Here is a 288358-nt window from a genome sequence, read left to right as displayed (position 1 = left end):
CATGTTGGCTTCGAGTAATCACAGCATTGTTTTCAAGGTGCTTCCAGATGGATCGCTTTATCATCTGTTCCAGAATTTTCCCAGGGATTGATGTCAGACTGACTGGTCTGTAGTTCCCAGGTTCCTCCTTTTTACCCTTTTTGAAGATAGGGACAACATTAGCCCTCCTCCAGTCATCTGGCACTTCCCCCGTCCTCCATGATTTCTCAAAGAGAATAGACAGCAGTTCTGAGAGTTCGTCTGCCAGTTCCTTTATGACTCTAGGATGCAGTTCATCTGGCCCTGGAGATTTGAACTCATTCAAAGTAATGAGGTGTTCCTTGACCATATGCCTGTCGATCTCAAGCTGCAATCCTGCCCCTTCAGCCTGTACTTCGCCTTTGCCAGTGGGGTCATAGAGCCTCTTTTGGGAGAAGACTGAGCCAAAGTTGGAATTGAGCACCTCTGCCTTTTCTTTGTCATCTGTTATCGTTTTGCCATCTTTATTTAATAGCTGAACCACCATTTCTTTCCTCTGTCTTTTGCTATGCACGTAGCTGAAGAAAGCCTTTTTGTTGTTTTTAGCATCCCTGCTAACCTCAGCTCGTTCTCAGCTTTAGCCTTCCTGACGCCATCCCTGCAATTCTGTGCTATCTACCTGTACTCTTCCTTTCTTACTTGGCCTTCTTTCCACTTCCTGTATGTGTCCTTTTTGGTTTTCAGGTCATCTCTAAGCTTTTTGTGAAGCTACATTGGCTTCTTCTGTTGTCTTCCACCTTTTCTTATTGTTGGAATTGTTTGTAACTGTGCCTTGAGAATTTCCTTTTTTAAAAGCTCCCACCCATCTTGGACTCCTTTTCTCGTTAGAGTTGCTTGCCATGGGATCTTGCTGATCATTGTTCTGATTTTATTACAGTTGGCTTTCCTAAAATCCAGGGTACGCGTTTGACTACACTCAGCTTTTGCTTCCCTTAGAACCAAGAACTCAAGTACAACATGGCCACTTTCCCCCAGAGTTCCTGTAACTGCTACTTGATCCACTAAGTCATTCCTGTTGGTTAGGATCAAGTCAAGGATAGGCGATCCTCTGGTTCCTTCCTCTACTTTCTGTAGGAGGAAGTTATCCGCCACACAAGTCAGGAATTTCCTGGAGGAGCCATGTTTTGCAGAATTTGTCCCCCCCAAAATATTGGGGAAATTGAATTCCCCCATTCCTACTACATCGTGCTTCCTTAAAACATTGGCTATTTGCTTTTCAAAAGTTTCATCCTCGTCTTCTCCTTGATTGGGTGGCCGGTAGTAGACTCCGACCATCAGGTTCCTTTTATTCTTTGCTCCATTTATTTTGATCCAGATGCTCTCGATGGGGCTACCAAGCTCTCTCTCTCTCTCTCACACACACACACACACACACACACCCTTCCCCTTTAGCTTTGTTGCTGTGAAGGCTCCAGTTGGCTGAGTTCTCACAAGATCGTCATGACTGGTAAGGGATGTGAGGTGGAGGAGAAGGCGGGGGGAAGGGGCATGAGCCGGTGGCCCAGGCAGTGAGACACCTTGGGGTGGGGCTGTACAAGGAGGAGGTGCACGCATAGGGCTCCTTCATACTGTAGCTAAATATGTGCTGGGGATGGGGAGAGATAGGGCCAGCATGCACATTGTGTGTGGAGGGCAGGCAGGGCAGGCCAGATGGCATTTTCCTGCAACCTCCTCATATGTGCTTTCAATGTGTGAGAGGGGTTTGTGACCTCCCCCCCCCCACTTCCCCCCAAGGAAAGAGCTCTTTCAGATGCTATAATGAACACATGGAGGTCAGGTGAGTGTGATCCTGCCCTCCTCCACCATGCATTCACATAATGTCTCATGGTGGCAGAGAATGTTACCTAAAACACATTTTAAAAAATAATATAAGTGGAAATAAGTGGTAATCCATTATGGAATATTTCCATAGGCTGCGCATTTATTTGAAGCATTTGGCCCCATCCATCAAAGTTGTTCTGAGCACAGCTTATACATTAAAATTAAATATATAATTAACATTAACAATCAGAAGCTAGAAGGAACATTTCAAAATGAGTAAGATTGCTACTATATTTATCGTTATTCCCATTTGACAATGCCAAAGGAGAAAGATAGAAGCTAGCAAGGGAGGCAAAGTTTCTTTTGATCAGAAGAGTGTTCCCTTTAATTTAATAGAAAGAGCTGATTCTCAAACTTGTCTCTGTGGGCCTTTCTACACGAGGCATTTATTGTGTGCTTATGACTCCTCATTCACAGTAGTTTGGGGGTGCTTTCCATGATGTCGTCATCCTACAGGGCCTATTCCTGTGCTTTGCAACCATTATAGCGGGGCCAGGCAGATTCCTAATGAGGAAAGTCTGGTATTTCTGTGAATAGTGGCATGAAACCCTGGTGTATTTGCGCAGCTCCACTATTTCACAGCACCACCTAGTGGTTGTGTATTATATACATATAGAAAGGCAGAGAAAGAAAACCCCCAAAGAAAAACACATGTAGAGAAACCAATCTTAAACTGATAAAGAATCTGGAAGCAGAAGGCTCGGTAAAGTGGTAGGTTAAAAGTAGTGCTGTGCTGAAACTTTCACCCACATTTTTTTGACCATTCTCATTCAATTTCATAGAAGAGAAATTGCTTTCAAACAGAAATTCAACGGTGAAGAAATTTCGGAGAAATTCTCATGGGTTAGATATGGATTTCTTGGACTTACCTTACTTAGAAGGGGGCCGAGGGTGAGCAGAAGTGTCCTGTTTTTCATTGTACAATTATCTCTATGGCCTCCTGTGGCCTCCTCAGCTTCCTTCACTTCAACTAAAGCCCAGTTTAAGGCACCATGAGGTAATTCCTCCCAGAGGGCTTTTTTAGATCAGGACATGCAGGCAGTCTGGGAGGCTAGCTGTGATCGGGTAAGCTCAAAAACACCACAAAATAATACATTATACAACATCCTGAATGAGGTGAAATAATGGAAGCCCCATTCATGCGGGGAGAAAACTTCCAGGAAATTTGAGGACAGATTTTGGCAGAGCACTAGCTCCACCTCATCCCTGTAGCTAGACACAATACTACCCCCACCTGAACTGCAGTGGATGCAAAGCGGGGGCCAGCCTTCCAGGAAAGATTATGCTGTTGCAGCACAACCCCTCCCCCCTTACCAAAAAAGAAATAAGCCATGCTACAAGCCCTGCCAATGGGAACCCCTACCTGGGAGAAACTGTTGAGAATTTCTCCTCCCTCTGGAGAAATTCGGTGAAACTGTCTCCCAAATTTCTCTGCCCACAAGTAAGGTGGAGAATTTCAAGAGGCCATCTGTGCACAGCTTTAGTTAAAAGCCTCATGCAGAAATGCCTTATGTCTACAGATCTACTCCTGCACATTCAAAGGCACATATGTGAGCACAGATGGATCTCTGGTTGAGAGTGTACAAGTAGGACCTGTAACAAAATGTTGCAGTGTGCAGTGCTCTCATTCAGGGTTCCAGTCAGTCAACCATGCCCACTTCCAAGACACCCCATTCCATCCCATCCCCTCAGTTTTCCATTTGTAGTCCCCATCGGAGCATGATCAGTCCTCATTAGACTGTTTTGGATGTGTCCCGTGCACCGTTCTTCTTTTCCTCCGTTTTTTTTTTGTACTTCTGCAAGTGTTGGGTTCACCATAGCCTGCTGATGATACCTCCTTCTGGTGTGTGGATGGTGACATTTTGGCTACGTAAGGATCATCACTCAGAGAACAAGTTCACTATTTGTATATATAATGCTGGAATATGAACCAAGGCCTCTAACGGCCTTTTCTCCCTCTCTCACAACACTAGAACCTGGGGCCATTCCATGAAGATGATTGGTGGGAGATCCAGGACAGATAAAAGGAAGGACCTGTTCACGCAGCGCATAGCTAAGCCATGGAATTCACTTCCACAAGACCCAGTGATGACCACTAGACTGCACTAGCTCTACCCAAATGCAATCCTAAATGGAAGCAGAACTTTCTTCATGGGGAGAGCAATCCTGTGGCCACTAGACACTGTCTAGGGGGCCATAGGGTTTTCCAGTTTACTGGCTCCGAGCTTGTCGACACTGCTCCGAGCTCAGAGCCAGGAAACCGCACTCCCCTCCTCCTCGTAGCACCAAGAGAACTGCAGCAGGCATTGCAAAACAGAGCACGGAGGGCAAAAGGGGGAATGTTCCCGGGGGCAGGGAGGGGAGGAGACTGTGGAACCCCCTTTACGTTGTTTTCTATGGGGTCTCTAGGCCCTTCCCTCCCACTCCCTGAAGCCTCAGCTAGACATGCAAAAATGCGTGTCTAGCCACAAATGCAGGGTGGCTGGAGCACGGAGGAGAAGATCTCCTCCATGCCCCGTCTGCCCTTCATTGGGTGGGCGTCAGCCTCTGAGTTTGGCAGCCCACGGCTATCTCGAGAGGATCGCACCCTAAATGTATCTGGAACGGCCAGGCTTGCACTGATGCCTAACCTGCTTGTCTTCTTACAGCCCAGTGATGGAGATTTGTGATTGAATTGGCAGTTTTGTTTTTGGTAAACAGCGGTGTTGCTGGGAGGGCCGATTCAGATTGGGACTGCAGCAGGGGAGGGGAGGACAGATGTTAACTTGACCATGGATTTTGGATTTTCTCCCCGCTCCCCCGCTTCATGGACCAACACAGCTTCCATCGCTCTTTGTGTGTTCTTCACTTAATGTTCACTAACTCTATTGAAGAACAGCCCCAGCCTTAATCTGAGGCTCTTTTTTCACCCTGGGCTTATGTCAGGTCCTATCAATTATGTCATGCTTTCCATCTTTTATGTTTTGTCTCAAACACAAATGTGTAACGGTCAATTTCCTCTAATGGTGCCACTATTTCAGCAGGAGGTCAGGGGGTCCACCTTAGAGTCATGTCACCATTTCCATTATAAACATGCATTTCTCAGAGTTTCTCTGTCTCTGTTTCTGTCCGGCACCGACATTCACACCAGGCAGAAACGAGGCCCTGACAACAAATGATTGAACACAGGGTCCAGATCCTCAGCCAGCATTTCTTGCTCCATTTGCTTTGGTGGCATCAAGCCAGCGCGAGAATCAGGATGTGGCACTTTTATTTAAAAGCCCTTTAGTTTTTTTCATACAAGTGCAGCGGAAACAGATGCTCCAGTCTGGCACTTAGTTTAGGAGACTAAGTCTTCTAAACACTTAGAAGGTGGGTTCTTTGCCCCATTGTGGAGAGGGAAAATGCTAATGGAAGTATGTTTTAAAATGAATTAGCTGCGCTGGAAGAGCCACGGTTCATGGCGTGAAGTGTCATGTGTCCTTCCAAAATGCAGGCGGGCACAAATTGTGCCACTTTAATGGGTTGCTTGTTTTGTTCTTATGCCTTCACAGAGGTGGTCGACATATGGCACCATAGCAGCCCCAGCTGGGAACTGCCTGGACTTTATTGTTTTCTGTTGCAGTCTTGGTGCTTTTGCAATTGTGATAAACCAGAAGAGAAAGAGAGAGGGGGGGAGATTATGAGACACTTTCTGAAAGGAAACGAAAAGTACACAGGGGAACTTGAAGCAATAGCCAACCTGAGACCTGCATTGCAGCAAAAAACAAAAGAAAATAAAATGGTTCAGGAGAAGTTTGGAAAATCTCTTAAACTGTGGAAAATAATAGCTGTGGGGGAGAGAGTGCATCTGTGCTGCTGACGCACTCAGGAAGGATTTGTTAAGATACAATGCTGAACAGCATTTCCTTTCAAAGCTCTTAGCATCATGGGATGATGTAGTTATTCATTTCAGAAATGCAAGTTATGAACAATGCTTTTTTTGGTCATTGTTGTTGTGCCCAAGCCCACATACTTTGTCAGAAGTCTTGCTTTTCTTGTTTATCTGAAGTAATCAAAATACAAAGTCAGTCTAGTACAAGTGTACACAACTGGTTCCCCACCCCTGATGACTTGGACTACCAACTGCCATCACCTCCAGTCAACGTGGCTAATGGTCATGGATTTGGGGAGCTGGGGTCCAAATCATGTGGAGGGCACCAGGTTGCCTACCTCTGATCTAGTATAATGGAGGGAGGCGGTTGCAACTAAAATTAAGCCATACTTTCCTCTGACTCTGTCTCTCCAAGCAGCCTAGCTAGATAGACTAGAACAGTGTTTCTCCAATATTTTGAATTGAGGCTGTCCCCCTAAAATTGTTCTACATTCAGTATACATCTGGTCTTATTCGATCTTTATTAGTTACCTGTTCATTCCCAGCTCAATTCAAGGTGCTGGATTTTAACTTTAACTACTTTTAACTAGTACCTTAAGGACCTCCTTCTGCTGTAACCTCTAGGTGGCACTGTGTTATAGTGCCCTGTGATATATACTGCAAAGACACAAGTGGAAAAAAACGTTTTCTTTCACTTGCAGAAATAATACCCCATTTTCCCTTCTCTAAAAAAGCTCTGGCACACCTGTTTGCCCAGCTCCTTCCCTGCCTGAAAGTTGATTGGAGATGTGAAAGGCTTCGACTTTCCAGGTCTAGTCAGTCTGTATGTACAAACACACTGCACATTTTAAGCCATTCTCAAACCTATTTAACAGTTATGACACTTCACAAGGACACTTTGAAACTATGAAGTGGGTAGCAATCTCTAAAAGGAATTGTGTACCCCTCATAAAACGACAACTCACAGAATTCTTAGGTGGGGTGGGCAGAGAAGCTGTGACAGTAAACTGGTTTCAAAGTGACTTAAATTGGTAGTCTAGGTGTGAAATGTGAGAACCACAAACAGTGTTTGTGTGTGAGGAGAGAATCCACTAGAAAACAAAATAATGAGTATTGACTGATATCTCAAGTTACTAGTCTAGCAGAGGGCCTATAAAGTATATTTATTTGAGAACTGCATCTTAAAATCCCTGCCTCTCTTTAGTTCTCATCCTGCCACAGTTCCCAGAATTAGAAAACAAGACTGTAAGAATGAATCTGTCAGAGACTGACATGACAGGTTTCTGACAGCTGTGTTTGAACACCATTATTCAGAAATGAGAAATATTAAAAATAGCCCTTATGCAATGTACCAATCATTGCCTGACAAGTTCCCTTTTAGTTACAAAGAAACTATTAGGCATGATAATGAACGATGCAAAGGCATCTACCACTGGGAAAAGGCATTATTAATACTCATAAATGAAATACATTTGTATCCATTAAGGCAGGCGTGAGGAACCTATAGCCCTCCAGATGTTAATAGATTCCAATTCCCATCAGCCCCAGTGAGCAGGTGAACTCTGAGCTTAATGGTCTTCTAGCTCTATAACACAGCTGCATGGAGCATTGCAAATGGATCTGAGAAGTGGTTAAAGCTGATATTTATTGGCTGTCCCAAAAAGTATTGGTTATGAAACCCCCGAAATCCAAACATGAAATGTATTTACACCTCTAAATGTATTGGCCTGCTCAATCTCTGTGTGCTGACAGAATGATGGGAACAACAGTATGTTTTAAAAGCAACAACAACAACAACTAAGAATTGATCCATTTGCCAGTAGAATATATTGTATTGCCAATGAAATTCTCCTCCTCCAAATCAATGAGTTAGTTATTTCCAAAAATATGTCCTTGAAGACAAAGGAAAGGCACAAAAGAGAAGGTGTTATTGGCAATATTGAAGGAATGCCTGTGAACAACACTCTGCCCTTTTGTATCAGTCAAGATGTCAGACATATGTCACTCTGACACTGCTAAAGACAAGGAGGGCAAACATCACATCTGAATGGGCATTCTTTGCCTGGTAAATTGACTTTGGTGTTTTCAGGCTTCAAGAATTCTATAAAAGAAAAAAAGCAAATATGCACATTTAATTTCATGGGATATAGGTTTCCCAGTGAAATTGACCACATTCATCCTCTCTGCATCATATCTCATTTTCAGTCTGATTTTGTTTTTGTCTCTTTAGAATAGCTCGAGATTGGGTCTGAGGAAATAGAAGTCATCATACATTTAACTGTGAAGTAAAAGAGAGAGACTAGGGAAAATGCTAAGCATGGATGATATTTTGTTATCTTGTATGCCTTGTATACAGTATACAAATTGCTTGTGGCATTAGCATCAGATATGCCAACATATTATTTTTATTACTATTTTACCACCAGTTATTACCAGCAGCTTCCAATACTATAAAAACAACAAGTAAAATAACAATAGCATCACAACATGCAATAAAACATCAATGCTTTATAAGAATCACAAATTCAAACTAAGAGTGGATGGGGACCAAAATGGCAACTAAACACTTTGAGAGAAAGGGAAAGTCTACTAGCATTCTAAGAACTTGGAGAGATGGAGCCTGGGGATGGGAACTTCCCTGGGCAGGAAATTCCATAAGGAAGGTGCCACAAAGGAAAACAAAACGCTATTGGTTGGATCCAGAGATCCTGTGAGCTGAGATCTGCTCATGGATATCCCCGTACTTGCCAATGGAATGGGAGAGGTGATTTTTGCTGATCCCCCTTCAGCTGCAGCTCCCTGAGCCACCAAAAACCCAGCTTCAGAGGTCTGAGGGACCATCTGGAACAGTGTAGGGGGTGGCGCTGCAGGCAGCAGGAGAATCAGGGAGAAGCCGTTCCCCACCCTTCCATTATCAGGAGCCCCCACTGGAACAAAGACCCTTCCTCCCTGAATGGAATAATCCCTTCTGTGAACAGAAAGGAACCCTTGGATCTAACCCCTTGTAGTTTCTAGTTAAGGCCAACATCAAGGCAGTGATATTCAGAGCAAGGCCTCTCCTGATGATCTCAAAGCATGGGAAGACTGATATGGAAAGAGATGCTCCATCAGCAACAGTTTTGGCAGAAAGGCGAGATATACATTTAATAAATATATAAATCAATAAAATAAGGTATTCTGGACCAAGGACTTTCCCCCTATACAAAATACAGTGTAGCAAGTGTAACTTTTAGACAGGACAAACTGTATTCTGTATAATTGTGCACACAAAACATAGAAAAAAGACATAACTCGTACTGGCAAGATTTAGGCTAGTGCTGTTTTGTCAGTCTACAAAACAGATTTCTTTATTCTTAATAAATACAAATTATATGCTTGATTTCAATAGCATTTTCTAAAGTTCTTCCTCATATTTGTCATGCTCCAGAAAGTGAAGATAGTATTTGTTAACTCTCTCACATACTCCCGCTGCGCCTGATGCCCTGACTTCACTTGTGGCTAACTTTGATGCCTCTGAGGAGGGAAAACTCTCCGCATAATCTTAGAGAAAGAAATCTTTCCTGCTCCCAATACGGCCCTCCTGAGATGCCAGATTAAAACCCCATATGCAAGAGCCCTTGTGCATTTATCAAGTTCAGTTTTTAAACTAATGAGGTGTTGTGTTCCCATGGCAGTGTTTTGACTTCTGCGGAAAGAGCTTAGAGTTCTAGTTAAGTAGAAAGGGAAATGCATAAAAAAAAAAACACGATACAAAAGAAATCCAAAAAGATATTGTCGAAGCCACTGTGAAAGTATCTTGTAGGAAACATTTCTCAAAGTCTTGATGAGCTTATTAAAGGCATTCACGGTAGAATTTCTTTACTCTTCTCACATTGCACAGAAAAGCTAATTAGACTTCGAAAAGAGATGCAGCATTTAAACTAGCTCTCAAATGGTGTCAAAGTGATGCTAATCTTGTGCACATGTACACACACATACACGTGCACAGACACACCAGCAGCACTGCTACTGTTGCCAATGTTCTCATGTGTATCATTAAAATGCTGGTACCTGACATCAGATAGTGTGAGGTAGAAGGCAGGAACATTTTGTAATGCGCTCCTGAGTGTTACTTTATACCTGATAATGATGCTGAAATAAACAAAATAGACCAATACAACAATGACACTTTTCTTTTTCAAATTTAAAATTAAGGGCTGCATTCTCTGATTATTTCGGAGGTGTTGGTGACTGTAGCCATGAAATTAAAAGACGCTTCCTCCTCGGGAGGAAAGCTATGGCAAACCTAGACAGCATAGTAAGAAGCAGAGACATCACCTTGCTGACAAAGGTCCGCATAATCAAAGCTATGGTTTTCCCACTAGCAACGTATGGCTGTGAGAGCTGGACTATAAGGAAGGCTGAGCACCAAAGAATCTATGCTTTCGAACTGTGGTGCTGGAGAAGACTCTTACGAGTCCCCTGTACTGCAAGGAGGTCAAATCAGTCCATCCTAAAGGAAATCAACCCTGACTGCTCATTGGAAGGACAGATAGTGAAGCTGAAGCTCAAATATTTTGGCCACCAAATGCAAAGAGAAAACTCCCTGGAAAAGACCCTGATGCTGGGAAAGACTGAAGGCAAAAGGAGAAGGGAACAGCAGAGGATGAGATGGCTAGATAGCATCACCGATGCAATGAATATGAACTTCAGCACACTCCGGGAGAGAGCGCAGAACAGGAAGGCCTGGCGTGCTATGGTCCATGGGGTCACGAAGAGTCGGACACGACTGAACGACTGAACAACAACAAAAGAGCCCACACCAGGAGCCACAATTTTCAGGACATGCTTTTAGCCATATCTTTCACAGGGCCCACTTAGATCTGACAGAGAATGAGTTGGATTTCTGTAGCTGGCGTTTTCAAGGTGCATGGACTTGCAGACCATTTTTTAACTTTCTGGAAATTTAGTCATACAAAAAGATGAAAATATGCTAAAATATATGCCATTAAAAGACACACACAATGCTTTATACATCTCTGATCTCTCTTCAGCCTCCTTTCAGGCCCTGTTGTGCAGTAATCTTAGATTTGTGCACTCTGCTCATTGATTGTGCACTAAGGTAAAAAAAAAAAAAAAAAGTACACAAAATGTTTCATGCCAGTGAAAGTTCCGTAAATTGTGATGTACTTTTTTGCATAATTTTCAAAGGGAAAAAGAATCCAAAACCATCAGTGAGCAGATGACAGAGTGAAAGACACCTGATAATCTGTGAAACACAGACAAAATGGATTTAACAAAATCCATACATCACTAGGCCCACTTCGCTGTGCAATAAGAAAATGGGGAAATCTCTGTGTGGTGATTTTTCCATCTGAAGAGTGATGATGTTGGCTTATTTTAAATATTTCCAGGAACTGAAAGATTAGCTCAAGTGAAACTCTTAGAACACAATGGGAACTCTTTCCAGAAACTGGAATAGTCAGACTATATGCCATCTAGCAATATTTGACACAGGGTACTGGCATTGATTTGAAAGATTTGTGACAGGATTTCTGATTTGTATGCTACTGAATTCATTTTTCTATTTTTGGCTTACCCCCACCCCCAACCCCACCCCGTGTGTGTGTGTGCGCGTGCGCGTGCACGTGTGTATGGATGTGGCTCAAGACTATTCTAAAAATGTGACTGATGTAAGATTTCTTGGATTCTTAGGCTATTTTTAGTCAGCTTCAAATAACACACACTTCCTTACAAGCCTGCCCAACATGTGGCACGCTAAGCTAGGGGTGGGCAACTTATGCTCCTCCAGATGTTTTGGTCTACAACTCACATCATCCCTCACCATTGGCTATGCTGGCTAGGGATGATGGGAGTTCTGGAGGGCCATAAGGTGCCCACCCCTGCACCAAGCCAAACACAGCCCACTAAGTAGAGTGACCCACTGAGGACTTGATTAACCTTCTATCTTTGCTGCCTGCCTGAGACTACAAAAAGCAGTGGGTTGTTAACACTTGATTTATAGAGAGAGAGTTGTGCAGGCCTGTTTCTAGAATTCATATTTTTACCTTACATTAGCTGAAATATATCACATCCTGATTGTCACAGCACAACTCAGTGTGAAAATAATATTCAGTGTCAGAAAACCCAAGGAAAGGAAGGATCTTAACGTAAGACTAGAAGTAGTCGACTTGAAAATGGGGTTTTGGGGGGACCCTTTGGAGGGGACATTGTAAGGTCCAAGGACCCATCCCCATTTTCTCCCCTTCCCCAATACCCTGAAAGAAAACGTTTTCCCTCTATTCTTCTTCTCTCCTTTTTCTTTCCTCCCACATTTGCCTCTTTTGAGACCCCATACTCTGCTTAACATCAAAACTCTCTGGATCTAGATAGTGTAACTTTTCTATACACCACTAACCTGTACTCATAATGAGACACCTGGTGTTTAGAAATCACAGCTTGAAGATGGAAATTGTGAAAAACAAAGCTCAGGAAGAAGTTGATTCACATAGACACAGAACTAGAGTCTTATCAGAGTACAAGCTGAAATGGTTATATTGATGGTTTGAATAGTACAGAACTAGGGAATAATTTGCTGATCTGTCTTCAGCAAAGGAGATCGTTACCTTGTCGTGGTGCTGGAGCTTGAGCACCTCAATGATGTCGTGAGCTAAACCATGAAGGGACACCCAAGACGGGAAGGTCATGGCAGAGAGTTCAGACTAAATACGATCCCTGGAGAAGGAAACAGCAACCCATCCCAGTATTCTTGCCATGAAAACTAAATGGATCAGCACAACCAGAGATATGTCGATATACCATCGGAAGATGGGATGCCCAGGTCGGAAGATGGTCAAAATACTACTGGGGAGGAACAGAGGATAAGTTCAACTAGCCCCAGATGTGATGACGCAGCTAGCTCAAAGCCAAAAGGACGGCTAGCAGCCGATGGTGCTGGTGGTGAACGACGAATCCGATGTTCTAAAGATCAACACACCATAGGAACCTGGAATGTAAGATCTATGAGCCAAGGCAAATTGGATGTGGTTATTGGGGAGATGTCAAGATTAAATATAGACATTTTGGGTGTCAGTGAACTGAAATGGACTGGAATGGGCCACTTCACATCAAATGACCACCAGATCTACTACTGTGGACAAGAGGACCACAGAAGAAATGGAGTAGCCTTCATAATTAATAATAAAGTGGCTAAAGCAGTGCTTGGATACAATCCAAAAAATGACAGAATGATCTCAATTCAAATTCAGGGTAAGCCATTTAACATCACAGTGATCCAAATATATGCCCCAACCACAGATGCTGAAGAAGCAGAAGTAGATCAGTTCTATGAGGATCTGCAGCACCTACTGGATAGTACGCCAAAAAAAGATGGTATTTTCATTACAGGAGACTGGAATGCTAAGGTGGGTAGTCAAATGACACCTGGAATTACAGGCAAGCATGGTCTGGGAGAACAAAATGAAGCAGGACATAGGCTGATAGAATTTTGCCAAGACAACTCACTGTGCATAACAAACACTCTCTTCCAATAACCTAAGAGATGACTTTATACATGGACTTCACCAGACAGTTGACACCGAAATCAGATTGACTACATCCTTTGCAGCCAAAGGTGGCGGACATCTATGCAGTTGGTAAAAACAAGACCGGGAGTTGATTGTAGTTCAGATCACGAACTTCTTATTGCACAATTTAGAATCAGACTAAAGAGAATAGGGAAGACCCACAGATCAGTTAGATATGAGCTCCCTAATATTCCTAATGAATATGCAGTGGAGGTGAAGAATAGATTTAAGGGACTAGATTTAGTAGATAGGGTCCCAGAAGAACTATGGACAGAAGTTCGCAACATTGTTCAGGAGGCGGCAACAAAAAACGTCCCAAAGAAAAAGAAAACCAAGAAGGCAAGATGGCTGTCTGCTGAGACACTGGAAGCAGCCCAAGAGAGAAGGAAAGTAAAAGGCAACAGTGATAGGGGGAGATATGCCCAATTAAATGCCAAATTCCAGAGGTTAGCCAGAAGAGATAAGGAATTGTTTTTAAACAAGCAATGCGCGGAAGCGGAAGAAGATAATAGAATAGGAAGGACAAGAGACCTCTTCCAGAAAATTCGAAACATCAGAGGTAAATTCCAGGCAAAAATGGGTATGATCAAAAACAAAGATGGCAAGGACCTAACAGAAGCAGAAGAGATCAAGAGAAGGTGGCAAGAATATATGGAAGATCTGTATAGGAAGGATAATAATATCGGGGATAGATTTAACAGTGTGGTCAGTGAGCTAGAGCCAGACATCCTGAAGAGTGAGGTTGAATGGGCCTTAAGAAGCATTGCTAATAATAAACCAGCAGGAGACGACAGTATCCCAGCTGAACTGTTTAAAATCTTGCAAGATGATGCTGTCAAGGTGATCATGCCATATGCCAGCAAATTTGGAAAACACAAGAATGGCCAACAGATTGGAAAACATCAACTTATATCCCCATATCAAAAAAGGGAAGCACCAAAGAATGTTCAAACTATCCAACAGTGGCACTTATTTCACATGCCAGTAAGGTAATGCTCAAGATCTTGCAAGGTAGACTCCAGCAATTCATGGAATGAGAATTGCCAGATGTACAAGCTGGGTTTAGAAAAGGCAGAGGAACTAGAGCCCAAATTGCCAATATCTGCTGGATAATGGAGAAAGCCAGGGAGTTTCAGAAAAACATCTATTTCTGTTTTATTGACTATTCTAAAGCCTTTGACTGTGTGGATCATAACAAATTGTGGCAATTTCTTGGTGGTATGGGGATACCAAGTCATCTTGTCTGCCTCCTGAGGAATCTGTATAACAACCAAGTAGCAACGGTAAGAACAGACCACGGAACAACAGACTGGTTTAAGATTGGGAAAGGAGTATGGCAGGGTTGTATACTCTCACCCTACCTATTCAACCTGTACGCAGAACACATCATGTGACGTGCTGGGCTTGATGAAGCCAAGGCTGGAATTAAAATCGCTGGAAGAAACATTAACAATCTCCGATATGCAGATGATACCACTTTGATGGCTGAAAGCGAGGAGGAGTTGAGGAACCTCATGAAGAAGGTGAAAGAAGAAAGCGCAAAAGCTGGGTTGCAGTTAAACCTCAAAAAAACCAAGATTATGGCAACCAGCTTGATTGATAACTGGCAAATAGAGGGAGAAAACATGGAGGCAGTGACAGACTTTGGCTTTCTAGGTGCAAAGATTACTGCAGATGCTGACTGCAGCCAGGAAATCAGAAGACGTTTATTTCTTGGGAGGACAGCAATGACAAATCTTGATAAAATAGTGAAGAGCAGAGACATCACATTGACAACAAAGGTCCGCATAGTGAAAGCAATGGTATTCCCCGTAGTAACCTATGGCTGCGAGAGCTGGACCATAAGGAAGGCTGAGCGAAGGAAGATAGATGCTTTTGCACTGTGGTGCTGGAGGAAAATTCTGAGAGTGCCTTGGACTGCAAGAAGATCAAACTAGTCCATACTCCAGGAAATCAAGCCTGACTGCTCACTTGAGGGAATGTTATTAAATGCAAAACTGAAGTACTTTGTCCACATAATGAGAAGACAGGATACCCTGGAGAAGATGCTGATGCTAGGGAAAGTGGAAGGCAAAAGGAAGAGGGGCCGACCAAGGCAAGATGGATGGATGATATTCTGGAGGTGACGGACTCGACCTTGGGGGAGCTGGGGATGGCGACAGCCAACAGGAAGCTCTGGCATGGGCTGGTCTATGAAGTCACAAAGAGTCAGAAGCGACTGACCAAATAAACAACAACAAGGAAATATTCTGCAAGCACTGAACATACTGTCACATAATTAATTAAACATGCAGTCAAGAAACTCGGGAAGTGATTCAGTAATAGCTGAGTAATTGAGTAATGTAGGAACTTGCAAAACATACAACTCAAATGTGTGCACACACAACTCTAACACTGGGATACGATCAGCCCACCTTACAGGGTTATAAGAATTTTTGGGATAATGTGTATATAGAACTTTAGAGAAGCATTATGTCTTTATTAACTATTAGTGTGACTCATCCAGAATGGTTGGCCCTTAGCTAGCTTTCACTAGTTCTGTTTCACTGCTGTGTTTTAGTTCTATGAAGATGCTTCAGGCTGATGTTTCAAAACAATGAATAAATTGCTTATTGATTGCTTGGCCAACAAAGAACCTCCTTGCCAGTCTCTCTCCTATCATCAGGAAATTGGCACGCTCAACCAAACTCTGTGCATGCCATACTTCTATTGACTCTACAAGGAAGTAACTTTAATGAGAACATTCATTGCTAAGGTTTCATCCATTAATTCTTCCTTCTCCGATATCATTTAATATAGTGTCTGAACATCAGCGTAAGAAATTGATTTTTAGAACAAGAGATACTTGAGTTCTGTGATTGAATACTTAAGTATCAAAGTTAAGAAGAAAAAAGAATATACTTACAGAGCACTTAGCCCCTGGGAAAAGGTGACATTTTCTAATTTCTACCTTCTGCAGAATGAGGTAATAGAATTCTGTATTCTTTCAGACTGCAGATGAGAAAGGGAGTTATTTTTCATCTTATTTATCTTTAATTGCATTATTTATAGACCACTGTCCAGGGCTCAAACCCTTCCCAAGGCAGTGTACAAAATTCAATAAAAACATAATTGTATAAATAATCATTAATTAAAACCACTTTACATCCCTTATAACTAAACATTAGCAATTAATTTAGCACAACAATTAATACTAAGTGGATTGAAATATAAACGTTTTAAGGTTTTTCCAAAAAATTTACAAGGAGGGGAAGACATATATTTCCTGCAGGGCTGAATTCAAGAGGTATGGGGCCATCACCAAAAAGGCCCTGTCTTGGTACCTGTCAACCTAACACTTTTTAACGATGTGCCAGAGACCAAGTCCCCAGTCACTGATTGTAAAACCTGGGTAGGCTCATATAAGTGCAAGTGGTTCCTCAGTGGTCCCAAACCGTTTAGGGCTTTATAGGACAAGAGCAGCACTTTAAATTGGGCCTAGAAACCAGCAAGCAGCCCGTGTAAGCAGTAAAGCTTGGCCCCTACAAGCATTCTTGCTGATGCATTCCACATCAGTTGACGTTCCTGAGCCATCTTTAAAGGTAACCACATGCAGAGTGCACTACAAAGCACATGTGTCACTGAACCAAGCCCACTTTCTCCAGAGAGGGCTGTAGCTGGCAAACCAGCCAAGGGTGGTCAAAAGTGCTCCTGCCACTGATGCCCCCTGCGCTTCCATTGAGAGTACCGAATCCAGGAGTACACCCAACCGCTTACCTAACTGCAGAAGGAATACAGCCCCATTGTCAGTCCTGCCACCTTCCTGGCAGGACCAACCTGGAACTGGATGAGACTTCAGAGGAAGAGGAGAATCCCATTGTTGGCCCTAGTGCTAACAGGTTTCAAGGGGAGCTAGCAGGTGCTCTCCTGAGACCACCACTTGGAGGAATGTCCCAGATGAGGAGGCTACAGGGATGGAGAAGCCAAAGCACCCTGACAGTCTCATACCCCCACTTCAGACCCATCTGGATCCCCCACCCCCCGGAGCAGAGGCAATGGTGTGCCCGGATGGAAGCCCAGAACCAGAGGTGCAGGGCCCATTAGGCAGCATAAATGAACCTTACTCATGAGGAGGAAGCATACTCTGGATCAGGGCCTTGATGACAAGGCAGGAGGGAGGACTTCATAGGCAACATCATCTATAAATCTGCTCTTTTGAGTCTAACCAAGAGGTCATCTTATGGATCAGTAACTGATTGAAGAACAGAAAGCAGGGAGTAGGAAGAAATGGGAAATTCTCCCAATGGAGGGAAGTAAATAGTGGGGTCCCACAGGGATCTGTATTAGGACCAGTGCTTTTCAACTTGTTCATAAATGATCTGGAATTAGAGTGAGCAGTGAAGTGACCAAGTTAGCAGATGGCACCAAATTATTTAGGGTAGTCAATACAAAAAGGGATTGTGAAGAGCTCCAAAAGGATTTCTCAAGACTGGAAGAATGGGCATCTAAATGGCAAATGTAGGTTCAACATAAGCAAGTGTAAAGTGATGCACATTGGGGTAAAAAATCCCAGCTTCAAGTATAACCTGATGGGATCTGAACTAGCAGCAACCAACCAAGAAAGAGATCTTGGGGTCGTGGTGGAGAGCTCACTGAAAATGTCAACCCAGTGTGCAGCTGCTGTAAAAAAGACAAACTCCATGTTAGGCATAATTAGAAAAGGATATCATACTGCCCTCATGCAAATCTATGGTGTGACTGCACTTGTAATGCTGTGTGAAGTTCTGGTCATCACACTTAAAAAAAGATATTATAGAGCTGGAAAAAGTGCAGAAAAGAGTAACTAAAATGACCAAAGAGATGGAGCATCTCCCCTATGAGAGAAGGTTACAACAGCTGGAATTGTTTAGCTTGGAAAAAAGGAGGGTAAGGGGAGACAGGATAGAGGTCTACAAAGTTATGCATGGTGTGGAGAATGTGGATAGGGAGACATTTTTCTCCCTCTCTCAAAATACTAGAACCCAGGATCATCCTATGAAGCTGATTGGTGGGAGATTCAGGACAGATAAAAGGAAGTACTTCTTCACACAGCGCATCATTAAACTATGGAATTTGCTACCACAGGATGTAGTGATGGCCACCAGTTTGGATGGCTTTAAAAGGGGGTTGGACACATTCCTGGAGGAGAAGTCTGTCAATGGCTACTAGTCCTGATGGCTATATGCCACCTCCAGTGTCAGAGGCAGTATGCCTATGTACCCCAGTTGCTGGGAAACATGGGTGGGAGGGTGCTGTTGCACTTGTGTCCTGTTTGTGGGTTTCCCATGGGCAGCTGTTTGGCCCATGTGAAGAGAATGCTTGTCTAGGTGGACCCTTGGTCTCATCCAGCATGGCTCTTCTTATGTTCTTATGTTCTAACCATTGCTGCAACATCAATTATACTGTGCTCCCTGTTGGAGAGTTCCCCTGCTGACCTGAACTGCATTATCCTTGCCTGCATGGGACTCTTCCTAGTAAGGCAAGATTTGGAATCACATGACTGGGATGGCTGGAACAGGACACCCATCTAAGACACCCCATCTAAGATACCTCACAGGCACTTCTCCTCCTCCGAAACATACTGGACTTTAAAAATCCTTCCCTTAAAAACAGAACCTTAAAAATAGAGCCAATCATCCTTTGATTTATATTCCTCAGTCCAACCGCAAACCAATACCAGTATTGATCCATTAGCCAGCCAACCAATCAATCAGTTCCAACCAATAATTAATAGGTAATAATTTAAGCAGTGGATTAATAACAACAAACTGTTCAACTATCCATCACTCAAATTACAATCCATCTCTCCCAAAGTACCAGCGGAGATTTCGCTTAATTCACCAGCTGACCCAGTTCTCAATACCAGCACAAAAATACCTCGGCCCTTGCTCGCCCCGGAGTGATGCCCTGGTGGCTGGCCTGCTGCTGGCCATGTCAACCCCTAAGTGAGTATCCAGCTCCATGGGAGTCGTATCCCTGCTGCTTCTCTTAGCAGCTCACTGGGAGGACCTCTTTCAGGCTGCTCTGAGCATCGCTGTCAGCCGACTCACCGATATGTGCCAATGCTGTCTGCAGACTCTCTTCCCAGCTGGCTGGTCTCTGCTTGTAATGCAGATTAATGAATTTGCTTTCTATCCCACATTTTGATGATGGTTTCCAGTGTGTGTGAGAGAGTGTGCATGTGAGTGTGTGTGTATTCACATTAGGGCTGCTTATTCCCCCCCCCCCCAACATATAACTCTGGGGTAGGATATCCTCACTGCCCCAAATGCACTTCTTCTTAGGTCATTGTGGCTGTTCTTTTAGATGGCTTTAAAGGGGGGATGGACAAATTGATGGAGCATATGGCTGTCAGTGGCTACTAGTCATGATGGCTATATATAACCTCTGGTATCAGGCAGAGCACTTCCTGTGGGAGGGAACACAAGTAGGAGGGAGGAGCAGTTGCCCTCATGTCCTGCTTGTTGACTTATGATTCTGTGATTCCCACTGGGGCATCTGATTGGCTACTGTGGGAACAGGATGCTGGATTAGAGAGGCCTTTGGTCTGGTCCAGCAGGGATGTTCATTGCCTTTCATCCCATCTCAGTCCCCTGACTACTGGCAGTTGGTTGATCCATTGCCTGGCTTGTGTTCTTTGCTCCCTTTCGCTGAGGACTGTAGGTCTTTTCACAGTCCATGTACAGCAGCTGGGCCTCAGGTGAGCTGCTAAGCACGAGCAGTTGGATGTTTTACTGCCTGGCTACATGTTCTGGCCTTCCCCCAGGGCATTTCACAGTTGCTCCGAGCCTCCGACACATTCAAAGCTCTGCCTGTGTAGTAAACAAGTACATCAGGGGAAAGGTTTAGTGTAGCCCCCCCCCCACACACACACTTTAAAAAATGGCACTCCCTGCATACTCCAGCATACTACCTCTTCATTCCATTCCAAGGGTAAGGCATCCCTTTCAAGCTTTAGAAATGTAGCCTTCCCTGCCACCCTTTTAACTATTAGTCTACTCCCTCTCCTATCTAATTTGTAAAAAGCTTTCATTTAACAGTGTAACACAGTAGCTCTGGGCTATTCAAACAGTACAGAAATAAACACATGGAAGATTAGAAATGGGATGCCTGTTGTCCGACCCCATGTGTTGATCAGAATTGTGTGCAGGGGCCTACACAGGTAAACCTCAATGCACGCAGGCTTTGGACACACTGGGGCTATTCACAACTCACACTCAGTGGTTGAGTGTGGGTGGTTGTTGAACCATGGGTTAGCATGTTGGCTGAACCCAGGACATTTTCTGCAGGGTGATGTGACTTGTTAACCACCCTGAACAACCCAACAATAAGCCATGGGGTCTCAAGGTAGCTTGTTTGACAAAAATAAGCTACACTGCATGGTTAACAAGCCACTCTGTGGAAAATGTCTTGGGTTCAGACAACACACTAACCCACAGTTCAACAATAACCCACACTCAACCACTGAGTGTGGATTAGCATGTTGTGTGAACCAGGTCACTATCTGTACTATCCATTGTTGCAGGGGACAGATTGCATGTTCAGAGCCTATGCACACTGGGATGTACATGAAAGGCCTCTGGGCACAAGTTCTGAGCAACATGCGGCAGTCAGGGGTGGGGCCAGCAAGAGCGATCCCATTCCTCCTCCCTACAAGTTTATTTCTATTCTGTCTGCCCAGAGCTATACACAATTACTATTCTGCTGCTGCCTTTTTTTGCAGTTCTTGCATTGCACTCCTGCTGTGAGCACATATTTGAAACACTATCAGTTACCTTCCTGACTTTAATATTGCATAGTTGTCCTGCTTCATCTTCATTGCTGCATACCTCCGCCCCATCTATCAAAAGCCAGGAGATTCTTGTTTGTGCCGTTTGGGGAGGCAGAGGGAGAAATGATGGTGCCCAGGTTCCGTGCTTTGCTTAAAGAATTGGATGGAAGTATATAAAAGTCATTTTCTGAAGGATCTACATATCCTGAACAGCATAATTTAAAGGACTGGGAAGTTGAGAAAGTTAGAAATGATAAGTGTAGTACCCTACACCTCTTTCTGCTGGGGGTAAACATCATTCAGTGATGGGATGGACACCATATAAGTTTTTAAGTATGGAGGAGGGTGGTATGGGAACTTACTAAGCTTGGCTCATGCAGGAGTGGGAATAAACAGTAGTGAGTGAACTAATTTACATTGCGTGCTTTCTTTTTCTTTCTTTAAAAAGAAAAGGCCTTAATTAGAAATCAACACGCAACTTGGGCACACAAATAATAAATCTTCTTTGAGCGTTGGCTTAAATTGAACCAGATAAGCTTTAAATTTGTGTGGGGGAACTGGAAAGTAAAACAACAACATTTTAGCTCTGTAGTACACTACATTACTTTCCAGTCTCATCCATTTTAATCTTGCATGTCATCATCTGCTTTGTTTCTGAGAACTTTAACTGAAGGGTCTGCTCTTGTTTTACCATTCTGATTTCTCTTGTGGAGACATGCTTGTTTCTTTTGTCAATATTAGACTAAGTTGTTTCAGGATATAATGAGACTTGATTTACTTCTTGTTCGGTGCAATATAATTCCATGGGTTTTGCTGATTTACACTGTTGTAACTTATTGGGGAAATGAAATCCAACAACAGCAAAAAGTACTTTTTAAGGTAATGATTTGGACCAAATGGTGCTAGAGAAGTAAATGGCATTATAAATGCAGCCTGGGTGACTGATTATACCTGCATTAGAGCTGAAGAACTAATCTGGACAGGAAATCTTTCCTCTATTGATAGAGAAGTTTAACTTTCCTGGGTAGTAACAGAATAGAAATAAAATGTGCATAGCCCATTGGAAAAAGAATTCTATGTCATTGCAGGGTAAATTTTTTTCTTGTTAAGGCTGACTATATTTTATTTCAACACCCTGATCCTCTATATCATGGTTGCCAATGTTCCAAACACTAAAAACTGTATATGGCTAAATGCCACAGAACACAGAGTTCCAATGGCCATGTGTCCTATTTTATAGAGGACAATCCCCTATTTGAAGAGCTGCCAGAGGACTGTCCTCTATTTTGCAGGCATCCTCTATTTGACGGCCTGTCCAGTCCAAGTCTGATTTAAAGAACCATCAGAAGGAAGAGCTGGGCTTTGAAGTTGCCCATGGCTCCTGGACAGCAGACTGAGCAAGGCACACAGCTCACCTGGTCATAATATTCCACACTATGGTGAGATGAACTGTATTTCTATTTAAATTATAATAATTCTTTCTAAATTTGCATCATAAATATGCATAAATTAGCATATACACATTCTATGCAAATTGGTGCCCTCTTTTGTCCCCTCCACCCTTTTTGCGGTGCATTTCCTCTTTTTTGGCTATTCATAAGTGGCCATCCTACAGACAGTCCCCGCCCTCAGCCACTTTCACTTCCACCATTCACAATATTTATTTATTTATTTATTTATTTATTTACTTATTTCCTTTCTGTATCACCCAATAGCTGAAGCTCTCCTGGCGGTTCACAGCAATCAAAACCATGAAATACAACACAACACAATACAATATCAAAGTTTAAAACTACAGTATAAAATAAAAATAAAAACCAAAATAAAACCTAGCAGCATTGCAAAGATTTAAAATACAGTAACAGTTTTTAAACAACAGAAACTGAAAGACTAAAATGCCTGGGAAAATAAGAAGGTCTTCACCTAGTGTCAAAAAGACCACAAAGTAGGTACCAGGCGAGCTTCTCTTGGAAGCTCATTCCACAGGCGGGGTGCCACAGCAGAGAAGGCCCTCTTCTTAGGAGCCACCCACCTCGCTTCCTTTGGTGGGGGCTCCCAAAGAAGGACTGCTGAGGACGATATCCACTGCTTGTCCATACCAGCAGTCCAAGCTGCATTAGTTTCTTTCTGTCACTGTAGTTCACTTACTTCCTAAATTGCTTCTGCTCAGTTGCCAGCCCACGATCTGCAAGGGAACCCCCCCTTGGCATCCTATAGACTGCACTGCTGTCCCTTACTTCTTAAGGACATGCTTGGCTCATCATGTCCCTCCCCTATCCTGATTTCTGCCCTGCCTCCCACATCCCCCGTGCTTTCTCAAGCCACCAATCCCAACTCTATGCTGATCTGGTGACCTGACCCAACGTTGTTTGGGGCCTCTGGCCTGAGCTCATTGCAGATAGAGCCCAGCCTCTTTTTAAAACAAAGAACCAAACTTAAATCAGCAGCCTGATTTTAAAATCCCAGAAGGGAGGGGGGAAAAAACCCCAAGCATAGTGAAACAGACAGGTTTGGACAGCACACTGGAGCACCCATAAAGAGACCGCCTAGGAGAGTTTTACAACATGGATACAATTCTCCTTGATTGATTCCTCTAAGCTACCTTATACAAGAAATGGCTCCTCCTTGCACTTACACTTGGCTCTGGCCTTGTAAAAAAAAAAACACCCAGTGTCCACCCCCCCCACCTCCAGTTATTTGGAGCATATTACATCAAAGCCTCCATCCAGAGGAGGGAAGAATAGTCTTGGGACAGCTGACATATTTAAAAAGTTACAGTGTCCCTGAAATGTCTAGCTTTACTATGGGTTTCAAGAAATGACATTATTTTCCAAAATCCATATACTGTAATACCTTTATTAGGCTAACCAAAAGATCACCAAAAATGTGCATGCTTTCGAGATCTCCAGATCTCTTCATCATGCAAGATCTTACAAAAGAAAGGTTGGTGGCAGTGGTGTGTGTGTGTGGTGCGGGGGGGGATAGGAAGGTGGGGGGAAGCTGACTGGATATTCAGCCTTCTTTTCTTCTTCTTCTCCTATCCCCCACCCACACTCCTGCCTCCAACTTGCCTTTTGTAACAACTTGTCTGATGAAGAGATCTGGAGATCTTGAAAGCTTGCACAGTTTTTGTGATCTTTGAGTCTGTCTAATAAAGGTATTACACTATATGGGTTGTGGAATTTTTCTTATGGCCAACACAGCTGCCTTGGGCTTTTGAGATTATTTTGTATATAAGTCTATAATGCTAATATCGAACAGTCTATGAATGGCAATTATATGCCCAAGGTGAGAGTGTAGGTATTTTTTTTCTTCTTTTTCTTAGCATTTGAAGAGTATATTTAAGTATAATTTTAGATCACACAGTTTGTTTTCGAGATGGCCTGCAAGCTCTGTAACTGGCTAGGAAGACTTGAGCTCTGCAACCATACTTCATTAAATAGATCCCCTTCTCTGTGGTGAAAAGGCGCAGCAAAAGAATTGAATCTGCCATCGAAGTTGACAGCTCACAGAGCTCTTTCTTGTTTCTATCTTCATTTCTTGAGACCAATATGCGTGAATCATATAAAGTCCTTCCTTTAGATGAGATAGCACTGAAGCTAAAACCTGGTGACATATCTATTCTGTGAAAATCAAACTGCTGACCAATAGCAAGATCCCTTGAAGCAGACTGGGAAAACGTCAAAACACCTGAAGCATTTAAATGTGGAGGCCCTCTGCTGAGGTTTCTTGCATCACAATACATCATACATAGGATAAAATCCAATGTTGTGCTAGTGGAGTCTGCTAGCATAGTGAGAATTTCGTGTTCTCCCATCCCCCTGTGCATGACCTAAAAATCTGCTCCAGAGCAGAGTTTCCTGGCCCTCACCACCCAGAGCAGATTTTGAGGGAGTGGCGCTAGGGAGGTAGGGATTTTGTAAAATCCATTCTGTCTGTGTTTCATGGATTGTCAGGTGCCTTTCGTTCCATCATCCACTCATTGACAAAATCAGATTTTTTTCCAATTTCACAATTCGCTTTTGAACAAATTTGCACTTGCAAAAATGCAGAAATGCTGCCTAAAATGCACCCCCCCCCCAGATATATAAATCCCCCAAAATGCACATTTTCATGCTTCAGCGTATGGGGGTAATGCGTGTATTCGGCTGGGGGGGGTTACATATTTTTCTATGACCAAATGTGCGTAAAATACCAAAAAGTGAAAACAATGGTCCACAAGTCCATGGAATCCATGCAATTTGGGAAAAGCTAGTCCACTGCAGAATCTATGGGTTGGACACATAGAAATCCAAACTCATTTGATTCCATTGCAGATTTCTCCGACATCCCTGCATGGGGTTGTATCTGTGTCGGGGGGGGGGGGTGAACATCCATCCTCCTGGTGGAATTATTTCTGTTGGTGGAATTACACCATTGAATCCAACCCATATGAGTGTTGTTTTTTTAAACGGATGTTTAAAACCCAACACACACACACACACACACACACACACACTTACTTCCCTAGTTTAACAACACACAATTACACTGATCGACAATTACGCTGATCGATTGAGGAGGAACCTCTAAATCCCCTTCAAACTGCACTTTAGGCAAAATCCAATGACAAGACAGAAACCTGGGGAATCCTCCCAGAAATTTTATTAGCCTTTTTTAAAACTCTCAAGATTCCTCAAATGTTTTGCCTGAGGAGGAACCCAAATTTGCATCAAATTTCACTTGAGGTGAAACTTCAATGGTGCCTATAATACATTTTTAAAATTATTAATTGCTTCTCTATGATAAACACCTAAGGCAGTTTCCAGTCAATATTTGCTTCAATTGTGGATATGAATTATCAGCCTTCAACATTACCCTGCAATGCCATTATTTTGGGTTTGGGGAAGCCGTGCTTCCCAAATATATGGTCATATTAAAATAATCTCTACATTCAAATATATTTAATATCCTCTACTGCTGAGAAGCCTTGTGCAGTTATCTATGGTATCTGAATGCAATTTACAGTATGAAATCACAATATCTTCCTTTCAGAAATACAAGTTTCAAAACTCCTATTGCTGTAATGGAATCTGTGTGCTGTGACATATATTAGGGAGATACAAGCTAGGAAAAATGTACTGGTCTTGCTGGACAATAAAATAAGCGTTTTACTTACATTTCCTCCATTCAAATGCTTAGTCTATGGCACGGTCATTTTTGTGAAGCTGAAAGGAATAGAAGGCCACCCTGTTTAAATCTGTCCTGCAAAGCCAGGGATAGTCATCCATCCAACAGCTTCAGTCTATATTACAACTGGTGTGCTCCATGCAGAGGACAACCGTATTAAAGAAAATTGCATGGAGAAAGTTGCATGCATAGTTTAAAAAAGGTAAAGTTGTCCCCAACCAGTCGTGTCCGACTCTAGGGTGTGGTGCTCATCTCCATTTCTAAGCCGAAGAGCCAGCGCTGTCCGAAGACGCTTCCATGGTCATGTGGCAGGCATGACTGAACACCGAGGTGCACGGAACGCTGTTACCTTTCCCGCCGAAGCGGTACCTATTTATCTACTTGCAATTTCTTGCTTTTGAACTGCTAGGTTGGCAGGAGCTGGGACTGAAGACGGGAGCTCACTCCATCACGCGGCACTCGGGTCTTGAACTGCTGTCCTGCCGACCTTCCGGTCTGCAGTTCAGTGTCTTAACCACTAAGCCACCGTGGCCCATGCATAGTTTAGCTCTGCTTAATTGTCACGTCCTGTTTTGTTATGGCCATTTGTTGTTCTTATCAGATCTTATTGTATTATGGGGGTGCAGTATGTTAATGCTGAGTTGGTTGAATCACATTCCACCATTATAACTAGAAACTGGGAGCAGAAAGTGCTATGGTTTATACTCAGAAAATTGTTCAATGGATTGATCTGAAACTTGGCAGTGCAGGACAGGCAGGTTAAAGAATGGTCTAAGCCAATTTTGTGGAAGAAAGGTTAAGAACTAGCTTATTTATAGGAGTTTAAAATGTGATGACTTCCAGAAGTTTTACAGATATTGGCAGTTTCCCCCCCCCCCTATAGTCTTTGCTGCAGTTGGATATCAGCCAGTTTTTCTTTTTGTACTGCATCTTTGGGGAATTTTTGTGTGTGTTAGGTCAAGGGGAATGTCTAGTTCATGTTTTGCCCTAGTAGTTGTGTAACATGTTCGTAGTTTTTTGTGTTTTTTTAAATGCACATTTATATGGTTTGTGTTACTAGTTTTATTCATGCTTTTCTACAGTGCCCTGGGGGGGTGTCTCCATGAGCAATTTACTCAAATGTGGCTGTGTTTAGAGGTCATTAGGGATACATGATGCCATGGCCATCCCGCAGCCACCCCAAAGCTTATCGTGGAAAAAACGGATTTCCTGAGACTGCTTATAGTCCGATTCTTTTCCTTAAATCAGGTTCTCCACAGTATAGCTGTTGTGTGCCTCAACCCCCTCATTTACCTTGGGTATGCTAGCCTTGCCCAGGGATGTGCCTTTCACCATTGCCCCAGTCAAGGGGTGTTTCCTGTCCCTGTGTTTCCCATCCCTGTATTTCCCAGCACAAACATATCTGTGTCTACTCAGAAGTAACTCCTATTGTGGTCAATGAGGCTTGTTCCTGAAATGCGCGCTCCCAAAGTTACTGAGATCCCATGAATCAAAATAGCACATTTTAAAGCACTAATTTTCTACAGCCTATAAAGTGCGATCTCGATGCTGCGATTCTCCATTGTTTGGTTTATTGCCATTCAGTTGTAACTACTTCCACCTTCGATCATCCGATCCTGCGCAGCATCGGGTTAGAAGGGGGGCTGGTTTCCTATCCCTTCGTTTCCCCTCCCTATCTTTCCCAGCACAAACGTATGTGTGTCTACCCAGGAGTATCTCCCATTGTGGTCAATGAGGCTTGTTCCTGAAATGCACACTCCCAAAGTTGCTGAGATCCCATGAATAACACATTTAGGAGCCTTAATGTCAAAGCTTCAATTGATCGCAACACGGCAGGGAAAACACTGTGTTCCTATGTTCTTTGTTGCTTTAAGGGAGTAAGTAATGAGGGGGGTAGAGAGAAGGAACTTGTTCACAGCTTCAGCAGGTTCAAGGCAGATAGAACACTGTGTTCCTTCTTGTAATGATTGCTGCTTTAAGGGAGTAAGTAATGTGTGTGTGTGGGGGGGGTGATTTTATCAAAGGAGAAAGGTGGGAGAGCCTGGATGGGGGGGGGAAGCCTCTCTTATTGGTTGAGCAGCCCCTTCCAGTCAGATGACATTCACTCCAAACCCCCCAGCCCACCCGGAAGTATGTTCTGTGAAGTGACTTATACTGGTGCAGTGCACTTGCTCATGGAGCCCTGTGCAGACCAAAGCCGGCTCCTTGAAAAATCCGCGTAAGCCACCGTTGGCTTCTCCTTCCGTTGTCATGGAGACACCTCCCTCGAATCCTCTGGATGAAGGGTAGCTTAAAAATAGGTTTAAATAAATAAATCCAATAAGGGCTGTGCCTCAGTGGTAGAGCACATGCTTTGCATGCAGAAGATCCCAAGTTCAATTCCCCACATCTCCAGGTAGGACTGGGAAGACTCCTATCTGAAACCCTGGATAGTCATTGCCAATCAATGTAGACAACACTGACCTAGATGGACCAATGGAACAACTCAGTATAAGTCAGCTCTCTATGTCTATGTAAGGAGAAAATGCAAGCGTCGGGAAGTTAGAGTCAACAACCCCTTTTTGTCTTGTGTTTATTCACTTGATTGGATATATAGAGATGATGCTTTGGACATATTTGGCAGCTGCAGATTGCCTTCTGTCTTGAGCTACAGCCGATTTGATTCTACTAGTTAAATTTGAAACAAGTAGGAGAAATGAAGAAAAGACTCCTCTCAGTGGCCAAAGGCAGCATCCCCTGTTTCAGGACTCTAGGAACAGAAGTACAAGATAAGGTCTTAGCTATAGGTTTTCAGCAACAATATACAACTGCTTTTTAATGCTTTCTGGCAGACAATCTGAAATGCTTTTTTGTTGCCATGTTATGGGAGCTTACAAAGGCCAACAGCTCTGTTATTCTAAGATATCCTCTTTAAAACAGCACCATTTCATCATTAAGAAAAATTATTACCTAGGGCAGAGGAAAGCAGTGAATTAATTTGCTCTCTGTGGCCTAGACCCATCAAGGAAGCTTATGTGTTTTTCACTTGCCAGAGTTATCATTCTTATCTAAACTGATCTATTGATCATTAATGATCTAGAAACCCTCAGGGCATGACTGATGAGTGAGAAAAATCCAATAAGCTCCCTTGCAAAGCAGAATACAAATAAGTTAACATGTTATTGTTCCACATGCATAGAAAAACTTGGGAGATGCTGAACGAATTTGTAAACAAGATCATTTGGATGCTGCAGGCTGACCTTGAGTTCTGCTTTTGGATTCTGGCACCTCTGAAATGGAAGCTTTCCGTTCAAAAGAGACATGCAAGCTTATGGTAATCATATTAACACTGTGATATTTATATAGCCATGTATTGTGTGAGGTAGCGGAAAAAAATGCCATTTTGATCTCTGATGCACCTTCATTAGGATATTACTGCCGACTATCCTTTGTAGACACTGTGCTGACATAATTTTCTTCAAAAGGCAAAAAGCTAGTATTTTAACACTTATCTATGCACTCACAGAAAAATTAAATGCATATGGAAATGTACCTGTTGGAAATGAACAAAGGAATTTTGAGCTTTAATAAACTATAATTTTAAAAAATCCTTATGTCTGGGTTTCTTTATCATTTCATTTATTACATTTCTATACCACCTAAGAACTAAAGCTCTCTGGGCATTTTACAAAGATTAAAAATCTTAAATATACAATACAGTAACATGATACAAAAACCATTTACATACTCTCTCTCTCTCTCTCTCTCTCTCACACACACACACACATACACACACACACACACACACACACACACTTTTAATGATCAACAATAAGAAATCCCCAGGCCCGTTAAAAACTCTATCACATGTTGTCAAATGCCTAGGAGTAGAGGAAGGTCTTAACCTGGTGCTGAAAAAATGTTTACACCAGGGAGACATCACTGGGGAGAGTATTCCATAATTGGGGGGCCACCACTGAGAAGGACCTCTCCCTTCTTGCCATCCTCTGAGCCTCCCTCGGAGGAGGTGCTTGTAGAAGGGCCTTAGATGATGATTATAGTATACGGGTAGGTTCATAGCTGGAGAGGCACGCTATCAGGTAGTGCGGTCCCAAGCCATGTAAGGCTTTATAGGTCAAAACCAACACTTCGAATTGCATTCAGAAATAGTTCAAACCTCTGATAAGACCCAACGTTGTAACAGGTAGACAACAATTTGCGCTTGAGAATAGACTTTTGGAACAAAGTGCCCAAAGTAAGTTTCACTTACACTCTTATTGTGGATCTCATTTGCCATGTGCTTTACTATCCTTTTCACGCAACAGATGGGGATGCAGCTTATTCAAATACTGCACTCCAGTACTTATGCAGTGTGGTGTGCTGTGGTGGTTTGTACATGGATTGGATGTATCCCAATGTCAGTCCAGTTCCGTAGGAATATACGGAAGGGGAGGGTGGCATATTTACTTTACTCCGGTAGCTCGTGTGTCAGCTTCCAAGGATGAGCAGTGCTGGCATGCAGGGTAACCACCTCTGCCACTCGCAGATGGCCTGCTTATTTCAACGACACTTGAGCAGCCTGGAAGGTGGCCACACCAAAGCAACAGCCACATCTCCCAGAGTGTATAAGAAGTACCCCAAAGGTATCCCAAGGTACTTCTGTATGACATTTCAGTGCAATGTTTGCATTGATTTCTTATTGATGACTGTTAAAACTGTGTGTGCATAACAAGAATGAGGTCTATCAGTGTGAAATGAATGGTTAAACCAGGTGGAAAAACAGGCTTGGTAATTTGGGCTTGTACAGTTGTTGTTGTTGTTATGAATAATGTAACAGAGGTGCCTGCTGTATTTACCTTCAGACCTCTGCCACTCAGCAGTTTAATGTGCCCAGTGCTGGCTGCAGGATTTGAAGGGCCCTTGGGCAAGACACCCTATTGGCCCCCTCCCTCAGTGAGCCTACCTTGTGACCCCCACTGCCACTAGCTGCTATTGCTTCTCATCCTTTTCCTCATCATTGCTTCCACTTGCTTGCTTGACAGCCAGAGAGGATCTGCTGCTCCTCCGTGTCACCACCACTGTTGTCTGGGCCAGAGCAAGAGGCAGGAGATGAAGAGGAGGGGCAACTCCAGGGGGCTTTTGTCAGTGGGCCCCTGCTGAGGTGTGGGAACCACTACAGGTGCCCAACCATGCCTACCCTTGATGACACCCTTGAATGTGCCACTAGTATGGGGAAATGATCTACTTGGGTAGCTGCATCGCACCTCTGGCATAATATGAAGACAAATGACAATTATTGCATGGTAAAGCTAATGTATTCCTAGATACAGTCTAACAGATCTTATACATATGTACCACCACACACAGAAGTATCAACTTCATCTTGATGTGAGTGGCAAGCAGATACAAGGGCAAGTATGCACGTCTTCGAGCGCAGTCCAACACAGCATTAAGTGCACAAGTAAGTATGTGATCAACTGTGGCTTTCACTTGCTTTTATGTTTGTTCTTTTCATTTCCACTCTGCTTTATCACAAAACTGCTGTAAGTGGCTTAGAAGAATGGAAAGAACTAATGACACCACAAGAAATCCATGACTAATAACCATACGCAAGCCTATCAATTTCAGATTACATTCAACCAAGGCAGACTCTAAGAAAGGGGGTGTAAGATCTCGGTCAAGAAGCTGTCACGATTTTATAAAACATGCTTTAAAAGCTTCCTGAAAATGATGGCCTTGTGGCATGGTTTTCTGAAAGAAAGCAGGGCTCCGGCATGTATCTTGACGTAATGAGTTCCAGAATTCGGGGGGGGGGGGGCATGACAGAGACATAGTTCTCACTAAGGGGAAGGCTGTAGCTCAGCAGTAGAGCACATGATTTGCATGCAGAAGGTTCCAGGTTCAATCCCCATCATCTCGCAGTGAGGCTAGAAAAGTCTCTTCTCTGAAATCCCAGAGAGCCACTACCAGTCAGTATAGGCAATACTGAGCTACTTAGACCTCAGCATAAAGCCTGTTCCTATATTTCCAAGACATACTTACCAAAGCAAGAAGATTGAAACATAAGGAACATTGATGATCACATCAATGTTCAGCAGAGCTATCTCCTTAAAAGCACCAGCCACCCTATCCAGTTGCTCACGCAGTCCCAACTTAAAGTCAGAATGGTATGGAGCACACCCTGCATTACCTATAGCTCATAGGCAGGGATGTATGGATTTTGTAAAACCTATTCCATCTGCATTTCACAGATTGTCCAATGCCTTTCATTCTGCTCAACTGCTCATGGATGGAATCGGATTTTTTCCAATGTCCCAAATTTGCACAAATTTGCAATTTGTGCAAATTTGCACTTGCAAAAATGTGCAAATCCCCCCCAAGTGCAAATCCCTCCAAACTGTGAATTTTCATGCTTTAGCCTATGGGGGAAATGCACATTGTTGGGTGGTGGTTTTTTAATTTTACTTACTTTTCTATGACTAAATTTGCGTAAAATTCTGGAAAGTAAAAAAAAAAAACCCGATCTACAAGTCTGCAGAGTCCATGCAACTCAGGAAAAGCCAGTCTGCTGTGGAATCCATGGGTCAGATTCATAGAAATCCAAACTCATTTGATTCCATTGCAGGTTTCTCTGACATCTCTATTCGTAGGAGAAATGAGATTGGAACTGTGGGGCCTCAAAAGAAAGATGAAACCAGATGAAAGAGAGGCAGAAGCCCTGTTCAGGCATGTGTGAAGGCTAAAAATATGCAGAGGGATGGGGCCGCACATGTTGGACGCACATGTTGACCACATCCCCAATGTTGCTGTGCATACTAGCCCCATCTCCTCAGGCCCCATCTGAAGGGACATTCTACTCGCATTCGCTTGGACACAAGTAGAACTCTTTTCACGATCCAGGGCCTGGCCCTATTACAGTTCCTTGCAAATGCAAGAAGAATGCCCTCTCAGATAGGGACTGAAGGGGGGGACTGTTTGGGGGGGGGGACCAGCATGTATGTTCCCATCCCCCTACCCCGTTTTAGCCCTCACACATTCAGGCTGCAGTACTACACACACTTACCTGAGAATTAGTCCCATTGAGCTCAAATAGGACTTAGTTCTCGGTAGACAGGCATGGGACACAGTATCACAGGTGGGAACTTTGACATAGGAAGCTGTGAAAAGACTAGTCCTTGCCATAAGAGATTTTGAGATAGGAAGAACTTCAAGAGTGTTCCTGGCCTTTCCTGAATAAGTGTTAAGGGATAACAACAAACTTCTGACTGTACTGCAACAAGGAAAAATGCTAATAAAAGGAAAAAAAAGTGTGATTTTGTCTCAAGAAGTTGTTGTTGTTGTTGTTGTTCAGTCGTTCAGTCGTGTCCGACTCTTCGTGACCCCATGGACCATAGCACGCCAGGCCTTCCTGTCCTGCGCTCTCTCCCGGAGCGTGCTCAAGTTCATATTCATTGCATCCGTGATGCTATCTAGCCATCTCATCCTCTGCCATCCCCTTCTCCTTTTGCCTTCAGTCTTTCCCAGCATCAGGGTCTTTTCCAGGGAGTTTTCTCTTCACATTAGGTGGCCAAAATATTGGAGCTTCAGCTTCAGTATCTGTCCTTCCAATGAGCAGTCAGGGTTGATTTCCTTTAGGATGGACTGATTTGACCTCCTTGCAGTCCAGGGGACTCGTAAGAGTCTTCTCCAGCACCACAGTTCGAAAGCATCAATTCTTCGGCACTCAGCCTTCCTTATAGTCCAGCTCTCACAGCCATACATTACTACTGGGAAAACCATAGCTTTGATTAGACGGACCTTTGTCGGCAAGGTGATGTCTCTGCTTCTTACTATGCTGTCTAGGTTGGCCATAGCTTTCCTCCCAAGGAGCAAGCGTCTTTTAATTTCATGGCTACAGTCACCATCTGCGGTGATCTTGGAGCCCAAGAAAGTAAAATCTGTCACTGCTTCCATTTCTTCCCCTTCTATATGCCAGGAAGTGATAGGGCCAGATGACATGATCTTAGTTTTTTTAATGTTGAGTTTCAAACCAGCTTTTGCACTCTCCTCTTTCACCCTCAACAAGAGGCTCTTGAGATCCTCTTCGCTTTCTGCCATTAGGGTGGTATCGTCTGCATATCGGAGGTTGTTGATAATTCTCCTGGCAATCTTAATTCCGACCTCTGATTCATCCAGCCCGGCATTTCTCATGATGTACTCTGCATATAAGTTAAATAAGCAGGGTGACAATATGCAGCCTTGTCGTACTCCTTTCCCAATTTTGAACCAATCGGTTGTTCCATCTCTGGTTCTTACTGTTGCTTCTTGACCCTCGTACAGGTTTCTCAGGAGACAGGTAAGGTGGTCTGGTACTCCCATCACTTTAAGAATTTGCCACAGTTTGTTGTGATCCACACAATCAAAGGCTTTAGCGTAGTCAATGAAGCAGAAATAGACGTTTTTCTGGAATTCTCTTGCTTTCTCCATGATGCAGCGAATGTTGGCGATTTGATCTCTAGTTCCTCTGCCTCTTCGAAACCCAGTCTCAAGAAGTACAGAGTGGCAAGTTAGAGATGGACCACGAACACACCCAGTTGCAAGCTCTTCTTGGGGAGAGAGTTGCTCCCTAAGGTATGTTTATTGCTAAGCTGTTGTTTTACTGTTTGTTAGCCTTTGGCTAAGGATGCAATATCTCCATTGAGCTAATCTTTATTTGTTCATGAGCTGGAACTGAGTAATAGGAAGTCTCAAGGCAGTGAACAATCATGTTTAGCATCACACAGTCCCAGCAAGCATGTTCCCAAACTGTGAGTAAAAAGAAATTAATTCACAAGTGACCCTTTTTGTCAAAGATTAAAGAATCAGAAGCAATTGCAAGATATGCTTATGAGAAGAACTGTAAATGCATTTAAGATCCTTACATTCTCTTTGTACTGGGATGTGTGTCTGATGTTATAGTAGTCATTATTTTGTCAGCCATAAGCTGGATTCTCGGTACAACATGTGTAAGAGTAATGGGGCATTCCTCCTCTTCTTAGATGATAGTTTAATACACTAGTGAGACTTCCTCTTTGAGTTATAATTAAGATAATGAATCCATTCTCTTGTTTGGAAAGTTTTCTGCATTAAATTATTTTGCTGGTTCAAAAATGAACCACAAAAACAGCTCTGCATTTTTTAGAATTGGATATTAATTGCTATACTTTAGAATTTAAAGTACTGTAATACTTAAAACCTGAGGAAAATAGTGTTTTCACACTGATTTTGTATCTGATCATTTTGTATTTGGGAACTAACAAATCTGAAAACCAGTTTAGGAAAGTGTTAATTAATAAATGAAAGCTGACATCTAGGTTCACTCTTCTCTTTCCAAGTAAAACTCCCAGGTAAGCACACTTTGATTCTTTAACCGTATCTTCTTCCCTAGTGTGCCAGTAATTTTAAGCAGCAGGAAATAGAGGTCTGGAGAGCACAAGACTAACACTGTCAAAATGAGTACTTAACTATAATTGGACTTTCTCAGCAGCTAGTGGTCAGGAATACTTCATCTTAACATAATACTGGACACATGAGTTAGAAGTGTCTTTGGCATCATGGTTATGTGCAGTTACTAGCTTTACCTTTTGTTATTTTATTCCAGTTTTAGTGAAGCTGAAATGATTTGATAAATTCATGGCAAAAAGGCCCACAAATGACTGTTAGGGTGCAATCCTATGCATGTTTAGACAGAAAAAGAAATTGGCTGGCTGGAGGGATACTGGCAGCTGTAGGACCTTTTTCTGTCTAAACATCCATAGGATTGTGCCGAGTCAAGCAGCTGCCTCTTAGTCCCTTCATGGAGGGAGCAATCCTACCGGGATAGGCAGCTCCGAACTCGGAGGCAACCGCCTATCCAATGCAGGGCAGGAGAAGCACGGAGGGGATCGTCCCCTCCGCACTTCAGCCACCCTGCATTTGTGGCTAGTCCGCTGATTTCGGCGGTCTAGCCGGGGGAAGCCGGAGTGGGGGAAGTGGCTGCTGGATGACACATAGGATGTGTCATACTGGCATTTCTGCCTTCCCCACCCCAGAACGCCCCCAGGAATGCCTCGATTTCGCTGCCCTGCACTCCTCTTCCAAGCACGGAGCGCAGGGCCATTCCGTGCGGCCTCCGAGGCAGCGCAGGAGGGAGGGGAAGGTCAGTTCTCAGGGAACCAACCTCGGAGCCCGCGCTCCAAGGTCTGTTTCCAGAAACCGATGTGTCCGATGGCCGTCTAGCTGCTGACTAGCAGCCATTGGATTGCGCCCTTAGTGTACTGGGAAATGGCTATCAAAAAGTCAAGCGGAACACACAGTTTCTGAATGCCATTAAGAACTCTAAGAAGAAGCTCGTGTTTCCTTATTTGTTCCTTTTATTGTTCAAATTTATATACCGCTTTCCACAAAAGTATCAAAGCTGTGAAAATAAAATACAAACAACAATAAAAAGAACACAACAGAAATTAATGAGCAATAAAACCACACACTCTACCGTGTGCTACAAACCATAGCTGGCTGGGTCATACTTCAGGGAAAGCCTCTGTAAAGAGATGAGTTTTAAGAAGACGTCTGAACATAAGAACTGCGGGGGCCTGTCTAATGTCACTTAAAGCTTTCCAGATGGTGGGTGCTGCAACACTAAGTGCTCTACTGGAAGTGATCCTGAGAACATCAGGAGCATGTGGCACCATCAAAACTGCTCTCCAGATGATTGGAAAGGCTCTCCTATTTTTGACCAAAACTGTCGTGGCTCCAGGGTTCCTAATAATGACTTCGCCTCCGTTTGGTCTCCTCCTCCTCATCACCCATCCATTCTTTTGGATGGCTGCAGACAACATGGTGCAGCCCATTGTCTAGAAGGCCAGAATGCCTCAGGCTTGCACCCATGTGCTAGGGGGTGGATATACTAACCAACCCATTTTTCTCTTTGGTAATGAATGTGCATGTGTGTATTTTGAGAACAACAATCTGTAAAAAATAAAGTCTATGTTTTGAGGCTTTGAACGAGAGTTTGACTTAATTTTCTGCATTTTAGAAGTAGTTCTTATCCACTTTGTTAAGAGCTTATTGCATAAATCAACTGTGTTGTTGTTCAGTCATTAAGTCTTTCTGGCCTTTCTGTCCTCCACTCTCTCCCAGAGTGTGCTCAGGTTCATATTCATTGCATCGGTGATGTTATCTAGCCATCTCATCCTCTGCTGTCCCCTTCTCCTTTTGCTTTCAATCCTTCGCAGCATCAGGGTCTTTTCCAGTGACTTTTCTCTTCGTATTTGGTGGCCAAAATATTTGAGCTTCAGCTTCAGTATCTGTCCTTCCAATAAGGAGTCAGGTTGATTTCCTTTAGGATTGACTGATTTGACCTCCTTGCAGTACAGGGGACTCGTAAGAGTCTTCTCCAGCACCACAGTTCGAAAGCATCAATTCTTCGGCGCTCAGCCTTCCTTATAGTCCAGCTCTCACAGCCATACGTTACTACTGGGAAAACTATAGCTTTGATTATACCGACCTTTGTTGGCAAGGTGATGTCTCTGCTTCTTACTATGCTGTCTAGGTTTGCCATAGCTTTCCTCCCAAGGAGCAAGCGTCTTTTAATTTCATGGCTACAGTCACCATCTGCCATGATCTTGGAGCCGAAGAAAGTAAAATCTGTCACTGCTTCCATTTCTTCTCCTTCTATATGCCAGGAAGTGATGGGGCCAGATGCCATGATCTTCGTTTTGTTAATGTTGAGTTTCAAACCAGCTTTTGCACTCTCCACTTTCACCCTCAACAAGAGGCTCTTTAGATCCTCTTCGCTTTCTGCCGTTAGGGTGGTATTGTCTGCGTATCTGAGGTTGTTGATAATTCTCCCAGCAATCTTAATTCTGACCTGTGATTCATCCAACCCGGTGTTTCTCATGATGTACTCTGCATATAAATTAAATAAGCAGGGCGACAAAAAGGCCCCTTTAAACCTATGTTCATTCTTGCACATGGATATACACACAAGGTACTTGTCCATGTGATTAAGGATGCATAGCAACACTGGGGAGGGCATTCCATAATTCTGGTGCCACCATTTAGAAGGCCCTGATCTGTACATCTGTGCCTCTGTGGTAGTTCAGACCCTGGACAGATTTTCAGGCTGCAACCTTCTGGAACCAAGATGGATTTCTTGAGCCAGGATGTCAAGGCAAGGTCAACTAAATACACAGTGCACAATATACATGTCAGAGAGGCAGTACATCTAATGCTCCTCGTTAACACCAGTGAGGTTCAGCAGGACCCCCATCCCTCCCCTGTGTTTAAATAGGTCTTGAAAACCTATTTATTTAGACAGGTGTTCAGTCCTTAATGATCTGCTGTGCTAAAATTGTTTCTAACCTGATGCTGCTCTGTCATTGTTCTGTTGCTTGAATTGGTATTTTGTGGGGGGCGGGGGGGGGTAAACATTTTTCTAAGTTGTGTTGGGCACAGATCCACACCACTGCTGAACTCTGCTAGCCACTGTAGAAGCATGGGGCTTATATACCATGCAGCCTAGTACAACCCTGACCCACAGTTTGCATCAAGTTGCTTCAAGAGATGCCATCTGGTAATGGAAGAGGTAATTTAGTAATGCAGCTGGCCCTCTGCTTGCATTTCTACAGTTCTGAAGACAAAATTGATACTTTTGTATTTCATATATATATATGTGTGTGTGTGTGTGTGTGTGTGTGTATATATATATATATATATATATATATTCTCAGTATTTACATTGTTGTCATCTTTATCTGAGAATGTCTTAATTTGATGAAAACTAATAAAGCACAACTTTGAATGGCCCTTACTGTCGTCACCCTTGGTTGAATGGAATCTTGCTTTTGTAGGGACTTGCCCTGCTGTGGGGGTCTGAATGGGCTTTTAACCAGACAGAATTTATAATAACCAAGGCTGCATCCTTTTCCAGAGACTGTATAACTGCTTTTCCTGGAAAAAGGAATTCAATATAATTTTCTAAATCTTAGCTTACCTGAGAGAATTAGTATTGTCTGCACAACTATTGATTTGCTACCATATTCTGGTTGGTCTGGGAATGCCTTTATCGGTTCTGCACAACTCTCTGCTAAGTTGCTTTGTTGGGAAGTATGTGTTTTAAGTCAATCCACATTGGGAAATTTGCAAACTGGCAACAGGGCCCTCCAGAAGGTCTTAAGAATAATTAAACTGGAAGTGCATTGGCCTGGGCACAAAATAACTGTTTGTAAGAGACTTTAGTACTGCAGGGTCCCTTGGTATTTTATTTAGTTATTTATTTAGAAAACATAACCTGCTTTTCAGGCTGCCAACATAAAAATACTGAAAGAACAGAAACAATGAAATATCTAAAATAGCATAAGGACAGGAGCAAGAGAACACCACACAGGTAGGGTAAAACTGCATTAAAGGTTCAAAACTAAAAGGTCTAGGAGATAAAAAGGTATTCACCTAGTGCTCAAAGAACATTAAAATTGGTCTGTTGCTGAAAGGGTTTTTATTTGGTTGGATATAGTTTTATTGTTGTTTTTAATTTAATTTTTCATAGATCTGTTTTTATGTTATGTCTTAATTAAGAATTTATTTTTAACCTATTTTTTATTACTGCCACCTTGAGAGCCATTTTTCTTGGTAGAAAGGTGGGGTACAAATAAAATCAAATAAATAAATATTGCCCTGAGCACCATTTTTGGCAGAAAGGCAGGATATGAATAAATACATACATACATACATACATACATACAATATTTCTTTAATAAATAAAATTATCATATAATATATCCAGTACAGCTCCTATTTCCCAGGGTAGTTGAAAGTAAACCTCAAGTAAGTCATGCTAGCAATACAAGGGTGATTTTAAAAAAGATAGTTGGATCAGAAAAGGTTTGGATCATTTCACTTGTGGATGGTTTTTACAATTTTAAAGTGTTTGACAGGTTTAGAATTTGGAAACAATAAGAGTTCTTTAGCAACCAAAATAGTTTTTTTTAACTCACTTTAATCATCCTTTGTGGTCAGAGCCTATGAGGATATACGCCAGATGTTGTTCGCCTGACGTAAAGGCATTCCCATTGACTTTAAAGGAGTTGCCCTTCCCCTAAATTGAATGGAAAAATGCACACACACCCATATGCACCTTGTGTGCATTCCAGCACATGAGGTAGGGGTGGGCAACATATGGTCTTCCAGATGTTTTGGGCTACAACTCCCATAATCGTCACCATTGACTATGCTGGCTAGAGCTGATAGGAGTTATAGGCTAAAACATCTGGAGGGCCACAAGTTGCCCATTCCTGACATAAGGCATCCTGGGTCAACGGTCAACATTTGTTTTATATTCATATCCAAAGAGCAATATTCTTTTTTTAAAAAAAACAAAAACTTTTTTTTAAGTTTTACCCTTTACAAGATGATTTTGGATCCATCCAACCAGAAATATTTCATATGAAGTGAGTACATTTTTGCTGAGTTTAACAAACAATCTTTAGTCACCCAATGCAAGTCCCCTGGAAGAGCCAGGGAAACTTGGCATAGCTTTAAAATTTATGTGCATAAAATATGCACTGAGTAATTCAAAGCAATTTTAGGATGTTTCAGACTATAAAGTCTCCCTTCAGCTATTATAGATCACTGCCTTTGCTTTACAAGAAACATTGTTTCGCAAGTTTATAACTCTGCTATAAAAATGTGCTCCAGGCTAATCCTAAGCATTCAGGGTCCCTGCCAAAGTGTAATATTTAGTACATTTCACCCAAACTATAGTTAGGCATTTAGAAGCATATTTGCAAGCCATATATACAGAACCAGGATTGAGCCTGTGGATTGTCCTTGTGGATCAGGTTATACCAAGACAAGAGAGGACAACACAGAAGGGAAAATGCTCATATCCAGGGCCTGGGGAGAGGTGTCGCATGGGGCCTTGGCACCACATATTGCCACTACACAGATGTTGGCCATGCCATTTTTAACATCAGCGATACCTGCTTACTGAGTCCAGATTCCATCTTCCCTCATTGCAAGAGATCAGTACCATCACAGTATTGACCATGTGTTCGGTAGAGAAGATCCTCAGTGCTGCTGCCGCATCATGCACACTGTCCATGGATACTTATGACGCTGTCTACATCAGTGTCTATAAGCCGCCATAGCAATTTTCCCCTTCTCAAATATTTGCTAAAAGAAGGCCCATTAGACCATTCCTTCAGCCTTTAGCATGGTTAACTATTCCTTTTTTATTGAACTGCTTGCTGGTGACAGATTTTCTCAACGACACTGATTCTTTCTGAGTTTCTACTCATGGCCCTCTTTCTTGTCCTGTCCCACTCTGCTGGACCAAAGAGCAGCAGCTCAAATCAACAAGCAAAGTTCACAGGGGGTCAGAAGCTGCCTCCTGACCCAGTCTGGCCTACTGGTGTTAAAGAGCTTCCCTGCTGGTGCTGTGCAACGGTTCTCCCTTTCAGTTCCCTCCTTTGACCAGAGCTGTGTTGTGGCACATCTGAGATTCCCCAGTCCAGGAACCTACTGCAGGCACATAGTCCTGATGGTTTGGGGCGGCGACAGTGCATTACCGAAGTCAGGATTCAAAACCCCAGAATAATATCTCTGGATATATGCCGTGAAACAATTTAACACTGAATCAATTGGTGAAAAATGCCAAGAATTTGAGGGGAGGGCACATTCTTTTATTCTGACTATGCAAAGCCCCCTCCTCATCTGCTGTCTAGCCCCAGAGAAAGATGGAATCGCTGCTTCATAGCATCTGAATGTGATGCCTGAGTTTCAGGAATGTTAATTCACATTCAGAAAGCCTTTGTGAAAAAAAATGTTTTAGCCCAAGGCATAGTTTCATGGGTTTGAAATTGGGCTGCTCAGGTGTGCAGGATATAATCTTTGTCCTGCGACAAAGGAGAGAGGAACAAATAAATGGAATCTGAAACATTCCTATATATGCTACCTTTTTTTTAAAAAAAACTTCCTTTTGTGCATAGTTTCTAGACAATGCTTCACCCACCCTGTTATTACATCTTTTGCTGTTCATTGAACAGGACATGGCTTTAATGGCTGTTGTGCCCCTACATTCAGGCTGAAACATTTCCTCTTCTATTTGAAAGTGAAACATAAAAGTGACTATTAGAGGGAGTTTTATAAACTCCCACTCCCATAATACTAGCACTAAATGTATGGAGTTACCCGTTCCAAAAGTGAACTCTCTCCTAAATGTGAGTTCTGAATGTCACCGGGAATATAATACATGCTTGTGTTCCTGCATTAGCCAGCTACACGCTTCTCTCTCAGATATTCCAAAATTACCCAGCCAAGTATGACCCACAGGAAAAGAATTAAGCATTAAGCATTAAAGCATTAAGCATTAAGCATTAAAGCATTAAGCATTTAAGCATTAAGCATTAAGCATTAAGCATTAAGCATTAAGCATTAAAGCATTAAGCATTAAGCATTAAGCATTAGAGCATTAAGCATTAAGCATTAAGGCATTAAAGCATTAAAGCATTAAGCATTAAAGCATTAAAGCATTAAGCATTAAGCATTAGAGCATTAAGCATTAAAGCATTAAAGCATTAAGCATTAAGCATTAAAGCATTAAAGCATTAAGCATTAAAGCATTAAGCATTAAGCATTAAGCATTAAAGCATTAAGCATTAAGCATCAAAGCATTAAGCATTAAGCATTAAAGCATTAAAGCATTAAGCATTAAAGCATTAAAGCATTAAAGCATTAAGCATTAAGCATTAAAGCATTAAGCATTAAGCATTAAAGCATTAAGCATTAAAGCATTAAGCATTAAGCATTAAGCATTAAGCATTAAAGCATTAAAGCATCAAGCATCAAGCATCAAGCATCAAGCATCAAAGCATCAAAGCATCAAAGCATTAAGCATTAAAGCATTAAGCATTAAAGCATTAAAGCATTAAGCATTAAGCATTAAGCATTAAAGCATTAAGCATTAAGCATTAAGCATTAAAGCATTAAGCATTAAGCATTAAAGCATTAAGCATTAAGCATTAAAGCATTAAAGCATTAAAGCATTAAGCATTAAAGCATTAAGCATTAAAGCATTAAGCATTAAGCATTAAGCATTAAGCATTAAAGCATTAAGCATTAAGCATTAAGCATTAAAGCATTAAAGCATTAAAGCATTAAGCATTAAGCATTAAAGCATTAAAGCATTAAAGCATTAAGCATTAAGCATTAAGCATTAAAGCATTAAAGCATTAAAGCATTAAGCATTAAGCATTAAAGCATTAAGCATTAAAGCATTAAGCATTAAGCATTAAAGCATTAAGCATTAAGCATTAAGCATTAAAGCATTAAAGCATTAAGCATTAAAGCATTAAGCATTAAGCATTAAGCATTAAATCATTAAAGCATTAAGCATTAAGCATTAAAGCATTAAGCATTAAGCATTAAGCATTAAGCATTAAGCATTAAAGCATTAAGCATTAAAGCATTAAGCATTAAGCATTAAGCATTAAGCATTAAAGCATTAAAGCATTAAGCATTAAGCATTAAGCATTAAGCATTAAGCATTAAGCATTAAGCATTAAAGCATTAAAGCATTAAGCATTAAGCATTAAGCATTAAGCATTAAAGCATTAAAGCATTAAGCATTAAGCATTAAGCATTAAAGCATTAAGCATTAAGCATTAAAGCATTAAGCATTAAAGCATTAAAGCATTAAAGCATTAAGCATTAAGCATTAAAGTATTAAAGCATTAAAGCATTAAGCATTAAAGCATTAAAGCATTAAGCATTAAGCATTAAAGCATTAAGCATTAAAGCATTAAGCATTAAAGCATTAAAGCATTAAGCATTAAAGCATTAAGCATTAAGCATTAAAGCATTAAGCATTAAGCATTAAGCATTAAAGCATTAAGCATTAAAGCATTAAAGCATTAAGCATTAAGCATTAAAGCATTAAGCATTAAGCATTAAAGCATTAAAGCATTAAGCATTAAGCATTAACCATTAAAGCATTAAGCATTAAAGCATTAAAGCATTAAGCATTAAGCATTAAGCATTAAAGCATTAAAGCATTAAGCATTAAGCATTAAGCATCAATGGGTGTTCACAAATGGTTGTCCCTAATGTTCAGAAACCATGATTTACTTATCAGGAGAATGGGCAACTCATGGAATAGTCCATGGCAGCCCTAAGCTTTGAAAAACAGAAGGAAGTAAAGGCCAGAGATGGTCAGCCGGTGGCTCATAGGCTGGATCCAGACTGCAGATTTCTTCCATCTGGTCCTTGCTGGCCCTTCAATGTGTCGTCAATATTGGCCCACTATTTCTCTGGAAACCAAAAGAGGGCCGTGTTCAAAAGGGGGCGGGGGGCACATATGCAGAGGAGAGAGAGCCCTACACAGAGTCAGACGGTTAGTCCATCCAGCTCAGCACCGTCTGCACCAGCCCTCCCCAACCTGGAACCCTTCAGATGTTTGGACTTCAACTCCCAGGATTCCTGACCATCAGCCATGCTGGCTGAGGCTGGTGGGACTTGAAGTCCCAGACATCTGGAAGGCACCAAGTGAAGTAGAGCTTGTGAGGGTTTCAGACTGGGATCTTTCCCAGCCCTAACTGGAGATGCCCATGACTGGACCTAGGACCCAGTGGGTATAGGGTTGAAACCTTACAGTGCAACCCTATGCATGTCTACTTAGATGTTACCGTATGTCCTCATGTACAAGTGACTAAAATGCACATGTACAGGCATCTAAAAATGTATAAAAATGCCCATGCATCCAAGTGATACATGTCAAGGGTCTTCTAGCCTATTGCCACATGGCACACCAGCATAAATTGATGCACTTGGGTGGAGAAACATACACTATACCAGAATCTGGACTCTTTTTCTGAAATGGGAAATGAGACAAGAACTAAAAATCGGAATAATCAAATACACATTTATTATAGAAACGACTACTGGGCAGGTGCAGCAGCTAATTGATTACACCTATAGAGAGGACTGGACCTGAGAGTTAGACAGAGATAAGCACAGCAGCATGAGAGTGATTTTAGATGAGGAAGGAGGGCAGGCAGGCTACTTCCTAATACGAAGAGGGAGGAAGGCTTTTGGATCTAGATGGACGCATAAAGGATCTAATTAAACTTAGAGAGTTTAAGCAAGGGAAGGAAAGAATGTGAATGTTTGCCCCATGGAGACATGGTCAGTAGCTCTAAAGCTGGGGAGGAGGGGGAGAAGTGAGGGGAGGAGATTACAGATAAGAGTGGGTGTGTTGGAGCACAGATATGTCCTCTTCCAATGCAATAGAGGCAGTAGGGGGATTCATTTGGGGCTTCATCTGGAAGACCAGGTGTGTCTTTATTGCCTTACGAATTATGGATTACTAAGTACACTCTGTTGAGGGAACAGAGAGGCAATGATCTGATGATGATGATGCATCTGAGAAAGGAGAGTAGAGGACATGAGGGAGGAAAGGACAGATATAGGCTAACTACAGATAGGAGGTTAAGCAAAACAGAACTGAGCTAAAGTCTACTAATTCCTCTTTAAAACCTTGGGGTTGGGGAAAAGGGGTTTCCCTAAGAACAAAGAAAAGTGGAAGGAGAGTAAGTGGGGATAATTTGATTTAAGTTTCCTGTCACCGTTTTTTTGTGCAAAAGTGCCAAGTGCAAAAGGCTTCACATGCATAACTTGGGTGGAGATCCCTAGCCTATACTGATGATCGTGAGTGTTAATGTGTTTAGTGGTAGTGGCAGGGCTTTCCGGCCTCTTCTCCTGGCCAATCAGGGGTGTATGGCTTGATTGAGTTCAGGTCTGGACAGTAGAAGGCCGCTGCATATTCAGAAGTCCCAGACCCATTGCTTAGGAGTGGAAAACCCACTGCTTCAGTACCCTGCATGTCCAGGCTTTTACTTGACATACTTTACCTGGTTAATGTGGACATTTCTAGAGTCAAGATGTTAGGAGCATACTTAAAATGGCCATGAGGCTGAGCTCCTCAGACGGTAACACAGAAGTAAGTCCCACTGGTTTCAGTGACGCTTACCCTGTGTAAGTGGGTATAGGATGGCAAACTAAATCTAAATTTCTTTAATCGGGTGACAGCCTTTTCAAAATAAAGTATATGCTACAATCTAACAAACCACAGTTGGTTGCAACTTAACTCTACATACTGTCCATCCTTCTATTTAAATATTATTTGTGCATGCAGTATGTCCATTTTGTGCCACATTTATTTCACTGTCCGTCATTTTATTGTTCATCTTGTACCTTGAATGGAAATGGAGCACATGTCTATGGTTTATGATGGCAGCTCTGAAGTTTGAAGGCTTAGGGTGCCATCGTATGCATGTTTAGACAGAAAGAAAGTCCTACCACTGCCAGCATTCCTCAGCCAGCCATTTCCCTTAGGAAATGAATAATAAGAAGCACCTCAGTGTCTAGTTTTCTAAACCATTCCTCAACAAAATAGTTTATCCAATGTGGCAGACATAATAAATATGCATCAATAGGAGACATCTTTTTCAATTGCACATATCATTAACTCCAAAGACCATAATTGTCTTTTTAGTCATCAAATAAGTAGATAAATAATGCATTCAATGAATTTGATCAGAAATTAAGATACTCTCAAAGTTTCTGTCAGACCTAGAAAAATGTTACTTATAAATGGATTTCAATTATTTAATTATTCTCTAAATGACTGTTGCTAGTTTACTGACATTAATAGCTTTCTTCATGTGAGAGAGTTAAATAAATACACTTTTTTCTCCCCAACTGTCAATGCCAATTCTAGTTTATCTGAGTTATAGAGTTAAAGAAGCAGATGTCAGTTTAGGGAAGTGTTATAGGTCTTGTTTAAAATTCACACAATTACTCACTGGGACTATAATTTGCACAGAGAAACAGCATATGCTAAACAAGAACATAAGAAGAGCCCTGCTGGATCAGACCAAAGGCCTATCGAGTCCAGCATCCTGTTTCCCATTGAGGCCAAAGATGCCTATGGAAAGCCCACAAGCAGGACATGAGGCTAATAGCCCTCTCCAGTCGTTGTTCCCCAGCAACTGGTATTCAGGAGGCATAGTGCCTCTCCTACTAAACCATTTCAGACTGTAGGTTGGGAGGAACACAGGAAGCTGCCTTCTCTTGTCAGACCCAGTACTGTCAACATGGACCGGCAGTGGCTCTCTGGGGTTTTGAAGATCCCAGGGATAGAACCCAGGGCCATCTGCATGCGATGCTATGGCCCCTTGCCACAGGGAAGAGATCATGTGGCCCTACATCTATGAAACAACTTCCTGCACATGGCAAGTTAGCATGTTAAGGAGGTAATGTTGGAACATCTGAAGCTTGCTTTGGAACCTCTGCTTTGCCATTCAATCCTAACCATGGTCATTCAGATGCTCATGCTGTTCATTTAAGATCAGAGGTACAATTCCACATGTAGAACATTTGGGCAAACACGGGTACAGACACACAGACAAACAATTCAACATGATTTAATACTGCTGCAAGCATGTATAGCAGAGTTATACACACATAATTCCTGAATGGGGTTCACTCCTCCATAATCCTGCCAAATTTTGCATCTCATTGGTAGTGTCTAGTGCTGCCACTGCACCTCTGCTATTTGCATTTTGCACGTGACCTACCACTAGAAACAACAGGAAGCTTCCTACAGCAAGCCCAGAAATGAGCCAAAATACTAGTTTCCGGAATGGGACAGGTCAGCAGAGCTCCCTTCTGCTAGCTCCACTGATTTGTTCTGTTCTGGAAGCAAGCATTGCAGTTCATACTTTAGGGAGCGCTAGCAGTGTGCCCTACGGGCGTGGCGGCAGCACTGGATACTGCCCCTTGAAATCAAGGGAGAGCTGTGCAAATGTATATGCCCAAGAGCAGATAGGTCATTTATATTTATAAGAGGAAACCTTGAAATAGATGGCACCCATTACACTGGTATTGCTCTATAGTGATAACAAGAACCAAAACCAGACAGAGAACACCTGAGAAAGGAGCCCTGAATTACTAAGAATGCCAAAGGAATTATCTCGATAAAACTCATTCAATGGAAATTAAAGCTAATATCTAACTGTAAGCATATAAACGGTACAAACATAAGAAGAGCTGTGCTGGATCAGACCAAGGGTCCATCTAGTCCAGCATTCTGTTCACACAGTGGCCAACCAGCTGTCAACAGGAAACCCACAAGCAGGACATGAGTGCAACAGCACCCTCCCACCCATGTTCCCCAGAAACTACTGCCTCTGATACTGGAGGTAGCACATAGTCAACAGGACTAGAAGCCATTGATAGCCTATCCTCCATGAATTTGTCTAATCCCCTTTTAAAGGCATCCACATTGGTGGCCTTCACTACGTCTAGTGGAAGTGAATTCCAGGGTTCAACGATGCACTGTTGTGGAGTGCTTCCGTTTATCTGTCCTGAATCTCCCACCAAGAAGCTTCATGGGATAACCCTGGGTTCTAGAGTCATGACACGGTCTGCAATTATTTTAAAAGAAGCTGTGTGTGTGCTCAAAATCATATAGCATTGAAACCAGTCAGGGAGAAGTCCAGATCATTTGGACCCTATTTTGAAATGATGTCGAGATTAATCAGGGCCGGCCCTGTGATTAATCGGAGTGAGGTGATCGCCTCAGGAAGCAGCTGATGGGCAGTATGGTGGGCGCTGCTGTTGCATCCCAGTCTTCAACACTGGCTGTTCCCCTCTGCTGGAGGACAAAACTGTGTGTTCCCACATGGCCTGGCCTGCACCCCATGAGCTAGCCTACTGCACTCAGGTGAAGTGGAAGAAGCTGTCACATCCCCAGTGTTGAAGTAAGAGTCAGCTACCAGTCTGGTCAGCTTCTCTAGTGGAAGGGGAGGTGTCATCTTGTCATTTGCCTCAGGCTGGCCCTGAGATTAATCACCGATCAAAAATAATTGCAGCAAAAGAGCACAGAAACATTTCTCATGACATTCTAATCGTATATTTTACTAGGGCAAGGGACTGTGCCAGCTCCAGGTTTTGAAGGCCCTTGGGCCAGACGTCCTCACTGGGACGCCTTCCTCGGTGAGTCTATCTTCTCCCAGCCATTGTCACCAGCTGCTATTGCTCCTCATCCTCTTTCTCTTCATCGTTACCACTGCTTGCTTGACAGGCAGCGAGCCAGTGAGCAAGTAGTCAGTAGCTCCTACTGCCCCTCCTCCTCACCACCACCCTTGTCTGGGCCAGAGTGAGAGGCAGGGGATCAAGCAGGTTGCAATGGTGGAGAGGAGCAGCAACTCCAGGGGGCTCTTGTCAGTGGGCCCCTGCTGGGGTATGAATCCTTGGGAGGTGCCCAACAATGCCTACCCTTGATGCTAGCCATGGCAAGGGACCATCTTTTCTCATTGGACTGATTTGGGAAGGCTCCCTGGTCAGTGGAGGGATGATACATTATGGCCTATGTGCTAACCCCAAGGGGGTTTCTAGTGGCCTGTGACTACTGCCTCCTGTCCTCACCTTCAAATCCACACTCACTGAAATAATGGAGATGGAGGAGGATCCACACCATGCATTCAGTGGAAGATGTGAATGGAGCTTTACTCATGTGCAACAGTTCCTGGTTGTTCCTGATGGCGCATGGTTCCTGGCTGCAGGGAGGAGTCTGCAGACCCAGAGGTGTATGCCTGTGGTTCACAGCTTCTGCTTAAAGCACAACGTTCAAGTGTAGGGCCATGTGATTTTGAAAGTGAGAATCAATCAGGGATGTCAGAGAATCAGAGAATTTCTCCACGAATCTCGGGGAGGCCAAATGCCAGTGCATTCGGCCCCCCGAAATTGGTGGAGAAACGGTCTGCCCCCCCGCCCCCCCCCCCGGGATGGGACTTACCTTGCTCGAATGTCCCTGGTGGCGGCGGCTCCGTCGCCGGTTCGGCGGCCAGTCTTCCGACCGGCTGCCGCCACCACCATTTCCAAGCCACCGTTTGCGTACGCGCTTTTTTTTTTTTTTTTTTTTCAAAGTCAGCCGTGATAGGCTATGTAAACATATACGTAGCCTATCACGGCTGACTGCAGGGACACAAACGGCGGCGGCTACGGCCACCGCCATTTGCATCCCAGCAGGAGACGAGGTTTCGCGGCCGGAGGGACGGGGCACCTCCCCCCCGGCCAGAATTTCGGCGGGGAGGGACAGGGCGCCTCCCCCCCAGCCAGAATTTCGGTGGGGAGGGACAGGGCACCTTCCCCCCTGGCCAGAATTTCGGGGGGAGGGACGGAGCGCCTCCCCCCCACCGCGAAGCAAGCTTCAGGATCAGGTAAGGGACTTTCGTCCATCCCTAGTGAGAATGGGGCTAATGTTCCCACCCACCATTGCTGTCCCCTCTGGTGCCGCCACCAGCAGAAACATAGCTCTCACATGTGGCAGTGACACGTAAGAGACTGAGGCAGGAAAGGAGTAAGAAGAGGAAACAGCAGTGCTGGTGGGGGCTGAGGGAGAGGCATACGTGGGTCTAGGAGGGAGAAAAGGGAAAGAAAGACAAGACTAGGTGACACACATTGACCAGGCACCATTCTGGGAACCAGGCAGTCTGGGGTCGAAAGAAATCATAATATGTTCCAACCGGATACCAAGGTAACACGCTGTTCTGGGATGCAAAATAATGATGCAAGCCCAACCAGAGGGAAGGACTACACAGAAGATCCTGACTAAGCTAGTTTGAACTTCCAAATGTTAAGAGATGCAATTATCCGATAGCCAAACATCATTGCCAGATAATCAGTGTGACAATGGAGATAAATCCCTTGGGTTTTTGACAAGCTGCTTAAAAAGTGTCATACTGCATTGGCGCAGGAAGAGAATGCCATTATATGACAGAGAATTACAGAACCAAGGGCAAGAAAAAAATAAAGAGCAAAGGTTGCTCCCAGAACAGAATTTGCAATAGTGCAAATATTAATTTTCTTTTTTAAAAAGCTATACTAAATTGGCATCGTTCATAGATTAGACATAGTCTTTAAATATAGATTAAATCAAGGTTGGAGTAATTCCAAAAAGTGGTTTCAGAGGTTTGCTGTAATATGTATTAAATGAGCACTAAGTGGAAGTTAAAAGTCTCATAAACCTGCCGCAGCAACGGGCACCTGCTGCTCCCAGCCAACAGTCAGCAACATTCGGCCTGCACTGCTTCTCAAAAGACGCCCACATTTGGGCACAGGTGAGTCTTTGGGGAATGGAGTTCCCCAGCTGTAGAGAGACTTCTAAAATGCCGATTAGGCCTTCTGTCTAAACACAGAGTAAGGAAGGAGGTTGTTTGTTTCATATGTACGTCAAGCTAGTAAGGATTTTATAGACCAAACACCAGAACCATAAATTGTGTTCTGAAGATGATTGGAAGTCAATACAAATGCCAGAGCACTGGAGTAATACAATGGTGCTGTCAGGGCAGGATTTGGCGGGCGGGGGGGGGGGTAGATGTCCAGTGTCCCATGTAGCAGAATCAGCAGGAGGGCCCTGAAATGCAACAGCACTGATTTACCACTTTGTGAATGAGGTGATTCATTTCACAGTCTAAATAATGCCACTCCACCCAGTAAAGCCACTAAGTCCAGAGTCCAAAAATTACAATCTAAATAACGCCACCCCACCCAGTAAGACCATTAAGTCCAGAGTCCAAAAATTACAATCTAAATAACGCCACCCCACCCAGTAAGGCCATTAAGCCCAGAGTCCAAAAGTTGTTGTTGAAATGTGGGTGTCTGACCACAGCCACGATAACAAACCACAGTTTATTAACCACGAACAACCCACAGTTCACAACCCAACAACAAACCATGGGTCCTCTTCATGGGTATTGTCACCCCCCCCTTGGGGGGCACTTACTCCTTTGGCTCCCCCCCATTTTTGGTGCTTCTGAATCGCACTACTCGGTCCCTCCTTTCCCTTAGTATTATTTCTCCCCTGTCCTTCGCAACTGTACACAAATTAACCAATACACAACCTCATCTTGTCAATTTCCTGGTATGTTACCTACTTATTCCCTGCTGCCTTTGACAGCTGAAACATACAAGGAAATTGACCAGGCAAGGCTCCACATATCAGACAGCGTATTATGTTGCGAAAGACCTACAGAAACAAATTGCGACCCCAATTGTGAAGCACTGAAAAATAGAATTTTAAAAGCCAGGGAACAAAAAGGGTCACAGATCCAAGCGACCCGAATTGTGCATTTGTGAGGTAATAATAATTAAAGTAATAATTTTGAAGAGCCAGGGAACAAAAAGGCGTAGCAATCAGTCAAGATGGTTTTGCCACAAATTCCCTGGGTTACTGCTGGAGCTGGCTGGAGGAGTAAGGACAAGGAGAGGAGAAGCCAAAGCAAAGCCAATTGTCTGTCAGGCATACTGTGGGTTGTTCCACAAACAAACAGCCCATCTTGGCTTATTCTCAGAGTGGCTTAGCGTGTTGTGCGAACCCACCCAATATTAGTGTCCTGATCCTCTAGATAAACATCCATCTCTAGATAAACATTGTCAATCAAAGCCAGAAACTGGTAGAGATCCCAAATCCTAGTTGTATCCACAAATGTTTAAAACTGAGGGATAATTCATTTGGTTATCCTCTGGGAAAGAGAGAGATGTTGGAAACATAGAAAACTCTTGGAGAATCTGCATTCAGAACTGGATTTTGGGGGAGAATCAGATTACTGGTTTGAGTCTATGTGGCACTTTGTCCTCTGTGAATGATGACTGATAATGAGCCCTCCCCACCCCCTCCCCAGATTGGCTTTTACTGGTCAGTTGGGTATATTACTACAAGGGCCAATGTATTCCCCAGGCCATTCAAACACGGCACAAAAACCACTGCACCTGTTTTTTTTCTGAAATTTGGCAGGCTTAATCCCCTCCTCATGGGCTACTATGAGTGCACATTTCATCTATATCTGTCAAACAGGAAAAAAAAGGTTATAACTATTTATTTCCCATGGTACTTAGTGGGAAGCACAAAGCCTTGGATTTCCAAATCACAGAATAGTAGGGTTGGAAGGGGCCTACAAGGCCATCGGGTCCAACCCCCAAATCTTGACTTGGGTTTGGTACCCAAGTCGAAATGGACTGCCCTTGAACTGGTTCAAGCAGAATTGGACCATTTTCTAAAGCAGCAAACTGGGGTTTGTGCCTAATCTTGTGGTCAGTCACACCTCTGTTGCTTACCTACCATTGGCTTCTTTTTCATGTTTAAAATGCTCCATTCATTCCTAGTCAGCAAAATCCCAAATTTACTGAATCCTGTTTCTGTTCAAAATTGTTCAAAATTCACTCCCAGTTGGATTAAATGTTTCTGTCACACAATGATTATAATTTTGACGTGGGGGGAGCAAGCCTATGGCCACTAGCCAGTGGCTAGACGGCCGTAGGATATGGTGTTTTCTGGGAACCGACCTACCCGCAATTCCGCACTGCCTCGGAGGCAATATGGAACAGCCCCATCCTCCGCGCTCGCAAGAGGAGCATGGAGCGGCCGAAACAATTGGCTGTCTAGCAGAAAAAGCAGGGCAGAAGAAGCACAGAGAGAACGATATCCGCCGTGCTTCTCCTGCCCTGCTTTGAATAGGCAGTCACCTCCGAGTTTGGAGGCCGCCACCTATCTAGATAGTATTGCTCCCTTAGTCTTTGATAAGGGACATTATACAAGTACAGAATGCCACCTTCTGTGCAAGTCTTCCTCAGCCTTATTTGCAAGAGGCAAGTGGGCCTGAAGTGGTTTTATCATGAAATGATATTCACAGTTGACAATCTGAATGGAAAGCAGTTCAAGGCATTGGCTAGGAAAACGGCCATCTCAAGTGCATATGCATTACATTGTTTAAAAACAGTATGTGTTGAGTTACCACTCAGACCTTACAAAACATGAAATACAGCATAGGTAGCAATGAAACAACTGTTGTGTTTAGAGGCATTTATCTCTGAGAAATAACAATCTGGATTCAGGCGAAGATTAAATAGTTGTATTTTATTGGTCTTTCCTTGCATACAGCCACAAGCAAACTCCTATTCTGCTTCCAGAATTCCCCTTGCCCTACCAGTATAGTATAAAACCTGGAGTGGATTAATCCATGGCATTCTGAAATCCAGGTCTGGATTAAGGAATGGATCTGTCACAAATATTAGAAATACCAATAGTTAATTCTTAACTCTAATTTATAAGTTTGTTTGTTTGTTTGTTTGTTTACAATATTTATATACTGCTCCATTTCAGAAGATATTGGAGCAGTGAACAACATGGTAAAAGAATAAAACAGCAGGTTAAGAGAGTTAAAACATTTTTTTATCAAGCCTTTATCAAGCCTTTCTTACTTTCTTTTTCTCTGTTTGCTTCTGATTTACCTTGTTTACTTGTTGACTGTAGTTATTTTGTTTTATGCTTGCTGACTTTTTTTAGTTATTAAAATGTGCCTTGGGGGCTATTCTTGGGGGATTGCATTTGTCTGAAATTTGAAACCTGGGCATCAGTGTGAACATCACTGCAATTTTCTCTATTTCTTCCTGTCCTCCAGTGTTAGACAGGCACGATTCAGTGCACATTTCTTCAGAAGGCAGATATGGAAGAACAATGACAGGAACTTTAGAAGGAGGGTGAGACTAGGCAAAGAAAATAATGGCTGAGCTTTGCTGCTTGACTAGTCTTCAGGATGAAGCTGAGCACTGTAGTGCTTTCAGCATGAAACAATGGAATAATATATTTGGCTGTATAAAGACAGTGAAAGTCACACCGTGGGATGCTAAAGGGTTGACTGGCAATGATTGCTAAGCCACTCGCCTTCAAAATCAGCATCTGTCTCAATGCAATTCCAGTGAATTAACAGGGTTGCACAGGTAGCTTTTTATTAATTTCCCTTACCTGAAGACAGCTGGTATCACTTGCATAATATTCAGGGCTCTCACAGTTCAGATTTTATAGCAACATTTAAACAGAAACATCTGTACTAATTTAGTACTGTTTGCTCTTCAAGAAGGCTGAGCTTATTTTCAGGCCTGGACCCACACCAAGCATAGGGTGTTGCCAGGGACCCACCCATCCCTACAGAGACCACTGGGCTTGATTCCTAACCTGCCTGTGGCCCCATTGCCATCAGCCCCCTGCCTGGCATTGTCATTGGCACCTGCCAGTACACCCAGCCCCCAGCAGGCCTGCAGCCACTGAGCAAACCAGTCACTCAACCCCTCCTCCCAGGCATGCTTACCTGGTGGCACTTTTGGATGGAGGCTGGGTGGCCTCCATCTTTTATGTCCCAGACTGCAATGCCCAATAGCAAAGCCAGGCAGCGCATTTTCAGAAAATAAGATGGCAGCTGATCGGCCCTAATTCAGAAGTACCACTGCTAGGCAAACATGTGGTGGTGGTGGTGGTGGTGGAGCGGGGAGTGCAGGTGGCCACGTGTCTTCTTTTACAGAAGACTGTCTTCGGTTTGAAGGTGCCCTCTATTTTAAAGGTTCTCCAGTCCAATTGTAGTTTAAAGATAAAGAACCGTAAGGACTGTTGCCCATCCATACTTAGCCCCTGATCAGCAGACTGGATGGGCAGGCACACAGGTCACCTGGTCACAGTCTTCCACTCTGTGCTGAGATGCACTGCATTGCTATTCAAATTATAGTAATTATTTATGCATTTGCATCTATACATATAAATTGGCACGTGCCATTTATGCACATTTGTATCCTCTTTTGACCTCTTGTGTTTTTTTGGGGGGGGGGGAGTTCATAAGTGGCCACCCAAACCCACATGCTGGCAGGGACCCAGTGGTGGTGGAAGCCTCCACGCCAAGAGCCCACTCAAGCCTGGCACTGGCCTTGCTTATTTCATCTCTGTTTTCTTTCATATAATGCTGTGGGCTGAGCTTCCCTAAGGAAGTATAATCAGTTGTTTCCAAAGACATGACTGTGCACTGGTTCCATAAATACCTGTAAGCTCTACCTTTTTATTCCATTTGAATTTCTTTTGCTGTATCTTATGGTCATTCCCTTCCACCACACACACACTCCTATGAGGCCATTTTCTCGCTCACACAAATACACAACAGCAAGCAATGGGGCCATCAGGGCAGAACTGTGGGGCAGGCGTCCTGGGTCCCACTCAGCAAAATGAGCAGGAGGTCCCCCAAATGCAGCAGGATGGGCTTACCACATTTTGGAGCGAGTGAAGCAACACACATTCCCATCTACAGACGGAGGCACCCATGAGACCATAAAGTCCTGCGTCGAACATTGTCTAACTGCACCACTGCATGGAGGAACCAATTGCCACTGTGTTCTGTCCCTGGGATACTGCAAAGGCTTCCTTGATGGTTCCTGACCTTCATGCTATCATTTTCCCACTGGGACCACTATCGGTTGTGCAGTTTCTGCCACATAGCTCACACTTTATGAACAGGGGCTTGTCATTAAATCATCGCTGGAAGATCCAGCTCCAGGTTTCAAGGGGCTTCTGGGCAAAATACCTTCAGTGGCTTCCCGCCTCAGTGAGTCTACCTTCTCACCACCATTGTCACCAGCTTCTACCTCCTCCTTCTCTTTCTCATCATTGCTACTGTTTGCTTGCTTGATAGGCAGGGAGCCAGGAAGCAAGTAGGCCATGGCATCTGCTGCTGTTCCTTCTCAGCACCACCATTATCTGGGCCAGAGGGAGAGGCACCATTGTAAATAGGTTACAACGGTGAAGAGGAGGGCTCATGTCAGTGGGTCCCTGCTGAGGTGTGGGCCCTCAACAAATGCCCTGCCATGCTGACCCTTGGTGCAGAACCTGCCTGAAGTAGTTCACTGCTGTTTCCTAGAGCCTGCTTGAAAGAAACAGTGCAAACTCTCACGGAGTAGAGCAGGGAGAAAACGTACAGTAGCCCAGCCTTCCCCAGCCTGGTGCTCTCGAGATGTTTTGGACTTCAACTCCCCTCATCTTCAGCCAACAGAGCCAATGGTCTGATATGTTGGGATTTGTAGTCCAAAAGAACTGGGGGGCACCAGGTTGGGAAAAGTTGCAGTAGTGGTTTGGTTACTCCTTCCCCTACAAAACTGCCAGTGCAAACAGTGCAGAAATGAAGAACTGTCCTGCCCTTGTTAACATGGGATATGACGCTTTGCAAGTTGAAATCCCAAGCACAGCCTCCACTCCTCTAAGCCATGAGTGGAGAATGCAGCCTCTTCTTATCTCAATCTGTCCTCCCCTCCATGCCTGCAGGAGATGTAGAAACTGACCTCCATTTCCCCTTTTCCAGGTCTTCCCCACCAATCTCCAAATAACGCAAGGTGTCAGCATCCTTCATGTTGTAAGCGGCACTAACTACTCCACCAGAAGGATCAACATTTTTATCTGTTCTCAGCTGTTTAAGTAAACTGAGAGAGAAAAGATGATAGGCATGAGATCAGATTCAGGGGTGGCAGGAAGTGAAAGGCCAGACTTATTTGTCACTGTCAAATGCAGGCAACGTTGGAAAAGAAATTATAACTGATATAGAAGAACAGATCATATACTGACAAGTGCTAGAGAGGTGACAGCTGATGATGATAATACCTGTTGTTAACTTGAGGAGCTGCCCGTGGCCAGGGTCTCGAGGGAAACTAAAGATCTTAAACAGCACTGAAAAGTTCTATAATTGAAAATAATAGATACGTCTCTTACCTTTGTACCAAGAGGGGCTCACTTTGTCCTCAACCAAGCAATGTAGTGCTGTAATCTTTCCACTCTCCCAATTTAACATTGCTTCATAGGCAGAGATCAGCCTTCCCCAACTTGGAGCCCTCCAGATGTGTTGGACTATGTAACAAATCCAACCTTAACCATGACCACCACTGTTCTGGAAAAAACTTTCAACAAAGAGCAGACCTGGCCAGGCTGCAACAGACCCCCAAATGTGCATTTTCATACCCCTTCCAGAATGATTCAGCCTCTGGCTATGTAGGTACTAGAGAAATCACCAGGAGGATGCATGACCAGGTCCTCCCAGGGTATGGATTGGCTAGTTTGACTTTCCCTCCCTGGGAGCTGCCCAGCCTCAGAGAAATACCTGTGATGGTGAAATAACGTCTTTGTATCCTTCAGATGGTTGGCAAAGAGTCAAGGCAAAACTTTCCCATGCCTTGGAGTCCCAGGTGGGCCTCATCCCTCCCCCACGCCTGTAAGCTGCCTTCATGAGGTACTCTTCAGATCCTGGTAAGTACAGTTTGGAACGCAATCCTATCGACTGCACTCTCGATGACCAGAAGCCCCCAAATCCAGAGGCTTCCGATCATCCAATGCAGGGCAGGAAGAGTGGCAGAAGTGATCTTTGCCTCCCTGCCTTCCCACCCTCCATAGTTTGCTAGATGGGCTTTTTTGCCCATCTAGCAATGGCACTTTGGAGGGGGGGAAGGAGGCTGGAAGAAGCTCAGGATAGCTTACATCCTGTCCTCTCCATTCTCCTCCACTCCCCGCTCACTGGAATGTTCCCCTTTTCCCCCTCTCCAGGTCAATTTTCTGACTTCAGAGGCTAGCCGACACAATGCTGGCAATGCTGTGAGGAGTCAGAGGAGGGGGGTTGGATCTCCGACTCCCCCTTCCAAGGCCGGAGCGATGTCTCTGACCTCAGAGGGGGGAATCCCCAGTATCCTATGGACAGACAATGTCTAGGGGCCATAGGATTGCTCCCTCCATGAGCTAGTTTGATGTTTCATTTTATTTTTAAAAGCAATGGATTCTTTCTCAGTTTCTCTCCACCTGGTTCTTTAATCAATATTTTTAACTGGAAACTGGTGTTGATTTGATTCTTTTGCCTCATCTGAGGCTTGGCTTCACCCATGCTTGGCAAACATGCTAACCTGGTTCTTCAGGACTCTACAGTAGCCAGCGAACAAGGGAGCCAGTCCTTCTCTGTGTATAAAAGCCATAAGCCTGTCTTCTCACATGGGCAGATATTAACAATACATGTGAGTGACGGCAGAGCTGCCTCTGAGGAATTCAGACAAAGGGAATCTTGCAGCCTGTCCGAGCTCAAAGAGTTGGCGGTGCAGGCATGCCGCATTGTCACAGACTGCAGCTGCCATCATTGCTAGCTGGCATGGCCAAATGATAAGAGCTGTATCTGGAGGGCACCAGGTTGGGGACAGTAGGCACAGAGGAAGATTTGCAATCCGATGTACACTTACACTGAAAGTAGTAGGATTTACCTCTGAGCAAACATGCAAAGGATTGGTCTGCACAAACACCAAACACGAAAATAATACATGTTCCATTTTAATGCTTAATTTTAAAAGCTTGTACGTATCGTAGATAGTAGGAAAGTCCAGAAAGAAAGTCATTGAGGTCAGCGCCTTTATGTGGCAAATCTTTTCCCATTTCAAAAAAAAGCAATGCCAGGGATTGGCAAGATCAGCCTTCCTTCAAGCCTTCCAGATCTGTTGGACTACAACTCCCATCTCTTTAGCTAGCAGTGCCACTTGCCATGCTGGCTGGGCAAGTTGGGAGTTGTAGTCCAGCACATCTGGAGGGCACCAGGTTGGGGAAGGCTGACCTAGATTATTTATTTATTCATTCATTCATTCATTCATTCATTCATTTAATTTCTATACCACCCAATAGCTGAAGCTCTCTAATATAATGAGATTATATTATTATAATGAGATTATATTATATTAGCTCTCTAATATAATGAGATTATATTAGGATGTTACTTCCCCAGAACTGGTACTAAGCCATACCAAATATTTCTGTTCCCAAATCATTCATTTATATTCCCCTAAAATTTAAGAAATGAGTGTAGGCATGGAGGTTGACATTAAGGGAATTTGCATCGCCATGCGGAGAGTCATGCACGGCTTGTTACTACTTGAGATGGAAATAAGGAGCATAGTAGTTGAAAAAGTTGCAATGTGAGCCACAGCCTGTCAGTCCAAACTCTACTGTGTGCCACCTTGACCCAGTTCGCACATCACTGCTTCATTCTCAACAACCTATGGTTTAACACACTGTCCCTGGGTTGTTTATCGCAACCTCCAAACCAGGAATTATAGTTTATTGGTAGAGGAACAATCCAGACTTGTAATCCATAGTTTGTTCTTGGGTTACAGGTCTGTGTAAAACTTGCTTCCACTTGTTAATGACTACTTGGGGTTTAAACCCTGAATAGTCATAATGTGTGAACCAGACCCGTTTCTATGGGAAAGGCCATGGGCTTTTCTACATGAGGCATTTATCATGCACTCATCATACCCAACACACGGTTGTTTACAGGTTCTTTATATGACATCGTATCCCTCTAATTTTGCTTCTGTGTCTAACCAGCACTTTCAATGAGTTTTTGTAGAGCAGGGAAAATGTGGCATTTAATTATGAACATGAAAGAAAGCGCATTTGCTCTTGGGTATTTGTGCTATTCCGATATACCACAGTGCCACCTAGAGGTTTTGAAGCAGAAAAGCAAGAAAGGAAATGCTCCTCGTGTAGTGCTCAGATCTCAATTCTGTGGCAAAACCAAAAGTAGATACTGCAGATTAACAGCCGATTAATAGCCTTGTGTAAAAAAACTCCATAGCTCTGTGATAGAGCACACAATTTGTACACAAAGGTCCAAGGTTCAGTCCCTGATACCACCCTTTAAAAGTATATCAGCTAGCAAGTCTGATTAAAAAATAACTCCACCCTCTTCTGAAGACCTTGGAGGGCCACCTGCTACCATTGGCTGAATAGGTCAATGGGCTAGATGGGACTTCATGCAAGACTGCTACATATATATTCAAGATTATTCAAGATTATTGATCAAGGGATTATTTCAACATTTCCAAGCTCTAGGGGCCTTTTCCAGTCTGCTTTTGACCACTAGGTTTAGCCAGTGGACAACTCATTTCACCTGAGGAAGGTTGGAGACCTTGGCTCCCCTCACCATGTTGACCTCAAATGTCTGTGGCAAAACACCCAAACACAAAATATGCGTATCTTTAGCTGGAGAGCCTAAAATGTCATGCTGCCTGGGGAGACCAACAACACTGTCTGCTATGGCACCCCATCACAGTGACATGTGGCTGCTGGTTCAGCTTTGTGGTAATACTGCATGCAATTGTGGGGTTAGATACCCAACATAAAACAAATATCTGCAAGGTACCTTCATTGGCTTAGTTTTCATTTCCTCACTTTTGGTGATTGTATACTGACTAATGAATTCCATAGCAACTTTATCTCTTAACAAATGGAGGTTTCATCATGTCATAAAAATAAAGGGTGAATGCAAATATATAATGAGGCCAAGGGATGTTTGATCATATAACTCCAGCAATACCTTGGAAACATTGCCATAGGTAAGAAAATACCACTACAGTTGGGACAAACTCTGATGTGTAAGCACCTTGTTCTAAGCAGCAGTGGCCTTAAAATGTCATTCTGAGGTTACGATGTAAAAAATACATAAAAAATAATTCATCACGCTTCAGGTCACTGATGAAGAAAGTTGTATGAATCAATTATCCAACCATTTTAGACTGTAGTGGAAGTTATCAACTTCTTCATAAAAAAGATTAATTATATAATTTTAGTTTCACATATCTTTGAGTGGATGATGATCAAGGTACCTGTAATTGCTCTAAGCCTACTTCATAAATACAGCAGGTTCAGTTGATGGATCTCCAATTCTCTTTCTCTTTTTCTTTTGGCATAGTAATTTAATGTTTCAGTTTCAGAGCAACAGTTTTACTCACAGGCATGTCACAACTTGACAGATGTCCAGTTTACACTCGCTAATAGTAACACTATGAGACCTCAGAACATGTTAGACCTACCTGTGCTTTTCTTTCTCTGAATATAGTACTAGACTCAGGACTTCTTCATATGTAGCGGAGGAGAAATCTGAGCAAGACCTAAATCTAGTTATGAATGATCTTAATAGTAATGCCCACTACTTATTCAGTACTGCCAGTGGTGTAGTGGAAAATGTTGAAGTGCGGGAGCTCATAATGGCAACCTGTAGCCATACTCCCAAACAGAATCCATAGTGTTTCAGAATTCTTTAGACCCAAAGTAACACACACTCTGGTTAAAACTCCATAATAAAGTATAGGCATCCAAAACAAACAAACAAACCACTATGGGACCTGACGGCAACCCTATGCATAGTTAGCTGTAAGTAAGCTCCATTGGACTCGGTGGTGCTTACTTCTGACCACATAGGTTCAACTTGTTAAACACATTGAGCGTTAACAAAAGATCTTCAGCCACCGAAATGCAACCTTTAGCTTTAAATTAGAAATGTACATGGGCATCTGGGGGTGGGGGGAAGCACAGCTGCACATTGGTGTGTGATAGTCATTCGCACAGGTAGCACATACTGCTGCAACACACCTGTGCATTTTCCTTGTGTGTCTGCACATGCTTTGTTGCTTAGAATCATATTCCTTGATACGTGGAAACCTACACAGGGTATCTCTACACCAGCCTAAAATCCTGCATTTAAAACGGGGCTTTCAGCTTCCATTTTAAATGCAGGATCACAACTGACTCCCTTTACATGCGCTTCCATTCCCCCCTCCCCTTCCCCGCTCCTTCTCCCCATATCTGAGTCTTCCATTATCTTTCATTGATATCACTCCTCTTCTTGCCGCTTTAACACTTTTCATGGAGGAAACTGAAGCAGAACACAATGGGGTAATTTGATAGCTCATTATCTGCAACCTATTTAAAAATGGAACAAAGGGCATTTAGTGCAGGAGATGCCTTATGATCACGGCGTCATGTAAAGAGCCCACAAACTTCTGTGAAGGAGCAATCTCAATCACCGGATAAAAGCTCAGTGTGAAGAAGCCCACAGAATGGGAAAAAACCCCTAGAATTTGACAGTACTAATGCAGAATAGTATTTTAGTTAAGCGTCACACAAGAGGCATCATGAACTCCAACTGAACTTTGTTGGGTATGAGGAATGTAAAAAAAAAAAAAACTAAGAACAAGAGGGCGAGGGGAAACAGAAACACAAACACAGAAGAGCAGTCTTAAGAATGTCATATTGGATATTGTATGGCATCACTGTCCTTATCATAACATTTACCACTTTACATGAGTTGTTTTAGAATGACTGCCTTCATCTTGGAAGCAGTTGTGAACACTCTACCAGTGGAGTCTAAGTAAAGTGTCTTTGGCAAGGGAGGGAGAAATGGTTTACGTTTCTAGAAGAGCCTGGACCACTCACTTTACTTTTCATATTATTATCAGCCATTTTTAACATCAGCGTGATACAATATTTGCATGGCGTGAGTTTTGAACTGCCGGACTAGGGGTGGGGTGGGGGAGGGTTGGAATTAATGTTTTTTCCCTGGAACTGCACATCTCCAGGGGGCTACCTCACAATGCTGTGCCTTGAGGAAGGACCCCTAGAGTGCAGCATCAGTCCTGAGCAGTCTCCAGAGAGGCTGCCCACCTGTTCTCTCTTCCAGGAGGGGAGGGGATGTGGTGGCAACAGTGATGGCAGCAGCAGTGGTGGTGGGAGTGTGCTTCCTCCCACGTGAGGTGGCAGGACATCTTGCACCACCACTGCACACTACTGTCCAATCTGAGCTACACTAAAATCCTGAATTTCTGAATTGATTTCTGGAGGCAGCAATCACTTTCCACCAGGAAAGACTACCCCCCCACACACACACACAGAGGCTTTAAATAAACCAAGAAGTTCCTTTCCCAGACAGCTGGGATGTCCAATGTTGCTATGACTTCATTCATTGGCTAAAAACCCTGAAAGGCGGGAGTGAGCTATTTTTGCTTACAAAACAAATAGGCAGAATAGTGGGTGTTCATTTTGCCTCATATCTCAGCTTCTACAAGGGCTAGAGACTTGCTTTTTTTAAAGAAAGCTGGGGAATATGGCTTATCGGGGGTGCTCCTTCCTGTGGGCACCCATGAAATGTTCACAATTTTGCAAAGAGGTCCATTTAAGCTGCTAGTGTGAAGTGGAAGCCCCATTAAAGAAAAGTTGTATCCAGCATATGCTTTAATTATTTTCTTTGTTCTCCATCTTCCCATTTGCTAATCTAACCTGAAAGCCTCATTATCACCTCATTCAATTACTAGAGCAAGGAGGGTCCATCAATTACCATGATGCTTCAGCACATGACATCATTGCTTCTTTAGGCTTCTCCACACAGAGGGTTCTTATCCTGCAATTTTACCGGGGCTTCTGCTTCTGGATTCTTTGCAGGATTAAGATCAGCCCTTTACATGCGCTTCCTTTTTTCCTCTTTCTGTGAGTTCTAAAGGTTTCATTATACAGCCACTAGATGGCACTGTTATTATAGCACCACTTCCTCTTTAGACAGGCAAATTCAACCTGATTCACAAAGTGCTTCTTTTTATTAGGTCATTATTTCCATTTAGGGATGTACGAAAGTCACTTACCTTTTCGCAGCTTTGATTCGCGGTGGGGGAGAGGCGCTCCGGAAGCTTCCCTGGGCCGGCTCTTCTCCGCAGCGGCTCCGCGGAGTAGGGATGTCAGAGAATTCCGCGACGGATCTTGCGGAATTCTCCCGAAATCTGTCGCGGAACGAAGCCCCCGCCCCCCCATGAAAGGCGCGCGAAACGGAGCACTTACCTGTTCCCATCCGCGCTGCTTTGCGAATGGTGGCTGTCCTGCGGCCGCCATTCGCTTCCTCCTCTTCATAGCCATGATAGGCTACGTAAATACTTAAGTAGCCTATCACGGCTAACACAGTGATGCCATTTGCGTTCCTCCAGAGGCTGTGATAGGCTACGTAAGTATTTACATAAACTATCACAGCGGGGGGGGGGGCAGGGTACGCAAATGGCAGCGGCTGGGGTTTTTCCCCCTGCCATGATAGGCTACGTAAATATTTACGTAGCCTATCACGGCTCAATACAGGGACGCAAATGGCGGCGGTTACGACAGCCACCATTTGCATCCCTGCAGGGCTGCCCAGCGGCCAGATGCTTGGTTGCGGGCGGCCGGAGCCGGCCAGCGGCTCCGCAGCTTGGCCGCGGAGCCGGCCGCACAGAATTCCGGGGAGAGGAATGGAGCGCCTCCCCCCCTGTCAAGGATTCCAGGGGGAGGGACAGAGCGCCTCCCCCCCACCGTGGATTGCCTGGCACGGAGCCAGGTAGGTGTTTCATACATCCCTACCACAGAGCCGCCAGCCAGGGCCATCCACAGCCGGAGTTCTGGCCATGGCCGGCTGCTGCGGCCGCAAATGGCGGCCGCCGTAGTGGCCACCATTTGCGTCCTGCCAGGCTGCCATGATAGGCTACGTAAGTATTTACGTAGCCTATCATGGCAAAGAGCAGGGGCACAAATGGCGGCCTCTACGCCATTTGTGCCGCTGCTCTTTCTGTGATAGGCTATGTAAGTATTTACGTAGCCTATCATGGTAAAGGCAGCTACGCAAATGGCGTGGCTGCCTTTACCGTGATAGGCTACGTAAATACTTACGTAGCCTATCACAGAAAGAGCAGCGGCGCAAACGGCGTAGCGGCTGCCGTTTGCGCCCCTGCTCTTTGCCATGATAGGCTACGTAAATACTTACGTAGCCTATCATGGCAGCCTGGCAGGACGCAAATGGCGGCCACTACGGCGGCCACCATTTGCGGCCGCAGCAGCCGGCCAAGAGGCCAGCTGCCACTGCCGCCGCCAGAGCCGCCACTGCCGCCGCCGCCACCAGAACATCCGCCCCAGGTAAGCTTCGTCCCGGAGGGGATTCTGCAGGGTGGCGGGGCGTGGGAGGCCGTTCTGCCACGGGTTTCGGGGGGCCAAATGCCAGTGCATTCGGCCTCACTGAAATCCGTGGCGGAATTCTCCGCCATGCCTATTTCCGTTTCAAATTCAGCCGTGGAAATGGTCGGAAACCACAGGAGAGGCACTGGAGGTCGACAACTTCATGTAAAGAACACGTAAGCTTGAGTAACCAATCTCAATCGCAGGATAAAAACCCCTGTGGAGAAGCCCTTCAGCACCAGTGGTGTAGTGGCTCTCAGAGACACAGCGCTGGCACTTTTTGATCAGCAGGGTTGCTAATGTCATGTGTCACCCCCCTCAGACCTCCCTGTTCCCTCTGAGCTTAGGTGCAATCCTCACCATAGCTGGGGGAAAATGAATTATCCCAGCAACAATACATTGTTCCCTGTTGTAATGCAAAGTACTTTGGGGGTGGCTTGGTGTTGAATGGGCAATTAAGGCCCATTAGATTTACAAAAGATCTGACCACTGTTTTGTAGATACGAATCAATGCAGCTGACTGAATTTCTGGACTCTCCTTGAGGGTGTGTCTATGGGGACTATCATGATGAGTGCCTGCACTTCAAAATGTACCAGTTCTCTACTGTTCAGCACTCCCCTTTGTTCCCCCACCACTTCACCACTGGCTACTGGTTACAGACTAGGGGTGCTTGATATTTGCACACTCTGATCTGAGCTGCCCTGATCCGCAACTCCCCGCTTAATAGCTGGATTGTGACATAACAATCCATTGGAATTCACACTTCTCCAAATGTTGCAACATGTTTCTTGGTTCAAAAAAAATTTCTCAGTTCAAAAAAATCCCCCTCCATATCAAAACCTGTTTTTAACTGCATATTCTGAGAGACTATTGGACAACTCAGGGGGTGGGGGAGGTGCCACCATAGCTGTGGTCACGGGCAGGGGGAGGTATGGCGTTGGGGGATTAACAGGCCAGCTGAGGAGAAGAGGGGCTAGACACCTTACAGCTGTCCCCTCTTCTGGTTCTTCCCCCAACCTGATGGTTCCTGGCAGCCTTACCAGTCTGCCCTCGGGTCTGGTGGTGCTGCTGCTGAATGCCAGGTCGGCCCAAAATAAGACCTCCCTCATCCATGATTTGATTGTGGATGAGGGGGCTGACCTGGCATGTATTACTGAGACCTGGGTGGGGGAACTGGGAGGGGTCACTCTCTCCCAGCTGTGCCCTCCTGGGTACTCAGTGCAGCACCAACACCGACTTGAGGGTCGGGGAGGGGGGGTTGCCGTGGTCTATAGGAATTCAATCTCCCTCTCCAGGCTTCCTGCTCATTCGAGTGCAGATCTTGAGTGCTTGTACCTTGCGTTGGGTACCCGGGACAGATTAGGGATTCTGTTGGTGTACCGCCCACCCCGCTGCCCATCAGACTCCCTACCTGAGCTGACGGAGGTGGTCTCGGACTTGGTGTTGAGGACCCCCAGGATGATGGTCCTGGGGGATCTCAACTTCCATGCCGAGGCCGCTGTATCCGGGGCGGCTCAGGACTTCATGGCCGCCATGACAACCATGGGGCTGTCCCAACATGTCATTGGCCCAACGCATATAAAAGGACACACGCTTGATCTGGTTTTCTCGACTGGGCAGGAGGATGGTGATCTGAAAGTAGAGGAATTAACATCTGTCCCTTTGTCATGGTCAGATCACTTCCTGCTGAGGTTTAGACTTCTGGCGGCCTTTCCCCTCTGCAAGGGTGGGGGACCTATTAAAATGGTCCGCCCCCGGAGATTAATGGATTCCGATGGATTCCAGAGGGCTCTGGGGGATTTTCCTGCTGGTATGGCTGGTGCTCCTGTCGAAGCCCAGGTTGCTCTGTGGAATGCAGAGATGACTCGGGCGGTTGACACGATCGCACCCAAGCGCCCTCTCCCTCTGAGCAGAGCCCGGCCAGCTCCTTGGTATACACCTGAGCTGAGGGCAATGAAGCAAGAGGGGAGACGGCTAGAACGCAGGTGGAGGAAAACTTGTGCTGAGTCTGACCGAACACAGGTAAGAGCCCACTGTCGAGCCTACTCTGTGGCGGTGAGGGTGGCAAAGAGGCAGTTTTTTTCCACCAGCATTGCATCTTCTCAGTGTCGCCCGGCGGAGCTTTTCCGAGTGGTTCGCGGCCTGTTACATTCTGGGCCAGGGAGAGAGACGGTGGAACCCTCGGTAGCACGCTGTGACGGGTTTGCGCAGCACTTTGAGGATAAAGTCGCTCAGATTCGTCATGAATTGGACACCACGATTAATGCAGTTCCATTGGTAGAGGCGTTCAGAGCACCGTCTGGTCCAGTTTTATTGGATGAGTTTCAGTTACTGAGGCCTGAGGATGCGGACAAGGTGCTTGGCCAAGTCCGATCGACCACTTGTGTGCTTGACCCTTGCCCTTCATGGCTTATTAAATCAAACAAGGAGGGGTTGTCCGGCTGGGTCCAGGAGGTTGTAAATTCCTCCTTGAGAGAGGGAGTGGTGCCTGCCACTTTAAAAGAGGCAGTAATTAGACCACTCCTGAAAAAGCCTAACCTGGACCCAGAGGATGTTAACAATTATAGGCCAGTGGCCAACATCCCCTTCCTGGGCAAGGTGCTTGAGCGGGTGGTTGTAGGACAGCTCCAGGCACTCTTGAATGAAACGGATTATCTAGATCCATTTCAATCGGGCTTCAGGCCTGGTTTTGGAACGGAAACTGCCTTGGTCGCCCTGTGGGATGACCTCTGCCGGGAGAGGGACAGGGGGAGTGCGACCCTGTTGATTCTCCTGGACCTCTCAGCGGCTTTCGATACCATCGACCATGGTATCCTTCTGGATAGGTTGTCTGGGTTGGGAGTTGGAGGCACTGCACTACAGTGGTTCCGCTCCTACTTGGATGGCCGATTCCAGAAGGTGGTGCTGGGGGATTATTGCTCTGTGCCATGGCAATTGTGCCATGGGGTTCCACAGGGCTCTATTCTATCCCCCATGCTGTTTAACATCTACATGAAACTGCTGGGGGAGGTTATCCGGAGGTGTGGGCTGAGGTGCCATCAATATGCGGATGACACCCAGCTCTACCTCTCTTTCTCATCAAAACCAGGTGAGGCAGTGGCTGTTCTGAACCAGTGCCTGGGCACGGTAATGGACTGGATGAGGGCCAATAAACTGAAACTCAATCCAGACAAGACGGAGGTACTGTTAGTGGGTGGTTCGTCTGCCCGGCTAGGTGATAATCAACCTGTTCTGGAGGGGGTTGCACTCCCCCTAAAGGATCAGGTTCGTAGTTTGGGGGTGCTCTTGGATCCAGAACTGTCACTTGAGGCACAGGTGAACTCAGTGGCACGGAGCACTTTTTATCAGCTTAGGCTGGTATACCAACTACGCCCTTATCTGGACAGAGATAGCCTAGCTACAGTGATCCATGCTCTGATAACCTCTCAGCTGGATTACTGAAATGCGTTATACGTGGGGCTGCCTTTGAAAACGGTCCGGAAACTTCAGCTGGTCCAAAATAGGGCAGCAAGATTGTTAACAGGGACTGGCCTGCGAGCTCATATTACGCCAGTACTTTTCCAGCTGCACTGGCTGCCGGTCCATTTCCGGGCCCGATTCAAAGTGCTGGTGTTAACATTCAAAGCCCTTAACGGCTTGGGGCCAGGTTACCTGAAGGATCGCCTCCTCCCATATGTGCCTGCCCGGACCTTAAGATCATCATCAGCGGCCCTTCTCCGTGAGCCCCTGCCAAAGGAAGTGAGGCGGGTGGCTACTAGGAGGAGGGCTTTTTCTGTTGTGGCACCCCGGCTCTGGAATGAGCTCCCTAGTGAGGTTCGCCTGGCGCCTACATTGTACTCCTTTCGGCGCCAGGTGAAGACCTTTTTATTTTCCCAGGCATTTTAGCTTTCTAAATTTTTATCTTTGCTGTTTTAAATCTGTATTTTAAACTCCTGTACTGCTGCTAGGTTTTATTGTGGTTGTATTGTTATATTGTGGTTTTAATGTTCTATATATTTTAAATTGTTTTATTGTGTGTTGTTTGGTTTTAGTTTTTGTGAACCGCCCAGAGAGCTTCGGCTATTGGGCGGTATAGAAATAAATAAATAAATAAATAAATATAAAAAATACATTTGGAAATACATATTTAAATATATATTTAAATGTGATATTTTGGTATGGATTTTAATTGCTGGTTAATGTGAATACAGGATGGCATGGACTCATGAGTGAACCCATGCAAAAGTGGCATGGGCCAGAAATAGACTGATTCATCCATCTATACTACAGATAACGCTTGAGATTGTGCCAACTTTGCAGGATCATTACAAATGCATTGCAGGAAATTATACTGATGCAGCCTACATTATTTTTAGGATCAAAGCACAAGGGTGCTTTTAGATGTTCTACAGTCGTCTGTGACAATTTGAGTTCAACTGATGCAGGTTGGAGCTTCAAAAGGGAGTGCCGGGTATGTATAAACATACGTGATAAAAATGACAATATATTGGCCTAGTTGCACCAACTGGGAATGACTTAGCACAGTCCTTTCTTGGCTAAGCAGCAACAAACTGATTCTACGTATCAAATCATCAGCCCTATTTTTGTGCCAGATTTCCATAATTTGTTGGCATTCTAGCCAGATTCTCAGTTGCTGACTTCCAGTCTCAGTGGTAGCCTCACTGTGGCGTTCCAGATCTTATTCTTTTACTAACTGGGTTGTAAGTTCTGCAGACAGTGAAGGCAGTAATGCTTATGTGTCAGAAGAAAGCCCGTCCGGAATATATTACAGCTGCAATTCTGCACTTCAAGACCATAACAGGAGCCATGCTGGATCAGAGCAAAGGCCTATTTGGTCCAGCATTCTTTTCCCACAGTGGCCAACCAGATGCTTTGCGGGAAGCCCACAAGTGGCAGATGGGTGCAATAGCACCATCCTGCTATTCCCTAGTCCCACTGTTTCCTAGCAACCACCTTTGATATTGGAGGAAATATATAGCCAACATGACTGGTAACCAGTGATATCCTTTCCGGGGGGGAGGGGGTAGCTGTGTTAGCCTGTTGCAGCAAAAACAACAAAGAGTCTTGTGGCACCTTAAAGACTAACACATTTATTCGGGTATACACTTTCGTGGACACTGCCCACTTTTGTGGATACTGTTGCATCTGATGAAGCGGACAGTGTCTGTGAAATGCTAGAATAAATGCGTTAGCCTTTAAGGAGTCATAAGACTCTTTGTTGTCATTCATACCCTTATGTTCCATGAATTTGTCTAATCCCCTTTTAATAAGAAATCCCCTTTGCATATGGAGAGAACAATTTCCATGGCTCCCATAACGGTCCATTCTAATCTCTTTCTCCTATCAAAGAGCTGTACATGGGATGCCCTGATGCAAACTAGCAATTCATGTCAGCTGGAAGCATTTCTGCACTTGCCTAGAAGTATCTGAAAGCTCCTTCCAGAGAGAGCTCTGGGTTTGAGAGGGCCCTCACCAATTGCCCTCTGGTCGGACCCCTCCAACCTCAGTGGGCCACATCAGTATGGGAGGCATGCCCAGCACAGCAATGGTTAACCCAGCATGGTGGCATGATTGGAGAGGGGAGGGTTATCACAGACTTTATGGGAGCCCCTCTGCACCATGTTCTCTGTCTGCACATGCAGAGTTCCAGCTTGCAGTCTCTATTTTGGTTCATGGGTGTCTCAAAATTTTGTCAGCCTTGTCTTTAATTTTCAACAATGTGAAACAAAAGGTAGTTTTGAAATTCAGCAGCTGTTCCTTCAAATCTACTTTGCCATTTTCAAACAAACATATACGTACATTATCCTATGATTTGGGGTCAACTCTCATTTTGCTGTTCAAGTTCATTTCCATAAGACTTCTTCAACTGAGATTAAAAAAAACTATTTCAGCAGACCCCCATCCCTCCCAAACCAAGCATGTTCACCATTTCCTTGGGTAGAGAAAGATTTTCTTGTTAATGACTAGACATCATAATGGGCTTTACAATGCAAACCAATTTATTATAAACAATAGAGCTTTGTAATAAAAACAAATCTAATCTATTAAAAAGGCAGGGAGGATGTTGAAAACAGTCCTGTTTTCAACCAAAATTAAAAGTTTAAAGAAACATGGGGCTGTCACCAAAACATCATGATATGTTCTCCAGTGCCAGTATCAACGGTAAAGGGGGTGGGAAGGGAAATGACTTGAAATGGGTGGGGGCAGTGAAACGCTAAACACCATGGATAACAGGTATATTTTACTGTACTGTGGAGCTAGCAAATTTAACACAGGGATGCCATTTTTGGCAGCAGCCCTATGGTTGACATAAAATGCCTTTATAAATAAGGAAGAGGTGGGGAAAATAGAAATTTGGATTTTCAGCATTACTAAGATAGCTATCTACAAGAGGTAGACCCATTATTTATTTAACCCATCTGTTAGTTTACGTACCTTGAGCTTCTCTTGCCTCCCAATTGAATTTTATACCCCCTTTTTGACATCAGCCTGGGAGATCATTATTTAATAGAAAACAGTCTCAGCCTGCATAGTATTTCTATCTAAACTGTAATTTGTTTCATTATCATACCAGCTACAGCTCAGAGTCAACATTCATAACTCAAACATTTAAGTTGTAATGAAAATATGCATGCATCCCTGAGAAATTATTTATGATACTTTAAATATTTTAGTCTAAAAATGCTTACAGCCTCTCTCTTTTGCTTTTTTTCCAGGAAGAAAAGATGACCTGTCTGATTAAAATCAGTCTAAGGCAGTCTGACTTCAGTTCCTCTTATATGCAGGATAATGTGGCAGATAATATACAATTAAAATGCAGTTCTACTTGGAGAAGAGAGATCATATTTTTTTAAAAAAGCTACCACCTTAGATCGTATCCCTGTTCACTGTATATATTAAAATATCTAGTTTTCAAACTTTAGAGATGAATGCAATTTGACTGAAGTGCTTGAAACCAGTGGTATTACATGCCTAATGAAATACAGACAACAAACTTTAAATTGTGTTGGGGAATTCTCTAGGATCAGTATCAGGGGGTGGCATTATTAAGCCCCTGCCAAGACCCCCAACCTGGCAGCTGGCCCACTGCCAAACCTTGAAGCCCCCTAAAGCTGCTTCTCACCCTCCCTGCTTTTCTTACTTGGCCACTTATGAGTCACCCAAAAAGAGGAAATGCGTTACCAAAAAAGAGGACACCAATTTGCATAAATTTGCATATAATAATTCGTATGTATTCATGCAAATTTAGAAATAATTATTATAATTTTAATAGAAATACAGTACATCTCAGCATACTGCGAAAGACTGTGACCAGGTGTTCAGTCTGCTGCCCAGGATCTAGCTGTTGATGGACAACAGTTGTTATGGTTCTTTATCTTTAAACTGGAACTGAATTGAACAGAACAGTCTTTCAGACAGGTGACAGTTCTCAGGCAGCCCTTCAGGTAGGGAACTGTCCTCTGAATGACAAGAATGAGCACAAGGAACAGCATCCTTCACTCACCTTGCCTTCTCCTCTGGGTGGTGTTGTAGACTGGGCTCAGAGAATGGGCAGCTGTGACAGCAGTGATGAGCAAATGGGTCCACAAAGGGAGAGGAGCCCACTGAGGGCATCTTGCCAAGCCCCCCCACACACACACACACCCCTAAAGCCAGGGCCACCATTGTAATAAGAATGGTTATTGGTCATGAGACGGATCCCTTCGCCATTGCATGTATGGATGTCATTTCCAGGGACCCAACTCTGAGAATGCAGTAGCCATCCTCCTCTGTCTCAGTTGCGGCGAGGAAGGACTGGCTAATGTTGCCTAGTGGAGAAAATGACTGGCTGCGCCAACATTGCAACACATGCAAGAATTAGGTTTAGCGGAAATTAGACCCAACATCTTTTGCTGCAGTGTCATCCTGGGTATGTTCACGGGGGGGGGGGAGCATGGGGGGGGATATTATTAACTACTGTAGGTAGGCATGTGCATTCTATTTTTCTTCAGATAAGACCAAAGTAGTTCACATGTAAATTAAAACACTGCAAAAATGAAAAAGGTATTATAAAAACCAACGAAACCAATCACAAAATAATGGCAGCTTGTAGCATGAAAGACAAGAGAGACCAAATGCCTTCCTAAAGTGTACAATGGCCACCAGTTCCTGGAAAACTAACAAGGATGTTCATAGACTCATAGAATCAGAATCATAGAACAGTAGGGTTGAAAGGGAACTACAAGACTATTGAGTCCAACCCCCTGCTCAATGCAGGAATCCAGGTCAGAGCATCCCTGACAGATGGCTGTCCAGCCTCATCTTGAATGCCTCCAGTGTGGGAGAGCCCACCGCCTCCCTAGGTAATTCGTTCCATTGTCGTATTGCTGTAACAGTCAGGAAGGTTTTCCTGATGTTCAGCCAGAATCTGGCTTCATAGATGTGCTTCCATGGGTGGCGCCTTTTCCCAAGACATTTTGTTGCCTGAGGTGAAGGCTAAAATGGTGCCCCCATTCCATATACAGAAGTTGACCAAAGAGAAAGTTGAATCTTACTTCAGCAGTGGTGATCAGTCAGTGTCCTCCAGCACACCTGAAGACAGCAAGCTAGCTTAGGGAATGCAGGGCAGTTTGCATAGCACCCACAGCTTTGTCTTCCAACACCTCATCATTGCTGCCCACCCCCCACTGCATCTGCTGCCCGAGGTAGCTACCTCACTCTGCCTAATGATAGGACCAGCCCTGCACAAAACCTGTGCTACTACCAAAAAGGCCCTGTGCCTGATCTTTGCAGGAAGATCTCTTGTTTCATAGCAAGGGAACATGGAGCAAAGCGTGTTCCACTGACCTTGAGCACTGGGGCTTTGAGAATATTAAGGAGAGGAGTACCATTTCCTCAAACTCCCTGCCCCTTCTTTCTTGTGAACCCGGGTCTGTACATCTGGCTGATACAACCACAGGCAGGGGCATTGCTAGGGTCTTAAAAGATCCAGGGCACAGGCCCATAATACAATTTTGCATATACATACATATATATATATATATATATACTTACACACACACACACACATATACAAGTCTAAGCGCACATCTAATGTGTATGTGTGTGTGTGTGTGGTGTGTGCATGCAGTGTGCTTGCATGTGTGTATTTATGCTTCCTCTTGACTACCATGGGAAATTACAAAAAAAAACTGTAACTTTTTTCACTTGGTCAGAACTGGATAATTTCAGGCACAGTAGCACCCTAGAAGGGGATTACACCTGCCCAATGTCAGAAAAATAGGTGCAGGGTTTATATTTTGATTTTCTTTTAAAGGGAACTGCCAATAACATTTTAATTCCTTGGAAGAATTGGATAAAAATGTCAGGATTCATTGCCCCATCAGAGGAGATCATGTCTGCCAAATTTCAGAATGGTAGCCACAAGGGTTTTTGCGCAAAGGTGGCCTTGACATTTTGAGGTCTCCAAAAGAAGACATATGTACTTATCTCCCTATGTTCCTTGTGGACCATTGTTCTGAAAATTACAGACAGACTACAGTTGTCCCTAAGTAAGAAACCAGCAGTTTCAGAAGGATAGGTGAAGCAGTTCATGTGGAAGGGGAGTTCTCCAGTTTGAGGGAGGGAATGATTTGCTTTCCCTTCCCTTCACCCCCTCCCCCAATAATTTTTGGGTAAATTTGTATGAAAATGCTCTAATGCACCTCATTAGAGGTGTCCCCCAGGCAAGAAACCTGCAAAGTTTCTGAAGGATATACATGCATGCAAATTTAGAATTACTAGAATTTATTTACATTTCACCAATGTTAGCAGCAAGGGAACATGGGTGGGAAGGTGCTATTGCACTCATGTCCTGCTTGTGGGTTTCCAATGGGCATCTGGTTGGCCACTGTGTGAACAGAATGTTGGACTAGATGGACCTTGGTCTGATGCAGCATGGCTCTTCTTATGTTCTTAAATATAGCATGCCTCTGAGCATGTGCAGAATGTTTTTCTTTCACCACTGCACACTTACATTCTCCCCCTACCAATTCTATTCCCCTCTATGCAACCATCCCTCCTCATCCTACCATCCTCCAGCAACTCTTCATAAAAACAGATCTCTTGTTTTGTGCAACTGCTCTCTACCTCCTCCTTGTTATGTGCAAGCAAATCTCATTGTATCTTTCTCCCCATAACTTCATTTGTGCCAAGACTTCACCAGGATTCAGCCAATGAGTCTGTTTTCAAAACTAGGGCTAAATTATGGAGAAACTCTGAGCGTGCACCAAGTGCACCAAGTGCACGCCCCCTTCACCACTGAAGCTAGAGTTCATCCCCAAAAAAAACCCCAAACCCACAAATGACAAAACATGCATAGGACTGAACTGAAAGGGTAGTCAATTCATTAGACAGAATTGGGTAAGCACTGTATTAAGCCTGCAGTACCATGCTCACAACTCAGGACTTATTTCTGAGTAAACATGCGGAACATCAAGGTGCAAACTTCCCTACAAAAGTAACTTGTGTTGGAACCCCGTGCACACTTCCCTGAGGGTAAGCCTCATTAAACAGAATGGGGCTTCTGAGTAGGCTTGTATAAATGAGCAGCATTTATCTCCCCTCCACTTTTAAAACAAACCAAAAACAACTGTTTTTTTTATTAAAGCTTTCTGTTCATAGGAACATAGGAAGCTGCCTTATGCTGACTCAGACCCTGGGTCCATCTAGCCCAGTACTGTTGACACTGACTGGCAGCAGCGGCTCTCCAGGGTTGCAGGCCGGATCCTTTCCTAGCCCTACCTGGAGATGCTGGGGATTGAACCTGGGACCTTCTGCATGCCAAGCATGTGCTCCACCACTGAGCTGCAGCTCTTCCTATTGCTGGATAATGGCAACTGACAAACAAAACAGCCCCAGATTTGTTTCTCTGCAACCATGTGAACCCACTTTTCTCAAAGACTTGAGTGAAGAGAAGGAGAAAAAACAGCCCTCTTGTCTGTTTGTATAAAGTCAAATACAGTTCAGAACTGCTCTTGCTCATGGAAGAGAATTCTCTTTAAGAATTCCCCAAGATAGCTCTGGGTGGGATAAAGAAGAGAAGGAAAGAAAGAACAGGATAGGGGAGGGGAGGGGAGGGGAGGGAAGAATAAAAGAAGAATGGTGATAGGAAATGTGCACGGGGGTGGTGGTAGAGAGAATCCCCTAAGCCAAGTGGCTCCTTTCAGGGAGGTAGTACTTCAGAGGAATTTAGGAGGCTGTGGAGGGTTTATAAGGATTACATGTACTTAAATGAGCTTTATGAGGTGAGGTGGCTGAGGGCTTTTTCTAGCTGTTTTAAAACTGTAGAACCTATTTAAAAGCCCTAGCAGTTTCTCGACCATGATGCCACATAGTCCTAATCCTCCCTTTGGGATTATTTGAGTCCTACAGCTATTTAGGCAAAATTAAAGTGGAGGGGGAGAAAGAAGTTTGCGGAGACTGATTGGATCCTTTGCTGTACTGAAGGTACTAAACTTCTTCAGAATCCAAAGGTTCCAGTCTGGGGCAGTAAAATCAGATGCTGTGTGAAATACCACTATTTCACATGAAGCTCTTTCTTCCCTTCCTTCTCCCTCTTCAAAATTTCATTGCAGGCAAGTTCACAACAGTGGGCATGCATGAGCAGAAAAGAAAAGTAGGGGGAGAGAGGTTTTTTGCACCTCAAAAAAACCCTACACCAGATGTTAGGGATACTGACCTCCTAATGGTCACCTTAAACAACTTCTGATTAGGCTCTCTAATCCCCTGGGTGACTTGATAGTTTTTACTTTTTGTTTTAGACTTTGAGAAAAGGAAACTTTACACATGGCTAGTGCAAAAGCCACTGGACCTGTCTGAAATTTGGTAGGTTCAGTGAGCTCCATAGGGCCTGCTAGCTCCCCAAATTCCATGAATTTATATGGAAGCACCAAAAAATATATAGCTCTTTACTTTGACACATTTTCTTGAAAATAGCAAACTTTACCTGTGACTAGCACAAAAGCCACTGGACCTAACTGCCTGAAATTTGGCAGATTCAATCAGTTCTATGGGGGCTACCAAGCCCTCAAATTTAATTTATTTTCATACAAACTAAAAAAGTTATGGCCGTCGTTAAACTTGTCAATGCAAGTCAATGGGAAAATGTAAAAAAAAAAAAAAAGGCAATTAGGACAGCTCAAAAGATCCCATGCCCGTACCCAGGTGGGTCCTCCCTAACGACGCCCCTGACAGGTAAGATAATATTCTGCATATGTGAGCATCTGGTGGATCTGTGGTTATTGGGAGGTTTACATGTCTTTTGACCATTCCCTTTTGGAAATGAAACTGTTAAGATTGTTTCCAATTGAATTACTGTTATCAGTCTTGAATTTCTGTTTCCCCCTATCAGAATTCTCATACAGTTAACCTCTCTTGGATGTTGCTTATTCTAAGTAAACATCAGTCATCAATCCATGCCACTGTTTCACTTAAGCAGTTTATGGTGGGAATAATTTCTCCCTGGGGCACAGCCCATTTTCTCTGAAAAGTAGCATTTTCCTTTGCCTGCCTTGAGACAGAAACAGAGACACAGGCAGTGTTAGTGCTAAATCAGCTTTAGTCAGGAGTACAGACATGTAAGAGCTCAGAGGAATATGAGTCCTCAGAATGTCTTTAAATAGACGATAAATGCTGAGAGAACAGGCAAGCATTCCCCTATACACATGTGTTAACCAGTGCAATGAGTTTGGTTTGATGGACATGTGGGAGAAGGCCTTTTTAGCAGTAGCCCCACATTTATGGAACTCTGTTCCAATAGGGCTTCATATGGCCTCATCATTGCAAGCTTTCAAGTGGGTGTTAAAGACCTATTTGTTGTTATTTCTTGACAAGTATATTATTCTGTGGTTTGATCTGATGCTAATTATTTTATCTGCATTAAGGATACTGTGTTGCACTGGATGCTGCTACTTCTTGTTATTGTTCTGCATCTGTTATATTGTTATTTATTTTTGCTGCAGTTTTTATGCTGTTTCTTACACTGAGTTTTTGATGTTCTGTGGAATGTTCCAATTTTATATTTATTTGATGGAAGCTGCCTTGTGAGGGCTTGGTCCTAAAAGGTGGTTTATTTATTTATAAATGAATGAATGAATGTGTTTAGCTCTGTTTCAGGTTTTGAGAAAATTATGCATTCTGGGAACAGCCCCAAACAGGCTGCAATTCCACTACCCACCAGTCCTATCCTGTTCTGTGGCTATCACATTCAACCACATGTTGAACCTCATGTTGATATTCCCCTGAAGGGAAGCCTGCTTGCAGATAGAAGGAGTAACTGTAAGTGTTAGAAAGGAAGCAAAGAATTTAGTGCTAGGCTACATTTGTGAGTTATCCCTGAGCAATGGCTTCACCCATGCCGCTAGGGTCTGAAACAAGTCAATTTGAGGCCACACACACATGCCTTATGTCTTTAGTTCCAGGTTACTTGAAGGATTGCCTACTTCCCTATGAACCTGCCCAGTGGGAAGCCCTGATCACTGCTCTTCCATTAAGATTGGCAGGCACTGGAGAGAGGGTCTTTTCTGTGGTGGCTCCTAATCTATGGAATTCCCACCCAAGAAATATACAGCTGACTTCTCCTGTAGTTGTTTTACATACCTATTTTCTCTGGCTTTTAATTGATTTTTTCAATTGCATTCACCGCTGCTACATATTTGAATTAAATTGTATTTCATTATATTGTACTTCATTGTCATATTTTATTATAATTTGTCTTCTTTTAACAGGCTCATTTAAAATTGTTTAAATTTAAGGTGGTTGTATAATTTGTTGGTATTAAATTTTACCTTTTTTATATTATAAGCCACCTTGGGAAGACTACAGCTTTGAAAGGCAGCTACAAAATATATTAAATAATTAAATAAAGCAGATCGCACCACATGAAGGTTGCAAAATGCTTACACAGTGGGGAAATTTATCAGCTGAATCTCCATTAAGTGGGAACCTAATGCCCCATTCAGCACAGGCTGTTGATTTTCCACAGAGAATGTACTCCTCCTTGCTTTTGACTTGGAGGTATCAAGGCCAGACAGTGTAGTAAAATAAAAGTCTGCTGTATAGCTGCTGATATTTACTTCACCTTCACACTGTTTGCTACCTGTAGTGGTCTGATTTATAATAGCTGAGATTGCTCTTTTGAAAGGGACTTTTCCAATGCACGCTATTAAATTGCTGGTTAATTTTCCACATGAGGTATTAGATACAATCAGGCACAAAAAAGGAGTGGGAGGTATTGATACTATGTCTCCCTGTGTTATGCTAAGGAAATTATATTAGGGCATGACTCCTTCTGCTTAAGATAGGTTGAACTGTATCTCCCTCGTGTCTGATGGTGGGACTGGAAAGTGCATCAGGTCAAGGCCCCTTCACTACATGGATAGGTTTATTTAAATTGGCTTGGGATTTATGACCAAGTTGTTCTCCTAGTAGTTGATCCTATTACCTATCACAACATTACAACACACAAGCAAGGATGCACAGAAATGAACATTAGTGTTGGTTCCATGGTGTCTTTAATGTGCATTTCAGCTGAGCATGCAGCTGAGTGGGCATGTGTTTGCTCAGTCACATGGCCAGATTATGTGATGAGATATGTGGAAAACGTTACTGGCCTCACTGCAGCGTCGAATCCTATCTGGACTTGTAACAATGCAATCAGATTATTGCTTCCCTGTGCAAACGCATTAAACCCATCTAACATCTAATGCAATGAATTTGGGTATGCAGTACACTTTACACAAAACATATGTACTTGATCATCCAGAGAAATATCTTTGCTGCAGCCTCCCATGTCAAGTTGCCAGAGCATGTTCTCCATCTCATCTATTGCTTCTTTCCCTTCTGTTCATATCAATCATTGTAATCAAATCTTGCTTTTACTATTTGAACACAACATTCCTTTTTTATTACAGGAAAACACCATTCACACATCATACCCCTGTATGTTAAAGCATTAATCAAAAATGGACATTCATAAATATGTACACTGAAGGTACACTGGATGCCTCCATAACCGTGTTTGAAGAATTGTGAGGTTAGAATGGTTTATTGAGCACAATAACTAAACAGAGCACAAAGTACTTCCACACACAAATCCACTCCTGCTTAGCCAAGCTTTTTAAAAAATTTATTTCAGTAGCATAATTAAGGGAGGGGTCATTTTGTGATTGCTCTCGTCAAACAGTCAGCAGTCAGACATCCTTGCCGATCTGCTGCAGATCATCCACAGATCTACCAGTAGATGCTGACCTAATGCCCACCCCATTCTAGGGTCCCCCTGAACCTCTCAGTTGCAGCAATACTGTGCCCTTACTCTGTTCCCTGAATGATGTCACTGACCATATATGGGCAGAGAGACAAGGAAATCAATGGTGTACTGAACCTCCTTACTCCAAGGGGCATGGAGAGGTGGATACATTAAAAAAAATGTGGTTTAATTTCTGAAGGCAGCCATCCACCACTCCCATGGCACTCCATTTTGTAATCACAGCTGTGTTACTCCTTCTAATTCAAGGAGCCATTGTCGTTTAAGTGTGTGGAACAAAAGGAATTTACATTCATTCTTTTTGAAGCCAAGCCAAAGAGGTTGCCACATGTGAGTTGCCACAGAAAAACAGTTTTGACTGTTATTGTTTTCTTTCCCTTCTTCAAACAGCAGTCCTCTGCGATTTTGCTTATTTGCACTGTAATGTTACAAAACCATAGCACACAACATCACAGCATATGTATTAGCTCAGCCTGATGCATGGGTGATGAAATCCTACCCAAACCTGTTATTTTATTGTGACTGATGAGCCCACCTTGACCGAGCTTCCCATCAGTAAATACTTGCCTGTAAGACCAAGAGGGAACGTTTATCATTTATGGTGGACTTGTAAAAAAAGCTAAAACATTTTGGAAAAGAATACAGTCTTTAGGTCATATATTAAAGACTACTATAGAACTAAAGACAGAAACTTTTTATTGGGACTAACAGATAAACATTTAAAAGAGAAGGGGGGAACCCTCTTTCTCTACATGACAACGGCTGCAAGGTTATTGTATGCACAAAAGTGGAAGAATGAAACAATACCAACTGTGAGCAAGTGGATCATGAAAATGATGGAGCTGGCAGAGATGGCAAAACTTACTATTATAATTAAAGAAGGGTCAACAACTAAATTTATGTTAGATTGGAAACCTTTTATAGAATTTGTACAAAAAATAGAGAAACATGATATCTATGTATGTGGATTTTGAACTTTGAGATGGTTGATTCTCTTTTTTCTGTTGTTAAAATTACGAGAAAGGAGATAATGTCTGTGAACTCAATGTACAATATACACAACAACTAGAGAATAATAATAATAATAATAAGCATTTGTTGTGTAAGGGGAGCCAAAGGTAGATATCTTATAATCCTAAGAGATATTTTAGTGTAAAAAAAAAAGGAAAGGAAATACTTGCCTGAAAAGAAAATTCTTCAACAAAAGCTGAAAACAAAGTACTGTGGGTGCATGCCTGATCTCAGCTGGATGGGCTTTCCATCGGGTGGGAGTTGCCACACTAAGGGTTTCGTCACACGGAGCTTTTATCCTGCTATTGAGATTGGTTACTCACAGAAGTTTGTGGGCCCTTTAGATGACATCATCAACCTCCATGGCATCTCCTGCACTAAATGACCGTTATTTCATTTTTAAATAGATTGGAGAGAATGAGGTATCAAATTACCCCGCTTGTGTTCTGTTTCAGTTCCCTCCGTGAAAAAGGAAAAGCTGCAAGAAGAGTAGGCGGATCAATGAAACATATGGAAGACTTAGAGAAGGGGGAGAAGGGACGTTTTCACAGTCCCATCCATGCTTGCTGCATGGAAAGAAAAACACACACATATCCAGGCAGACAGTCCTCAGTGTCCACAGACTAACATCCATAAAAATGTCAGTAGACAATTTTAACGTCATCTCATGAGCGGCAGACTTTTTTATTGATGTTAGCCTGTGAATAGTGATGACTGTCTGCCTGGATATGTGTGTGTGTTTCTTTCCATGTTGCAAGCATGGGGGGGACTGTGAAAAAATTTACACTTGCCTGGGCTTGCCCGGGCGAGTGTGCAGAACAATTGGGCTGGAGAAGCTACGATTCTTCGAAGATTTGCTTCTTTGAAGATTTGAAGATAATGCCTTGATTTATTTATTTTTTTTAAGCTAAAGCAAGGGATAGAAGGAGCTAAAACTTAGTGTCATTTGAAGGGATAGAACAACCCCCTGCTCAATGCAGGAAGCCTGATTCCCAGGTGGTCTCCCATCCAAGTACTGACCAGGGCTGACCCTTATGAGCTTCCGAGATCAGACAAGCACGCGCACATCCAGCCCTCTGCTGGTTGGTGATAAAACCTTCAGTGCTGAGGAAGCTATGCTAGCCTATCAGTGGCAGCTGCCCCTCTTCCTCGTGCTGGCTGTTAAGGGCTGGCGTGGGGAAAAGAGCCTCGGCAGACACCCCCCAGCCTCTCGCCCCGGCCTCCAATGAAAGCAGCCTTCCTTGAAAGCAGGAAAACAGCACGGTGCCAGAGTGTGAACCGTGCTTGCGCATTTGAGGAGATACTGGAACGGGGAAAGAGGGTGAGTGTGGATAATCACATTTTAATGTGAGTGCATTGAACCCGAGAGTGCACCGACTTCATTGTGATGGTGGGCGCAATGTAGATAGGTCCTGGGAAGGGGAAGTTTAAAAGAAACAAGGTGGGACTCTTAAGGAGGCAAGAGATCCTTAAGGAGTTGCTCAGGGCGTCCAGGTCATAAGGGGAACCTTTACACCCAGACAATGATAGCGGTGAGAAGGAGGAGAAGTAGATACCACTGCCTATGGCTTTCTGGCTCTCTGCCTATCAAGCAAACAAATGGTAGCAATGCTGAGAAAGTCGAGAATGAGCAGCAATACCAGCTGGTGATAATGGCAATGAGAAGGTAGATTCACTGAGGGAGGGGGCCCATTGAGGGTATCATACCCAAGAGCCTGCAAAAACCGGAGCCAGCACTGACCACGACCATAACCAGGGTGATCTAAGTGCTCTAAAGAAAGGCAATGCACACTGAAGAAAGCACAGCTCCCTCCCTTCCTGAGCTGTCCTGGGAGCCAAGCACAATGCTGGAAGATAGGGAGTGTCCTGTGTTGCCTAGGGCAGGGACACCCTTATCTTCTGGTTCTGGGCACAGCTTCTGGTGCTGTGACACTATATGAAAGGGAGTGTCCCCCAAGGACAACTGGGTGACAATCCCAACCTTCCTGTGTTGTACTGTGAGGCGTGCAGTAGAGCAGCCTTCCCCAACCTGGTGCACTCCAGATGTTTTGGACTTCAACACCTACGAGTCTCAGCCAGCATGTTCAATGATCAGGAATCCTGGGTGTCGTAGTCCAAACCATCCAGAGGGCGCCAGGTTGGGGAAGGCTGCATTAGGAGATAGGGGGAGTCCTTGCAGAGATACTCCCCCTTCCCACTCCCCCAGGCACAATGGGCAAACATCATATTTGTAGCCCCTCTGACATGAATTGGCAAAAGGGGCTCCATCTGTGCAGCCCATATGAAGTTAAGGCTGATGTTTCAGCTCAGCGCTGGCCACCAGTCTTTTCATGCACAACTGAAGGAGCCAAGGATAATTTATTGCCTTTCCAGAGTGAGTCAGTGTGGTGTAGTGGCTAGAGTGTTGGACTGGGAGCTGGGAGATCCGAGTTCTAGTCCCCACTCAGTCATGGAAGCTCACTGGGTGACTTTGGGCCAGTCACAGACTCTCAGCCCAACCCACCTCACAGGGTTGTTGTTGTTGTGGGGATAAAATGGAGGAGGATTACGTACACCTCCTGGGGTTCCTTAAGGAGGAAAAAAGGCAGGATAGAAATAAATAAATAAATTTCCGCAGTCACAGTTCCTGCTGCTATAAATCAAGTGTCAGTAACAGCTTTGTCCCATCCTCAGTTCTCACAGAGGGAGTCTTGCATTTGGGAAAACCCTGGGAAATAATAGTTTAGATTAGAGCAGTTCTTCAGGAAAGCATGATTTATATTAAAATAGTTCTTCCATAGGAAGCACAGGAAATACAGGCTGCAGGAGTTCCAGAGATGCAAGACGTCTTTTTTCCTTCTCCCATCGTGCCAGCAGAAGGAAGAAGGGAAGTTAGCTCATAATTTGCAATATGTTCAAAAGGAGACCATAATTCCTAATTATGCAATGAATTCTAAACAATCTAATATCAGAGTGAAATTAATATTCAATTAGCCTAAAGCGTCTGCATTTACATAGAATCATAGAATAGTCATAGAATCATAGAATAGTAGGGTTGGAAGGGGCCTACAAGGCCATCGAGTCCAACCCCCTGCTCAATGCAGGAATCCAAGTCAGAGCATCCCTGACAAATGGCTGTCCAGCCTCGTCTTGAAGGCCTCCAGTGTGGGAGAGCCCACCACCTCCCCAGGTAATTGGTTCCATTGCCGTATTGCTCTGACACTCAGGAAGTTTTTCCTGATGTTCAGTCGGAATCTGGCTTCCTGTAACTTGAGCCCATTATTCCGTGTCCTGCACTCTGGGATGATCAAGAAGAGATCCTGGCCTTCTTCTCTGTGACAACCTTTCAAGTACTTGAAGAGCGCTATCATATCTCCCCTCAGTCTTCTCTTCTCAAGGCTAAACATGCCCAGTTCTTTCAGTCTCTCTTCATAGGGCTTTGTTTCCAGTCCCCTGATCATCTTTGTTGCCCTCCTTTGAACCCTCTCCAGCTTGTCTGCATCCTTCTTAAAGTGTGGTGCCCAGAACTGGACACAGTACTCCAGATGAGGCCTAACCAGTGCTGAGTAGAGGGGAACTAGTACTTCCCGGGATTTGGAAGCGATGCTTCTATGAATGCAGCCCAAAATAGCATTTGCCTTTTTTGCAGCCACATCACATTGTTGGCTCATATTCAGCTTGTGATCGACGACAATTCCAAGATCCTTCTCGCTCGTAGTGTGGTTGAGCCACGTATCCCCCATCTTGTAACTGTGCATTTGGTTTCTTTTTCCTAGGTGCAGAACTTGGCATTTGTCCCTATTAAATGCCATTCTGTTGTTTTCTGCCCAGCACTCCAGTCTATCCAGATCACTTTGAATTTTGTTTCTGTCTTCCAAAGTATTAGCTATCCCTCCCAATTTTGTGTCATCTGCAAATTTGATCAGCATTCCCTGCACCTCCTCCTCCAAGTCATTAATAAAAATATTGAAGAGCACTGGGCCCAGGACTGAGCCCTGCGGTACCCCACTCGTTACCTCTCCCCAGCTTGAGAAGGTCCCATTGATAAGCACTCTTTGAGTCCGATTCTGTAGCCAACTGTGGATCCACTGGATCGTTGTTTCATCTAGCCCACTTCGAGCTAGTTTGCTCATCAGGATATCATGGGGCACTTTGTCGAAAGCTTTGCTGAAGTCGAGGTATATGATGTCTACAGCATTCCCACGGTCTACAAGGGAGGTGACTTGATCAAAAAATGAGATCAGATTTGTCTGGCAGGACTTGTTTTTGACAAATCCATGTTGGCTTCGAGTAATCACTGCATTGTTGTCAAGGTGCTTCCAGATGGATTGCTTTATGATCTGCTCCAGAATTTTCCCAGGGATTGATGTCAGACTGACTGGTCTGTAGTTCCCAGGTTCCTCCTTTTTACCCTTTTTGAAGATAGGGACAACGTTAGCCCTCCTCCAGTCATCTGGCACTTCCCCGGTCCTCCATGATTTCTCAAAGAGAATAGACAGCGGTTCTGAGAGCTCTTCTGCCAGTTCCTTTATGACTCTAGGATGCAGTTCATCTGGCCCTGGAGATTTGAACTCATTCAAAGTAATGAGGTGTTCCTTGACCATATGCCTGTCGATCTCAAGCTGCAATCCTGCCCCTTCAGCCTGTACTTCGCCTTTGCCAGGGGGGTCATAGACCCTCTTTTGGGAGAAGACTGAGCCAAAGTAGGAATTGAGCACCTCTGCCTTTTCTATGTCCTCTGTTATCATTTTGCCATCCTTATTTAATAGCTGAACAACCATTTCTTTCCTCTGCCTTTTACTATGCACGTAGCTGAAGAAAGCCTTTTTGTTGTTTTTAGCATCCCTCGCTAACCTCACCTCGTTCTCCGCTTTAGCCTTCCTGACGCCATCCCTGCAATTCTGTGCTACCTGCCTGTACTCTTCCTTTGTTACTTGGCCTTCTTTCCACTTCCTATATGTGTCCTTTTTTGTTTTCAGGTCATCCCTAAGCTTTTTGTGAAGCCACATTGGCTTCTTCTGTTGTCTTCCACCTTTTCTTCTTGTTGGAATTGTTTGTGATTGTGCCTTGAGAATTTCCTTTTTTAAAAGTTCCCACCCATCTTGGACTCCTTTTCTCGCTAGCATTGCTTGCCATGGGACCTTACTGATCATTGTTCTGAGTTTATTAAAATCAGCTTTCCGAAAATCCAGGGTACGCGTTTGAGTACACTCGGCTTTTGCTTCCCTTAGAACCAAGAACTCAAGTACAACATGGTCGCTTTCCCCCAGAGTTCCTGTAACTGCTACTTTATCCACTAAGTCATCTCTGTTGGTTAGGATCAAGTCAAGGATAGCCGATCCTCTAGTTCCTTCCTCTACTTTCTGTAGGAGGAAGTTATCCGCCACACAAGTCAGGAATTTCCTGGAGGGGCCATGTTTTGCAGAATTTGTCTCCCAACAAATATCGGGGAAATTGAAGTCCCCCATTACTACTACATCATGCTTCCTTAAAACATTGGCTATTTGCTTTTCAAAAGTTTCATCCTTGGCTTCTCCTTGATTGGGTGGCCGGTAGTAGACTCCGACCACCAGGTTCCTTTTATTCTTTGCTCCATTTATTTCAACCCAGATGCTCTCGATGGGGCTACCAAGCTCCTCCTCCTGTATTTCTGTGCAGAGATATGTATTTTTCACATACAGTGCAACCCCGCCTCCCTTTCTGTTCCTCCTGTTCTTTTTGAACAAGTTATATCCTTCAACTGCTGTATTCCAGTCATGAGAGTCATCCCACCAAGTCTCAGTTATACCTATCAAGTCATAATTTCCCTCCTGTATTAAGAGTTCAAGTTCGTTCTGTTTGTTTCCCATACTCTGGGCATTAGTATATAGACATCGAAGACTATGTGCTTCATAGTCTGGCTTTCTTCCTACATGTGTCTGAAGACTATTATTGGGCGCTATCAGCGCTGTTCTCTCCATTGCAGTGCATGCGCCTACGTCCATTGTTACCCCCAACATTACATCTCCCTTCCCCGTAGGATTCAGTTTAAAGCCCTCCTGATGAAGTTCTTCATGCTGTGGCCAAACACGTTCTTCCCAGCCTTTGTGAGGTGCAACCCATCCCTAGCCAACAGCCCATCTTCCAGGAAGTATAGCCCGTGGTCCCAGAATCCAAATCTCTCTTGTCGGCACCACCTTCGTAGCCAGTCATTCACCCGGAGTATTTTTCGTTCCCTTTCTATCCCTCTTCTAACTACTGGAAGGATGGATGAGAAAACTATCTGGGCCCCAAAGTTCTTGAGTTTCCTTCCCAAAGCTTCAAAGTCTGACGTGATCTCTTCGTAGCTCCGCTTGGCGGTATCATTTGTTCCCACATGGATGAGAAGAAAGGGATACCTGTCAGTGGGCTTTATGAGTGCAGGCAACCTTTCAGTCACGTCTCTAATCTGTCCTCCCGGGAGACAACATACCTGGCGAGTCCATGGGTCTTCGCGACATACTTGGGTCTCGATCCCACGCAGCAAGGAGTCTCCCACTACTACCACTCTTCTCTTCTTCTTCTTGTAGGCCTGGGTTTCATCGCCTCTGTTTGACTGACCTTTAGCCTCTTGCTCACTCTCATGCAGGTTCCCCTGTGATTCTTCCTCTGCAGGCTGTCCTCCAGTCTCATCTGCAAGTACCTGGAATCGGTTCCACAGCTCCACCGCTTCCACTGGTGCAGAGTGGCGTCTAGTTCTTCTTCTCCTAACTGTCACCGTTTTCCAAGGAGTATCCTCTACTCCATTTTTCTTCACCTCAGCATTTCCCACTGCCTCATCTTGCTGTTGCTCTTCAAGCTTCTGGTCTGCCCTTTGCTGCTGTAGTTCCCCCATTCTGTTCAAGAACTCTTCGTGTTCTCTTATTCCCCGGAGGGTTGACAGTCGCCGCTCCAGTCCACTTACTTTTTCCTCCAGCAGCGTGATCTGGGAGTTGTGTATATTATGTATATTATATTTATGTATATTAATAACATATTAATATATGTTAATATTAACATATATTAATGAGTGATGTTTTTGCTCAGAGAGACGTGGCTTCTTTGAATAGCTTTGATTGTAAAGATGCTCAGTCATTTATAGATTTTAAAGCATGTTTTTTAAAGAAGTAGTTTTAAGATTACTGATCTTCAGAGGTCAATTTCATGTGTCCTCTGGTACCTTTTCTACGAAGCCATACTTTTAAGTCATGTACTTGTTCTATGGATGAATTCACATAACTCTCAAGGTTATGCTTCATCCATACACTCTGAAGTGAAGGGAAAGTATTTGAGGGTTAAAAAAAAAAAAGACCTTTCCCATGGGCTCCTGCATCTACCACCTCTTCCCTATATTCTTCCACCTTTCCTCTCTAAGATCAGAACAGCTTAGTCCATGACAGCCAGAGGCCCTTCTGTGATATTAGAGCAATTTAGGGTGCAATAGCATCACCGATGCAATGAATATGGACTTGAGCACACTCCGGGAGAGAGCGCAGGACAGGAAGGCCTGGCGTGCTATGGTCCATGGGGTCACGAAGAGTCGGACACGACTTAACGATTGAACAACAACAACCTATGCAGGTTTAAACAGAAAAAGTCCCACAACTCCCAGAATTCCCCAGCAAGCTAACCTGCATAGGATTGCACCCTTTGTCAGTCACTGCTATCAGCATATCCACCACCTCTGCCTCTAGAGCATAGTAATATGGATTTAGTGAAGGGAATAGTGCTCCATGTGCACCTTGGGAAGTTGGAAAGCCTAGTATTCTGGGCTTATCATGTGCTAAGAGGTGGTAATGCTTTTGGTAGTGACTGGCTGAGTCACCCCAAATGTCACAAAGGAAGGAACATGGCAGGCAGAATGTTGGGTAGTCTGGTGTAATTTACAACAGAGTTGTCTTATACAAAGAAAGTGTGGTAACACAGCATTTATTATTAGAGGGTATAAACACAAGCTAGAGCCAGTCTAGAAGAAGTTCAGACCAACTTACTTTATTAGTGCTTTTACACACATTGTTGAACAAAGCTATCTAACACTGTTCAACTACAAGCACCCCCTAAAGCTGGGTGTGTGAGTGTAAGTAAGCGAAGGCATGAGGTATGGTTACTTCCTTCTTTTAGGGAGAGAACACATGTTGTCTGGTGCATAAGCAAAAAGGAAGATGAAAGGGAGGGAGTTGGAGAAAGGAACCTATCAAGTTATAGGATGACAAGGGAAATGAAGAAGACAAGTAGCTATTGATACAACACATTCTCTATCGCCCCCCAGTGTCTGGAAGCATGCGGAGTTGTTCCTATTATCCAACATTCCCCTTCTCAATTCTGCATGCTCCAGATTCCCCGGACCTAATTTTTCTCACAGACCATGTTAACTACCTTGGTTAATGGCTTGGTTAGTATATCCGCAGTCATGTTTCCTGTGGGACAATACTGTAACTCAACAAGCCCCTATTGTTGTAGATCTTTTATTATATGTTGTTTAACATCAATGTGTTTGATGCAGGTGCTGTTTTTCTCTGATACAGAGAGTCTTAAGCAACTTTGGTTGTCCACGTAAATCTGTATAGGTACGGCCTCATCAACTCCTAAGTCTTCAGATAGCAGCTTAAGCCATAAGACCTCTCTGCGTGCTTCTGCAGCTGATACATATTCAGCTTCACTAGATGAGTGGGCAACTGTGGCCCATTTGAGGCTTGCCCAACTCACAGCTCTCCCCCATAGAAAAATATATGTTTACTGGTGGATTTGCAGTCTGAAATGTCTTCAGCCTAATCTGCATCTGTGTATCCCACTTGTTTAGGGCTATTGATGGCTGACAGTCTTCATTTTAAGTGTGCAATCCTTTTCCGATATCTCACTACCCTTTTGACTGCAGTCCAATCTCTTTGGCTGGGTGAGATGGTTTTCTAGCACAGTATGCCTACTGCAGTGGCTATGCCAAGCCTAATAGTTGTGTCTAAGTACAACATACCTATAGCCTCTCTGTAGGCATTGTTTTCTGGTAGTGGCTCACCACATTCCCTTTCCTTATGGAAACCTGTTTTGATTGGATTAGCATCTCTTGGATTAGCATCTAAATGGATGGATTAGCATCTCTTGGATTAGCCTCCAATCTCATTGGATTAGCATCTCTTAGTCCTAGGCTCTCTAGCAACTCTAGGATCATTTATTTTTGATTAAGAAGATATTCGCTGTCTCCTTCCCTATCAATTTGTAAGCTTAAACAGTAAACTGGCATCTCCTACAAGTTTGACTTCTACCTCTTCCTTTAGATGGAGCATAATTTCTGCAATGCCTTTTTGATTGTTATGACAGTAAATCAGGTCATCGATATAAATCAGTATAAATGTTCATCTGCCTTCCCTATAATGCGTGTAAAGGCAGGGGTCAGCTTTACTTTGCATAAAGCCTTGGCTGGTCAGCATCTGGTCCAATATTTCATTCCATGCTCTTGCTCCTTCTTTTAAGCTGTAGATCCCCTTCTGCAGCTTGCACACAAGATGCTTGTTTTTGTTACTTGTAAGTCCTGGGGGTCGTTCTATATATAACTGTTCCATTTTTCCATGCAAAAATTCAGTCTTTATGTCAAGGTGTTCTACATGCATGTTTCTTGAAGCTGCCAGGCTTAAGAGCACTCTTATTGTGGCAAGTTTCACAACTGATGCAAAAGTTTTGTCATAGCCTTCACTGTATTTTGGGGAGTAGCCTTTGGCAACAAGCCTGGCCTTGTATCGCTGTATCTCTCCTTCTGCCCTCTGCTTGGCTTTAAAAACCCACTTGCAGCCTATGGCCTTTTTGCCGAATGGCAGTTTTGTAAGAGTCCACATTTTGTTTTTACGTAGTGCTTCTAATTCTTCTTGTGCTGCCTTTTTTCATTACTTGTTTCTGCTCTGCTTCTTTCCATGATTTTGGTTCTTGTGGCAATGATGACCCTGTGAGGTAGATTACTCATTTGGTTGGAACCCCTTTTTTGGACCTTGATGAGCATATGGGGTTGGTTCAGCAGTATCATCTGTTTCCACAGCAACTTCTGGCTCTTCTATTTCATCTGCTGGTTCTCTGGAAGCCTTGGCTTGTACTTTCTCACCTGGTTGTGTTTGGGTGATGGCTGCATCTCTGTATTTCAGGCAATACTCCTCTGTTTGCTGTTGCCATCACCTTTGACACCTTTGCAGTCATCAACAGCATAGTTCAGGTCACTTCTTTCTCGTTCATCAAAGTATACCACTCTGCATACAGTTGTCTTGCCTGTCTTTGGGTTTAGGATCCTGTATCCCTTGCTTCCTCGAGCACAGCCAACCATGATGCCTTCTTCGGCTCTGGAGCCCAGTTTGAATGCCTTTCCTTTGGGATGTGCATATAGACCAAGCTTCCAAACACTCCCAGGTGCTCTATGCTCAGCTTCCACTCATGCTATAACTCATAGGGAGTTTTGTCATTGGCCTTGGCTGGCAGTCTATTTTGTTAGTATGTGGCAGTCATTAAAGCTTCTCCCTAATGTTTGTCATGAAGTTTTATGTCTATCGGGAAGTTCTGTGTCTAGCAGCATACACCTCACCATGTCTGTTAGTGAGTGATTTTCTTTCTGCAAACCCATTTTGTTCAAACTGCCTATGCCACAATATGGAGCAATCCTCTGTTGTACATTATTTAGCAGCATTAGCCTTTTCTTCCTGATAGTCTTGTTCAAAGACTCCACCCTTCTCAAAACCTACCTGGCATATAGTTGGCCTTCAAAAGAAACTGTACATCCTTTCTTGTTAAAGTGTACATCAAACACTTTTCTTGTCAGCAGATTTCTCTTTAGTTCAGGGATGAACTGTACTTCCTCTGCAGTGATATCATTGCACTAGGGATGTACGAAACCCCCCTTACCTGGCTCCACCGGGTTCCGCTGGGGGGAGGAGGCGCTCCGTCCCTCCCCCCAGAATCCTGGCCGGCCAGTTCCGCTCCGTGGGGATTCCGCAAAGCCGCCGGCCGGCTCTGCCAGCAGCTGGACATCCGGCCGCTGGCTAGCAGGGACGCAAATGGCGGCGACCGTAGCCACCGCCATTTGCGTACATGTTGTTGTTGTTTTTTTAACCCAGACGTGACAGGCTACATAAGTCTTTACGTAGCCTATCACGAATGGGGGGGAGACTGCAAACAGCGGCAGTGGCAGCCGGTCGGAAGACCAGCCGCCACCTCCGCCGAAGCCGCTGCTGGAGCCGCCGCCATCCGGAACATCTGTCCCAGGTAAGTCTCGTCCTCGGGGGGATCCACGGGGGGCGGGGGGGTGGCAGGCCATTCCACCACAGAGTTCGGAAGGCCGAATGCACTGGCATTCGGCCTCACCGAGATCCGTGGCAGAATTCTCTGACATCCCTACATTGCACGCATTCTCGATCATGCATCTTAGGACTACCTTTCCTTTACCCTTAATGGCAGCAGGATTTCCATTGGCTAAATGCATGCTCCTATTTGCATCTGGGCTTAGTTCATGGAATAAATAAGCATCAGAGGACATGTGTGAAGACACCCCACTGTTAGTCAGCCATGTAACTTTGGTATTTCTTGTCTGGGTTACATTAAAAGTTCTGTGACCTTTATTTTTATTCTGATTATTATCCTTTTGGCTCTGTGTCTCCTTGGAGGAGTTAAAATTAGTCCAGCAGTCCCTCTGGAGGTGGCCCTTTTTGTTCCATTTAAAGCATGTGGGCAGCTCCTTTCTTTGTGTCTATTTATTTTGCCTTCTGGAACAGTACAGAATACCATGCTAAGGACAAGCAGAGGAGATCAGCAGGCAAGCAGGGGAAGTAGGGGAGATCAGCTGGCAGGTAGAGGAACACAAATCCATGATTGGCTAGAACCCATAGGGGTGGTTCACATGATTAAAACAAGCCATGGTGGCTTGTTATGAGCTGTAGCACATGCTGGGCACAATTTGTATAATCACTGCCCAGCCACAGCTTATCATGTCATCTGAAGTGGGTGGCATGGCTTGTTGGCGGGTTAAACAACTCTCAAATAACCCTACAATAGCCCATGGTTTGATGGTGCAAACACGGTCACTGTTTTTAATCATAAATGAGAGAGAAAAACAGTCCATGTCATTATTATGAAGGAAGAGCCATATGACTTTTCCAAAGGCAAGATGTTACCTTCTGGTGTTATCCAGTCTTTCCAGAGGATATCCCCAAAATACCCCATTGCAAAACCACCCTATAACCCTTTAAGCACTGCTGAACCTGAACTGATATTTGCATAAGCCACTACAAAGAACCTACTTTCATTGTACATTTTCATTAGTCATATAAAAATTGGACTTTGTGGGCTGCTTTGGTCAGAAATGTAATTGAAGAAACTAACTTGCGGGGTTTTATGTTTTAGGTAAAAACAATTCACATACAATTTCTTCAGTTTAAATAGAGTCTTTTTCTCTGCCTAACCACAAACTCAGTTTGATAGCAGAATAAGAAATCAAGTTCTATCCGGGTCACATGTAATCAGCAACAACAAAGAATTTGCTGAACAAATTTAGTTACATCTGTGCTGCAGCAGCTGATGAAACAATTCATCATTTGAAACTGAATTTGGCATGTTCGTGCTTCATTTTTAATGACCCATTTCTACCTGGTATTCTTCCCATGCAAGAATATACACTTCTTGTTACTGATGCATATTCATGTTCATAGGGTGGGGAAAATCCTTGCACTGAATTAAAAATAAATGGGTTTTGTTATTTGCTCAGTACTTTGCAATTCTGCCATAAGCATGACTTGTGGTCTGGATATTTTCTCAGATCCAGAGATGCTTCCCTTAGTATCTGCTGCCTCTGTTGCTTTTACAGCACTAAAGAATGTAATTTCAGTGTGCTGTTCAATGCTGAACAAATTGGTTACCTCAGGCCTAAATCAATTTTCGTGTGTGTGTCTCCTGAAAAGCTGGGCTTCCCACCTGCCCCAAAACTGAAATACTAATCGATGCTGTCAGGATCCCTAGGACATGAAACAGACATTTCATGGCACGCTTGGGCCCAGAACGTAGGCAGGATTGGTACCTGATCACGCTTGTGCTTAGGCCTCAGAGCTTTCTTCAGACACAGAAGAGAAGGCAGCTGTGCAATATCAGCCCTTTGACAGACACTATGAAGACACAGGATTGGGAAGGCCTGGTATAAATACAAACAGCCTGGCCTACTGCCTCTGTCCCACCAATAGAGCCCTCCTTTCTGCCTGCTGTGTCTTGCCCACCCTTTGTCCCCACATCTGGCACTATGCTCTTGGCGGAAGCTGAGGGACCCTAGCTGGAGGGTGTAGGCCAGGGGTGGGGAACCTGTGGCCTTCCAGATGTCCATCATCATCATCATCATCATCATCATCCTTATTTGTATGTCCCTTTTCCACAGTAAAACCATGCTCAAAGTGGCTTACTGCAACATCACAAAAAATACATAAAATACAGCAACATTTCCAAATAACTAACAATTACAAGTCATAACAAAATTGCAATAAGCATACAAATAGGGTAAACTTCTCACAATAAATATACACCAAGCTTAAATGATTCATTACATCAGAATAAGGCCTAACAACAGAGAAAATTCAAAACAAAAATGTAAATAGGGGCAAGAATAATACATCTCATCTGAAGGTAAAGCTTACCCCAGCACCAAAAGCTGAACAAGATCCCCGACGGCCTCTAGGCAATTTCAGAGGCAGAGGCAGAGGCAGCAGCGGCCTTCCTAGCTGGAGTCAGTTGGGGCCCTGCCCTCCCAAGCCAGGCAGGGAACAGGTCTGGCAAGACTCAAGCTAGATGGCCTGTAGGCAGCAGCCTTCCTAGCTGGCCCCAGTCAGAACCCCACCACCCCAGCCAGGCGGAATGAGCCAGGCAGAGGAACAGGGGCCAGGACTTGCAGGACTTGCAGCTAGATGGTCTCTAGGCACCTAGGATGTTGATGGATTGCAAACCCCATCTTTCCTGGCCATCTGCTCATGTTGGTTGGGGCTGATGGGAACTGGTGTACAACTTCAGGTAGGCCACAGGTCCCCCATCCCTGGGGTAGACTTCAGTATTGCTGTCCATTGCCACTATCTAGTCTTGGCAAAAATAGTTTTGGGGAAATACAAATATTAGGTTCACAAAACAAACCAGAAGTGGTGGTGGTGAATACCTTCCACACCAGGGCTGGACCAAGACATTGTGGTACCTGAGGCGAAGAACAAGATGACACCTCTTCCCATACCATGAACATCAGCTGACTGGACTGGCAGTGGAATATTTCTTCAATGCTGGTCAAGGAACAGCGTCCTTCAGTGCACCTTAAGGCAGCAAGCTAACATAGGGGACACAGGACAGGCCATAAGGCACATGGCTTTCTTATCCAACACCTTGCTGCCACCTCCTACCATCTGTTGCCTGAGGCAACTGCCTCACTGTTCCTAATAGAAGGGCCGGCCCTGTTCTATACAGCACTTCAAGTCCAGCCTCCAGATTCAACTGAAGCTTCCTTCCTACCACCCTGCTTGCTGCAGCTGACCTCTGGGCGCTGAGCTGGAGAAGTTCCCCACCCCCTCCCCAGTCTAGATTCAGGACTGACAGCCACAACACAGCCTGGCTTGATAGACACAAAAGTTTATATTCAGTTCTTTCGAAGAACTCTTGTGATCCAAGAATTCAAAATGGGGAAAACAACAACATGCAAATAAAATGAGCGTTATGAAAATTAGATAGGCTTTCAGGAAAAAAATGAGAGGGAAAGTTATGCTTCAGGCTTTTACAGCAAAACAAGGCATCTGCCCTAGATACCAGTGTTAATTAAACCAAGCAGTTCTTCTGCTGCTGAAAGCATTTCTGGGAAATTAATTAAAATTTCACTCTAGATAAGTTTTTACACAGAAGACTAAAAGGAATACACACACACACACACACAGCTGGTATCTCTAAGAGCATAGCTGCAACTTGAGGCCAGGTTACATAGTACTCCTCACACACCCACACACACCCTCCCTTACCCTAGTTATCAATTCAGCCAGTAGAAATTTCCAGATTGTGGCAGCATTTTTCCAGATCTTCTGACCACGTCCATTGCTACAAGCTGTATCTGTGGGGCAGATTGCATGTTAAACACAAAGGGGCATGATGATGGCCAGATAGATGGAGGGATTTTTTTTTTTTTTTAATGAAAAGCAACCATGGAAGGCTGCTTTTTAGAATGGAGGAGTGGTTGGAATAGGATGCTTAGGATGTCAATAAACATGAAGACCAGGATGATCCAGTAGACATCGCTGACTTGGACTTCCCAAAGGCTTTTGACCAGGTCCCTCACCAAAGACTCCTGAGCAAACTTGGCCATCATGGAATGAGAGCACAGGTCCTCCTATGGATCAGTAACTGGTTAAAGAACAGAAAGCAGGGAGTAGGAATAAATGGTAAATCCTCCCAATGGAGGGAAGTAAATAGTGGGGTCCCACAGGGAACTCTATTGGGATCAATGCTTTTCAACCAGATCAATGATCTGGAATTAGGAGTGAGCAGTGAAGTGGCCAAGTTAGCAGATGATACCAAATTATTTAGGGTGGTTAAAACAAAAAGGGGTTGTGAAGAGCTCCAAAAGGATCTCTCCAAACCGGGAGAACGGGCATCTAAATGGCAAATGTGGTTCAATTTAAGCAAGTGTAAAGTGATGCACGTTGGGCCAAAAAATCCCAACTTCAGGTATAAGCTGATGGGATCTGAGCTAGCAGTGACTGACCAGGAAAGAGATCTTGGGGTTGTGGTGGACAGCTCAATGCAAATGTCAGCCCAATGTGCGGCCGCTGTAAAGAAGGCAAACCCCATGTTAGGCATAATTAGAAAAGGAATTGAGAATAAAACTGCCAATATCTTACTGCCCCTATACAGATCTATGGTGCGGCCACACTTGGAATACCATGTACAGTTCTGGTCACCACACCTCAAAAAAGCTATTATAAACTGGAAAAAGTGCAGAAAAGGGCAACTAAAATTATCAAGGGGCTGGAACATCTCCCCTATGAGAGAAGGTTACAACAGCTGAGATTGTTTAGCTTGGAAAAAAGGAGGCCTAAAGGGGTGCAGTGAACCCAGTAGGTATAAAACAAAGACAATACAGGCCTTACACTTGTTTAACCATTGGATGCAACCCAAGATTTATTTATTTATTGTAAAGGCAGTGATCAACATCACTGCAAGATTGCGAAGTGGTGGTCACATGTCCAAACACATTTACCTACCAAAGCCCTTCCCTGCACATAGAAAACTACCATGCCAGGGCCTTTGCAGGAATAAGGAATGGGTGAAATGAATTGAATCCAAGGCTATCTTTTATTCCCAAACTAACTAGCCTGCTGTTATCATATTGGAAGCTGTTTCTTTTCCTCTGAGATGAGGGAAAGCTTGTAAGTGTATGCAAGTTAAACTAGCTGACCAGTTTTGCTCCTCTGGCATATAACTTTGTTGGTACAATCTCTTTTAACTTTGTCAAAAATGCTATTGCTGTGGGAAACATCCTTGCCCTATACAAGCAGGCTCTGGGATAAGAACACAAAATATTTCAGAGAAGTAAAATTAAGATTCCTTGGATGTAAGCAGATGAAATTATTCATGTTTTCAGCATAAAATAAAATACTGGAAGGGGGTTTATCTCTACTGAGTTCTTCAAGCCTACTTCACTAGTCTTATAGAGGTAGCACCAAGCTAATCTGATTTTGGTGGCAATACTAAATAGCCATATTACATCATAACAGGCACATGAATCACAGATATCTGTGTATCAAAAGCCATATATTCCCCCCACCCCAAAACTGTTCCATATAGCAGATAGCTAAGAGAGCAAAACTTTCTTATCAGTGCAAACAAGTTCAGGAAGCTTCAGTGACAACATTCCTAACAACAGAGACATGAAATAGAGTCTGTCAGTGGGCTTTTCTACACAAGGCATTTATTGTGCATTCATTCATCATTCCCTACTCATGGTTGTTTACGGGTTCTTTAGATGATGTTGTGACCCTCCAGTTTTGCTTCTGTGTCTAACCAGCACTCTCAGTGAGTTTCTTTAGAGCAGGGGAAATGCAGCATTTAATTGTGAAAACAAAAGAAAATGTGATTTCCTCTTGTGTATTTGTGCTATTCTACTATACCAGAGTGCCACCTAGAGAGTATGTAGCAGGAAAGCAGGAAAGGGAACAGTCTTCACGTAGTGCTTCGATCTCAATTCTGCTATGATACCAAAAGTAGATACAGCAGTTTAACAGCCAATTAACAGCCTTGTGTAGAAAAGCTTCATAGCTCTGTGGAAGAGCTATGAATAAAAGCTCAGTGACTGTAATGAAGCCAATCTGAACTGAGCTGCAGACATCATTACTCTGAAATCATAAGCCATTCAAGGGAAGCTCTTCTTCCCCTGCTTATCCTGTTCTGTGCCTTTTTGTGACCCCCCAAAAAATGTTTATCACATTCTATTAGGGGTGGCCAACTTCTGTATTCTCACAAGCCATTCTTCTGTGCAGACAATAGTCCAGAAGTGTTTATTGTCACACAAACTGATTTCTCACCCACGCAGACACACAATGGTCATGCTCCATAGCAATGTTAGCACCATCTTACAGTAATAGTGTTACCACAGTACACATGGGAATAGGGTTGGCACCTTGGTCTACTACAAGGTCTGGTTCCTCTGTCTGTGTCTCTGTTATGTGGTCTGTTGTTGCATGATTGTGCAGTGGGACAGCAAGATAATGTCTTAAGTACCCTTTGTGGGCTTTATATTTACCTGGTGTTTTTCCTCAGAACCTTCAGGGGCTTTCTACACGAAGCTTTTATTGTGTGGTTGTGATTGCTTACTCACAGTAGTTTCTGAGTCCTTTATATGACATCGTAACTCTCCAGGACCTCTTCCATTCTTTGCAACCATTATTGCGGGTTTTTCCTAATGAGGAAAGTCTGATATATCCTGAATGGTGCCATGAAACCCTTCGTGTAATTGCACAATTCCACTATACCACAATGCCATCTAGTGGTTGTATAATAAAACATATAGAACAGCAGAGAAAGAAAAACCCCAGAAAAAAGCAGATATAAGGGATCTTAATCCCTCAAAGAATCCAGAAGCAGAAGCTTCAGTAAAGGTGTGGGATAACAGCCTCATGTAGAAATGCCCTAAATCACAGTTAATATCTTCTAGACTCTAGATACCATCATTTGAACATGACTCACAGTGGCATATCTGACACTTAGAGAAATCTAACTTGAAACCAGATGTTGCATAAGAAAAACATGCAGAAGCCTGTTTCTCCTGTGGATTGGTAATGTCACTAGGGATGTCTTTCAAATCTCACAGATGTCCAAGTGATGATGTAAGCACTACTTTTTAATACCAAGTGATGATGTAAGCACTACTTTTTAATACCTTCTCCTAAAGGTAGAGACAGACATCACTTTCTAAGAATGATCACCACATTCTACATGTGTGGTGTGAGAACCCAGCTTTGCAGCTTGTGTTGCAGATATGGTCATAGCAGGAAGTCAAATGCTGGATTCACAAGCTGTGTGCTATACAAGCAAGTGTGTCCTTCCTCATTCTTGTCCCTTCCCTTATGCATGTTTAGTTTTTTATTGTTTGTGTGTGTGTGTGTGTGTGTATTCAACCTTAACCTTATAACAAAATGACTAAATATAGTTGCAAAACTGCTTTGAGGATCAGAGGTAGTGTGGTGGTGATGATACAGACACTAGCCAATAGGCACCCAGCACAGCCAGCTTTTTCTGAATTCAGATGGAACCATGTAGAAAACCTGCAGAACCATTTTTAGAGCTCTCTCTAAAACATAATCAAATCACCTCCACCACTCAAAATATTATGTCTTTTTTTAACATAAGGCATTTTCTAATTTTGCTACCACCTTACGAAATTCAGATTGTCCAACAATTCTTATATTGAAGTTTTCTCCAGCTTTATTTTCTTTGACTCTTCTTCTAACTTTATTGGATCTTACACTTTCTAGTTTCTACTGCAATTATAGTTCCTTTCCAGCCACTGCTGCCATGGCATCTCTCTATCCCAGTTTCATTGACAAAAGCTGGTATTCAGGGATGTCCCTGGAGAGCTTTGGGGAAGAAGGAAAGACCGCTGTATACTGACTCAAAGAGCACATATTTGACTTCAATTCACAAAGTACTTTAAATGCATAAGTAACATTAAAACATGAATGGACCTATTTAAGTCAATAGGTAGTTCATATATTTAAAGTTATGAATGGTGTTAGACAATTTTCCAGATTGGCACATAAAAATATCTAGTCTGCTAGAATGGGTTGCTTTAAAAAAAAAAAAAAAGATTGTTCAACGTAGCAGGAAGGGGTTTTCAAAAAATATTTTTTGTGAATTTGTGAAATTAATTTTGAGCAGTCAACAGAGAGATCCAGAGACATCTACCAAATAAGTAATAAATAATGCACCCCCCAAAAAAATAGATTTGCTCCTACCATTTCTTGTTTTGTGAATGCTACGCAGAACCTCCATGTGATGTATATGAAATTAAAGCATGAACAGCACAATCTTATACATCATCATTATTATTATTATTATTATTATTATTTTATTACATGTCTATACCGCCCCATAGCCAAAGCTCTCTTGGCGGTTTACAGAAGTCTATCTGATACATATCTATCTCAGAACTAAGTCCCACTGAGTTCAATTGGGCTTATTCCCAGGTAAGTGGGTATACGCTGGGGCAGGGAACCTTTTTCATCCTGAGCACTGAGTTCGACTTCAGAGAAGCTTTCAGGGGCCCCATTCTAGTGATGGGCAGGGCCAAAGGCAAAAGGGGTGGGGCCATGATACCCCAAATACTGGCCTATTTTCGCTTAAGGCTCTCATTGACAGCAACTAGGCCTTGGGAGAGTGTACATATACAGCGTATGTTTTACTAGTAAACAAAGATGGAGGATACCTTGTCATGGCCATCTAGTTCCTGCTGAAATGTACTACAGAAAAGTAGTGATGAGTGGTACTGTGTAAGGCCAGAAAAATGCATTCATTAAGCACGACCACTATCTTACCCTCTCCAATAGATATCTGTGTTACCTGTTAGTGTATCCATCCAGATATAAAACCTCCATGTTATCCCTGAGCAAATATGAATTACACATGGCTTGCAATTAAAACAACAACAATGTAAAACCATTGCTAGAAGCAGCATGGAAAGAATTTAGATCTCAGGAGTAGTGGGGAAGGGCATGCAATAATCTAATGGATCTACATTCAAAATATGGGTGAGTAACCATTTCACAAATAACTGAAGAGGCGGAGTATTCTGAAAGTTGCAGAGGGAATGAAGGGGATGAAAAAGATAGTACTGGGGCTCAGTAAGCCAAAGTCGCAGGCAACATGGCCATAGATGGAAGAGTATCTAGAAGAGCTCCGAAATCAGGGGGAGCGGGCGCAACTTTGATATTCCACCAAAGAGATCAAAATGCCTAAAGCTGACCCTAAGTGAAACCCACAACTGTGGAATCCCATAGGCATAACATTAATACAAAAGAAGCACTGTATCATAATAGAAATGGAGATAGTACAGGTTGTAAATAATACATTACATAAGTTGTGTGCCAGCATTAAACAAGGCATATCATATTAGTCATCTGCACAAGCTGGAATTACTGGGCCATGAATGTTTTCCAATATACTAGAAGAAACTGCTCCAAGAAGATCTCTGACTTTTAACATAACTTGTAATGCAGCAACAACTTGGCTATCACTATTAGACACTTTGATATTGCTCTGGATCTGCAAGATGAGGATGTAAGCAACATCTCTTCTAGATATTCCTCTTCAAATAAAATTCCTCTCCTTGCATAATGAAAAACACAAGTCCAACAGTTTATAAGCCTAGCATAAAATCCTCTAATCTTGGTTTTGACCAAGAAATGTCAGCAAATTTGGGATCCTCTGCTTCTGTTTTGATTTCCTTTCTTAGAAATGTATTTGCATAACATACACTTCTAAGAGCATTTAATGGAAGTCTTTGCCATTCATACATTTCTATTTGCACAAATATAGATTTTCCTCTAGGGAGCCTGGGCTGTGCCAAGATCCTGAAAGACATTTTCATTAACCTTGTGTGACCTTCCATGGCCATAATGCAGACTTTCACAGAACTTATTTTCTGATACTGCACCTCTGTTAGAATATAAACCAATCTAAATTTAAATGTTCGTATCAGCAGCAAATGTCTTAGAAGAATGACCTTTGTAATCCCAACATAAATCCTTAGATAATTGAGAGGTTAAAATATGAGGCAAAAATAAAGCAGCACAATTTGCAAAGAACGGGGAGCACATTGGTGACAGGGTTGCTGTCACCAATGATGTTTCGACGTGTTCCTTTGTTCTTAAAATGAGATAGAGAACTTCTTTACTTCCATATGTTCATAAATATAATTATTTTTCTAAAGACACATCTTTCCATAAAAGATCAATAGAAATAAACATCTTCAATAAAATGAGCCCCAAATTCCTATTTGTGTCTTCTCATCAGGCAACTCATCATCACATGGAGGGCAAGAAGGTGGCTACTCCTGCCAGCCATACCTGCCCCACTGTCCAAGCATTGGGGAAGTGCATAAAAGGGAAAGTTGCATAGGCTCCCCTAATGATATGGGATGCTGCGTGATTGGGGTTCCACATGATGTGCTCACCCAACGTGTGGGCAGTGGAGACGGGATTGTGGCCCTGCTCTCCCCCTCCATGCGGTTGTTAATCATGTGAGGGGAATGCCCAAATACAGCCAAACTATTCAATTCAGATGTCCCATAGGGAATCTTAACTATACAGTCAAACAGACTGACAAATAATATATTTGTGATGGCACCTCAATCAAAATCAGATTGACATAGTTTGATGCCCTGGCTACAAGCAGTAGTATTTTGCTAAAGTATACTCCTCTTCTATGTTTCATAGTCAAGCAATTATTATTTTGCTATTGCTGCCAAATTCTAGAACTGGTTTTGGTATTTATTTTGTTAATAATAATAACAACAACAACCTTCTGATTCTTCTGTCTAAAGAACTAGACCAGCACACACAATTTAAAAAGAGTGGACTGTATTACAAATATGACAATGAAACCAAAGCTAATTAGATTTCTTTCATCTTCCCTGTTCCTTTAAGTGATATGCTTTCAAGATTTTAATATGTATTACATACTTTTCCATTATTTTGAAGACTAACATTCAGTATTTGCCAGGGCACTTACAATACAGTCCCCCATCTATATGGTAGGTAATCTGAAATTTAGGTAAACTGAATTTCAGATGTACAGGAATTTTGTTTGTCCATGAAAGATTAATATGAAATCAAAAGTTATACATAATATATAACAGATCATCCACAAAATGGCTAGATTATACTTTTCACTCTGCCTATTATCATGTGATATTCAGGCTAATGAAAGTATGGATTGTAGTGTCAAACTACATCATATATTAAATAATAAGGATGAGGGACTAATAACAAGACACAACATAACATCCTCTGCCAAAGATCAATTAACAGAGAAGAGAAAAAGAAAGAGAGAGGGAGGAAGAGGGAGTGTGGGGGGGGGGAGACTGGCAGCAGTGCCAGCTCTGGGTTTTTGAGGGCCCTTGGGTAAGACAGCCTGAAGGGGCCACCTCCCTCAGCACCATAGTCACCAGCTGCTCCTCACCCTCTTTCTCATCATTTCTACCATTTGATTGTTTGACAGGCAGACAGGCAGAAAGTAGGCAGGGGCATCTACTGTTCCTCCTTCTCACCATCTCCATTGCCTGGGCCTGAGCAAGAGGCCGGTGAACACGCAGGTTGCAATGGTGAAAAGGAAGAGGAAGGAAGAGGCTCTTGTCAATGGGGCCCTACTGGAGTGTGGGTCCACAGCAGGTACCCAATCTTGCCTACCCTCGATGCTGGCCCTGACTGTCAAAGAATGGTTGCAATTTGTGTTATGAATTGAATTAATTAACTCCATTCTGTACAATTTAGTTTCCCATAGTTGACCAAATGGTAGTGACTTTTAGTCAGTTCAAGTTTTGACCTTGTGATACATCATGACCAGTCCATTACATTCTCTAGTGCTAAGGATGACCATATATGTCTCTAAGAGTGCAATCCTATGCATGCTTAGAAAGAAAAAAAAGTACCAGCCATGAATTGTAGTTTTTTTCTGTCTGTACATGCATAGGATTGTGCCCTAAGCTAAATAACCTCTAACAGCACAATCCCATGCGTATTTACTCAGAAGTAAGTCCCATTGTGTTCAATGGTGCTTACTCCCATGTAAGTGTGTATAACATTGCAGTCTCAAATCTATCCATCTATCTATTTATGAATGTAAAAGTTCAGCACAAAGATGCATAAGAATATACCATTTCAGACTGTAGGAGTACATATTGCAGCACATCCAATTATGGTAATATAGCAGAAACTAGAAGTGTTGAAGAGAGATGTCTGGGCAGAGCCTTCAGTGTGCTGGCTCCCTCTCTGTGGAACTCCCTGCCTGTTGATGTCAAGCAGGTATCTTTGTTTTCAGTGGCTCCTGAAGACATTTTTATTTAAACAAGCCTTCCCTGGCTGACCAGCCACAGTTTTATTAGCATAATCTATTTTGAAATATTTTAACTCTTGTGTTTTATTCTTTTTCTTTCTTTTGTTGTTTACTGCTCAATAATCTTTTTAGATATAGAGAAGTATATCAATCCTGTAAGTAAGTAAGAAAGTAAGTAAGTGAGCAATCCTACCGGGATAGGCGTCTGCCTCCAAACTCAGAGGTGACTGCCTATCCAATGCAGGGCAGGAGAAGCGCAGAGGGGATCATCCCATCCATGCTTCAGCCACTCTGCATTTGCGGCTAGACAGCTGATTTCGGCAGTCTAGCCATGGGAAGTCGGAGCGTGGGAAGCAGCAGCCAGATAACATGTTGGATGTGTCGTGCCGGATTTCCGACTTCCCCACCCTGGCACGCCCTCAGGAACACCCTGTTTTTACTTCTCTGCGCTCCTCTTCTCAGCACGGAGCATGGGGCCGTTCCGTGCTGCCTGTGAGGTGGTGCGGGAAGTGGTGAAGGTCGGTTCTCAGGGAACCGACCTATCCTATGGCCGTCTTGCCACTGACTAGCTGCCATAGGATTGCACCCTAAATGTATGTTTTAAAAAACAGCACCTTACAAAGCCAGAGGTTTTGAACATATCTAATGTGTAGAACTTCAAATTGTTCCACCCACCCAATATTATGGTAGCATCCTTGAATTCTCCTAGTCATTGATCAGTAATATGACCACCCTCCCTAGATTTATCTTAGTTTTCTTTCACGATTTAGTCCAACTTGATGCCGTAGTAGGTATAACGAAGGAGAAACTATAACAGTTATTTGTAACTTCCTGATGCTACAGTTTCAAATGAAGTATATCCTGTAATGTAAGAATATACTATTAACTCTGCCTCTTACAATCTACCTTAAATTATTATTATTATTATTATTAAATTTATTAATCGCCCATCTGGCTGGTCACCCAGCCACTCTGGGCGATGTACAACATACAATAAAACAGTTTAAAACAATAAAATTCTACAATAAAAACATTTTCTACAATACCCTAACCCACCCCAAATGCCTGCCTGAACAACCACGTTTTTAATGCATGGTGGAAGCTCATTAAAGAGGGGGCATGACGGAGTTCCCTAGGGAGGGAGTTCCACAGAGTGGGGGCCACCACAGAAAAGGTATGAGTAAATAACTTATAAGGAATGACTTATATTATTCTGGTAGTATAAAAGGTGGAAGTAATCCATATCTGCATGTCAACTTAGCCAGCAGTAACTGAACCTTTTAAGGGTTTCACTCAGTTTGTCATGGGCAATAATAATTTTTGCATTTCAGGATGAACCAGTCAGTTCCCTGCATTTCTCTGAAAAGAAAAGAAAGATAATGAGACTTCTTCAGCTTGCAGTTAATGATTTTGCCATTTTTCCTGTGAAATGAAATTCACTGTAGTGAGTTTCTGTGAGTTTTTCTCTGTGGGGAAACTCTACTCCATACTTGACAGAATACTGGGGACTTCTCATAGTCTTCAAGAGTTTAATTCAAAGTCACCTTTAAGGCCTTTATTTTTAACCCCACTTTTCTTGTCTGAACGAAAAAAAAACTAGATCCAGCTCTCTTGGGATCCAATCATTTCTGCATTTTGATCAGGTAAAGAAAATTTTGTGAAATGGCACGAAGCATTCTTTCCCCTGGAGAGATTTATGAAGGATTCATATGTCCCCATTTTCCTACTGCAAGGTGAGCTTTTTTGTCTCTCCAATTACCTTGTGTTGAGGTTTCCATCTGAAACCTGGCCTTGCCAATGAATTAAGTAAGCATTTATCATCCTGTACGTTACTGCCCAGCACATGGCCATGAGACTATTTTATTTATTTTTCTTATTTTAAAACCATACTGAGTTCCTAGTTCAAGTGTGTATACAGAATGCATACATTGGCCTTATTTGCAAAAGGATCTGTCCATAAAGTATGATATACTTAAAAAAAAAAATCTACTTGCCTGTTATGATTTGTCACTTTGGCACAGACTGCCCTGCCACAAAAAAATGTCAGTGCCAGGACTGTTGTCAATGGTAGGCATGGTTTGGCAGCTGCCAAGAGCCTACATGCCAGCAGAGGCCCACTGGCAAGAACCCCCTGGACTTGCTCCTCCTCTTCACCATTACAACCTGTTTGTTTATCCAACTCTCACTCTGGACCAGACAATAGTAGTGGTGAGAAGGAGGAGCAGTAGATGTATTTATTTGTTTGTTTGCTTTATTTACAATATTTATATACCACTGCATATCTGGAACAGATTTCGGAGCGGTGAACACAAAAGATAAAACAGTGGGCATGTTTCCACGTTATTGGCTTCACTTTGTTTGCAACTTTGTTGAGATGTTTCCCCCATCACATCTTCTCCTTTTCCTTTTCCCACAGCCCTCAAGGACCTGACTTATCATCGCTGTAGCCTGGGGCTCTGTGCTGTTTCCACTGAGCTCTAATTGAATTGGCTGGGTTGGGTCTGATTACCTCATCAGTGTTCCCGCTTCCTCAGCCATGTTTCCAGGACAATGGAAGGAGAAGCTAATGGAGGTGTTTTATGGAGATTTTTAAAAAGGAATCAGCTTTGCTGTGAAGAGAAGCTTCTCCCCTCTCCCCACTTTTTTCCTTTCCCCTGAAAGTCCAGATGCACCTGCATTTTAGGAGCAAGCCTCATTGAGCACAATGGGAGTTACTTCCAAGTAAACACACATATGCTTGTGCTGGGAAAGGGGGGAGGGAGAACACAAAGAGGGAAACCAGCCTGCATTTTAACCCAGCTGACCTCATTGTCCACAATGCGAGTTACTTCTGAAGAGACAGTAATGGGTTTGTTGTGGGAAAGAGAGCAGTAAACACAAAGACAGAAACCCGCAGGATATCTATCACAAAGCTATGAAGTACTTTCTTCCTAAGGCAATTATTCGAAGCCTTGAGATCCTGCTTGATGGCTTAATCGCACTTAAGGAATTGGGCTTAAAAGTGTGCCATTTCAATTGAGGGAGAATCTCAGCAAGCCTCACTGAGCACAATAGGAGTTGCTTCTGAGGAGACACTAATGGGTTTGCTGTGTGAAAGAAACTGAAACAAGCCCCCATTTTAACGCACAGGATCTCTACTGGAAAGCTGTGAATGAGTTATGTTCTAAGGCAACTGACGGAAGCCTTGAGATCATGCTTAATAGCATTTAAGGAATTGGGCTTTGATATGTGCTGTGTCAATTGAGGGGCTTCTCTGTTATTTCTATGGTCATTGAGAGGGCCAGCCTCATTCAGCACAATGGGAGGAAACACCCCTTGACTGGGTGTTGACTGGGGTCGTGGGCTGTGTTCTAGTACTTATTTTCAATGATGTTTTAAAAGTTGCTGCCTTGGCTCCAAAACTGTGATGAAACTTCTGGAAAACAGGAAGGAAAAGGTTTGGGTCACTGAGGTCAGAGCGACACACCCACACGCCCCATGGTCAGGACTATGATACCAAACCCAGTGCAGTTGTGAAAACAGGTCAGTAATAGAGCTGAAGTAAGCTGGAAAAATCGGACTATAACCAGTCTCAGAAGAAGCGGTTTTTCCGCATTAAAATGCAGGGCTGGTGCTGAATGGCCACGACATCATGGAAACACAGCCAGTAAGAGCATAAAAAGATTAAGGGCATCTCTACACCAGCCTAAAATCCTGCATTTAAAATGGGGCTTTCTGCTTCCATTTTAAATGCAGGATCACAATGACTCCCTTTTTCACCTGCTTCCTTTTCCCGCACCCCCTTCCCCCCTCTTTCTTCCAGTATCTGAGTCTTCTATTATCTTTCATTGATCTCGCACCTCTTCTTTCTGCTTTTACTCTTTTCACAGAGGAAACTGAAGCGGAACACAGCGGGGTAATTTGATGGCTCATTATCTGCAATCTATTTAAAAATGGAACAAAGGGCATTTAGTGCAGGAGACGCCTTGAACGATCACGGCATCATGTAAAGAGCCCGCAAACTTCCATGAAGGAGGAATCTCAAATGCAGGATAAAAGCTCAGTGTGAAGGAGCCCTAAAACACTGCATTAAAATTACACTTGTTTAAAAAAAAACAATGCCAATAAAAAGCATAACAGGTCAATTAAGGAATGCCTCCTGGAAGAGTGATGTTTTCAGGAAGTTCCAGAAACAACGCAGTGTTGGTGCCTGCCTGACCTCCAGGGGCAGGGAATTCCAAAGAAAGGGGGCCACCACACTGAATGCTCTTATCCTGGTGGACTCCAATCAGGCCATAGGTCCATGTGGCACCACCAGGAGCAAACCCTCTGATGGCCTCAGTAGTCAGTAGATGCTACTTACTACTTGCTCATTGGCTCTCTGCCCATCAAACAAGCAAGTGGTAGCAACAATGAGGGAGAGGATGAGGAGGAACAGCAGCTGGTGAAAATGGTGGTGAGAAGGTAGACTCACTGAGAGAGGGAGACCATTAAGGGTGCCTTGTCCAAGGGCCCCCAAAAACCTGGAGCCGGTACAGTGTCAGTCATTTCATAATACATTGCTGCACAAATGTTTAATGCCTGCAGAACATAACCCCATTTGTTGCATGGAAGGAATATCATTTTATTAGGGGGGCAAACTACTTTTTTTCCCCCTGGTACCACCTAGGGTTAATTAAAGCCTGATGTGGGAGTTTCGTGATGTGAATTGCCAATGTCTTTTTCATTTATAAACCATAGCTGTGGGAGCTGAAACCAATGCCATTCCAATTTTCCAATAATTTCATTTTACTGACAGAAGACATAAAAATAACAGCATGTGTGATATATCTATCTGAACTTGTCAGAAGTATCATTTTCCAGAGAGCATTATGAATAAAATGAACACACCCACTGTTGAAACTAAAATCGCAGTGTTTCTAATATAAACAGCTCCACTGTGAGACTATAAAGCTTCTTGGATAGATCAAAAGCTAGTGCTTCCAGAATTTCAAACGTTACTTGATCCAATAAAAGGTATCACCTCATTTGCTCTGCAGGACCAACACAACTGCTGCCATGATTAACTTTTTTTCTCTGTAGCACTGATGCCATCTAGTGGATGAGAAATTACTTAACTAGGAAATCTAGAAAGCAAAAGAAGACTTTGGTCCGCAATTTGGGATTTTGAAATTAACTAGGAAAGTTTATTGTTTTTATAACCAGTTGCTATTTGTGTTTCAAGCTGGTAAAATTTATATCAAACCTAAGATTCATAGCGACTTTTTAAAAAAATGCTACCACTTCATAAAAGTAAGCTAAATGCAAAATATAATTTGTCTCTAGATAATATGTTATATGATATGGTGAGCAGCTATAGAAGGCTACAGAATTCATGGGACATCTGAGATCTACTTGCTGTTCTGTCATTGGTCTGTACTGTGACAGTGAATATATTGTTTCATTTCACCATGATTCATTGTCCTTGCTTACTCTATATCTTAGAATCAGCTCAGCCAACTCTTTTTCCTGCATGAAGCAGTTTTAAGCAAGACAGGGGCTTATGGACTGTAAAGAACCCAGACATGACATAGTCCTAAAGGCAGAAGGAGGTAGGAGTTGACAAAGGAGAGACTGCAGGCAGTGGAGAAAGGTGTGATGCACTGCAAGACACCAGCGCCCCAGAGCAATGGATGAACAAGAAAGGATCTGGTTTACTCCACAAAGGCACAAATAATCTGTGACTCCACAAAAGCATGACACGTTCTGTCACATACCATTGTTAAACCGTTGAATGTATCGAAAACCTTCAATATGAGCAAAATGCAATAGACCAGGGATGGGAAACATGTGGCCCTCCAGATGTTGTTAGACTGCAGCTTCCATCATCAGTCATCGTTGACTAGGGGCTTCTCTAGATTAATGGAAAATCCCACTGCCTTATGGGGGCTTTCTGCTTCTGGAATCTTTGCAGGATTACGATCGGTGCCATTACATGGGCGTACTTGGGTGACCATGTGCTTTGAATTGAAACCTTCCATTTCAGCATTTTTCCCATGTTTTCCTTTAGACCATGCCATATAGGGGCTGAAATGTAGCGCTACACCAGCATTACATGCTACCAGTTCTGCACATTTAAAAAAAAAACCAGCCTGATTTAGTCCAGTGTTTTTTACAGCGAGATAAACCTGAAAAAGCATGGGAGGGGCCCTGGATGTCGATGACATCATGACCACAAACTTCTGTGAGTGGCCAATCATGAGCGTGCAATCAATTGCTGGTGAATTGCTCTAGGACTCACAGGAGTTGTAATCCAATGAAATGGGGAATGTGTGACCCTCTGGTCCCACATTCTCCATCCCTGTAGCCCCACCCACTCCATCAGCCTTCCCCAACCTGGTGCCCTGGGCTACAACTCCCACCATTCCTGATTTTTGTCCATGCTGGCTGGGTCTGCTGGGAGTTGAAGTCCAAAACATGTGGAGAGTACCAGGTTGCGGGAGGCTGCTCGACATGAATTAAGCTGTTGCTGGATTTGCAGAATAAGTCAAGCATTCTTCCTTCTTGATCCAGGCATGGCAGTAGCAGCCCGCAACACTCAAATGCTGCATAGGCCATGAGTCTAAAGTTTACACTGTAAACAAATAGCAAAAAATCCTGCTTCCCCCTGTCCACACTGACACAGTGAAGTTTCACTGCTCTCTGTTCAAACTGGAGCTGCTCTGTCCTGCTGGATTCCATTGTTGGCCAGTTCTCAAGAGCTGTGACCTCTGTCTTCTGTAGGCTCATATCAAGCATCATCCATCCACTGCTAACAACCAGCATTCACTATGGCTGCAGACTGTCTTGGAGCATTTCTACAAGAGGCTTTTATTGCACAGTCGTGACTGGTCACTCACAGATGTGACTGTAAAGGACTCACGGGTCCTTTACATGACGTTGTCAACCTCCAGGGCTTCTCCCGCACTTTCTGACCTTTATCCCACTTTCTTAAAGATCAGAGATAACCCTATAAGGAAAGGTAATCCAATATATTGGCAATGTGTAATGAGGGAGTTGTGCTATAATCACAGTGCCATCTAGTGACTGTAAAATGAAACCTTGAGAACTTGCTGAGAGACAGCCCGAAAGAAACAGCCCATGTCAGCCCATGTAAGGAGCCAATCTTAATCCCACAAAGAATCCAGAAGCAGAAGCCCCGGTAAGTTGTGGGATAAAAAGCTTGGTGTGATGAAGCCCTCAGTCACTCACTGAGGTAACACCCATGTTCAGCCTGGCTCTGTAGCCTCAGGTCCATCAACATTCACTTAGAGACAGACAAATCTGTCAAGTTCAATTCCACTAGTTTCCTATTTTCCAAGCTTAAAGGCACAATTCTATGTACGTTTAGACAGAAAAGACAGTTGTATGACTTTTTTAATGTCTAAATATGCATAGGATTGCGCCCTAAGTTCATTCTGTCCTATTTCCATATCAGTTTGGGAATTTCCCCCCTAAAATTCCGCACAAACATTTGTGCATATTTTTGTGTGCATTTCTCCTCATTATACAATTTTTATACATTTTTCCTGATGTACACATTTTTGCAAGCCATTTGCCCATGTATAATGCATTTTGTGTGGACTTCACCTAATATATGCATTTTTGTGTGCACTTTTCTCTATAATATGCACTTTTTAATGCATGTTTTGATTTGCAAACTGTATTGCAAAATTCAGTAAAGTGCGGAAATCACTCTATAACTGTGCTCTGGTTCATGAGAAGCTTGGGAGGTGTGAATTTGGTAAGTTCACATCAGAATATGAACCAAAGAAATTTCTCATCCATCCCTGCATTCAATATTTCATCCTTCGTCTAACTGCCCCATTCCAACTATCCCTCCATGGAACCTTGGAGTGTCCTCTAAGCTTGTGCAGGAGCTTCTGAGAACATGCAAGCATATTACATAGGCACTTTAATTTGATGTAAAGCTCTTTTGGAATTTAATGAATTTTATTATTGGTTTTAATTGTTAGCCACCCTGAGTGGTGCATAATCACTGGAAAGGTAGGCTATAAAATTTTATAGAGGCAGACAGACAAACAGATAAGGAGCAAATGCAGAGACATAATAAGAAAAGCCACATGATCATAGATAGCAATGGGAGCAATGACTTTAATGAAAGCATGCAGGCTCATAATCAGGGAAATTGGGTCAGCGTGATGGTACGAACCTGGCAGACTGTAAAAATACCACTATATCATGCCTGAAAAGGATCAGGATGTAGGTTCTATGTTTTTTAAAAGAGGGGTGTATCTAATTGTGTACATGTTCACTTTTACACTCAGTAGCATGCCTTGGTAATCTGTTCTTATGTTCACCACTCCAGAATGTGTTTTAGATGTGAAGCAGTATACAAATGCTGAAAAATTAATAAAATGAAAACTAATAAAAGTAAAAAATAAGTCCTCAACCTATTGTAATTCAGTCCTAGGATGGGGGACAAATAAATATGAATAAAAGCACAATCCTATGTATGTCTAATCAGAAGTAAGACCAACTGAGTTCAAACAGCCTACCTCCTAGATAAGTGTGTATAGGATTGCAGCCTAAATTCCTTTATTATTTGGAAAGAAAATATAGATGTTTGACCAGAAGCCTTTAAATGTGCTAATAATGTTACTTATGGAATGTCCCCACTCTATTTTAACATACTGGGGGGGGTGGGGTGCCAATGTCATTTGATGAGTCTAAAAAGACCGGGGGGGATATGGAAATTGACTAATAATAGTTAATAAGGCATATTAATTTGCTCCCATTTCCCTTTGGTTGGAAGCTGGAGGAAGTTGTCTATAATAGGTAGATAATTCAGACCAAAACACTATACATGGAAAGTTATACATGAATCTTTTCCTAACCTAAGATGGACTAGCAAGACCATTTTAGTAGAAAACAGATTGCCATGCTGTCTTTCTTAGTACAACTCTACAAATTAGGTCAGCTTCTTTGAGGGACGGTCAGATTCGTCAAAAAATTGATGTGGACTTTCTCTTTCTTCTGAGAAAACTAAAAAGCACACAGAAATAGATTGTCACTGTTATTGGGGCCTTTTTTCTTCCACGATGGAAATTCAATATTGATCTTTATTTGTTTGGAGCAAGATCAGTCATAGGATTGCACTCCCCTTGGAAGGAAGCCTCTGAAATTGGGCACCTAGACAATGCGGGCGCAGTCCTATGCACACTTACCTGGAAATAAGTCTGATTAAACTCAATGACACTCACTTCCGCATAGACATGCATAGGATTGCACTGTGAGTCATTAATAATTGGGCTTCCTTCTCCCTTTTCAGTGTTGCATTTGTTCAGAGGCAGTTACTGTTTATAGGTGTAATCAAGAGGCAAATTCTAGTCCTTCTACCTGAACAAGAGCCAGATAATCTATTTTCAGCTGCTACCATGTAACCTTCCATGATATTCTTAGATCCATTCCAGCATACCTCTGCCAGTGATATATGATCCGCAAGAGAGGATCATTTAGGCAACTCAAAAGTTAAAGAACCCCCTGAGCTGCTGTCCTACAGTTGGTGAGAAGGCCAATAACCCTAGTGGAATGCAATTGTTTTTTCTTGAAAGGAGAAAGATTGCTTAGAGATTTTTAAAATATGTACAACAGTATATATTAAATAAATAAATAAAATTGCTAGGAATGTCCCACCCACCACCACAATTCCCTGGTGGAGAGGAGTAGAAAAGAGGGGGGTGGCTGAAGTGAGCTTACAACAGTGTTTCTGTGGGCTTTCTTACCCTTAACTCTCTTCTACACACCTTTTGTACTTCATTAGTGTCTTGTCTACTGTGCTTATGGGTCTTAAAAATCAACAATAGAGTCTGTCTAAATTCTGATAGAATTTCTGATTCTGGATTGTTGTATAATTTCAAGAGGGCCTGGAGAATATCTGGTAAAATCCCCACCCTCCTCTAATGTCACCACCTTCCAGTAAGTAGATAATTTCAGATAAAACTGATCCACTTTTAATATCATTATAATATTATTAAAGAAAGCAATGGACTTGGTCCAACTCTCCACTTGTAGCCAATTGTTTCCAACATCCACCACTATGAACAAACAGTAGTTGAGTATACGGTACAATACTTACTTCTTTGGTATTAACTGAGCCAACATTTCTCAGAAGAGAATTTTCTCTCCTTGCTGCCATCTGTTGGAGTATTCTGGAATATTCTGCCTCTCTCTAGAGGATATTTAGCAAAATGCCCCTGATCCAATTAGAGTAGATAATTTGGGAGCCCATGTTTCCTCAGCCATACAGTATGCGACCCCTTCATGGATCACTGCCTTGTTGTGGCGAAGGGGCTTGCATAACTCAGTGAAGCCATAAGCTATGCTGTGCAGGGCCACCCAAGATGGACAGGTCATGGCGGAGAGTTCTGACAAAATGTGGTCTACTGGAGAAGGAAATGGCAACCCACTCCAGTATTCTTGCCAAGAAAACCCCAAGGAAAATATCACAAGGCTAAAAGATAAGATGCCGGAAGATGAGCTCCTCAGGTCGGAAGGTGTCCAATATGCTACTGGGGAAGAGCAGAGGGAATTTCCAAGTCGCGCCAGAAAGAGTGAAGTGGCTGGGCCAAAGCTGAAAGGACACTCAGCTGTGGATGTGTCTGGTGGTGAAAAGAAAGTCCGATGCTGTAAAGAACAATATTATTTAGGAACCTGGAATGTAAGATCAATGAATCAAGGTAAGCTGGAGGTGGTCAAACATGAGATGGCAAGATTGAACATCGACATCTTGGGAATCAGCAAACTAAAATGGACAAGCATGGGCGAATTTAATTCAGGTGACCATCATATCTACTACTGTGGGCAAGAATCCCTTAGAAGAAATGGAGTAGCACTCATAGTCAACAAAAGGGTGGGAAAAGCAGTACTGGGGTACAATATCAAAAACGATAGAATGATCTCAGTACGAATCCAAGGCAAACCATTCAACATCACAGTAATTCAAGTCTATGCCCCAACCACTGAGGCCGAAGAAGCTGAGGTTGATTGGTTCTATGAAGACCTACAACACCTTCTAGAACTAACACCAAAAAAAGATGTCCTCTTCATCATAGGGCATTGGAATGCTAAAGTAGGAAGTCAAGAAATCACCGGGATAACAGGCAAGCATGGCTTTGGTATACAAAATGAAGCAGGACAAAGGCTAAAAGAGTTTCACCAAGAGAACACGCTGATCATAGCAAACGCTCTTTTCCAACAGCACAAGAGGCGACTCTACACATGGACATCACCAGATGGTCAATATCGAAATCAGATTGATTATGTCCTTTGCAGCCAAAGATGGAGAAGCTCCATACAGTCAGTAAAAACAAGACCTGGAGCTGACTGTGGCTCAGATCATGAGCTGCTTCTTGCAAAATTTCGGCTTAAATTGAAGAACATAGGGAAAACCACTAAACCATTCAGGTATGACCTCAATCATATCCCTTATGAATATACAGTGGAGGTGACGAATAGATTTAAGGGATTAGACCTGATAGACAGAGTGCCTGAGGAACTATGGACGGAGGCCCGTCACATTGTTCAGGAGGCAGCAACTCAATCCATCCCAAAGAAAAGGAAATGCAAGAAAGCAAAGTGGCTGTCTGATGAGGCTTTACAAGTAGCTCACGAAAGAAGGGAAGCAAAAAGCAAGGGAGAAAGGGGAAGATATACCCAAATGAATGCAGAGTTCCAGAGAATAGCAAGGAGAGACAAGAAGGCCTGCTTAGATGAACAATGCAAAGAAATCGAGGAAAACAACAGAATGGGAAAGACTAGAGATCTTTTCAAGAAAATCGGAGATCTCAAGGGAACGTTTTGTGCAAAAACGTGCATAATAAAAGACAAAGAAGGCAGGGACCTAACAGAAGCAGATGAGATTAAGAAGAGGTGGAAAGAAAAACCAGAGAGAAAAAACATACAGGAAAGATCTTAATGTCCCTGATAGCCATGACAGTGCAGTCACTGAACTTGAGCCGGACATCCTCGAGAGTGAAGTCAAGTGGGCCTTAGGAAGCATGACTAACAACAAAGCTAGTGGAGATGACAGTCTTCCAGCTGAGCTATTTAAAATCCTAAAAGATGATGCTGTTAAAGTGCTGCACTCAATATGCCAACAAATTTGGAACACTCAACAGTGGCCACAAGACTGGAAAAGGTCAGTTTACATTCCAATTCCAAAGAAGGGCAATGCCAAAGAGTGTTCAAACTACCGCACAATTGCGCTCATTTCACATGCCAGCAAGGTTATGCTCCAAATCCTACAAGCTAGGCTTCAGCAGTATGTGAACAGAGAACTACCGGAAGTACAAGCTGGGTTCTGAAGAAGCAGAGGAACTAGAGATCAAATCGCCAACATTCGCTGCATCATGGAGAAAGCAAGAGAATTCCAGAAAAACGTCTATTTCTGCTTCATTGACTATGCTAAAGCCTTTGATTGTGTGGATCAAAACAAACTGTGGCAAATTCTGAAAGAGATGGGAGTACCAGACCACCTTACCTGTCTCCTGAGAAACCTGTACAAGGGTCAAGAAGCAACAGTAAGAACCAGACATGGAACAACCGATTGGTTCAAAATTGGGAAAGGAGTATGACAAGGATGCATATTGTCGCCCTGCTTATTGAATTTATATGCAGAGTACATCATGAGAAATGCTGGGTTGGATGAATCACAGGTCGGAATTAAGATTGCTGGGAGAATTATCCACAACCTCAGATACGCAGACAATACCACCCTAATGGCAGAAAGCAAAGAGGATCTAAAGAGCCTCTTGTTGAGGGTGAAAGTGGAGAGTGCAAAAGCTGGTTTGAAACTCAACTAGGGATGTACGAAAGTCACTTACCATTTTGCGTATCTGTTTTGCGATGGGGGGGAGGCGCTCCGTCCCTCCCCCCGGAATCCTCGACGGGGGGGAGGTGCTCCGTCCCTCCCCCCAGAGTTCTGCCTGGCCAGCTCCGCTCCGCGAGGATTCCGCAGAGCCGCCAGCCGGCTCCACCCACAGCCGGACATCCGGCTGCTGGGCAGCAGGGACGCAAATGGCGGCGGCCATAGCCGCCGCCGTTTGCGTCCCTGTACTTAACCGTGATGCGCTACGTAAATATTTACGTAGCCTATCACAGTGAAGTAAAAAAAAAAGCATACACAAATGGCGGCGGCTACAGCGGCCACCATTTGCATTCGCTATTTTTTGCCGTTCTAACCTACATAAATATTTAACAGTGGGGTGTTAAACTATTTTTAGTTTAAAAAAATAGTGAACGCAAATGGCGGCCGCCGTAGTCACCACCATTTGCATAAGCAAATGACCAGCCGCCCCTGCCGCCCCACCGCCGCCCCGCCGCCGCACCCACCACCCCACCGCCGCCCCCGCCCCGGCCACCGCCACCCCACCGCACCCACTGCAGCACCCGCTGCTGCACCCACCGCTCCGCCGCCGCTGCACCTGCTGCCATGCCGCCGCGCCACCGCGCCGCCACACCCGCCGCTCCCACCGCCCCGCCGCAGCACCCGCCGCAGCACCCGCCCCCACCGCCGAATCCGCCCCCACCGCCGAATCCGCCCCCACCGCCGCTGCCACCCCTGCCGCACCTGCTGCCACCGCCGCACCTGCCCCAGGTAAGTGCCGTCCCGGGATTCCGTGGGGGGGCAGGAGCAGGAGGCCGTTCCGCCACGGATTCCAGGGGGGCCAGATTCTACAGAATCTGGCCTCACTGGAATCCGTGGCGGAATTCTCCACCATCCCTAAACTCAACATTAAAAAAACGAAGATCATGGCATCTGGCCCTATCACTTCCTGGCATATAGAAGGGGAAGAAATGGAAGCAGTGACAGATTTTACTTTCTTGGGCTCCAAGATCACCGCTAGGGATGTACGAAACCCCGCTTACCAGGCTCTGCCGGGTTCCGCTGGGGGGGGGAGGTGCTCCGTCCCTCCCCCCGGAATCCTTGCCGGCCAGATCCATTTCGCGGGGATTCCGCAGAGCCGCCGGCCAGCTCCACCAGGACATCCAGCCGCTGGCTAGCAGGGATGCAACCGCCGTTTGCGTCCCTGAATTCAGCTGTGATAGGCTACGTAAAGACTTACGTAGCCTATCATGTCTGGGTTAAAAAAAAAAAAGTGAGAGAGCGGAGGACAGGAAGGCCTGGCGTGCTATGGTCCATGGGGTCACGAAGAGTCGGACACGACTTAATGACTGAACAACAACAACAACAACAACAGTATGCGAGCAGGAAGCCTTTCATCTGGACATGCTCTGACTGGACCTTCTGAAGTTTAGAATCTAAACAAGACTCTTATGAGCACGTCAGATGAGAAAAGGTCTGTTTCTGGGCATGCAAAACTGAGTATCAAATTACTAGGGTTGTTACAAAACCTCTTTATTTAAACCAGGGCTGGCTAATCTGCGGCCCTCAGCTTTATCTCATACAGGTGGTGGGAGGGGGAAAATGGGGGTGGAGAGCCAAAATGGACAAAAGGAGCAGGGGAGACACCCGCTGCAATTTATCGATGAAGCCCTCTGGAAAGAGCCATCCTTTCTCTCCCTTGGCAGACTTCTGGGCTGGGAGGAACAGGGAGAGAGAGAGCAGGCATTGGCAGAAAGAGAGCACAGGAGTTGCTCTCTTTCTCAGAAAGAGAAAGAAAAGAGGTGGCCCTGCCCACTTTTGGCTCCTGCTCCACCCACCACCAGCCTGTACCCTGCTGGGAAGGGGCCATAGCTCGGTGGCAGAGCACCTGCTTTGCACCCAGAAGGTCTCAGGTTCAATCCCCAGCCTTTCTATGTAGGGCTTGGAAACAAGCCGGCTTGAAACCCTGGAGACCTGCTGTCAGTGTTGACAGTCCAGAACTAGATGGGCCAATAGTCTGACTCAGTATAAGGCAGCTTCCTTTGTTCCTATGGGCCCCTGAAGGAATGTGACCCTCAATAGAAGAAAGGTTCCTCACCCCTAATCTAAACCTTTGGATGATTCAGACTTCAGATGCCCGGTCATCTTCTCTCAGTATTGCCTCATAAGCAGGATTTGCATTAGCTCCTGGAATGCTTTGAATATCTTACAGGTGAAATCCCATTGTATTGTAATGTGCACATATTGCTTACAATAAAGGTTTGATTTTAGAATTATTTAACATAAAATAAGTTGTTTTAAAGGAAAAAAGGTATTTGTGTAGAAAAGCATCAGTTCATTTCCATGTACAACAACAGTACACTGAACAACCTTCACTTGTCAGAGATTTCTGTGAAAAGTGATTATAGGCAGAATATAATCAAGCATTGAAGATAACTGCAGGGAGCCGCACACTGGAGCATCGTATTTCTTATTGTCTACCTGGCCCAAGATTTTACACTGTCAGCATCACAAGAAAAATATTGCTAAGGGTGAAAGGATAGAGTTCTGCTTTAAGATTAATAGATTATGTTTGAAATGTTTTCTAATAATAGGAGCCAATGTCAGGGATATAAAGTAGGCCAAACCTTTTGGCTTATATCAGACGGATTTTTTTTTTTTCCTCTTCTACAGCCAAGGCCACAAGAAGTGAGCACTGAATTTAAGTTGGGGTATGGTAGGAATTTCAGACAAATTACCTACATCCAAATCCAACTGCTTAATAAAGTTCTAAATTCACATAAAAGTACCTTCCCCCTGCATCCAGCTTGCCTGGCCATGGGAAGGATTTTGCGGTTGGGGGGGGGGGAGGCAGAGATGAGGGGAAGGCCATTGGTGTTCAGAAGTGGCACCACTGGGGTGGAGGGGCTTACCAAGGATTGTTTCTGATTTATTACAGGTAAAGTATAAGTACTTAGCCATAAAGTCCATAAAGGATCGTCATACAATGAAATAAGTTTTAATTGACTAGCCAATCAAGGCTGCAGTACTACAATCCCAGGATGGGTTCTAGGAGCAATGGGATGTAGTGCAGCTTTCCTCAACCTGGTGCCTTCCAGATGTTTTGGATTACAACTCCCATCAATCCCAGGCAGTGTGGTCAATTATCATGGAATATAGGAGTTGCAGTCCAAAACTTCTAGAGGGCACCAGGCTGAGACAGATTATCTCCCTCTCTGTGCGTGGGGGTGGGGGGATATTTGCAAGCCTTCCCACTGGGGGTACGAAGACATTCACCACCTTTGCTGCTCTACCAATGATAATGGCAAAAAATAGGTGAGCTGGGGCAGATCGGATACATTCATTCCCCTGACATGCCCTGAATGGAGGAAAAGGTAAGCCAGCCCTGGAGGTCGTGTACTTATTTTCCCTCCCGCTGAGAAGAATGGGAGGGAAAATGAGAAAAAAAAACTGGTTAAAGGAGGGAATGGCAAATCTCCCCCCAACACACCTGCACACCCCTTCTGACACAAGCCCAGCAGTGCTTTGGATTTGGTGGAGGCTGCACCATGGATCTTTCAGTGCCCAGGATAGGAATGTTCTGTAGAGCCAGGGCCTGCAGGAGAGGCCACCACCACCACTGGGGAAGAGGCAGGCCTGCTGCTGCTGGGCCTGCTGCCGCCGCCGCCGCCACCACCACTGCTTCCCTGGAGACTTCTGCCTGGCAGACCGCCAGTCCCTGCAGGACCAGGCCCCCAGGTACCGAGCCAGCTGTGCTGCTCCACCTGCCCTCCCTGGAGGGGCTACATAAGCTGGCTGACTGAGGTGGCCTGGGAGAGCCAGGGCCTGCAGGAGAGGCCACCACCATCACCGGGAAGAGGCGCGCCTGCTGGGGCGGTGGCTGCTGCCGCCGCCACCACCACCACCACCACCACCTGGCCTTCCCTGTGGACTCCGGCCTGGCATTATTTTTAAGGGGATTTTTAATTGTTTTGTGTGTGTGTGTGTTTTCTTTTTCCTGGGGGATTTTGTTGTGGTTTTAAGGGTGGGTAGCCTGCCTGATAGGCGGGAGTGAGGGGGCATGTGTCCACCTGATGGAGGCAGTGGGGGGAGTGTTGGGGGCCAGAAGATACCGAGGCTGGGCGGCAGGCGCTGGCGGAGCGCTAGGGGCAGGCCATGCCAGGTAAGGGGAACAAGGGAGAGATGTGTAGTATCTGTACCCTGCTCTGGGCCTGTCCAGAGCCAAAGGATGGCTGGGGGAGGCGTGACCCCATCTTCTGGCCTTTGTTTGCTGCTCTGCAATGCCAGGTTTGTTACCCAGAAAACCTCCCTCATCCATGACATGATCCTGGGTGAGGGTGCAGACCTGGCATGTGTTACGGAGACCTGGCTGGCCGAGGCTGCTGCTCCAACCCTTGCAGCCATGTGTCCAGCTGGATTTTTGTATGCACGGCAGCCGAGGGCTGGGGATCGGGGAGGGGGAGTGGCTGTTATCTACCGAGAGTCCTTGGTCTTCACCAGACCCCCTCTCTGGGAGACCAAGGTTGCTGAGTGCATGTACTGGAGGTTGGGCCCGAAGGGCAGTCTGGCGATTCCGCTCGTGTACCGTCCACCTCGCTGCACGACTGACTGCCTGGCCAAGGTGCTTGAGGTGGTCTCTGATGTGCGTGTACAGTCCCCTAACTTACTGGTGTTGGGAGACTTCAATGTACATTCGGAGGCCATCCTCATAGGAGCACCTCGGGACTTCATGGAGACCATGGCCTCCTGGGAGCTGCACCATATTCTAACTGGGCCCACCCATGTAGCTGGTCATGCACTAGACCTTGTGTTTGTTTCTGGAGAAGTGGGGAGTGATCTGGAAGTCGGGGGTATATCCACCACGCCCTTGTCATGGTCAGATCACTATCTGGTGACGTTGGACTTCTCGGTTCCACAACCCCTCCGCAGGGGTGGAGGACCCATTAAAATGGTCCGCCCCAGGCGTCTTATGGATCCAAATGGATTCCTGAACGCGCTTGGGGATTCTCTGGGGCATGCCAGCGGCCACTCGGTCGAGAACCTGGTGGGTGGCTGGAATGCCGCAATCACTGGGGCATTAGATCAGGTGGCTCCGAAACGCCCTCTCCCCCTGAACAGGGCTCGGATTGCACCATGCTTCAATCCGCGGTTACGAGCGCTGAAGCAGGAGGTGAGACGGCCAGAGCACCGGTGGCGGAAGTCTCGCTCCAAAGACGATCAGACACGGGCTAGAGCTGTATCTTCAGCCTATCACCTGGCGGTGAAGGCAGCAAAAAAGGAATATTATGCTGCCTCCATCGCGTATGCAGAGTGCTGTCCCAGGAGGCTGTTCCAAGTGGTCCGGAGCCTGGTCGGTCCAGTGGCTCCGGAACCACTGGAGCATTCTAAGGCCTCCTGTGAGGCCTTGGCAAGGCACTTTGCAGATAAAATTGATCAGATTAGGTGTGTTACTCTGCACACTGTGGATACAGTTAGTGAGCAAGAGGCGGCCTGTGGCAAACCGATTTTGTGGGATCGGTTCCAGCTTCTTCCTCCTGATGAAGTGGACAAGGTGCTTTCATTGGTACGGCCGACCACCTGCTTACTTGATCCTTGCCCATCTTGGCTCATTATGAGCTGCAGAGAGAGACTGGGTGAGGGGATCAAGGCGGTGGTGAACGCCTCCCTTGAGGAGGGAGTGATGCCATCAGCCCTCAAGGAGGCAGTGATAAGACCACTCTTAAAGAAGCCCTCCTTGGATCCTCAAGTTCTGAACAACTTTCGCCCGGTCTCAAATCTGCCATTTTGGGGCAAGGTGATTGAGCGGGTGGTGGCGGTGCAGTTGAAGGCACACTTGGAAGAAACTGATTATCTAGACCCATTTCAGTCGGGCTTCAGGCCTGGGCATGGGACTGAAACGGCCTTGGTTGCCTTGGTAGATATGAGGAGGGCTCTGGATAGGGGTGAATGCTCCTTCCTTCCTTGTTCTCCTCGACCTCTCAGCAGCTTTCGATACTGTTGACCACGGTATCCCCCTGGACTGCCTGGAGGGGTTGGGCACTGGAGACACCGTATTGCGGTGGTTCCGGTCCTTCCTCTCCAGCAGGTACCAGAGGGTAGCACTGGGAGAGGAGGTTTCGGACCCGTGGCCACTTACTTGTGGGGTGCCACAGGGTTCCATCCTCTCCCCGATGCTATTTAACATCTATGTGAAGCCACTGGGGGCTATCATCAGGAGGTTTGGGGTGCAGTGTCATCAATATGCGGATGACACGCAGCTCTACCTCTCGTTTAAATCTTCACCAAAGTTGGCCGTAGAATCCCTGTCCAAATGTCTGGAGATGGTGAGTGGCTGGATGAGGAGGAATAGGCTGAAGCTAAACCCTGACAAGACTGAGGTACTTTTGGTGGGAGACAAGAGGAGGCTGGGGGATGTTGACCTGGTGTTGAATGGGGTACGGCTACCCTTGAAAGACCAGGTCTGCAGCCTGGGGGTCATTTTGGACTCCCAGCTGTCCATGGAGGCTCAGGTGTCAGCTGTGAGCCGGACAGCGCTGTATCAACTCCATCTGATACGGCAGCTGCGCCCCTTCCTTCCCGACCATCTGCTCCCATCGATAGTACATGCCCTGGTCTCCTCTCGTTTAGACTACTGTAATGCGCTCTACGTGGGGTTACACTTGAAGACGGTTCGGAAACTGCAGCTGGTACAGAACATGGCAGCTCGCCTGATTAAAGGCAGCTGCCAGCGATATCACATCACTCCAGTGCTGAAGGAGTTGCACTGGTTACCAGTTGTTTTCCGGGCCAAATTCAAGGTGTTGGTTTTGACCTTTAAAACCCTATATGGTTCCGGCCCAGCCTATCTTAAGGAGCACCTCCAGCAACACCAGACAGGCCGCTTAACAAGATCAGCCTCAGATGGCCTTCTCTCTGTCCCATCAGCCAGGACAGCTAGACTGGTGGGGACGAGGGAGAGGGCCTTTTCTGTGGTGGCCCCCACTCTGTGGAACTCCCTCCCTAGGGAACTCCGCCATGCCCCCTCTTTAATGAGCTTCCATCGTGCATTAAAAACGTTGTTGTTCAGGCAGGCATTTGGGGTGGGTTAGGGTATTTTAGAAAATGTTTTTATTGTAGAATTTTATTGTTTTAAACTGTTTTTATTGTATGTTGTACATCGCCCAGAGTGGCTGGGTGACCAGCCAGATGGGCGATTAATAAATTTTATAATAAATAAATAAATAAAATCTACATACATTTGCATGTGAATAAAAATTGCTTTTAAATTGATCATGCAAAGGATGTAACAAGCACAGCTGGTTTGCATGGTCACCGTGGCCCACTGTGGCTTATTTAAGCTATAGTGGATTGCAGCGTGTGCAGGCAGCCATTTTGAATATTCAACCCCCAGCGGGGAATCGCCATGGTTTGTTGTGTCATCTGAAAAGTAAAAACCCTACAACAGCCCATGGGTTATTTGATGGTTGTTTAACCCTCAAGCAACCCCTGCTGCCTGGGTTTGGATGACACAAGCTGCGCCTTGAATAGGCAAGCCACGTGCCCATGGGTACCGAGTCAAGACAAGCCATGGTGGGCTGCGGTGATCATGCAAACCAGGTTTCTGCATGAGAGAGGAGAGAGAATGCCTCTTCTAAGATGGTACCTGTTACCTTCAGGTTTTTTAACATGTTTTCCAAATTAATTGGGCTTAATCTTGTGGTAAAATGGAGATTAATGGGGTTCATTAAAGTTTGTGTTTAATAACATTTAGGTTCAACGGATTACAGACGCACATGTACATGAAAAATATAAAATGTTAAGTTGGTTATTATGAAAGAGGGAGACAAGTATACTGTTCTGATTTGCTGGGATGATAGGACATCACTGTGATTGGGATTCTTTCCTGAGATGGGATTAGTCAGTGGGCTTCTGTAGGCAGCTGACAGTTAAAGGGAGTGAGCAGTTAGGACAGCTGGAAGCTGGGGCTTCAGGGAAAAAGGAAAGAATAGTCTTGTCTATCCTGGATTGATATCTACTTGGTGTTGGGAGGATAAGAGTTGCTACTATTATTTAAAAGGGAAATTAAACACATTATTACATATCCAGAGTGCCTTGGATGAAGTTAATTCCCACATAATCAGAGCTGACAGCTTTCACAGCAGCAACAAAGTTAACTTGGTCCCTCAAGTATACCAAGATAACAGAAGAAAATTCCCCAAGTGGGGGCAGCATGCTGGTAATACCAACAATAGACCTTTCACCTCCACCTGATGATGGCATGGGCTACAGCCTGCACTGTGAGAGGGCAGAGGGGAGCAAACCAGCTAGCTTACCTCCTCCTGTAAGCCACACCACTGCCAAGTGAAGGTCTTTCTTTTTCTGCCTTCCTCCACTAAAATATCCCTTTGTGCTGTGACATAAGAAGATCCATGCTAGATCACACCAGAGGCCTATTTAGCCCAGCATTCCGTTCACACAGTGGCCAACCAGCTGTCTGTGGGAAGTCCCAAGAGTAGGACATGGGTGCAACAGCACCCTCCCAGTCATGTTCCCCAGCAACTGTTGCACATAGGCATTCTGCCCTATACTGAATATACAGGTAGCATACCTAGTAGCCATTGATAGCCCTATCCCACAGGAATTTGTCCAATTCCCATTTAAAATAATTCAAATTGGTGGCCATCACTACATCTTGTGGTAGTGAATTCCATAGTTTAACTATGCTTGGTGTAAAGTACTTCTTTTTATCTATCCTCCTGAATCTCCCAGGATTCAGCTTCACTTGATGACCCCAAGTTTGACTATTATGAGAGGGAAGAAAAACATCTCCCTTTTTTTCTACACTATGCATACTTTTATACACCTCCAGCACCTTTACTTACTTTTTCTCAATTAAATTGCCCCAAGGAGAGGGTAGAAGGAACTGTGCAACGGGGTCCTTCAAGAGATCAGGCATTGGCATGGAGACTGTGGATCATGTGTAAATCCCTTCCCCCTCTCTATGGCTGCAGTGCCCTGCATAGTTCCTTGCTATAACTAGCAAAGTTTAAGATACGCAAAATAGTAAATGTGGGACAATAATTACGGGAAATACAAGAAACTACACAAATGTGCTCTATTTGCATCATTTATAAAGGTTGCTGAATTCAGCTTTCTTTGTGGCAGAATTTGTGCTATATTAGCATACAACTTTGCTATTTTTTTAGAGGGGAGTTCCTGCAGCCCTCATGTTGACATTTATTATTTCATGTATATAGCATTACCTGATACAACTGCATTTTTACTCATCTTGTACATAAGCAACGTGGTGCAATTTGGTCATATAAACACTCAGTAGTTTGTCTTCTTCACCAGCTTGTCAGACAGAGACTCCATAAAGAATGCTTCACATGTAATGAATTTTCTTCCACAGATGTCACATCAAAAGAAAAAGTGTACATAATGTGCATTGAATGCTTTGTTGCATGTGGGAAGCTGTATTCTAGATACAGGCTTACTGACAAGAAATGGGTTATTAGACTTATCTTAACTAGCTGTTAAGTATCCTTGCCATTCTCAAAACTGTCATGTTCAGGAGTCAAAGACAAAGCATTTTGCAGGGTCATTTAACAAACCATATTTAATAAGGCACAAGAATCTGAAATAACTAAATATGTCTTGTTAGTTAACTTGTACACAATGCAATATTGAAATGTATGTAATCTGTCACAGTACCACGAAGGACAGAAATAACCCAGTGAGCTGAAATAAACGCATTTTCTTGTACTACTCTCGTACTGAAGAAATTAAATTCAAATATGTTAACAAATGGGATAGGAACAGTATGGAGGTGGACTATGATGTTCATTTAAATGCTAGCCACATGTACACATTTCAGAACTGAAATAAAGAACAAAACAAAAAATCATATTGGTTTGAATTTAGGCCTGAAGCACACACAGCACTGACAGCCTTAGCATCTTCAGCCATGGGTGAGCTTTACTTACATATAGAGTAAGGATGCAGAGTAATATAAAGGGCCAAAGAAGATGGGAATCTTGGACCTCCTTTTTGCAGCATTTTCCTCCATAGCCCCCTTTCCCTGGTGCTTTTCTTTCGGCTGGTTTCATTTCCAGTATCAGAGCCCAACTAGGAGGAAAGCATCTTTAAGGGCAGACTGAAGGCCTAAAAGAGGAGGCAGGGGGAAGATTCAGCAACCTATTACCTCACTGAATCTTTAAGCACCCCCACCTCTGATTTTATACATGAATGGAATGGGCCCACATTGGAAGATGCAAGTCTATTGTCATCGAGACTAATTTGGGCCTCAGAACATGTGGCCAGGTCCTTAAAACAGACTTGACTTCAATGAGCTCAAGTCCGCACAGTTGCACAGACTTGAGTTAAAAGAGCTCTTAGAAAGTGAAACCAGCACAAACCCTGTCAAAACATATTTTAAGATGGGTTTCATTCTGGGAATGTATACATACTTGGAGTGCTCATACTTTCACAAAAACTAAGCAGGATGATGAAAACCACAGCTATCCAGGGTTTAAACAAACCCTGGATAGCAGTGTATTAGCAGGACCAATCAAGCATGCTGGGTTCCACCCGCTCCCACTGAGCTAAATAACCAAGGGACACTCCATCTCAGGGTTGTTAAGTGTGATGTCCAAACCTGGAATTGTGAGTTGCTGCGGGAGTAACAACCCACATTTGTAAGACGTTTTGTCCTTGGGTTACAAGTGTGGGTTGTCCATCCCTGAAACAATCCACAATCCAGGTTTGGACACCACAGACAACAACCCAAGGCAGAGTGTCCCTGGGTTGTTCAGCTCAGTGGGAGAGCACAGGCTGCCAGGAGCCAGCACACTCACTCCCACATCATTCACAACAACCCCCAGTTTAACAAACCATGGGTTGTTGCGATGTGCAAACTGGGCCAATAAGCAGAATATGAATGCATGTAGGGAATTCTAATTAAACTATTTTGTTTACTTCAATATTTATACTAGGTGCCTTCTTTATTAATAACATATTTAATCTGGTTTTAGTGTAACTTGAGTTAACAACAGCCAAAGACAGTATAAACTTAGGTTATAATAGGAAAGCCCAGAAAGAGGTATGGAAGAAAGTTAATGCAAGCATAGACTTATGAATGGTAAGACCAGTAAAAGGAACTTGAATGAGCTGTACTGCAGTCATTACAACTTCAACATGTAAACAGTGAAACTTTTAAAAATTAAATTACCCACTGTCATTAACAGTCAGTAAGACAGCTTTCGGGTGAATCTGTACCACACAGTTCCTTTACAGAACATGGAAGGACAAACTACCCACCTTGTCACTTCTCCTCCTGGAACATTTTGATACTGCTTTTTGTAGGTGGGGAGTCTGCACCTACAAATTACTTGTGCATGGAACATTGCAGGGAAGCGAATTCCTTTAAATGAGGAATTTGTATAGAGTATAAAAAGGGAGTTACCTACTCACCCTGCTCCCTCTCTGGCTTATGCCCTGCCACATGGTAGAGCTATTGCTACACCAGCATATGTACTTGGGTCAGGTCCCAGTGCCTATAAGAGTGAACAGTTTGTCGTCTTTGAGCTTACAAACTGCTATATCAAGAAGCAGTTCAGAGAACTGGGCTGTCAAAAATTGGCATATCACTGTTAACTTCCACAATATGTTAATCTATAAATATATAATGCTATGTTTATTCAGATGCTTATAAATTCCTGATAGATTTGCTCCCATCCCATCCATTATCTACTGTTAGGGTTTTTTCCCCTTTCTTCCCTGTCAGCTGCCCTAGTACATTTCCAGACACTTTAGCATCTGGGTCTTTCAGCTTTACCAGTGGTGTTCCAGATATCACAGCATCTGGATCCCCTTTGAATTTAAAGAAATAGGATGAATTAAGATGCATCTGAATGTATTTTATTTGATCGGACTTCTGAGACTGACAGAACATGAAATTTTCCCTTTCATCATCAGCATCATCAAGCCGTAGAATGGCAGGCTTGAATGTACACCTGGGGAATATATGAAGACCATCACCTGCTCCTCCCTGCAGGAAACATTTCTGCATCAGCAGCACCAGATCAGAGTCAATAAGGCAATCTGAAGTCCAGCTGTTGCTCATTGCAATCTGCAAACTCCTTTTAAATTGTTAAAGAGGAAGCCACCACTGAGGAAATCTTCTGTTTGAATTGCACATTCTCGTGTAGCTGAAAACTGCCTGCTTCTTTTATTTGGGATCACACAGCATGGAGTCAGCTGAGAACATTCCCCAAATGTTTCATTCTCAACCGACATCTGGGAAGACTGCAGAGTGTCAGAGGTGTTGCTGTTGCTGTCGTTGTCGCTCCTTTCTGAAACAGCCTCTTTAGCATTGTTTGGTGGACGAAGAGGCAAGTAGTTGCTGGGAGTTGGCAGTAGAAAGAGAGGCTTCTGAGTTCAAAGAGCTCTTGACTACCAAAGCTGCTGCTTGTTACTTCAGGATCTGAACCCATATGAGAAGGCCTGTTATCTGTGAGATATCCCATATCAAACTCTTCTTCAGAGTCACAAGTTTTAATCTCCAATGTCATTGGACTCGATGACAAAAGGAACTTTGTACTGCCTGCACAGCTGTTTGCTTCAGTGGTGCTGGCTCTGTACAGGATTTCCTTATGCAATTTCATGTTCTGTTTAAAGCCCTTTATAGTGCTACCTCTAAAATAACTCACTGTAGAATCAAGCGCTTCTCTTTTAAAAGGTACCTGGAGCCAAGGGGTTCCTCTCAGACTTAATCCCTTCAGTTCACCTTTCTCATTTACTCACAGATTTGGGGATAAGGGAAGGCAGTGCTGTCTTTCTGCACTCTGACTCTTTGGGCTGCTTTAGACATTTTATAATATTGTTTGCATTTTTTATCTCTAAAGTCTTTTCGATGGCTATCAATAAAGTCAGAGTCCCGAAGAGTCTTTGTTTTCTTGCCTTTCTTTTTAGTGAGAAATTCCTGGACAGCGGAGTCCAGCTTTTTCCAAATGTCTCTTTTATCATAGGCCGAAGAGTTTGCCTCTTCAGCATGATTTTTACCAGCTATAAGACATTTATCCTTTCTGAGAACTGGTTCATTAGTGTTTCCTAATGGGCCACATTTTCTTTTTCCAGGAAAAGAACAGGCTTCTTCTTTTCTGCCTTCCACTTTTGTCTGTGTTTCTTGGTTCCAACTTTCTCTTTTCCTTGATTTTTGGTAGGTTTTTCCAAGTAATCAAGATAGCTTCCAAACAGGCACAAAAGTCTTAGCTTCCTCCTCCTTAGATTCAAAATGAGTAAGCTTAAAGATAAAAAGTCCATGGTATTTATGTATGTGTTTAGCATCATCAACATTTGCAATAGATTTATAGAAAAACAGTAAAAACAGTTTGCATTCTGCAAGGCATAGAAACATACTTGGCTGCCAAAGGAGGGAATTCCTCCTTCACCCATTGGCATCATTGTACCTAAGTGAAGCACTTTTAAATGTCCTATTGATTTAAATTGATTAAGAATGTGATTAAAATCTCCATTAAAGTGGAAGGTACTCAAAATTAACTTGTGTATTCCACATACACACTCATCAAAGTAACACAACCAAAGCCAGCTCTCCAGTTAGTGTATCTAGTTATACAGGTTATGACCTATAAAGCCCTACATGGCTTGGGAGCAGGGTACCTGAGAGATTGCCTTCTCCTCTGTGAGCTTCTCTGGTTCTTAAGATCTTCTGGAGAGGCCCTTCTTTCAAGGCTGCTGACTTCAGAAGCATGTTTGGTGACGATGCAAAAGAGGGCCTTCTTGGTGGCCACTCCCTGGCTGTGGAACTCTCTCCTGAGGTAGGCTAGGTTTGCTCCTTCTCTGCTATCCTACCACTGGCAGGTAAAGACCACTTTATTCAAGTGAGTCTTTGGTGTGTAAGCAGAGCTAGTGTGTAAGCAGAGCTGCTATTCTGTTACTGTTGTGTTTTCAATTGTGTTTAACATATTTCTTTTATTATTTTCATCAAGTTTTATTAGTGATCGTAAGCCGCCTTGTGTGCCATTTTTGGTAGAAAGGCAGGGTACAAGTCAAATAAATACATATCTGTATAACACATGTATTGGCAAATGCACATTGTTCTGCATTCACAGTTTCCATTTTTACGTATACACATTAAGAACCTTGTAGGTGCTTAATGCTTAAAGCAAAATGTTTGATGCAGACCTTAATCTAAGACGGAAAACAACAGGGTTTTAAGATTGACTAAGATAAGAAAATGTTGTCTTCCCTGAGACTTAGAGATGGGAAACAATAGAAATATTTATTTATTATATTTCTATACCTCGCAATAGCCAAAGCCAAATATATTTGCAGGGAAGACTTACTAATAACTAGATGCATAGATCTGCAAAATCATTATCAACATCATAATCTTTGCATAGAGGGGAAAAGAGAAGCAGGATAGGAGGATATTTTTTACTTCTTAACCCTTCCCACCCACCTCCCAGCTACCCCAATTCACGCTCCCGAAATCCACTGCGCTGGGGAAAGCTCCTGGGGTCCCTCTTTTTTAAGCCAGGAAGCACCTGGCTTGAGCAAAGGGTTGAGGTGGATCTCCCACCATAGTTAAGGAGGGCCCCTCTGACAGAGGGTACAGGCAGGCTGGTTCAGGATGAGGCTCCCAAGTTGTATTACCTTTGTAGCTCATTTGACAACATTGACATCTAGTAATGATATTTGGTTATTTTCATGGTGTCATTGATAGCATAGCCCCTCACATGCACACCATTTTACTGGGGCAATGATGTTTCCAATTTTCCCACAAAATAATTATTAATAATAAAAGTGTTAACAGAACAGTGACCATGCAGGCCAGTATTTCTGTCTCTAAAAGTGAAGGTAAACTGTTTGTTTCAGCTACTGGGTAGTAAAATTGAATAGACAGCCGATGACTGGCACCCTTGAGCCTGATAACTAGGGTAGTTGCCTGCCTGTAACTCCAGTCCTGATGCCTCAGAAGTTCAAGACACAGCGGCTGCCTGGCAGAGTCATTTTGCCCAGTGGCTTGTGGAGTTGACGGGCAAGAGGACCCAATAGGCTATCTCAGCCCACACAATTCCACACCTATTGCCCCTCAGTCCCCCTTTGAGCTTAAAGGATTCTGGGAAGGGAATTGTATGCTCAGAGGAAGGATATCCTCCAAAGCAAATTTCCTTTCCTTTTGGCCCTAGGCTGAAGCAACTGACTTGACAAAAATATATATACATACCTGCTCTCCAGGGACACCATCCTGCAGAGATGGCGATGACAAACAAGGGCAGCATTTATACTTTTTCTTCTTCTTTGGAGTCATTTCATCCATCCAGAAGGTGTCTCTGTGTTAAATATTTAAAAGAATCACTTAAAACTCTGATACTACAGTGAACATGATTAAGGCTGCAATCATATATACAATTACTTGGAAGCAAGGGTGTTGTTGTAGTGGGCTCACCTGGGCATGGGCCCCGGATCTTTTTGACCTGTCCTAATTGCTTTTTTTTTTTTACATTTTCCCATTGACTTGCATTGGAAAACAGAAACGACCATAACTTTATTTTGTATGATAAATACATGAAATTGGGAGACCTGCTAGCCCCCGTGGAGCTGATTGAACCTGCCCAATATAGGAAGTTAGGTCGAGTGGCTTCTATGCTAATCACAGGTACAATTTGCTATTTTCAAGAAAATGTGTCAAAGCAAAGAGCTTTAATTTTTTTGTTCTTCCACATACATCCATGGAATTTGGGGACCTGGCAGCCCCCGTGGAGCTGACTGAACCTGCCAAATTTCAGACAGTTAGGTCCAGTGGCTTTTGTGCTAGCCATGCGTAAAGTTTCTTTTTCTCAAAGACTAAACGAATAAGTAAAAACTGCCAAGCCACACAGGGCATTAGAGATCCTAATCAGAAGGTGTTTAAGGTGACCATTAGGAGGCCACTATCCCTAATCTCTGGTGTAGGGTTTTTTTTGAGGTGCATTCCCCCCCCCCTTTTCTGCTCTTACATGCCCACTGTTGGGAGCTTGCTCGCAATGAAATTTTGAACAGGGAGAAGGAAGGGAAGAAAGAGCTCCACGTGAAATACTGGTATTTCACACAGCACCTGATCTTACTTCCCCAAAGTGGAACCTTTGGATTCTGCAGAAGTTTAGTAGCTTCAGTACAGCAAAGGATCCAATCAGCCTCCACAAACTCCTTTCTCCTCCTCCACTTTAATTTCTCCAAAATAGCTGTAGGACTCAAATTCTCCTCATAAAGGAGAACATCTCATAAGGTTAATTTAAATATGTGCAATCCTTGCAAACCCTGCATAGCCTCCTAAATTCCTCTGAAGTACTACCTCTCTGAAAGGAGCCATTTGGCTTAGGGAATTCTCTCTATCTCCCCCCCCCCCGCGCACGCATGCACACACACACACACACACACACACACACATTTCCAATCACCATTCTTTTCTTCTTCCTCCCCCTATCCTATTCTTTCATTCTCTTCTTTATTCCACCCAGAACATATCTTGAGGAATTCTTAAAGAGAATTCTCTTCGGTGGGCAAGATAAGTTCTGAACTGAATTTGACTTTATACAAACAGACAAGAGGGTTGGGTTTTCTCCTTCTCTACTCAAGTCTTTGAGAAAAGTGGGTTCACGTGGTTGCAGAGAAACAAATCTGGGGCTGTTTTGTTTGTCAGTTGCCATTATCCAGCAATGGGAAGGGCTGTAGCTCAGTGGTGGAGCACATGCTTGGCATGCAGAAGGTCCCAGGTTCAATCCCCAGCATCTCCAGGTAGGGATAGGAAAGGATCCTGCCTGAAACTCTGGAGAGCTGCTGCTGCCAGTCAGTGTCAACAATACTGCGCTAGATGGACCCAGGGTCTGACTCACTATCAGGCAGCTTGCTATGTTCCTCGGAACAGAAAGCTTTAATAAAAATAGGAGTTTTTGGTTTGTTTTTTTTAAGTGGAGGGGAGATAAATACTGCTCATTTATACAAGCCTATGTATGCCTACACAGAAGCCCCATTATGTTTGTTGAGGCTTACCCTCAGGAAAGTGTGCATAGGATTCCGGCACGAGTTACTTTTGCAGGGAGCTTTGCACCTTGATGTTTACTCAGCATGTTTATTCAGAAATAACTCCTGAGTTGTGAGCATGGTACTGCAGGCTTAATACAGTGCCTACCCAATTCTGTCTAATGAATTGACTACCCTTTCAGCTCAGTCCTATGCATGTTTTGTCATTTGTGGGTTTTTTTTCATTTTGCATGAACTCTAGCTTCAGCGGTGAGGGAAAGGCACTTAGTTCATGCTCAGAGTTTCTCCATAAATGAGCCCTAGTTTTGAAAAAAGACTCATTGGCTGAAACCTGGTGAAGTCTTGGCAGAAATGAAGTTATGAGGAGGAAGATACAATGACAGCTTGTGCATAACAAGGAGGCGGTAGAGGAGAGTTGCACAAAACAAGAGATCAGTTTTTATGAAGAGTTGCTGGAGGATGGTAGGATGAGGAGGGATGGTTGCCTAGAGGAGAATAGAATTGGTAGGGGGAGAATGTAAGTGCGCAGTGGTGAAAGAAAAGCATTCTGCACATGATCAGAGGCACTCTATATTTAAGAACATAAGAAGAGCCACGCTGCATTAGACCAAGGTCCATCTAGTCCAGCATTCTGTTCACACAGTGGCCAACCAGATGCCCACGGGAAACCCACAAGTAGGACATGAGTGTAATAGCACCTTCCCTCCCATGTTCCCGTGCTGCTTATATTGGTGAAATGTAAATAAATTCTAGTCATTCTAAATTTGCATGCATGTATATCTTTCAGAAACTTTGCAGGTTTCTTGCCCGGGAGACAATTCTAATGACCTGTGCATTTTCATACAAATTTACCCAAAAAACTATTGAGGAAGGGGTGAAGCGAAAGCAAATCACTCCCTCCCCCAAATTGGAGAACTCCCCTTCCACGTGAACTGCTACAGCTATCCTTCTGAAACTTTGCTGGTTTTTTACTTAAAGACACCTCTAGGCTGTCTGTAATTTTCAGAACAATGGTCCCCAAGGAAAATAAGGAGAGAAGTATGTCCTCTTTTTTTAGACCTCAAGGTCAAGGCCACCCTTGCACAAAAACCCTTGTGGCTATCACTCTGAAATTTGGAGACATGATCTCCTCTGCTGGGGCAATGAATCCTGAAATGTTTACCCAATTCTTCCAAGTAATAAAAATGTTATTTACAGTTCCCTTTAAAAGAAAATCAAAATATAAACTCTACATTTATTTTTCTGACATTGGACAGGTGTAATCCTATTCTAGGGGGCTACTATGCCTGAAATGATCATCCAGTTCTGACCAAGAGAAAAAGTTAGTTTTTTAAAAAAAAAATCCAAAGGTAGTCAAGAGGAAGCATAAAGACTCATTTTTCCAAACCTTGACTCAGGTTTGGTGCTGAACTGAAATGGTCCAACCACAAATTGGCCCAAGCAGAAGTGGGATTTTTCCAAAATGCTGAATCGGGGTGTGAATTGAAAGGGGGGTGGTCAGTGCACACCTCTTATGTATGTATGCAATCTATACACACACACAAGCACACCACATGCACACACCACACACACACACACACACACACACACATATATATATATATATATATATATATAGTAAAGGTGCACTTAGACTCGGATGAAAATGTGTGTTATGGGCCTATGCCCTGGATCTTTTAAGAACCTAGCAATGCCTCTGCTTGGGAGTAAGCCCCTGTGAACTCTGTGCTACTTACTTCTTAGTCAACATGTGTAGGCTTTACCTTGGGTCTACATGCAACAAAGGAAATCATAGGCATAAAAAAGGACAGGAGGATTAGGAATTTGTACCTCTTAAATACGGTGCATTCATTTCTACCATGCCTTCATGTATACTGTAGATTCATTTCTACTGTTGTCCAATATTATAAAGCTATTAGAAAATGGAATACCAGAATTTTTAAAGATTGTATGGTTTCAAAACCAGGATACTGCAAATATCCATACCACAAATGGAGTCCCCCTCATACCTTGGTGGGATTAAATGCTGCAAATAATTTCTGCAGCACACATTCCCCCCACACACACATTAAAATTTATATACATGTGCTATTCCTAGGTTTACTAGCACCAGTACGATTATATTTTATGCGAGTCAGAACATGTGAATATGACATCTCAGCATAAAGGATAGATACTTGGGTTTTGTGGTTTTTATTTTTATTTTATTATTTATTACATTTCTATACCGCCCAATAGCTGAAGTTCTCTAGGTGGTTTACAAATGTTAAAACATTAAAATATAATATACAAAGTTTAAAAACAGTTTACATAAAAGCATATGGGCAATATATACAAACAACATATAACTAAAAACAACTTTGAACTAAAAACATTTTTTTTTTAAATCCAACAATAAAACACAGCTTAAAACCCTACTTAAATATAGTATACAAAAGTCAGCAAAAGGAACAAGAGTTCTAAACACGGAAGGCCTGCCAGAATAATGCCTTCAGCAGGTCATTCCACAACTGAGGGGCAGTGAAGGAAAAGGTCCTCTTGTGTGTAGCTGTGAGTCTCACATTAGGCAGCTGTAGCAGAGAGCCCTCAGAGGGCCTTAGATGGCTGACTGGGACGGAGGGGAGAAGGTGCTCCCTAAGGTGTCTTGGACCTAGACCATGTAAGGCTTTAAAGGTAAGAACCAGCGCTTTATATTTTGCTCAGAAACAAATTGGCAGCCAGTGTAAGGATTCTAAAACTGGTGTAATATGGTCTCCACACAGGATGTCCCAGAGACCAACCTGGGTGCCATATTTTGTACCAGTTGAGGTTTCTGAACTAAATATTCAGGCAGCCCCAAATATAGCGCATCGCAGAATTCAAGCCTAGAGGTTACCAGTGCGTGCACCACTGCTACCAGGTCCACATATTCCAGGAATGGGCTTAGCTGGCGTATCAGCTGAAGTTGATAACAGGCACTTCTCACCATTGCCTCCACCTCGGGTGCCAGGAGTAGGGTTGGGTCAAGAAGCATCCCCAAGCTATGAACTTGCTCCTTCAGTGGGAGTGCAACCTCATCCAGAACTAGTTGACAGACCTCAATACTTGAATTAGGGCTCTTCGCAATCAGCACCTCTGTCTTGCCTGGATTCAACTTCAGCTTGTTCTCCCTCATCCAGCCCATTACTGACTTCAGGCAGTCATTCAGGGGAGTCATACCTTCCTTGGATAAAGATGTCAAGGAGAAATAGATTTGGGTGTCGTCAGCGTACTGATAACACTCAGCCCCAAACCTCCTGATGATCTCTCCCAGCGGTTTCATATAGATATTAAACAGCATTGGGGATAGAATGGAGCCCTGAAGGACTCCACATAATAGTTCCTCTTTCGAAGAACAACTATCCCCAAGCACACCATCTGGAACCATCCTGAGAGAAAGGAGCGGAACCATTGCAGAGCAGTGCCCCCAACCCCCAATTCCCAATTCCCTCAGGTGATCCGGAAGGATACCATGGTCGATGGTATCGAATGCTGCTGAGAGATCCAAAAGAATCAACAGGGATGCACTCTCCCTATCAATTCCCAGGCGAAGATCATCCACCAAGGCAACCATGGCAATCTCAACTCTGTATGCTGCTCTGAAGCTGGTTTGAAATGGGTCCAGGTCATCAGTTTTTTAAAATTTATTTATTTTGTTGCTGGTTCATTGGAGATGCGGCAGGGGGGTGCTTCATTTCCTGACCCTTCCTTTGTTTTTGTGCAGGTGATAAGCGGGAACAGGCACACTTTAGCACGATGCACCTATATTCTGAAGTAAATGCTATGGGATGGAGGTGGGGAAGAGAAGGGATATGGCTGCTGTTTAAACAAGGTGCAAACTTCCTTACATTCCCTCTCCCGAGAAAGGTTACGGGTTCAGACAAAAGGCCAAGGGCCACCTCCTTGTTAACTCCACAGAAAAAATATCAAGAGATGGGTGGCTGGGTTAGGGCAGCGATCCAAAGCACACTTACTTGAGAGTAACTCCTGCTGGGATCCACATGCACATCAAGGACCTACCTACCTTATATCCCCCAATGCGAAGCTTTTGTGGAAGGAATTCCCATTGCTTTGCTTTGAATTGCAGCCTGATGTCTGCCAATCCTGCGTGTGTCTGCTTGGACGTAACCTGGCACCCTCCAAGTGTTGTGGACTTCAACTGTCCTGAGCCCCAGCCAGCAGGTCCAGAGGTCAGGAGCTGGGAGCTGTGGTCCCAACACCTGAAGGGCACCTGCTTGGAGGAGGCTGCCCTATTGCATCCAAAGGGACTTGCTCCCAGGGAAGAGAGAGCAGGGCTACAGCCTGCAAGGCAGAACTTCAAATTGTCATACAGCTGAAAGAAGAGAAAAACAAAAGAAAACTCCCCTCATCGCGTGCTGCAAAAACAACCCACTTCAGTTCCCTACCAACGCATATGCATATCAATGTACTTATGCCTTCGCTCATTTTAGAGAAACTTGTTGTTGTTGTTGATGTTCAGTCGTGTCCGATTCTTCGTGACCCCCTGGACCATAGCACGCCAGGCCTTCCTGGCCTCCACTCTCTCCCGGAGTAAGAACCGGAACAACCGATTGGTTCAAAATTGGGAAAGGAGTACGATAAGGCTGTATATTGTTGCCCTGCTTATTTAATTTATATGCAGAGTACATCATGAGAAACGCTGGGTTGGATGAATCACAGGTCGGAATTAAGATTGCCGGGAGAATTATCAACAACCTCAGATACACAGACGATACCACCCTAATGGCAGAAAGCGAAGAGGATCTAAAGAGCCTCTTGTTGAGGGTGAAAGTGGAGAGTGCAAAAGCTGGTTTGAAACTCAACATTAAAAAAACTCAGATCATGGCATCAGGCCCCATCACTTCCTGGCATATAGAAGGGGAAGAAATGGAAGCAGTGACAGATTTTATTTTCTTGGTCTCCAAGATCACCGCAGACAGTGACTGTAGCCATGAAATTAAAAGATGCTTGCTCCTTGGGAGGAAAGCTATGGCAAACCTAGACAGCATAGTAAGAAGCAGAGACATCACCTTGCCGACAAAGGTTTGTATAATCAAAGCTATGGTTTTCCCAGCAGTAACGTATGGCTGTGAGAGCTGGACTATAAGGAAGGCTGAGCAGCGCAGAATTGATGCTTTCTAACTGTGGTGCTGGAGAAGACTCTTACGAGTCCCCTGGACTGCAAGGAGGTCAAATCAGTCAATCCTAAAGGAAATCAACCCTGACTGCTCATTGGAAGGACAGATCCTGAAGCTGAAGCTCAAATATTTTGGCCGCCTAATGCAAAGAGAAAACTCTCTGGAAAAGACCCTGATGCTGGGAAAGATTGAAGGCAAAAGGAGGAGGGGACGGCAGAGGATGAGATGGCTAGATAGCATCACCAATGAGATGAATATGGACTTGAGCACACTCCAGGAGAAAGTGCAGGACAGGAAGACCTAGCGTGCTATGGTCCATGGGGTCACGAAGAGTCGGACACGACTGAATGACTGAACAACAACAAATTCCAACAGGAAGAAAGGGCTCAGAGATATGTATGGTCAGCCAGCAAACTATTTCACTACAAGGTGAAGCTTATTCCGATCCATATTTCTCAGGAGTTTAATCTCACTGACTTTAATGAGACATATTCCTAAGGTTAGTATCCTGTGCATACTTATTTGGGAGTAAGCCACAGCTGCACTGAACACAGTGAGGCTTAAGCCCTATTCAGACATTCATAAAAGGGTTAAAAGATCAATGTGTGAGGAGCATGAACGCTCCAGCCCTGCCCCCTCCGATGGTACATTATTCTGAAGAGCAGAGCCTCGTGTACCTGTGGAGGCTCTCCATGTGAGCCAGAATGCGGATTTTTCAGCATTCTTGCTTTTGTGGAGAGCCTCCATGGATACAGGGGGCTCTCCTCTTCAGACTTGTCACCCTCCATGAGTTGAGGGCGACAAACGCAACAAAGGACAGAGCTGGAGCACTGCTTTTCACATGTAGATTTTAACCCTTTTTTGAATGCCTGAATAGGGCTTTAGACTCAGACTAATAGATCCATGGGTTTTTTTAATATTAAAAATACCTGGGGTGGTGGGTGATGGAATGGGTCTAAAGTCCTTCCACAGGGCAAATTACAGCTGGAGTGGGGGATAGCTAGGGGAAAGACTTGACCTTATGTCCTCCAACATGGATCCTCCAAATCCATGGGGCATGGATCCTCCAGATTCAAAGGGAAGCGCCTTCTGTGAGCAGAGCTCTTCCATCACAGGAAGGCAGATCCTGAATCCAGCCCTGTGCGTGTGCGCCTATGTTATCTATCCATCCATCCACCCACCTAGTACTACACTTCATGCATCTGATGAAGTGGACTCAAGTCCAAGAAAGCTTATGACATAATAAATGTGTTAGTCTTTAAGGTGCCACAAGATACTTCATTGCTTTAAATCAGAAAGTGTTTGATCATTTATTTATTTAAAATATTTCTAGGCCACTTTTTATTGTTGTATACACCGAAGAGAGCATTCAACTATAAAATTCATATCATAAAAACCTGATACAGTAGTAAAAACAGCAAACATCCCAGGAAACAACAAACACCAGCATAAGACAGAACTTACAACACAATTTCAGCTACAACTTCATCTGACAAAACATAATCAGGCGAAGGCCAGAGTAAACAAGTAAGTCTTCAGGGCCTGCCTAAAAGCCTGCAATGATGAGGCCTGGTGGACCCCTGAAGGCAACTTATTCCAGATGGGTGGAGCCACCACAGAAAAAGCCCTCTTTTGTGTACTCGCCCACCTAACTGCCCTCAAGGGTGAGCAAGTGAGAAGGGCCTTTCTTGCTGATCTGAGAGTACAGGCAGGCTGATATGGGTGAAGGACATTCAACTAATTTAGTTCCAAAGTGTTTAAGGCTTTAAAGGTCAAAACCTGCACTTTAAATTGGGCTTGGAAACACACTGGTAACCAGTGCAGCTGGCACAGTATAGGCATTATATGATCTAATTGTCTTGCCCCTCCAACACTTGGGTGGCCACATTCTGCACCAGCTGACATTTCCAGAACATCTTCAAAGGCAGCCTTATGTATAGCCCATTACAGTAGTCCAGCCTGGACATCACTAGTGCATGGATAACCAAGGCAAGGTCCATCCTCTCCAGATAGGGCCATAGCTGGCATACCAGCCTAAGCTGGTAAAAGGCACTCCTGGACACCACAGTCACTTGAGCTTTCCCAGTTAGCACAGGGTCCAGGAGGACTCCCAGACCACTTGCTTGGTCTTTTAGGGGGTGTGCAACCCCATCTAAGACCAATTGTAAACCTCCAGCCAGAGTAGTTGGTTTCTGAACCCACAGTACCTCAGTCTTATCTGGATTAAGTTTCAGCTTGTTTACCCTCATCCACCCCAAAACAGCCTTCAGATACTGGTTCATGAGTTCAACAGCCTCCCTGGGATGCGTAGATGGAAATGAGAAGTACAGCTGGGTATCATCCTCATACCGATGACACTTCAGCCCAAACCTCCGGATGGCTTTGCCCAGTGGTTTCATGGAAATGTTAAAAAGCTTGGGAGAAAAGATGGAACCTTGCAGCACCCCACAGGCTAATGGCTATGCGGTGGAGCAGAACAACATGTAACATGAGTCTTATTCAGGAGTTCAATTTACTCCTGCGATGAAGGAGAGAGGGGTGGAGCACCAGCGCCAGCCTCTCTCTGTAGCTGTCCTTGTCCTTCCATGAGTGGGGCACCTTTTCTACTTGCGTAGGCTTCCTGCACAAATAGCACGCTTGTCTTCACTGTCTCTCATTACTTAAGTAATTTGAACTACTGAACAGGGTGCATTTATGAGAATCACTGTCCAAATGGATGTACCATCAGCCAGCATTTGTGTTTCCCTTTCCACTCAATAAAATGCAGAATATGACCATGGACTGCATAGAGCAATTGATAAACAAGATTTCCACAAGTGCAGGAAAAGGTCAGCATATCCCCAACGTATTTCTTTAGGCTGGCATCATCAATAAAAGCGTTGTACATTTAAGAACAAGATACAAATGGTTGGGGGAATGAGGAATCAAGCTGAAACGATGCACAGTTAATAAAAGATGTTCTGACCAGCAAATTCTCATCTCCCCCCCTCCCCCTTTCTTCTCTTTTTAATTTCCTGGCAGTATTTGCAAATTAGCCTAATCCTCTCAGGGAACTGATAGGTAATATTAATGTTGTAATAGAGCAGAGAGTTAACATCACTGGCCAATATCAGAATGCTTGTTGTCCTGAGAGCAATATTAGAAACCAATTGTAGAAAACAAAGATAGCTTGTAAAAGCTGATGAATTCTGAAAGTAACAAGATAATAATAATTCCTGGGAGGAATTAAATGATTGGAAAATGCCTAGGCCTGTAATCATGAAGCAAGATATAACTGGCAGCCCCAAACCCATTTCCCAGCAAACAGTTTTTTTGCCATCATAGTAAAAAAAAAAAAAAAGTTTGGGAAAGGAACATTTTAGCAGGGAAGTTTACAACAATTCAGCAGGAAGAAGTTAAAGGAAAAGAAGAAAAAATATTGGTAGGCTAATGCCAAATTGCTATGGAAATTGAAGTAGACTACTGAACCTGGGCAACAGGGAATGCTCATATGGGTACAGGTGCAAGGGGTAACTCATTCTCTCATTTGCAGAATATCACATATGGCATATCATAGCATTATATATTCATTCTGCTAGAAGTGAAATCAGAGCTGGTCTTAGACATTTCTGTGCCAATGGTGGCACCCCTCCCTCCCATAGTCAAACAACAGAGGGATCTTTTAGACTCCCCCCATCCCAGCATTGTAAAAAGTATGGGAGAGCATGTTTTGGCTAAGGGGGGGGTAGTTGGGGGATAAATAGTGCTTGTGGGTTTTACTAAGGGCCCCCTATCCCCCCTCCTTAATTTGTTGACCCCTTCCCCTCAAACTCATCCAGCTCTCCCAAACAAGACACAGGTCTACACAGAGGAGAAACATCTCTCCTCAAAATAGGCAGTGGGGGGAGTGTTGGGGGCCAGAACATACCGAGGCTGGGCGGCAGGCGCTGGCAGAGCGCTAGGGGCAGGCCATGCCAGGTAAGGGGAACAAGGGAGAGATGTGTAGTATCTGTCCCCTGCTCCGGGCCTGTCCAGAGCCAAAGGACGGCTGGGGGAGGCGTGACCCCATCTTCTGGCCTTCGTTTGCTGCTCTGCAATGCCAGGTCTGTTACCCAGAAAACCTCCCTCATCCATGACATGATCCTGGATGAGGGTGCAGACCTGGCATGTATTACGGAGACCTGGCTGGCCGAGGCTGCTGCTCCAACCCTTGCAGCCATGTGTCCAGCTGGATTTTCGTATGCACAGCAGCCGAGGGCTGGGGATCGGGGAGGGGGAGTGGCTGTTATCTATCGAGAGTCCTTGGTCTTCACCAGACCCCCTCTCCGGGAGACCAAGGTTGCTGAGTGCATGTACTGGAGGTTGGGCCCGAAGGGCAGTCTGGGGATTCTGCTCGTGTACCGTCCACCCCGCTGCACGACTGACTCCCTGGCCGAGGTGCTTGAGGTGGTCTCTGATGTGCGTGTACAGTCCCCTAACTTACTGGTGTTGGGGGACTTCAACGTACATTCGGAGGCCATCCTCACAGGAGCACCTCGGGACTTCATGGAGACCATGGCCTCCTGGGAGCTGCACCATATTCTAACTGGGCCCACCCATATAGCCAGTCATGCACTAGACCTTGTGTTTGTTTCTGGAGAAGCGGGGAGTGATCTGGAAGTCGGGGGTATATCCACCACCCCCTTGTCATGGTCAGATCACTATCTGGTGATGTTGGACTTCTCGGTTCCACAACCCCTCTGCAGGGGTGGAGGACCCATTAAAATGGTCCGCCCCAGGCGTCCTATGGATCCAAATGGATTCCTGAACGCGCTTGGGGATTCTCTGGAGCACGCCAACGGCCACTTGGTCAAGACCCTGATGGGTGGCTGGAATGCCGCAATCACTGGGGCATTAGATCGGGTGGCTCCGAAACGCCCTCTCCCCCTGAACAGGGCTCGGACTGCACCATGGTTCAATCCGCGGTTACGAGCGCTGAAGCAGGAGGTGAGACGGCTAGAGCGCCGGTGGCGGAAGTCTCGCTCCAAAGACGATCAGACACGGGCTAGAGCTGTATCTTCAGCCTATCATGTGGCGGTGAAGGCAGCAAAAAAGGAATATTATGCTGCCTCCATCGCGTCTGCAGAGTGCTGCCCCAGGAGGCTGTTCCAAGTGGTCCGGAGCCTGGTCGGTCCTGTGGCTCCGGAACCACTGGAGCATTCTAAGGCCTCCTGTGAGGCTTTGGCAAGGCACTTTGCAGATAAAATTGATCAGATTAGGTGTGTTACTCTGCACACTGTGGATACAGTTAGTGAGCAAGAGGCGGCCTGTGGCAAACCGGTTTTGTGGGATCGGTTCCAGCTTCTTCCTCCTGATGAAGTGGACAAGGTGCTTTCATTTGTAAGGCCGACCACCTGCTTACTTGATCCTTGCCCATCTTGGCTCATTATGAGCTGCAGAGAGAGAATGGGTGAGGGGATCAAGGCGGTGGTGAACGCCTCCCTTGAGGAGGGAGTGATGCCATCAGCCCTCAAGGAGGCAGTGATAAGACCACTCTTAAAGAAGCCCTCCTTGGATCCTCAAGTTCTGAACAACTTTCGCCCAGTCTCAAATCTGCCATTTTTGGGCAAGGTGATTGAGCGGGTGGTGGCGGTGCAGTTGAAGGCACACTTGGAAGAAACTGATTATCTAGACCCATTTCAGTCAGGCTTCAGGCCTGGGCATGGGACAGAAACGGCCTTGGTCGCCTTGGTGGATGATATGAGGAGGGCTCTGGATAGGGGTGAATGCTCCTTCCTTGTTCTCCTCGACCTCTCAGCGGCTTTTGATACCGTTGACCACGGTATCCTCCTGGACCGCCTGGAGGGGTTGGGCATTGGAGACACTGTATTGCGGTGGTTCCGGTCCTTCCTCTCCAGCAGGTACCAGAGGGTAGCACTGGGAGAGGAGGTTTCGGACCCGTGGCCACTTACTTGTGGGGTGCCACAGGGTTCCATCCTCTCCCCGATGCTATTTAACATCTATGTGAAGCCGCTGGGGGCTATCATCAGGAGGTTTGGGGTGCAGTGTCATCAATATGCGGATGACACGCAGCTCTACCTCTCATTCAAATCTTCACCAAGGTTGGCCGTAGAATCCCTGTCCAAATGTCTGGAGACGGTGAGTGGCTGGATGGGGAGGAATAAGCTGAAGCTGAACCCTGACAAGACTGAGGTACTTTTGGTGGGAGACAAGAGGAGGCTGGGGGATGTTGACCTGGTGTTGAATGGGGTACGGCTACCCTTGAAAGACCAGGTCCGCAGCCTGGGGGTCATTTTGGACTCCCAGCTGTCCATGGAGGCTCAGGTGTCAGCTGTGAGCCAGACAGCGCTGTATCAACTCCATCTGATACGGCGGCTGCGCCCCTACCTTCCCAACCATCTGCTCCCATCGGTAGTACATGCCCTGGTCTCCTCTCGTTTAGACTACTGTAATGCGCTCTACGTGGGGTTACACTTGAAGACGGTTCGGAAGCTGCAGCTGGTACAGAACGCGGTGGCTCGCCTGATTAAAGGCAGCCGCCGGCGAGATCACATCACTCCAGTGCTGAAGGAGTTGCACTGGTTACCAGTTGTTTTCCGGGCCAAATTCAAGGTGTTGGTTTTGACCTTTAAAACCCTATATGGTTCCGGCCCAGCCTATCTTAAGGAGCGCCTCCAGCAACACCAGACAGGCCGCTTAACAAGATCAGCCTCAGATGGCCTTCTCTCTGTCCCATCAGCCAGGACAGCTAGACTGGTGGGGACGAGGGAGAGGGCCTTCTCTGTGGTGGCCCCCACTCTGTGGAACTCCCTCCCTAGGGAACTCCGCCATGCCCCCTCTTTAATGAGCTTCCGTCATGCATTAAAAACATGGTTGTTCAGGCAGGCATTTGGGGTGGGTTAGGGTATTTAAAAAAAAAAAATTATGGTAAAATTTTATTGTTTTAAATTGTTTTATGGTGGGTTGTACATCGCCCAGAGTGGCTGGGTGACCAGTCAGATGGGCGATTAATAAATTTAATAAATAAATAAATAAATACTCACCAGACAAATCCACAATAGGCTGTTTGTTCTCTGCAATTCCATAACATCCTGTACAGCTACAAATATAAAGACATCATAGTTCCCCCACATCACAAGGTATTGCACAAATCCAAACAGTTAATACCAACTGATATTACAAACTCTGTGCTTTTCTGTAGTCTAATTATTTTGTTTTATTTTAAGTATTTTAGACCCCTTTAGAAAGCATAGTCCTCACAAGTCAGCTTAGGGAGCAATCCTATCCAGATAGGCAGCTACCTCTGAACTTGGAGGCGAACGCCTATCCAAAGCACGGCAGGAGAAGCACAGAGGGGATCATTCCCTTTGGGCTTCTCTTACCCTGCATATTTGGCTAGATAGCCAATTGCTGTCTAGCCGTGGGAGGACAGAGCAGGGAAAGAGGCTGCTGTACGACACACTGGATGTGTCGTACAGGCATTTCCACCCTCCCTGCCCCAGAACACCCTTTTTGGCCGCCCCACGCTCCTCTTGCGAGTGTGGAGGATGGGGCTGTTCTGCACTACCTACAAGGCAGCTCAGAAGTGGAGGGAGGTCGGTTCTCCGGGAACCGACCTTGGAGCATGGGCTCTGAGGTCGGTTCCCAGATAACATGATGTCCTATGGCCGTCTAGCCTCTGTCTAGCAGCCATAGGATTGCTCCTTCCCAGAACAAAACACCAATACATTACAACCCTCAAACAGGTTTAAAACAATAATAAAAAAGCAGCTTAAAAACAAAGTTCAGAGCCATTCTACATATATATTTTTTCAAACAGCTCAAACAGCTCAGAGACCAGTTGTGATAACAGAGCTGCCTACAATTCTTTATTTTCCCCACACCAACATATGAAATAGCAGAGGCTCTCCTGCACACGACTTCACAAGTTCCTATAAAGTTGTATTACACCAGCCCCCACCCCACTGATTTCACTCAAATCTTTCTTTACGGGAAAATGGAGAGGGCTGGAAAACGCTGCAAAAAAAAGCGGCAAAAGGTGTCATTTCTGTTTCAGCCTCTCTTCACAATTGATTTCAAAGTCAATTCCAGCAAAGCACTACTAGGCTTTAGGGTGGAATCTGCAGGTGGAGGGGGAATCACCCCCCTTTCCATACTGCTGACAGAAGCGTTCTGTCAGAGCGACACTAGTTGGATTCTACCCTTAAAGTTTTTGGGCAAAATGTAGATTATGAAAACTGCTACATCTTTTTTTTTAAGTTACTATTCCAAATTCTGACTATAACTATAAAGTAGAATTAAGACACAATATAAATAGGGAAACTAACACTTCATTCCTTTTGGGGTTAGGTTCCTTCAGTAATAGCAAGCTTTTTTTATGAACTTGTTTATGCTTAGAATTAAAAAACAACAACCCTGAAATGATACTTGGGGCAGCAAGGATGCCAGTAATGAAAGTAAGTAAATATTTGATTATTGTGTGTTGAAATACTAGCGATTCCCTTGAAAGATATGGGTATAGTTTATATTTATTTATTTATTTATTTATTTATCACTGCAAATTACAGGGACATTATGAATTAAATAATACTGCTAAAAGAGCAGGTGTGATACTATTTTATAACCATAATTTCCTACTTTGAATACTTTCCACAAATAGGACAAGTGTATATTTATTCACCAGAGACATATTTTGCTACAGTTGTGCTATGGATATAAAGTCCAGGCCATGTGCTATGTTTCTGCAGATATGTAAGCCAAGCTAACAAGTCTTTATAATGAGTTAACATTGATCACTTTATGTCCTGATGGCACTGCTAGTTGTCTGATTGCTAAAACAGAAATGGTACTGGGAAAGAGGTGTAGAGTTGTGCAAGAGTTTGCACAAAACCTCTGGGGAATCTATTGTTTTGAACTGTTCCAACTTCACTTTGAGCATTTCTACAAATTCTACAGGCTTTTATTTAATGCAGAAGCCCTGGTAAGGATGCAGGATTTTAGCCTTGAATGGTGATGCTCTTAGTCTGCTAATCCAGGAGTGGGTGCAGAGGGCACATTCCTTCATGCATAACCTTCCAAGGGCTGCATTCCAGTGTTGGGTGGGGACAAAGCCCCCCCACACACACACGCACACCATTCACACACATATACAACTCATCCACACATACAAACCCCATTGCCACAAGCCTCATTTATACACTGAGATACCACTCTCCAGCTGGGCTATTTTCTTCCCCAAACCAAAATGCATTCTCTTTTCTCAGTGCTAGCCACTCCTTCCCTGCATTACCTGTATGTAACCAGGCCTTCATATGAAGCCCCCAGAACTGACTAGCCTGCAAAACATTTACCTGCCTGTTTTTTACTCATAAGTGGGGGGCCCTGGTTGCTCTGTACTTCTCCCCCACTTACCAGGTGCTGTCTCTACTTTGCCAGCTCAATCATCGTCCAAATTGCCCACAAAAGAAGTGCCTCCGTTTCCTCTGTATCTGGTATAGAAGCTGATTGGGCTGGTAAAAGAGGGACAGAGAATTCTTACTTCACCAGCCCGCTTGACTTCTCTACTGGCTGTGGAGGAAGCGAAGCCAAACTCTGCAGCTAGTAAAGAAGCTGATCAGGCGGGGGAAACAAACAGTGCTCTGTTTCACCAGCCTGATAGCCAATGCCTGATTGATATCCTGTTTTGCCACTCAGTCATAGAGCACTTGAGAAGGTTTCAGAGCAGGTTGGTGAGGGGTCTAAGAAGAGGGGGAGTGACTTGGTGAGAGGAGGTGTGACCTAGGGAGAGTCCAGTGGACTGGACTGAGAAGCCTGATGGGCTGCATTTGACCCCTTGAATACCTACAGGCCAGAGGTATTCCATTGTTCTGCCTTTTTGACTAGTTGGGATCAAAAGTGCCCTCACCCCGCGCCCGGCTTGCCTGGCTGCGGGGGGGGGGGCTGTTGCGGGTGGCGGGGGAAGGACGGGACAAGGGGCAGGTCTAGCCGGCCACTATTTAGGCCGCGCTGCCCCGCAGCCTCCTCATTCCGTTCTCCAGGAACTGACCAATCCTATGGCCGTCTAGCTGCTGTCTAGCGGCCATAGGATTGTGCCCTAAGGCGCTAACGTTCTGTGGCTCAAGGGGGGTGACAGGGGTAGGTCTCCCAGCCCAGAACTGGGTATGTCTGATTGGTGGGCGAGGGCGGACGCCTCGCCACAGACAACGAATGCCTCACTCTACACCGTCATATTGGTCTTGTTGTGGTGTGCCCGCCAGTGCTTTCTTCGCAGATTGTAATCTATCAATAAATGTGGCCCTGTTTATCCCAAATTGATTGGTGTCGTCTCGTCATTTCTCCCCTGTCCACTCGAAACGGGCATCATCACCATAAACCTTGTGTGGATTGTGTCTGGTGCTTTGAATCAGCACCAGAGCGATCCTTTGGGTGAAGCGTTCTTACAAACAGCACTGTATGTTTCACAGGACTGTCAGTGAGTTGGCACCTATGAACTGGGCTGTTAAGTTTTAATGATAATTGAAGTTAAGGATATGAAGAGACCAGAAAGGTTCCTCATAGAACAGGCCTGAGAAAGTATCTATGTAGATTTCTCTTTCTGGCTTTGATTAGATCTGATAAGTAGCCCCTTAAATTGTAACAATAACCAGAAGATAAGTTAATTTTTTTGTTCCCCTTGTGCACAAAGCTAGTACCCATATGTTGCCTGATGCCATATTGTTCAAGTGAACAATATAACTTATGAACAAAGATTTCAACTAATTTTCTGACTGCTTATGTTGGCTACTACTGTTTCTTTTGTCTTCCTCTTTATTTATGCCCACATTAAATTGAAATTGTATGAAGAAAAGTTTTCAAAGTTCTGTTAGGTCTGACTTCAAATTTGTGTTTCCAGAACTCTTCAGCTCATATTTGTATCAGGTAGACTCTGATTCATATCTTTATTCTTGAGCTGCCTTTCTTTCTTTTTAGCTCAGTGAGCTATTTATCTTGAAATTCTGTGCCCACAAAATAGTCTGCTTGATCACATTGCAACTACAGTAAAATAAATAGCTGTTGTTCTGGACATATAGATATAACAGCGTTTTACTATTTGTTGCAACCGTCATGTTCACAGCACGTTACAGGCCATGACACAGAGAGAGAGAGAGAAATTCACTTTTTTGTTGTTGCTAAAATGCCATCAAGGCAATGAACAACAATTTGAAACAATAAGGAAGCAATCCTGTGTGGATACTTGGCTGCCTCCAAACTCAGAGGCGACCACTTATCCAATGCACAGCGGGAGGAGCGCAGAAGGGACCGTCTCCTCTGTGCTCCATCCGCCCTGGATTCACATCTAAATGGCCGATTTCAGCTGTCTAGCCATGGGACATTGGAGCATGGGGTGGGAAGGCTGGACGACACATAGGAAGTGTTGTACTGGCACTGACGAACTCACCACACTGCCCCCAGGAATGCCCCCTTTCCCTTTGCTCTGCGCTGCTCTTACAAGCGCAGAGCACGGGGACGTTCCACACTGCCTATGAGCTGGCAGGGGAAGGGGTGAGGAGACAGTTCTCCAGGAACTGACCAATCCTATGGCCATCTAGCTGCTGTCTAGCGGCCATAGGATTGTGCCCTAAGGCGCTAACGTATGCATGTTTAGACAGAAAAAACTCCCCATGCTGGCTGGGGAATGTTGGAAGTTATAGGAGGTTTTCCTGTCTAAACATGCATAGGATTGCACCTTAAAACTATAAAACACAAGGCCATTAAATACATTAAAAAGGCACAAGTCATGTTACATCTTTGCTCAGAGAACAGCACTGGCTGCCAATATATTACCTCAGAGAACAGCACTGGGCCGGGTTCAAGGTTATTGACACGCAAGGCCTTAAACAACTTGGGATCAGGATACCTAAGGGAGCACCTTCTCCCATATCAATCTGCCCGTTCACTGAGATCTATAGATCAGAGCCCCTGGTTGTCCTGTCACCCACACAATTTCATCTGACAACAATTGGAAAAGGGGCTTTTCTGTGTGATGCCCCTCCTTTGGAATTCTCTTCCCTGCAGTGTGACAGGTACCATCTTTGACAGGGTTTAGGCACCTGTTAAAAACTTATCAGTATACCCAGGCATCTACCTAGCTTGGTAGATTGTTGTTGTTTCTGTTTTTGTATATTATTTTAACTGTTTTTTAAATGCATTTTGTACACCCTGTGATTTGATAATGCAAGATGGTATTGTTGTTGTTCAGTTGTTCAGTCGTGTCCGACTCTTCGTGACCCCATGGACCATAGCACGCCAGGCCTTCCTGTCCTGCACATTCTCCCGGAGTGTGCTCAGGTTCATATTCATTGCATCAGTGATGCTATCTAGCCATCTCATCCTCTGCCGTCCCCTTCTCCTTTTGCCTTCAGTCTTTCCCAGCAACAGGGTCTTTTCCAGAGAGTTTTCTCTTCGCATTAGGTGGCCAAAATATTGGAGCTTCAGCTTCAGTATCTGTCCTTCCAATGAGCACTCAGGGTTGATTTCCTTTAGGATGGACTGATTTGACCTCCTTGCAGTCAAGGGGACTCGTAAGAGTCTTCTCCAGCACCACAGTTTGAAAGCATCAATTCTTCGGCGCTCAGCCTTCCTTATAGTCCAGCTCTCACAGCCATACATTACTACTGGGAAAACCATAGCTTTGATTAAACGGACCTTTGTTGGCAAGGTGATGTCTCTGCTTCTTACTATATGCCAGGAAGTGATAGGGCCAGATGCCATGATCTTCGTTTTTTTAATGTTGAGTTTCAAACCAGCTTTTGCACTCTCCTCTTTCACCCTCAACAAGAGGCTCTTGAGATCCTCTTCGCTTTCTGCCATTAGGGTGGTATCATCTGCATATCGGAGGTTGTTGATAATTCTCCCAGCAATCTTAATTCCGACCTCTGATTCATCCAACCCGGCATTTCTCATGATGTACTCTGCATATAAGTTAAATAAGCAGGGTGACAATATGCAGCCTTGTCATACTCCTTTCCCAATTTTGAACCACTCGGTTGTTCCATGTCCGGTTCTTACTGTTGCTTCTTGACCCTCGTACAGGTTTCTCAGGAGACAGGTAAGGTGGTCTGGTACTCCCATCTCTTTAAGAATTTGCCACAGTTTGTTGTGATCCACACAATCAAAGGCTTTAGCATAGTCAATGAAGCAGAAATAGACATCTTTCTGGAATTCTCTTGCTTTCTCCATGATGCAGCGAATGTTGGCGATTTGATCTCTAGTTCCTCTGCCTCTTCGAAACCCAGCTTGTACTTCCGGTAGTTCTCGGTTCGCATACTGCTGAAGCCTAGCTTGTAGAATTTTGAGCATCACCTTGCTGGCATGTGAAATGAGCGCAATTGTGCGGTAGTTTGAACACTCTTTGGCGTTGCCCTTCTTTGGAATTGGAATGTAAACTCACCTTTTCCAGTCTTGCGGCCATTGCTGAGTGTTCCAAATTTGTTGGCATATTGAATGCAGCACTTTAACAGCATCATCTTTTAGGATTTTAAATAGCTCAGCTGGAATACTGTCATCTCCGCTAGCTTTGTTGTTACTAATGCTTCCTAAGACCCACTTGACTTCACTCTTGAGGATGTCCGGCTCCAGTTCAGTGACCGCACTATCATGGCTATCAAGGACATTACTATCATGGCTATCAAGGACATTAAGATCTTTCCTGTATAGTTCTTCTGTGTATTCTTTCCACCTCTTCTTAATCTCATCTGCTTCTGTGAGGTCCCTGCCTTCTTTGTCCTTTATCATGCCCGTCTTTGCACAAAACGTTCCCTTGAGATCTCCAGTTTTCTTGAAGAGATCTCTAGTCTTTCCCATTCTGTTGTTTTCCTCGATTTCTTTGCATTGTTCATTTAAGAAGGCCTTCTTGTCTCTCCTTGCTATTCTCTGGAACTCTGCATTCAGTTGGATATATCTTCCCCTTTCTCCCTTGCTTTTTGCTTCCCTTCTTTCCTCAGCTACTTGTAAAGCCTCATCAGACAGCCACTTGGCTTTCTTGCATTTCTTTTTCTTTGGGATGGATTTCTTTGCCGCCTCCTGAACAATGTTACGGACCTCCATCCATAGTTCCTCAGGCACTCTGTCTATCAGGTGTAAACCCTGAAATCTATTCCTCACCTCCACTGTATATTCATAAGGGACATGATTTAGGTCATACCTGAACGGTTTAGTGGTTTTCCCTACGTTCTTCAATTTCAGCCGAAATTTTGCTAGAAGCAGCTCATGATCTGAGCCACAGTCAGCTCCAGGTCTTGTTTTTACTGACTGTATGGAGCTTCTCCATCTTTGGCTACAAAGGACATAATCAATCTGATTTCAATATTGACCATCTGGCGATGTCCATGTGTAGAGTCTTCTCTTGTGCTGTTGGAAAAGAGTGTTTGCTATGATCAGCGTGTTCTCTTGGCAAAACTCTATTAGCTTTTGTCCTGCTTCATTTTGTACACCAAGGCCATGCCTGCCTGTTATCCCGGTGATTTCTTGACTTCCTACTTTAGCATTCCAGTCCCCTATGATGAAGAGGACATCTTTTTTTGGTGTTAGTTCTAGAAGGTGTTGGAGGTCTTCATAGAACCGATCAACCTCAGCTTCTTCGGCATCAGTGGTTGGGGCATAGACTTGAATTACTGTGATGTTGAATGGCTTGCCTTGGATTCGTACTGAGATCATTCTATCATTTTTAAGATTGTACCCCGGTACTGCTTTTCCCACCCTTTTGTTGACTATGAGGGCTACTCCATTTCTTCTAAGGGATTCTTGGCCACAATAGTAGATACGATGGTCACCTGAATTAAATTCTCCCATTCCTGTCCATTTTAGTTCGCTGGTTCCCAAGATGTCGATGTTCAATCTTGCCATCTCATGTTTGACCACCTCCAGCTTACCTTGATTCATTGATCTAACATTCCAGGTTCCTAAACAATATTGTTCTTCACAGCATCGGATTTTCTTTTCACCACCAGACACATCCACAGCTGAGTGTCCTTTCGGCTTTGGCCCAGCTGCTTCACTCTTTCTGGCGCTACTTGGAAATACCCTCTGCTCTTCCCCAGTAGTATATTGGACACCTTCCGACCTGAGGGGCTCATCTTCCGGCGTCATGTCTTTTAGCCTTGTGATATGTTCCATGGGGTTTTCTTGGCAAGAATACTGGAGTGGGTTGCCATTTCCTTCTCCAGTGGACCACATTTTGTCAGAACTCTCTGCCACGACCTGTCCGTCTTGGGTGGCCCTGCACGGCATAGCTTATGGCTTCACTGAGTTACGCAAGCCCCTTCGCCACAACAAGGCAGTGATCCATGAAGGGGAATGGTGTATATATATATATTATATACCAAGTATATATTATATACCAAGTATATACCAATGGTGTATGTATATATATATATATATATATATATATATATATAATATACCAAGATGGTATATAAATATATTTAATAAATTAATAAAACAATTACATAACTTAAAAGGCTAAATTAAAGAGATGTGTCTTCACACCCTTTGTAAAAGTCAAGTGGAGGCAATAATAACTCTTGCTGGATTGCATTCCAGAGTTTGGGAACAACACAGGACAAAGTGCTTTCCCACGTGCCAGACAAACAAGCCTCTGTGTCTAATAGTACCCTCAGGAGGACCTCTCCTACAGTTCATAATAACCAGACACGCTTATAACAAGACAGGTGGTCCCTTAGATAACCAGGTCCTAAGCTATTTAGGGCTTTAAAAGTTAAAACCAACATCTTTACCCATACATGTATACTGATCAACCAACAAATAACCCTTATGTGGTTTGGGGGGCACCCTGAAATAACCCAAGAACACGATCGTGTATCCAAAAACACAATCAATTTCAGCAAAATTATTTATTTATGTAATGGTTTTATATCCTACTTTTCAGAACGATTTTCAAAACTGCTTACCAAAAAACACCCCCAAACCCCTTAGAACTATTCCCTTTTTATTCTTCCTTATGTTGAATAACTGGGTATTCCCTCCCCCACCTTCACTATTTTATTAACACATTGTGGAGAATTTTACCAGTTGATTCTCTTTCCCATGTCTTCAGTGAACAAGTGGTCCGGAGCCTGGTCGGTAACGTGGCTCCAGAACCACTGGAGCATTTTAAGGCCTCCTGTGAGGCCTTGGCAAGGCACTTTGCAGATAAAATTGATCGGATAAGGAGTGTTACTCCACACGCTGTGGATACAGTTAGTGAGCAAGAGGTGGCCTGTGGCAAACCGGTTTTGTGGGATCGGTTCCAGCTTCTTCCTTCTGATGAAGTGGACAAGGTGCTTTCATCTGTAAGGCCAACCACCTGCTTACTTGATCCTTGCCCATCTTGGCTCATTATGAGCGGCAGAGAGAGGCTGGGTGAGGGGATCAGGGCGGTGGTGAATGCCTCCCTTGAGGAGGGAGTGATGCAATCAGCCCTCAAGGAAGCAGTGAGAAGACCACTCTTAAAGAAGCCTTCCTTGGATCCCCAAGTTCTGAACAACTTTTGCCCAGTCTCAAATCTGCCATTTTGGGGCAAGGTGATTGAGCAGGTGGTGGCGATGCAGTTGAAGGCACACTTGGAAGAAACCGATTATCTAGACCCATTTCAGTCAGGCTTCAGGCCTGGGCATGGGACAGAAACGGCCTTGGTCGCCTTGGTGGATGATATGAGGAGGGCTCTGGACATGGATGAATGCTCCTTCCTTGTTCTCCTCGACCACTCAGCGGCTTTTGATACCGTTGACCACGGTATCCTCCTGAACTGCCTGGAGGGGTTGGGCAGTGGAGACACCATATTGCGGTGGTTCCGGTCCTTCCTCTCCAGCAGGTACCAGAGGGTAGCACTGGGAGAGGAGGTTTCGGACCCATGGCCACTTACTTGTGGGGTGCCACAGGGTTCTATCCTCTCCCCAGTGCTATTTAACATCTATGTGAAGCCGCTGGGGGCTATCATCAGGAGGTTTGGGGTGAGGTGTCATCAGTATGCGGATGACACGCAGCTCTACCTCTCGTTCAAATCTTCACCAAGGTTGGCCGTAGAATCCCTGTCCAAATGTCTGGAGATGGTGAGTGGCTGGATGGGGAGGAATAAGCTGAAGCTGAACCCTGAGAAGACCGAGGTACTTTTGGTGGGAGACAAGAGGAGGCTGGGGGATGTTGACCTGGTGTTGAATGGGGTACGGCTACCCTTGAAAGACCAGGTCCGCAGCCTGGGGGTCATTTTGGACTCCCAGCTGTCCATGGAGGCTCAAGTGTCAGCTGTGAGCCGGACAGCACTGTATCAACTCCATCTGATACGGCGGCTGCGCCCCTTCCTTCCCGACCATCTGCTCCCATCGGTAGTACATGCCCTGGTCTCCTCTCGTTTACACCACTGTAATGCGCTCTACGTGGGGTTACCCTTGAAGATGGTGCGGAAGCTGCAGCTGGTACAGAACGCGGCGGCTCGCCTGATTAAAGGCAGCCACCGGCGAGATCACATCACTCCAGTGCTGAAGGAGTTGCACTGGTCACCAGTTGTTTTCCGGGCCAAATTCAAGGTGTTGGTTTTGACCTTTAAAACCCTATATGGTTCCGGCCCAGCCTATCTTAAGGAGCGCCTCCAGCAGCACCAGACAGACCGCTTAACAAGATCAGCCTTGGATGGCCTTCTCTCTGTCCCATCACCTAGACTGGTGGGGACGAGGGAGAGGGCCTTTTCTGTGGTGGCCCCCGCTCTGTGAAACTCCCTCCCTAAGGAACTCCGTCATGCCCCCTCTTTAATGAGCTTCCACCATGCATTAAAAACGTGGTTGTTCAGGCAGGCATTTGGGGTGGGTTAGGGTATTTTAGAAAATGTTTTTATTGTAGAATTTTATTGTTTTAAACTGTTTTATTATATGTTGTAAATCGCCCAGAGTGGCTGGGTGACCAGCCAGATGGGCAATTAATAAATTTAATTAATAAATAAAATAAATAAAACATGTAATATATTTGGGGGTGGGGTTCCCCATATCACTAGCAGCAGCATTGCTACTCAGTGTTTGCTGTACAGTTTCTAGGCCACTAGGCTTAATTCTTACTACAGGATTACTGGGCAATTTGGCTTCAACAACACTGCCTGTAAGTGGAAAAATCAGCTATAAGGATCAAAAACTGCTTCGTCTTATTTGTGTAGTTGCATATATACCCTCGTCTGTAGGATCATGTTCACCCCTCCCTTCCCTAACTTGATGTTCCCCAGTCACTCCTGGTTGATCTTTCTGTTGTAAGACTCAGGACAGAGGGGCCTTCTTTGATGTTTATGAAAGGTGGGAAGGAATTTCACACTTTGCTGTGCGTCATTCAGCTGCAAGGAAAGAATGTTACAGCTTGCTGGGTGCATTACTTGGAATCAATTATTGACTTGTCTTCTTGGCACAGAATGCCTGGTAAAACTCAGTCTCACAGGAGCCGTCATTTACTCTGGGAAATGTACCTCTTTTGTGGATGAGTGCTAGCAATGTTTACAGCTGAGCTACTGATGAAATAGTTTAACTGGTTATTACTGAAAGAATGCAAAGTGTTATATAAATGTCATTTTCATGCAGAAGCGAATCATCTTTTGCAAACAAAACAAAAAGCAACTAGCACACAGAAAAACTTTTGAATCATTCCAACATTATTTGCATTGACGTTTCAGCTTGAAATGGTGGAAGAGCAAATAAGATCAGTATTTAGTAGACAAACCAGTCAATTTTGAAATATATGAACACAATCAGTGGGCATCAGTCATGTTATCTACCCACAGATGAAAGTATGATGGGTAAATGGCCTTTAATTGTAAAGGGAAAAGAAATGTGCTTTGTGTCACTAAAATATATATATATCTCGGAGTATTCTCAAACATTTTGCTTTCATAGGTTCTTTTGACAGTGTTGTGCATTTCCTCATAAAAGAAAGAAAGATTATAATCTTTCTTTCTGGTCAGGTCCTGGATGGCAGACTTCCTGACACCTCATGAATACCACCTTGAGTTCCATGGAAGGAAGGTGAGATAAAATAAATACATTTCTGCTTGGGCCTCTCAAAATTCTGTCTACATGGCAGCCACAGGATAATCTCAATGCAAACATTAAAAAGTAAACAAACTCTAGTGTTACATAAAAAAGATGTAAAGGGACACTTTATAAATGTGTGCAGTAAATGACGACATTTAAAACAGTATATTTAAAGAGTCCCTTGTAAAGCAGGAGGGGAAGACCCATTTATTCTTGAAAGGATTGTCTTGGATTGAAAGGAGGGAAGATATTAAGAATTTAAAAACACACGTGCAGTTCAGTCCTATGTGTGGAAGTAAGTTAGTGAATTCAGCTAAAGGTAGTTGTGACTGAGCTTTCAGTCTGTACACTTACTTGGAGTAAGCCCCCATTGAACTCTCAGTAGGCCTTATTATTGGAACAAACATAACATAGGATAGGGCTACACGTCCCATTGGGTTCAATGAAAGGTGTAACTCAATCCTGCTCATGTTTACTGGAAGTCCCAGTGAATTCAATAGGACTTACTTCTGAGTAGGCCATAGGATTAGTGCATGTGTGTTTTAAAAAGCGGATGAAGCTCCTAAAAGTAAAACACACACTTCTTTTTTTTAATGCGAGCTGCGGGCCTGGTACGAGAGGGCGGGCGTCATATTTTTTTTTAATTAGAAACAAGGACAAGTTGTCTCCGTTTTTCCACCTCAGAGACAGCGCCGCACATCGCCCGCCTATGACAGAAAGCAGCGGAGTGGAGCGAACAGCCCAGAGCGGCGGCCACCGTTGCTAGGCCAGAGCTGCCGCCGGTAACCCTCCACAGCGAGCGCGGCGGCGAGGGGAAGGGAAAAGGCGGCACCGGAGGCGCCTTGAGAGACGACTCCAGCCGGGCTGCCCACGTCTCGCGAGAAACCTGTCGTCGGCCATTTTGCCATTGATTGGCGCTGGCGGAGGGAGGGAGCTGAGGCGTCGCTGCCCTCGCTGAGTAGAAGGGTGGGGGCGAGTCGGACCGGGGGAGAGAGGGAGTCAGCTAGAAGAAGGAGGACGCGGAGGAAAAGATAATGAGGATGAGGATGAGCCTCCCGCGACCCCCCTGTCTTTCTTCCTCCTCCTCCTCCGGCGGCTCCTCTTGCTGACGAAGACTCCCCGCCTCAGCCTGCCGCGGGCCCCAAGCTGGCTGCGCCACTGGCCATGGTGCCCAGCGAGGAGAGCCGGCTGGTCCCCAAAGAGGTGAGCGTTCTTTGGCGCACGCAGCGAGCGGGCAGGCTGCGCCTTGAGCCGTCGAGGGGGGAAGGCAGGCGGGCAGGCGGGCAGGCAGGCAGGCGAGCGACGACGGCCCACTTCGAGACGCCGGCGGCCGGGACGAGGCCGTCGTATGCGCGTAGTGAAGGCCTGGCTGGGGTGGAACAGGCGTGCCCGGGGCGCTGGGTGGGATAAGTGGGTTAGGGAAGAGGCCTTCCCTGGGCAGCGAGCGGAGTGGCCTGACGGCCTGGGAGTTGGTGGGGTCTCGCGTTGAAGCCGGGTGTTCGTGCGTGTGGGCTCGGTGGGAGCGAGGGCGTGAGAGTGCTTGGCGTTTTGGAAGGGGCCTGGCAGCTTAGGGCCGTGCCGAAGACGTGGGGAAAGACGGTTAAAAACAATCCGTGGGACGCCAAGAGGCAGCGCGCAGGGCTGTTCAGGTGTCGCGGGAAGCTCGGTCACTGGGGGAAGCCTGGGGCGAAGGAAGGTCCAAAGCAGATCTTTCCCTTTCTGGAAGGAATCCTTGGGGCATTTCCCACTTGCCCGTGTCAACAAGGGAAACTTCGATGAAGGCAATTAACGTAGAATCCTTGTTGTCTGTCTTGTTTTCATCGAAAGGGATTGCGGTGGAAGACTCATCAGGAAGAGTTATAGACCTATTGCGATTGTGCGTTTCGGGGATAGAGATAGCCATGATAGTTTGCAGTATTGGTAAGATTTGTGTGACAAGTGTACATAAAAAGTTAATGTGATGTTGAGAGGAGTTGCCTGTCTAAGCAGGGTTAGGAGCTGGGTTTTGTGAGATGGAGAAGATAGCTGTCTACACAGAAACGTAGTTGTCAAACGGCCTTGAAGGAACCATTTCCACATCAACTTGTCTGTCATGGAGCCCCTGTACATTACTGATTATTCTGGGGTATTTTCTATAGCAGGAGTGGCAGACTTTGGGCTTGTGGGATCTACTTTGTTTTTTCCAAGAACCCCAAGATCCAACAACCATAGCCAGGTGCAAAAGACATACACTTAAGAGTGCAACCCTATGTATGTTTAGACAGAAAAAAAGCCCTACAATTCTCAGCGTGCCCTCATGTGGGACTTTTTTTTTCTGTCTAGACATGCATATTGTTGTGCCCTTAGAATAAACAATTTCTGAGACCAAGAATGTGGTTTGTTGTTTTTAGTATTAGAGATAAACAAGAGCTCACCATCCTTCCACACAAAAATCCACTCCTAGTTATTCCCCTCGCAGTTTCTTCATTTCAGCAGTATAATTCAGAGTAAGAAGGGGTCATTTTGTTCCTATTATTAAACGATTGGGAGTAGATCCTTGCTGATCTACAGCAGATCTTCCGGGATCTACCGGTAGCTCCACCTTGCCTTCTCACCTTTGTTCTATGGCACACACTCAGTTAATGTGAGTGCACTGGCCAGTCCTTATGGGTATCACTGGGAGTTCACACTGGAATATATCTAATACTACTTATTCCCTCTATACAGACACACCCCTCCAGCTGTGCATCATAGGGGAAGATAAGCAGTGGTGGAACTCCTGTTTTTCAGGGAAAGTTTATCCACCGTGACTGATCATGATATTGAGCAACCCCTGATAAGTGTTCTCTTGGACACAGTTTAAAAACCAGTGGGTTTAGCTCTTATTAAAGAAAAGAAAATAGAACCATTGATACAGGCTTTCAAATGTAAGGAGTATTCTGGTATTTGTGGTCTGAACCACGTGATGGTCTGAAATGAGACTCTTAGCAAGGATTGTGTAAAAGTTTGTGAAGATGAGAAGAGGCTGGCAGCTTCTTCTTTGTAAAATTTGGGATGGAAGAAGTGAGAGGAGTGTTGTATAATTTAATTGTGGGGGATGGAGGAAGGGAAGGAGTTTCCTCTTATTTTGTACAGGCTGATTTACACTATTATTTAGACTATAGGACTGCTCCCACAAGTTGATGTGTTTTAAGGTGTAACATGGGAATATGTAATCTATTATACTACTAAAGGAAGATGTAGGTATACTGAACTAATGGATTCTTTGCAGGTGAGTATTCTACCTTTAGATGTTGGAGTGGCTTGTGAGAGTAATCTTGCAGTCTAATATAACATGAGAAATGACCCTGACATTGTAGGAACCTCTAAAGGTCCTTTTTGAGGCTAAACATGCCTCATCTTTATTTTTAGTGTGTCTTCTGCAATAATTCAAATACTGGCTAATCGTGATATTGAGGGAGAGACCTCTAAGCAATGTGACGATAATTACAGGAGGATGGTGCAGCATATAATTTCAGTACATTGCTATATTGGAATCCTGACCCTACACTCATTCAGTAAAACATTCAAAATAATGCACCTGTCCAAACCTCTTTGGGTACATCAGTGCAAATATGCAACTCCATAGAAAGATTGCATACATAAAGATGCAGCTATTTTTGAAAACGGTATTGTGTTCCTTGTTCTTACCTCTCCTCCATAATGTTCATCACAACCTATTTGTATCTTGATGTATGTTTTACAACTCCAGCTGGTGTTATTGTACTTTTCTTCCATTCTAACCAACAAAGAGGTAAGTGTGCTAAATGATAACAGGGGAGATGGGACAAACAAGATAATTGGTCTCCATTTTTTGGTGGCAGTACTTCTGGGTTTTTTTTAAATAGGTTGTCGTGCCTATAAAGGTGAAGGCCTTTATTAATCATGTATAATTTTTCAGAGTTTACGTATGGTGATATGTACGGCTATATATGGTGTACATGGATACCTCCTGAATTGTAGCAAAGAACGACAATAATAGTGCAATGTCACATGATGGCCAAGAAGCAAAAGGGACTAATAGCAGAAGGCCTTTGGCAGTAATTGTAGATAACTACCGCAGAGTGGAATGATTAATGGCAGAGTCTGGCTGTGATCATCATTGCCCCAGTACTAACATGCATTGAGAAGCGTATTTTTAACAGCTTGAGCTATGCAGGATTCTATTGCTCTTGCATTTTTGGATATATAAAGGGATTCCTGGGGAGCAGGAAGATAATTCTGTCTTGTCAACTTATGTCTTTTCAAGAAATCACCTACCTACATCCATAGATAGTATGCAGTGTTTTTCATTGCTTTGTTTTATATTCTAATCTATCTTTTTATATTGTGTGTTGGAAATAAACACAGACTAGAATGCACCAAGTGATTAAAAAGAAGTGTTTGCCACTCACTTGAATTGTGAATTGGCATAATCATAAGCATGTTTATTCAGAAGTACTTAATTTCTATTAAGTATGCTTGGGGTAGTAGCTTTAGTGTGTTATAAATGTATTTTTATATGTAAGGGGAAAAAGAGAAATGCACTGTCCATCATTTGTTTCATGATGAGAAAGGCAAGGAAGATACGATGTAAGATGCTTCTGAAAATCCTTCAGGCTTCAGAATTCTGACAAGTGTGCACAATTTATAGTAGCATGTTCTTTCCCACTCTAATAATTAGTCTGCTCCTATTTACTAGAGCATTGAAAAGATTTTCCACTTTAGGGTACAGCAGGGGTTGGCAACATGCGGCCTGCAGGAGTTGTGGTCCAAAACCTGGAGGGCACCAGGTTGGGGAAGACTGATTTAGTGCATAAACACTAAAACACTTTTGCTGTGAAGGCTTAATTTTCTCCTAATATAAATACCACTCACAGAAAGAGCTTCCTTCTCACTTACGTGTTGGTATCATATTGTCAGAATCTTGCTGGAAGCAATCTATAACAGCTTCCAACAACTAAGAATGTTTTTACTTAATAATTATTTCCAATTAATCCCTGAGCAATAGTTCAGAGTGCATATGTTAAACTTTGAACAGCTAGTGCACCACGTGGTGAAGTAAAACAAATCATTGACTTTTAAACTTCAACGAATTCTGAGGCACCAGAACAGCATGTGGAATGAGAGTGACAATTGATATGACTTGGGCAGTCCTAGAGTGCAGGGCTGATTCGAACAGAAATTACGAAAAACCAAAATGCAGCAAAGACATTCTTGTTAGTAGAAGTGTCGTGATTGGAAAATTCGTTTTTCCCAGAATTGTGAAGGTAGAAAATTCTGTGAGGACTGCTGTGTTTGGGTATAAGAGCTCAAAATGTGAAAATAAATCTACTGTGGAACTTTTTGGTAAATCACTGAAGGCTAGATATTATGAATGTATAGAAATGAAAGCGGAGAGTTTTTAGTACTTAAGATTACCTGTGTGCTGTATAAACATGCTGTTGAGTCATGCATGTTAATAAATTAAACCCATTAACCTTTAAAGGTAGTTTTAGCAAATCTTGTTTGGCCATACATTATGAATGTTATTTATATCCTGCCTTTCTGCAAAATAAAATGGTACTCAAGGGTGGTGGGATCCCACTGATTCAAGTGGGATCGAATAATTTAAGAAATTATTCTTTACAAGAAAATAACGTTGGGCTGGAAAGCCAAGATGGAACAACATTAGATATCTGTGCTATATCAATACTTTGACTAGAGATGATTTAAGAACTGGGACTGGCATGTTTAGCCTTGAGAAGAGAAGACTGAGGGGTGATATGATAGTGCTCTTCAAGTACTTGAAAGGTTGTCACAGAGAGGAAGGCCAGCATCTCTTCTCGATCATCCCAGAATGGAGGACATGGAATAATGGTCTCAAGTTACAGGAAGCTCTCCCACACTGGAGGCATTCAAGATGAGGCTGGACAGCCATCTGTTGGAGATGCACTGACTTGGATTCCTGCATTGAGCATGGGGTTGGACTCAATGGTCATGTAGGCCCCTTCCAACCCTACTATTATATGATTCTGTGTCTAAAGTTTTAGGCCCTACAACAGCTTGGGAAGGTACAGGAATAGGAAAATTGGAGCATGGCTGAAAGGATGCATCTGGGTCCACGAAGGCAATACGGTTATATAAAGCTGCCCTCTACTGAGTAAGGCAACTAGTCCATCTAGTCCAGTATACTGTGCTCTGCATGGCAGTATCATTTTTCCATGGTTTACAGGTGGATAGATGTCTTTTTCAGCCTTGCTATATGACACTCTAGAAAATAAACTTGGAAGCATCTGTATGCAAAGCATATGCTCTACCATTGCTATATGGTCACTAAGGGTACAATCCTATGGAGATTCCTGTCAGCCTCCATATTTGGAGGTTGACAGGCATCCTATGCTGTGTGGGAGGAGCGCAGGAGTGATCATCACCTCCATGCTCCTTTTGCCCTGCATTTTCGGTAGTCGAGCGATTTCGGAGAAGGAGGCTGTGGTGGCCAGAGGATTCTTTGTAAGCCGGCTGCCCCATTCTCCTCTCCTCCTCGCCCACAGAACTGCCACCTTTCTGTCCTCTCCATGCTCAGGTTTGCAAGCCTGTAGAGGCAGCTGGCATGATTCTCTCTGCGCCGGCTGCAAGCAGGGAGGGGAGGGGTAGGGACCTCGGACTCCTAGGCCCAAGGTTATAGCGCTGTCTCTGGCCTCAGATCCAGGAATCCAGAATATCCTATGGCCCTCAGACTCTGTCTAGGGGTCATAGGATTGCTCCCTTATTTATTTCTATAACAGGATTAAGGGAGCAATCCTATGGCTGCTAGCCAGCGGCTAGATGGCTGTAGGGTATGTGGTTTTCCGGGAACCGACCTTCCCCCTTCCACACTGCCTCGCAGGTAGCGTGGAACAGCCCCACACTCCACACGCGGAAGAGGAGCATGGAGTGGCCAAAACAAGGTGTTCCAGGGGTCATTCCAGGGCGGGGGAGGCATAAATGCTGGTAGAACACATCCTATGTGTTGTCTGTCACTCCTCCTTCCTGCGGCTAGACAGCCGAAATCAGCTTTCCCAGGGGTTTCATTTATATAAACAGTGTGGGGGTCAGGATGGAAACCTCAAGGCTATTATAGGCCAATGGCCACAGCATTGAACTGGAGTACCCCGGCACTACTTTCTGAAATTGCACCTCCTGGAAGGACTGGAACCACTGTAAAACAGTGTTTCCATGTTCCATGGCAGTGAGACAGTCCAGAAGGATGCCTGGAATAAAAGACATGCAAAGTGCACAAGACACAATAATAGCTGGTAGTTTATACAGGCAGAAAACTAGAGTCTGGCCTGGAAGTGAAATAACTAATCAAAATTGAGGTGAATAGCAGTCTGTGGGTTTACCTTTAGTCATGGCTGCTGAATTCCGTCTTAGGGGAATGACTATTTTCAAGATAGACTGCTGTGAATTCCATCCCTAGAATGCGAAAGTCAACATGGTTATATGTTTTTAACTAGCTTACTTCACAGCTAATATTAACTACCTAAAGGTTTGGCACTGCACTTGTCATGGCCATCCCTCACAGGTTCTTTGACCAGATATGCTAGGATATGAAGTCCCAGTAGAACAGTTATTTATAACTAGACATTTTAAAACTTGGGGTATGATGTACACTAGTGCTTTCTTGTAGTAATACTCCCATCTCCAAACCTGCACAGGCAGCCAAGGCTTAGCAAACTGTAGGCATGCATGGAAGCTGGGTGCTGCAAAGTCCACTTGCAACATTTTCAAGTGATTGCCGGTTTCTGACTGGGAAGCTTGTTGCCTGCTCTGACCAGTCACAAAACTTCCTGGTCTAATGCATGGACGGTAGAAGTGCAGATGCTACATGACTGTGTGATGTCCCTGTGAAGGGGGAGGGGTTTGCGTCATCTTCATTTCATTATCTATCTATATCTACCAGTACACAACACAGTATGAGTTGGTAAGCAGTTCAGTCAGTTGGTGTTGGGTGGGTGTTTGATAATGCTGCATCTTTTATTTGTAATGTGCCATATCCAAAGTTCCCATCTTTTTACTCCAGGGGTGGGCATCATGTGGCCAGATGTTTTTGCCTACAACTCCCATCAACCTTAGCCAGCATTACCAGTGGTGAGAGATCCTGAGAGTTGTAGGCCAAAACATTTGGAGAGCCACAAGTTACCCATCCCTAATTTACTCCCTCTTATTTAGGAGGTGATGGCTCTTTCTCCAGGTAAAAGCAACAGTTGATTGAATTGGGGAGAATAGTTTCTTCCTGAGACAGGTCCATTTTACCAAATCAGTTCTACTAGTCGTTGTGCACCCTGAGTCTCTTACAGAGACAGAATTGACATAAGGGCTCTGAAGCAAGCTCAATTGTGGATGCAGAAGCAGAAGCTTGTGTGTCTTCAGTGATGTTCTTAAGTTTCTTTTTTAATGTTACGGCTCTCACATAGCAACTGACAGCTCCAAGCATCAGAAGCTCCTTCTGACATGTTCTAGTGAGATGCTGTTTCAAAAGAAAGGTCTTGCTGTCAGGGTTGATTTGATTTAAATCATTACTTAAATAACAGTTTAAATCGTGAGTGAAGATTCTGTTTCATCATCATTTTTGGTAGAAGTATATTATTGTTTAATATAACCTTAATACATATTCAGAGATGTAGGTTTCATTAGAAGGTAGGTACACAGTGGAGGATACATGCAGCAGAAGTTTCCTCAAGAGCCAAGACTGCATGAATATATTCTGTCCACTTTTGGTTTCACTTTGTTTCCTTCCCTGTCCCTTGCATTTATATCCAGACTCCTCCTCCTTGTTCAGATCTACTTCATCTTCTCAAATGCTCTATTCATTGACCTTCTCTATCTTTGCACTTAGAGAGAGGCAAGGCCTTGAGAGAGCGAAAGAGCATGCACTTCTGTACACCACCTGCAGTGCAGAATAGGAGTGGTCAGGTTACCTCCCATCTCCATAAACTGCTGTTAACATATTCATAGAATATAATTAGAACTTGTATAATTAGTATTCATGATGATATCTTTGACTTAGGCTCTCTTTTTACTAATTGTGTTAAGAACATTTCAAAATCTGAAACAATCATTTCAATTGTTTAAACTCTAATTTTTATTTTTTTAAGGAATCATTGCTTTTTATCAACCCTGCTCACTGTGCACATTTGAGGTTTGAGCTAGGAAGTAGATAGATTTTCATACAGAAGATGTTGCTTGTTGATGAGTGGGGGTTGACATTTCTGCACCTGTTGCTTTTTCCATTCATGTGCAGGGCTAGAATGTAAACATCTGTTACTTTCAAAAAATTGAGACTAGCTCTGATTTAGAAATACTTCTTTTTTTGAGCCTTGGTGATTAGGTCAAATATTTAAAACAATTGCTTCATTTAAAAACAATGTTTCTGTGTGTATATATGTGTGAATGCTACATCAGTTTTTAGAAATATGGAATCATCCCAGTCCTGTGCTACTGTGATGGATGAAGTAGAGTTGTTCCTTGGCGGTGTGTGTGTCATAGATGAGTGCCCCTCAGTGTTAACAGAGTTGTGGGGGCATAGTGCTTTATGCTCACGGTGTTGAGGGTTTCTTTCTTTGTTTTATTCCATTGAGAGATGGACAGTGACAAGAGGAAGTGATGTCAAGCCTTGTCTTGGGTGTTTACCTTAAAGTCCATGCAGAAGAATATCACTAGCAATGACAATACAATGGAAATTCTCTTTAAGGAAATGGAGCTCAGTTCTTTGGAGTGTGTCTCCTAGGATTTGTCCTCTCTGGCTGTCCTAAATAAGTCAGGTGCACACCAACCCCTTTGTCCCATTTATAACTAGGCATGTGGACCCACCCAACAACTAAGACTGTGTCCACTTACATCTTTACAGAAGGATCCTGAGACTCAAGCTAGACGTGTCTGTGGTAGACCCATTTCTGTAGCAGTCCTGTCTAAAATGAGGGATAGAGATAATTCCATTTAAAGTCCAAAGGGTGGTGGCACTAAGCTGTCTTATCTTCACTCAGATATTTTTCTTTCAGCCAGGCTCTTCTCTGGCATCAGAGCCCTGCAAGGACTTTGGGGACTGACTGTAAGGTAGGAGAAGTGGACAGGGAAGAAAGTTTAGCATCCCCCACCCGTGTGCCCTTTTGGAGCTTTAAATCATTCTGCTATCCTCCACTTTAGACACCACTGGTCCAGGCTTTAGTTATGTCGATTCATCTTCTAGTGATCAGTTCACCCAACACATTTTATTACACAAATATCACATGATGTTTGGGGCTGTCCAGTTCCTGGAAAATGCAAAAATCTTTGCTCCATTCCCAAATCAGCAAATGTTCAAGGTGCACTTATTTAATCCTTTAGGATGTGTTTAGCAGCATCAAGAAAATTGTCCTGATATTACAGTCAGTTATCTTTTTAAATATATGTTGACATTAGATGTGCTGTACTTGCAGACAAACCCTATCTCTGCTGATTATCAGGAGCATAGGTTGAAATCTTAACACTGAGCAGAAGGCAGTTCATACAATTAATCTATTCTGTCTCTTCCTCCACAACCCTTGCAGCCTCCTGTACCCCACAAAAAAAGCCTCTTGAGAAGTTTGTGGGGATCTACGGAATATTGTGGGTTGTGGTTGCAGTGAGAGAGAGGAACACCTGAAATCAGACAGAGGAATCTTGCACTACTTGTGCAAGGTCCCTGATCCTGGTGGTGCTCCCTTCCCACTGCAGCCCTGTAAGACACTACCCAGAATGTTCAGTAGTTCCCCTGAACCTTCTCGAAAGGCTTTTGGGGGGAGATGCACTGGGGAGAAGGGGAAGGGGAAGATCCATTGCACAACCTTGCTTTTTGCTTCTGGATATTGGATTTCACCCATGCTGTGCAAATAATTCTCTACTGTGCATTAAATAATATGAACCAAATCACTTAAATCACATAGATCGTAGAATTGGCTCAGCTTTGTCTATATTACAGTGATAGTGCCAGAAATGTGCATTTTAAGACATAATTTCTGTAATTTTTGGATAAAAGCATTGAAAATGTGTTTGAATTTTGGTATGGGATGCCCCAATAGAGTTTTAAAGGTAGTACAGATACACCCAGCATAAGTAAGCTGTTGTAGTGAATCCATATTTTAAAATATAGAAGTGCAGGGTTTTGTATTGCCTGTGAGATATATTTTATTACTTTGGCAGGCCAAGAGCAGATTTGGAATATCTTTGAGTTTGAGATCTTGCCATTCTTTATAACGAATTGGCTTGCTATTTTAATTTCACAGCAAGAACATGAAATCTCTTTATGTTCTGTCTCTTGGAATTCACATAGATGCTGCTTAAATGAACTGTTGGGTATTGAAATGTGTAATGAGTTGCCATTTTTTAAATGTAATATGTATATTCTAGCTCAATAATTTTTTGCAGTATTTCTGCAGTGTTTTTCCATTTGGAATGAAAAGGTATAGATTGCTGAAGGTAATCTTCATTTTTAAAAAATGACATTTTTAAAAAAAGCACTTGCTTACCCCTCCCCACTTTCCTATGACTCAGAAGGGAAAAAAACTTAACATGCTGCTTGTGGTTGGATCTGTGATGAATTCAGTCACCCTTTGCATTAGGTTCATCTAAAACTTCAAGACAGTAAAACAAATGGTTTTTAAGTTTTGACATATGGAAGTAACTTCAAAAGCTGTATAGATGTTGTTGGATAATTTGAAGATAGTTCTCCAGTTTGAGGTAGTATAACTTTACTATTTTGTGTTTATATACCGTAGGATATGCTTTGGAGATGCAGACAAAATATCTTTGATGAAATGAAGAAGAAATTTTCACAGGTAGTTAGCTGAAGTAAAATTTTGAAATGGCTCTATGGTAACAGCATGAGACTTTAGCATTTGTTAACTTGTGCATGAAAGAGTGAAATGTCTTGTGAACAGATTTTTAGTATTCTTAACTGTAGTTCTAACAGTGGAAGCTGGTTTGGATATCTGTATTCTACAAAATTGTAAGGTGTTTTTTCTGTAGTCTCAGCATGAGTTAAAAGCATGATTTTGAAAGTTCTAAAATTGGATAATTTGCCTGATATTTTTATATAAAGTTATATTCTATTTAACCAACAATTCTTTAGTATAAAGTAGTCAGTGGATGTGCCTTCTGAGCTTGGAGCTACTTTCCTCAAAAGCAGTAGTCCTTCATATCTGTTACTCACACTGCCATTACAGTGTTGATGTGAATCCTTGGTAGATAGGGAACACATGTCTGTTTTTGTGCTGAATATATTTTTTCCTACCAATAAAATGTTTCTTCAGACATGTTGATTGCTGAGAATAATCTTTTCAAGAGTGAAACAACAAGTGTGTTCATTTACTGGTGTGGAGCTTCGCTTTTGCACGTTTTTGGACACTTAACATTTGAATGTGCATAATATGGGATGGTTGAAAGTCTTGCAAGTGAAGTAATTCTTTAAAATGTTGAAGTGATACTGGTGATGGGATTGGCTGCTAGTTTAAATATTGTAATTTGATGGGCTATTATTTAACCACAGCCAAATATTCCAAGGAATTGGGAATGCCCTTTTCTAGATAATGGTCTGCCCTCTTTAATTACTATTATTACCATGCATAATGTGGGACACCATGATGCAAGGTCAGAAATGAGGACTTCTTGCTTTTAGGCCCGGCAACAGCTTCTGGGGATGTGTACTTACTCTTCATTTAGAAGCAAGCAAATTGCAAACATTTAGAAGCAAATGTTGTTCAGAACTCCTACAGTTCTGAACAACAACATTTAAAAATGGACATTTGGCTTGTAAGGTTCTTGCCTGTGCATCTTATTTAATTTCATTTTAAATAAAGCTTGTAATGGTTTCTACTATCCATGTTTTGTATATCACTTCACCTGTTTTACTAGAAAGAACACCAAAGAGTAGTGTAAATGGTAATTTCATTTACAAAACTCATAGCTGTGCTATTCTTGGACTTTCAGGATAAAAGCTAAGAACTATTTATATACATCTGTATTTGCAGAAATTGTTAGTTATAAATAATTGATTACAGTAGTTGTTCCCTAAAAAAAGTTAACTAACTTGGGTTTTGTTAGTCTGGCACTCTTTGCTACTGTTCCATTAAATCAGTGTCTTAAGGCTTGGCCATAGTTGACTAGCTTTTAATTCTGTTTTCACCTTACTGTTTTATTTTCTGCTCTTTGTATTATAGATTGTATTTTTTGTTTTTTATTTTACTATCAATGAATTAGTAATTGTGATGGTTTATGTTATAAGCTACATGGATAACTTTTTATTATAAGGCAGCCTATAGATGCCGTTAATAATACATTTCAACCTTGTTAGTAAGCCCCCAAAGGTTTCTAGCCTGCTGAGAATTCTATTCACCTACTTTTTATTCATAAGAGGGTCCCCCTCTTATGAATAAAAAGAGAGTAAAATATTTTGCAGGCTAGAAGCACAGCAGGCTGGCAGTAGAGAAACAGAACACTCTGTTTCTCCTTCAGTAGTTGTGCTGGCTGCAGAGGAAGTAAAGCCTTTTCTCCACAGCCAAAACATAAGCTGAACGGGCTGGTAAAGAGGGACAGGGTAATCTGTCCCTCCTTCTCCAGCCCACTTTGTTTCCAAGCTGGCTGTGCAGGAAGGGTCTTCACTTCCTGGCCCTTCAGCAGCCCATTCACTCACTTGGAGGGAATTCCATAGACGCCTATGTGGAATTCCTGGTTTCCATTGGCAACCAGGCGAATGGTTAAAAACAAGACTGATAAGAGTGTGCACGTGCATGCACATTATGAAAACTAGGTCTTAGAAATGTTGTAGTCTAGGTAGTGCTAATTTATAACCAGCTGAGTCTACAAAGCACAGCTGGGCTTGGTAACCAACAATATTAGTACTAGCCAGCTGGAGCATACAAAAAGTATGTGCTTTCTGAGCACAGGCACAGAGAGAGAGAGGGTGTGCTTTTCCCTTTCTACTGAGCAAATGCAGCCTGACTCTTTCCTGTTCCAATGAAAGAAAAGAGTTTATGACAGGTGGCATGGTTTGTTTCCCCACAGTTCTGAGTCCCTGCACTTCCCCTTTTAGAAATTAAACACAGCCTCCACCTTCTTTGTAAGTATCCTGTTCACAACTAAAGAACACAGATGCTATCATCCCTCTCCCCAATCAGTTCTGATTTTTCCCAAGTCTTCTGTAGCATCTTGTACAAACTATTTTCCCAACAATTCTCCAACTCCCTTATTTATTTACTCATATCCCACCTTCCCTCATAGCTCAAGGCAGCCAACCTTGCATTTGGCAAGGTTGTTTCTTGTCCCTATCCCTACAAAGGACTTAAATTTGTGTCTGAGCACCAGAACAAAAGGCCCATGAACACAATCCTTTCCTCAGAAATCAGCACCAGTGGAAGGCAGGAGGCTGGAGTTGCTATAAAGCTTCCATTTTCTCTTCTTGGACATAAGCTGATAATGGGGGGGACGACGACAAAGAGAGACAGCTTGTTTTCTTCCATGAATGCACCCCCATTGGAGAACAACAGAAAAGGCCATACACATGGAAGGAGAATCAGTGGTGTGGCAGAATTAGTGACTCAGCAGCAGAAGTTGTTCTGGCATCCTAGTCCACAGCCATGCCTCCTCCATCAGCCCACCAATCAGATATGCAGTATTCCCAGAACGGGAGGAGAGATGAAAGGAAAGAACCCCGCTGAAGCCATTCAGAACTGGGGGACATAAGACTCCCTGCCAAAAATCCCATTCCAGGTTTTTCTGGAGAACTAATTTAGTTGCTGTAATGCAACCTTCCTCCAGACAGCTGTCTTGTTCACCAGATCAAAGATTTTCTTATCCCTGGTGTGTTGGCAAGTGATTTCGTCCGTAGCTGTTTATAATGCTGCTGTCTCATTGGTGTAACTCCTTATTTTTAGAAGCTTATGCAGGCATTGGGAGGATACTCTTAGTCGGTTAATTGTGTATCTGATAGCTTGTTTTTAGTGAATGTATACCATTACATAGTGTGTGTTTTTTTAGCATGGCATGTAATACTGATTTGTGAAGAATAGAAGATTAATAGATGTTAGCTTATCTACTATGGGTAAAAAGCATTTTAGTAGTGATAATTTAATATCTTGAAGGAGGTGATTTAATGAATGTCTTGTCTCTTGCTGTGGAGCAGCACTGGGCATAGGAAGGTCATGAGATCTGTTGGTTTCTTTTGATTACACATACACATGATCAAGGCCTCTTTTGTAAACACTACATCCCAAATTATATGCATTTTTAGTAGATCTCTTTGGTAAACCAAAGGTTCATCTAATTCAGTAGCCTATTTCCAGCAGCGGTCAGCCAGATACCCATAGGTAGAACATAAAGGCACAATGATTCCCAGACAGCTAGTGTTCAGAGGTATAGTGGCTCTTAACCTGGATGTTTAATTTCGGTATTGTGGCTAGTAGTCACTGATAGATCTAGTCTCTGTGTATCTACGTACTCTTTTAAATGTGTCTAAGCCAGTGGCCATCTCTGGATCTTGTGGCAGAAAATTCCTTAAGATAATTATGTCTTGTATGAAGAAGTGTTTTATTTCCTTTTTCCTGAATCAACTGTTGAATCAATTTTACTGGGTAACCTGTTAGTATTAAATGAGAGAGAGAGAGAGAAAAATCCTTATGTTTTTTCCACACCATGCAGTGCTTAACTTTTATAAACTCAGATCAGTTTTCCTGCTAGTCGTGGGTTTTTGCTAGACTAAAGGTGCCCTAACCCTCTGATACTCCTTTTCTACATCATTTCCAAATGTATATAATACTTTTAAGCCACTTAATATACTGCAATCCCTAAGCGGTTCCCATTAAAAATGCAGTATAACAATATAAAAACAAGATCAACAGATACTGTATCAGTTGTGACATTCAGGTCGACATGAAGGTGAGTGAGTTTACCTACAAATGTTTGACAAACTCATCACCACAGGCCTCCAAGCATTCCAGCACCTGTTTAATACCCTTTTGAGATGGAGCAACCAGAATGGTGTGCTATCTTCTAAGTGTAACTACACCATTGATTTCTACAAAGGCATTATAATACTGGCTGTTTTATTGTGAATACCTCAGTAATTCCAAGCATGGAATTTGCCTTTTTCACCACTACAGAGTTGATGGTTTCATTGAGCCATTTTCCACATCTCCAGGATCTGTCCTGGTTAGTCACTGTCATTTGGACCCCTTTGTTATATGTATGGAGTTAAGAGATTCTATCCCAATACATATGTATCATTTTACACTTAAAGTGAACTTCATTGACCACTTGTAGCCCATTCACCTAGCTCTTTGCAGCCTGGTTGAGTTTGTTTGTTTATTTATTTATTTCATTACCATACTGCCCAATAGCTGAAGCTCTCTGGGCGGTTCACAAAAATTAAAACCAAAGAGCACACAATAAAACAATGTGAAATATATAAAACATTAAAACCACAGTATAACAATACAACCAGAATAAAGCCTAGCAGCAACGCAGGGATTTAAAATACAGATTTAAAACAGCAAAGCAAAAAGTCTAGAATGCTAAAATGCCTGGGAAAATAAAAAGGTTTTCACCTGGCACCGGAAAGAATAAAATGTAGGTGCCAGGTGAACCTCACTAGGGAGCTCATTCCAGAGCCGGGGTGCCACAGCAGAAAAAGCCCTCCTCCTAGTAGCCACCCGCCTCACTTCCTTTGGCAGGGGTTCATGGAGAAGGGCCGCTGAGGATGATCTAAAGGTCTGGGCTCACGGAAGAAAGGCCGCTGACAATGATCTTAAGGACTGGACAGGCGCATATGGGAGGAGGCGATCCTTCAGATAACCTGGCCCCAAGCGGTTAAGGGCTTTGAATGTTAATACCAGCACTTTGAATCAGGCCTGGAAATGGACTGGCAGCCAGTGCCGCTGGAAAAGTACTGGCGTAATATGAGCTTGCTGACCAGCCCCTGTTAACAATCTTGCTGCCCTATTTTGGACCAGCTGAAGTTTCCGGACCGTTTTCAAAGGCAGCCCCACGTATAACGCATTGCAGTAATCCAGACGGGAAGTTATCAGAGCATGGATAACTAGCTAGGCTATCTCTGACCAGATAAGGGTGTAGTTGGTATACCAGCCTAAGCTGATAAAAAGTGCTCTGTGCCACTGAGTTCACCTGTGGCTTAAGTGACAGTTCTTATCATCCTGCATCATTTGCTGCCATCTTCAAACATGGCTACTTACATTCACCCCTGACTCCAGATATTTTATAAATAAATTAAATGGTCCCAGTACTTGTGGGAGGAGGAGCTCTCACTGCTTGTTTGCCTCCATTGTGAGAACTGTCAGTTTACTCCTTGGCTGGGTTGTATCTGAGCCCATAGAGTCCCAAAGCAGCTCTGATTCTGAGGAAGAGAGGCAACCCGTGGGGGAGGAACTCTCTCAGACTTCAGAGGTGCAGCTGGAGGGGGAGCCCCCCCTTCTCACATCCCTGGGAGTGACAGTGAACCAGGTGTGGAAAGGGAGGGACAACCTGAACTTTTAGGCGCGAGGCGCAGACGCAGGCACAAGCGAGAGATCGCAGGGGCCAAGCTTTGGCGCTCAGCCCGATTGGCTCGACATCAACAGCTGCGCCCAGAAGCATCATGGGAGAGGGGGAGATCTTCCCCTCCCACCCCTTAAGTTCAGAGAATTGCTGCCCTTTTCCCAAAGGGAGATCAACTGATGTACTAACCCTTTGAACCTCTAGATAGCTGTTCCTTTGTAGTTTCTGAGTCTCAAGCAATTAGCATCTGTATGCCCCATTAGGATAAATGGAATTAAAGCCTTGGGAAGCAGCCCTTTTGTCTGAGTGTTGATTTTGGCTATTGCAGTATTCAGTAGGCAACAGGGGAACCTTGACACCCCTATCCTATGTATTTTGTAGTTTAACTAGCTACTTATTCATAGGGAGACCCTTTAATCCCATAACTGCTAAGTTTGCAGTTTTAGCCAGCCTTCATAGCCTGATAAAATGTACTGTTTATTGATGCTGCCCTTTTCCTGCAGTGGGATGTATGGAGTCTTATCTTTGAGATCCCACTGATTTTTCAGGACATTTTCAAAACATCCAGGGCTTGGGGCTACATCAAGTGTTGCACTAGTGGGCTTCTGCTCATGCAGCAGGACCTTCCTTTCCCCCTGCAGTCCCTTGTGTTTCCCTAAAGATGCCCCGGGGGGCAGGGAGCAAGTCTCTGGAACAGATTTGGGAAGTGCACGTGTGGGCTATGGTGGAGAGGGGCAATCCATTCCACTAGCTGTGTACATTCTGCTGGAGGTTAGACACCATTGGAGATAGCTATCAGTGCAACTGTGAGGGATACCCCCCCTCTGGGTAGGGGGCTGTGGGCTTGCCCCTGTGTTGAGCCTTGGAAGATGCTTAGAAATGTGTCCTTCCACTTTCTGAACCTTTCCAGTGTATCTCGGGAAGAGCCACCACCGTTCTGCAGGCTACAGAAAAGAGAGTGGATTTTCTACAGATTAGAGATGTGAAGATGCAGAAAAAAACCTGGAAAGATTCAGGAAAAAACAGGACTTGTCTCCTGCCGCCCCCTGGACCATTTTTCTTTTTTCTGAAAATCTGAACAATTTTATATGTTCAATTTTTCTTTTCAAAAGATGAGTAAAATGTTTAAGACAAGCTGTACATGTATGTCTACCTGCCTTTACTCTCCTAAAATTATTTCTAAAAACTATATAAAAGGAAGACTTCTATAGGAAGACTATAGGTGTAAAATTCCTAGACATTTTGAAGCCATGAGAGGGAAATGTTTTTCTTAATCCACTCTGTAAGATTCCCAGCGTAGTTATTTTTTCCATTCCTTATCAAAATTATTGATGGGTCTTTTACTGATTCCAGGGCCGCGGTGGCTCAGTGGTTAAGACGCTGAACTGCAGACTGGAAGGTCGGCAGGTCAGCAGTTCGAGACCCGAGTGCTGCGTGACGGAGTGAGCTCCCGTCTTCAGTCCCAGCTTCTGCCAACCTAGCAGTTCGAAAGCAAGAAATTGCAAGTAGATAAATAGGTACTGCCTCGGCGGGAAAGGTAACAGCGTTCCGTGCACCTCGGTGTTCAGTCATGCCGGCCAAATGACCACGGAAGCGTCTTCGGACAGCGCTGGTTCTTTGGCTTAGAAACGGGGATGAGCACCGCACCCTAGAGTCAGACACGACTGGTTGGGGACACCTTTTACCTTTACCTTTTACTGATAGGCATTTAGGGATGCACCAAGTCATGCTCAATTTCCCAATGTGTGACTAGAGTGACTATATCATAATATATGAAGTGAATATGCATTCTTGACTGTTTGAACCAGGTTTATAGAACAAAACCCAAACATGCACCGCAGCCCACCGTGGCTTATTTCATAGAATCATAGAATAGTAGGGTTGGAAGGGGCCTACAAGGCCATTTAACCCTACAACAGGCCATGGAGTATTTGACAGTTGTTTAACCCTCAAGCAACCCCTATTGCCTGGGATCAGACAATACAACAAACCATGGCAAACCATCAGAGGGTAGAATACTTAAAATGGCTGCCTGCACATGGCTTAAATAAGCCACGGTGAGCTGTGGTGATCGTGCAAAGTGGCCCATAGATTCCTGTGTTTCTGGGCTTGTGCTGGCACCCCACTTACAGGATGTCTTCCCAGTATGGGCCTGGCACCTACACTGTTACCTTTTTTCTCTTGCACCACTTTTCTTTTCTCCAAGGCATTTTAGATTTTCTGGCTGTTTTTAAGATATTTTACATTGTTTTCCTGTGCTGTTGTTTTTTGTATCGTATTTTAGTGTTTAGATTTATGTAATCTGCCCGGAGAACATTTGTTGTTGGGCAGATTAAAAATATAATAATTAAAAATATAATACATGCAGTTACATTGATATACATTTGGTTATACTTGAGGACGAGGATTAACATGTGAAGCAAGGCTTATACCATTTTTGAACCACCAAAGCAAATATCACTTACCAGCCGGTCAAGTGCTTGGCAGCCCCATGTTTTCACTGTCCAAGGTAGGCTGCAAAACCAAAGGTGCATTGCCCTGCTTATTGGCTAGAATTAGATGGCAAGTGAACTGCATTTGACTTGATGGGTCGAAGTTGTGCAGGCTAAAGGTTTTGAGGCAAAGAACATTTTTAAAGGAAATTTGAGGGAGATATAGATGACACCATTTCATGTTCATTTTCAATATAACATTTGGGGTTATGCTAAAATCAACAGGCAATAGTTTAAGACAACCAAGTGCTCAAAAAATGTATAGTCAACTTTTGGGTCTTACTGCCATCAGACTGTGCAGTGCAACTAGCAAAATTAACAAAACGTTGACAACATCTTTTGTCATTGAATGGCCATGATACCCAGAACATAAGCGTTTTCCTCTTCTTTTTTCAGAGACAGGAAATGGGAAGCTAAGGCTGATACCTTAACTGATGTACCCCATGATCAGTAATGATGATGTGCAGTGTCACAAATTGTGCTTCCTTACAACACCCTCCATTCCCCCACAGTTTTCCTTGGTCTTTCAGGCCCAAATTGAGATGGGGAGAATGGAGTGCCTGGGACCAGCTAAGTCCCATGTTGTCCTGGTCCTGGATACCATGAAGCGGTGATCCCCGAGATGTTGGAGGGGTGGATTGGCTCGGGAAGAGAGGAGGCCTTGTGCAAGGCCTTCTCCCTTCTGCAGCCAGTCTGATTGGATCACCACTTCAGCATCACCATGAGCAATAGTCTCCACAGCCTTGGAGGTTGGTTGGGGTGGGGGCTGGCCAGGGAAGTGAAGGGGTTGCCCACCTACTACTAGGGTGAAGGAAGTGGTAAGGCAGCAGTGGGCCCTCCTGCCCGAGTCTGTGTGAGAAAGACTTGGCCTGGCAGGGCAGGGCTGGCTTGGGAAACATCCCTTCTCTCTCTGTTAAATGCAACAGTTTCGTCCTCCCTCCCAAATGTTCTAATCCGCTGTGAGACAGCTCAGTGGAGAGACACGTTCTGTGGCTGTGCGTCATTATGAGAGTCCCATAGACTCTCATTAACCATTAAAAAGCTTATTTTAAAAAATAAAATTAAAAAGTATTCCAACTACAATACAAGAGGAATAGGAACACAACAGTGCTTTAGGTGAGAAGCCCTGGGGTTGTTTCTTTTTCATAAATGGGCAAAGAGTTTACCAATGCTTTTTCCAAAGTAACTTTTGACAGAGGGAAGGTGGGGTTTTTTGCTTTTGCTCTTTAAACTGTTCAGTCTCTGTCAAAACTTTCACCAAACTTTCTGAAATTTTCAGGGTTTGTAAAACCAACACATTGTCTAGTACCTGTACATTTCAGAAAGATCGGTGGAACTATTCCAATTTTGTAATGATTACAATGACCACAATCACCGTTTAAAATTGTGGAACTCTTTTTAAAAAAACAACCTGACTGGCCTTAACTATAGCTTCCACTACTGTGGCAGCTATAACAATATCTGCCTATGGTATAAATATAGCTATGACACTTGTATCTATGCTAAGAGAAACTGAAATTGCATAAAGTTATTGAGAACATATCTCTGAAACATAAAGTATTTTATAACCTGTTTTCTCATTACAGATTGAAAGTGCTGCTGATGAACCTAGAGTGCTTTGTATAATACAAGATACTACTAATTCTAAGACAGTGAATGAGCGCATCACTTTGAACTTGCCAGCGTCTACTCCAGTAAAAAGACTGTTTGAGGATGTAGCCACCAAAGTGGGCTATGTTAATGGAACATTTGATTTAGTTTGGGGAAATGGAGTCAGTGTTGCTGAAATGGTAAAAACAGCTATTTCACTTAATTTCTTCACTCTCTGTTTAGGCATTTTTGGTGGAATACTTCAAGGATTGGATGCAGTATTTCTGTCCAGCTCTTACAATATTTCTGAACAGTGTAACAGCTCATTAGGATTCTAATGAGCCATATTTTTTGCTTAACATTGCTTGAAGTCTTAAATACTTGTGCTTATATGTGCACACACACATTGGCATGTTTTAGTTTAATCACGTGAACTGTGTAAGAATAAATTTTTAAAGTATTGTTTGGTTAACTAAAAGACAAGGAGTGAAAAATTCTTGCTTGTGTCTCTAGTGACGAGGTTGGATCTGTGAACACCCCCAAACTATGAACGTGATCCTTAACAGGTTGAACACCACTCACCTGGTCAGACAAACCATTCACTAACATTAGCTCCATCTTGTATGGAATGACCTTGAGTTTATTGTTCCTCATCCAGTGCATTACCACAACCAGGCATTGAATGAGCACTTCCACTGCCTCACCTGGTTCTGATGAGGAAGAGAGAATGGCCCTGTTTGCATGACACAAGGGTGGTTAATAAGCCACAGTGGCTTGTTAACCACCCCCACATGTGCCAGCTCATCTCCCTAATTATGCTCGCTAGGCACAGCTTGTTACGTGCAAACCTGGCAAGAGTGGGTGGCTGGGGTGGTTCACAAACCACCCGCAACCCATGCTTTGTTGTAGGGTAGCTGGGTGGTTTGTTAACCCAGCGGTCCACCTTTGCCAGGTTCGCACGTAGTGACAAGCCTCATCCAGCAAGGGTAATTAGGGAAATCGGACAGCATGCATGAGGTGATTAAGAAGCCACTGTGGATTAACCACCTGTGCATGTGCAGACCCGGTCATAGAGTGATGTGTCATCAGCATAGTCACCCTGCACTCTAGCCTAGTATGAACCTTTAAAAAATTATCTATCTTTCTAGAGATTGGGGCTTATTAGCCAACTTTCTTATCATCACCCCATACTTCCTTCAAACTAGAAGCAAAACAGTACCAACATCATCCTGGCTATAGTTTGGATGTGAACGGTGGAGAAGTCTCAGCTATATGCTAGTGATAAAATGATCTTCTCTTCAGTTTTACTCTCAGAATTTTTGTGTTCTGTAACTTAGCCTTTCAGTTGATTTTTAAAAAATGCCTAATCTAAGATATTTATATTGTTTACTAGTGTGTCAGATTAGATTAAACTAGGTTGTCAGTTTCTTTAAATGGATTTCTAATCAGGTCACAGATTTTTCTTAAATTCAGCGGTTGGCGTACTATGAATCATAAAATATGCATAAGGTTGAAAGCCCCATACAAATTTTCTGGTCAGCTGATAGAATGGAGTGCAGACTTGCATTTTATTTAAGGTATTTATATACTGCTTTTACTAAAATCAAAGCAGTTTACACACAAATGAAACCATATTTTAAAAAATCCCTGCCAACCAATAGTAATTAGGTGCTGACAGTATGAGCTCCCTACCTTGTGCTTTTACTCTCTTGCCTACCCCTCAAGTCACTCAGGTCACTATTTATTCTGCCTCTCTATGTTATAGCTAGCAAACTATAAGTACAACACTTTCAGTGACTGTGAACTTAGTATTTGATATTTAGTTGCAAGTGCTGTTACACGGACCATTAAATATATTGCTATTTAGGAAATACACTAAATGGCCATTGTGGTGGGGTAGGAGTCAGGTACATTATAATGGGAAATACTTGTGTGGTCCATGGGGTCCTGATAGAAATGTGAGGAATCTGGATTTCCTATTAAGGAAAAGCATGTTTTATTCCTCCCCGTCCCCCATCAGTGCTAAATTCAGCTAAAACATGCTGATTAGCAGTAATATTCCATCTTCTGAGTAGATTTCACATGAGGCCTACAGTGCTAAAAAAAAATGCTGTTCTCCTCTTATCTGTATTTTCAAATTCTGTCTGGTGAAGAATAATTTTGTTCTGTTTTGTTATAGACACCATTGGATCAGTCTAGTGATAAATCTGTTGTTGAAGCTGGTTTTGAACCTGGGAAAAAGAATTTTCTGCATCTGACAGATAAAGATGGAGAACAACCTCAAATAGTGTTGGTAAGAGAATTTAAAATGAATTAAATGTTATGAATTTGCATCTTCTGTGTGCAGCACTTGTCAGGAAGCTCCCTGCATCGATCTTCTCACACCAGAGAGAAAACCAAGGGGCTAGTTGCTGAAGTACAGAGTGATTGCTATCTGAGGAAATATACATCTTCCTTTTTCTCCACCTATACCTGAGCCCTAAGTAGAAGTGAGTCATTGGTCAATTGTGTGGGAGAAAGGCTCTGTTCCTCAAGGACAAACTTCATAGTGCGCAACCAAACTGTCCCCAGTGCATGAATCAGTTGCTGTATGTCACAAGAGTTTGGTGAGCTTTATAAACAAGGTTATATTTCAAGTCTATATACTCTGGTAAGTAGAAACTAAGGGTGCTTCCAGATGAGGCTTTTGTTGTGGAAGTGCCCTGCCTCATTTACAGATCTAGGCTGCCTGCTTTGGACTGCTCTTACTTATTTGGTAGGATCGGGGTAGCCAGGCTGGTCTAGGCAACCCCCATCCCCTAACTCATCACCTTTAGGTAGAGAGCTTTGTGTGAAGCCGCCTATAGCACTTGTGGGTGGGACTACCATCCTATGTGAATGCACAGTCCGAGAGTCTAGACTTACTTAAATAAAACATTTTGTATTGATGGATTTGTATGAACAACATCCTTTAAAATGCACTAATTAATGTATCTAATCTTTTAGGAGGAGTCCAGTGCAACAGATGACCGTAATCCAGATCGATTTATAGGTCCTCTTCCACGAGAAGGTTCAGTTGGTTGTTCCAGTGATTATGTCAGTCAGAACTACTCTTATTCATCAATTCTGAGTAAATCAGAAACTGGTATGGTGGTCTGTTTTATCTCTTTTCACCATGTATAGTAATGTTTTAACAGGTTTTTTTTAATTGTGTATTGGCAAGATGGAATGCAACTACAACACCTCACTCTTCGGGTTTTGTGGGAGGAGGATCGGACTAGAGAAGTGGCAATGCTACTGCTGCTGCTAAGAATGGTGTGGGTGAATAAGATGTGGTGGCAGCACAACTATTGGGCAGGGCGGTGCATTTACCTTCTACAGTTCGTTTCATTTTTAATTTTTTCTGGCTTTCCTTTATATCTGGGCTGTATGATGTCTGTTTCTTGAACCATATACATACAGCTTTCACTTGCAGTATGCAGTTGGTCAGGGATCAATACCTCGTGTCCAGGCTTGGGAACCAGCAATGATCTCTCCTAGCCAGCAGGAATGTAGTCAAAGCACCATGAGACATGCAGAGTGTCTTTCCATGTCTACTGAGCAAATGCCACATGCCCTGCCCTTCCAACACAGATTTTAGATGTAGTGCTTAATAGCCTTGATGCTTTTGGTATCCCACAAGTATTGAGTCCCATTTTTTTTCATTTTTTTTAGAAATTAAACACTTCCTGGCAAGTATTCCACACACAACTATAGAAAAAATATCTCTCTCCCAAAAATTCAGTTCTGGTTTTTTCAACTCTTGTCCAGCAGCTCTTCACAATTAAAATACCTCCCTCTTCTCTTGCCATAGGTAGGCCTTTCATTCTGTGCATCAACACAGGGCTTCATCTGTGTCAGGAAACAGTCAAGCAGAAATCTGTTTCACCATTGCACTAATAGGCTGGTAGTCTTTCCCACCACAGACATCCAGCCCAATTCCGCTGCTCTAGTGCAACCTCCCTCCTGCCTCCAACTCTGCCTACCCCTGCTGTGCATAGAAATAATTAGATACACCTCCACCCATTGAAATAAATGGGCTTAAGCATACCCAGCTCTGCATGAGATCAGGCTCCCATGACACAGTTCTCTAGTCCCTGGGCATCCTTGCTCACCAGGATAGCGAAACTTCTCATCGTTGGGCATGTTAGCAGGTAGTTTTGTTGAAAACTGCAACTGGTATCCAAATATATTTGCACTAAGTTGCTGTGCTATATGGAAGTCGGGTTAAATAGTTATACGCAGTATCACTATCTATTTCCCCATCTCAGAAATATCAGGGGAAGTATTATTTGTCTAGTGGGTGTCAGATTTGTCCTTATTTGTTGATAAGTGGTGGACTTGTAATACTTGCAGTAGAAACAGCAATGAGTGTTAACAATCTTCACTGAAGTTGAAGATCAATAGAACATCAATAGAGCAATATTATAAGAATTGCTGCTAATTTCCATTGAGCCAGAAAGGTGGTTTTATTTGTGCTTTTGGAAGCTAGCATGATTACTAATCCTGTTGGAAACTTATTTTTTAGGATATGTGGGTCTAGTAAATCAAGCAATGACCTGCTATTTGAATAGCCTTCTACAAACACTTTTCATGACTCCAGAATTTAGAAATGCATTATATAAGTAAGTACATGATATTAAAAACATTTTAATGATGTCATAAGTATTTTTGTACTCTGAATTTCAGATATATTCTTACACTGTAATTTTCTGATAGATACATCATATTTTTATTTCAAAAGTGCATGAAAACCTTCTTAACATTTATTATTGAAAATTATTTTTGTTGTTGTTGCTGCTGTTTTCTTTTTTTATTTTCTTTTATTATTTTCTTTTGCCAGAGCGAGTATGCTCTTTGCAAATGATACAAAGAAATCCTTAAGGTTTATTCTGACAACTTGAAATTATCCTACTAGATAAAGCAGTAGTGTTTTTTATGTGGACAACTAGTGAATACAACTGGGTTAAGAGTATATTCATGTTCCTATAATAGATTCTGCTATTTGAAGTAACATGACCTGCTCCCTCCACAGCACAATAGGACAATAACTTTTTTTAGGCAATTGACTGTCAGAATTTAAACACGTATTTAGAACGTATCAGTAGTTATTAAACCTTGGAGTCCTCAGAAATAACAGTAGAATCTGGGGGCGGGGGGATAATTCCCCAGTAGTAATCCTAGTATACAACCCAATTCAGTATCCCAAGAGAACTCATGAGATGAATACAAAAGAAACGGAGATAGAGAGCTAAAATGATCTTGATGCCTTTCTGTCCACTTGAACTAAATCACAGAAAGATTACATCCTGAAAATTGCACACTTGTTGGCACAGTCCTTTTTCATTGTGTCTTGATGAGCGCAGCCAATGATGTATATATAGTTATGAAAGAAAAATATGAGATTTTTCTCATATTTTTATATGAAGTCTTTAATATAACCCCTTCATGGGGAAGTCCTTAATACAACCCCTTCATGGATCACTGCCTTGTTGTGGCGAACGGGCTTGCGTAACTCAGTGAAGCCATGAGCTATGCTGTGCAGGGCCACCCAAGATGGACAGGTCATGGTGGAGAGTTCTGACAAGATGTGGTCCACTGGAGAAGGAAATGGCAACCCACTCCAGTATTCTTGCCAAGAAAACCCCATGGAACGTATCACAAGGCTAAAAGACATGACGCCGGAAGATGAGCCCCTCAGGTCGGAAGGTGTCCAATATACTACTGGGGAAGAGCAGAGGGAATTTCCAAGTCGCGCCAGAAAGAGTGAAGCGGCTGGGCCAAAGCCGAAAGGACACTCAGCTGTGGATGTGTCTGGTGGTGAAAAGAAAGTCTGATGCTGTAAAGAACAATCTTGTTTAGGAACCTGGAATGTAAGGACAGTGAATCAAGGTAAGCTGGAAGTGGTCAAACATGAGATGGCAAGATTGAACATAGACATCTTGGGAATCAGCGAACTAAAATGGACAGGCATGGGCGAATTTAATTCAGGTGACCATTATATCTACTACTGTGGGCAAGAATCCCTTAGAAGAAATGGAGTAGCACTCATAGTCAACAAAAGGGTGGGAAAAGCAGTATTGGAGTACAATATCAAAAACGATAGAATGATCTCAGTACGAATCCAAGGCAAACCATTCAACATCACAGTAATTCAAGTCTATGCCCCAACCACTGAGGCCGAAGAAGCTGAGGTTGATCGGTTCTGTGAAGACCTACAACACCTTCGAGAACTAACACCAAAAAAGATGTCCTCTTCATCATAGGGGATTGGAATGCTAAAGTAGGAAGTCAAGAAATCACTGGGATAACAGGCAAGCATGGCCTTGGTGTACAAAATGAAGCAGGACAAAGGCTAATAGAGTTTTGTCAAGAGAACACGCTGATCATAGCAAACGCTCTTTTCCAACAGCACAAGAGGCGACTCTACACATGGACGTCACCAGATGGTCAATATCGAAATCAGATTGATTATGTCCTTTGCAGCCAAAGATGGAGAAGCTCTATACAGTCAGTGAAAACAAGCCCTGGAGCTGACTGTGGCTCAGATCATGAGCTTCTTATTGCAAAATTTCGGCTTAAATTGAAGAACGTCGGGAAAACCACTAAACCATTCAGGTATGACCTCAATCATATCCTTTATGAATATACAGTGGAGGTGAGGAATAGATTTCAGGGATTAGACCTGATAGACAGAGTGCCTGAGGAATTATGGACGGAGGTCCGTAACATAGTTCAGGAGGCAGCAACGAAATCCATCCCAAAGAAAAAGAAATGCAAGAAAGCCAAGTGGCTGTCTGATGAGGCTTTACAAGTAGCTGAGGAAAGAAGGGAAGCGAAAAGCAAGGGAGAAAGGGGAAGATATACCCAACTGAATGCAGAGTTCCAGAGAATAGCAAGGAGAGACAAGAAGGCCTTCTTAAATGAAAAGTGCAAAGAAATCGAGGAAAACAACAGAATGGGAAAGACTAGAGATCTTTTCAAGAAAATCGGAGATCTCAAGGGAACAATTTGTGCAAAGACGGGCATGATAAAGGACAAAGAAGGCAGGGACCTCACAGAAGCAGATGAGATTAAGAAGAGGTGGAAAGAATACACAGAAAAACTCTACAGGAAAGATCTGAATGTCCCTGATAGCCATGATAGTGCAGTCACTGAACTTGAGCCGGACATCCTCGAGAGTGAAGTCAAGTGGGCCTTAGGAAGCATTAGTAACAACAAAGCTAGCGGAGATGACAGTCTTCCAGCTGAGCTATTTAAAATCCTAAAAGATGATGCTGTTAAAGTGCTGCACTCAATATGCCAACAAATTTGGAACACTCAACAGTGGCCACAAGACTGGAAAAGGTCAGTTTACATTCCAATTCCAAAGAAGGGCAATGCCAAAGAGTGTTCAAACTACCGCACAATTGCGCTCATTTCACATGCCAGCAAGGTTATGCTCCAAATCCTACAAGCTAGGCTTCAGCAGTATGTGAACAGAGAACTACCGGAAGTACAAGCTGGGTTTCGAAGAGGCAGAGGAACTAGAGATCAAATCGCCAACATTCGCTGCATCATGGAGAAAGCAAGAGAATTCCAGAAAAACATCTTATTTCTGCTTCATTGACTACGCTCAAGCCTTTGATTGTGTGGATCAAAACAAACTGTGGCAAATTCTGAAAGAGATGGGAGTACCAGACCACCTTACCTGTCTCCTGAGAAACCTGTATGAGGGTCAAGAAGCAACAGTAAAAACCGGACATGGAACAACCGATTGGTTCAAAATTGGGAAAGGAGTACGACAAGGCTGCATATTGTCACCCTGCTTATTTAACTTATATGCAGAGTACATAATGAGAAACGCCAGGTTGGATGAATCACAGGTCGGAATTAAGATTGCCAGGAGAATTTTCAGCAACCTCAGATACGCAGATGATACCACCCTAATGGCAGAAAGCGAAAACGATCTAAAGAGCCTCTTGTTGAGGGTGAAAGTGGAGAGTGCAAAAGCTGGTTTGAAACTCAACATTAAAAAAACGAAGATCATGGCATCGGGCCCCATCACTTCCTGGCATATGGAAGGGGAAGAAATTGAAGCAATGACAGATTTTACTTTCTTGGGCTCCAAGATCACCGCAGACGGTGACTGTAGCCATGAATTAAAAGACGCTTGCTCCTTGGGAGGAAAGCTATGGCACACCTAGACAGCAAAGTAAGAAGCAGAGACATCACCTTGCCAACAAAGGTCCATATAATCAAAGCTATGGTTTTCCCAGTAGCAACGTATGGCTGTGAGAGCTGGACTATAAGGAAGGCTGAGCGCCAAAGAATTGATGCTTTCGAACTGTGGTGCTGGAGAAGACTCTTACGAGTCCCCTGGTCTGCAAGGAGGTCAAATCAGTCCATCCTAAAGGAAATCAACCCTGAGTGCTCATTGGAAGGACAGATACTGAAGCTGAAGCTCAAATATTTTGGCCACCTAATGCAAAGAGAAAAGTCATTGGAAAAGACCCTGATGCTGGGAAAGATTGAAGGCAAAAGGAGAAGGGGACGGCAGAGGATGAGATGGCTAGATAGCATCACCGATGCAATGAATATGAACTTGAGCACGCTCCGGGAGAGTGCGCAGGACAGGAAGGCCTGGCGTGCTACGGTCCATGGGGTCACGAAGAGTCGGACACGACTTAACGACTGAACAACTTTAATATAAACATAAGCATCTTAATGAGTCACTTGTACATCATACTTCCCAAGTGTCATTCACAGTGAGAGACCTAATGAATATGTTTGTTCTCCTAAAGCTGTTCCACCTTCCAATGCCTTTGCAAATTCCCAGATACTCACCTAATTAAAGTTGGAATGCATTTATGCAGTGGTACTACAGCAGTTTACAAACTTCTGTGCTAAAGAACCCTTTGCACTTAATTTTTTCTATTGAGGAACTCCTGCATACTGCAGAGTATTCCACGACATATTGTGGGGTGCACACTTGGTCAAATTGGGCAAGAGCTAGACATGTTAGACCTTCCTATTGCCTTGGTGTAACTTGATAGTATGCCCTGCACACAGCTCAAAGTCCCCTGCTGCTGCAAATTATCAATTTACGTAATAGTTGGGAAGATGGTGTTCAGGGAAGCTTGTCACTGTGTTACCTAATCTCTGTGAGCAGAGGTTTACAAATGCACTTGCCAGCTCACCCTAAAACAGCTTGCTGAAGTTCAGTTTGACATAAAGGATAGCTCCTGACTTCCCTAGGCTAGGGTTCACTGGAACATGGTTTGTAAACACTTTGACTAGATCCGTTACTGGATTGTCTCACTGGTGCTGGGTCGATGCAATGTATGTCAAGGGGACTTCCTATGCTATCCTTTCTATGCTTAAGTCTAATATCCACTTAAGTGCTGGCTTACAGAAGGTTTTAGACTGAGTAGTAGAAATGGTTCATGGCTAGTATTTATGAGGACTGGGATATTGCTCTTTACAGTAAAAAAAAAAAAAAAAAAAAAGCAAAGAGGATATTTCAGAAGCAACTACAGTCTGTAATAAAGACCAAATAATTTCCTGACCAGAAATGTTGCTTCCTTTGTTTAATAGTGTAGATAGAAAAATGTAACTAAGGCTTTTATCCGCTGTATGGTTCTTTGTGTAAGTTCTAGGCAGTGTTTAATCCTATTATCACAGTCCTCTCTCTTAGCCTTCTCCCTTAGCCATAGTTTTACCCTGAAAGACAGCTCAAAAATAATTTTAAATAAATAAATTTATGTGGGAGTTCAACAAGGCTTGATCAATTTGGAATTGACTTGATTAGTTTATGAATGTCTACTTTCAAACATTTGTCTTTGAAAAACAATTACGTTATAAAAACAATATTTCATAATATTTCTTCTAAAAACAGGCCCAATGATAATATTAAATGCTTAAATGTGGTTGGGTATGGTTTCTTTAAAGTTGTATTAGTATTAGGCAATGACAAACATGAGTTAGATCAGTGGCTTTTCAGATTTCTACCTTGAACAAATATTTCCACATCAGCTGGTCTTCTATGGAACATCTCCGTCTAGAAATGTATGTTAAGAGAGTATCCCCTTTTCAACATGTGTTGTAACGTAATTATTTTGTATGCATGATGGTACTAAGATGCCTCATTTTGTTAATAGATGGGAATTTGAGGAATCTGAAGAAGATCCAGTGACAAGCATCCCTTATCAGCTTCAAAGGCTGTTTGTTTTATTACAGACCAGCAAAAAGAGAGCAATTGAAACAACAGATGTTACACGAAGCTTTGGATGGGATAGTAGTGAGGGTAATTATAACAAAATGCTTGGTTAAACTGTAATTATGTTAGGCTAGATAATAACTGACACTGGCTGCGTTTGGGTGATCAAATCCTTGCTTTATAAGCCAGGATATGAATGAGTTCCGTGTACCTGCACACAAGCCCTTTGCCGCCACTTTGTTTCTCCTTTGGTGCAGCGGAGAAACAATGAAATCGCAGTTTTTTGTTTTTGTTTTATCTTTTTATTTGCAACACAATATTAACAACAACAAAGAAAGAAAAAGGTGCATGAAGTGGGGGGGGCGGAACAGTGAAAAAAAATGATATCGTGAAACATACCAATATATTGTAATTATTACCTATGGGAAAAATTAAAAAAGAAAACACAAGGAGGAGCAGAAAAAGGATTAACTTTTTCATTTCAAATATATAAATTAATATAAGCAGTCCATGTATCTAAATAAACATCCATACAACTTTGTAGGAGATACGCTCATACGTAGCAAGAGCAGTAAGATCTTCAGTCTGTTGAGTAATAGGTGCTGTGTGTTTTTCCTTTCAAACTTGGAGTATAAGTCTCTTGAACTGTGGTTAACTGTGAAGCCATAGTTAACCATAGTTTCCTGTTCCACCCAAACTGGAAAACTATGGTTAATGATTTACAAATAATCCATGACCTGATGCCTTCTCCTGGATCCTCACTGTGCTTGAAATTAGGAATGTACGGACTTTGTAAAATCCACTCCGTCTGTGTTTCGCAGATGGTCAGGTGCCTTTTGTTCCGTTATCTGCCCACAGATGGATGCGGAATTTTTTTTTCTATCGTGGAAAAATATGCAAATAATTACGTAAGTATTTACGTAAGTATTTGCATAATTTACCTTGGTACATAACATTTATTGTTTTATATGTACATTTATATAACATAACATAAGGAAGGCTGAGCGCCGAAGAATTGATGCTTTCGAACTGTGGTGCTGGAGAAGACTCTTACGAGTCCCCTGGACTGCAAGGAGGTCAAATCAGTCCATCCTAAAGGAAATCAACCCTGAGTGCTCATTGGAAGGACAGATAATGAAGCTGAAGCTCCAATATTTTGGCCACCTAATGCGAAGAGAAAACTCCCTGGAAAAGACCCTGATGCTGGGAAAGACTGAAGGCAAAAGGAGAAGGGGACAGCAGAGGATGAGATGGCTAGATAGCATCACGGATGCAATGAATATGAACTTGAGCACGCTCCGGGAGAGAGCGCAGGACAGGAAGGCCTGGCGTGCTATGGTCCATGGGGTCACGAAGAGTCGGACACGACTGAACAACAACAACAACAACAACATAACATTTAGGGTATTTTCCCCCATTCCGTTCAATGTTTCCTCAGCAGGAACTTAGGTATCTTCCTACGTATTTATATGCGTTAATTTCAGGAAAGTAAAAAAATCATCTGGAAGTCCACGGACTGCACATGGCCTGAGAGGGGCGCTCAACAGTGGATTTTGCAGGTTGGATTCTTAGAAATCCAAGCTCATTTTAGTCTGTCTCAAATTTCTCCAGCATCCCTACTGGAAATGGCCAAGTCAGGGCAGCTGCGGAGGGCAACAGACCAATTTGATGGGATGGATGGCCTTTGGGGGCCATTCCAACTTCCTGGAGGTGCTCAGCTCAGAGCAGACAGGGACACAGGGGTGTGGCCAGACAATCCAAAAAAGGAAGATAAAAGGGAAGAGGGTTGGAAAGGAGAGATGGGAGGAAGGAAGGAAGAGAAAGAAAAAGTGGAGGAGTGTCATTACTTTCCCTTCTGTCATTGGGAACCAGGAGAAGAAAGCTGCTGGCTCTCTCAGACATCCCCTCCTAACCACATCCCAACACCCTGTGGTGAGCGAGCTACTCAAACTGGAGAACTAACTCCAGTGTGGGGAGAACTGAGACCCCAAACAAGAAGCGTAACCAGGCAAGGACGATGGCGTTGGCAGTTAGAGATGAGCTATATAAAAAAGCATCAGGCAGAACTACAAGAGAAAGAATTGTCTTAACCTGTTTTCTTAAAGGGAGATCCTAGCTCTACCTGTTGTGGAGGTGAGGACAGAGAGGCTCCTTTTCTTAACTCTGGGAGTATAGATGTAAGGAAGAACTGGATAAGAAGGGAGCTACTGAGTGCCATTTTTTTGGTAGAAAGGCGGGATATAAACCAAATAAATAAATATGTTAATGCCAATGCTGTAACTTGGCTAAGAACAAATAAAACAACTATTCAAATGTAACTGAGTCATTGCCCGCTTTATGAAAGCTATGGAACAAGGAGGGTTTGATGTGACTCTCCTTAATGACCTGCTCAAGGTATGAAGCCATTGTTTAAAGTTGGCTTCTGATTCTTGGTTTGTTTGAAAGCAATTAACCACATTTCCACTTTGCATGTAATAGGACATTGTGGTTAACTGCACCTTCTTGGCTTCTATAGTTGCTCGTGTGAAGGGAGGAACAAAGCAGCAGCACAGGGGCTGCATGCATTGTATGGAGCTCATACGTATTCTGGTTTATTAAGCCAAAATCTAATTATCTGAATGTGGCCATTATATGTTGAATGTGCACATCTTCTACATAAAGAATCCCAAGCAGCCTATTAATTTTCTAAGAGAAAAATCCTCAGAAATCCCAGAGCAATCCCTGGGCGAGTGTCCCAGGGACCATAGGATGACTCGGAAAGCCCCTCTGAGGTCGGAGGGAGCACACTGACCTCGGAAGGGGAGAGATCTGACCCCACACCCCTCCCCCTTGCAGCTGGTGTGGCAAGAACTGCACTGGCTGCCTCTCTGAGGTCGGAAAAGCAGTGTTGGAGGAGGAGGAAAGGGGGTGTTCCGGTGGGCATGGGGGGGAGGAGACCGAAGAGGCCAGGATATGAGTTATCCTGAGCCTCCTCCAGTCTCCTTCCCTCCCCCTCTGATGTGACCTTGCTAGAAGGGGTAAAAAGCCCGTCTAGTGGAAATCACCCAAGACAGAGGACGGGGAGGTGAAGATTGCCTCTGCCACTCCTCCCATCCTGCCTGGTTCATCCCGACAGGAAATAAGAATCTGGAAGCCTCTGAGTTCAGGGGCTTCCAAGCATCTAGGACACAATCAATAAAATTGCACCCTAGGGCTTTATTTTTATTAAAAGCAGTTCAACTTTCTAAGGAAGTGGAGAAAGCTCTAAAGCTGCTGGCATTGCAAGTTTTTGTGGTGCTTTACAAAGTTTTGTTTTAAGAACATAAAGAGTCCTGCTAGATCATCTAATCTGGTATTTTGGTGACCACAGTGGCCACCCAGATGCTACGAGGAACGTGTAGAAGATACTTTAAATTACTAAGTCTAATTGTTGGATGCTAACTTATATGTACCTCATTCAGTAGGCAGCAGGGATCAATATTTGTTTTACTTTGGCTACATATGTATTCATTCAAGGAGCTCAGAGATGAAGGCATGGGGTTCTTATATATGAATTCCATGTGTAAATTTGAGTTGTCTTCATTATTCATTACATAGCAGTATATTTCTTCAGTGCAGAGTCTTCAAATGTTACTGTGAATTCAGAAGTCAACTTTTTGGTGTGTTTAGTACATTTATTGCTTTCTGTGATTCTTTAAAAAACATTTTATTTCTGAAGTAGAAACTAAATTGATTGAGGCTAAAATAGAAGTGTTAGAAAGATAATGTACACCTCTTTCTTTTTAGTATTGCTTAAAGTCCACTGTGGCTTCTAAGATGTTAAACTACAGTTGTAAATGCTCAACTTTAAAAAAATATGTTAACATGTTTGGAAAGAAGTGTTAGATATTAGTCATGCATGAGGCATGGAAAATTTCAACTTAAAAACTAGCTGGATCCTAAGCAAAATCAGTTTAATGAAACATAGTAGATATTTATTCTGTTGCTTTTGTGACTAGGTTAACAAAGTGCTGTAGTGATGTCTGTCTTAGCTGACTAAATGAAGTCACTTTTATGTTACAACAGCATGGCAGCAGCATGATGTGCAGGAACTCTGTAGAGTCATGTTTGATGCTTTGGAACAAAAATGGAAACAAACGGAACAGGTATAACACTTTGGGTTTATTCTGGGAGTAATGGGATAAAGAGGAATGACAGTTAACTGCTTGAACTAGAAATAAGAGTGGAGTAGCTCAGTAGGTAGTATTGTATTAGACCTGGGCTCAGATGCCAATTCAAGACACTGAGGTAGAATAGAGAAACTCACTTAGCTTGGATTAAGCATGCTTGAGGAATTTGATCTTCACAATTTCTTATGCCAGCAGACCTGATCTGCGCCTCTGGGAGTATTTTATGTAATGTAATAGAATTTAATTATTCAGATTTTGCACTTCTCCAAATATCGCAATGCAGTTCTCTGTTCAAAAAACATACCAAAGTACATTTATAAATGCATACATGTAGATAAAATATATCTATAAATGTGTATTTTGGGAGATAATGCATTCCAAATATGTATTTCAATATTTGATTACAAGTAGTCATGTGGATTTTTCAAAATTGCACAATAATATAGAAATGGAAGAGACTAAAGAATGAAGTCAGCAAATTGATACAGATCAGAAATAGACTGGTCCACCTATTCCTGGCTGGAATAGAAATAGTGATCTACATAAGAGATGTTAAGATGAATTGGGTAAAGAAACATTTTACTTGCCCTGGATAGGTGATGGTTTTATTTTCAGTTTAGAAGGCAACTAACTGAAAGAAATAGGCTGCAGTAGGAAATAGTCACTGTACTGCAACAGAAGTAAGTTGTGTTAGATAGAAAGGGAATTAGAATATGTTATATTTTATGAATAAAAGGATATTGTTAATGGGCTGAAGGAAAATGATTGGGATCTCTCTCTAACACACACACACACACACACACACACACACCCTAAGCTAGTCTTTTATGTCTCTAAATGTTTGCTTGTACAATTCAGAATAAATTAGCTACACTTAAACGCCACAGGAAAACGTATTGCAGAAAGTAAAATAAAATGTCTTGTTTGTATCCTTTTGGGCTATGCTAAAATATTAAAATTCTTTAATTACAGGCTGATCTCATAAACCAACTCTATCAAGGCAAGCTGAAGGACTATGTAAGATGTCTGGAATGTGGCTATGAGAGTTGGAGAATTGATACGTACCTGGATATTCCATTGGTCATTCGGCCTTATGGCTCCAATCAGGCTTTTGCAAGCGTGGTGTGTACTGTTAAACTGACAGCTACTGCATCTATACACACATTACATATATATGCAACATTGGTGTCACTTTCTTGAAAGGTAAGTATCATCCTAGATATTCTATCTTGGGTTGTCCGTCTTTGTTCAGTAAAACAGCTAGCAAGTTCTAAAAGGTTTTGACCCTTCAATAAGTCCTACTGGTGCATGTTTTAAGAGGAAAGGAAGTTCAGCCAAGTAATTCCATGTATACGATATACCAGTATGTTCTTTCTCAGAACACTTCTAGAATTAGTGTTACTTTTATATTGGTATGCTAATAGGTGTTTTATGAATAATCTAAACTCTTAATATTGCTTACAGTTGTAATGAAAACAGAGCAACTCCTTGTGCTCTCCTCTCACTCTCCTATAGAAAGTGTTTTGAAATGAAGAATAAGAGATGGGGTGGGCCTTGCCTTAGAATAGTTACCCTGAAATTAGTAGTAGCTACTGTATTTGTATTTTTTAGTACATTTCTAACCTGCCCAATAATACTGTACAACAAAGGAAAAATTTATGGAATTCTAATTTGGAATTTGAAGTGTGCTTTTGGGTGAGCGGGAGAATCTAAAGCAGAGATCATAAACAGTAGTATGAGAAAATAAGCCAAACACCCTGTGGTGAGCAAGCTACTCAAACTGGAGAACTAACTCCAGTGTAGGGAGAACTGAGACCCCCAAACAAGAAGCGTAACCAGGCAAGGACGATGGCATTGGCAGTTAGCGATGAGCTATATAAAAAAGTATCAGGCAGAACTACAGGAAAAAGAATTGTCCTAACTTGTTTTCTTAAAAGGAGATCCTGGCTCTACCTGTTGTGGAGGTGGGAGCAGAGAGGCTCCTTTTCTTAACTCTGGGAGTATAGTGGTAAGGAAGAACTGGATAAGAAAGGAGCTACTGAGTGCCATTTTTTTGGTAGAAAGGCAGGGTATAAACAAATAAATAAGTATGTTAAAGCCAATGCTGTAACTTGGCTGAGAACAAATAAAACAACTATTCAAATGTAACTGAGTCATTGCCCGCTTTATGAAAGCTATGGAACAAGGAGGGTTTGATATGACTCTGCTTAATGACCTGCTCAGGGTATGAAGCCAAACAGATAATATTTTTTGGGTATTTATACTACAGTATCCTTCCTTATAGTGCAGTAGGTGATTCACCCACTTAGCTATCAAAATTGATGTGATTAAATTGTCAGTTTGCATATCTGATATTATTATTATTGTTATTAATTTATGAGCCTCCCTATGGCTAATGTACATAATAAAAATACAGTAAAATCAGTATTTATTAGTGATACTTCTATACTGTTTAATATAATAAAACCCCAAAGCAGTTCACATATAAATATTATAATCACATTTAAAATACATTATTAAAAATAATTCCAATTGCAGTAGTAGTACTGAGCAATGCAAGGAACAATGAGATGGAGCAGCATGATTAATTACAATTAATTATAAGCCAGAGAAAGCCTTTGTGAACAAGTGCATTTTCAGGAAGCATTTGAAACATAACACATTTTCTGCCTCCTGAACTGCATGGGGAGGGTTTTCCTGAGGGCGAGTGCTGCTGGAAATAATAAAACCATAACATGAAGTAGAACACTAGACGTAGTTTTTTTTTATTATCTCTAGACATGTTGGTAATAAAAGATCTTAACATAGTTAACAACATTCTAGAAACATTTTAAATATACTCTTTTGAAATGCATTTGCAACCTTAGAATTGTAAACCATTGCTATGTTTCTATCTTCATTGTGGGTTTTTTCACAATGTTAAGGCATTTTATACAGAGCAAAAGGAGCTTGCTGTTTGCAAAAAGAAGAATGATAAAAGGCTTTTAACGATTGAGATAGGTCAACTATTTTCCATAACATACCCTTTAAAATGGATAGGCTGACTTTGATCTTGTGATCTATTTTAAAAACCAAACCAGGATCCTGTGGTCTTCTGAGTGTTTAAACATACAAAGCAAGAGTGCATACCTCATAATCCCTTCACAGTTAAAACAGAAGTGATCCTGAGTATATGCTTTTGCTTATAAGCTTAAGAAATGTCTTGTAGGATCAGGTGAAGGCTCACCCTAATCCAGCATTCTTTGCAAGAATCCCAACAACAAGCAAGGCAGTAAGAGGTCAACTAGTGATTGGCCAGTGTACCATGATTTATCTTCTGCCCACCCTGGTTTATGGTAATTAAAAACTGTGTAGTTCCATCCACTGTCATGTTTAGTTAAATTTAGCTTTCAGTTTAAGAAATAATATATAAATGAAATTAACCCAGTAGTTTATACTGCAGTGTGGTTTGTAACTTGTGGGCGCATATAGGTGACATTTTCAAGTAGATAGAACTATTTTGAATGCCTTCATATTTTGAACCAGGTCAGTAACTGAATGAATTCCCTGGCCTCTACTGGATTTTTAAATGGTATAATATTAAGGCCTATTACCTTGAAAACCTTTCCTCTGAGATGATAGAAAGAAGTAATTCAGTTAGATATCACAGGATGTTTATTTTATATACATTTTAACTTCTAGACAATTCTCCTTATCCTGTCTAGTTCAGACAACATCTGTTTCTGTTATGAATATCTGAACATGAGAATCAAGTTTTTCATGAGCTAAGTAACTTCTAAAGCTATTATGTTGGAAACTGTGTTGATGCTCCATTCATCTGAGCTATCTTATACTTTTTCCTACATTGTACTGCAAAGTTGGTTTTCTGGTAGAAAATATTTTAGTTGTTTAGTCGCCAACAGTTGGGAACTATGGAGGATACTTGCTTTTGGAGAAGGGGAGAAATCGCCTGTTTCTAAATGGAATTCTCTGAAGGTAGTATCCTCCATTGATCCTCCATTGATGAGAATAAGTAAAGATTGGGCTCAGAGGTCATAACAAGCATATAATTGGATCAACACATGCGCTAATAGGGCTTGTGGAAGGGAATCTAAAATTCTTTCGATCTTGCTAGTCAGTTCCTGAGGGGATTTTCCACAGGCGGCACTACCCAAAATAGGGAATCTAAGGAGGATACTACCTTCAAAGAACTCTAGTTAGAGGTAAGTGATTTCCTATTTCTTTAAATCATGACAGAGGATGGATGTTAGCAACAAATGTCAATACCTACCTCCCCCCCACCCCGGCTAGTCTTGCCACTGCCTGCAATTCTGTACAAAATATTTACATTCAAAAATTCTAATTCATTCATTCTCTCTCTCTCTCTCTCTCTCTATATATATATATATATATATATATGGGAATTTTGGGAGAAAGCTTAAGATACGTCACGTTGCTAACTGCTGGCTCTTCAAATGAAGACAGAGCTTCAGTTTCTTTATCTGCATGCATTAGGACTTCAACTTTGTATTGCCATGTCTTGAAGAAATACCTTATTTAATTTTTCTGATCTCCTTTTAAAAAATCCTTGTTTCACACCATAGTATGGCTTTACTATCATTTGTTTTTTTGAAATTACAGAGGTTTTGTTTGTATTCCACACAAGTCCATGTAGAAATGCAATTTTAAAAGATTAAGGGAGCAATCCTATGGCCGCTAGACGGCCATAGAATATCTGGTTTTCCAGGAATCGACTCTGAGGTCGGTTTCCGGAGAACAGACCTCCCCCTACTTCCACACTGCCTTGGAGGCAACACGAACCAGCCCCGTCCTCCACTTTCGCAAGAGGAGCACTGAGTGGCTGAAAAGGGGCATTCTGGGGCGGGGAGGGCGGAAATGCCTGTACGACACATCCAATGCGTCGTACAGCAGCCTCCTTCCCCGCTCAGCCTTCCCGTGGCTAGACAGCTGCAGTCGGCTGTATAGCTGAAAATGCAGGGCAGGAGAATCGCGGAGGGAACAATCCCCTCCATGCTTCTCCTGCCCTGCACTGGATGGGTGGTCGCCTCCAAGTTCGGAGGCAGCCGCCTATCTGTATAGGACTGCGCCCTTACTATCTTATGAGGAAATAAGTGATTTGTCATTGGGATAAGCTAATGATGAATTGACTCTAAATATAAAGCTTGAAGAAAATTTTAAAGAGGAAGCTTGTAATGTTATCTCTTGTTCATAGCTAAGAGAAACTATATTTTATGGGATCTATAGCTGTGCAGAAAGCCAGCATAGCTGCAACAGTTGCTAATATTGGTAGTCCTTCATCTGCTTCATTGTGATCCAGATATGAGCTTTCTGTTTAAAATAGCTTAAAACTAGGTTCAGCGTATGTAAGCTATTTCAGTAAAGACAGACTGTCTTTACATTGCAGAGTGTGCATTGATTAATCTGTCATTGTATTATGGAACTCTCATACTTAATTCACAGTGCAATATATTGCCATCACATATACTAATCTAAAATTAAACTTATTTTTTACATAAGAAGCCATAAGCTGAGGATTTAGGCTGTCAATGGCTATATGGCTATCTGTAGTAAGTTCCAGGGATGTGATGTGGTAGGCATTATTGAACAACATATTCTCTTGCCTAAGACCTGGTCCAGAACAAGCGTTCCAAAGAACTTCTCAGCTCTGGGAATCTACCTTTTTGTAAACATTTTAAATTAAAATAGGCCTACACAGCCTGCAACAATCTTGCTGAAGCTAAGCAGGTTTGGGTCTGATCAGACTGGGAACTTTACTTACCACAAAAGAAAGGTGGAAATGAAATGAAATAAGTAATAAACTGCTTAAGTACAAAGGATCTCGGTCCAGGCCTGCATAAATGAACAGCTTATGTATTTTAGGCCCTCCTCCTCATACCAGTCTCTACCCTCAAATAAACCTTCTGATAATATTGTACAGATAACTAGTTTTGAGAGCAACCTAGATTTGATAATAGGAAGCTCCATTGAACCTAGTGGCAACATTTGCTGACAGCTGCCCCTACCTCAAAGTCCTAGAAAGCATCATTCTGTACATGTGGATTATCTTATTACCCACAAAAACAACCTAAAACAGTAAATATAGGTGTTTCTACACTTTATATTTGAAAGGTCAAATAAGCAATAGTAGTTGATGGAAATGTATTACAAGCCTATGAATGTGCAATTATGAAAAGGTTGTGTTTTGTTCTTATAGTCAGATAGTATTGTTTTTCAAATGCTGTTACCCCATTTGTTTGTAAGGAAGGTTTAAATACTGCTGTTCAGAGCGGTAGTCTTAAGCAAGAATCAGCAATCTTGGAAGTAATTATAATTTGTGGAAATACAGTGTTTTAGACTCAGGCTAATGATATAATCCTAGACACATCAACTCTGTTGAGTTCAATGGGACTTACTCCCAGGTAAGTGGGAGTGGGTTTAGAACTTTAGTCTTAAGTTAGTTGAAATTAATTCCATTGATTTCAGTGTGAGGAAAGTTTAACTTACTTAGGCTGGAGGTATAGACTTTAATAGTACAAGGCTCCAACCTTGTACTGTCTGGCTCCAGCCATTTGTACATAACAGTGATATGAGAGTGTGAATACTCAGCCATGAAATATATAAAGACAATGCATATATTTTGATGGAAATACTGTTAATTCCACTGTAAAATATTCATATGAATGAACTTAAAAATTACACAGTAGAAGCAGTGTTGTAGAAATTATAGTGAATTCTAGAAGTAAGCAAAATCAGAATGAAAAAAATATGAAGAAAAATATACACAGGACAAAATATAGCACTTAAAAAATTGAGCTGTCAAAATAGAATTGAAATAATTATTTCAAGCATCACTTCCTCCTTGGTAAGCAATAAAGTCATTAAATAATACATTACCATTCATAGTTTTTCATTCGATTTTTTGAAGATTCATAGGAGCATCATTTGTTTTTGTTCATATCTGTATATAAATCTAGAATAGTATGGTTCCTTGTTGACTTGCACATCGCACAGAGTCTACATAAATTTTGCATTACCAGTTTTGTCAATCATTCACATGCCATTTATTTGTTAATGAAAGATGTAATATTTTTTGCTACGTTGCATATATATCTATATTTGTATATAATTGCTTCCCACATAACAATAAGGAATTGCTGTGAAATATTATACCTCAGAAATACTTTGGTACAGACTTCTTAATAATTCTAGTCAGCAATTGTTCCCTGAAAAGATATTCAGGCCATAGTTGTCATCTAAAAATCTACATTTTGTCTCAGTGACATGCATGCTTGCTTCAGATTGTTTTTGTGTGTGATAGAGTTAAACTACAGAATCTGTCATCTACTTCATAGTTTTCAGTAACTGCCCTTCTAATAGAAATTTTGCTGTTTTTCATTGTTTAAAGAAATTGATTTGGACTATATGGTATTTAGGACACAATCATTTTCTTGATTTTTTGATGGGCCAGTGACACAAAATAAAATAAAGCAGTGTGATACTGCATTTCTGTCTGTAGTCTCTCTGATCCCCCATCCCCCCCCCCCCCGTTGTTAGCCATTGGTCTGGAGACCAGCCCTTTTGTAAAGAGTTTCTTCTCTTTCAAGTGACAGAATTTTTGTTCATGTGGAAAAGCCAGGGCTGTAAACCTTTGTTCTGTTTATTCTTAGTGCTTCTCTGAGCTCTCAGAAATGGAGGGAGAAGGGATGAATTGGAGGCTTTTTGAAGACCTTCCCATATCCTTGATCTCCTCCCAAAGTGGGATCCATCAAACAACATGATTTAGATAGTAATCTTATAAGCTGTGTACCAGCCATTTTGCAATTGGTGAGTCTTCTGCCCGACTAAGCCCCCTATTACTTATTTAGGCATCAGGGAACAACTGTTGATCATGAAAGAAATTGATTTTCAGGACTTTTTTTTATGACCTTATCTGCCTTTTAAAGTACACATTTACTATCATGCCTGTCTCTGTTCTAACCTTCACAGGTGAAGGTGCTTCAGGAGTTCATGAGCCCAGTCTTCTGTCGGCTTTCAAGCTAACTGGGTTAAATGTCTTATTTTTTTGTAACTTTTGAGTAAAAGCCTCAACTAATTTGAAATAGAAACCAAGAGATCCCTTCCCCCTACTTACAGATTTGCCAAGTTATTTCACACAACATATTATTTTAATTATTATTAATTGTAGTAGTAATATTGTTGTGAAGACGAAATGGACAGTACACTAAATAGAAATATCTTAACTTCTTATTGCAAGGATTTCCAAGGCTTTATGTAGGTGATATGTCAAAACATGCCTCAGCTGCATTTTAACCTTTATGAAATAGTAATTCCAGTTTCAGGACAAAGGAGATAGTTCAATATTTTATTTTGTTAATGAATTTCTATACAGTCCTTCAACAGCCATTTTAGAACCATTTACAAAAAAAAAGATTAACATATCAATACAAAATAATACAATACAGTCAAAACATTATAAAACCAGCAGTTAAAAGCAGCATAACAATTCAGATCAAAAAATGTTTAAACGTCATTTTAAAAGCCTGGGGAGAACAAAAGAGTCTGGCTGGACCAAAAGATAGCGCTGTCAGCCCTGGAGAAAGCTCCAGAGATGGACACCACAACCAAACCTTCCCCATACCTGGTCACTACTTGCATCACATCAGACAGTGGGGTCACTTGGAGGAAGGCATTGGTGTAGGGTCGGGTTGACACAAGAGCAGAAATTTGGCAGGTAGCTGGCACCTAAGCTGAGTAAGCACCAGGACCTTGAACTGAGCTTGGAAGTGGACTGGAAGCCAATAGAGTTCTTTCCACACCACAAGATACATTCTCAGTTACCATTATTCTAGCAGTTGCACCCTGCACCAACAGTAGTTTCTGGACTGTATTCAGTGGTAGACCCATATATAATGCATTGCAGAAATCTAAATTGAAGTTTACTAGAGTGTGGATAACTGTGGCAAGATTATCCCTATCCAGAAGAGGTCACAGCTGCATATACAGTGGCATGGTGAAAGGTCCTCCATGCCACTGAGGTTGCTTGAGCACCTAGTGACAAGCACCACCAAACCGAGATCCTAATCATTCAGGGAGAGTGCAGTCCCATCTGAAATAGGTTGTACCCCATTTCCCTAGACAAAAGAACCATCTGCAGGACCTTGTCTTCTCAGGATTAAGCCTGAGTTTGTTAGCCCTCATCTAGCACGATCTGGTTCCAGGCATCAGTTCAGCACCTCCACTACCTCAACTGATTCAGATAGCAAAGAGAAATAGAGTTGGGTGTCACCAGTGTATACCAAATCCTTGGCTGGCCTCTGCCAGTCATGTCTTGTAAAAAAGTATAAGGGATGAAATCGAACCCTGTGGGACCTCATAGCACAAGTGCCATGAGGCAGAGTAGTAATCTCCCAGTATAGTCTTTTGGAAACTACCCTGTAGGTGGGAATGGATCCACCGTAACACCATGTTTCCACTTCGTAACCCACCGGGCTTATCCAGAAAGATACAATGGCTGATGTATCAAGGGGACTTAGAAGATGAAGAGAACCAACAAGGCCACACTTCCCCATCTACCGGATCAACCAAAGCAGTTTTCTTGCCAAAATTAGTCCTGAAGCTGGATTGCAATGGGTCCAGAGAACCAGATTCACATAGAATGCCTGATGTTGCACAGCCACTACCTGCTGAAGCATCTTGCCTAAAAAGGGGATATTTGTGATCATTGTTATAGTCCCTCTGGGTCCTAGGATGCTTTCTTACAAAGCAGTATACAACTGGATATCTAGTCTACTTAATAGCTTTTAACTTTGCTACAAATAGCTATCCTTCTGACTTCCTCTCCATCCATTTTTGGGGCAAAATGTTGGGTATGAAATTCCACAGTGCAGCAGTGGGAAAGCTCAGCTTCCAAAGAGTGGATTTATATTTGAGCTGAAATTACCTTACTCTAAAGGCATAGTCCAGAAGTGTGCATTGTTTCATTATGGAAGTCTAACTAAAGTAGTGTGTTCCATACTTCTGATAGCTAAAGCACACTTTTCTGAATTTTAAAATTTGAGACATACTACACTCTTAAACCCCCAAAAGGATTTTGCATCTAGAATGTGTAAGAATTCCCTGTCCTCAGGAGAGTCCACCCCCCTACGTTTTTGCACAAGTCACTGATCTGGTGTACCTCCCAACTGGGAGGAAACAAAACAAGCAGTGACTTGTATTTCTATCAGATTGGCAGCCTGCTCTGAGGACAATTCATTCTGCAGCATCTTTTCATAAGGAGTGATTTAATTATGCCCAGTGCAGACACACTGCAGAATTTGTAGCTCCCAGCAAAGACTAATTGGGAGGATAGAAGCCCAGAATAGTGATTCATGCAAAAATCCACTGGGTAGCCTTCTCTGTGGTTTTGGGCTTGCTAGCAAAATTAATTTCTTATGCTGCCTTTCACACCTAACAGTCTGTATGCTTTTTCTTAAGTGGAACTTATATCTGTGTTAGAAAAGTGAAAAACATAAAACAACACTCACATATAGACATAAAAGGACATCGAGTTTAGGTTATTGGCTTTTTGTACACTGAAATGTGCATCTTGTGTTTAATAGTACTTAAATGCACATCACCTGGTGCAGAGCTGAAACCTAAGAGTTTAGATTAATAAGGCAATATGCTTTGGAGATGAAAGGGTACCATTATACCTTTTTAAATACCCTATGTTTAATGTTACACTTGGTCCTCAAAGGACAAAGCCAAAACCAAGAGGGTGAGGACTTAAAGCTGATCTTCGTGACTTACTGTGCCACTGTGACTTAATGTGATGTGCAAGATAACAGACTTACTTGGCTTCCGATTATTCACAAAACCTAATCCTGATGGAACCATCAACCGCTTAATAAAATGCAATGTGTTATTGATCATGATTTGGCTGCTTACCTAAGGCAGAATGCAAATGTTGTTTACATTTAATATCTTTTCCTTCCTGACCATTTCTCTGTGCATTTTTACTATTTTCTTTTGTTTATAGAATTCAAGATTGTTTGGTTTCAGTCATGCAGTTCCATATTACACATATAATCTGTCTCCTAACAGCGCTAAAATCTTTTTTTAAACTAGGAGGAAGCTCTACATGCTTTCATTCAACCTGAGATCCTCGATGGCCCCAATCAGTATTTCTGTGAACGGTGTAAGAAGAAATGTGATGCAAGAAAGGTAAATAAACATCTTCTGACACAGCTATGAAGTGGCTATAGCAATATCCCTGAAATGAAATTCATCATTGCCTATTGGGGTGCCTTTATGTTTTTCAGGGCTTGCGGTTCTTGCATTTTCCGTATCTGCTGACCTTGCAGCTAAAGAGATTTGACTTTGATTATACTACTATGCACAGGATAAAGCTTAATGATCGTATGACATTTCCTGAAGAGCTAGATATGGGCTCATTCATTGATATTGAAGATGAGGTAATGATCAAAATACAGTTCTGTGTATTGTTTTTTTAAGAATGCCCTTTATCTCTAAAATGTAATTTTGTTGGCAAAGTATCATGGACATATCAGTTTAGATTTGTGGCATGCTTGGCTTCTTTATGGGATGTAAAATAGACATGAATACTTTTATTCTTTGTAGAAAACCCTGATACTTGTTCTGTTTTTCTTGGAGAGGTTAAAACAAAGGGTATCTGAAGTGATGTAAATATGTGCTAGACCAGGATTGGGCAGATTCAGGCTTGTGAAATCTACTTTGTGTTTTTCTGCAACCATGACATTCATATACTAGTGACTCAGTGGTGTGAATGTATTCTTAAAATTAAAGAATAGGGTATTTAGGCACATGCTCACCCCAGGAGTTTTATTTTCAGTACCAGAACTGAGCTCACAGTCCTTTCACACAAACATCTGCTCTTGGTTTCCCCTCAACCCAGTTTTTCTTTGTGTAGTCTCCAACTGTGCTCCAGAGCTAGCACTAATGATGTAGTGCTAATGTAAAGCAGTGCTTGCACAACATACCTAGAGCTTGCTCGGGCGATGGGAAAAAGTAGTACTGGGCCACCAAAATAGCTTCAGCTGCGTAATTTAAGAAAAAGTAACAACGTTGTATTTTAAGGTTATAATCTTTTGTAAAGAGCCCAGAGAGCTTTAGCTATTGGACAGTATAGAAATTAAATACATACATACATACATACAAATAAAAGGCTGCTATTTATTTGTTGCTATTGTGAAGCAATGAGTACTGGAAACCCTTGCCAATGTAATAATACAAATTGCCTAGAAGTTTAGTAGATCCTAATCTATCTTCTGCCTGCTCTTGCACATAATATAGTGGTGTTGTATAATCTTGCATCGTTTAAATACTATTTGCATGCTTAAACTGAAATTAAAATGTTATGTTGGGCAATATAAAGTCTGATCTAGTCAGTGCACAGGTGCAGGTCCCCTAGGTCTCTTTATTACCAAGTTTCTCCTTCCCACCTATAGGTGTATATGGGCATGCATGCAGGTAATGCAAGGAGCCATTGCAAGGAATGGTGAGAGGCACACAAGCCTTCCATTCCCTGAAATGCCCCTTGCAGTGCCTGCAAATACACATGCGTAGGTGGAGGGGGGAAGGGAACAGGTCTCTGAGTCTAATGGGAACCCACCTATACTTGGATGGGGTCTGTATAATTATTTGCGTTGGAGCATAATGAGTTTCTAAGAAAACTGCCTAATCGTTATGTAATATACAAGTATACAGTGTTCACTTTAGATTAAACAGTTTTAAGTATTTCATCAGATATACAGACATTTAATATTTTTAAAAACTAATGCTTATGGCTTGTTTTAAGAAGTCTCCTCAAACAGAGAGTTGCACTGACAGTGGAGCAGAGAACGAAGGCAGCTGCCACAGTGATCAGATGAGCAATGATTTTTCTAATGATGACGGAGTTGATGAAGGAATATGTCTTGAAAGCAACAGCACTGCTGAAAGGATTTCAAAAGTTGCCAACGAAAAGGTACCTTTAAAAATGGTTGTTTAGCTGTTTTGGTGTGTCTTAAAGATAAAATAATTCTGCCTTTTGCTCCACCAATACTATTGATTATGTTTTAAAACATGCACCTGATTGATGGAATTCTTTTATGCTATTAATAAACAATGCATATTGCAAAATTAAGGAGACTCCAAATCTCTGTAAAAGCTTGTAGTGTAAAAGTCGCCTGAGGGATGATGAAAAGGCTAAAGAAAAACCCAGCTACAAAGTAGTGACAGCTTAATGATAATAGACTATATAAGTTACGATCAAGTCAAAGTTACAGTGCTTGGAGAAGAAGGGCAGACTAATCTTAACAATATTCCAGTGAAAACATTTGCTATGTTGTGTGAGGATGGCAAAAGTCACTAACTGATCTGACCTATAGGGAAGGCTCCTTCCCAGACCCTAAAAGCCCATCAGTAATGGCTTGGAAGAGGAAATGAAATATGCAGGTGTTAGAAGGGTTTATGATAACTTGGAAGGCAGTTTAATAATCTGAAAATTCTCAGCAGTGTTTGGAAATCTCTATTCTGATAAATGCCTAGACATTTATTGCTGACTGCTTAGGGAAGTGAAATAGCTACTGAGGGTAAAATTCTAAGTATTAACATTAACCTTGTGGTGCGTGGTTGCTTTAATAGACAAGAAATGGACATCAGGATGAAGAAAATGCTTTGCCCCAATTAAAAATAATCTTATGTAATATGAAAATGGACTTGGAACTGTAGGCTTTTTTTTTTAACAACATACTGCTTTGTTGTTTCCCCCATCTCACAGAATTCATTGTTATATGAACTGTTTTCTGTTATGGTCCATTCGGGAAGTGCAGCTGGTGGCCATTACTATGCATGCATAAAATCTTTTAGTGATGGTCAGTGGTACAGCTTCAACGATCAACATGTTAGCAAGGTAAGTTATCATATATAATAATAGCAAATTCGGTATCCAGGTGTTTAGCTTTATGTAGTCAAAGTGGCATCACCCAATGCCAGCTCCAGGTTTCTGAGAGCCCTCGGCCAATGGGCACCCTCAATCAGTGACTCTACCTTCTCACCACCATTCTCACCAGCTGCTATTGCTCGTCATCCTCTTTCTCATCATTGCTACCACTTGCTTTTTTTGAAAGGCAGAGAGCCAGGGAGCAAATAGGCGGTGGCATCTGTCACTTCTGCTTCTCGCCACCACCAGTACTGTCAGAACCAGAGCAAGAGGCAGGTGAAGCAGGTTGCAGTGGTAAAGAGTAGGAGCAAGTCCAGGGGGCTTTTGTCAGTGGGCCCCTGCTGGGGTGTGGGCCCTTGGCAGGTGCCCAACAATGCCTACCCTTGATGCTGGCCCTGGATCCACCCACAAATAAGAAGGTGCCTGGAAGAACCCCAGAGTTTGTATGAGTACAACAAATCTTTAGGAAAAAGAACACCTAAGTGGGCAAAAAACAAAAAAAAACAGAACAGCCTGGTGAGGACTGAACATGCTCAGTGGGCTTGGAAAGCTGTCTTTCGTAGGGGGGGAAATGGAAAACTGAGGGGGAGGGCAAATAGAATGGAGTATCCTGGAAGAAGGAATAGCTGACTGGCTAGAATACTAAACAGGAGCAGTCCACACGGCACCATTTTGTTACTGGTCCTACTTGCTTTATTAGGTTAATATTCCATTCTTACCTGCACAAGATATTGCTGCTCATATAACTGGGTGATCTCCCACAAGGCTAAATATCCCCAGAAAAGGTGGCAGGAGCTGGGAGCGAGCAGTCACTTAATCTAGTAATCTGTTCAGCAACACGTGGGGGCTATTCACACATCACAAAACGTTCAACAGCAAATTGTGAGTTAATTAACTGATGATTTGTGGGGATGTACACTGTACTCAAGCTGCCTCTGTTTTCTATAAACCACCTCTGATCGGTGTGATTGCAGGTTGTCAGTTTGATGTGTGAACCCGGACTGATGGTTATAAGAACTAAACAGCCCAGAGGTTAATCCAACAACAGTTAACCCACGATTTGCCACCATGATGTGCAAACTGGTTTGCATACTGAACAGCAGGGGTGGGCAACTTGTGGCCCTCCAGATGTTTTAGTCTGCAGCTCCCATCTTCCCTCACCATTGGCAGTACTGGCTAGGGATGATGAGAGTTGTAGGCTGAAACAACTGGAGAGCCACAAGTTGCCCACCCCTGCTGTACAGGATGCATGGTTCTCCTCCCTTGTCACCAGCTTGCACATGCGGGGTCCATACCAAAGAACAGTTCACAAACAGAAGCATGGTTTCCGTATCTAGCTTGCTTTTGTTGTTTACTGACATGTACTTGTGTAAAACATATATGAGATTTCCAGTAAAGATAACTGCAGATGAAATGGCTGACTGGGAAAATAACTGCCTGTCTAATTTTCTAAATAGATAACTCATGAAGACATTAAGAAAACCTATGGTGGAACTTCTGGAAGCAGAGGATATTATTCCAGTGCTTTTGCAAGGTTAGGAAACTTTTAAATACATCATAGTACTTCTGTAGTCCAGTCCAGCAGGTTAATTTTACTCCTTTACTGAATTAATATAATTAGTTCAACATGATGGTTAAAAAGTTTCTCAGTATTTTCAGCTAACTTGAACATTTGCATGCCCCCAAATGGTTTTATCCATAGGTAGTCTCTTGCCTGAGACTTCTTTTTCTTAAAAAAACGCAAACTTGTCAGGCCTATTTACAATGGCTTGGATTCAGGGTCTTTCTTCTGTGGATGGAAGGGCTCCTTTCATCTACAGAAGGCTTCTGATCCAGCAGAGCATTTCCAGTGGCAGGATGTGGGAGGAGGCAAACTTGGTTGATTTCCCTATCCCATCCAATATCTACTTTTTAAGGTTAGGAGAATTTCTGGAGCAGTGGGGGTGGTGATGGAGGAGGTGGGAGCTGTACAGAGAGGGGGAATCAACAAAGATAGTCTCTTTTCCCTTCCCCTTTCTGCCAGTGGGAACATTCTCAGTAGAACTGAAAGAGGCAGTGGTGAGACTACTCCTGAAGAAATCCTCCCTTGACCCAGAAGATCTGAATAACTTTAGGCTGTTGGCAAATGTTCCTTTCTGGGGCAAGGTCCTTGAGCAGGTGGATGCTCTTGGATGAGACTGTTTATCTGGGTCTATTTCAGTCAGGGTTCAGGCCAGGTTTTGGCATGGAAACAGCCTTGGTCACCCCGTATGATGACCTGTGTGTGTGTGTGTGTGTGTGTGTGCGCGCGCGCGTGTGTTTTTTATGTTTTTATGTAAATGGTTTTTATATTATATTACAGTGTTGTATTTTTAAGGTTTTTAATCTTTGTAAATCACCCAGACTGCTTTGGCAGTTGGGTGGTATAGAAATATAATAAATGAAATGAAACTATGCTCAGGGAATGCTGCTGCTGACAGGAAAGATTCGAGATCCATCACAGTGTGCTGAGTTCCACTTAAACACTAGTGCCAGTTGCAGATATTTTGGCAATGCAGGTTTAATTTTTTTAATGCTTGTATTTGTTAAGACATAGGTTATATTATACATGTTTAATTTTGATATTGTAAACAGATGCATTTTATTTTGACATCGAAGATGCAAATACTGACTTTTCAAAAACTCTCTCCAATAGCTCTACAAACGCATATATGCTTATATATAGACTGAAGGATACAATGAGAAATGCAAGTAAGTACTTTGTTTTACTAGTTTTCAGATTAATTATGCTTTTAAAATACAAAGTTATCAAAAATTAAATTGCATAACTGAGTCAAGCTATTCATCCTTTCTGAGGGAAAAGGGAAAGATTAATTCACAACACTACCCTTTTCTTTAATTTTCCAAAATGTTATAAATCATGCTAAATGCTTACTGTTGCGGAGGGGTGGGGAGATAAAACCCTGTATATGCAATGTGTTCACTTACAACTATACTTTAACATACATGTCTGGTCACACAGATTAAACATGACCAATTTTGTTCTTCTGGTTTGTTTGTTTGTTTGTTTTTTACAAACATTAATACATCAAATCATACTTCATATATAGTAAGTGTGTAATAAGTGTAAAGAGAAAACTTTTGTGATCTGGGCCTAGAGATGATCTGAAGGCACATGATGCACTTCTACTGCTGAAGCTAACAGGGTATGTCTCTGTGTGCTTTCTAGGTAAGAGACTAGATGGGAATCATATGTAAGGTGCTCTGCACTCAATTTTAGTGGAAGAATTGGTCACAAATCAACAAAAGCTTACAATACACTGAATGTTCAAAAAACCAGCTCATACTTTAATTTTTGTCGGTTTGCATTGTTAGAGTTCCTAGAAGTGAATGAATATCCAGAGCATATTAAAAGATTGGTAGAAAAAGAAAAGGAGTTAGAAGAACAAGAAAAGAGGCAGCGTGAAATAGAGCGCAATACTTGCAAGGTTTGTTCTGGCATTTTTCATAATCTCAGCAGAAATTCTACTTAGAGTAAGGAGAAGAGATGTTTTATGTATACTACAGTATTTGTCTACACAAAATGAGGTATATTTTATTAGTTACATCAGAGCTGATTGTTACCTGAATTATCTGCATCTTCTCTCGGCACTATGTGTTGCAAATTACTAATGGTGAAGTTGTAACAATCTCAATCTAATAAAGCATGATTTATCAGATCAGGAAAAAGCTATGTGCCTGCATGCTTCTTTTTCGCCGCTCCCATTATGTGTCCAGCTTCGGTGAAGATAACCTGGTTTTTTTAAACACATTTTCCCATGATGTTCAAGCCAGGTTTAAGGGATCCCAGCAAAGTGGGATGAAAAAACAGGATATCTTCATGAAAGTTTTATGTAGGAAAGGAGAAGGGATAAAGCATGGCTTATTGGACCAGGATTATTATGTGTGAATTGGACCTTTGGCTCTTCCTTTCAGCATTGGTCTGGTTTGAACTTGACACTAAGCTATGGTTTAATGCAGGGGAAGGCAACCTGGTGCCCTCCAGATGTTTTGGACTCCATGTTGCCTATCCCTGCTTTAGTATTACTTGCACGAATCACAGGCTAGTGAGTTCTCTGCTGCGGCCTCAAGGAGGAGATAGTTCATAAAGCTACTGTGGCACTCTCTAATTTTATTGAGTAAAATAAATAGCCATGGGGTGGAGCAGAAGTCCCCTAGCGCTACCTTCTGAGACTGCTCCTTCAGAAAGGATCAGAACCACTTTAAAACCATGCCTTCCAAGCCCAGTCCAAATAAACAGTCCAGAAGGATACCATGGTCAATGGTATTGAAAGATGCTGAGAGGTCCAGAAGAATCAACGGGGTTGCACTCCCCCATCTATTCCCCAGCATAAGTCAGCACCCAGAGCGACCAAGGCTGTTTCCGTCACACAACTAGGCCTGAAACCTGATTAAAATGATTCTAGGTAATCAGTTTCATCCAAAAGAGCTTGGAGTTGTGAGGCCACCACACACTCCAGCACAACCTCAGGTTGTTGACTGAAAGCAGAAGCGATGACTGTGCAGGAGGCAGTGTACTCACTCAACTACTGGTTAAATAACCGATAGTGTTATGTGCGAAGTGGGTCATGTAGTTAGTTGAGTTAACTCTGGGGATTTTCCTTCAAGAAATAGCTGCTATCGGCAGAAAGGAACTGTATTCCCAGACCTGCTTTCTCTATTGAAGTGAATAGAAAAGCCATGGGAACTTTTGTGTGTACCCGTTGGAGTACCAGACTAGCTGGATGGGCCAAATGTCAATCCTCAGCTGGAGACTGTACTAATCCTAATAGCTGGAATATGGTGTTAAAGTTTAAATAACGCTTTTTATTCAGAGACCTGGTACAGGCTTGAAGTTTTTATTATACTGATTTTAAAATAGAAACTTGTATAACCATACTTTGAGAAGCTGCATGAAATAACATATTGTTGGCTCTTTAGTCATCTGATGGTATGATTTGTGAATTCTAGACCTCCACTCCAGCTTCAAGTGGCACCACCCTTTTTGAATGCTCATTGATATAAAGCCTATGTTGATAGGTTATGAGATGTAATTTGTAATGTCTGAAAAATTATTTGACATACATAAAGCATGTAAGACAGGAATGACTGCTCTCCAGTTTGCATTTTACTTTCCTTGTAATAGTTGATTATCTCAATTTTGTTCTGACCTAAATATTTATGCATAGACTATATTTTACTAGATACCTATTTATTGTGTATGTTATTACTTCTGTTGGATCAGAGTTTGTTTGTTTGTTTATATCATCCAATAGCTGAAGCTCTCTGGGCAGTAGACAAACTTCAAAATATAACAGAAAATACAATATAAAATATAATAGATTAAAACTACAGAATAAAAATACAACCAGAATAAATCCTATTATTAAATGTATTTGAAAATCTGTTTGACTTGCTGTTTTTGTTATCGGCTGTACAGATAAAATTGTTCTGTATGCATCCTATGAAACAAATAATGATGGAGAATAAATTAGAAGTTCACAAGGACAAGACTCTGAAGGAAGCTGTAGAGATTGCTTATAAGGTATAGTACAATGTTTATCAGATGATAATTGATACATTTGCTGGGATACTAAGGGCTGCAACTAGTGTTCTGTGCAGAAGTGTCGGGTTTTCTGGTCCCATCTTTCTATTGCATCTTCTTGCACCTCATGAAAAGCCATACTTGAGAACTTTGTGGAAAGCACTTCCATGAATACATGGGGAATGTCACCAAATTCCTCTCTCCTGACTATATGTTGTTGTTGTTTATTTGGTCACTCACTTCCAATTCTTCGTGACTTCATAGACCAGCCCACGCCAGAGCTTTCTGTCGGCCGTCACCACCCCCAGCTCCCCCAGGGTCGAGCCCGTCACCTCCAGAATATCATCCATCCACCTTGGTCAGCCCCTCTTCCTTTTGCCTTCCACTTTCGCTAGCATCAGCATCTTCTCCAGGCTATCCTGTCTTCTCATTATGTGACCAAAGTACTTCAGTTTTGCCTTTCATATCCTTCCTTCAAGTGAGCAGTCTGGCTTGATTTCCTGGAGTATGGACTGGTTTGATCTTCTTGCAGTCCAAGGCACTCTCAGAATTTTCCTCCAGCACCACAGTTCAAAAGCATCTATCTTCCTTATGGTCCAGCTCTCGCAGCCATAGGTTACTACTGGGAATACCATTGCTTGAACTATGCGGACCTTTGTTGTCAGTGTGATGTCTCTGCTCTTCACTATTTTATCAAGATTTGTCATTGCTGTCCTCCCAAGAAGTAAACGTCTTCTGATTTCCGGGCTGCAGTCAGCGTCTGCAGTAATCTTTGCGCCTAGAAAGACAAAGTCTGTCACTGCCTCCACGTTTTTTCCCTCTATTTGCCAGTTATCAATCAAGCCGGTTGCCATAATCTTGGTTTTTTTGAGGTTTAACTGCAACCCAGCTTTTGCACTTTCTTCTTTCACCTTCGTCATGAGGTTCCTCAACTCCTCCTCGCTTTCAGCCATCAAAGTGTTATCATCTGCATATCTGAGATTGTTAATGTTCCTTCCAGCGATTTTAACTCCAGCCTTGGCTTCATCAAGCCCAGCACGTCTCATGATGTGTTCTGCGTACAGGTTGAATAGGTAGTGTGAGAGTATACAACCCTGCCGTGCTCCTTTCCCAATCTTAAACCAGTCCGTTGTTCCGTGGTCTGCTCTTACCGTTGCTACTTGGTCATTATACAGATTCCTCAGAAGGCAGACAAGATGTCTTGGTATCCCCATACCACCAAGAACTTGCCACCATTTGTTATGATCCACACAGTCAAAGGCTTTAGAACAGTCAATAAAACAGAAATAGATGTTTTTCTGAAACTCCCTGGCTTTCTCCATTATCCAGCAGATATTGGCAATTTGGTCTCTAGTTCCTCTGCCTTTTCTAAACCCAGCTTGTACATCTGGCAATTCTCGTTCCATGAATTGCTGGAGTCTGCCTTGTAAGTTCTTGAGCATTACCTTACTGGTATGTGAAATAAGTGCCACTGTTCGATAGTTGGAACATTCTTTGGTGCTTCCCTTTTTTGGTATGGGGATATAAGTTGATTTTTTCCAATAGCATGCTGCTATTGAAGATCCACCAAGTTCTTCTGCTATTGAAAAGTTTCAATTTGATCTAGGCCATACTAATTTAATACTAATTAAAATAATTAGTATTTTCTTATTAATTATTACCTTTTCTGTTTGAGATGGAAAATAATTGGGTGGTATCTTCGGAAAGCAACAATTAGTGTAATGGTTAAAAAGCTTGTGCAGTTTAAGATAACATTTTGAGAGTATGTTGTACTTTATGAAACTTTGTATGGATTCAGTTCCCTATGCTACTCTATCTATATCAGGAAATAACACTACAATCCTTAATGGAAACATCAGTAATCTTGCAACCAGAACTTTGCCAGTCCTCTTTTTAATGGTGAGTGGGGGAATCTTAGCATTACTACTTTTAAACCACTGAGTAAGCATGCACATTATAACGTTTTATTTATTTCTATTTCCTTTATGTAGCAAGGCAACTCAAAGTGGTTAGGACCACTTTGTTAAATTGCAAAACTTGAAATAATAGTACACTTTCCTCCCAGTTTGACTGCATACTTGGTCAGATTTACTGGATATTTCAAAAAATTCTTAATTTTACATTGGTTTTAGATAATGGATTTAGAAGAGGTGATTCCTCTGGATTGTTGTCGTCTTGTTAAGTATGATGAATTCCATGATTATTTGGAGCGATCATATGAAGGAGAAGAGGACACTCCAATGGGAATCTTGCTTGGTGGTGTTAAATCAACATACATGTTTGATCTCCTTCTGGAAACAAGGCGATCTGACCAGGCTTTCCAGTGTTATAAACCTGGTGGTGAGTTATATTTGATGGAATTGTTTTGTATTTTGAGAAACAGAAATTCATTCAATAAACATACTTAATTTAACTAAGTTGAGACAACTCTGAACAGGCTACTTAAATCATTTTTTTAAATTTACACTTAGTTCTTTATCTGAAGAAGTATTTAATTGGGTACTTATTAAACAGTGAAGCAACAGTTGAGCTGATAACTTCACTCTTTTCATTTAATGTATTTTCATGTGTGATATTTATTTTCTTGTTCTGACAGAAGTCATGGTAAAAGTTCATGTTGTTGACCTAAAGCAAGAAACTGTGGCTCCTCCTATTAGTGTTCGGGCTTATTTGAACCAGACAGTTACAGAATTCAAGCATCTCATTTCAAAGGTAAATTAATTGCATCATCCTGTATTAGTGTGAAGGGTGGCATGACTGATTTGTTCTCCATGTAACCTTTCTTCCCCTCCCCCTTTCAGGGTATATGCACATGACCCCTCTGGATTACAAACAAAAATTAACATTTCATCTTCTTTTCTTCTCCTGCTTTAGGCTATACATTTGCCTGCTGAAACAATGCGGATTGTACTGGAACGTTGCTACAATGACTTGCGTCTTCTCAGTGTGGCCAACAAAACACTTAAAGCAGAAGGCTTTTTTAGGAGCAATAAAGTAAGATAGTTTGCCTTCCAATTTGTCTTTGAAAGTATATGTGCTAATATTGAATTGAAAACATTAAAAAAACCCACTGTATCTCAACACGTGATTTAAAAAATCCTGTATCTCAAATAGCCTATGAAATAATAAAATGGGGTGGTGCCCAGCTAATAACCATTCTCTTGAATTCAGCTTCATTAGGGCTAAGATCATAAACTTGTCCTGTAAGAATATTTCAAGTGGCAGATACATCCTATTTATACTTCCATATCTTGAACTCTAGGTAATTTCCTTTAAATATCTAAAAGATTTTCTTGTACGTTGGCTCTCTACTTTTATATTTTAGGTATTTGTTGAAAGTTCAGAGTCTCAAGATCGACAACTGGCATTTACGGATTCACAGTTATGGAAACTCCTGGATCGCCATGCAAATACAATCAAACTGTTCATTTCATTACCTGAACAATCTCCTGGATCACAATTTCGAAGGAATGTTTTTCAGAAAGCGAGTGGAGATTCTGGCAATTTAGATGAAATTTGTGAAAGCGTGAAAGGACCTATAGGTAATATGAAATCAGTAGAAGCTATTTTAGAAGAAAGCACTGAAAAGCTTAAAACCTTGTCTCTGCAGCAACAGCAGCAAGAGGGAGACAATGGAGACAGCAGCAAGAGTACAGAAGCAAGTGACTTTGAAAACATTGAGTCACCGGTAGATTCATCAACATCAGCAGAAAACCGAGAACTTGAAAACCAAATTCAGGTTTCTGATCCAGATAATTTCCAGTCAGAGGAGCGGTCAGATTCTGATGTGAATAATGACAGGAGTACAAGTTCGGTGGACAGTGATATTCTTAGTTCCAGCCACAGCAGTGACACATTGTGCAACGTAGACAATACCCCAATGCCCTTGGCTAATGGACTTGACTCACACAGCATAACAAGCAGTAGGAGATCCAAAGCCAATGAAGGAAAAAAGGAAACCTGGGATACAGCTGAAGAGGATTCTGGAACTGACAGTGAATATGATGAAAGTGGGAAGAGCAGGGGAGAAATGCAATATATGTACTTCAAGGCAGAGCCCTATATTGCAGAGGAAGGCTCAGGAGAAGGACAAAAATGTATGTATGAAGAAAGGCAAAATGTAATGACTTGAAATATAGAAACGTACATGTTTGTTTATAATTATGAACGTTTCAACAAAACTTGTTAATTTACATACACAGGCACACACATTTTTTACTCAACAGGGAAAGATGTTTCTAGATATTTAAAGTGTGTGTTAATGCATGCATGTTTTTAAAAAAAAGTTGGAGTCAGGCAGAGTTACACCCACAGGACTCTCCCATTGGCAGAAGTGGGGAAAGGTGATTTTTACTGATCTTCTCTTCCTCCTGCAGCCCCCTATATCTCCTGAAAATAATGCACCATGGGAGGTGGTGCTGTGGGCTTCAAGGGAAAAAGAAGTAGGGGTGTACGGAACTCACCTTTCCAGGTCCGCTGGGGGGTCTGCGGGAGGGGGGGGCGATCTGTTCCTCCCCCCGGAATCGTCCCCAGCCGGTTCCACTCCGCGGAGAGTCTGCGGAGCCGCTGGCCGGGTCCATCATCTGCCGGACTGCCGGTCTTCAGACGTAAATGGCATCCAGTGTAGCAGACACCATTTGCGTCCCTGCTCTTTGCCATGATAGGCTACGTAAAGATTTACATAGCCTATCATGGCAAAAGGCAGGGATGCAAATGTCGTCCGCTATGCCGGACGTCATTTGCGTCTGAAGACAGGCAGCAGCGGACAGACGGCGGCAGGTAGGATCTGGATGGCGCGGATTCCCCCGGGTGGTGGAGGTGAGTCTTTCGTTCCCGCTGCATACTCCAGGGGGCCGGATTCTTAGAATCCGGCCTCATTGGAGTCCATGGCGGAATTCTCCGCCATCCCTAAAAAGAAGTAGCAAAAATTGCCTCTTCAATCTCCGTACACCAGTTCTGTTCATGGAAGGATAAATCTGGATTCAACCAGTATACATACACATACATGTGTCTGTGTGCATGTATATGTGTGTATATAGTGTAAATATGTATAAAAGGCATGTGCTTCAGATTTAGCCAAATCCAGAACCAAATCAAACTGATTTGGACAGATTCAGGAGTTGCTGAAATCGAAGCAGGGCTCTTCTGAAGTGGATTGAATCTGAATGCTCCTGGGGCTTTGAGAGTCAGAGGGGCACAGAGTGTCTCCAAAGGCTGATATATTTCTCCAAGCTCTTTATATAAGGAAAACACCAGGGTGGGGAAAAGGGGGAGGGAGTATAGTTTTGTGACTGGCAGGCCTAGTTTCTAATCACAGTGAATGGCTTTAATACAGCTCTCCAATCCCAGCATTTTGAGGGAAGGATCCTGCAGTAATACATTGAAAGACTGATCCATTGTTCAGTGCTCTTTGCTAATTCTTTCGCCCAGCAGTAGGACAGTTTAAAGAGGTTTAGTGGTGTCTGTGGAACCTGGGAGCATGTAACACTGGGTGCTTGCTTGGAAAAAGCTAGATGTTCAGGTCCTTCTCCCTCTGCCACCATATGTTCCATATCCATCATCCACCCCTATCCTGTTGCACTGTCTGTGACTTTGGCGCCAACTGAGCAGGAAACAAACAAGTCTTGAACTTTTTTTATTCATCATAATTCCCTGGTCCCCTCATGAAAATTTGTAGGTTTCTTGTCTAGGGACATCTCTGTGACATATGCCATCTTCATAGAAATTGCCAAAAAAAAAACTCATGGAGAAGGGGCAAGGGGAAATGAATCTCTACCTTCCCCCAAATATGAACATTCTCCTTTTATGAAAAACACAACAAAAACAAAACCCTGCACCTATAGTGAAATTTTGCAGGTTTCTTAACTAGGCCCACCTCTATGCTGTATGCCATTTTCATAATAATTGTCCAAAAAAAGCATAGGGGGATAAGTTCTTTCTTCTTTGGAAATGCCCAAATGGTAAAGACTGCTCATGCACAAAATTCCCTGCATGTATTTATCTGAAATGTGGCAGGGTTCATCCACTCAGAAGGGGCCACTGTCCTTGCAAATTTCATCCAATTAGAATCATAGAATAGTAGGGTTGGACGGGGCCTACAAGGCCATCGAGTCCAACCCCTTGCTCAATGAAGGAATTCAAGTCAGAGCATCCCTGATAGATGGCTGTCCAGCCTCGTCTTGAACGCCACCAGTGTGGGAGAGCCCACTACCTCCCTAGGTAATTGGTTCCATTGTCGTATTGCTCTAACAGTCAGGAAGTTTTTCCTGATGTTCAGCCGGAATCTGGCTTCCTGTAACTTGAGCCCATTATTCCATGTCCTGTACTCTGGGATGATCAGGAAGAGATCCTGGCCTTCCTATCTGTGACAACCTTTCATGTACCTGAAGAGCGCTATCATATCTCCCCTCAGTCTTCTCTTCTCAAGGCTAAACATGCCCAGTTCTTTCAGTCTCTCTTCATAGGGCCTTGTTTCCAGTTCCCTGATCATCTTTGTTGCCCTCTTCTGAACCCTGTCCAGTTTGTCTGCATCCTTCTTAAAGTGTGGTGCCCAGAACTGGGCACAGTACTCCAGATGAGCCCTAACCAGTGCTGAGTAGAGGGGAACTAATACTTCCCGGGATTTGGAAGCGATGTTTCTATGAATGCAGCCCAAAAGAGCATTTGCCTTTTTTGCAGCCACATCACATTGTTGGCTCATATTCAGCTTGTGATTGACAACAATTCCAAGATCCTTCTCACTTGTAGTGTTGCTGAGCCACGTATGCCCCATCTTGTAACTGTGCATTTGGTTTCTTTTTCCTAGGTGCAGGACTTGGTATTTATCCCTATTAAATATCATTCTGTTGTTTTCTGCCCAGCGCTCCAGTCTATCCAGATCACTTTGAATTTTCTTTCTGTCTTCCACAGTATTAGCTATCCTGCCCAATTTTGTGTCATCTGCAAATCTGATCAGCTTTCCCTTCACCTCCTCCAAGTCATTAATAAAAATGTTGAAGAGCGCTGGGCCCAGGACTGAGCCCTGCGGTACCCCACTTGTTACCTCTCCCCAGTTTGAGAAGGTCTCATTGATAAGCACTCTTTGAGTCCGATTCTGTAGCCAACTGTGGATCCACCGGATTGTTGTTTCATCTAGCCCACTTTGAGCTAGTTTGTTCATCAGGATATCATGGGGCACTTTGTCAAAAGTGCTTTGTCGAATTCTGCCAAGATATCAAAAAGTTATCAGCAGTTCCCTTTTAAAATCAAATTTTATACAGACGTGTGTGTGTGCATGCATGCATGCATATGTATACACAGAGAGAGAGAGCCTAATTAATGCTCCAACAGGAGTGTCCTCTCAGTGGAGTTCTCATGGGATTCTCCTGCCTGGAACATACATAGAATAGGTTGGATCCTGAATTCTTTTCTGCAAATGGAGGAGTTCCTTCCATCTGTGGAAGGGACCCCAATCTAGTGAAGGCTTCTATAGAAGGAGAAAAGATGGAAAGGCAACGTTTGCTCATTACACTACCCTCTGAAGCGTCAAATGTCTGCTCTGGAGGGTAGGGGGACCCTCTAGAACAAAGTGGTGTGTGGCACGGGGGCTGTAGACGGGAGGAAAAATAGGTGAAAATCGCCACCTCCTTCTGCCGAAGCCTCAACTGGATCTGCAGATGGAAGGAGCTCTTGCATTTGTGGAAGAAACTTCAGGATCCAACCCATTATACTTACAAGATAATGAGATGTGAAGAATTGTTCACTGCCCAAGATCTTATTGGGAAGCTACAGAGATATTCTAGATACTTTGGCAAGATACTTGCATTTGTGTGAAAATGGTAGGTGCTGATGACAGAAGCACTGCATATCTGTGATGCCTTTTGTGCATCTAAATATTGTGGAGATCACAATGTCCTCATATTGTATTATGTGATCATATTGTATACAGTATGAACTGAAGGCTAAATTGAAAAGCTGCCCAATATGTGCTACACAAGAGAAATCTTTTTGAGGAGACAGCTGGTTACATGTGAGCTTTTCAGATTTCCTAAACATACAGCAATCAAGTCTTTCAACATAAAACAATGTTCCAAAATATTTTGGAACTTATTCTGAAGGTCACACAAGATATCCCTTCAGAAATAAGAGATTGTCTTGGAAATCAAGACGTATGCAGAATTCCTTTTATATTTTATGGTCTTCTAGTTTCTAAGTCTTTACAAAATTTTGTTTCTGTGTTAAAAAATATGCATCCATAAACCAATGACAGTTGGAGTACATACTGGGTAAGATGAACAAGTAGTTGACCTAGAATAAGGCAACTTCCTGTGTTACTTGATGGTCACAGTTTTCAGTATCATATCTAATCAAATAGGATACTAGGAACTGTGTCTATCAAGTAACACACGAAGCTGCCTCACACTACATTAGAAGACACTCATCCTTATAGCATTACTTGTCATCAGATCCATTAGTTTTTAATGCAAAGAATCAAAAGACTTTGAAAATATTATAATTTCAGTGTGCCTCTTAAGTACTAGGTTAAGAGAGAGATCTACAGATTTAGATCACCAAGAGCCTGAGACTTCAGCCCCTTCCAAGATTTGTATACTTTCAGCAGAAAGCAAGAGAAAAGATGCACAGGCCAGTTTGCTCATAGCATTGGGTCCCAGTTATTTAAAGTAATGTAAAACACACTATTTAAGATTAACTTCTTTCCACCAAGTGGTTTACATAAAACACACACACACAATCTCTTTAAAAAATCAGTCCATTGCATTGCATAGTACCCTGTTGTAAATTATTGCTTAAGGACTGGTTGTTCATTTGAGCCATTCCCTCGCTCACTCCTGCTGCAGAACTTTCCTTGCCCATTAGCAAAGATACAAACCTCCAAGGGACTCTGATTGCTTATAGCTGTACAGTAAGGGAGCAAGTCTATGGCCGCTAGACAGCAGCTAGATGGCCATAGGATATTATGTTATCTGGGAACCGACCTCAGAGCCTGCGCTCCAAGGTCAGTTCCCTGAGAACCAGCCCCCCCCCACTTCCATGCTGCCTCAGAGGCAACGCGGAACATCCCCATCCTCTGCACTCGCAAGAGGAGCGCGGAGGGGCTGAAAAGGGGCACGGCTGGGGGCGTTCCGAGGTGGGGAGGGTGGAAATGCTTGTACAACACATCCAACGTGTTGTACAACAGTCTCCTCCCCCACTCCGTCCTCCTGCAGCTAGACAGTCGGAATCAGCTGTCTAGCCGAAAATGCAGGGCAGGAGAAGCTCAGAGGGAACAATTTCTTCCGTGGTTCTCCTGCCCTGCTTTGGATAGGCGGTCGCCTCCAAGTTTGGAGGAGGCCACCTATCTGGATAGTATTGTGCCCTAAGAAGCTCTTTAAGGCTAGAAGAGAGAATAAGGGCACAATCCTGCATATTTAGACCAAAAAAGTCCTACAACTTTTAACATTCCCTAGCCAGCATGGCTGGATGGGGAATGCTGGGAGTTTGACTCCTTTCTGTCTAAATATGCATAGGATTGCACCCTAAGAGGATTGCATGTGCAATCCTCCTAATGGAGTTGTTTGTGAACAAAGGACAGCACTACAAATTGTTGCATCTCTGTGGCAGTGGAGAATACGCAAAGGCTATTTTCTTGACACAGGTGACTACTAAATTACAGGAATGGCATAATAAATATTTGCAAGTATACATTCAAAATAAAGAGCTGATGTGTTTGCTTTTCATACCAACATGTTTGATATTCACACTGAAATATCTTTTTATGTGTCCCTAGGGCTGTTGATTCATGTTGATAAAAGAATTACGCTCTCTGCCTTCAAACAACACTTGGAGCCATTTGTTGGAGTTCCGTCCTCTCAGTTTAAGGTCTTTCGTGTTTATGCCAGCAATCAAGAGTTTGAGAGTGTTCGGCTGAATGAGACTCTTTCATCCTTCTCAGATGATAACAAGGTTAGCAAAATATGCTGTTGAGTATTGAAAAGCATGCAGAAAGGCCTAGAATACAGAGATTTATTTAGATATTCTGCAAGAGATGCAGTGTTTGGTTTTTTAAATTCTTTTAACATTGGGAGGCGGTATCTGCATTTTAAAAATTCTAGCTTCTACAGTTGGATTAATTTTAAGAATTTTGTACAAATTTACTGAGTCTTCCCAGGGTATTCCAGTTACAAATGTAACTTTTTGCAGAGTTGAACCTCTTTCCTCCTCACCATACTAATGACAGAGAGACTTGGATGGGTCATATAAACTTAATCCCCTATCCCCCAAGAGTGTAACCTGTATGTAAAATATCCCTGACGTGAGTCTCTCCAACCATGTTTTTAGAAACGTTTTTGGCTTTCTTCATTAAATTTAATGGATCCAAAAGTGACTTGTGCAGGTGGAAAGGCACTTCCATATATACAACAGTCCTGCTGCAGCTGGCCCCTGTGCCCCATCACATGCTGTCCTAGAGTGTCTCTTGACCTTCAGAAGCTGCTGGGGTGGTGCAGGGGTTTTGAGGGAGCCATGAAAGCCCTGTTACATGAGTGCAATTTAGCATCTCATTCTCTAGATCCCACCCATTATGTCTTGTAAAGTTTTCCGCTTGACCTGAGAAGCTCAGTAAAAGGACAGAAGCATTCATAATTCTTTTTCCCATTTGTTTTTGGGAGGCACCACATCCATGAAGGCTCGCGCTGCTCCAAAAGCTGATAATCCAGATTTGCAGTGCAGCCTTTTCCCATGCCTTTCTGTGCTGCCAAAACACAAAAATATAGTAGCTGGAATTCTTATATTAACAGTATTCTGTGTTGAGGGAAAGAGATGTATTTTGGGATTGTAACTTTTGTGAACCACCCAAAGAGCTTTGGCTGTTGTGCAGTATGAAATGCAAAGGTACCCTCTAACTGTTTTTGCTTCCCCCCCCCTCGCAATTTAAAGATAACAATTAGGCTTGGGAGAGCACTGAAGAAGGGAGAATACAGAGTCAAGGTTTATCAGCTCTTGGTAAATGATCCAGAGGTAAGTGAAGCTTGAAAGCTCCTAAAATGAATTGGATACCTTAACATATAAAAGGTGTATCTTCTACAGTTTACTTATTTGAGTGTGTGCTCAAATGTTTTTCTTAATTTTTTTCAGACCACTGAGGGCCTCTTAGTTTTTTCCAACAGAAATTAGCCATGCGGGAAAGTTTGTGTTGAACACATTAAGTAAGGAATTAATGTTTCCCAATGTGGGAATCAGATTAGTAACAAATTCTAACAATGGCTGACCAAACAGCACAACCTCAGTGATATATATTGTTGCGCTCCATATATTATAAAATCCCTTTTCTCTATGTGAAGTTGTCATTCTCATTAATGTCTCTCTAGAAAAAATAAGGGGTGCACACAGCACCATTTAATTTGATCTGCATTGGAGCTTGCCTGAAGAGGGTGGGTTATTGTTTGTTTGCAGCCTGGATCTTACAAGTCATTGCTTCACCCTAGCTGTTTGTACCAGGACTCTTCTTCCCTCCTCCCCATTTCTCTTGGTAAATTTGAAAACCCAGTGTTGGGAGGCAGGATATTTATTAACAGTGGTATCTGCAGGATGAATAGGGACAAAGAATAAAATGAAATTTGAAATTAGAAATGTTCACGTGCATGTGTCTTAAGTGGGGAAAAGAAGTAAGTGGCAGGTTCCAAAGGTGTGAAGTTGGTTCTGACATTTCCTAGCTTTGTTTGTTTTATGCTTGAATAGAAAGATTAAAATGGCTGGTGGACTAGCACACAATCATATCTCTACTTATTAAGCTGAGATATGCACAAGCCTTTTGCCTGCACACACAGTTCCTTCCCTCTTCCTTTATGTGAACCATGACTAAACCAGGAAGCCTCTAACCATAGTTTCCTGTTTCTTCAGATCCAGGAAACTATGGTTATCTACTTCAGAACTGACAAGGATATTAAACCATGGTTTGAGGTTAGTTTAGCATACTGGTGAAAAGCTTGTGCATATCTCAGCTTACTAAACCAAGGTATGATCATCCAAACCGGGCTTTTATGAAAAACATGGGAGATGCCACGGAAGACAGACCATGCTGAGTTCTCCCTCCCATGTCCTGGCATCACACTGTGCATTCACACACACACACACTGCTGCTGGTGGGGGTGGAAAATGACATTTTTACTGCATGTTACAGAGGAAGCGAAGTAGACATGGCAGCAGCCCTTGTTTTATAATTCCACCCTTTGGGCGGTGGGGGGGGGGAAGCAGTCATTTTTCTAACAAGTTTAATAATTCTACATTTGTTTTCACAGCCCTGCAAGTTTCTTCTAGATTCTGTGTTTGCTAAAGGAATGACTGTGCGGCAGTCAAAAGAGGAGCTACTTCCTCAGCTCAGGGAGCAATGTGGACTAGATCTGACAATTGACAGGTAAAGAGCACTGCAATGAAGTTCAGATCTTAGATGCTTATAAGATCTAAGATCCTAACAAGATAGCGAACTACTGATTTTGTCCATTTAAAACAAAAAGTAGGAAGAATTACACATTTTACTAGTGTTTCTGCTAAACTAAATCTTGAGCAAATTATGTCCTTTACTGTCGCCTTTCATTTAATCAAAATTCTCTAGTTTTTTCTAGTCTAATTCTCTTTGTTTTCTTCAGTAATTCAAATGAATTCTTGTAATTGCACTCTGTAGCACCTAGTGACAATCTTTGCACCATTCTTTTATATTACATTTTGTGGGACCAAGGCATTACAGAATTTCTGAGATTTAAACCTGGTGCTCTCTCTACAAAGGATTCTAGGGAGACGAAAAGGAGTTTGAGAAGTTTTATTTGCTTCTTTTTAAAGCTCAAATTTCTTAGGACTATACAGTAGAAAACATGCCCTTTCCCCAATGTAAACAAGACACTGACCAGGTTTGGATGACATGCCATGGCTCGTCGTAGTTTTTTTAACCCACAATGAGCCATAGTGCCCATGGGTGACATATTGCATATGCAATCCCTGCTCAGGGGTTATCGTGTCATGTGAACCCGGCAAGCATAACCCTCACATAACCTATGCACACCAGATTTGCACAACATGACAAACACCAAGCAGGGGTTTCCTATTCAATATGGAGGCCACGCACACCCCACATGCACCATAGCCTGACTGTTAAATAACCCATAGTGGGTTGTCGTGTCATGCATACAGTCCCATTGTCTTAAAACTAAATTTTGTGGCTTTAGCATCACTTATTAATATTACAAATGGCTGTAATGACTAAATTTATTATTTATGGACATATGCTAACATTTTCTGCAAATGTTGTTCCTATAGATTCCGTCTGAGAAAGAAGACTTGGAAAAATCCCGGAACTGTTTTTCTAGATTATCACGTCTATGAAGAAGATATTAATATTTCAAGTAACTGGGAGGTGTTCCTAGAAATACTTGATGGTAATAACACTGAACAGTTAATGATTTCACTTTAGAAATGTCTTTGAATCATATCAAAGTTAACAAGCTATGTTATCTTAAATTTAGCTGTTTTTAAAAATAATTTTACAGTGCAATCCTATATATATCTCCTCAGAAGTAAGTCCCACTGAGTTCAGTGGGGTGAGTTCACATGTGATATGAGTTCACGCGTGCTGAGTTCACACATCACGCTAAGCCACAGAGAAGCCACAGTGGGCTGATGGTTTGCTTGTTACTCCCGACAGATGGTCGGGCGCTCTGTGCCTGGCTGTGGCTTGTTTCCCCCTCAGGTCTCCTGCCTGCTGTCTGCACATATCCCAGGCAACTTTGCAGTGGAAATCCTTGTTTTTTTTGTTCCCTGAATCAGCCCCTTTTCTGCAGTTGTTCCACTGGGGTGCCAACTCACAAGGGACTCCCCCCCCCATGCATACAATTTTCTAGTCCTGATAAATGCAGTAACACATTTGCAAACAAATACATTCTTTATTTTATTTGTGGTCTTGCGCAGGAGCAGAAGACTGCCTGTCCACTACGAAACCCAGCATACCAATATGCCCCTCTTGTCAGTGTGCTTGTCAATTTCATCCTCCACTTCAGCACTTGCCTTTTTTATAAAAGGCTGCTTCATGTACTATTGAAGCAATTACACCTGCCCAAAAACTCCTTCTCCTGCAGCTGCCAGCTGCTTTTGCCTCACCCCCCCCCCCTTTGTGTTTGTCATTTCCCTCCACTGGTCTCCATTGTTAGCTGTCACATATACATATGGGTTACACATCAGTGACAGGATTGATAACGATACACAAATCTCAAGACAGAGCGGTGACAGGGATCGGTAAAGATACGCAAATGTCAAGATAGAGCAGGAAGTGAGGGATATCAGTAAAGAGTAAATTTTAAAGTAGGCACGTGAGGTGTACATACATGCAGATTTCAAGGCAGAGCAGTGAGTGGGATTAGTAAGTATATGAAAATTCTATGGCAGAGTGGAAGGGAAAATTACACAAATTTCATAGTGGACTTTCAAATGTGAGCACTTGCACAAAACTGTTTAAAAAAGAAGTTGTGAACACGTTGGGGACACTCTTCAGTGTCCTTTCTTCTCGATTTTTAGGAGCACAGGGTGGAAGGCATTGACAAGGGAGGATGGAGGTGGCACTAGCAAGATCACAAAGAGCCACGGGGGTTTTCACCACTTTTGTCCGGTGGCTCTCTAGCTGTTCCCAACAAACCATGATGAAGTTGCCCTGCCCAGTGAGTGAAAAGTCCACTCCAGGTTCGGACATCATGACAAACTACCCTGAAACAATGCACGTTGACAACTCACCTTGGCTTACCGTGTTGTGCAAACCTGGTCATAGTGAGCAGGTTCGCATGATCAGGGAGAGAAAACAAGCCATGGTGGCTGATTTTCCCACCTCAAGTGTGCCAGTTGCAAGCTGACAAATTTCCATAATTGCCCTCACCGGGCATGGATTATTGTGATGTCTGATCCTGGCAATGGTGGGTGGCTGCACCCAGCGAAGGTAATTATGGAAATTAGGCAGCTTGTGACTGGCATGTTTGGGGCAGGAAAATAAGCTACCTTGGCTTATTTTCAACCCCCGATTGTGTGAACCCGGTCAAGTGTGTTGATGCATTATAGTAGTCCAGAAGTCACAAATGAGTGGCAGGAGCTTTATTAAATTACTTGGCTGCAAGCAAGATGTCTTGGACAGGACAATTCATTATGGGAGGTTCACCTTCAGGTCAGAGGATCAAATCAGAAGTAAGGTTAAAACAAACTGTATTTGTACCCTTAATGAGCTTATGACTATCTGTTCTATGAATGATTTAGATTTAAATACAAACATTTAATTCTATGTCTGTCTCTGAAACATCTTGCTTAAAGCCCTTAAAATACTTCAAATCACTTTGGTAGGAGCAGAAGAAATGAAATCTATGTCGCAGCTTGCTGTTTTGTCACGAAGGTGGAAGCCATCGGAGATGAAGCTCGATCCTTTTCAGGAAGTAGTTTTGGAGAGCAGCAGCATTGATGAATTAAAAGAAAAGGTGAATTAATTAAACATGAATACGCTTATTTTGCAGAGTATGTAGCTGTTTCCTTATTTTGTGAAACTCGGAACGCGTCAGGACAAAATCATACTAGTCATTAACGGAGCATTTTGTTTATGTTTGCTAGAGCAAAATGAACAAAGGCTCTTACCATGAATTTTTCTTTTTTTAATGAAGAGTTTGCATGTAAAAAAACCTGTCTACTTTTTTTACACTAAACATCATACAGGGAAATCATGTTCTTAAGAGTTTGGAGAGTGTAAACTTGCAGCTTGAGATAGAAGCGTCTATGGTCACCATTGTAGACAGTTTGTGTACAGGGACAGAAATGTTGGGAGTATGGCCCTCTTCTCTTGGATCTCTCAGCGGTTTTAGATAACATCAGCCATGGATTCTTTCTGGACTGTAGCTGAGTGTGGAAGGCACTGCATTGCGTTGCACTGGCGCTCCTACCTCAGAGAAAGGTTCCAGAAGGTGGTGTTAAGAGACTGTTTACTCTGCTCCATGCAAGTTATACTGCAGAGTTTTGCATGGTTCTAAAGAGTTTCCCATGCTCTAACACAGCCTTTCCCAACCTGGGTCCTTCCAGATATTTGGTCTACAATTTTCACCAGTACCAACCAGCAAGACCAGTGAGTGGTCAGGTGATGGGACTTGTAGTCCAAAACATCTGGAAGGACCCTAATATCTAGCTCTAACATCTATATCAGTGTTCCCAAGCTCTGCTTTTTATTTCTGTAATCATTGTGGTAGTGACCTACCTTGAATGAGCTCAATAATGAGGGAGAACAAACCAAAGCTTTCTCCAGATGAGACAGGTGCTGATGGTGGCAGTTCTGTTGATTGAGGTTTAGGGGAAATAGTTCTTGAGGGAAAGCACATTTCCCCATAAGGATTAGACTTGCAGTTTGCCAGTACATATTTTACTCAGTTTTTACTAGGGATGTGCATCGGATTTGGCTGAAGCCTGAGCTGCATCAGGCCCCTTCAGACCATTTCTAGCGCTTCTCTCCTTCTCTCCGAAGCCACCAGAACCAAAGCTGGACTTCGCCTTTCTGAAGCCTGCACAAAGCCTTGTGCAGACAGTGTATCTCCAAAAATAGCATGCCTTGCTTTCCTTTCTCTAAATGCTGATATGATAGAGCAGGGGGGTTGAGCTATTGACAGGACTGCCTTTAATCATAGGGCATGTTTTACCGGGGGTTCTCCAATCACTGTGCTTTGGGGCTTGGGCAAGGAAGGGATGGGGCAGTGGCCATTCTCCCAAAACCACCAGTCTTCATGAAAAAAGCCTTAAGCTGGTTTTCAGTCATCATAACCCCTAGCCCCTGCAGTTATTGTTCTGAAATTTTGCAGTTATCTTGCATGGGGACACCTCTATGATGTGCAACATTTTCATACAGATTGCCCCAAAAACGTGTGGGGTGAGGGAAGGAGAAGTGAATCACTCCCCCACCCCAAAAAAACAATTGAGGGCTGGCCTTCTCCATAAACCGCTGCACCTATCTTTGTCAAATTTTGAAGGTTTCCTATTTGGCGCCACCTCTAGGTTGGCTGTCACTTTCAGAACAGTTGTCCACAAGGATTGTGGAGGGATAAGTGTGTGTTATTTTGGCTACCCTCCAAACGGTAATGACTGCTGTTGCGTAAACGCCCCCCCCCCCCAAGCCTACTCACTTCAAACTTGGCAGGCTTGATCTCCTTCAAAGTGATAACTATTCTTGCATATTTCATCCAGTTAATAAAGTTATTCGCAGTCCCCTTAAAAAAAACAAAAATATGAAGGTGCATAGCACAAAAAAGTGTACTTATTTTTCTGAAATTTGGCAGGTGAAATCCCCTCTTATGGGGCTACTATGCCAGCAAATATAATCCAATTCTGGAAGGCGGGGGAGATTATAGCCTTTTTTTAATTTCCTGTGATAGTCAATGAAAGGTACGAAACTTTGGGTTTCCAAATCTTGACTCAGATTTGTTACCTAAATGGAAGGAGACGGCCATCAAATGCTTTCAGAAGCTCAGCCTGGGTGGACTCTGGGGGTTGTTACACACCTCTAGTATTTACAAATTACATCCAGTGACATGGTTTGCACAATCACCGCAGCCCACCGTGGCTTAAGCCACAGTGGGTTGCAGCGCATGCCATCATGTGCCAGGTGGAATTTGAATATTCAAGCCGTGACTTGTCATGTTGTCCAAACCCAGCAGGGGTGGGTTGTGTAACGGTAAACAACCCTGAAATAACCCCAAAACAAACTATGGGTTATGTGAAGGTTGCTTAATCCTTGCAGAACCTACCCCTGCTGGGTTTGGACCACACAAGCCAATGTCGCAGCTTAAATATTCAAAATGCCACCCACACACACCACAGCTGTTTTGATCGAACTGGCCCAGTATTTGGAAAGCTGGATTCTGTGTGTTTTAGAGAGTCTAACCTTTTTTAATGTATTTTTAACAATGCAAAGAGCTGTGGAATGCAAAGCAGAGAGGCAATGGAAGGGATGACAAGTTATCATACTGAACTGGGGTCCCTTTTAGAGCCCTTGCTTCCATATTTTTAAAGACATCTGTGCAAGTGATAGAAGTATATGTGTGTATAAACTGAAAGCTAGGGTTCCCAGGTTTCTGTGCCTGTTGAGATTTTGCATAGAACTTTACATATGCATAAAAAGTGAAACTACCAGCACACTTGTTTGCATTTTATCTTTCATTTGTCTCCATCAAATAGACTCTGAGGGGTTTTTTTTGGTTGTTTTTTTTTACAGCTTAGTGAAATAAGTGGAATCCTTTTAGAAAATATTGAATTTGCAAAGGTGAGTTTTATTTCTCCAAGCTACTTGGTGCAATCTGGGTTCTGCTCACAGGGCACTCCACTGGAGGGAGGGATTTTTGCTGATTCTTCCTTTTTCCTGCACAAGAGCATATTTCAGGGAGGGAACATAGGGGGCTGAAAGGAGAATCTGTGAAGAGCATCCATGAAAATCACCTATCTCCTCCCCCCCAACCCCGCCCAGGGAGAGCCTCTGCTGAATCAGAGTCTTTTCCACAAACAGGAGGAGTTCTGTTTGCATAAATAGGAGGAACCATTCTGTTTGTTTGCACAGTGGGCAGAATCATCTGTTGAAGGGAAAGGAGGGGAGTGAGTGAGTGAGTGAGAAGCAGGGGCCTGGATGATGAGCACTATCACTGGTGGTCTTACCAAGCCTAGTTTGAGCATGTCCAGTAACTGAGGTCTTCAGAAGAAGCCCTGTTGAGGGCACCATTACCTGCAGAGGCCCAGTTGTTGGGCATGCATGAAAGGACTTCTCCTGTATCGCTCTGAAACTGGGAATGCACACCATCAAGAACTACAGTTGGACCCGCTTTCTTGGTGTGTGAAGATAATACTTACTTACTTACTTACTTATTTTATTAATCGCCCATCTGGCTGGTCACCCAGCCACTCTGGGCGATGTACAGAATGTATAATAAAACAGTTTAAAACAATAAAATTCTACAGTAAAAACATATTTCTAAAATTATCCTAACCCACCGCAAATGCCTGCCTGAACACCCACGTTTTTAATGCACAGCAGAAGCTCATTAAAGAGGGGGCATGGCGGAGTTCCCTAGGGAGGGAGTTCCACAGAGTGGGGGCCACCACAGAGAAGGCCCTCTCCGTTGTCCCCCCCAGATAACATCTTTTTAATGTAGCCTTTTAAATTACATAGTTTTAATGCTTTAATGTTTTACTGGTTTTAATGTTCTTGACTTCTGTTGTTTTAAGGGTTTATTGTTTTAAATTACTGTGCACTGCCTTGATGCCTTTTTAGCAAATAAGGTGGTATATAAATGCTTAATCTAATTTAATTAATAGCTGCAATGTAAATTCGTGATGTATATATACTCTTATTGCTAAGGTATTCTGTTCTTTCCAGGGCAGAGGAACTTTTCCATGTGAGATCTCGGTTCTAGAGATACATCAGGATTTGGACTGGAATCCTAAGGTTTCTACACTGAATGTATGGCCTCTCTACATTTGTGATGATGGAGCAGTGATATTTTATAGGTATATCCTTTTATGTTAACCCCCCACCAATGGAAAAACTGTTATGTTTTCAGTACCAAACTGAAAACAAAGTTATGGATGGAATTTTGGAGTGTTTTAGGGGAGTCAGTAATGGGCCATGGATAGAGAACAGCCTACCACTTTGCTATATTCTGTGTGGCTTTGCTAATCATTTTTCAAAAAAACCCAAGTTGGTGCTTAATCGTGTTTTCCAGACGTTGATATCTGTGGGCTAGCACAGTAGCCATGATGCAAGTGGTGCTGTCAAGCCCCACCATCAGGATTGTTGTAACTAGGTAGGAATAATATGGAGGAACCTTTTAAGTGAGCCAGTGCCACTAATCAGGAACTGTATCTGCACCTGCTGTGATTTACATTGTTGTGGCAGCTCACAAAACTGCCACTGCAATTGCAGAAATGTGTCAGAGTGTGCAGCCTCTGTGTTTGTGCCCGTTCACATACTGGCAACAACTCTACTGACTAATGTGTTCTTCCCCCACAAAAAAATTCTACAAAGCATCAGATCCTGCAATTGTTTCCTCAGAGTTATGCTTACAGCTCTTAAGAGCAGATTCCATAGATCCATATCAAGTATTGTTTTTGTAAATGTTTTGATCAGGTGCTCACCATCTGAGGATAATTACTTTTAAGGTGGCTTCACACAGTTGCTTCCTCCGGTTGTTTTTCTTTTCATAAGGCAAAATAAGGTCAGTATTACATTTGCTGGCAGGCTCTCTTTGGGGCCTAGGGACTTCGGGAAGAGGAGTATGGGCCCAAAGCCCCTGTTCAAAGCGGCCCTCTGAGAAGTCCCCTTGGAACACCCTCCTTTTGCCTCTGGTCAGACAGTTTGCCGTACCATCTTAGCGCTGGATAGGAGCTGCCAGTTCTTGACTCTCATTACAAGGTGACCACATGGAGGACAGGTGATTTTAGCCAGTATTCATGGTTCCACCTCTACTATGTGACCTGCATTATACAGAAGAAATATTTCTTTAAAATTCTGGCTCTGTCCTCATCAGTTAGATTAAAAAATGAGCAAACCCTTTCTATTTTATTGTAGATATATAAAATATATACACATCTATATGTGTACAGGGGAGGGGTTGTGTGTGTGTGCATATACACACACATACATGTGTGTGTGTGTGTACTATTATGGAATTTAACATTTGTTTTATTTATATAAAAGGGATAAAACTGAAGAAGTGGTGGAATTGACAGAAGAACAGAGAAATGAATTAATGAAAAAAGAAAGCAGCAGACTTCAGAAAACTGGACACCGTGTGACCTACTCCCCCCGTAAAGAAAAAGCACTAAAAATATATCTGGATGGAGCACCAAATAAAGATTTGACTCAAGACTGATATTTATTTCAGCAATTTCTATGGGGATGTTTTTGTTAAGTGTGAGAGAGTTTCACTACTACTGTGTAGTGCTGTTATGGCAGGATGTTAGGTGTAAAGTAAAGACACCAGCACTGATTGGTAAAACTGCAGCCCAATCAAGCTCAGTGCCCAGTCAGGTCACTGTTTGACTTTGAATCATGTTGTGCACTATAGTCAAATGTACTGTAAAGAGAAAAGGGATGTGCAAATAAAAAAGAAAAATACAAAAATGGGGCAGGGAGGGTAATAAGCAAAAATTGAGGACAAAGTGCACATAGCAGTAGCTAGTAAACTAGCCACAAACAGGATAGTCATAGCTTGATAATAAAAGCTGTGCAAAGGCCATGAATGAATTCTTTTCTGTTTGTTTCACTGATACACACATTACCTCATTGAAGATTTCTGAAGTAAATGTGACAGTGGCTTTTTAAAAAGCACCAGGGTGGAAATGGACTGAAAATGGGATGGAATTGGTAGAACCCAACCCTCAAAGTTAAATTTTTAGCTGAATCTCGGTAGTTTTCTCTTCCACAAAGCAGAACATCGGAAAAGAAAAAAAGTATTTTTTAGCAAAAGTTACCATTACCAGCAGGTGGTGTTTCATTTTGCAGAAGTGTTATAACTGATTTTTTTATTAGGTTATAGATACAGGCAACTTCACTGTTCCATTCAGTGTGTAAATACAACTTTGCCCTTCTGAGTTAGCAGGACTACATTTCAGCTGCTTACTATGGTATTTCTTTTCACATATCAATATTCACTGTGTACATTTAAAAGCATAGCTGCCTATTTAAATTTGTATTCATTTTATGTTTGGCAATGCTGGGTACTTAAGATTTGTAATTTTCCCTTGTTAATGAGTTTGGGGGGGTTGTTTTGTTTGTTCAGCTACTTATTTTTGTACATTTTTGTTTTGGGGCGCTTAAAAGTTTGCATCGTCTAGTACCATTGCAAGTCATACTTTATTTTTTTCCTGGAGTTGATTCATAGTTTTTATATGTAGGGTTTTTTTCAAGATGGACATATTTCAACACCTCCCAGTTATAAACTCACCAGTAGTTCAGAATGTGGTACAGGCTGATGCAGTAAACATAATTTCATTGCAAAGCTTAGACAAGTAAGATTTTGCTTTGCTATGTTATAAGCTGAATTACAAACAATTCTGTAGGGGTTCTTTCTCTGTTTTGTTTTTGAAAATACCATCTAATTTATATCAATCAATAAAAGGGTTTAGTAAACTTTTCCATGCCAGATTGTTTACAACAATGAACATGCCAATAAAACATTTGTTCATTTTGTTGTTATTAACCATACCTCTGGACTTGTTTTTAATACTCTTTTATGGAAAGATAACTTTCAGAAGAAAAAAATTTCTGTAGTTGTTGATGGCATATTTTTCCCCCTTTTGAATTTAAGTTGAGGGGCCTGAAGCCAGTTGTAGAACAGTGTCAAGTACTGATTTGTGCCATTCCTTGTGCGTTCAGTCTGCCTTTTGAGTGTCTTCCTAATCTTCAAGCACAGGGGTGTCAAGGTGCACATTGGCATGCCACAAGAGGAGCCAAATCAAGCTTCCTAGGTTTCCACCTTTTTCCTTATCACCTTTATGTTGGAGATAATGGCTTTGAAGGGCCCAAATTATGAAGAATGTCTTCTGTTTCAAGTAATTGAGCAGCAGGTTTTATTAGAGAAAAAAATCCAGCTTTCTCCTACCAGCTTTCTATAATGTAATAGACGGTTCTGAAGCCTTGTGACCTTAAAGAGTTTAAGAATAATGTATCAAGGAATTTGTTTAAGTAAGTAGTGTTTCCCCAAGCCAACAGTATAGCATGACAACCATGCAAGGTGCGGATGCTCTATATGGACTGGGCTGTACAGACAACTGTTGCCAAGTATGCAGCTGTTCCCCCCATCAGCTGTACTAATGTACAGCCTCGTTCACACTACTCTCCTAAGGAATGTGTGTTGCCATTCCTTAAGGTGATGATCAGTTCCCATTTCTTTGTGTACCAGATTTTTGTGCAAATTCACCATAATTTGCACCTCTGATGGGTTTATTTTGTTTCCTCAGCCTAATGATGGCCTCCTTCACTTGCATGGACACCTCTTTGGACCTCATGTTGCAGTGAACAGCTACCAAATGCAAATGTAACACTCAGAACCACCTCCAGGCCTTTTATCTGCTTGATAGGTCATGTGGTACCCAGGAAACAGGCCACACCTGGCCATGCAGCTGCTTGTCAGCCATTCATTCCATTACTTATGAGCCACCAACAATGGGGGGGGGGTATGCCACTGGCTGTCCTTCCTGAATGGTTAGTGCCCCACTTTTGTCAAACCCCTTGCATTACAGGTGAAAGTCCTGACTTCACTCCCATCTGGGTATGTTTCCTTTCAATTTCAATGTGGTGGTGTACAGAGGCCAACTGCCCAGTTATCCTTGTTCCAATATTTCTGGCCCTGACTATTTGTAATGCATTGAAAACTACCCTGCTAAAGTTTAAGATAAGTCACTTAGAAAGTCACTACTTCTCATTGTTGTGGGCGGGGGGGTTCTTCACTGCTGGGAAGGCCCTCCTCTTGGCCCCCTAGTTAGGTAGGGTCCACTGCAAATGACACAAAGGGGGCTAGCTCTCAGGCTATGCCCAGAGCCTGGAGAAGCACTACACATGGATCTAAACACTTCTAATCTCTATATGAAATGTTCAAACCGGAAGGACGGAAGGACGTCTGACAAGGCTCACACCAGTGATAAATTCACAGGCATGGTCAAGCTGTCCTTTCTCCACTGGTACTACAGTGGGGCAGTTTGGGCTAATGGGTTGTAGAAAAGTGGTGTATCCTGAAGGCAGCAGCTTCCAGGATTACTTTCTGATGCACTTGTCTCCCAAATGCATGTTGCACAATCAATTCCTATTGAATATGATAGTGTTTAGTGAAGGCCATTGATAGATTGCCAAGTTGTTGCCTTCGGTGGCTTCTATGGAAGGAGACCGTTTAATGCTACAGAATTAGTGCCCTTTATAAAGAAAAACTGGACTGCGCTGCCTGGGGGGTGGGTTAACTGCCTTGAAATAGGCTATAAATGCTGTCTTGCAACTATGTGTTAATGATTGAAAAGGAACTCCTTTGAAAGTCCTTATATTAAAAATGCCCTTCCCTCCAAAGTAGGCAATTACTTTGGATAGGAAGGACAAGGAGAAGCACCAAAAGAAGGGAAGAACTATTTTTTCTTTCAAAGTAGGAATTGTCTTCCTACTTCCTATTTGCATGGGCGAATTTAATTCAAGTGACCATCATATCTACTACTATGGGCAAGAATCCCGTAGAAGAAATGGAGTAGCACTCATAGTCAACAAAAGGGTGGGAAAAGCAGTATTGGGGTACAATATCAAAAACGATAGAATGATCTCAGTACGAATCCAAGGCAAACCATTCAACATTACAGTAATTCAAGTCTATGCCCCAACCACTGAGGCCGAAGAAGCTGAGGTTGATTGGTTCTGTGAAGACCTACAACACCTTCGAGAACTAACACCAAAAAAGATGTCCTCTTCATCATAGGGGATTGGAATGCTAAAGTAGGAAGTCAAGAAATCACCGGGATAACAGGCAAGCACGGCCTTGGTGTACAAAATGAAGCAGGACAAAGGCTAATAGAGTTTTGCCAAGAACACGCTGCTCATAGCAAACACTCTTTTCCAACAGCACAAGAGGCGACTCTACACATGGAGACAGATGGTCAATATCGAAATCCGATTGATTATGTCCTTTGCAGCCAAAGATGGAGAAGCTCTATACAGTCAGTCAAAACAAGATCTGGAGCTGACTGTGGCTCAGATCATGAGCTGCTTCTTGCAAACTTTCGGCTTAAATTGAAGAACGTAGGGAAAACCACTAAACCATTCAGGTATGACCTAAATCATATCCCTGATGAATATACAGTGGAGGTGAGGAATAGATTTCAGGGATTAGACCTGATAGACAGAGTGCCTGAGGAACTATGGACGGAGGTCCATAATTGTTCAAGAGGCAGCAACTCAATCCATCCCAAAGAAAAAGAAATGCAAGAAAGCAAAGTGGCTGTTTGATGAGGCTTTACAAGTAGCTGAGAAAAGAAGAAGCGAAAAGCAAGGGAGAAAGGGGAAGATATACCCAAATGAATGCAGAGTTCCAGAGAATAGCAAGGAGAGACAAGAAGGCCTTTTTAAATGAACAATACAAAGAAATCGAGGAAAACAACAGAATGGGAAAGACTAGAGGTCTCTTCAAGAAAATCGGAGATCTCAAGGGAACGTTTTGTGCAAAGATGGGCATGATAAAGGACAAAGAAGGCAGGGACCTAATAGAAACAGATGAGATTAAGAAGAGGTGGAAAGAATACACAGAAGAACTCTACAGGAAAGATCTTAATGTCCCTCATAGCCATGATAGTGCGGTCACTGAACTTGAGCCGGACATCCTCGAGAGTGAAGTCAAGTGGGCCTTAGGAAGCATTAGTAACAACAAAGCTAGTGGAGATGACAGTATTCCAGCTGAGCTATTTAAAATCCTAAAAGATGATGCTGTTAAAGTGCTGCACTCAATATGCCAACAAATGTGGAACACTCAACAGTGGCCACAAGACTGGAAAAGGTCAGTTTACATTCCAATTCCAAAGAAGGGCAACGCCAAAGAGTGTTCAAACTACCGTACAGTTGCGCTCATTTCACATGCCAGCAAGGTTATGCTCAAAATCCTACAAGATAGGCTTCAGCAGTATGCGAACCGAGAACTACCGGAAGTACACGCTGGGTTTCGAAGAGGAACTAGAGATCAAATCGCCAACATTCGCTGGATCATGGAGAAAGCAAGAGAATTCCAGAAAAACGTCTATTTCTGCTTCATTGACTATGCTAAAGCCTTTGATTGTGTGGATCACAACAAACTCTGGCAAATTCTTAAAGAGATGGGGGTACCAGAGCACCTTACCTGTCTCCTGAGAAACCTGTATGAGGGTCAAGAAGCAACAGTAAGAACCAGACATGGAACAACTGAGTGGTTCAAAATTGGGAAAGGAGTACAACAAGGCTGCATATTGTCGCCCTCCTTATTTAACTTGTATGCAGAGTACATCATGAGAAACGCCAGGTTGGATGAATCACAGGTCGGAATTAAGATTGCTGGGAGAATTATCAACAACCTCCGATATGCAGACGATACCACCCTAATGGCAGAAAGCGAAGAGGATCTCAAGAGCCTCTTGTTGAGGGTGAAAGAGGAGAGTGCAAAAGCTGGTTTGAAACTCAACATTAAAAAAACGAAGATCATGTCATCTGGCCCTATCATTTCCTGGCATATAGAAGGGGAAGAAATGGAAGCAGTGACAGATTTTACTTTCTTGGGCTCCAAGATCACCACAGACGGTAACTGTAGCCATGAAATTAAAAGACGCTTGCTCCTTGGGAGGAAAGCTATGGCAAACCTAGACAGCATAGTAAGAAGCAGAGACATCACCTTGCTGACAAAGGTCCGTCTAATCAAAGCTATGGTTTTCCCAGTAGTAATGTATGGCTGTGAGAGCTGGACTATAAGGAAGGCTGAGCGCCGAAGAATTGATGCTTTCGAACTGTGGTGCTGGAGAAGACTCTTACGAGTCCCCTGGACTGCAAGGAGGTCAAATCAGTCAATCCTAAAGGAAATCAACCCTGACTGCTCATTGGAAGGACAGATAATGAAGCTGAAGCTCCAATATTTTGGCCACCTAATGCGAAGAGAAAACTCCCTGGAAAAGACCCTGATGCTGGGAAAGACTGAAGGCAAAAGGAGAAGGGGACGGCAGAGGATGAGATGGCTAGATAGCATCACCAATGCAATGAATATGAACTTGAGCACGCTCCGGGAGAGAGTGCAGGACAGGAAGGCCTGGCGTGCTATGGTCCATGGGGTCACGAAGAGTCGGACACGACTGAACGACTGAACAACAACAATCAGATTACGGTCTCTACCACTGAGGCTAGCTCCCATGCAAGCTAAAGCTCCCACACAAAAAAGGGAGACATCCCAGCCTGTTTAATTGTGACGTTTACTTATCTTCGGTATGTTTCAAATGTTGGGATACATTTCTTAGGGTGGCAGTCCACTGCCTCTTTGAACTGGCTTGTAGAATTAATGTACAGCAGTTTTGGCTGGGATGGAAAATTAGGGTCAAGGACAGTTAAGCTCAGCAACGTTGTGTTTAAAAGCAAAGGAAATGCTCCCGCCTGCACAAAAGCAGCTGAATTCAACCCACTATATTTATGGGCCTAAGAGAAACATTTTCATGTCAAAGCAGTATTCTTTAGAACAAGCTGACTGCATCATGGCAACCTAACATAGTTTGCTGTTCCTGAAAAGCACAGACCTCTTACTTGTTACTTTGTAAACCATCTACATTTATGGCACTGTTAATAATATACATCCTTCCTAGAGAAGGCAGTAGGATCTACATGCCTAATTTCAGCCACACTGCTTTATTGTAAGTGCTCAGTTAGAAATCAGGCGGTGTAATACTTGCTTTTTGGGTGGGCAATATAGCTAGCTAGAGGTATGATTGCTACCATCATCCTCTGAACGTTATTGCTCCATTCCACACAGAAGGATCCTGAGAGTTCAGGGGTGTTTCTTTTTACTCCTATTAAATGCCACACTGCCATTTGTGTTTTCCAATGGGCATGCAAAAAGCATGCAAATTTTAATCCTTTATACCTTATCTCAAAGGATAAGGATCTGTAGTTGCTATTTAAAAACATACACAAAACAATGGTACTTACTGCAATTCTGTGGATTATATTTTTTAAAAAAGGAAAGTATACATAATTAAAAACCAATGCCCAGTCTAAAAATCAAGAAGGTTCTTGTGAGAATTATTTTTTTTAAAGAACAAACAATATATACATAAAATGCAGAGCTCAAACCACCACCAATTATCTTAAATAGACTTAAATTAATCTATTGATTAACAAGCTCAAAATATGTCTGGTAAGAACTTGTCCATAAAGGAAGCCACTGCCCATGTTTGAAGCTTTAATGTAGAATTTGGCTTGAGCTTTAGAAGATCAAGTGTCAGCTGATCATAAAGGGCAGAGGATGATAACTATGTAAAAGATATTCTCTGTTATTGCACTTCTATCCGAGAGAGAGAGAGAGAGAGAAAAGTATGTGTGCGTGCGTGCGTGTGTGTGTGTGTGTGTATATCAAACAAGGCGTTATCTCAATTGCTAAGTTTGTGAGTGACCAATTAACTTGATTCACTAATTTAGATTTCATCTCCAAAAAGCAGATCGCTAGCCATATCCAGTTCCTTTGGATCAGTCCCTTCTTCCTCCAAACCTTTCTGTACTTCTTTGATCAGTTTCTCTTCATAGTCACCAGGAATATCTTGGGTTACAAAATCCAGAAGTGATATTCCATCCAGTAGCAAAGGATTTTCCTTGTCCCCAGTTTGGTTCTTGTTAAAGGATAGTTCACAGACAGAATCGCTGCTATGGCTGTGGGGAAAACATACATTCTACATGTTACTAAACAACACACATTTCTATTAGATAATTTGTAAAACTGTATGCAAGCAGCCATATGAGAATGAGACTATACATAATTCTGCATCAGTTTCTCCCATATCTGTGGTTATTATGGAGGTATTTTAAAAAATTCCCACAGCTTAACTCCTCAGAATTGCAATGCTGTTTTTGAAGTTCAATCTTAGAAAATGTTTAGTCATGACTAAGTTGTTCAACAAGATGTAAGCCTGAATAACTAGTTGGATTGGGGCCCTGGCATATATTTGATTTATGCCCCACCTTTCTACTAAGAAAAATGGCACTCAAGGCAACTTTGGAAGCTGAAACTCTGCATGCTGAAATAACTGCCTCTAGAAAATAGTAAGAACCTAGAACTTTAACTCAGGCTTCAAAAAGAGGCCCCATAAGCACCAGTAGACCCAGCTCTTTCATAAGATAAACATATATGAATCCAAAATTCAGAGGGATAGCCCTGTTAATCTGTGACATCAATTACAAGAAAGAATTGTGGCATCTTAAAGCATGATGGATTTATTGTGGCCATTATTTGTGGAGTAAACCCTAGTTTATAGGTCAGGGGTTCAGACCCTCTTTCAGGCCAAAGGCTGAATTCCATTCTGGAGAAGCTCTCAGGAGCCTTATTTCAGTAGTGAGTGGACCTAAAAGCTAAAAAATACTGGCATATTTTAGCTTAAAGCTCTTCCTGCCAGCAGCTAAGCCTTAGAAGAAACATTCCAACCTTTCAGAATGGGGAAGAAACTGCACAAAAACCAGGAAACCACTTTGGTTGGGGAAAATGGTGTGCGCTGGGGGAACCCCAGAGCACTGGACTGGGAACCCCAGAGGGCCCTGGGCCTGAAGTTCTGCACCCCTGTTGTAGATCCATGGTTATCCTCAGTTGGCTATGTACCTGCATGTAGAGGGGAAAGTGAAATGGTGGGATCAAAGGGCTATCAATGTCAAGAGATGCAGCCTGGCATTTTCATGCAAAGCTCAAATGTATGCAAGACAAGCACAGTGCTCTAATCAAACCAGCAGTAATTGGGGATAACACAATCTTCCATGCATAAAGGCAGGGCATTACACATGTGGAGATGAGGTCAGACTTCTATATTTCAGAAGAAGCAGTCAGTGTGTGTGTGTGTGTGTGTGTTTGCGTGCGCACGCACGCGTGTATAAAAAGCCTTGCATGTTTGCTCTAAATTGCTCATCTAACACTGTGGCAAAGAAAAAATCGATTGTAGAGAAAGCTAACAAAAATGCGTGCTCAAATCTTCAAAAAGTTACAACAAGGTTCTCTGGAACTCATCATGCTAGAGTTGGAAGGTGAATGAAATACTCATTCATTTTCTCAGGCCCAAACTAGATGTGAGGTTTACTGCATGAATGTGATGAAAAGGTATGATTCAATGTAAACAACAGCCAAGGGGAGGCCTGAGCAGCTTAGGGCAGCCTTCTCCAACCTGGTGCCCTCCAGAAGTTTTGGGCTACAATTCCCAGCACTCATGATTGGCCATGCTAGCTGGGGCTGGTGGGTACCTCTTTGTTTGGTGGCTTCTTGAGGGAAGAGGATTTTTACAGATTAAGTTCAAAGCATCTGGAGGACACCAGGTTGGGAAAGGCTGCCCTAAGAACTGCAGTGGATAGGGAGGGGAGCAAATAGCTTTGGAGAAGAGGATTTTTACAGGCAGGAAAAGAAAGTGCCCTCCAGATGTTTTGGATGTCAATTCCCATCAGCCCCTGCCAGCTTGGCCAGTGGTCAGGAATGCTGGGAGTTGCCCTCCAAAACATCTTGGAGGACTCCAGGTTGGGGAAGGCTGCCCTAAGCTGCTCAGGTCAATGTGTGGGTTAATTAAGCATATGCAGTTAACTTCATGACTAGTGTGGCCCTCGTTTACACACAAGTCTTGGTCACCACTTTGGCCAGCACTTCTGGTAAGTCAATACATAGCCAATTCTTTTAACTCTGCAGTCATCTTACCTCTGCATCTGACAAATCAATCCACGTGCACATGGGCAGCGGTCAAGGGCTCCATCTGGCTCCAGTTCCCATGTAATTAGGTTCAGAAACCTGTTTGAAGGGTCATGGCAAGGCTCACTCTCTCCAGGCAACGGCGTGCACACAGGGAATAGAAGGTCTGCAGGCAAAAGTTGGAAAGCCCAATTAGACTTCTTGGGTTGGATCCAGATTTAGTCATATGCAGAGAAGACCCACTAAAATCCACAGAACTTAAGGTAGTCATGACTAACTTAAGTTCCACGGATTTCAGTAGGTCTACTCTAAGTATGACTAAATCTGGATCCATCACTAATGACAAGTTAGTGATGGATCCAAAGTGATTCCAACCACCATGACACAAATGTAATTGGTCATATGTACATTTCCTAACATCATCTTCCTTTCTCCTCCTAACAAGGAGCCTTTAACATTCCTCTTCCCTCAAGAAGCCACCAAACAAAGAGGTACCCAAACTTCATCCAAAGGGCAGCTTGTCTCCATCCTGCAGCAACCAAGCTCACTGTAACTTCAATACACCTAAAGCAGACTTCCCCAACCTGGTGCTCCTTCCAGATTTGTTGGACTGCAATTCCCATCATTCCCAGCCAGCAGGGCACCAGATTGGGGAAGGTGGTCCTACAGCATGTCCAGCTCAAAGTGCAAGCAACCAGGTAAATGGATGACGCCTACAAGGATGTACAGAGAGCACTGACATGCAGATAACTCCATTCATTTTGACATAATGGAAACTAATTTGCTCAACCAAATTAATTTGGTCGACCAGCCTCAGTTTTATTTGCACTCTGTTTTTTTTAAAGAATAAGTTTAATATCATGTCTCATTTCTTCTTTTTATCTTTTGTTCATTTTATCTCTTGTTGCTCACTGCTCCGGAATCTGTTTAAATGTGGAAGGGTATACAAATGCAGTAAGTAAGTACAGATACTAACATCATCAGCCTCATCCATTTTGTGTAAACTACGTTACAGTCTTTGGGCTGCTTTGCACATCATGATAACCCACCCTGAGAGCAAGTCACCATGGGCTGGTTATTCAATCACTAACCCACAACGGTGCCAACAGACAATCAGCCTCTCCGAGGCCGGTCATGGCTTGTTTCCAACTTACTCCTGCTTGCTCCCTGCATGTATCCCAGAGGCCTTTGTGGCACAACTCCTCTATACTCCTGCCATGATGAGATTCTCTCCCCCACTCACCCTTCTTGCCTTGTGAAGCACCTGTACATATGTCATAACATCAAAGTAGAGGAATGGCTTACCTTACTTTTTAGGATGAGGTAGCTGAGCATTCTATTTTCTTTCTTTAACACTTAACAAAGCCTCCTTGGCTGCTCTTCACAGCCTGTACCTCTTCTTAGCACAGCTATGTATGTATGCATGATTGATTTATCTCTGGGTAAGCAAACATATCCCCCCCACAATTTGGTACCATGGTGACTTGGGAGGGGGGATTTAAGCTTTCCCCCTCCTGTTTTCATGCCGAAATTCCCCAACACCACCAGGAATGGTTACAAAAACAAAATGAGACTTTTCTTCTTTTTTTTAAGTATTCCTGGGATGGGGGATTTTGGCATGAAAACACAAGGGGGAAGATTAAATTCCCTCCCTCCTGAATCACCATGGTCCTGAATTGGGGTCATGCATGCTTACCTATGCTTTAACTTGGGAAGTCCCCCTAAGTCAGGTGGAAGTTTACGGGGCCACACTACTATTCATGGTTAAACTTAGGGGCACTTCCCAAGTTAAAAACACAACACAACAAATCCCCTCCTCCATAACGGTACCAATTGACAATCCCAACCACACTGCCTAATAATGCCCCGAAGTAGAATCTCAAGAAACATACAGTCAGGGCCAGAAATATCGGAACAAGGATAACTGTTTTGGCAGTTGGCCTCTGTACACCACCACACTGAAGTTGAAAAGAAACACACCCAGATAGGAGCGAAGTCAGGACTTTCAGCTGTAATTCAAGGGGTGTGACAAAAGTGCTAACCATTCAGGAAGTACAGCCAGTGGCATACACACACACCCATCGCTGGTGGCTCATAAGTAATGGAACGAATGGCTGACAAGCAGCTGCATAGCCAGGTGTGACCTGTTTCCTGGGTACCCCATGACCAATCAAGCAGATAAAAGGCCCGGAAATGGTTCTGAGTGTTACATTTGCATTTGGTAGCTGTTCACTGCAACATGAGGTCCAAAGAGGCGTCCATGTGAGTGAAGGAGGCCATCATTAGGCTGAGGAAACAAAATAAACCCATCAGAGAGAGCAAAAACAGCGGGAGTGGTCAACACAACTGTTTGGAACATCCTGAAAAAGAAGGAATTAACTGGCAAGCTCAGCGACAGCAAAAGGCCTGGAAGACCACGGAAGACAACTAAAGTGGATGACCGCAGAATTCTGCTCATGGTGAAGAGGAAGCCTTTCACAACATCTAGCCAGGTCAAGGATGCTTTTGCGGAGGTAGCATGTCATTGTCAACATCTACAGTCAAGAGACGGCTTGATGAATGTAAATACAGAGGCTTCACAACAAGGTGCAAACCACTGGTAATGCTCAAGAACGGAAAGGCCAGATTAGCCTTTGCCAGCAAACACCTAAAAAAGCCTGCCCAGTTCTGGAATAAGATTCTTTGGACTGATGAAACCAAGATTAACTTGTACCAGAATGGTGGGAAGACAAAAGTATGGGGAAGGAAAGGAAGAGCTCATGATCCAAAGCATACCACATCATCTGTCAAACGTGGTGGAGGCAGTGTTATGGCATGGCCATGTATGGCTGCCAATGGAACCGGGTCACAGGTGTTCATTGATGACCTGACTGCTGATCAAAGGAGCAGCAGGATGAATTCTGAAGTGTATAGGGCTATACTTTCTACTCAGATTCAGCCGAATACTGCCAAACTGATAGGACGCTGCTTCATATTGCAGATGGATCATGACCCAAAGCATACAGCAAAAGCTACCTAAGAGTTTCTGAAGGCAAAGAAGTGGGATGTTCTTCAATGGCCATGTCAGTCACCTGATCTCAACCCAATAGAGCATGCTTTTCACTTACTGAAGACAAGACTGAAGGCAGAAAGACCCACAAACAAGCAGCAGCTGAAGGCAGCTGCAGTAAAGGCCTGGTAAAGCATCTCGAGGGAGGAAACTCAGCATTTGGTCATGTCCATGGATCCAGACTTCAGGCAGTCATTGACTGCAAAGGATTTTCATTCAGGTATTAAAGGCGATCCTTAAGTTTGAAATGATGTTGGTCTATTCCATTACTTATGAGCCCCCAATGATGGAGGGGGGTGTATGCCACTGGCTGTCCTTCCTGAATGGTTAGTGCCCCACTTTTGTCAAACCCGTTGAATTACAGCTGAAAGTCCTGACTTCGTTCCCATCTGGGTGTTTTTCCTTTCAACTTCAATATGGTGGTGTACAGAGGCCAACTGCCAAAACAGTTATCCTTGTTCCAATATTTCCGGCCCTGACTGTATCCTCCTGTATTGACAAACTTCCAAGTATAGAGAAGTTTGTGCCTAAGGAAACTGCTTTTCGTTGGCAGGCAATCACACAAGAATCACCAAGATTAAAATATGCTGTTTTGATGGCTTGATGCTCAGTTGTCAAGCACAACTGCTTTTCCATTCCATCAAATCTCAGCATATGGCAATATTTATATTTTATGTCCACTGTAATGTTCTATGGTACAAACCTCGCTCCTATAGGCACAGATTAAAAAATACTGTAGAAATACAGACTCACACATTGATGTAGTTACTTGGTTGGCCCCTCATCCTGGGAAAAGAATAGGAACACCAGAAGGTCTACTGAAGTGACTGACCTTTTGAAAATGCACAACACATTCCAGGACTGCAATCATGCTGGTTCTCACAAATTGTTCCATTTTCCCCTTTTGAGGCAGCTTTCACACATTCACCCCATACACAGAGCTGGTGTCCACAACACTCTACATCTCGAGAGCAATGCTTAGAAAGAGAGAAGGAAATGCATAACTGAACAATTAAGCCTTCATCATCATCAAGAAAGTCAATACAACCTGGTTACAGTAAAGTTATGTAGCGCTTGAACCTTCATAGAGCTATATTAAACAGCATTGTTGACCTCAGCTGTAAAAAACACACATCACCACTGCTGCATCAGTAATTATATAGCAGATTAAAATGAAAGCATGGCCATCTGCCTGGCAAGCACACCCACACAAACCATGGAGATACAGCATGTCTGACTGGAGCTGGCAAAGCAGATATAATGGGATGACTTTACATTGATCAAAATGTAAGGACTTCATCCTAAATGATGATCAGAAAACTAAATGTAATACTGCTCTTTGCTATATTACACAAAAGGCAGTAATCAATTTCCAGATGGTTAGTGTCTTGCAGCATAACCAACAGAGAGTCTTGTGGCACCTTAACGACTAACAAATTTATTTTGACATAGTCCATGAAATCTTATGTCAGAATAAATTTCTTAAGTGCTCCAACAAGGATTAAAAAGGATCAAAATGAATCAGAGAGAAGATCAAAGATTCTAGCTGGGAATTAAAGAGTAGAGCATCATCCACACATATGAGTGCATCTGCATGCTCATTAATATTAATCACTTGAGTGTCACAAGCCAGGGGCAATCAACAAATCAAATATTAAAGGCGGATAAAGAACACGCCTGTTTAGTACCCCGTTGTAGTTTACTTTTATAGAAATATATTCTGAATATTACTTTAAATGTTGAAGTAACGTATATAATTTTGATCCAGAAATAAATCTGAAGAAATGTTAACTTTTTCTAATGTGTTTAGTACATTTAAGGAACTGGGAACCAGATGTTCCCAATTCCAGTTAAGAGATCAATGGACATTTTTCAATATTTCCTCAGTTTCATCTTGGGCTTCTTGTACATAAAACTAATTGAACAGTACAAGTGAGGGGCTATTGCTAATATTGCCTAGGCATCGCACAATTAATATACTGTCAGTCCTTTAAAAAACTTCAGCCTACCACATTAATAACAGCTTGACAGAGAGCAAGAGGGAAAAACTACAATGCTCACTGTATGTTGAGTTTTGCAAACATGACACTTGTACACCAAACCAGAGAATTCGCAGTATTTTCCAGTCTCACAATCTTCATCAATAATACACTCCTGAGAAAAGAATTAACATATCTTTAGTAAATGCAGAACATATGGTTCTTAGGAAACTTTACATGCAACTAAGAGAATTTATTTTTGCTTGAAACTTTTAAAACTTTGACTAATATTTTATTTTGCAAAATTCTATACTGTTTTTTCATCACCGCAATGTATGCTAGGGTGGTGTATATAAAATTATAAAATATAACAGTAAAAATTAAACATAATTTTTAAATTATGTTTAATTTAAAATGCCATAAAAACCACAAAACCAGCAAATAAAAATCAATCTAAAATCAAATTAGATTTTGAACTTAAATGACATTTCCCATTTCAAAGTTCTCAAAATGCCCGGGCAAACAGAAATGTTGTAAGCTGGCATCAAAAAGAATACAGATCTTGGATTGGATCCACCAGTAGAATGAGTACCACCACCACCACCACCACCACCACCGCACCAGTGGCATAGGGTAAATTTTGAAGTCCAAGTCCCTCATGATAGTCCCCATAGCCACACCCCCAAGAAGTCCAAAACTTCAGGCAGCTGCACTGATCCATATCAGCAAACCAGTATCTCCACCAAAAGCAGATCTTTTGTAAAGCCAGTGGGTCTTAATTTCCCATTCAAGACCAAGCCACCACCAAATACTTTGCATTACAACAGGGAACAATATATTATTGCTGAAAAAATCATCCTTCTCTCACCCCCCGCCTGCCCCCCCCCCCAGCTATTGTGAGCATTGCAGCTAAGCTCAGAGGGATCAGGTTGGTCTGCGGGTGAAGGTGCGAGATGGCAGATGACGTCAGTGTCCCCGCTAATAAAAAGTGCCAGGGCTGCATGAACCTTGCCTTGACTACACCACTGCCCCACACACCCTCTAAATCTGCTCTGGAGGGTCCCCCAATCTTCTAAAGCAAATCTGCAGGGTGCATAGGTTCTGGCTGCAGGGAGGAGAGGATAAGACAGTTCCATTTTGCCAATGGTGCCTGTTCCACTAGGGCAACAATGATGTTGGATCCAACCCCTTCTTCCCCTTGGGAGTGCATTCCAAAATTGGGTATGCCACCACAGAGAAGGCCCTCCCTAGATGTGTAGTGCATTTCTCCCAATGATGTTAGAAGGAGAAGGGCTTCCTCTGATGATCTCCACAGCAGTTTGTGGCACCTCAATCCTACATTATTGCTTTGTACACAAGAGATACATGATCAACCCATTGCTGGAAAGTATCTTTTTACAATGACCTATTTACAGAGTGGCACCAACACAGTTTTCCAGTGGCCAAAATGGCTTTAGAATGTCACATGTGAGTTGTTTCCAACCCTTATGCCTCACCTCACATCATTACCCCACTCCAGCCAGCTGCCTGCCAAACAGAAAGCCCCATCATCCTCCATGACAGAAACAGGCAAAACAGCTCTGTATGCACAGATCCCTGTGAACATCAGTGTGGCAAACATTTACCACAAAAAGTGCCTTAAAAGTGCATTTAAGAGTGAATTCAAAGCTTTATCCCAAATTTGAATTTTGGCACAAGGTGTTTTATTGGGGATGTACAACATGAGAGATTGCACTTATCAGTCCTGCAACAACAGCACTGATTTAAAATCCCTTTGAGCTCACTGGAAAAATAAACAGATCTTTCACAACAGAGACCAATGGACTGGCCATGGATGAAGAGCTGACATAGGTAGTTAGAATTTATTAAATGTATAATTACTTTTCTAACAATGGAGAGCTTCAGGCTTAATGATGCAGTTGGGTAAATGGGAGTTTATTGTGCATTTTTAAAAGTTTCTTCAGAAAGATTTACACTATCAAAGCCCCTTTACAGGTAGTCTACCTTTGCACATTTGTTTTCTGCCCTTGGGGATATATGCAGTCACTATTATTTAGTCATCCTTGAGCTTCTACAGCTTTTCGAGCCTTACTGTCACATAGCCGTAGCTATGAGCACTTCCCAGCTGTATCTGAGGCAGCCACTGTTTTATTTGTATTCCATGTGCTCTCACTCTATAGCCAAGTTTCATTCTGTCAGTCTTTCCTGCTCACTCTTTGTGAAGGAGGGCAGTGATACCACAGTTTTAACTTTCTACAAGACTTCTACCCAGATCTACCCACTGGCCAGCTCTAAGCTTTCCACCCATCCTGTTTTGTGCAATTGAGTATTTTCAGCTCTTTTTAAGTATCTTTTCCCCTGCCCTTTTTGTTTTGTTTTGTTTATTTTTAGGTGCTTTGGAACTGGTGGATCATGAGTGCTTTTACTGCAAGACATTTGAGTTTCAAAAGCCTACCTAGTTTATGAAAAAATGTTGGACTTTGGCAAGCCTCCATGGAGGGGTCTCACATCTGCACAGGCAGCCATGAAAAAAATCTGGCACAGATTCTAATTTAGTATGAAGATTTTAGATAACATGTGGATAGATGGTGGAGGTCACAATGCAGTCACTATGCATGGCTACCATACACTGTGGCTGTGACTACATATCTATACTTGTGATCATGAAGAGCCCACCACATACCATGGATACAGTAGCAGCAATGTCCACAACAGCAGCAGTCCTGTTGTTACACTCCCAGGAATGGCGGTAATTCATTGCAGCTGTATTTATAGATGAGCCAAGTCTCATTCTGTCCTCCACACTACTGTATTACAGGGGGGGGGGGTCCATCACATGGTGTTTTGCCAATTGTTTTGTCAAAAGGCAATGGTTCTTTTTGGATATTCAGGGGCAATCAACACACCAACGGGTGAAGGAAAGACGTTTATTTAGCTAAAATAGGCGAATAAACCAAGAAATTACAAGACAAGGTTAATATGTTTATGCCCCTCCAGCTAATGGGAGTCCCTTCCAGCAGCAAGCGTACCCTGAGAATCAGCCTTGCTTGTACACAACACTTTCACAATTAGTCTGTGTCGAGTCTCCTCTCAATCCTTCCACAGAGCTCCATGTAGTAAAACATACACCCAGCGGGCTCTTTCTTCCTCCCTTCCTAAACCTCACCTCAAAAGGAAAATAGCAGCAGCATCTGGCTGCTGTCACCCACCTCCGTTCCCTGTATGTTCAAGCTGGGAGAAAGAACCAACCTCAACCATTGGCAGCCAGCCCAGGCAGATGATGCTAACAAACAGCGACTGACCTTGGGTCTTTGCTACAGATAAGGCCTAAGTGTTTCCCAGGCAAACATCTAAAGCTAGCAGCTGGTGAAATGCATGCAAGTGAGGTGGGATAATACAGAAGGCCCACTGGGCCTGGTCAAGAAATCCAGGCACAGACGTAAGCCGGGCTGTCATGTGCATTTGGGCCATGGAAGAGAATAACTGTGATGTGCAACTAGATGTGACTTTGACTTGATCAGCCAGCCCTTGGTAACTGCTTAATCCATTTCAAAGTCTTGTTTCAGCAGGATTTGTTCTTTAAACCATGAAAAAAAAACTCCAGCTAAGCTTTCACTACTCAAACCTTATGCAAATATCCATTAGCTTAAGTTAGGTCTCACTGTTTGCAAAGTGTCCTACGTGACATCTGCTGGTGCTTGTACTCAGCACAGATGAATGAGCTTAATTTCTAAAAGGCACATAACAGCCTCTAGTACAGAGGTTCATTGCTGTGACTCTCCAGAGCAGTGAAATGATAGAGAACCTGTAGCTGGTTTCCCCTTAGCTGTGAAATGCTAGAGAGGCACAGCTAGCTCTACATCACGTTCGGGAAACCTGTGGCTTTCTAGGTTTGTCAGGCTTGAATTCCCATCAGGCCTGACAACTGGGGCTGATGGGAGTTGGAGTTCAACATTAGCTAGAGGGCCATTGGTTCCCCAAACCTGCTCTACTTTCTCAGACTACTTTTCTTCATCATCTTGCCTCACCTTCTTACAATGGCTCTCATTTTCTTTTAGAAGACTAAATTAAATGCTGGACACTTTGCACCACAATGCTGAGTAAAATATGTATTACACAGGCTGAAATCTTAGTTATTCACAGTCAAATCCCAGTTATGTAAGTTGAGCATAAGAACTGATTCAAACTTCTTTTTTACCTTGGGTATCAAAATCAAAGTGCTGCCAATTGTGACTCATGCACATGTTTAATGCAAGGAAGGACGGCAATCTAAAATTGATGACTGGAAAAGGACTGGACTCCTATTTCCATAAATTAAACTGGGCCAATTAAATGTGAATGTACAACTTACAACTGAGAATAGGTTTTTGCCATTTAAATCCATGTACTTTAAATCATTTTTTTAATGTAGTACCAATCATGATGTACACACAGTTAACTGCAAGACTAACAGTACTATTTTATTACACTTGGCATTATACTTATGGATTCCAAGCCAATCTTTTTGTAAAATACATGCCAATAGTCATAAGCTAAGGATGCATCTCAATCTGGCACTGGACGATAAGGTATTATGTCACTGCTTTGCCATATGTACTGGCTTCCAGTCCATGTCCGTGCACAATCTGAGTTACTGCTGTTAACCTTTAAAGCCCTAAACAGCTTGGGGCAAGGTTACCTGAGGGTGTATCTCCCATATATACCTACCCATGCTCTAAAGTCATTTTCTGAGGCCCTTCTCTGGATATCTTCCCTGAATGAGGTGTGGTGGGTAGCTATTGAGATGGGGCCTTTTCAGCAGTGGCCCTCCCAAGAGGCTCACCTGACCCCAAACTGTGATTTTTTTTGGTGCCAGGTGAAGACTTTTTTTTTATTCTTCCAGGCTTTCTAGTCTTTCAGTTTTAACAATGTGTTTTAAATATTTAGTGCTTTTTAAAATCCTTGTCCTGTTATTGATTTCACTTTAGTTTTATTCTGTGGCTGTTTTACTTCATGTTAATTTTATATTATGTATTATTACATTTGTGTATTTTATAGTTTAACCTTTATTTTGTGAACCATCCAGAGAGCTTCAGCTATTGGATGGTACAGAAATGCAGTTAACAAACCGAATGTGACACTAATGCCAACTGTGAGCTGCATTTCCCAAAACCAGTGTTGAGGCTCTTATTGCATAGCTGTTTATTATTTAAATTTGTATTTTAATAATATATATTTAAGTTTGCCATTTTCCCTGTGCCTCGGGCTTGGAGCAGGCTTCAATTTAAGACATTTCCAAAAGTTAGCAGTCAGCATACTGAAGGATTAACATCTTAGAAATATTACTATAGACCTCATCAGATGCATTTTAGCTTAAATATTTTCCAAGTACTTCTGCAGACAGTAAAAACTGCTGAGTGATGCAAAAAAAAGGCATAGAGTGGCATTTGTACTACTGAAATTATATGGATGGTAATGTTATAGGAAAAAGAATGGTTTAAATTACTGCATTGTAAGAATGTTCTCCTTCCTTGTTTTTGGTGGTGCAGATGGTAGCATACTGACACAGAAATGCCAATGCGTAACAGTGAAAGTGAATCAATTGGACTTGACACAATTTATATTTTTGGCAATTCAGTCTTTTAAAACAGATTCACTCATTTCTGAATTGCCAAACACTGGAAGAAATGAGGAGATGAAACACAGACTACTTTCAAATAAGACATACTGGATTTATGAGATATGACATTCCTTAGCATCAGGAGAAGTGCGCTTAAATTTACAGAGACTCTGCAATGTGCTGAGATATTTTCTAGAACCAAAACCAAATTGACCTAATCAAACATAAGGACAACACACTTTTCATCAGGGCTCTCCTAACTCAGTCCCTTTGTGTTTGAAATGGATAGATATGTGGTATCTGTCAAAAACAAACATCATCACCTCAGGAAATCTTGAAAACACCTCATTTTAGAATCTTCTCCAGAAGGCAGTCCAGAAAATTTAGTTTTCCATCTGGGAAGCCTCAAAGATAAATTTATTTACTCTTGTACCAGGAGTACAAATTGAGGTGAACTGGGCTTTGCAATTTCATATTTTAATCCAGAATCCTCTTGGAGGAATCTAATTATTGACTTTCCTAATCTTACAGTGAGGAAAATGTGATGCAAATATAAAAGATTTGCCACAATCTGTCCAGAAAGCGGGCAGCGCTTTCTGGACAGATTGTGGCAAATCTTTTATATTTGCATAGGGGATATTTCCATATTTGCAAATATCCCCTATGCAAATATAAAATCTTTTATATTTGCATAGGGGATATTTCCATATTTGCATGGGAATGCACTTTTGTTCCCCAGCCCTTTTAGGGGACCATATTATGTAAAATGCAGACAGGGGACCATATTATGTAAAATGCAGACAGGGGACCATATTATGTAAAATGCAAAATTTACCATATTATGTAAAATGCAGACAGAAGGTTAGTGGTATCTAATGCAGGCTGCAGCTAGTTCCTGAAGAGACACAAGGGTGATCAAGGTAGCCTTGTGCTAATAGCACAGCCTATTTACAGCCTATCTCCCCAAAGGTAAAGAGGTCAGTCAGCATAAAATCTACTTTATTCAGTGTATTCCACTTCTGGTGGCAGTATAAGAAGTTGGCCTAAATACAGAATCATTCATAAAATAATAACTGATATCCCTCCATCTATGGTCTCAACTTAAGGGAAGCCATGATAACATGGCATAAATTACCCTTTGAGTTCAGGGACAGAAACAGAAGCTGTCACTCACAAAACTCCTAAGCAGAAGTTTTATTTAACATCTTTAGAAAGATGGGAGTGACCAGTAACTTCCTTCTAATGAAGCTCTCTTCAAATGAGCTTCAGTTAATTAGTTGTGCCTGGGAAGGCAGAAAAAAATAGGAGAGAATTATTTTCCAGGCAACTGCACTGGAAATTGATACAAAATGCTTATGTTCCTACTACTCAGACATTCTAGCTATGCTACTTGAAAGAAGTGAAATTCAACCACAAGAGTAAAGGCGGGCCATTTTGAAAAGCTATACCTAACATTTGCAATTTAATAATAATCATAAATATAATATAACAGAGAATGCCTAGACCATTGATCAGGAAAGGAGACACTGAAGTTAATATTTCTGTATAGCATGAGCCATGTTACATGGCTTTTCCCCTATATTATTTATGGATCTTAAAGTCTATGGGTTGCATCCAAACACTGCTGACGTGGAAGGCCACTCCCACGAGGGTTTTTCCCAGCCTTCCTCCTCAGTGCAGGCCACTGCAATGCCTCTCTGGAGGGTCAGGAAACTTCCTAAACACAGTCCACATTGTTAGGCCCCCTGCCTTCTGAAGAAACTTTGCAGGGGGTGAGAAGAGCTGCACAAGGGAGGAAAGGACAGAAAAGATAATTGTGCAAACAGCTTTTCACTTGCAGAACCTTTGGAACTAACCTATTTTCTTTCAACTTAAATAGAAGCAAAATTTTGATTGTATTTAAGTTGAGAGAATAGACTAAGATCCATAAATGTAGAATATATAGGAAAGAGACTTGTGGGAAATTAAGCACAAGCCAAATCCTTAATTTCATATAATATAATATTTTACTGTAATCGGAATGTAGGAACATATATATATATTATATCAAATTATATATTATCTTTTGATGCAGATCAGACTAGGGGAAAAAGTCAGAGCAAGACCCACTAAATTGGGCAAGCACCATTTACCCCAGGTCTGTCAGTTCACAGTTCAAGTTCATAAAATTCTTGGATGACAGCCTAACATCTGTGTTAGTGCCTATCAATCCTAGCTGAAATCTGAGTAAGGAATAGTTAGTCTATGTAAATGGCGCCTCTCAACAGCACAGCACCTTCCAAGAACTAGATTTTTGTGCCAGTACTGGCAAAAAGCCCAGTTCCTATTCTAGGACTAGAAACAGATATTTTCACTTGGAGGCCAGAAGGACATCAGTTGACTTGTCACCAAAACTGCAGTATGAAGTATGGTCTTTTGTGATGGAGAGCTAAAATAAGGCTTTGTGTCTACTCCCAAATAATTTCAGAGTTGGAAGGGACCTCAAAGGTCATCTATTCCAAACCCCTGTTCAGTGCAATCTTGCAACTGCAGCATCTATAAGAGATCACTGTCCAGGCTTGGCTTAAATGAAGGACAACCTTCTGAACAGCCTGCTCCACCCCAGTCAAACAGCTCTTAGGTAAGGAATTTTCTCTTTAGATCCATGTTATTTAAAATGGTATTCTATAAAGCTTACAAATTATTTTTCCCATTTATTGGTATTGGTCCACATACAGCTTTACCTCTAAAACCAGACTTGGACATCAAGCCTTATCCTAGGAAGAAGTGAAGGGAAAATAAAACTCAGATGCATCTCTAAGTATCAATTACTGGAGAAAGTAAAGTTTATTTTACACCACTAAATGTCAGTAACTATTCCTACTTAGTAAGGTTTTCAGATTTGGGTTTCGGGTTTGGAATGCAATCTACTCCCTATAAGAAGTTTGCCAAGATGTTAAATTTCATTTAAGATATGCCCTTGAAGAATTAAACTAAGAGCATCCCTCCCACCTTTTTCAATTGCCATATTTATGGTCAGCAAGAAATTTGCCCACTAGTCAGATTACCTAGCAAATCAAACAAGGGAAGGATTAAAAAAAAAAAAATCAGGACAGAAGATGATTTGCCCTCCCCAGCATCACATGGTTCATGTACTGGATGGGTTAAACTCTGGCTTGGTTCAAACACTGGGATGCACAGTAACATCTTTCATGTGATGGGTACCAGGAATGGGCCTTGGGAACCCTTAAGCATGGTGCCATGCAAATGACACTTTACGCAAGCTAGGCAAATCATGCTATGCTGGGTGCACGGTTTGCCAAGTCTGTATAATCCTTCCCCAAAGGGGCGGAATAATCACATAGATTGGACCAATTATGTATATATTTGTATGAATAATTATCTTTCCACATGCCATTCATGTGGCGCCAGGCATTCATGTTCCCAAGGCCCAGCCCTGTCCTGCATCACACAGAGGAACAAGCACCTGAATTGGGCCTTCGGCATGAAGCATATTATTCACTTCAGTTCTCTGCATGTGACATAAAATAGCCCATAAAGCATGAATTGTTGTAACAAATGGGCTGTTGACCCCCTCTCCCACTCCTAACATTTTAGTCATTCCATCCAGGGCTTGACAACTTTGATTCTGGAAAGTTACTGGTTTCTCATTTTACTTTTGAAAAGGAGAAGTTACTTACATGATTCTTCTTGGGCTCCCCTTCTTGTATTGATGTAATAACTGTTTCAGAATAGCTAGTAGATCCAGTTTGGTTATCTGTTACCTAATATTGCAATGGAATATAGCAAATCAAAATTTTAATCCATTTTAGTCAAACAGTACCACTATATGTGTTTTTGCTTCCACAAACAAAAATAGTACTTTGTAGCAAATCTGAAATGGACATGTCTTTTGAATTGCCACAGACTCGATGCTGCTTATGGAAAGTTTGAAGGCTCATTTGTTATGAAATATAAAACCATGAAAGACATGCAGAAATCTTTTATCCTTGAAACAAGCAAACAACATAAAGCTCCAAAACATCAATTAGTGGAGGGGTGGGGCACTGTGGCAATCCAAGGCTGTAATTCTGGTAGTTGTATCTTTAAAGCAATTCCCACAGATGTGAATGTGATTTGAGAGGAGACTACCTGGGAGAAATCTCCCTGAACACAGTGGGACTTACTTTTGAGTAAACATGTATAGGATTGTGCTATTAGCATACAGCTTGTGCATTTATCCCAGCTGTTCTACACTCAGTTCCTGCCTACTAAATTTGCATTTTTACACTTCACAAATTTCTTTTAAAAAGTCATACCATGAACACATACTAAAACAGCAACTGCTAGTCTTCTTTAAAAAGATACCAACCCAACAAAACCCACATTAAACATATGTGCACACTGAAGTAAACAGGAAAGAAGTATTCACCTGCCACCTAAAATGACACAGCAAGGCAGTAGTTCTTCCACATATGCTGGCTCAGGCCATTAAAGGCTTTACAGACAATAGCCAGCATCTTGAACCAGACCCAGACAGTGATAATTAGTGGAGATTGGATGAAATGAGTACACTGCAAGGAGGTCAAACTTCTTTCAGCCCAAGGATTGAATTCAGTTTCAGAGACATTCTTTGTACTCGCATTCCAAAAGCCAAAAGGAGGTGTGGCTAAAGACAATGGGGGTGGGGGCAAAATACCAAAAATTCCAGCATATCTTAGCTTAAAGCTCTTACTTCCAGTAGCTAATCCTTAACAGAGGCATTTCAACCTTTTAGAATGACAGGAGTGGGGAAATACACAAAAGCCAGGAAGCCACAACATGACCAACGGTCGAAGGAAAGGGACCGGGACCCTTGGCAAGCCGGCATTGCCCCTGGTTCACTGTGTTGTCAGGAGAGGAACAGCATAATTCTACCATTAGTTGAAACTTTTGAACTAACCTTTAGGGGCAGTACAATGTAAAAGGCTTTAAAGCAATCTGTTGTTTTCAGAGCATGGACAAAATGCATAATAATACATTATTATGTAGATTGCATACAAAATACAGCTGCTTACCTTATTAATTTCTTGGTGACTATGTATGGTTTTATTTCCAATTTTTGTATCTGTGTAGGATTCATTGTGGTAGTTGGCAGGCAGCTTCTCAAAATCAATTCCTGTTATCCTTTTAGAACCTTCTTCCTCTGCCTCCATCTAGCAAAATCATGATTAAAACAAGGTATAAATTACTTATATAATGTCAAAACCAATGAACTTATAGTTCCCAGATACCACTCAGGTGGTTATATATACACTACTAGAGACTGGTGTCATCACTCACAGAAAGCCATCAAGTCTACACAGAGAACCTCTCCCAATTCAAATATTTAATACCTGTAGAAAGGTCATGTTAATAAACCTCTCGACCCATAGTCCTAAAATGTGGCACATCAGAACTTCTATAAACAGTATAGGAGGTGATATGTTTTGGAGAGCTTTGCATTTTTGGTGTCAAAAAAACAAAAGATCTTTTTGAAGGCAAGAGGTATAATTCTGGATGGCGTTTTGGTAGTGAAAGCAGACTAGAACCCAGAAATAAACAAGTTTCTCTTACAGTTCTACTTCTGACTACTCAGTTACATCTGTTGCTCTCTCTCTCCCTCCCCAACTCCTCTGTTGCATCCAAGGCAGCTACCTGAGCAAAGATTCTTACACAATAAGGGTGCATTTGACTATTTCCCCACCCCCACCCCCACAATTCTTGAAGTGGCTGTCCTTGGGGATCCACCTCCAGATGTTTTAATGAATAAGGGCACAATCCAGTGGCTGCTAGTCAGCCTTTCAACCCCTCCTGCACTGCCTCATAGGCAGCACAGAATGGCCCCGTGCTTGGAAGAGGAGCGCAGAGCGGCGACAAGGGGGTGTTCCTGGGGGTGTGCCGAGGCAGGGAACTCGGAAATGATGGTACGACACATCCAATGTGTCATCCAGCTGCCGCTTCCCCTGCTCCAAGTTCCCGCAGCTAGACAGCCAAAATCGGCTGTCTAGCCGCAAATGCAGGGCAGCTGAAGCGTGGAGGCGGCCGCCTATCCTGGTAGGATTGCTCCCTAAATGTCTTATTAAAAATATTTTACCCAAGATGCGCCTTTAGATGTATAACTCTCACTTTGGAAAAACTTAATTTTGTTTTTAACTACATTCTCTGCTGTCCACCTGCTGCATACAAATCTGTTAATATTCTGATGGTATACTACAGATACAGGTAAAGTAACATAATTTCTGTTGTCCATTTGAGAATACTGATATAAATAGAATTTGCTCTGTAATCTTTGCATCAGAAATTAATGTATGGATGCATTACCTATCTTTACCCATTTGGGTGTTGGATGTAAACTAGACAGATATAAACTGTAACGTACCGCCACTGCTGTCTTGGTAAACCTAGAAATGGTGCAATTCAAAAGCTTCACCATGGAACACAACTCCAGAGAAGGAAAATGTATTTGTCATACAAAGGTCTAGAAACATACCATTCATGAAGGGCAGTACAGAAAAAGGATAAATAGACAAAAAAAAGTATATACAGAATGCATCCATTGATAAGAGATTGAAAAAAAAGAACTTCTGTGTTTAGATCTCTGTTGTCCCCTCTCTGCTGCTATCTTGTCCAATGTCTGAACAGGAGTCAGTGTTCTATGCTTCTGTTATTTATTTGTTAAAAGGAAAGAATAATCTACCCTTCTACTTCCATTATTTGCCTATTCCTGTACTTTCACAGATTGATAGCTGGACTTTCCTAACACAAGAGAACTGAAGAACAGTGCTATGTTTGCTTTTAGCAAACACAAAGCAAGCCTGTAAGCAAGTTATGACAGCTGGTTATATGCATTCTGGAATCAACCATCCACTCACCAGGAAACATCTTGCTAATCATCTGCCACATATTCAAATCTGAAAACTTCTTTGTCCTGAATTTCCACAATGAAGGACCATTAGGGTCCAAAATGTGTTGGATTATAGCAAACATTTTTTCCTCTTGTTCCCCATTTTTTACTACTTTGGGTGGCCTATTTTGGGGTTCCCATCTTGTCAGATTTAGAGTACAAATAGCATACCAACCAAGAAGATCTATTGGCAGTACAGAATATTACTGATCAGATAAGTCCTCCAAATTCAAGTCAAACTCTACCCATGGGTGAACAGTCTCATCTTCCTGGGTGTGCAACATGGTTCGGTTCTTGAGCACAAGGTACATAATGCAGAGAACTTTCACCTTCAGGGTTGCAGAAAATTTTAACAATGCAACTCGGTCCACCTTTAAGACAATATACAACTAACTACAGCCCAGAATACTTGTTGAAATACTTCCCAATTTCAGTTAAACTGACTGCCAGATAAGCATGCCTAGGATCACTGCCTTGTGATTAAAGTTCCATTTAAACCAACAGAGCTTGTGTCAAAATAAGCGTATTTAGGATTGGAATGTTCAAATTTTGAGGATATGGAGAAGAAAGGCAGGATGTTGGACCTGTCAAAGTATTTGTTACTTTGGTGTCAGTTACAACTTAGTTAGAGACAAACAACAGCTGCAGGAAAGACATGCGTTGATTAAAAAACCGTAACTGTATTAAGAGGAATTCCAAAAGCTCCAATAAAGTTTAGCTCTAGTTTTTCAGCTATGTATGTCTCCAAGGAGAGAAGGCACGCTTAGCAGATCTAAATAGGCAGGCACCCAAAGCATATTGGCCTATCAGAAGTGGCCATCAGGGCTTTAGGACATGCATTGGCTTGTCAAATATCAATCAGCTATAGCTATGGGTGTAAGAGCCAATTTTGAATAGCAGCTGCAATATGAATCCATATCCCAGCGTGGGTCAATCACTACCTCATAGCCTGATCCACGTCATGGCATTGTTGTACAAAGAAGGAACCAATCATCTATGCTGAGCTCACCTTTGGTGTGTTATAAATAACATGATGTTTATTCCCCACCACCATTTACTGGTATAACAAACATTATTTTGTGCTGAAATATACAAAATCAAGTTTTAGTGTTAAGGGGGAAAGGGAAAAAGTGTCCTTTCAGCATAATCATAAACCACTGAAGCAACATATGATGAAAATTCTGCCATATGCTTAACAATATGTTAAGCATAAAATGTTAAAAAAATTAACATTTTTTTTAATTATTTTTATTTTTTATTTTAACTAACTTTTTTCCATGTATTTGTCTTGTAGCACACACTTTCACACCAGTGGGACTCTGCTTTTAACCTCTACTGAGTAGAGGAGCAGGCACAGGCTAGTCTAGAACAATCACAAAGCTAGACACAAAAAGGGAAAAGAGGCTATGGAAGGACAAGACTCTCCAGTGGTGGTGACCTGCAAGGTGTGTGCAATGTTTGTTTTCTTGCCTGAGAACAACATGGCCTACACCTGCAACAACTGCAAGTTGATCACGCTGCTGGAGGAAAAAGTAAGTGGACTGGAGCGGCGACTGTTGACCCTCCGGGGAATAAGAGAACACGAAGAGTTCTTGGACAGAATGGGGGAACTACAGCAGCAAAGGGCAGACCAGAAGCTTGAAGAGCAACAGCAAGATGAGGCAGTGGGAAATGCTGAGGTGAAGAAAAATGGAATAAAGGATACTCCTTGGAAAAGGGTGACAGTTAGGAGAAGAAGAACTAGACGCCACTCTGCACCAGTGGAAGCAGTGGAGCTGTGGAATCGATTCCAGGTACTTGCGGATGAGACTGGAGGACAGCCTGCAGAGGAAGAATCACAGGGGAACCTGCATGAGAGTGAGCAAGAGACTAAAGGTCAGTCAAACAGAGGCAATGAAACCCAGGCCTACAAGAAGAAGAAGAGAAGAGTGGTAGTAGTGGGAGACTCCTTGCTGCGTGGGATCGAGACCCAAGTATGTCACGAAGACCCATGGACTCGCCAGGTATGTTGTCTCTCGGGAGGACAGATTAGAGACATGACTGAAAGGTTGCCTGCACTCATAAAGCCCACTGACAGGTATCCCTTTCTTCTCATCCATGTGGGAACAAATGATACCGCCAAGCGGAGCTACAAAGAGATCACGTCAGACTTTGAAGCTTTGGGAAGGAAACTCCAGAACTTTGGGGCCCAGATAGTTTTCTCATCCATCCTTCCAGTAGTTAGAAGAGGGATAGAAAGGGAACGAAAAATACTCCGGGTGAATGACTGGCTACGAAGGTGGTGCCGACGAGAGAGATTTGGATTCTGGGACCACGGGCTATACTTCCTGGAAGATGGGCTGTTGGCTAGGGATGGGTTGCACCTCACAAAGGATGGGAAGAATGTGTTTGGCCACAGCATGAAGAACTTCATCAGGAGGGCTTTAAACTGAATCCTACGGGGAAGGGAGATGTAATGTTGGGGGTAACAATGGACATAGGCACATGCACTGCAATGGAGAGAACAGCTCTGATAGCGCCCAATAATAGTCTTCAGACACATGTAGGAAGAAAGCCAGACTATGAAGCACATGGTCTTCGATGTCTATACACTAATGCCCAGAGTATGGGAAACAAACAGAACGAACTTGAACTCTTAATGCAAGAGGGAAATTATGACCTGATAGGTATAACTGAGACTTGGTGGGATGACTCTCATGACTGGAATACAGCAATTGAAGGATATAACTTGTTCAAAAAGAACAGGAGGAACAGAAAGGGAGGTGGGGTTGCACTGTATGTGAAAAATACATATCTCTGCACAGAAATACAGGAGGATGAGCTTGGTAGCCCCATCGAGAGCATCTGGGTTGAAATAAATGGAGCAAAGAATAAAAGGAACCTGGTGGTCGGAGTCTACTACCGGCCACCCAATCAAGGAGAAGACAAGGATGAAACTTTTGAAAAGCAAATAGCCAATGTTTTAAGGAAGCATGATGTAGTAGTAATGGGGGACTTCAATTTCCCCGATATTTGTTGGGAGACAAATTCTGCAAAACATGGCCCCTCCAGGAAATTCCTGACTTGTGTGGCGGATAACTTCCTCCTACAGAAAGTAGAGGAAGGAACTAGAGGATCAGCTATCCTTGACTTGATCCTAACCAACAGAGATGACTTAGTGGACAAAGTAGCAGTTACAAGAACTCTGGGGGAAAGCGACCATGCTGTACTTCAGTTCTTGGTTCTAAGGGAAGCAAAAGCCGAGTGTAGTCAAACGCGTACTCTGGATTTTAGGAAAGCTGATTTTCATAAACTCAGAACAATGATCAGTAAGGTCCCACGGCAAGCGATGCTAGCGAGAAAAGGAGTCCAAGATGGGTGGGAGCTTTTAAAAAAGGAAATTCTCAAGGCACAATCACAAGCAATTCCAACAAGAAGAAAAGGTGGAAGACAACAGAAGAAGCCAATGTGGCTTCACAAAAAGCTTAGGGATGACCTGAAAACAAAAAAGGACACATATAGGAAGTGGAAAGAAGGCCAAGTAACAAAGGAAGAGTACAGGCAGGTAGCACAGAATTGCAGGGATGGCGTCAGGAAGGCTAAAGCTGAGAATGAGCTGAGGTTAGCAAGGGATGTTAAAAACAACAAAAAGGCTTTCTTCAGCTACGTGCATAGTAAAAGGCAGAGGAAAGAAATGGTGGTTCAGCTATTAAATAAGGATGGCAAAACAATAACAGATGACAAAGAAAAGGCAGAGGTGCTCAATTCGTACTTTGGCTCAGTCTTCTCCTAAAAGAGGGTTTATGAGCCCCCTGGCAAAGGCGAAGTACAGGCTGAAGGGGCAGGATTGCAGCTTGAGATCGACGGGCATATGGTCAAGGAACACCTAATTACTTTGAATGAGTTCAAATCTCCAGGGCCAGATGAACTGCATCCTAGAGTAATAAAGGAACTGGCAGAAGAACTCTCAGAACTGCTGTCTATTCTCTTTGAGAAATCATGGAGGACGGGGGAAGTGCCAGATGACTGGAGGAGGGCTAACGTTGTCCCTATCTTCAAAAAGGGTAAAAAGGAGGAACCTGGGAACTACAGACCAGTCAGTCTGACATCAATCCCTGGGAAAATTCTGGAGCAGATCATAAAGCAATCCATCTGGAAGCACCTTGACAACAATGCCGTGATTACTCGAAGCCAACATGGATTTGTCAAAAACAAGTCCTGCCAGACAAATCTGATCTCATTTTTTGATCAAGTAACCTCCCTTGTAGACCGTGGGAATGCTGTAGACATCATATACCTCGACTTCAGCAAAGCTTTCGACAAAGTGCCCCATGATATCCTGATGAGCAAACTAGCTCAAAGTGGGCTAGATGAAACAATGATCCGGTGGATCCACAGTTGGCTACAGAATCGGACTCAAAGAGTGCTTATCAATGGGACCTTCTCAAACTGGGGAGAGGTAATGAGTGGGGTACCGCAGGGCTCAGTCCTGGGCCCAGTGCTCTTCAACATTTTTATTAATGACTTGGAGGAGGAGGTGCAGGGAATGCTGATCAAATTTGCAGATGACACAAAATTGGGAGGGATAGCTAATACTTTGGAAGACAGAAACAAAATTCAAAGTGATCTGGATAGACTGGAGCGCTGGGCAGAAAACAACAGAATGACATTTAATAGGGACAAATGCCAAGTTCTGCACCTAGGAAAAAGAAACCAAATGCACAGTTACAAGATGGGGGATACGTGGCTCAACCACACTACAAGCGAGAAGGATCTTGGAATTGTTGTCGATCACAAGCTGAATATGAGCCAACAATGTGATGTGGCTGCAAAAAAGGCAAATGCTCTTTTGGGCTGCATTCATAGAAGCATCGCTTCCAAATCCCGGGAAGTACTAGTTCCCCTCTACTCAGCACTGGTTAGGCCTCATCTGGAGTACTGTGTCCAGTTCTGGGCACCACACTTTAAGAAGGATGCAGACAAACTGGAGAGGGTTCAGAGGAGGGCAACAAAGATGATCAGGGGACTGGAAACAAAGCCCTATGAAGAGAGACTGAAAGAACTGGGCATGTTTAGCCTTGAGAAGAGAAGACTGAGGGAAGATATGATAGCACTCTTCAAGTACTTGAAAGGTTGTCACAGAGAAGAAGGCCAGGATCTCTTCTTGATCATCCCAGAGTGCAGGACACGGAATAATGGGCTCAAGTTACAGGAAGCCAGATTCCGGCTGAACATCAGGAAAAACTTCCTGACTGTTAGAGCAATACGACAATGGAACCAATTACCTGGGGAGGTGGTGGGCTTTCCCACACTGGAGGCCTTCAAGATGAGGCTGGACAGCCATTTGTCAGGGATGCTCTGACTTGGATTCCTGCATTGAGCAGTGGGTTGGACTCGATGGCCTTGTAGGCCCCTTCCAACCCTACTATTCTATGATTCTATGATAATACTTAGGTGTTCCCACATTATAAGAAACTGCCTAGAGCCCTGTCTCCACAGGCAGAGAATTCATACATTATAGAGAGATTTACATGGACCCTAATCAAGCTGGATGCCTGTAGCACAGGTATATTACGTACAGCCAATAAAGGGTTCCATTGCATTAAAGGTGTTTGCATATTATACAGAAGAGTACACATTCTTTAACAGCATAATCTTTTTTAGCACTGTTTTACACTTTATCTTGTGGTTCACTGCAAAGGGCTGTTGCTACACCAGTTCTTGCAATGATTCAAGCTACTACCAGCATCCTAGTCCTAGCCAAGTTATAACTTTGGTTGTTTCTTACTTACATGTTCAATATAGACTCCTGTTTTATGATGCAACATTGTAATGAAGCAGCAAAGAAGGGGGAAGCTGGTCCTAAACCCTGTGGAACTGGATAGGTTTGTACATGCCACATCTTACTCCATCTCTACCATGCCCCTGTTTCGCCCATGTGTATGTCTCAGTTTTAACACCTTGCAAAAATTGGGTTGGATTCAGACATAGTCATACTTGGAGCAGATCCACTGAAATCAATAGGACTTAGATTAGACATGACTAACTTAATTCCCATTTATATGAATTGCTCTACTCTAAGTATCCACTTCATGGATCACTGCCTTGTTGTGGAGAAGGGGCTTGCGTAACTTCGTGAAGCCATAAGGTATGCCATGCAGGGCCAACCAAGAAGGACAGGTCTTGACAGGTTCCGACAAGATGTGGTCCACTGGAGAAGGAAATGGCAACCCACTCCAGTATTCTTGCCAAGAAAACCCCATGGAACGTATCACAAGGCTAAAAGAGATGACGCCGGAAGATGAGCCCCTTAGGTCGGAAGGTGTCCAATATACTACTGGGGAAGAGCAGAGGGAATTTCCAAGTAGCGCCAGAAAGAGTGAAGCGGCTGGGCCAAACCCGAAAGGACACTCAGCTGTGGATGTGTCTGGTGGTGAAAAGAAAGTCTGATGCCGTAAAGAACAATATTGTTTAGGAACCTGGAATGTAAGGACAATGAATCAAGGTAAGCTGGAGGTGGTCAAACGTGAGATGGCAAGATTGAACATCGACATCTTGGGAATCAGCGACCTAAAATGGACAGGCATGGGCGAATTTAATTCAGGTGACCATTATATCTACTACTGTGGGCAAGAATCCCATAGAAGAAATAAAGTAGCACTCATAGTCAACAAAAGGATGGGAAAAGCAGTACTGCGGTACAATCTCAAAAACGATAGAATGATCTCAGTACGAATCCAAGGCAAACCATTCAACATCACAGTAATTCAAGTCTGTGCCCCAACCATTGAGGCCGAAGAAGCTGAGGTTGATCGGTTCTATGAAGACCTACAACACCTTCTAGAACTAACACCAAAAAAAGATGTCCTCTTCATCATAGGGGATTGGAATGCTAAAGCAGGAAGTCAAGAAATCACTGGGATAACAGGCAAGCATGGCCTTGGTGTACAAAATGAAGCAGGACAAAGGCTAATAGGGTTCTGTCAAGGGAACATGCTGCTCATAGCAAACACTCTTTTCCAACAGCACAAGAGGTGACTCTACACATGGACATCACCAGATGGTCAATATCGAAATCAGATTGATTATGTCCTTTGCAGCCAAAGATGAAGAAGCTCCATACAGTCAGTAAAAACAAGATCTGGAGCTGACTGTGGCTCAGATCATGAGCTACTTCTTGCAAACTTTCGGCTTAAATTGAAGAACACAGGGAAAACCACTAAACCATTCAGGTATGATCTAAATCATATCCCTTATGAATATACGGTGGACGTGAGGAATAGATTTCAGGGATTAGACCTGAAAGACAGAATGCCTGAGGAACTATGGACGGAGGTCCATAACATAGTTCAGGAGGCAGCAACTCAATCCATCCCAAAGAAAAAGAATGCAAGAAAGCTGTCTGATGAGGCTTTACAAGTAGCTGAGGAACAAAGGGAAGTGAAAAGCAAGGGAGAAAGGGGAAGATATATCCAACTGAATGCAGAGTTCCAGAGAATAGCAAGGAGAGACAAGAAGGCCTTCTTAAATGAACAATGCAAAGAAATCGAGGAAAACAACAGAATGGGAAAGACTAGAGATCTCTTCAAGAAAATCGGAGCTATCAAGGGAACGTTTTGTGGAAAGACGGGCATGATAAAGGACAAAGAAGGCAGGGACCTAACAGAAACAGATGAGATTAAGAAGAGGTGGAAAGAATACACAGAAGAACTCTACAGGAAAGATCTGAATGTCCCTGATAGCCATGATAGTGTGGTCACTGAACTTGAGCCGGACATCCTCGAGAGTGAAGTCAAGTGGGCCTTAGGAAGCATTGTTGTTGTTGTTGTTGTTGTTCAGTTGTTCAGTCATGTCCAGCTCTTCGTGACCCCATGGACCATAGCACACCAGGCCTTCCTGTCCTGCGCTCTCTCCCGGAGCGTGCTCAAGTTCATATTCATTGCATCAGTGATGGTATCTAGCCATCTCATCCTCTGCTGTCCCCTTCTCCTTTTGCCTTCAGTCTTTCCCAGCATCAGGGTCTTTTCCAGGGAGTTTTCTCTTTGCAATAGGTGGCCAAAATATTGGGGCTTCAGCTACAGTATCTGTCCTTCCAATGAGCACTCAGGGTTGATTTCCTTTAGGATGGACTGATTTGACCTCCTTGCAGTCCAGGGCACTCGTACGAGTCTTCTCCAGCACCACAGTTCGAAAGCATCAATTCTTCGGCGCTCAGCCTTCCTTATAGTCCAGCTCTCACAGCCATACATTACTACTGGGAAAACCATAGCTTTGATTAGACGGACCTTTGTTGGCAAGGTGATGTCTCTGCTTCTGACTATGCTGTCTAGGTTTGCCATAGCTTTCCTCCCAAGGAGCAAGCGTCTTTTAATTTCAGGGCTACAGTCACCGTCTGCGGTGATCTTGGAGCCCAAGAAAGTAAAATGTGTCACTGCTTCCATTTCTTACCCTTCTATATGCCAGGAAGTGACAGGGCCAGATGCCATGATCTTCGTTTTTTTAATGTTGAGTTTCAAACCAGCTTTTGCATTCTCCTCTTTCACCCTCAACAAGAGGCTCTTTAGATCCTCTTCGCTTTCTGCCATTAGGGTGGTATCGTCTGCATATCAGAGGTTGTTGATAATTCTCCCAGCAATCTTAATTCCGACCTCTGATTCATCCAACCCGGCATTTCTCATGATGTACTCTGCATATAAGTTAAATAAGCAGGGTGACAATATGCAGCCTTGTCGTATTCCTTTCCCAATTTTGAACCAATCAGTTGTTCCATCTCTGGTTCTTACTGTTGCTTCTTGACCCTCGTACAGGTTTCTCAGGAGACAGGTAAAGTGGTCTGGTACTCCCATCACTTTAAGAATTTGCCACAGTTTGTTGTGATCCACACAATCAAAGGCTTTAGCGTAGTCAATGAAGCAGAAATAGACGTTTTTTCTGGAATTCTCTTGCTTTCTCCATGATGCAGCGAATGTTGGCGATTTGATCTCTAGTTCCTCTGCCTCTTCGAAACCCAGCTTGTACTTCTGGTAGTTCTCGGTTCACATACTGCTGAAGCCTAGCTTGTAGGATTTTGAGCATCACCTTGCTGGCATGTGAAATGAGCGCAATTGTGCAGTAGTTTGAACACTCTTTGGCGTTGCCCTTCTTTGGAATTGGAATGTAAACTGACCTTTTCCAGTCTTGTGGCCACTGTTGAGTGTTCCAGATTTGTTGGCATATTGAATGCTGCACTTTAACAGCATCATCTTTTAGGATTTTAAATAGCTCAGCTGGAATACTGTCATCTCCGCTAGCTTTGTTGTTACTAATGCTTCCTAAGGCCCACTTGACTTCACTCTCGAGGATGTCCGGCTCAAGTTCAGTGACCGCACTATCATGGCTATCAGGGACATTCAGATCTTTCCTGTAGAGTTCTTCTGTGTATTCTTGCCACCTCTTCTTAATCTTATCTGCTTCTGTTAGGTCCCTGCCTTCTTTGTCCTTTATCATGCCCGTCTTTGCACAAAACGTTCCCTTGAGATCTCCGATTTTCTTGAAGAGATCTCTAGTCTTTCCCATTCTGTTGTTTTCCTCGATTTCTTTGCATTGTTCATTTAAGAAGGCCTTCTTGTCTCTCCTTGCTATTCTCTGGAACTCTGCATTCAGTTGGCTATATCTTCCCCTTTCTCCCTTGCTTTTCGCTTCCCTTCTTTCGTGAGCTACTTGTAAAGCCTCATCAGACAGCCACTTGGCTTTCTTGCATTTCTTTTTCTTTGGGATGGATTTCGTTGCTGCCTCCTGAACAATGTTACGGACCTCCGTCCATAGTTCCTCAGGCACTCTGTCTATCAGGTCTAATCCCTGAAATCTATTCCTCACTTCCACTGTATATTCATAAGGGATATGATTTAGGTCATACCTGAACGGTTTAGTGGTTTTCCCGACGTTCTTCACTTTAAGCCGAAATTTTGCAAGAAGCAGCTCATGATCTGAGCCGCAGTCAGCTCCAGGTCTTGTTTTTACTGACTCTATAGAGCTTCTCCATCTTTGGCTGCAAAGGACATAATCAATCTGATTTCGATATTGACCATCTGGTGATGTCCATGTGTAGAGTCGTCTCTTGTGCTGTTGGAAAAGAGTGTTTGCTATGATCAGCATGTTCTCTTGGCAAAACTCTATTAGCTTTTGTCCTGCTTCATTTTGTACGCCAAGGCCATGCTTGCCTGTTATCCCGGTGATTTCTTGACTTCCTACTTTAGCATTCCAATCCCCTGTGATGAAGAGGACATCTTTTTTTGGTGTTAGTTCTAGAAGGTGTTGTAGGTCTTCATAGAACCGATCAACCTCAGCTTCTTCGGCATCAGTGGTTGGGGCATAGACTTGAATTACTGTGATGTTGAATGGTTTGCCTTGGATTCGTACTGAGATCATTCTATCGTTTTTAATATTGTACCCCAGTACTGCTTTTCCCACCCTTTTGTTGACTATGAGTGCTACTCCATTTCTTCTAAGGGATTCTTGCCCACAATAGTAGATATGATAGTCACCTGAATTAAATTTGCCCATGCCTGTCCATTTGAGTTTGCTGATTCCCAAGATGTCGATGTGGCCATCTCATGTTTGACCACCTCCAGCTTACCTTGATTCATTGATCTGACATTCCAGGTTCCTAGAGAATATTGTTCTTTACAGCATCGGATTTTCTTTTCACCACCAGACACATCCACAGCTGAGTGTCCTTTCGGCTTTGGCCCAGCTGCTTCACTCTTTCTGGCGCTACTTGGAAATTCCCTCTGCTCTTCCCCAGTAGTATATTGGACACCTTCTGACCTGAAGCATGGTCTTTAGGAAACATGACTAACAACAAAGCTAGCAGAGATGACAGTATTCCAGCTGAGCTATTTAAAATCCTTAAAGATGATGCTGTTAAAGTGCTGCACTCAATATGCCAACAAATGTGGAACACTCAACAGTGGCCACAAGACTGGAAAAGGTCAGTTTACATTCCATTTCCAAAGAAGGGCAATGCCAAAGAGTGTTCAAACTACCGCACAATTGCCCTCATTTCACATGCCAGCAAGGTGATGCTCAAAATCCTACAAGCTAGGCTTTAGCAGTATGTGAACCGAGAACTACCAGAAGTACAAGCGGGGTTTCGAAGAGGCAGAGGAACTAGAGATCAAATCGCCAACATTCGCTGCATCATGGAGAAAGCAAGAGAATTCCAGAAAAACGTCTATTTCTGCTTCATTGACTACGCTAAAGCCTTTGATTGTGTGGATCACAACAAATTCTGGCAAATTCTTAAAGAGATGGGAGTACCAGACCACCTTACCTGTCTCCTGAGAAACCTGTATGAGGGCCAAGAAGCAACAGTAAGAACCAGACATGGAATAACCGAGTGGTTCAAAATTGGGAAAGGAGTACGACAAGGCTGCATATTGTCGCCCTGCTTATTTAACTTATATGCAGAGTACATCATTAGAAAAGCCGGGTTGGATGAATCCCAGGTCGGAATTAAGATTGCTGGGAGAATTATCAACAACCTCAGATACGCAGACGATACCACCCTCGTGGCAGAAAGCGAAGAAGATCTAAAGAGCCTCTTGTTGAGGGTGAAAGTGGAGAGTGCAAAAGCTGGTTTGAAACTCAACATTAAAAAAATGAAGATCATGGCATCTGGCCCCATCATTTCCTGGCATATAGAAGGGGAAGAAATGGAAGCAGTGACAGATTTTATTTTCTTGGGCTCCAAGATCACCACAGACGGTAACTGTAGCCATGAAATTAAAAGACGCTTGCTCCTTGGGAGGAAAGCTATGGCAAACCTAGACAGCATAGTAAGAAGCAGAGACATCACTTTGCCGACAAAGGTCCGTATAATCAAAGCTATGGTTTTCCCAGTAGTAACATATGGTTGTGAGAGCTGGACTATAAGGAAGGCTGAGCGCCGAAGAATTGATGCTTTTGAACTGTGGTGCTGGAGAAGACTCTTACGAGTCCCCTGGACTGCAAGGAGTTCAAATCAGTCAATGCTAAAGGAAATCAACCCTGAGTGCTCATTGGAAGGACAGATACTGAAGCTGAAGCTCAAATATTTTGGCCACCTATTGCAAAGAGAAAAATCACTGGAAAAGACCCTGATGCTGGGAAAGATTGAAGGCAAAAGGAGAAGGGGACAGCAGAGGATGAGATGGCTAGATCGCATCACCAGTGCAATGAATATGAACTTGAGCACACCCCGGGAGAGAGCGGAGGACAGGAAGGCCTGGCGTTCTATGGTCCATGGGGTCACGAAGAGTCGGACATGACTTAACGACTGAACAACAAATCCCTAATCTCTGGTGTAGGTTGTTTTTTGTTTGTTTTCTTTGTGCTTCCACATAAATTCATGGAATTTGGGGACCTAGCAGGCCCTATGGAGCTGACTGAACCTACCAAATTTCAGATAGGTCCAATGGCTTTTGTGCTAGCCATGCATAAAGTTTCCTTTTCTCAAAGTCTAAAACAAAAAGTAAAAACTCTCAAGTCACCCAGGGGATTAGAGATCCTAATCAGAAGGTGTTTAAGGTGACCATTAGGAGGTCACTATCCCTTTTGCAGCCAAAGCTGGAGAAGCTCTATAAAGTCAGTAAAAACAAGACCTGGAGCTGACTGTGGCTCAGATCATGAGCTACTTCTTGCAAAATTTTGGCTTAAATTGAAGAATGTAGGGAAAAGCACTAAACCATTCAGGTATGATCTAAATCATATCCCTTATGAATATACAGTGGATGTGAGGAATAAAGGGATTAGACCTGATAGACAGAGTGCCTGAGGAACTATGGACGGAGGTCCATAACATTGTTCAGGAGGCAGCAACTCAATCCATCCCAAAGAAAAAGAAATGCAACAAAGCAAAGTGGCTGTCTGATGAGGCTTTACAAGTCGCTGAGGAAAGAAGGGAAGCAAAAAACAAGGGAGAAAGGGGAAGATATATCCAACGGAATGCAGAGTTCCAGAGAATAGCAAGGAGAGACAAGAAGGCCTTCTTAAAGGAACAATGCAAAGAAATCGAGGAAAACAACAGAATGGGAAAGACTAGAGATCTTTTCAAGAAAATCGGAGATCTCAAGGAAACCTTTTGTGCAAAGACTGGCATGATAAAGGACAAAGAAGGCAGGGACCTAACAGAAGCAGATGAGATTAAGAAGAGCTGGAAAGAATACACAGAAGAACTCTACAGGAAAGATCTGAATGTCCCTGATAGCCATGATAGTGCGGTCACTGAACTTGAGCCGGACATCCTCGAGAGTGAAGTCAAGTGGGCCTTAGGAAGCATTACTAACAACAAAGCTAGCGGAGATGACAGTCTTCCAGCTGAGCTATTTAAGGTCCTAAAAGATGATGCTGTTAAAGTGCTGCACTCAACATGCCAACAAATTTGGAACACTCAACAATGGCCACAAGACTGGAAAAGGTCAGTTTACATTCCAATTCCAAAGAAGGGCAATGCCAAAGAGTGTTCAAACTACCGTACAATTGCACTCATTTCACATGCCAGCAAGGTTATGCTCAAAATCCTACAAGCTAGGCTTCAGCAGTATGTGAACTGAGAACTACCAGAAGTACAAGCTGGGTTTCGAAGAGGCAGAGGAACTAGAGATCATATCGCCAACATTTGCTTGATCATGGAGAAAGCAAGAGAATTCCAGAAAAACATCTATTTCTGCTTCATTGACTATGCTAAAGCCTTTGATTGTGTGGATCACAACAAACTGTGGCAAATTCTTAAAGAGATGGGAGTACCAGACCACCTTACCTGTCCCCTGAGAAACCTGTACGAGGGTCAAGAAGCAACAGTAAGAACCCGACATGGAACAACCGATTGGTTCAAAATTGGGAAAGGAGTACGATAAGGCTGCATATTGTCGCCCTGCTTATTTAATTTATATGCAGAGTACATCATGAGAAAGCCGGTTTGGCTGAATCACTGGAAAAGTCACTGGAAAAGACCCTGATGCTGGGAAAGATTGAAGGCAAAAGGAGAAGGGGATGGCAGAGGATGAGATGGCTAGATAGCATCACCGATGCAATGAATATGGACTTGAACACACTCCGGGAGAGAGCGCAGGACAGGAAGGTCTGGCGTGCTATGGTCCATGGGGTCACGAAGAGTCGGACACGACTGAACAACTGAACAACAACAACTCTAAGTATGACTACATCTGGATCTAATCCATTAACAACACTTTACCTGAGATGTACCTGCACAAATTCCAGGGAGCTCTTTCACATGGAGCATGTGTACTTAATCATTCTTCTTTGCTTTATATAACATTTCATTGCATTGTGCTCCTAGAACACACCTGCAACCCTATTGCGTAGTTTTACCTGGAGTGCAGTTCCTCCTCCCACCGCCAACACATGCACAAATTGCCAGCATGGAGACGTAAACTGGATTGGGACCCTAGCATAGAAGTAGGGGGCTTTAACTCCTTGCTTCCTAATTTGTTTCCAATCCAGACTGAGAGCCCTACCCTGGCAATTTGTGTGGGGTGGCTGGGGTGGGGGACTGTACTGAACTACATAGTTAAGGTCAAGTATAGATTGGCCCTAACATAGCTGTGAGTTCTGAAGTAAGTATTTCATTCCACATCAGAGGTGAAGTGAACTGGTAGGCTTTATATGACTCCTATCAAAGCTCTGTTTTGCAGCCTGTGGACTCTCCATCACATAACTTCCATTACACTGGGCAGTATCCAATGGTGCTGTTGCACAAGCAGACCCTCCCACCAATTCCACTGCACAAGCAGGAACCACCACTTGCACAACAGATTTAATGCTTCCTATAAGAAACCTTGGAATGAGCAGAAATGCTCGTTTCTGGATTGGGACAGGTTGGCAGAGCTCCTTTATGCGAGCTCCACTAACCTGCCCTTTTCCAGAAATGAGCATTTCTGGTTGCTCCCAGAAGCACTAAATCTCCGTTGCGCAAGCAGCGAGTCTTGCTTCCAGAATAGAATTGGTGGGGGCACAGCACCCCATCGGATACTGCTTTTTTTTGTTGTTAGTTCTTAACGATGCAAAGAAAAGCTTGAAGATGACATTTTTCATGTTTTGAGTTCCCTGTTCTACACTTTTAATTAAAAAAACAGGCTGTAATCATGACAACTTAGTAAACCTCGAGTATTTTCTTACAAGCTAGAACTGCATCCTCAAAACATCTGATGGAGTGGTCTGTAGTCCATGAAAACATATGCCAGCCTCCCCCAATTGGATGTCCTCCAGATGTACAGCTCCCACTAGCCCCAGCCACCATGACCAATAGTCAGAGATGATGGGCAGTATAGTCCAAAACATCTGGAGAGCACCAGGTTGGGGAAGATTGGCTTATGCCATAATAAATGTGTTAGTCTTTAAGATGTCACAAGACTGTGGTGTTTTTACTGAAACAAACGAACATGGCTATTCCTCTAGAAATCCTGAAACGTACACATTATACTGGCGAGCTTGCTTCCAGAAACAATTCAAAGTGCTGGTTATGACTTACAGAGTTCTAAATGGCTTGAAACAAAGTTACCTGCAGGACAGCTTCCTCTCTTATAAGCCTGCTCTATCTTTCAAATAGGTCCTTCTCTCTCTCACTCCAGTATCTCAGGCACAAGAAAGCCCAAAATCCTTCCCTAGAGAGGTTTGTTTAGCCTTTTCCTGTCAGGCAGACTTTTGAAATGTATTTATTTAGACAGGCCTTTGGCCCTCTACCTCATTTGTCTTTATTTATGGCTTGTCATAATATGTTTTAATGTACCTTCTGTTAGTATCGTTGATGGTTGTACTGGCTTTATTTTATTGATAGACTTTTTTTTTTAAATGTCAGACTTTAAAATGGTTTATTATTTCTTGTATTATTATTACTGTTAGCTGCATTGAGTTCTATACGCAGAAAGGCTCTATATAAATTAAAATAGATAATTCCCATTTTTAATTTCACATCAGTGCCATCATTTTCAATATGGTTCCATTCTGTAATATTCTTAAGATAGGTATTACTTACTCATAGTGTGCAAGCCCATTTTAGGGCTGTTATTGGACAATTCATTTCAAAGCAAATTTACACAAATTGTGCGCAAAAGGCTAAACATCCCGTAAAGAGTATAAAAAGTTGGATCATATAAAGATGCATGAATCAGTAATTCAGTTGTAGCACTGAACACTAATACATTTGAATAAACATTGTAACTGCTACAGTGCACATATTCCATTAGCAAGCTTAAACAGGACGCAAATCAAAAGTTATGAACTAGAAACTATCACTTCAGATTATGCTAATGGAAGGTTTAAAAAGTGTAAAAAGCCAAAGGGCTGGAATCAACATCATGCAAGTGTCCGCTAGCACAATGGGACTTCTCCATCCTCTCCTCACTCCAGCAGCCTCCTGCAGGGGCAAGGGTCCCCCAACCCTCTGGAGCAGATTAGGGGGTGCATGGGGGGGGGCTTCAGGAGGGGAAATTTGTTCCACCAGTAATTTCTCTTCCACTGGTGGAACAGTATCACTGGATCTACCCAAAGTGTTTTGTGAGCACAGATTGAAAGTGTTAAAGGTAGAACTTTTAATCAGACTATCTTCTATCTTACAGTTTAAGGGCGCAATCCTATGCATGTTTAGACAGGAAAAAAAGTCCTAAAACTCCCAGCATGGCTGGCTACAGCCTGCTGAGAATTGTAAGACTTTTTTTGTCTAAACATGCATAGGACTGTGCCCTGTGATTTAATCCATCTAATGTTAACAAAATCCCCTTCAACTATGTAATAAGAAGGAGAGAGATAGTGTTTATCAGATATGGGAAAAGGGTTATTGTTGTTCTCTCTTATCCTAGGAAATATTGAAGAGTGGGAGAGGAATGGCAATGATGTCCAGGATTTCTGCAGCAGAATGAAAAGCCATAGCAGAAACAAGTCCTTCAGTTTTTAACACATGCTGGAAAACAGGCCCACTGATTTCAGTGTCATTTATTTCCAAGTGGTGCAGGGTGCCAAGAAGAGAAAGCAGGGCAACAAAGATCTGTCACCACAGTATCAGTAGAGAATACTTTTGAGAGTGCCAGAAGCTGAAGTCTCACAGAAATAGTTTATAGATACGAAGACTTTTACAAAATGATGCTGTGCTTCTGGCACGTACTCAATGCCTATTGCCTGAAACGAGGTGCCAAGGGTCAACTACGCCTGGACATCATGTCTTCTGATATGGACATGCTTTTGCTTAATCACAGATGTGTGACTATTAGTTGCTTCCAGATGCAGAGATAGAGAAGACACGCTCCATACAGTCAATGGTATTTGTCACTGCATATATTCCCCTACTAGAGACAAACTTTAGGCTGAATCTGGGCTACAATAAGCAATGCATGTACTTTGAATATTAAAGACTTGATCTATGGATGAACTACCTCCAATCTAGACTTCACAGAAGCAATGCCATTCTGAAAGTATAAGTTGCTAGTATTCAGCACAAAGAAAACTGCATTCTTTTCAGACTCTCAGGAAAAATAAATTTGAAACAGCTGGATTACTCTCAGCTATACAAACAAAAACCTTGTTCTCTCCCTCCCCTTCCCCTTCATGAATACTGAACTCCACAAGACAGCCTAATAGCTTTTTTCACCCCAAAATTGCATGCATTTATCAAAAGAGAGAAAAATCTGGTCCTAAAAATAAAACAGCAGTCCTTTGCCCTCTTTTCTGCTCCCTTCCCAAACACAAGCTGATTTTAAAACTCAAGATATTGTTTCTTCCATGCTTCTTTGAATTGTGGCCAATGTGAAAATGAGGAAACAGACAACATGGACATGGAACCTTAAAACAAACATTTCTTTTAAGAAGCCCAGTTATAAACAATTGAACTGACTGGTAAGCATGCAATGGTAGACAGGCAATTCCTAATGAAGTAGGAAAGAGGGAGGGGACAATCTAAATCTGGAGAAACAAACATCATGATACTCTCTCAAACAGAACAATTATTTCAACTCAATATTGTATTGGTGGGGGAGGATTCCCAAACCCAGAATCATAAACAGTGGACAATGAGCAGGGATTTTAAGGCAACTATTCAGTAAGATCTTTTCCAGTCAACTCCTAGCACAACTAATGCGCAGTGGTTGCGCATTTGCTGTGGGAAGCAACGGAGCAGTGCCTTCCAATAAGAGAAGCACTTCTATTGCAGGGTTACTACATTTTCCCAGTGACAAAATGTGTGGGAACAAGTGTGTTTTCATGTTCTTTAGTTAATATATCAATTGCATATGAAACATAGTGGCATGAATATAATCGGTAGCAAGTTGCTGAACTAGTGCAAAAACAACTACTAAAAAGTAAAACTTCAGTCCATGCCCATGCCATCTGTGAACCAACCAGTTCCTTGCTCATATAAACATAAGAAAAAGTGACATCACCTCAAGGCCACTCTTTCATCCTGCAAACAACATCCCTCCCTGCCCATCAGGTCATGGATCTTTTTATTTGCATCGCAAACATATGCACGTCTATGCCCTTCCCATTGTGTTTGATAGGTAAAATAGGGGTTATATGAAGCAGTAACATCTAGGCTACATTGTTCCCAGGACTACATGTATTTCAAGCAGCCATCTCTAGGTTTCCCTTCAGTTTTTGCACAAACTTTCTTTTGATAGGTGCATTAATTCCCATGGTCTTAAAAGAGGACATCCAACCAATTTTATCAAGATGTATGAACAGATCACACAAATCAGTGTATTCCCCAAAAACTATGGTAAGCCCGCCTGGTGCAGAATAGGAGGCCCCCTCTTCAGCCCTGCAGGACACAGCTTCCCAAATTTAATAGTTGCGGTGAGCAAGTTCCTCCCTTGCACTAGGGCTATTCTCAGTCATAATTTGGTGTGAATGGGATACACTAGTGCAAGTGTGAATGCAATACTACACTTGGGGCCATATCTATAAAGCAGGGAGGGGATGTGTGGCTCTCCAGATGTTGGCAGACTACAACTGGTCATGCTGGCTGGGGTTGATGGGAGTTGAGAGTCCAACATCTGGAGGATCACAAGTTCCACATCCCTGCTATACAGGCCTGTTTACTTACATGCTACATTTTTCATCACCATTTCATCTTATCTTCAGTAGCTCAGACATGAACACACTATGGCCATTTTTTTAAAAACTGCTTTAAACTGAAGGGAACTCAAGCATCAGAAGCACAAGGACTTTCTACAGGACTGTGTAAACACATCTCCAAGATGTCCCTGCACCAGGAAACTATGCACATGCTCTGAACATCCTATGCTAGGTGATGTGGGAGATCCAGTGTTTAGGCTTTTAAAAAAAAAATAAAACAGTTTCAGGAGAAGCAGCATGCATTGGATTGGGGCTGCACATTTGAGGGGGGAGAGGCTAATACTCTCCCCTGTACCTTTTCCCCCAATCTAACCTTCTTCCCCTCAAGTTGCCATTTACCCTGCTGGGGAAAATATACAAGAACCCACATGGCACTTGTAAGTTTTTCCCCACTGGGCAATTTGCACCTGTCAGGTTCCAGAAAGACAGACCTGGACAACAGCATGGAGGAAAGAATAAACACTTCTCTTCCCAGCTGTATAGCCCAATACAATTTGGGAGCCTCCAGAGTGGCTTTAATTAAAAACCTCACAGAAGCCCTTGTTCATAGATCTCCCATATCAAGTTTGGTTTGGCCCTAATGTCCTTTTCCCCAGTCAAGAAACAGCTCTGGCCATTTGCTACTGTAATGATATATCACTAACACTGCTAGAATATTTCCTTGGGGTGGGAGGAAAGAAAGAGCAGATTACTAAACCATATTTCTCTTCTATACTAGCAAAGCCACAAAAAAGCCACTTAGAAATTTCCAAAACTGAAATGTAGTGTAAAAATGCATATAAAATGTAAATTAGGCTATACAGCAAGCCTGCCAACAGGTTTCTTGTTTTAAGAAGCAGACCAACATCTTTCCACGTTTACAGATCTTATACATCATGAAATTAGCAGTGGGGAGTACCCATCTTGGGATGCCTAGACAGCAGTTTTTCAATATGCGAAATACAATAAAGAGCTGCAGAAAATCCTTCATATTATTAAAATGTCTAATGAGGCTGAGAAAGAAGTTCAAACTACACCCCACCCTAACATTACTGGCCAGAAGACACATATGCAATGCCAGGGAAAGAAAAGTGGAATAGGAGTAGCAGCTAAAGTACCCGCCTTTGTGCAAAGTGAAAGCAGAGATTTGTAGACGACAGGAATGGGGCCTAAAGCCTGCTGTTTCTGAGGTCTGCACCTGGATTCATGTGAACAAAAATGAATGGCTTCTTTGTAAGAGAACTGCAGTGTTCATGGAGTGTGCATTTTAGAATTATGGCTGCTGTCTTATTCTCTCCTATTCTCCCTTGCCCCCCTAATTCTGGCTCAGGCATCTACTATTATGTTAGACTAAGAGATGCTGTTAGATTCATTGAAACTATTCTGAAGGGTTTTTTAAAGTTACTGCTGCTTATACAGCAAAATATTTTATATAAGGCACATTGGACACAAAAACAGTTCAAATGGCTGGGCTTCTCACAGGATAGAAAGTGTTGGAGGTGCAACAGGTTGTAGCCTAATCTAATTAATATGATCTCGAGTTACCCAAGAGAGATGCCTTTCTGGCTTGAAGTCCTAACCAGGATTGACATGGTTCTGGAAACCCCACTCAATGTAAAAGATCCCCATACCTTACTGGGGTATATTCTGGGCAAATAGGACTTGGCAGAGGAGCACGCTGCATTGTTTGGTAAGGCTACGCTACTGTATTACTCTACAACACTGGAAAGCAAATAAAACCCCAAATATATAAAATCGGATTCAAGATCTGTTGACTTTAAGCCATCCATGAAAAAGTATATTACTGAAAGAAAACAAACTCCAATTAACATGGGGACATTTTCTTGAATTATATGATCCACTTGAGTAATATGATCCACTGCAAAACCAGGCACGCAATGGGATGTGCATGACACAGATCTTTTATTTTTCTATGTAACTATTTAATTAACCAATTTTTGTTTAATGAATTTACTTATATGCATGACACTTTTATTCTCTAAACACAGGGTGATATGAAGAAGGGAAGGGGAAACTTAAAGGAGAGGGAAAGGGAACAGGAGGGGGAAGGGTTTGCTGTTCGTATTGTGTGGGGAAATAAAAAAATGTAATGAATTGTTAACAAAAAATATGTCCTGCAGTAGGAACTCCTCCACCACTCACATAACAGTGAAATAAAGTGAATCAAAGAGCAATAAATGAGTTGCTGATGCTGGTGATATTGAAAGTTGGAAACAGCACAAAACAAATTCAGTGTCCCAGTTGGTTCCATCCTAAAACACTCATTACCCAGATGAGTGGCTCAGAAAAAAACAACCTATTAACAAAGGCATAATGCATTCGAGAGCACATCTACCCTGACCAGATTGGTTCTGTTCTTGACAAAACTTCCACCTTTTAGGGAACTCTATGTTGAGTATCCCTCATGTTTTATCAGGTTTCCATTTGATCAACCCAAGCACATCCCTTACTGCTAGTACTCAAATATTATAAATTATTTTAGTAACTCTGGTACTAAGTTTTGTCATTTTGTTTGCCACAACTCTGAACCCAGCAATGGCACTAAGATTCATCCCCAGGCTAACACAGAAGGTAAACCCTCACCCCAACATTCAGCTTTTATCCAGAACTATACAGACTGATTTGATTTGGAGGGGGACTCCCACCTCTTTGACTGCATTCCTCAGCTTGTACTGAGTATCCTCCATCAGCTCTTCTACTTCACGGAACATTTCGTTCAGACTGGCTTCATCCCTGGGAAAGCTTAGAACTATGTCCTCTGGCTGCTCTTCTCCACCACCATCTGAAGCAGGAGCTGTGTGCACCATTCCAAAAAGGAGGAGAAGGAACAGGAGTCTTGAGTGAAGCAGGAACATCCTCAGAACTGCCTTGACCAAGTCCCTGCAAGCAAAGGCCAAAAAGGAAAAAACTGAGCCTGTTTTTAGACAGAGGGAACACATTCCTCCAACTTCCTATGCCAATTCCTCATTAACAGATAGGAAAATTCCTCTGCTGAAGGTGAACAGGATTACAGGTTAGAGTTGTAGAGCTACATTCTATCTGGATGCCTTCTAGTCCAACCTCTTACATAAAGGCAGGAACCATTAATCCAGCTAGCTACTGTTAGTAGAACTGCTATTTTAAATAGAATCTAGTGGCTCCTTGAAGACTAAACGGAAGCGTACAAGTAGGGCCTGCAACAAAATGTTGCAGTGTTGAATGCTCCTTTTCAGGATTCCAGCCACGCCTTCTTCTACAGTATGCCAATCCATTCACCCTCCCACCTGGTTTTCCATTTTTTCCTCCCAACAGTCAGACTGACATGGAGCAAGCTCAGCCTTCATCTGGCCATTTCTGAGGTCCCCACCTCCTTAGACTTTTCTTCCCCCTAAATATTTTTGTATGTCTGCAAATTCGGGGGTTCCCTTCCAAGCCTGCCAATACCTCCCTCTTGTGCATGGTTGGTGCCATTTAGCTACATAAGCACTGGTACTCACATCTGAACTTGAGAAATAGATGTTATGTTCATGCTTACTTGGCATAAGCTTTCAGGGACCAGATTCAACAGATCAATTGGGCTCTGGTCCACAAACATATGCCACAATAGTTACATTTAAAATGCCACTGAATTTTGCTCTGGTTTTTTTTTTTGCTTTTGCTGCACCAGAGTAAAACAGCCACCATTCTGGAATTTGACTGCTATTTTACATTTTATTTAGCTCCAGTGCTAGGTGCTGTATTCAGGGCTGAAATAATACAGCTCCCAGCCAGAGACTTAAAATCTAGAGACTACTTCCACAGATATGGTAGCAGTGATAGATTTTCAACACAGAGATGTCCTCCAGCTCACAAGCTGGGCAGTAGCAGGATATGCACCAGACTACCTGCAACAGCTACAATACCTGTGATCAGAGCAATTCCAAGAAGAGATGTCATTAAACTGCTGCAGTTAGAACACCAGACCCTTCCACATTTCCAGCTCAAACACCTCTTTCCCCTATGAACGTGGGCTATTGTGACTGCCTGCAAAGCCATTCATGTCTAGGAAATGTGCTGCTGCCACATATGTGAACAAACCGTAAATCACACCCCAATCCAAAAACACATTTGCTTGGAAGGTTGTCTAGGATTTAATTTTTGTTAGGGCATCTACCAAACCCTATTAAACACATGGCATCTGTTTAATGCCAGCATTTAATCCTAGAATTTGTGAAGAACAGATCACAGTATGCCTGAACAAGTTCAGACTGCATTTCCCTTACCAACTATGCAGAGAATACCCACCCACATCATGGATTAGAGAAAGTACCTCCAAATGAAAAGGTGCTGCTACAGAGACTTGGGCCAAAGCACACACTTTTCTAGAAATTAAGCACTATTAATTCCTACGGGAGGACACTGGAATATTCCTTCAAGTAAAAGTTGTTTTGGACAGCAGTCTTCATGGGACAAAGGGGGACACAGCTTTAGGTGACAAGAATGGGGTACTCTTCTCCCAAGCTGCATCGAACTTGAGGCTATAGTGATGGCTTCATTAGAACTGCAGCAGCACCTACCAAATGTAACAGAATGGCAGATGTAACAGAAAATTAAGCATTGAAGTTAGCTCACTAAAAATACATATTGCAGTGGAAACAACTAAGAGTCCTGCGGCATTCTAAAAACTAACACATTTATTCTAGCAAAGATTCCGTGGACACTGTCCACTTCATCCGATGCATGCCATGTTGACCTCAAATTGGCAGTTCTCTAAACAATTTGAGTTTAACACTCCATGCATCAGATGAAGCAGGTCATAGTCCACAAAAGCTTAATCCAGAATGAATGTACCACAAAACTCAGGGTTTTTTTTAGCTGCAATGCTCTGGATGTTGCAGTGGGACATCACGAACCCACATATGTACTCTGCTAAAAGAGCCTGGCAGATATTGAGCAACAGCAAGATGGTTCATGCTGGAGAAGTCTGCCACATATTATTGGGGGCGGGGGGAAGAGTAGAAGGACTCACTAGATCAGCCTTCCCCAACCTGGGGCCCTCGAGATATGTTGGACTGTAACTCCCAGCATCCCCCAGCCAGCCAGTAGTCCAACACATCTGGAGGGCGCCAGGTTGAGGGAGGTGCAATAGGCTAACCATGCATTTCCGCCCACCCAGCCCTAATAAGCACAGAGGCTCGGAGCTCTCAATCCAGCCTTTACACTCCCGAGTCTGAGAATCTCCTTCCCGATCCTACCACAACGTTAACTCGAAAGCAAGTCCTGCCGAGTTCACCCGGGCTCAGTGGGTGAAATCCAACCGAAGTCCTACTTAGAGTAGACCCACTGAAATGACCTCATGACTAACGTAAGTCTCAGTCATTTCAGTGGGTCTACTCTAAGTAGGGCTTGGGTTGGATTTTACTCTTTCTTCCCGCGTCAGCGCGCACAGGGTTCCACTATGAGCCGTCCTCTGACGCCGCCCGCGCCCGGATATCGGCTTCTTCCAGAGCCCAGCGCTCCTGCCCTGTCCCGCGCGTACCCTTCACTGCAAGCCCCGAAGATCCCGGTCTCCCGCCGTCCGGTAACTTCCTTGAGCTGCCCAGGCAAGCGCGTGCGGAGCGCGGGACGGCCTGCTGCCTGTCTTCAGCCGGTACCCGGTGCCTGCCTGCAGAGGCGAGGGATGCTTTGCCGCCGCCTCCTTTCCGCTACTGTTGAAGCGACCCGTCCTCGGACTCAGCAATCTTCACTTCAGCGCCGCCTCAACCCAACAAAAGCAGGCGGCGGCGGCGCAACATTCGCCGCTATTGGCTATAGCGCAAGGGAAGCCAACCACGCGCCAGGAGACAACAACGGGTGAGGAACGGAGGAGGAGGCGCCAGGTGGACGGAGGGTGAGGGGCCAATTGGCAGCCCCGCTTCCACCCGCCTCGTGCCCACGTTGATTAATTGGTGAGGGGCTGAGGTGGGGGACGTCATGCGGGAGGAAGGTTGGGCGCGCGCGCGGCGCTCCGGTCACTGCAATGGAGCACGCGCCATCCATGTGGCACGAGAGGGACCTGGGATTGGAAGGCCAATGCGGGGGGGGGGGGCGGGGGAGGTCAAGGAAGGTCGAGAAAGAAAGCAGCCCTGGCC

The 288358-nt window shown here is 43.0% G+C and overlaps 2 protein-coding genes across 11 annotated transcripts; one reads left to right on the top strand and one right to left on the bottom strand.

Annotated features, from left to right (window-relative positions):
* The first annotated feature begins 160450 nt into the window (after nt 1-160450).
* USP47 (ubiquitin specific peptidase 47) lies at nt 160451-237459 on the top strand. 10 transcript variants are annotated; one of them, XM_084853909.1, is made up of 29 exons: nt 160451-160550; nt 161596-161688; nt 181367-181570; nt 183550-183663; nt 184356-184494; nt 185917-186013; nt 191528-191673; nt 195631-195710; nt 196707-196856; nt 206841-206936; nt 207035-207187; nt 208552-208719; nt 209515-209646; nt 211134-211210; nt 212351-212406; nt 213031-213143; nt 215135-215239; nt 217372-217579; nt 217836-217951; nt 218114-218233; nt 218565-219336; nt 225006-225181; nt 226154-226234; nt 227515-227630; nt 228527-228645; nt 230585-230715; nt 233484-233531; nt 234636-234766; nt 235956-237459. In XM_084853909.1, the coding sequence occupies exons 3-29, from the start codon at nt 181568-181570 to the stop codon at nt 236128-236130; spliced, it is 3822 nt and encodes a 1273-aa protein (XP_084710035.1). In that variant the 5' UTR covers nt 160451-160550; nt 161596-161688; nt 181367-181567; the 3' UTR covers nt 236131-237459. The 10 variants fall into 10 exon arrangements, with proteins under 10 accessions (XP_084710035.1, XP_084710018.1, XP_084709989.1 ...); XM_084853892.1 differs by lacking the exons at nt 160451-160550; nt 161596-161688 and adding exons at nt 160705-160971; nt 178199-178431; XM_084853863.1 differs by lacking the exons at nt 160451-160550; nt 161596-161688 and adding exons at nt 160705-160971; nt 171522-171581 and having other exon boundaries at nt 208555-208719.
* Nucleotides 237460-242193: 4734 nt separating this feature from the next.
* DKK3 (dickkopf Wnt signaling pathway inhibitor 3) lies at nt 242194-287962 on the bottom strand. The gene is made up of 8 exons (XM_084853840.1): nt 287767-287962; nt 284915-285149; nt 261322-261459; nt 259966-260049; nt 250769-250861; nt 249540-249684; nt 245668-245824; nt 242194-243656 (listed from the first exon to the last, which is right to left on the bottom strand). Exons 2-8 carry the CDS (start codon nt 285122-285124, stop codon nt 243425-243427), a joined length of 1059 nt encoding a protein of 352 aa, XP_084709966.1. The 5' UTR covers nt 285125-285149; nt 287767-287962; the 3' UTR covers nt 242194-243424.
* Nucleotides 287963-288358: the final 396 nt, after the last annotated feature.

Source organism: Heloderma suspectum, chromosome 1, assembly GCF_057233095.1.
Source record: "Heloderma suspectum isolate Gila_16-S chromosome 1, 16-S_ref, whole genome shotgun sequence".
Classification (NCBI taxonomy): Eukaryota; Metazoa; Chordata; class Lepidosauria; order Squamata; family Helodermatidae; genus Heloderma; species Heloderma suspectum.
This window is presented reverse-complemented; position numbering and strand designations above follow the sequence as displayed.

Excerpts from the sequence above, each read along its gene's own strand:
- USP47 (XM_084853853.1), top strand. The coding sequence starts at position 160,933 with ATGGTGCCCAGCGAGGAGAGCCGGCTGGTCCCCAAAGAG. Across the intron at positions 184,495-185,916 it reads TCTGAGTAAATCAGAAACTG|GATATGTGGGTCTAGTAAAT; the intron begins GTATGGTGGTCT and ends CTTATTTTTTAG. Across the intron at positions 230,716-233,483 it reads TTGATGAATTAAAAGAAAAG|CTTAGTGAAATAAGTGGAAT; the intron begins GTGAATTAATTA and ends TTTTTTTTACAG.
- DKK3 (XM_084853840.1), bottom strand. The coding sequence starts at position 285,124 with ATGTTCCTGCTTCACTCAAGACTCCTGTTCCTTCTCCTCCTTTTTGGA. Across the intron at positions 261,460-284,914 it reads TGAGGAATGCAGTCAAAGAG|ATGGAGGCAGAGGAAGAAGG; the intron begins GTGGGAGTCCCC and ends TGATTTTGCTAG. Across the intron at positions 250,862-259,965 it reads GGGAGCCCAAGAAGAATCAT|GAGTGTATTATTGATGAAGA; the intron begins GTAAGTAACTTC and ends TTCTTTTCTCAG.